Genomic DNA, 288358 nt, shown 5'->3' on the forward strand with positions numbered 1-288358 from the left:
CAAGGGTGGGCAAATATTTTATTCCTGTTTCTTTAGTAAAAGCCAATCCCCTTATTGAAAGGGGTTCAGCCATGACGTTTGTGGTTAAGTGACTGTGATAGTCTCCCCGGTTACTAAGGGATTTATGTTACGTATAAGGAGAACTGTTCGATGCAAACTAGATGGACATTTATTTCGATGGGAGCTATGCCCAGTGTATTTTAAGTATTGTCCTGAAATGACCGACTCTTCTTATGTGTTCCCATTCTATAAGCGTTCTATTCTTATTTTATTTATAAAATTATATTTTTGAAGAGCTGTCTAACTTACTGTGCTACAACCTCTGTCCCCCTTATTTTTTTATTCCTAATACCTAGCAAAGTGCTTGATAGACATTGGGTATTTGATAAATGTTGATTGAATTAAATTTTATAGCTGTTATTATTTGGTAATTTTTATAAAACCTTTCCATTAGATGAAGATCCTGTGGTAAAGGAAGTTTCCATTTTTTGCTAAAGCAATAAAATATTAAGCCTTCGACTAAAGAGAAAGATCGAAATTACATTAAGACATACATCAAATTTCTATAGAAAGTTATTTTATATTTTGGATCATATTGCGTAGGTGAAGAGCGTAATGTATTTTTAAAAATATAGAGGATAAGGTGAAATAATTAGTAATGCCAATAGTTAGTAACACAGCAGTAACTCCTATTCAGACTGTGGATAGAGTTTACTCTATAGATCATTTCAATATATACTTGGAAAGTCCTATTTCTTAAACATTATAACACATTTTAATAAACGAAGGCATTTAAAGTTTAGTCTCTTTCAATCCAAAAGTGAATAGCATAGTGTCTACAACATTCGTGGAAAACTAGAAAGTCTTGGCTCATATCTGAAACCAAGCATACTCTTGGTTTCTTTTGTTCATTAATCTCATTAAGCTAGAATCCCAGATGACTTAAGGCAGGCCGCATGAGAACCAGGGTCCTCTATGCTTTTTCAGAACCCTTCTGAGTAGTTTAATTTAGACAACACCTTATCCTGGTTCTGAAGGGTGGTATGGAAGGTTTTGACCCTGTGTCAAATGCATCGCATTCTCTATTATATCTCTTACTCTAGTCTTGAGGGACCACGGGTCTGTAGACTCGGTCAGTGTCAGGCATTGATGTAAAGAAGCAGTAATATCAGCACAGGTGTGTGGTTTTGATCCCAGAATATGCTCCGTGATTGCGACAGCAGATCGAGCCTGCTTTCTAACAGATATACGACTATTATAATCCCCTCCTGTCATTCTCGCCTTCCACAGATCTGTTGGCCAACTGGCTAGGATTTGTTCATGATGTAGCCTTCAGATTATCTTGTTTTGTTCTTCAGAAGTTCATACATTTTATAAAAAAGAAACTGCTCTTGTATTGTAATAAATCCACCATTATTAAATACCATAACTTAGAGAATTAACCTAATATGTGAGTGAGTTATCTTGTGCCCTAACTGCCAGAACACACACTCGAGTTTTTTCTTTCAATCACATGTGTTTAATGATGCATCAATCTCATCAGTAGAAACATTTATTTTGCTTCATAAGGACAAGCAATATATTGCCCATTTTGTCCATTTGTCTTTTTTTTTTTTTTTTTTTTTTACAGTATGTTCTTCTAGTGGAGTCAAAAAAGAAAAGAAAAAAAAATCTATGACCTTTCCAATACATCATTTAAACCAAAGTTTAGGACAAATTAAGAGAAATATTCAGATAAGTTTTTGGCACACACACACAAACATTTGCTCAACTTCCTTTAAACATATCTTATTTCTTCACCTAAACTATCTATTTTCTCTGAGTATAGACAAAGTAGTGTGTGTATATTTGCATGTGTATACAAAAAACAATAAGCAGATAATATTAATAAAACACTACCAAATATACTGTGCAATAAATTTTGGTTTGTCCTTTAAAAAATCAACAAAGCTTCTGTTTCTATAGAAGACACTAGAACTATCAGAACATATTTATTCTGTTTTCAGCATGTCATTTTTCCAGAGACAGCAAACACAAGAATAAACGCTCTTTCAGCCTAGGCTATCAACAATTCATCTGCATCCCAAAGGCGAGGGGCCTTTTCAAAACAGTCATTACATTGTCCTTCAGCAATCACACACTATAACACTTTTCAATTGTTACATCACAGGCAAAGCAGGCCGCCACCCCAGTGCAAACACATCCTTCATAGTTTCTCACGGAGGAAAGGCAAAAAGAGAGAACATAAGCACAACGTGACAAATTATCACAGGCTATTTTGTCCACGCTTGAGATGTAGGTGGCGCTTTCCAGAAAACTAAAATCAAATCGAATAGGTCCTTTCCCTCAAGAGCCTACAAGCTATGCTGCTAAAGCATGCATTTAGTCTCACTCTAACCTGCCCGTTTATCATTTGTCTTTCAACACATCCAGAAATGCCAGGATCCCTCAGTCCACAAGGAGAGACCGAGTGGCCTGCTCTGAAACCTTTTATGGCCTGACAGCAGTTCCAACACAGTGTGCTTCACATGGCTTTCTAACTCCCTTAATTCCCCTTGCCCTGTCTCCAACCCCTTCATCAAGAGGTTGAAAGGAGGATACGACCTCTTTCCTCTTTCAGTTACCCACTTGATTAGACCAATGGTGGGGGCGTTGGGAGAGATGTTTTCAGGAGGGAGTGGAAATCATATATACAGAATTCATGTCTCTCTATAGTCAAAGCCACTGAGTCAACCAAATCTGACTTGGCTGACTGAAAAGAAATTACCTCTCAAGTCTTCATTAGGGCACAGAATCAATGTAATCAATTGTTGTGATCACTACCATTTGGTAGGCCCAATTCTAATTAGGCTTCAGTTCTCAATATCCAGCCCCGAAAAAAAAAAAAAAAAAAAAAACAAGATAAAAAGTCATGGCTTGAATTTTGGCACCTCATCCTTTCCCTGCGGGTTCTAATCTGTTGTTACACCTGTCTGCTCCCATTCACACACAGAGCTGACTGACACAGTTTGACCCACTGATAAGGCAAAGTCATGAGTAATGTTGGTGTGGCTAAAGAAGGGACAATTGCCTTGGGTTTGGTTGTTTGTTTGTTTTTTTCCACTTGCTTCATCATTTTTTCAGATCATCGGAGCCACACATGCTCACTTTAGAAAAATCCAAAGAGCATAATTATAAAGAAACAAAATAATCCTACCACTTAAAGACAAACACCAGTTTTACCTACTAGTGTAGTTTTTCCTGCTCAGAAGTTCACCGACAGGGGCAATAGCCAGCAAATCTCCACAAAGCCACGCTGCTATCTGGTTTCACCTTGGCAGCACTGGAATTTAGTGCTGTTTCTTACACTATATTGTAACTGCTCTAAGGGAGAGTCTATCACATAGTAGTTGCTCAATAAACATTTCTCTTTTGTTTTCTTTTACACCAATTCATAGCATTTATTAAACATTTCTTAATTGAAGTAAATTAAATCACTCTAATTAGCCAGCGGTGAACTTTTAGGCAGAAGTAGAAGACCAGAATCGAATGTTTTGTTTTGGTTCGCAGTTATAGCCAAGAGCAAGTCAAATTTTATCGGCTGAGAGAATATAGTTTTCTTTGACAATAGGACATCTACCTTAATAAAACATCTTATTTTAATTAGCTTGATGGAATTTTCTATCTCTGATGGTTCTGATGTTTCATAACTGTTCAGAGGGAAAAAAAAGTCACAGAATGATCAGTATTTAATTTCAAACTGGAGTATTTTCCATTGTTAACACGAATATTTTCAAAATTTGTTTCTAATTCTGGGGAAAAATCAAAAGGCAGCTCAGTATACGATCAAGAGATCAGATCTGACTAGGTAGTAGATGCAGGTTTAAAATTTGGTTCTGACATTCCCACCCCCGCCCCCACTTGACTTTAATCGAGTTACTAAACCGTCTAAAATTAAGAAACTATCTTCATTTCTTCCTTGATAAAATGTAGATAATACCCACTTCACTGGTTGTTTTAGGTTTACGTTGGAATAGCAGATAAATATTCCTGGCAAAATACCTGAAGACATTGTAGGTGCTCATAAAATGCTTGTTAATCCAAGGGAATCATGCTCTCTTACCTTTTTAGGTGGTATTTTTCTTCCTGGGATTATTTGCAATATGGCATAAAATAATTTTAGATGTAATGAGTAGCTTAGGTAATTATTATCCTCATCATTTTATAAATGGCACAATATTCAGACAGTCATTAGGGTTGTGTCTACTTGAGACAATTATGCCAATTATGCAGTATAACTTGGGTCAAAACATTTTTCTCTTTTCCTTTAAATATACCTTTACAGAGAATTTATGCGAGAGAGGACTGTCTTCTTACCCAAATAGCTGATCGAGTCTTCTTACCCAAATCGCTGAGGTGAATCAGCAAAGACGCACAATTCTCGTTCTGAGATCTAAGACATTGGTGAAAAGTATTAAACAGAGGTGAGCCGTCACACCTCGGTGTCTCTTGAGAGAAGGACAGCTGATTGACCATCCAAGTGACACTCGTTCCAATTTAGCTATTGTTCAGGACACAGCCCACCAACTTGCACACTTCTAAACTCCATCCTGTCACTGCCCAAGGTTGACTAGGCTCTAAGGCTGGCTATCACCCTGACAATATCACAAGAGATGAAGTTAATAAACCCAACAGGTCAATCGGTTTATTTATAATGAAAGATTCAGGTTGTGGGTAAGGCAGACACTGACTTCTCTCCCCTCCATACCAGACCACCTTCAACCCCGCTTCGGTGAGCTACGTGGAAAACCAATTTGTGAGAACTTTGTTGTGTAAGCCGAGAATCAGAACAAGAGGAATTAGTTGTACAATTCAAATGTTCAGTCGCATCCAGTGTTTGGATTCCATCCATTGTGATTAATTCCTCTGTAGCCTGCCAACATCCCAAGTAAAATGAAACCCTTTCAGGCATTGTCATCGATAACAATCTGGCCTGGGTGTACCGTGACTGAACATTTCAGTCTGGACTTTAGTGCCTGGAGTGGTCAGACCAGTTAACAATACCTCTCAGAAATATTCAGCTTATTGGCCAGGTTCCTTGAATTAAAAAAAAAAAAAAAAATTGTGGCTAATTAAAATAGAAAGAAAAAAGTATATTGATTCAAATAAAGCTACCCGATTGCCGTGGTCCTTAAATAGACACAATCTTAACCTGCCTGGAGCCAGGTGGGGCCAGGAACTAAAAAATCTCCCACCTTTAATCTCTTGCCTGTGGCCGGAGAGACAGACCAATGGGGATGGCGGAGGGGGAGAGACCAGGCAAGCGGCACAGACATGACCTGGGGGGGCTTGTGAACACTGTGAGCTGAGGTCACCTCTCTCCATTACCTGATAAGGAAACCAAACACGGCCAGCCAACCGTTCTGTTTCACTTAGTTATGTTAGTTTCCTTCCCTCGGTTGGCATTTCTACCTTCTAACAAGCTTGTCAGTGGGAGCACCTTAAAGGACCATTCGTAAATAATATGTAAAATCTGCCAGTGTGGGCCTTCTGGATGACGCGCTAGCCTTTTGAAGGATGGTGACATTTCCTTCTATGTATAGACATTTTCTAATAGAGCCCTCATTTGAAATCTGTGTGCAGTCAGATTTAAGGACATCATTTAAACAGGTTTTCTCTTCCTTCCCTTCCTTCCTTCTTTTCTTCCTTTCATTCTTTCTTTCTTCATTTGTGAAATCCTTACTTAATATTTTGTTCTGCTTAAAGTATTTGGAGCTGTAAGGCAAGATCCACAGCTGGCTCCCTCCTTTGCAGCCCGCCTGTGGCATGCAGGCCCAGGGGTTAGGCTCTGTCCCTATGTGAATCATAATGGAGCACTTATTAATGCATTTTGTTCACTGATAAAAGGAAGTCGTTCTCAGTCTGTGCTCTCAATACATACTGATTTTCTTGCACAGAAGCAAACCATCCTGCTCCTTAAAAATTAAACATTGATGACTTTTTCTCTACTCAAAGAGAAATTTAGGTTAGTGGCTAGTGTTTTCTCTATTTATGCAGTTGTTTTTCCTTAAATTTTTGACTCTTGCTATCAATTATATATATGCAGTATTTGTCTGGAAGAGACGGTATTTGATTTAACACAAAATAATATATTTAATTCCTACATATTCACTCTATCAATAGTTTCTGGATTCCATAAAAGGCTCACGACTTCCAGACGCGCTGCCACATGAAAATATTTAAGAACCACTAATATACCTCTGTTATTAATTAACATTAAGCACTTTTATTGAGCTTTGATTTCTACTCATAATAATATAATATGTATTTTAGAGCAAAGCACAGTCTAATATAACACCTCATTACCTGCTTGCAGGTTTTCTCAGTCTACGTCACTATTATCTAACAATACATATGAACAAACCTTATTTCTTGTTTGTTTTTTTTCTTATTTTTAACTACGAATGGCTTTGTAGTTTCCCTCCTATTCAGTAGATGAATGCCTGTTACAATTTAGGTTTCAATTGCTCCTTTAAAAATGTGTTTGTCATTTCTGCCAGAAATGGCCGCATTTGGCCTCTCTGGTATCACGATTTCTCCCAACTCCCTGGAAAGCAGTGCTTTGCATTGGAGAGCCGGCTCTAGCTCCGTGGTTCACAAACTGGGCTGCACATTAGAATCACCTGGGAAGCTTTCTAAAGTCCAGGTTTCCAGGCAGCATCCTCGACCAATTAAATTAGAATTTCGGTATGAGATCCAGGTAGAATCTTTTTTAAAGCTCTCCAGGCGACTCTGGAATGCAGCCAAAGTTATAAACTACTGCCTTAGATAGAGTTCTTACTTATATGTTACATGACAACCTGCCTTCCGCGGGAGTCTCTGATACACCATGATTCAAGGACGTAAGTTTTCCTCACTTGTCCCTCTAAATGAAAACCTAAATTAAAAAAAAAAAAAAAAAGCAGCTATTTAGGCAAGGTTCATGTGATTTTTGCCTGCTCATTCCTCACATTTTTCTTTTAAGAGTCAGCTCTCCAAGCTTCGACTAAAAGGCCAAACAAAGTTGGATAAAAAAAATAGTGATGAATGGTTCCTACAACCTTATCTTATGACCTTTCCCACTGTTTCCTAATGTTAGCTTTGCAAATTTTTGCGACCAAGGATGTTGTAAAAGTCTTTCACCACTTTTTTGTCTACGAGAATTATTTAACGCTATGTAGTTGTGGTTCTTCATTCAATTTCCTTCGGTCAAAAGTTCTACATCTTATCTGAAATCTAAATTGAAACTTTTATTGTCTATTCATCCAAGGCAGTGTAGACTGTAAAGTTCTCATGAACAATGATTACCCTTTATTTATTCGTTTATCTCAGTGACTGGTAGAGTACCTGACCCAGAGTCATGGCCCTTAAATAAATCAGTTAGTTAAACAATTAATGAACAAATGGACACATGCTGGCATGCAGAGAACTAAGCACTTATTGAAGTCAAATCAGAGAGGAGTTCACAAATAAAAGCAGACGGTACGTACCCCTGACGTGTGGATAGTTAACAAGGAAAAAGCCAAAATAAGTGCAGGCAAAATGTCCAAAATTTCTAGTCAATTGTTAATGGAAGTAATTATGAAGACATAGACATGAAAACAGTTAAGTAGCCAGAAATGGCTGACAATAAAAAAAAGTCAAAATGAGTGATGTGCACAAATTGAATTGCATAATTTCATAGACGATGGAGATGACCGTGGCTTAACACCACCGAGACGGAGTTGAAAATGGGCATGGGGTGTGAAGAGACAGTCACCCCTTATTGTATCAGAAACTTGATCAGCCAAGCTGGATTAGAAATTTTCTCACAGGGAAATGGTATTTGAATTTTATAATCTTTGAACAGTGTGTCTGTGTTTGTGTTTAGTAGTACGCTGACATTTGAGTTGCAGAATAATTTATCTGGTAGAAAACGTGTAGGCAGAAAACCAGAAACAGGAGTCAATTTATTACCACAATAGCCTAATGAGCATGTGGAAATGAGTGTGTGTAAAAAGAACTAAAAAGAATATGTTTGACAGCAAGAAGCATTTGAGATGAAGAATCAATGGGACTTCAGAGCTGATATTCTCTGTGAAAGGAAGGAAAAGGAAGAGGCAAAGATGATTCCAAGGTTACTATCTAAGTGATACTCACCAAATTAGTAAGGGGGCTGAGGGGAACCTTTACAGATCTCTCAGCATCCTCAGAGAGCACCTGAAGTCCTCTGGTTAGGATTTTAATAGCAATCTTAGCTAAACAAACTAGAAATAGGGGTCTGTTCATTTTGATGATGAAATCTTAAGAAGAAATATCAATTACTAAGGTAAATTTAAGCAGACATTTGATATAATTTATTTTCAGAAGCACAGATCTACATTATTTTCAATACAATTAACTCCTAACTGAAAATAGCCATTTCGATGGCTGACAAAATTCTAATTTTATCAGAGAGAAAGATTTTCAGTAGAGCAGTCATGTATATTACACATTCTGACGATTTACATTTTTTAATTTAGAGGCCAGGGTGTATCTTGAAATGATCCAACTAAAACACAATCAGAAGGTGAATTGTACAGTAATCCATTTCTGTATCAAATGCACATTCTAAATAAATTTTATTTGTTTTAACTCTCGTAAAATTGGTAAAACATCCATGTTCTTCAGTGGTGCAATCTGAAGGAAGTTATCCTTTTTAAATATTCTTAGCAATAATGCTTCCAATTCAATGTCACAGCAATCATGAATAGCAGCTACTCATATCATTCTGTACTTTTGGTAGGCAGTACCAGCATTCTCTGAATAAAAAGAATGAACTGAAGTCAGTAGAGCAGACTCCTATTTTCTCTTATCTGGGCCTTAATTTATTATGCCATCCCAATAGAAGTCTTCTTTGTGTGGTTAACTATCCATATTCTACCCATACTCAAGGGTCTGCTCAAATATCACTTCCCCTGCTCCGAAATTTTATCGCATTTGCTTCTTTATACCTTGTCTCAGTCCATTCAGGCTGCTAAAACAAAACCCAGAGTGGATGGTCATGAGTGACAGCGATGCATTTCTCACAGCTCCGGAGGCTGGAAGTCTAAGGTCAGGGTGCTAACGTGGTCAAGTGAGGGCCCCCTTCCGAGCAGCAGAGGTCTCATTTTGTCCTCTGTGGGGCAAGGGAGCTCTCTTGGGTCTCCTTTATAAGGAACCTTATCCCATTTTAGGGACCCAATCACATTCCAAAGGCTTCACCTTCTAATAGTATCGCCCTGGGGGCGGGGGGGGGGGTAGGTTTCAGGATGTGAAATTTGGGCAGACACATTCGTACCTTAGTGCAACTCAATGAGACGTGTCATTTTCTAGGCTTATTGCTTTTCTTTTCACTAGTGGCAGCAGGATGAAGGAACAAGCTCAATGGCACCTTCTTTAGGAAGAGCCGGACAGATCCAGAAGTCGGGACATTCTGCAGCCCAACTGGCCTTGTCGCTTTAACAAGACAGCACTATAAGAAAAAGGAGGGAGAAGGAGGGAGACCGTGCTATATGGAATAATATCTATGATATGTTATAATCAGGTGCATTTTATGGTTTGGTGTTAGAACCTGGTTTGGACAAACTAGGTACAAAGGACATTTCGAGGACAACTTGGGAAACTGCTATACAAACAGGATGTTAGATGAGAAGGAGACTTATGGCCATGAAAACTGGAGATCGTTAACGGAAAAAGCAACGGACAAGCTGACGTGAATGGTATGTCCTCCTAGAAAAAGATTTGAAAGAGTTTACACTAAGAATTTAATAGTGATAATCACTGGGTAATGGGATGAGGTCTTATTATTATCTCATTTTCGGCTCCTCTGAATTTTCTAATTTTCTATAATATACATATACTGCATTTGTTATAATAGAAGTTATTTTTTAAGAGAAAAAAAACCTCTTGTATTCCTGGCTAACCTGTCCATGCCTCACATCTGCTCCTGCTCTTCTATTACCTGTCGGCTTCATCAAGATGCCCCCAGGAGCTCAGCCAGAGACCGAGAGTAATGCTGGGTGTCTCATTTTCTCTCACCTGTCACATGTTTTACCTCCTAAACATTCTCCAGTCAGTCCACTTCTCTTCTACCGTTGATTTTCATCCAAACCCAATTACCTTTTATTGGAGGTTAAGCAACGGTTTGCCAGACAATCTCCCTGTACCTGGTCAGGTTCTCTTCTCCATCAGAGCGAGCTATCTGAAATGCCAGTGTGGCAGTATCATTCTCCTGTTGAAAGCTGCTCGCTGGCTCTGTATCCCCTCTAGGATATGGACAAGGCTCTTGGTGTGGGATGGAGATCTCTTTAGGACCTGGCCCTTGGGGATGTCCATCCTCGACCCTTGCCTCACACTGCCCTCGGCTCCGGCATTGCTGACCCACACATATTTCCCTGTACACGTTATATTCTTTCGTGCCTTGCTGCAAGTATTATTCCTCCAGCAGGCTTTCCTTGATGGGCCCTTGTCCTCAGGCTGAGTGTCCCTCTTTCTGCATTCAGGGCACTGCCCATACTGCTGCATTCACCACTTACCCCTTTGTACAGAAATCATCTCTCTGGGTGTCTGCATCTACCACTAACTAGAGGCTACTCCCGAGGAGGCACTGGGAAGTATCTTATCCACAGACGTGGTAGGCGCGTAAAACGTGTTTGAAAAGCTGATCTGCAAGGTACGAGTGGTCAGTGTGCTCCCTTGGCAGTGGTGGGTTTCCTCACTCTCCTGCTGGCTGCCTCCAGCTCCCACAGCATTCCCTGGTAGCAGCGTCAGGATCGCAGATTGGAAGCCTGCCCCTGGGAAGAATAACGCCCACCAAGGGATGATAATAGCCCTCTCTGCTTGGCGGGATTGTGAAGTGATTGGAAAGCCACCAGCCTTCTGGGTTCCAGATGCCCGCCTGCCTGAGCCAACTCTGGGATGTTGCTTTTTCCATCTGCTTTCCTGCCTTCCAGACTTTAGTTTTGTTCTGGCTACAGAGACACAGATGCTCTATTCCCTTCAAAAAGTATCTCCTGCAGAAGTTGACCCACTTTATTCGTCCCCACTGTGCTCTCGTTTAGTCCCTGCATTGGGCTACTAGGCAGCACAGAACCTGCTGACTAGTCTCTATCTGGTCATTGCCTCACTAAAACGGTAAGCCACGTCTCTCCAGCTACATCATAAAGTCCCCGAGGACAGGGCCAGCGCATCTATATGTCCTCGTGTGCCTAATCACACCTAGCTCAGCGCTTTGCATGCAGTCGATTCAGCCCATCTTCGTGGATTCACCTATGTTCTGAGTACTAATCTTCTAAACCTCTCATCGTTTCATGCTCTATTTGCTAACCCTATTTTAAACATTTCAAAAACAGTTCTTATCCTGATCATCAGTTAGTATTTACCCATAACTCTATCTTTGGATGGTCTTAAAGTCTAGTACTAGTCCTTTTTATCTATACACTCCTCATTAATTCATTTCTTCTCTGATTTGCCTCTTAAAAATAATTTTGAGCACATTTTCAAGCACCTTTTGCCAAATCATGCGGGAATTATCTATATTCTGGAAATATATGTACTTGAACTTTTTTTCCTATTGCCTTCAAATGGATTATTAAATTCTCTTTCTTCTTCCAAGTTCTGTAGATATCACTCCATTATCTCCCATGTTCCAGTGCTAGAGAGAAATCTTAGGCTAAGCAGGCTTCATTTCTTTGGGAAGTATCATCTTTCTAAGCCTTCTCTTTCCCCGCCCCATGGAATGATGAATTGTCAGCTGTCAGCTGGTGGCCAGGAGGGGGATCTGGATCTCCCTGACTAGAGTCTCCTGAGGCCCCAGTAGACCATGGGAGACAATATGAGGGCCTGGGGGACAAAGCAGGGGCCAAGTCTGGGTTCTGGGAGCCAAATGCCTCAGGGCTCAGAATATGAGCACAATTGAATGCAGGGCAGAATCTGAACTGGATCAAGGAAGTTCTAGTCCTTCAAAAGCAAGCAGCACGTGATGTAATAGTGGATTAGTCAGCCTACATTCAAGGGCTAGGGCTGGAAAGATAAGATTCTTTCAGAGTTAAACATTTAACTACAACATGTACTTCGTTTTTTTCACTGTCTTTGGAACAGGAATGGTGTATTTTCTCTCTCTCTGTTCCCTACCTCCACTCTGCCCTAAATCACCCATTTCAAACTTTTGTTCTCAGATTTGTTTTCCATCTATATGTTAAATGTTTTTAGATTTATATTTTAAAAATATTTCTCTTCACATTTTATTATTATTTCTGATTCCATTTGCTCTACCTTTTTTTTTTTATAACAGTAGTTTATAGACTGGCAGCTCATCATATCTGCTTCTTTATTTCAAATTATTTGCTTCAGAAAACACAGGAGAAGATCTTTGGGCCTTGAAGTTAGGTAAAGATTTCTTAGATGGGGCATAAAAAACACAAACTATAAAAGAAAAATCGATAAATGGAAGTCCATCAAAATTAATAATGTTTGCTTCTTGGAAAACACCATTAAAAAATGAAAAGGTAAGCCACAAATTAGAAAAAATATAAAACACATATCTGACAAAGGACTTGTATCTGGAATATAAAACTATCTCTTAAAACTCAATAATAAGAAGGCAAATAATCTAATTGGGGAAATAGGCACCAAAGTTCGACTAGACATTTATGAAAAAAAGAATATTTGAATGGCCAACAGGCAGATGGAGAGCTATTTAACATCATTGGTCAATAGAGAAATACAAATTCAATCCATAATGAGATTCCACTACACATTCATTAGGATAGCTAAAATTAAAATGACTCGTAATAACAAGTTTGGTGAGAATGTGATACAACACAGTGTTAGTGAAAATGTAAAATGATACAACCCCTTTGAAAACAGTTAGATAGTTTCTATAAAACTTAAGCATACATTTACCATATGTGTGTACCAGCTTACCAACATATGTACCCACATTTTCATTCCTAGGTACCTATCTAAGAGAAAAGAAAACATATGTCCATATGAAGACTTCTACACGAATGCTTATAGTAGCATTTTACATAACAACCCCCAAAATGAAAACCACCCACATGTTTATCTCTGGATGAACAACAAATGATGTATCCATACAAGGGACCCTATAAAAAGAAATAATGAACTACTGATACACAACAGGAATAAATCTTGAAAACATCATGTTAAGTGAAAAAAGCCCCCCCACAAAAGAGTGTATACTATATGATTCCATTGATACACATCTCTAGAAAAGGCAAAATTAGAATAGGAAAATAGAATAGAAAATCTCAGTGGTTTCCTGGGACTCGGAGCTGAGGTGGGGTAGGGATTGAGTGTAGCGGATGCAAGAAGGTCTCAGGGTGATAAAAATGTTCTAAAACTTGATTATGGTTGCACATCTATGTACATTTACCAAAACCTATCAAACTGCACACCTACACTGGGCAATTTTACCCTGTGTAAATCATACCTCAATGACGCTGTAAAAAAAAATTTTCTTCGCATTCTAAATCATTTCCTTAAGCTAGTCATCTACACATGATTCAATTTTCTACAGTTAGGCAGAATAATACTTTATATTGCTTTCAATTAAAGTTTTATTTTAGTTTGTGTGTATATGTGTGTGTGTTTATTTCAAAGATCCTCTTTTATTGAGAACTAAGGAAATATTAACTACATTTTTCTTCTGTTTCGTGAGCAAATCTATTACATGGTGGGAGGGATTCTTCTCTACGCATTTATAAATTTGCTGGGGAATTTGTTCACAGTTCCTTTTGCTTGTTTGTTTGTTTGTTATTTTTTTCTGTTTTTCTGTTTCATTTTTTTTTTTTTTTCATTTTGGTGTATAATCTGTTGCTCTTTGATGAATATGTTGGGAAGCTGTTTTCCAAGCCTGGAAGCCTGGACAGGAAGGCTCAGGGCGCATGAAGCGGGGGTCTGGGGGACTTAGAATCTCAGAGCACAGAGCAGAAAGCAGGAGCAGGCGGAGGGGGGGACAGCAGGAATTTGAGTTGTGGCCAAGAGCAGGAAAGCCGAGCTACCCAAGCCCCGATCATTAGGCATAGAAAGCAGAGACTGGAGGCTGGCTGAGGAAGGCTCAGGCCAGACCGGGCGCAGAAAGAGGCTAACGAGGGTGCCAGTTCGGCAGGAGCCACTTCTAATCTTTCAGGGAGGACAGAGAATTGGAGAAATGCTTACAGAATCTGGAAAGGTTCCAGTGCTTCTGAGTCTCACAGCGGCTCCTGCAAATCCTCTCCTTTATGAACGGGCATCTGGGAGGCTGGGAGGCTCAACTGCTTTACGACTTTGCTCCAAATCCTCCCTGTTATATCTCCTGAAATCTCTAAGCAGCATTTGTTCTTTCTAAAACTCTCAGCAAATGTGCTTAAGAAGTTTTGTTTTTCAAAAGAAAAAAAAGGGGGGGGGGGTGGGGAGCTCCCTTAGGCTTCCAAAGAAAATATGTATTTGGTTCTCTTCAGGTGGAGTGTATATTCCAAACAAATAATGAAATAATTAATTTCCAAGTTGAACCTTAAGGGTAACTGTTATTAAAAAAGGAAGCTTTGTTAAAATACAATACTTCCCTTCGAAATTCTGTCCTCACCTTGCCTCCTGTCTCATTTCTTATACCAAATAATTGCTCACGGCACCCCAGTACAGGTCTGTCCTTAGAGATGTTCCCTCTCTGCAGAACGGGGACCATGTTCAAGAGTATCTGTGATGTCAATGGCCTCTAGGACTGCCTTGCCCTTGCCCTTAGTGACTATTCGTGAGCTATTAAGTGCCGTTTAACTGAGCCGGAATAACGATTTGGGAGAGGCAGCGAGACGACGAGAATGCAGAAGCCTCTCAAGAGACCTTCCAATGTAGGTGGAAAGGGAGAAGTATGAATGTATTTGAGGATAATTCCAGAAAGTAAGAGGGAACAAAGGACTTGAGGAACGAAGAGGTTCTGAGTCTTATAAAAAGAAATAGCATCCACTGACGTCTATAGAAAGGAAGAGATGTTTATTATTGGAAAACTCAAAAAGACTGGCATATTGGTCTGGCGCGGTGCCAGGCACACAAGATGATCTGGCAAAGATCTCAGAACTCTTCTGTTAAAGCATGGATCACATGTGTGCTGAGAATGTGTTCTTTCTCTGGGACCGAGGTGACAGACAGCCACATCACGTGTCATCCCTTCTTCCACCCCACTTCTAGCCAGCGACTAAACCCAATCGTCACCCAGTCTGTCGCAAACGTGCGTCTTCCCTAGCCAGCTGAAGAAAATATTTTCAGAATGTGGAATGTAAACAAGTTTCCCACTGTTAGCAATTCTGTGTCATTTACTTGTGGTTTATTTTATTTTACTTTAAGTCACATTTAAATTCAAAAGATTGCCAGTCTGCATGATGCATGTAAACAAATCAGAAATATAGATTAGAATTGCAACTGATTAGTTAGCTGTGAATGCGTCTGCGTAAATGGAAGAAGGGGTAAAAATCTATTATGCTCCTGGGACATCGCCTCTCCACAGGAAATTCAATTGTGAAAAGGGCTTTAAAAGCAATGACTTTGGTCTGTGTTCTCTACACGCTGGTTGCAGTAAATGCTAATAGAATACCTCGGCAGAACTGCAGCGGTATCACGTGACGCAGCTTCACAAAGAAAAACAGGGAGCAATACTGGAAGGAAAAAAGAAGTCCTATAAATATGAGTTGGCAGACGGTGATCACAAAATATGTGTCTCTCGTGGAACTGAAGATGTTTTTCAAGAAAACACAATTTTCCAGGTCCATTATTTCCTGTCATTTGAAAGTACATGTCTACGGTGTATGTTGCTAAGTGATAAAGGTGGTATGCACCTTCTGGTTCTCACTGAGAATCCAAATCAAGACTTGCCTTCGTTTATAAATTTTCTCTGAAATCTATTCTGTCTTCCAAATCAGTAAAGAGATAAATGAGGCATAACAATTTCATCATTTACCCACCAGCTTATACAATTGATGGTTTCCTGTCGCAGTGTCGTGAATTATATACATTTTCTAAAATTTCGTGGACGCTTTAGAGTAACCTGGTCCACCTTTTCTGTATCATTTGGAAGCCGAAAGCTAACACAAAAATGAACTAAGTGATACACTTATTTGAATTTTTCATGGTATCTTCCTAATTGCGGTCCGGGGACAATCTTGGGGTCACAGATGGGTCAGGCAGCAGGATGTCCCCCTGCGAGCTCACCACATTCCATCTCCCTGTTGCTTCTTCCTTGTTCATTCAAAAAAGTAATTGGTTTCCAGCTCACCCAATTAGTCTTATCACACTTTCTCAAGTGATACCAGCTGTATCATGACTCACAGCAGACTCTTCCTCAGAACAAAGCCCTGTGAAATAAGGTCCTGTGCTTTGCAAGATTAGGCACCTGGAGGCTTGCAGGAACAATCACCTTGAACCGCCAATTATTTGGATCATTTGGCAAAACGAAAAGCAACTTCCTCTAGCAGGTGAGATCTGACAAGTTTTCACCTGAGAAGGAGAAATGGATAGCTCAGAAACGGGGACTTAAGGCATGCTGGGAGATATGGGAGAGGATAATCTGTGTTTTGAGTCGAGTGGCTCCACCGATAGATTTTGGTCCCACACCTGAGCACGCTGACAAAGAAGTGAAACTTCATCGTTATCGAGAAAAGCCCTGAAACCAAGTAGAACCCTCCTCCGGTCTGACAGGTAGAAGTTTAATCTTCCCATATATTCTGGATTCTTTTATAAACATAAATTTCGGCTCATTTTCTCATTCATTTGTTCTGAAACCACGTCATTTATGATAAATTATGGAATAATTATTGTCAAGTTTGTAGGATTACTGCGGTACACTTTTCTATATTTTCTATATCCGGAATATCTTATTTTTTCATTACATTCACGCCACTTAATTCTTTATAGTACATGCACGAACAATATGAAAATCTGACTTTAATTAGGCATCCGATTGAAAGCCACATCTTGAGCAATTCAGTGAGAACTGTTTTCATTGTGAATAATTCTTACTGAGAGAAGTCTTTCCTGATCTAATTTGAATCTCCTTGATCTAAATTAAAACCATGCTTGCCTGTTTTATTACAAGAAGAAATATTTATTTTTCCTACTCATAATTCCAATTTGGCTCATGAAGGAAGAGGTATTTATCTACACCCGAGGGGGAAACACTGAAGAGCTGGACATCCACTAGGCCATGTTTCATCCATATGAAGGGTCTCTATGTTCCATCTGGCCCAAATCCTCCATCCCTGATGGACAAGAAGGATCAGTGCTCTCCTCTACTTCCTGTCCCTCGAGTGTTCCCACGTGCACTAAAACCACCCCCTATCCCCAAGAGTACTCTAGGGAAGTGGTCTCCAACCTTTTTGCCACCAGGTACCAGTGCTCCTATGAGAATCTGATGCCTGATGATCTGAGGTAGAGCTAAGGCAGTGATGCCAGCACTGGGGAGCGGCTGCAAACACAGCTTCTCTGGCTGGCCTGCCACTCACCTCCTGCTGTGCAGCCCGGTTCCTATGAGGCCATGAACCGGTGGGACCGGTGGGACCCGTATTAGTCAGGTCAGCGGCCTGGGGGTTGGGGACTCCTGCTCTAGGGCCTGGAAATCTTTAAAGAAAAAAGCCAGGAACCTGCTTTACCCCAGACTGGAACCGCCTTCTCTGACACTTTTCCTGCATTGGCGTGGCAAAGTAGCAGAGGAAGACTCGTTGATCTAATCGCTTGTAAAGAGTCTTCCTATTGGTCCCCATGAAGTTAAGTCTTATTAAGCGCATCTGCCAGAGGCTGTGGGACATAGTGGTTTTAGGCCCTGCTGTGGTCTGAATGTTTGTGTCCCTCACGAAATTCATGTTGAAATCCCAACGTGCCTATATGATAGTGTTAGCAAGTGGGGTCTTGGAAAGGTGTTAGGTCATGAGGGTGGAGCCCTCAAGAGTGGGATTCACGTTCTTATAAAAGACCTTAAGAGCTCGGAGCCCCTCCCACCACCTGCGTTTACAGCTATGAGTCTGCAGCCTGGAAGAGCTGCCCTCGCCCTGATCTCAGACTTCCAACCTCCAGAACTGTGAGAAATACACATCTATCATTTATAAGCCACCCAATATGTGGTATTTTTGTTTTAGCATCCTGAGTGGACTAAGACTGGCCCCAATAACTAAGGACTGTATATTGTCAGACCCGAGAAATGATTATTCCTCTACGTTCTTGTTTTACATGCAAAATGAGGAGATCTGCAGGCACTTGGAGGATCCTAAAAAGAAACCCTGGTCTCTCATCCTCAAGGAGTCTTCGGTCTTAACTCTGTTGGTTGAATGATTCATGGGAGCTGACTGATTCCCTTAGGCCTTGTTTTATAAGATACTAATAATTTTATAACTTCCTTTCGCGACATTTCTAGTTTCTAAGCTGGAATTCTGAGAGTGCACAGAGTACTCCACTAAGGTCTCATTAAAATGAAAAACTACTTCCTGATCTTGCAGAGTCAAGGCTTTGCATTTATGTTAAGCTTTAAAAATAGCATCATTGTCTAAACAATGGGCACCACATTGGCTGTGCACGTAGCATCTTGCTAAGTGTGTCGTGCTCTCTGCCACTCTCACACTTCTGGTGTAATCCAGCTGGAGGCAGCTCTCCCTGATTCAAACACATATGTGGCGTGCGTTTCAACACTCAGCCTTCCTCTCTTGCTATTTAGTTAAAGAACAGCACACAGGTCAGGGAGCCAAATTACTCAAGTACTTCGGTCGTCATTGGCTGGCTTGCATCTTAGAGTTGTACAGAATTTGGGTTATTGTAGTATCTCCAGATTTTTTTCTTTCAATTTTTCGTAAAAATGGCTTGAATTTATGTTGATACCTATCATGATACTACCCTGTTCCAACTTCCTAAGGCCTTTTTTAAAAAATTGATTCGTTGCTTCTATTAGTTTATCATAGGGTAGTGTTCTCCCAGGATGAACTAATAGTGTTTAGGATGAGCGTAAGAAAATTACTTTTTCCTGTCAAAGGCAATTGGCAGTCACCTCAAAAATTCATCAAGGGACTCATAAATAAAATTCAAGATATTTTTTACTTGAAAGAGGACACATACTATTCACATAATATTTAAATTGAAAACATTCTCTTCAGTAAAAACAACAAAAAATGTATACATAATATATACACTGCTTCTATATTATAGACTTGTTAGAAGACCCAGAAAAAGAAGAAAAAAATAGAAATAGAAATAAAAAAAGAAAAAATTAAGAGGGAAGCCTAGGTGGAGACAGATACCAAAAACGAACAAACAAACAAACAAACAAAAACCAAAAACGAGCAAACAAAAAACAGACAAATGCAAGGAAAAGTGAGAGAGAAAAACTCAGATAAGCTTTAAAGAGTCACAACAAACAAGAGTTTTGCAACTTATCGCCATTAAACAGAGAGACATTTTCAGAACTAGAGCATAAGTGAAATCATCGTGGGGGACTTTACTCCCAGAGCAGACACTTGGGGTGTAACCGAAGGGTCCCTGCTCTCCCTCCCCCGCTTTAAAGACATAATATTAGGAAACAAAACAACTGAGCGTGTGGTATTTAGAGACTGGGCTCATTTTAGACAGGGGTATCAAGTAGATGTTTGGAAAGGAAAAAGTAAGTCATAAAACAAAAATAGAGCTTTAGGCTGGTTTCCATACACAATAGGAAGGCGCTTCCCATAAACCTGAGGATAGACCATGAAAAAGTGGTAGGAAACCAGCAACAGAAACACAGTGGTTCTGGGTGAACCAGAGTCCTCCCCATCCCACAGCCTTCCTCCCACTTCGCTCTGCTTCCCTGAGTGTGCTCCAGGAGCCGCAGGCCCTCCTCTCTGCAGACATCGGTGTAGCTCTGGTAGGGTGAGGCACAGAAAGCGGGAGCCAGTTCACACTGACTTGTGAGAGCCAATTAAATTTGCAGGAATTCTGCAAACTGGTGGCAGAACACAACCATTGTTAAAAATTAAGTGATATCAATGTACAGTTACACACATTATATTAAAATCAATGGTAATAAATACTCAAAACTCATCATTTCCTAGTTATTTTCCCATCTTTCCTTTTACCTATGCTCTAGTCACATTTTTGGTGCCTGTACGGTGGGCAATATCTTGGTGGCTTGTGCATCTCTTCCCAACTCTGCATTGAGTGAACTCACGTTGGTAGCTTGAAATGAATCATGTGGGAGCACGCACAGCATGGAAGCCAACAAATGCTACAAACTAGGACCTTTTACTTTCCAGAGAACTAGTTGATGGTTTACCAGCACACCAGTGGATGGAGGGGAGAGTCAAATGCTATTGCCAGATTTTTCAGAGAAAAATTAAGTTCTGCAATGACTGGAATGCAATGGAATGGTCAAACGTATATTAAAACAGCTACTAAGGTATGAATATAATCAGTTTAATTTGTTCTATTCTGTTTTGTATGAAGATAGAAAATAAATAACAAAAAGAAAAGATGCTGTGTTCTTGGTATGCATTAATGATCTTCCACTGTTAGCTGCATCACATTGGCTTCTGTCCCTTTGGTCAAAATAAGTCACATTGCCAAGCCCAGAGTTAAGTTAACAAAGGTTAGATGTGAACACCTTGAGGCCATTTCCCAAATCAACCCTCTGCCCTACCAAACCAGAAGAACTAACATCTTAATCTTCCTTCTCTAGTATTTCTTCAGAATCCTCCATCTTGGAATGATAAAGCAGTGAACTTTAAAAAGGAAACCAACAATAAAAATCAATGTGATGTTCACACATGTGTATTCAAATGTGTGTGTGCGTGTGTGTGCATGTGTTCTAGAGAGGGATAATTTCTGAAAATAAGAAAACTACATCTAATGCTAATTCAAAATAGGCACTACCAGATAATGAGTCACGTTTTGCCAACAATGCATATCAACCATCCCTTCTGGACACATATTATCCTATCCTTCAATTTTTCTCCTTTCTCACTTAGCACTTAAGTATGTCTCCCTAAAGCTACAGTTGACTAGGTAAATAGAGAGATAGTTGTCTTCCTGACACTCATCTTTCGGCTAAAGTTAATTGAAAACACAACTGACTAGTCTATTGAGTAAAATATTTTTACTCAATTTGTCTGGATAGGGTCTAAGCTCTCAAAAAAAATTTTTTTTCTTAAAAATTGGAAACTTAAAAGCACTGGACCCATTAGTCCATGTGTATATGTACCTCATAAAAAGCGGGGCTTATAAGAAGGCAACCACCTGCTTATAGGATGTATTTTGAAGGATACCAGAAAAATCCCTTTCCTGACCAAATACTCCCTCACTTCCTTGAAACATGGGACACATGTTTAATAATTTTAGGGGAACCTTTTACGAATGAGAGTTTTACTTATCTTGGCTAAATTTAGGCCCGATAAAATGATGTACAGGCTAGGCACTTGGAAGGGGGCAAAAAAGATGAGTGTCAGAAGTAGAGAGAAAAACTTTGAAAAAGGATGTAAAGAGATTTTTTAAAAAGCAACCTCTGATTTTTAAAAATTCGGCTAAAGTTAATTGAAAATGTAATTGACTAGTCTATTGAGTGATACGGATTGCCCTGGGGTGTAACACAGTACCCCACCATGTGCCACGTGGGCAATAACCTAAGTGGGGGGCTGCCAAAAGGCATGTTTTGGTTCTCAAGAGGCTGTAGCTTGGTCTAGTTGTGTTTTAAGGCGCTGTGAGGGCATCGTGGGTTTTTTCCTCCGGTTGTGTTTCGGGTGTTATGAGAAGAGCTGGCATCTATCCTACCCCCATGGAAGGCCGAGCAAGCAGCTGCAGCTCTCATTTCTAGGATCGCCTCTTTGCAACCACCACGGAACTCTCTTCAAAATAGAAATGGCACGTTGGGGATGATATTACGTTTTCTCCTTTTAAAAATCTTTACATTCTTGAATTCTCTTCTGATTTCTCAAAATCTGAAGATAATGACCCTCCTCTACCTTTAGTCAATTTCCCATGTGTCTATCATTTATTAACCGAGGTGTTTTTTTCATAAACCAATCTCACTTCCTGCTATACTGTTGGAAAGAATGTAATCTCAGATTTCTGATGCAATTGACCTTTATTTTTGAAGACTGAAGCAAGAAAGTCCTTTCCTTAATAATGTCATGTATATCATTTCATTCCCTATTAAGAGAGAGGGTCTTTTTTTAAATTTATTTTTTGTTACATTTATTCTGAATTTATTATAATTCAACAAAGAATAATCTGACTTATTTTTGACTACCTATGAAGAGAAGGGTTGCATAAGTAAAAAATGAGCATGATTATAAGAACAATAACTGGTCTACTTAAGACAAGAAGTTTTTCAGAAACTTTATGAGAATACTTTTGCCTGTAATTGATCTAAAAATATAAATACATCACTGATGGAAATGTAAAATAACACAGGCACTTGGGAAAATAGTTCAGCAGTTTCTTAGAAAGTTAAACATACACTTACCATATGACAGAGCAATTTCCTTCCTAGGTATCTACCCAAGAAAAATGAAAACATGTGTCTATCCAAAGACTTACACACCAGTGTTCACGGCAGCATTATTCATGAGAAGGAAAAAGCTGGAAACACTCCAAGAGTCCATCAGCTGGCGAACGGACACACGAACTGTGGTACATCTATACAGTATATCAATAAAAGGGAGAGAACCGATGATACATTCAATAACACAAATGAACCTCGAAAGCATCATGCTAAGTGACAGAAACCAGACACATAAGACTACAGACTGTATAATTCCATTGATGTGAAAGCTATACAAGGGGTAAAACTGCAGCGATGGAACACAGATCAGTGGTTGCCTGGGACTGGGATGGGAGGGGGACCATCTGCAGATGGGCCTGGAAGTAGCTATTCGGTGATGGCCATGCTCCAAAACGGGATTGCGGAGATGGCTGCACAGCTGTGCGCAGTCACTAAAATCTATCTAGCTGCCACTTAAAATGGGTGAATTTTATACCACGTAAATTACACCTCAATAAAGCTGCGTTTTAAAAGAACGTATTTAGCAGCAGGTAAAATAAGAAAATCTATGATGATCTATTCACCTTTACAAAAAGAAATAAAGGGGGGAAGGGAAGACAAAAAAGGTAAAGAGAGTCAAATCTATGGCGACAAAAGGAGACTAGACTTTGGGCGATGTAGTATAAAGTTGTGCACCTGAAACTTATATGATGTTCCTAACCAATGTCACTCACAGACATTTAATTAAAATTAAAAAGTTAAATCAAGAAAAACGGAAAGGAACGCAGGTAGGATAAACCAGAAAACCATGAAGTTGGTTGTCTATAAAGGGAATGTGGCAGTAGAAATTTGGGAGAGAGGGGCATTTGTACAAATATAAAATGGAGAACAAACTGAAAGAAATTAGCCCAGTTAGACTTCAAATGAATAGTATAACAACACAGAAGGAGAATAAAGAAAGGAAGACCTAATCCGAGGAATATATGAATACAATATTTGACATATATCCACAAGTTATAGTGTGGTAAAGGGACATGGAGGAAATTGCAAACAAATCCCGAACTCTTCTCAGTAGGTTTGTTTTCTGTGGAGGCAAGAATGAAGTCATTCTGAAACTGTTCTAGATGCGTTATGCAATTGAGCAAATAGATAAACGTATTGTTTGAGGAATCCATGGTTCTCATTAGGAAAAAAAAAAACACATACAAATATGAAATAGGAAAAGACAAGAAAAACCTGGGACGGATGGAAATTGAAATTATTGCTATGGACCCATGATTTCTAAAATACGTGTATGTTCACATGTATATATATATTTATCTATGTATATAACTATGTGTATATGTATAAATGGCTATTGACTTCCCAGTTCACTCAATGGAAAGTTGCAAGGAACGAAGATCCTCCAGGAGCGATGACCACACCTCACACCCAGATCCCGATTTCTAATACCTCTCCCTGTGAAAATGAACCAAAGCTCTTTACACAAATGGCTGAATTCAGGTCTGGGGCAGATAGGTACAAGAGAAGCCTAGAAAATCTTTTAACTGCAAGTATTAAGGAAGCGTTTGACATGATGGACAGGGGTGTGTCACACATCACAGGGACACAAGAGCCAGCTTGGCGGGGCTTCCCTGGCCAAATCTGAGACAATTTGAGCACCAAAATAATGGAATGCAGTACTGAATTATAAATAATTTTTAAAAATAAGTTATTCATGTGTCTATATCTATGATAAATATATAAGTAGCTGGGGAGAATAGGAAGGGTTCCTGCTTAAACTAGAATACTAAGTGCCACATGGTAATAGGGAGTGAGTGCTAGAGTTGGAAAAGAACCATTTTGCAACCATCATGATCTTTATTCAGTCTCTATAGTTTTACCCCTTCTGTAAATATCAAGTCAATGTATAATCTTCTGTGTCTGGTTTCTGTCACTTAGCATGAAGCTTTTGAGGTTCATTTATGTTATTGACTGTATCATCAGTTCTCTCCTTTTATGCAAAGATCGGTTCAGCAGAAATTATCAATGGATGCTGAATTCAGAAAAGAATTTTCATGAGAAGCAGGATATTTGCATGAACTTAAAGTAGCTCTCCACAGATTGCATATATATGAGAAAGAGAGAGGAGGCAAATGGATGAAATGTTAATAAGGGTGAATCTGGGTAAATAGGTAAACAGCATAGGATATATTTTCGGTAATACTCTTACGCATGCAACTTTCTATGTTTGAAATAATTTTCAGATAAAATGTGTAAGAATTGAAGAAAAAATAATCTAAGAGTTACCCTTCACCCCAAACTCCTCTTCCCAAGAACAGGTCAATGTTAACAGCTTTGCATGTATATTTCTAGATCCATTTCTATGCATTTTTTATTGTGGTAAAAATACATAATATGATGTACTATATTAATCATTTTTAAGTAACACTTGTGTGTATATTTCTAGATCTATTTCTATACATTTTTTATTGTGTTAAACATATACAACATAAAATTTACTGTGCTAACCATTTTTAATGGGACAGTTCTGTTTATTAAGTACAAAAAAATTGGAAAGCTTCTGAATTTCTGTGTCATCCTTGTGCAGAGGCCATGCCAATCTTCTCTATCGTTCCAATCTTAGTACATGTACTGCCAGAGAGAGCACTCTGTGCATTTTTAAAAGTACATGTTCCGATATTAAAAATGTAATCAAACTGTACAGAAAAAGAAAAAAAAATGAAGATGAAAGATGGAATTTCCTAGGAAAACAAAAACAAAAATATTTCTGACCAGTAGAACTTGCAAGCACGTTAAAGAACCTCCTCGAGCAGAAGGAAAAAAACAGATGGAAATTTAAATCCACACAAAGGAATAGAGAATACCAGAAATAGTAAATCTATGGGTAAATACAAAAACATTCTTTCTCTGATTTAATGTCTTTAAAAGATATTTGACTATATAAAGTGAACGTAGTAAAGTGTATGGAGTTTTTAACATATCTAGAAGTAAAATGTCTGACAATAATTACAAAGTATGAAAGGAGGAAAATGGAAATATAATGTTGTCAGGTTCTCGCATGACACATGATATAATATTATTTAAAGGTGGATTGTGATTAGTTATGATCAGTTAAATATTGTAAACCCTAGAGCAACCACTAAAACAACTTTAAAAAGGAAGGCAGAGCTGTAAGCCAATAGTGGAGATAAAATGGAATCATAAAACAATTAGATTACAATTAGATTACAAATGAATAAAGAAACAAAAGAAAAAAGAGAATGAAGAATAGACTGGGAAACAAATACCAAAATGATATATTTAATCCCAACTATATCAATAAATTGATTGAATATAAATAACCAAACATTCTGTTATTATATATACCAAAACATTATGCTATACACCCAAAATTAATACAATGGAACATGTCAATTATATCTCAACTTAAAAAAATACTCCATAAAAAACTAAGATTGTCACATTAGATAAAAAAATTCAAGACCTGACTATATGCTGTTTACAAGAAACCGACCTTAAATACAAAGATGTGTGCAAGTTAAAAATACAAGGGTAATAAATATTATCAAAAATTTTACCAAAAAAAAAAAAAAACGTTAGATAATATGTGCCACACAAGCACAAGGCAGAAGAAAGGGAATTTGCTATATTAATATTAGACAAAAGAGATTCAGATTAAGGGATCATATTGATAAAGGGATTAATTCATCAAGAAGACATAATAATGCTTATGGAGCTTTAAAATACATGAAGCAAACACTGATAGAAGTAGAGAAAGAAATAGACAAAATTATAGCTGCAGACTTCAACACTCCTCTCTCAATAATTGTTAAAATATATAAATAGAAAAATCGGTAAAGATACAAGAGATTTGAATAGCATTATTGACCAACTTAAATTAATTAGCATTTATAAAACACTCTACTTTATGACAAAAGAATAAACATTATTTTTGAGTGTACATGGAACATTTATCAAAATAGACCACACTTGGGGGAATAAAATGAGTCTCAATAAATTTTAAAGGATTGAAATTATTTATAGTATATTCTCTGAACTACAATGCAATTAATTAGAAATCAACAATAGATATCTAGAAACGCTCCTATGTTTGGAAATTAAACAACGTATTTCTAAATTACACAAAGGTTAAAGAAGAAATCACAAGTAAAATTAGGAAATATTTTGAACTGAATAAAAACAAAAGCAGCACCTATTAAAAATGTGAAATGCATCAAAAGCAGTGTTTGTTAAAGGGGTAATTTCTTACTTTCAAAGCTTATGTTAGAAAGAAGAAATGTTTAAAATCAAATACCTAAGCTTCCACCTTAAGAAAGTAGAAAAAAATTACTTAACTCAAAATAGAAGAAAAGAAATAATCGGAAATCAATAAAATAATAAGTGGACAAACAATAGAGAAAACCAGTAAAACCAAAAGCTAATTCTTTGAAAGTAAAGTTGATAAATCTTTAGCTACACTGTACAAGAAAAATAGACACAATTACCAATATCAGGAATCAAAAATTCTACATACACCAAAAGGATAATAAAGGACTATTGTAAATAATTTTAGGCCCATACATCCATTGAATTAGATAAAATAGAAAAATTCCTTGAAAATCAGAACAACTAAAGCTCAATAAAAAAGAAATAATCAAAACATCCTGACTTCTATTAAAGAAATTGAAGTTGTAGTTATCAACCTTTCTATAAAGAAAACACTTAGATCCAGATGGCTTTACTGGTGAATTCTATCAAATATTTAAGGAAGAAATAAACCCAGTCATAAACAAAAGAATAAATGAGGAAAAGACTTTCCTATTTGTTTTATGAAGCTACTAACACCCTAAATTCAATACTAAAGAAAAAAAAAAGAGGAAATTATAAGGATAGGAAACTACAGACCAAAACTCCTTATGAACCCAGGAACAAAAATCATTAACAAAATGTTAGGAAATCAAATTCAGCTATGTATGCATAAAAAAAGAGAGAGAGAGAGAGAGAGAGAACATCATGATTAAGTGGGATCTTTCTCAAGAATATAAGTTTGATTTTACATGCAAAAATCAATAAACATAATTCCCATATTAACAGATAAAAAAGGAGGATCTATGTGATCAGCTCAATAGATGGAGAAAAACATTTCACAATTTTCAACACTCACTCATGTTTAAAAAACAAACCAAGACTCAGCAAACTAGAAACAGAAAAAAATGTTCTCAATCCAATAGAGGAAATCCACCAAAAATCTATAGCTAACACCATATTTAATAATTTAAAACTGACTTGTTTCCTCTTAAAATTAGAAAAAAGTCAGGAAGGTCCTCTGGGCATTTCTATTCTACAGGAGCTCCTAGTCAATGTTATAAAGCAAGAAATCAAAACAAAGTCCATGTAGTTTGGAAAAGAAGAAATAAAACTGTTATTATTTCCTGTTTATTTGGTTGTAAAATCCTAAGGAATCTACCAAAAGCAACTACAACTAAGTAAATTTAACAAGGTCACACAAAAGGAATTGTTTCTATGTGCTAGCAACAAACAATTGGAAATTGAAAAAAAATGTAAATATATCAGTTATAATGGCATCACAAAGCATGAAATACTTAGGGATAAATTTACCAAAATATTTGATGATATGTACATTGAAAACGCTAAGACTTTTCTGAGATAAATTAAAGAAGACCTAAGTAAATAGTGAGACGTACCATGTCTATAGCTCAAGTGACTCAATATTGTTAAGATGTCAATTCCCCCTAAATTGATTGATTGGTTAATACAATCCCAATCAAAATTTCACCAACATTTTTTTTGTACAACTTTATATAGAAATGCCAAAGACCTAGAATAACCAAATAATTTTAGAAAAGAACAACCACTACTTGATTTCAAGACTTACTATAAAGCTAAAAAATGAAGATAGTGTGGTGTTAGCATAGGATAGACATGTGGATCTATGAAACTAAATTAAGAATTCAAAAATGGGCCTACACATAAACAGTCAATTGCTTTCTAATAAAAGTGCCAAGATATCAACAATAAAAAGAGGAGTGTTTTAACAAATAGTTGAAATAAATTCTGAAAAGACAGACTCTTTAGCAAATGGTTCTGTAAAATTTCAAATTTTCATATGCAAAAGAACGAAATAAGAGAAAAAAAACTCAACCTTTACTTCACACCACATAAGAAAGTTAATTCCAAAGTATTCTTGATCTAACTGGAAAATCTAAAACCATTAAACTTCTAGAACAAAACAGGAGAAAAATCTTTGTGATTTGGGTCTAGACCAAGATGTCTTAGGATACAGGCACAAACCATGAGTAAAAATTAATAAATTGAAGATGTCTTTGAAATTTAAAACTTTTGCTCTTCAAAACATACTTTTAAGAAAGTGAAAAGACAAGCCACGGATTGGGAGAAAATATTATCAAAATATATATGTATAAAAGGACTTGTATCCAGAAATTGTAAAGAATTCACAAAATTCAATAATATGACAAACGATCTGATTTTTTTTTTTTAATGGGCAAAAGATTTGAACAGACACTTTACCAAAGAAGATATACTAATGGCAAGTAAGCACGTGGAGAAAAACAAAAAAGAAAAAAACATTCAACATCATTAATCATTAGGAAAATATAAATAAAACCACATGGGCTACCACCATAATGATCAAAATTTTTAAACTGGCAACATCAAGTGTTGATAAGGATGTTGAAGCAACTGAGGCACTCGCAGTTGCTGATCGGAATGCAAAATGGGCCACCACGTTGGAAAATTTCGTCAGTGTCTCCTAAGGTTACACACAGACTTACCATATGACCCCACAATTCCATTCCTAGATATTAACCCAAGAGAAATGGTAATGCACATCCATGTGAAGGCATGAATATTCATAAGAGCTCTTTTCATAATAGTCCAAAACTGGAAATACCAAACGTCATCAACAAGTGAATGGAAAAACGCATTACAGAACACTCCCTGGCGATAGAAAGGAACGAACTTCTGAGAGAGGCAACAAAACACCACACTGACATTGTATTTCGCTTGTTCCTGTTCTTCTGCCCTCTTGGCTGCGAACGCCGCCCCCCTTCCCTGCCCCCACACCCCTCTGCCATTATAAACTCTTTGAGATTGGTAACTGTCCCCTCTTTTCCATCCTATTCCCAGTGTCCCACACAGAGCCTGACCAATGCAGTGAGTACCCAGTCATTATTTATTTAGTGAAATAATTTTCTTGCTTTTCAATGTTCATGAAGTTCTTACTTTGCCAAATCAGCTTGCACGCTCTGGGGCGCTGGGTTCTTTTCTCATACACTCTGTTTTGGTGAAAAACCGCCTCCATCGAGACTTCTGGATGACTGGTCCGCGGTACTGGAAGCTCCTGCGCGGTTCTTCTCTCCGCTGAGCCACGAGGGGTTTGAGCTGAAGTTCCTTCTGCCCTGCTGTGGGTTCAGGCGCAGCGCCATCCCAGCCCCCGTGTTTGAATTATCCGCTCCTTCGGCCAAGCATTAGGCGCCAACTTGCAATTTGGCTGTTGCGACGTGTGTTGGCACTTTTGAGTGTGGTTTGGGCTCACTGACACTCGCGAGCGTGCACAGAGAAGGCTCCTCTCTCCACCGAGGCTGGGCAGAGGGAGAAGGGCCCTGCCTGCTGCCCCCACCGAGAACAGCCCAGATGCTCCTTGAGGAATCCCTTAGGCTCCCTTCCAGATGGAACAGACTTTTGGCCCCTGAGCTTCCGGTGTTTTGGCCTCCAGAGATGAGTACCCAGAAGCCATGTCACCCTGGAAGACACTGACAAAGTTTTCACCCCTTGGGGACCCTGCTGGGTTTTTCATTCCATTAAAAATATGTTCTCAGGGCCAGCATCCCTCAGCAGCTAAGAAGGAATGCCAGAGCAAAGAGTAATGTCCGGGGTGGCAGAGGTTGCTGCAATTTTGGGGGCCAGCAGCCAAAAAGGTTGCTCTTTTTCTTGGAAATGATTAATATTTCTGCTCTTTTTTTCATCTGGTTAGGTCCTGAACATATAACACAAACATGCCTTTGCTTTCCCTAATTCAATTAATTTATTTTTCAGAATAAGTGCTGTAACTCCTCGCTTGATTTCATTAACGTGTGTGTGTGTGTGTGTGTGTGTGTGTGTGTGTGTGTGTAAACAGTATAGAGGTCTGACCCACACGTGCCACACTTTCAGGGAGTTCCAGTGTGTGAGGACCTCCTGCTAGCTACAGTAAAATAATACTACTGTGTGCCAGGCACTGTGTGCAATACTTTGCAAGGCTTATCTTCTTTACCCTTCATGTCGATTTCGTAAGGTGGGCTAGCATGAGCCCCACTTCACAGATGAGGGAACTGAGGTTTATAAAGGTGAAGTAATTTGCCCAGAGTCACACCTCTATTAGTAATGGAGCTGGTTTTCAACCTCAGCATCTGACTTCAGAACTATACTTTATATCTCCACATACCGAGATTATTGGGTTAGCCCTTGGGGTAAAACCATCAGCTAAAGGTGGAGTACGATAGCCATCTCTAATTTCATATTGTTGTTTGTGAATGTGCCACCTGTTCCTCAAAAGTAAGGGCCAAAGAGTCCGGACTGACTTACAGCACTGGTTAATTTTTTGCAGAAGTGACTGTTTGGTGTTTCTCAACCATCTCCTAACCAAGACCCACAGGAACCTGAGTAAGGCTCCTTGGGTTGGGAAGGGGGTGGTGATTTTCTGTGAAGAACAGTGGCTCTGGTGAGAAACTGTTGGGAGGAGCCATTCCTTAGTTCCTTCATCCAATATTTTTAAGCACTTCTTCTTGGGGAAAAGAAAGGCAGCAACAGAGACTGCCTTCATAGAGCTCACGGGCTGGTGGAAAAGATGGCAATTAAATGAGCAATTACGATAAGATGCCGTGAGAGAAACGCTAGAGGAAGTGCTGGATTTGGTGGAGTGTGCGCTCCCCCACCTCGTCCTCTGGGGTGGGGTGGGAGGGGACACTATCTCCCTGGGGAAAAGCTAGGGTCAGCCCAACAGAAGAAGTGCTGGATGAGGACGACTGGGGGTGGCGTGGGGTGCTGGGGAAACCCTCATCTGTGGCTGTCCCAGGACATTCCAACAGCCATCAAGGAAATAGGGTGACCTCTCTGGGACCCGCAGAGCAAAAGACACTGTGAAGTTTCAGCGTTCTGGTGTTTTCACTGTTGGGCACGCAGAGCCCAGACATTTCTTTTTCTGTGCTGACTTCTCTCACACTGCTAACTCTGATCTATAGAAGCTTGCCCCCAAAAATATATGGATATGTAATTTTCTTTTTCATATATCGGAGCTGCCATCATCCCAGGGAGAATTATTCATTTTCCAAAGTTGATCATTCTAAGAAGTACATTCTCCTTGACTTTGAAACACTACCTCGAAGGGACGTGGAAAAATCCAGGAAACAAATGCAATAATTAAAGAGAGCACCTTTGGGATCCTCCAGCTTTTCATCAAGTGCTCCCACAAGAGAGGAGAGGAAAACCCTGCCTCTTAGAAGTATAGAACATCACTACAAGCTCTCTTAAATTTCTTCGAATTTATTTTATTTTATTTTAACAGGGGATGTGAATATTAATGGCTTTTGCATTAACTCTGTCATATACCAAAGGTTGTTTTCATATGGAAATGGTAGATTGCTTCCAAATCTTAGAGCAGTTGATGCTCTATGAAGACCAGCAGGCCACATACCATAGAGTGAGAAAACCCTTTTCACTCTTTTTTGTTATAGTCTGCCTTTTTTAAGAAACCATAGAAACAACTGGAAAGTACATAACATTCATAGTAAAATTTGAAAATATTCTACAACATTTAACAATGGTTTCCTGCCCCCTTGGGGATAGTGATTCCAAATCTAAACCAGAAAGCTGAATTCATCCCAAAGCTCCTTGAATCTGTTTTTGTTTTTAATGTGTAAAATGGGGACAGTAACATTTATCATATAGGAATGTTATAAGAACTAAATGGAATTAATGTATGTAAAGTATTAGGCAATAATGGAAACTTTATAAAAATTTCTTTCTTTTCCATGTGTGCATTTCAGTGCAATTTAGACAAACTATAAAAGAATAAATCAGTATTCTAAATCAAGATGGAATTATCTGAAAGTCAAAATACTTAAAGTTTAAAATAATGATTAAGGTTCCAGAATTTTAACTTCTATTTTCAAATTCCCTGCTCACTTTGGAAATTTATTAATTTTTTCTATGCTGTGGTTGCCACAGTATTACTGGCTTCTTATGGAAATAAATTAAATAAAGGAAAGACATTGTAAACACACATCAGTGACTGCTGTGTGTACTCGTCCTTGGCCATGGGTTTTTATGTGCATTTCAGAGGTTTGATGACCACCATTCTGACAGAATAAGAATCACTCTTCTTCTAGGAATGGACTGAGAAATTTGAGCAATAAAAGATAAGCGGACTGGCCCAAGGGGACATGGTGACTACTGAGCTGGCGAACATAAAAATGCTAATGACCCTGTAAACAATGGAATGCTATTCAGCCATAAGAAAAGGGAAAATGGTACCATTTGCGACAACATGGGTGGTTCTTGAGAGTGTCATGCTTGGCAAAATAAGTCAGATGGAAAAAGACAAGAACCATATGATTTCACTCGTATGTAGGATATAACACAGAAAGCAACAAACGAACAAACAAAATAAACAAACTCATAGACGTAGATGACAGTATGGTGGTCACCAGAGGGGAAAACGGGTGGAGGGAGGCTAAAGAGGGTAAAGGGTTTTAAATCTATGGTGACAAAGGAGACTGGACTTTGGGTGGTGAGCACGCAATGCAATGTACAGATGATGTACACTTGAAACTTATATCATGTTATTAACCAATGTCACCCCAATAAATATGACAAATAAAAAAGAGGGAAAATGTTAATGTCCCTGACTTTCACACATCAGAGACCATCGTATCTATTGATTATGCAAGGCCAATGTTAGGCCGATCATTTGGAACATGTGAGTGAAGACTCCATGAATGTCTATTTTTAAACTATTGCACAAGAGGACTGAAGAAAGGAAAGAAAAAAAGTCACTGAATCTCAAATCTGTAACTTACATTTTTAAAGTCTCAGTATGAAATTCTGTATCCCCAAATGAAATTTAAATGAAGAATCATTGGTCATATGCTATTGAAATAGATAAATATGTATTCTATTCTTTTAAAAGCACAATGAGAACCAAAATGAGCTATGGAATGCAAATAAATGCATCCATTAGGAATATGAATGAAATAAACCTTCAAATTATTTTTTTTTGCATCATAAATTACGTGTCATTATTTTCTCATAAACAAACGAATTTAAATATCTAGGTGTAAGTCATAAGAAATTACTTTATAGCCATATTCCTTTAAAAGTAAATTTGCTAACTTTAATCATTTTAAATAAAGGAATATTGTTAAAGATTTGTTAGACAGTATTAAAGAAAATGAAATCCTATTACGAACAAGAAAATTCTCCTCCTTGCCTTGGTAAAGAGAGCAAAATATTGCAAAAATGACTATAATACCCTGAAGAGTTATTACATTGCTTTGATCAATATGATGGAAGGAAATGGTATAGGAAACAATAAGCTAGGTGTACAAGGTGACATTTTATTGTGCACATAGAATTCTCATTAGTTATGTGTTAGATGTGTTTATATCGTAGAACCGTCGTTGGCATTTTCCTTAATCTATTTTGTTCATTTACTGCCTTCATAATAACCACAGCGCCCTGCAAGTAGAGTCTCACAAATTTAATCTTTTCCATTAGATTTCATTTTCATATCTACAGGGCTATTTGAAAAAGAGAAGACCAGGAGAAAACTTTGATGCCAGATTGTCACATGAAATTAAATCTATGTCCTTAAAAATGAAATGGTGCATTCAGCACATGGCTGTGCTCTTGCAGAATTAGATCTGGTATTGTCTCTAGTTTTTCATGCTGCTAAGAACTATTTCTTGCTGTCTGGAAAATTCCTTCCTGAAATTATCTGTGCAATATTTCATTTAAATTGCAAGATAGTATAATCTGCATTTCGCTAACACTTCTAGAACTACTATGTAAATAGACACATCAGTCTAAAGACAGAACACTAGCTTATGTGTATAGTAAGAGAAACACAGATAGAAAAAGCATTATATTTCCGTACAGCCGTCTGTGGCTGATGCTAATTATCGAGCATAATCTTTTGCCTTGATTTGAGTTGTTAACATTCGAAATCCTATTTCCTGAAATTGGCTTCTTGTTATGAATATCAAGGCATATGCATTTCAAATTGACATGGAGGATGCAGACCATTTTAATTTCTTAAGATTTATTATCAGGTTTTTTCATACATGTATATGTTCATATCGTGTTTGTTCATAATAACATAAAATAATGTTAGTAATACTATGGCATGTTGATTGGTCCCTATGTGCCAGGCAGTATTCCCAATACTTTCGATGCCTTACCTCTTTTAATCCTCAATAAATTCTACGAAATAAAAACTCTTATCTTTATTTTGCAGATGAGAAAACTGAGATTTAAAGACATTTGACATTCAATAACTTGCCCAAGGTTGTACAGTCAGTAAGCAGTGAAACAAGGATTTGAAATGAGACATTCTGACGCCAAATCCAATACTCGTAACCTACTGTTCTACCTCAAAATGAAATTAAGGTAGTTTTGAAAGATACACACTGTATATCAAAAGAACACGAATCAGGAGGACATGAGAAAAGAATAGAGAATAGGAACGGAAATGGGACCAAGAATTAGGCTGGGACATGAAACGTAGGGCACTTGAGGAGGTTGATTTACTCTGTGCTTCTCATCAGTCTCTGCAAAGACCAAATACAATGGTGTCTATACCGTAAAACTGAACCGTTTGGTCGAGAGAAGCACAATTATCCTTTCTATGAAGACTGTGCAGATAGTTTCCCCAAAATTTTCATGAACGGGACACTATGCAACATAATAAAGTTCATTTTCAACAGCATCCTTGCGATCAACGTGGCAATGAATTTCACAGGGCTGTTTTTTACTGATCTGCTGACACAAACGAATGGCATCTTTCAGTGAAAGCGACTCTTCAGGAGGCCAGTATGACACGGTCCAGACAAGGGCCACAGGCAAGGCTGAAGGCAGCCGCAAAGCCAAGCAATTTGCTTTCGAAACTGAAAGCTAAACAAACCTCGGATACTAAATTTACTACATAATTTTCCCTCACTTTTGTCTATGGTTGTGACATATGTACAATAAGCTTCAAGAAGCAAAAGTAATAGAGCTCAGAAGCTTACCTCAAGTGTATACCTTAAGCAAGAGGGAATTAAAATAGCATGTGGCTATCTTTACGGGTAGAAACACCTGATTTTCGAACCTGCTGTTACACATTCTTCTCTTCCATTTTTGCATTTCTTCCATGATACTATGGCAGGGAACATTGTGGGGGAAAACGTGGAGATTCTAGAAAACCTGAAGGTACAGAAGTAGACAGAAAGAAGTTATAAAAAGTAGCACCTGCTTAAGTGGCTATATCATAAGGTCGGATTTCAAGACAAGGCTGGCCTTTTTTATAATCTTTGCCCCTGATTATTCTGCCACCATTCTCTCAAGTGTTTCACTTCATTTTGTTAGGCTGCATAAAAACAGCCAGAAGAAATCTTTTGGGGCTAACAAGCATCCTCTTTTTCAAACTACAAGTCCTTCTGCAGAGTTAATGACCTTTCAGTCATTCACACCCAAGTATGAACTAGCTTATTCAACGACGATATGTAGTTAAATTTTCCAGAAAGATAAATTTATATTAGATAATTTAGGTAATAGAATAAGAAAGCACAAGAATATTCACACTGGAGGATATATTTGGATGCACGTTATTGAAAGATATTTTTTCCTTTATGAATTTCCTTTATTTACACATATGTATAAATGCAACCTTTTAAAAATGGAATACTCTTATGTCCAAGTTCTTTCTGCTCTTGATAGAATTCTATTATTTGATATTAAAAAACACATAAATTGAGTTGATTTTTCATGATTTTGTATGTGTGAATATTGTTATTTTTTGTTTGTTTGCTTCATAGGGGAAAAAGATGATCATTTTGATCAAAACTGCTACTTCCTTTTTTGATGAGATTCTGGGGGGGAAAATGTATTTTCCACATGTGTCCTATATCAGGAGCCCTCAGAGTGGGAAAACATTGGGGAAGGGGGGTGTAACTGAAAAATAAATGGAAATGAAGATAGGCATCCTGGTAGAAAATTAAGAAATTCTTGAAAGGATATGAAGAAAAAAGTCAGACATGAGGAAAAATATTCAGTTTGTGAGGGAAAACATATAAAACCTTAATATGAGACGGGAAAGTCGAAGGTAGGGAAGAACAGGTGAGATCAGAAAGAAGAGTGACAGACAGCAGCGTCACAGGATGTGGCCACGAGGAAGCCCGGAGGGAGCGAAGGCCTCCCCTGAGCAAATCCTCAGGAGCCGTGCTTCCTTCTTAGCAAAAGGTAGCACGTTGGCTTGACAGTTCTGAGAGCAGGATGAGAAGATGTCAGCAGAAAGGGTGTGACTGAAAGACCAGGAGAAGAGTCCGCAGTGTGCTCTTGGCTTGCTTGTCCCTCCACCAACCAGGAGCTGGACCAGCCCAACCCCAGCCTCACTCCCATGGACACACACACACACACACGCACACAAACGCATGCACGCACACACACACACACACACACACACACGCACACACCCTAATGAACGCTGAGGGAAACCCCAACCATCGCAGCCACTGCAGTCCTCCATATTACAGCAGAGAAGCTAAGTAGAAAAAGCCCGCACTCTCCTATCTGTAATTTGTATTTCTTATATATCCTGGGAGACCCACTAGAACACTTAAGAGAGTGATGTCTCAGAATGAGTACATGAGAGAAAAAAGTTTTTATCCTAGTAGAATGAAATTGGAGAGTCCACTAGGTTGTTTCCTTTCTAAATGATCTCCTCCCTTAAAAAACAAACAAACAAACAAAAACGACAACAACAAAAAACAACTGTTATTTAATGTCCCAGAAAGTGTTTCGAAACAAGCAGTTCATCCCCTTCTTCTAAGCTCAAGGCCAAATATAGGAATTATTTGGCTTTCTCTTCTGAGGCAGATCCGTATAAGCCTAGCCTGAGAAAACCCTTCCTGACCGTTAACTAAGGGAGCTGTCATGAAGGAATTCTGGGAATTATGATAGGTGCTTACACACAGACCGTCTAAATGGGAAGCAAAGCTTGACCTGGTTTTCTTCAAAACCAGACCATACTTCTTTTTCTCTGTTCCCTTTAAAGATGGAGTGTGTGGGGGTGGGGGGTGGGGGAGGACGGCCTCGACCCAACACTGCTATCTTCTCCTAAATGCTCTGTCAACATGAGTCACCAAAAGGAAAATGGTCAGCTATACAGTATAATCTGATTTTATAGGTACTTTGCCTCTAGATAGAGTGAAAAGGCCACACTCATCAATAGGACAAACTTGCTACTAATAGGTAACCTTGGCTCAGTGCTTCCAACTCGCCTGGCTGGCCTGTTAAGCACTTTATATACTATCTCATTTAATCTTCACGCCCCTGTGAGGAAGTGCTATGATAAGCCTCATTTTACCAGCGGCTCAACTGGCTCTTAGAAAAGTCGAATCATGTGGTCGCACAGTTAGTGACAAAGCCCAATATTAAGCCCAGGCTGTGGGGCTAGAGTCATCACTTGTCCACCTGGTTCTAAACTTACAACTCAGTTATGGAGACAGAATGAGAGCCTACAAATATTTAATAACACCAAGTTAGCCAAAGAAATCGGATGTGGAGCATAGATAAAGGATGATCTCGGTACATCGGAGGCGGGATGGGAGGGAGGACTGGCTTCTGGCAGAGCACGGATACATCCATGGGGGCCCCCACAGAGAAACAGAGCAGTATGAAAAACATCTTCAGCAGATTATATAGGAAGTCATTTTTTAAGTTGTTAATTGCTTGTGAAACCAGCCAGCTCTACAAACCCAGAAGATGAGCGTCGACCTGCTCATCAGTTTGTAGGTTGAAATCTCTTTAATCCTCCCCCTTCTCACCCATTCGAGGGGCAGGTTCTAGGATTCCAAGCCCTTTTCACCAAGGCCATGAGTTTCCTGGGCTGTCAGTTTCTGGTGAAAGGGAGCCCAGAATAAATTTGACTGATTATATGCGCTAATCTTAAACAGAAAGAGGAAAAGTACTCTCCCCCTCCCCCGTTCCTTGCTTCTAATTGTCATGTCCTCTCTGCAATTTTTGGCAGATCTTTCAGGAAATATTAAGTTAAACTGAAAATTCAGAGATGCCAGAAACTTTCCGGTCTACTTTCAAACAGCTATGAATACAGTCTAAAATTATTGAAACATTAATTTTAGCAAAGGCAGCAGCTGCCTAGAATCGGAGTGGAGAACAATAATCGACTGAGGGAAAAAAAAATGCTGCATTTTTACAGGGGCTAAAATGTCTCATGTGATAGATATATTTTAATGGCTGCAAAGCCCCTCACCGCCCTCTGGTCTTGACTTAAAAGAAGAGTCACAGCATTAAAATGTGCTGCTTGGCTTCCTACACAGAATATAGGACTTAACTCCAGACTCCACTCTAGGGCCGTTGAACGAAAAATGTGTTTACCATTTAACGCGGTGGCTGCTGTGGGCTGGGCTGCAAATACTGCTTCCTCTTGGGGTGCACATTTAGCCTGTCTTCGGAGGACAAATTTGGAACAAAAGCAAAGGAAGTAGAAAAGACAATTTGATCTTCAGATGTAGCAACAAAGAGTTTGTAACCGAAATGGGAATTTCAGAGGGGTTTGTATTTTACACAATATATTGGCCCTTTGCTTTTTTGGTACTCAATTTCCTTCATGCAAATATACTCAGATGTCAAAACTGCAGACATTTTACATGCCAGGAAAATTCTGTCGTACTATGCAAATTGGACACTTCTCCTTAATCTCGCACTTGATTGGGCACTTTGCAAGCCACTAAACTGTGACAAACTGTGTACTTTACCGAAATAACATGTAAGCAACGTTTCATAAATGAATCTCAAATATTCCTGAACTATTTTGAGACATAGTATTTATGAAACCATTAAAAACTCATTACTTGTGCCATCTCTTTCATGAGTAAGCACAGGTTATTTATACCATGGCCCTAGAGACGCCAGTAATTTTGGTCTGGAAGACATTTGCATTGAAGATACATCATGCAACTGGCAACAGTTTATTTTTTTAACATTATGTTTTATGCACTCATCTAGTGGTAGCAATTCTAGTCAGTTCTTTTAAAGGGCTGTGTAGAGGAAATAGATCATGTCTTTTTTATGAATACGGTGAAGAATCTCATGCCTTGAAGTGAGAACGAGGCAGACTCTGAGGAAATCTGAGTGGGCATTTACTGTCTCACCATCAGACTAGACCAGGAGGAAGACAGGACCCAGGACAAAAGTGAACTCGAGTTCTTTCCCTTTTATTGACTTCCTGTTCCACATAGAGTAGATGGAGAATGTGCTAGAACTGAGATATATACACTTAAGAGAGAGACACATCCTTGTGCACGGAAAGACCCCTGAGTGTGAGAACATCAACATCTACTACAAAGCTGGACATATTTTGTTTGCTGCCAGTTAACTTCAGATGGCTCGCCCTTCAGTGTGTGTGTGTGTGTGTGTGTGTGTGTGTGTGTGTATGATATACTTGACTTGTCAGCCTCGTCCTTTGGTGAGACTGAGTGATGCTAGTTTCTTCTCCACAGGTCTGCTCTCTCATTTTTCAGAAGCTCTTGCCTGAGGTAAGTTTCGGGAAGCCCTTGAAAAGAAAGGGTCTCGGCATGCTGACGAGCGTATGCCCGTCTTAAAAGCAGTCCCAGGCAAGCGAGTTAGACGGCGTTTGGGAGAATTGGTCAGGCACCACCACCACGACCCCGCCATCCCGGCCCTCCATCTTAGGAGCCTGAGTCTCTGTTTCTGGTGCATCATTGTGTATCTTGATTCCTGATCCTCGGAACCCGATTCCATCCCGTCCTGGATCATTGACTGAAGCCATCGCCTTGAACGTCTTCCGTCCTGTTTATCCGTGCCGTTATTTTCATTTCTCAAGTAGGTCAAAACTGGCAATGACTGAGAGAATCCTTAATCTCAAAATGTAATTATACAAATGACCCTAGACCCTTTCTTTTCCCTGCCTGTCACATCCAATTTGTCACCCCGTCCTCTCATTTCTACTTCCTAAGGGCCTGTGAAATCTGCCCTGTGGCACGCTCGCCATCACCTCACCTCAGGACCTAACGACCCCTTTTCTGGATAACTGCAGAGGGTCCTCTGGCTCTCTCCAAGTATGCGCCCTCCGGCCCCTCCTCCCAGAACGCCAAGGGGAAGGCTCTGAAACAGAACTGCAATCACAGTCACCCCCCGACGGGATACAGAACCCTTGGCCGGTTCCCCGGGGCATTGGGAAGGAAGCGAGAGCAGCTCGCGGTGCACAGAGACCTCCCCCGCGTCAGCCTTCGCCCAGGGTCCTGAGCCCTTCTCCGCCCTGACCCCCAGCGGCGGCACACCCATGCCCCGGGCCCCTGCTCACAGGCTCAGAACTCACTCTTCTCCTTCGGGACTTAACTCTTTTGGGCGAGGCATTCCTGTACCTTGAGACTTTTCACCCATCCTCCCTCTCAGCTCTGTGGAATAACTGAGAAATGGCAGAACTGGGGGGTATATGCACAACTGATATAACTCCCAGAGATTCTGAAGAAAAGGAACATACCGCCATCAGACTCTAATCTGAAAAGAGATGCTGTTATTGTTTAAAGCACGTGAAAGCATAAAAGGAAGGTTTTCAGAGAATGGGAAATTTTCACTTGAATTCTAGCCTCAAAAATACTTCTTCCGCTCAAAAGAATGATTCTTATCTTTTTGCTGGTTCTCTCTCCCAACGCTTCTCTCTGAGCCCCTAATGACCACAAGATAACAACATCTAAGCATTTTTGTTTGTTTGTTTACTTAGTCCTCGGTCAACCTGGGTTTTGCGTGTACGGCTAGGCCACGATTGCAATTTTCATATGGACAAGGTGAATTCAAAGTGGACAGACCCTCCCCCCATACACGAGGAAGTGATATCCACATAATTAAGCAGATGAAAAGGAAAAAGAAAAACAAACAAGTGTGAAGTGAGAAGGCATTTTGAGGAACTGTCTATGTGACAAGCGTAGGGAAAGCAGACAGATACCCTGGCATTTTTGTCTCCTACCCTCTGAAGGGTCTGAGCCCAAGCCTCCTCTGCCCTCATGCCAGTCTCTCAATTAGGCTGAAACAGGGAAAAGATGGAAAGATCAAAGAAATGGACCTTTGTGAAATAACGAAGAAGAAACAAAAAGGCACCGTGGGGTGCCCGGGGGTGGCAGGAAGGGGTGGAGACTGTCTCTGGCTCGCATTCCTGGCTCAGTGGGCTCACACGCACTGGAGGAGGGCTGCCCGCATCCTTCCCCACCACCCCCATCGACTCCTGACTCCAGCCCGTGGTGATGGGCTGCTCATTAAATACAAGAAAGCTCAATTTAGAGAATTTTCTGCTGATGTTGCAGAATGGCTCTGGAGCCAGTGTGGATCCTGGCACCCCACCTACCAGCCACGTGGCCCTGGGCAAGTTCGTTAACCTCTCTCTGTGCCTCAGTCTCTTTGTCTTTAAAATGGAAATGAAGTCACACCCACTTCCCAGGCTTGCTCTGAGGATCATTTAAGTTAAGATAAATATGAAGCCCTCAGAGGATTGTCTCAATAACTGCTGAGTTATTATTTTGTTAAGCAAGTAACTATTATTTTGTGCCTTGGTTTTTTGTTTGTTTGTTTGTTTGTTTGTTTAATCCGTAAAGCTAAATTTGTTTTTACAACTGGTCATTAGATAAATTAGGAGGGTATTATGAAAAATCTTAGAAAATATGAAGCAGCATGTCACCTTGGGAGATACTTGAAAGGACTTCGTACTCACCAAATCGTTTAGCAAACAAGAAAGAAATAACCCTGTTCACACTTAATCTTACTTTTCTCAAACACATCCCTCTAGACACAGCGTTAATTCTGGCAGCAGTCCACATCAGCAGGCAGAGAAAAAACAACCATCTGCCTTGAGGAGATTAAAAAAATGGGGTTTCCTCACTAACCCTGCAAGTTCCCACAAAAACACAGTCCAGATGAGAGGCTCAGTTTACGTTCCTTTGGGCATAGTGTCGGAAAATGCAGAAGTAAATAATTAGCCAGACTTCGTTAAGTCCATACTATTTGCTAGAAAATGCATTAGCTACGTTACATGCCTACCAACATTAACTCGGTGAGTAAAACCATCGCTCCCCCATTCCACAGAGAAGACCAAGGGATAGAAAGGTGGAATTAGTGGTCAGGACTGTCTGACTCCAGACCCTGTTGGCTCAGTCGCTCTATTACGTTGCCTGTTTTGATCCTAAGTGTACTGGATAATGTTATTTTTTACCACCTAACACTTGATATTACTAATTTTGATGTATTTTTCCATTGTCGAATCTATATTCTAAGAAATATTTACATATTTTCTAAATATTCTTTCCTGGGAAGGCCTGTCATTCTGAGATGACATCTTTCCCACTTTGGGTATTAAAATGCCCTTCTTGAAAATGAAATAATCGTCCGTCTTAGTTCGGGCTGTGCTATAATCTGAATATTTGTGCCCCTCCTCCAATTCATATGTTGACATCTTAACCCCCAAGGTGATGGTACTAGAAGGTGGGATCTTTGGGACATGCTTAGGCCACGAAGGTGAAGCCCTGATGAATGAGGTTAGCGCCCTTATTAAAGGGACTCCAGCTCCCAATACTATCATCACCTTGGGGCTTGTGTTTCAACATGACTTTTGAGAGGATGCAAATAAGCAGTTCATAACATCGGGTTCGTAGATGGTAAATTTTCCTTCTTTTTAAAGAGCAAAAAAAAAAAAAATCCCCAAAAACAACCTTTTAGGGACCTTGCTAAGTATTTCTTTTAATCTACGGGCTATGAAATTCAAACTAAGAACTTTGCAGCATACTTTGCAGAATCTTCACCGGTTCTTTACACTGAAGACCTCAGCTCTCTGTCATTGCTCATTTTCTGGAATCAACAGAAAGTGGAGCAGTCAGCCATCTTGTTAATATACATGCTTATAATTTGATTTGAACAAATCAAATGAAAAAAGATATTTTTAAGGCAGCTAGGAAAATTAGCTATGGATGGATTCATATGATACCACATAATTATTAGTACTTCATAAGTTATGATAATGGTGTTGTTATTTTTTTAAAGTCCATATTTTTTAGAAATACTTACACATGTAGGGGTAAAATGACATGTCCAAGGGGTTGTTTCAAAATACTTCAGCAAATTTAAAAGGAAAAGAAAAAAAGGAAAGATGAAGCAAATATATCAGTCCTGATAACTTTTTAATTTGGGAGATGAAAATACTACATTTGCAATTATTCGAAAATGTTCACGATAAACATACATAATCATATGTAATATTCAAATCCTGTCATCACGTGCTCATATGCTTTTATCCTGTTCTGATATGGACTTGAGCAATTTTCTCTTCTATAAAGTGTTCGCAGGTCGTTTGGGGCATTCAGTGAGATGCCCGTCCAAATGTTTTCCATCAATGTTAGTGCTCGTCCCTCCAATTTTTGTCTCCCTCTCCCGTGCTATATACAAATTCATATTACAGAATGATATTTAGATAACAGCCACTCATGTTTTACCAAATGAGATATTGTAGAGTCTTAAATATAACTAACTTCTCCAGTGCAACTGTATGGCTCAGTTTACAATAAATAAAACACAAAAACAACTCTTCAGAAAAATAATTTGTAGAAGTAATTGGAACAGGAAATGATGGTCATTTTTGACATGGCGGTTATAAAAGTGTTGCTCAGAAATTAAATTTTTCGTAGATTCTAAATACTTGCAAAGCTCTACTTTGAAATTTTTATAACTGTGTTTTACATATCGATGTTTAAGAATCTAAAGTACAACTTATTATACAGCACAGGCAAAATCCTTCAGCCTGTATCACATTTAAATCACTCAAATTTCCTCTTAATTTAATACGATTTTGTGAAATTCTTTTAAACTGGAAGTGATACTGAAAATTCAGCAACTTTCTGTAGCCAACAAAAATCACATTTCTCTGTTATTATAAATAATTGTTAATAATTTTTATAAGCATATTCTCTCTTTTATTGGTATAGTATATTAAAAATTCTTAATGGAATAATAAAGAATTATGTATAAATTAGAGGAAAATTTTTTGAAGAGTTTGATGAATCAAAGCTGCAAGAGATATTTTAAGAACACTGATCCAGAGGGACGTTCTTCACTAGCTTTTTCTCAGATCGGCCTTTTATTGATTATTGAGTATAAATGTGGTATTATAGACAATGCCATTTTTGAAACTTTTATGAAAAATCTAGTGTATTTACCATGCTTTGCCACATGGATATTTTAAATTTTCAAATTAAGAGCTAACATTCATCATTTTCACTAGCATCCTCATGTGCCCAGGCCTTTTTAAAGGGCATTGGAACAATTTCATAAGTTAAATCCTGTCAAAAATAACTTATCAAACAGATGACTAAAGGAACCCTTGCTTTGAAGCTTGAAAAAAAATTGCCTTTCACCGTGAAAAACCGTCTGTCTTTAGGATCCTTTTCATGTTTCTTCAAACGTTTCATGTCAACCTTTCCCCAGAGCAAAATTTGAGATGAAGTTGTGTAATTTATTGTCCTGCTTTAAGCATATTATATTTATTCTTCCCTTTGATACTTTTTTTTTCTGAGGTCCTTGGAAACACTGAATCGATGCTTCCTGTGGATGTAAGGAAAGGTGGCAGAATTAGCAGGAAGTGAGAAGGTAACAGAATGCAAGGTAGGAGGCCAAGAATGAGGAAATAAGAAGGTAACATTTTCCGAGTTTGATAGTTATAGTCTAAAGGATTTGCCTCCCGGGCCTAAATATAGAAAGTCAATCCACAGTTAAATATTACAAGTATCAGTGAGGGTGTGGTCCTTGCATCTAGAGTAACTTCATGAAGTCAAAGCGAGTTCGACAGTCTCTTTCACACTAGAGAAGGGAGAAGTCACATTTACTAGGTGTCTCCTAGGTGGCGTGAACCGTGGTGAGTAGTTTCTTCACATATTTATTTATCTTGTGCCATCCTCATGGCAACTCCATAAAATAGTTGCCACTTTCCCAATATACAAATCAGAGACCGAGACTCAAAGAAATTATAAAATAAATCTTAAGTGACCTTTGCGGCACAGCTAAACTCCAGTCTGTTAATTCCGAGGCTCATGATTCTCCCACGACAGAAACCATCTTGCTATAAACATCAAAGTCTTGTTCTCTCTATGGCCTGTCATTTAATCATTATGGTCCCAATTCAATCAACAGCATATAAAAGAAACCGATGTAAGAAAATCCTGTGAATAGAAGTCCTTTAAGCCATAAATTAAAGAAAATCTCTGAGGAAATGCATCCAAATAGGACAGAGACAAAAATCAGTAAATTGGGTGAGATGACTTAAATGACCCATTTATCACCTGAATTCATTAGCTTCTGTTTTGGATTGTGAAATCCTTTGAGATTCTGATAACAGCTATGAAAGTGCACATTCACACAATCTTTCAGAGGACTTAAGCCCCACCACTTAAACCTGACTCTCTATTATTCACACTGTAAGATCCACTTAACTATGAAAATGTGTATGCATGTAAATTCAGGACATTTAGGATACCTGTATGTACTCTGTAACACGAACTGCCTCAGCTTGACCAAAAGTGATTGCATCACTTTCGAATGGACCTTTGGTGATTTGTAATAATTTTTGACCAATCAGTGTCAAAGGTCATCTGGGACCTTGGACCATAAATCTGCCCATTTTAAGGAAACCTAATCAGAAAGCCATATAAGAAGGCTGTCATTGGCATGTAAATACAGTAATGATATCATACCTCTCAAAGTTCTGGGGGAATAGACCCTAGGTCGAATGCAAATTCAGCTGTTAATTTCATTTTCACCTTTTAGACGAAATGGCATCCTAATTATTTCCTGTAAATTAGTGCATGACGGGGCAGGCTTGGACCTAGAACCCAGAGCGTGACAGCCGCCAGGCACTGAATGCACTAGCTGGCCTTCTCCTGCAAGAGAAGGAGGTTTTAAGAAGGGTAGGAACGGTGCCTCCGCCACCACCTCTCTGCCCCCAGCAGCAAAAAGAGGCACAGGAGAAAAGCGAGGCAGCAGATTGAGGCGGCAAGACAGCTACCACGATTATAAAAGGGGAGGGAGGAGGCGGTGGTGAATAAGGTGGAGCGTATTAACCAGCTCGACAGGCACTGCACACATTCTGAGGTCAGTAAACCTTTGCCAAAAATTGGCGTAAAAACACATCACTTCAGAAAAGTGAAACCAGCGAGTTAAACGACATTACTTTTGCCCATTATTATTATTTATCATCCCATATTTTTACACGAAACATTCGTTGTTTAACGTTACCACCAGCAAGGTGGTTTTTGTCCTGGGCTCTTCCGTCAGTTTGCTCTGAAAGCTCAAGAACGTCCCCCTCCCCCCGCTCCCCCCTCCTTCCCCCCCTCGGTACACGGCTCTCACAGGAAGGGCCCTAACAGGACTCTTCCAGTTTTTCTGATGTTCCAAGAGTCTACGACTCTGCAGATACATATGGAAAATTTTCCAGTGGTACAACAAAAACAGGAAATAGGAAACTTCTGCACCAATTAAGATGAGGATTATTCCCCGCCCCTCTCTGCCTGGAGTAAGGGGATAACTAGACGTTTGTCTGCCCGAGGGAAAAGAATTGGCTATTTGAATGCATAGTTTTTTTCCCCCTTCTAAACTAAAGATTAACGCCTTGAGACGTGACCAAATAGAGACAAATTCTCAAAACAGGCAGTTCACTTCTGGCACCGCTCTGCTCCCTTCTGCCCTCCCATCCCAGGTCTGGAGCCTGGTAGGTGTGTCTTTTCTCCAGCCTTCCGCGCTCTCCTTTGAAAGCCCGGCTGAGACTTTGCAAGCTCAGCATTCCCAAGCATCTGAACTGCTTTTTGTCTCAAAATTCTCCCACAGCCCCAGCAAACTCGGTAGCCTTTCTTTCTTTTAGGCGATTTAAGAAATGCAAATTCATTGAGCCAATTTACACTATGATATGAATGACTAAGAATATTTTAACATCCCAAAGGCATTTTAACAACGAGAGAGAGAGAGAGAGAGAGAGAGAGAGAGAGAGAGAGAGAGAGAGAGAGAGAGAGAGAGAGAGAAGAAGAAGAAGAAGAAGAAGAAGAAGAAGGAGGAGGAGGAGGAGGAGGAGGAGGAGGAGGAGGAGGAGGAGGAGGAGGAGGAGGAGGAGGAGGAGGAGGAGGAGGAGGAGGAGGAGGAGGAGGAGGAGGAAGCAAGCCTGCTTTTTAACTAGTAGGGTGTTGGGGAAAGTAAAATGAGATTTAAAAAGAAAAAAAAAAGCCTTTGGTTTGGGAGATGTTTGAGCACGCGGGTGCGCCAAATCTGCTGAAAGCAGACGCCTGTACCTGTGCGGTACCAGCCCTTTCCTTCCCCCCTTTCGGAATCTGGAGAAGCCCTGAGAGCTCGTTCCTGATCCGCTCCCTTCCAGCTAGATGGCTTGTATGGGAATAGTTGAGGTTCCAAGCAGTGGAGATAAGGAATAAACATTTGTAATTGTCTGTTATTTATAAGCCAGGAACTGTTTGTATTTATAAGAGTTCTAAATTTCCACTTCTGAAATTGTGACTAACAACTCCTTTCTCAAATGTCAAGTTAATGTTTAAAAAGCAAACCAAGAAGCAGAAAGCATCCTTCTTTGAACCATGTTGCTCTTACACTGTCTCTGCTCTTCTGAACAATTCAAAAGGGGAAGAGGAGTAAACACAAAAATTAAAAGAGAGTCTTAATACCCAATTAGTTAAGAATTGACAAGCACGCAATTTGGGAAATCACCCATATTGCAATGTTTCTGTGTCCCTTGGAGCTTTTTTAAAAAGTAATTTGTAAGTAATGCAAATAGGAGCTGCAATTTCCTTAATATTGTTCAATATCGAAAAATACATATATTTACATGCACATGCACACAAATATAGAAAGTATATATGTATGTGTGACTACATATGTGTTGCGTATATGCATACATATATAGTTGGATGTTATTCTAAATCATCTGCTTTATCACTCAACTTACATTAATCATCCACTCATATTAGTTGATAAGATTGTTTTGCAATCCTTTGCAGTAGAACACCCACATTTTTATACTATTGATCACAGGAGATAGAAAACAACAAATATGATTGGCACTGTGCTGAAGCTGAGAGTTAGAGCTTCATCCTACAGTTCCAGTAACACCACAACTTAACTATTACGTAAATAACTACCAACAGAAATAAAACGCACAATCGCTATTTCTCATGACCCGATCTGAGATCTGATTCAATCTGTGGTTTAACAAACATTATTTCTATTACAGGCCATAGGAGTAATAACCAGAATACCAAACACAAGTATTTGAATTGTCCTAATCCAAACTACTGAAGGGTCCCTTCTATACTGCATCAGCAAAAGGTCAAGTTTAGATGATAGCGATCTTAACTTGAGAGAACACAATATAATTATTTTTCCTGATAATCTATTATTTTGGTAGGACTTTATCCTCAACAATGGAAGAAGGTACATTAGAGAGATTTAGGCAATTATTAATAGTAAGGCAAAAATGAAATTAAGGGGAAAGGAAAATAGGAAAGTTCCCAGGCCTCTCTTTGTTTATAAAAGGCTGTTCTTCTCTAGTGAAGTAAGCTTCCCTTGACATTGAGCTAGGTCATCGATTAGTGGACAAGCATTCTTCTCTCCAACAGAACCACATGCTTGGAAACTCACAGTCAGCACCAGTAAGACACACCTTTTCTCTGCCCAATCTAAATACAGGTTAAATTGAGGGAGGCCAAATGGCAGAGTAGAAAGAATCTGGAGTCAATAGCTGAATTCCAATCTCATTGTTGCTATTCATGAGCCGTGTGACCAAGGGCACTTTTCTGAGCCTCAGTTCTTTTATCTGTATTATGGGGAGAAGAGAGCCTATCTCATGGGTGTCTGTGTGCTAACATGATGCAGGTAGCAGTAAGTGTGGCTGTGGTTCTTTTTAGAATGGCCACGATACAATGACACACAAGCTCTAAGTGACCCTAGTCTACTTTATTATCTGTGAGGATTTCATGGCTTTTGTGCAGAAAACTGTCCTTCTGGGTGAAGTGTCCTATGATGAAATCACTACGGTGCCTTTTATAGTCTCTTCATAAAGTAGCATTTTGAGTAGGAATAGGGTAATATAATTTGGGTTCAAACTTTTACTCGGTAAGTTGACATTTTTAGGTGTTAGCAAAACGGTGTGGTGAAAAAAGTATAGGGGAATTTCCTCTCTCTTGTAGATCTGGGTATAAGTCCAGTTCTACCAGTTATCAATTTATTTACATTTTGAAACTTCAGTTTTATCATATGTAAAAATACTCACATACTGTTCATTGCAAGCATTAAAATAAAATAATGAATATAAACTGTAATGCTCTAGACAAATACGATTGTTACAAAAATTAAATAGCCATTCAGAAATGATATTCAAATTTTGCTGTAAAATTACTCCCTAATCACAGCACTTAATATGAGACAGATCTTTCTTAGAACTCATCAAAGATAATTTATGTAAAGAAATGTTACATTGACCTCATTTTTAAAAGTGTGGAATATAGATAAGGACCTGGATAAGGAAGCTCTCAGACAAAAGTCTTTTTCATATTTGCACTTTAAAAATAATTAATACAGGCTCCATAATGAACTCACTGAATATGATTGTTAAAATGCTTGCCTTTTTAAGAATACTTTTTTTCTTGTTTAAAAAACATATATATACTCATATATGCATGTGTGTGAGTGTGTGTGTGTGTGTGTGTGTGTGTTTATGGAAGAAACTAGAAAATACAGATAAGAAAAAATAAAATAAAAATCACTTGGAATCTCAGTAACTTAGAGGTAACCATTGTTAATATTTTAGATTACAGTTTCATGTGTTTTTCATATATAAATGCATGGAGAAATCGAAATATAGATATCGGCTATAGAGTTTATAAAAATATATCCAAACTTATTCATCTCATAATAGGTCCCTCTTGTTCATAATTCAGCCCCAATATTTCCATGTCATTGCAGTAACATTTAATGTCTTTGTAATTGAGGATACTTCTCACGTATATTCAACCTAGCCTTTCTTGTCTCCATTTCATTTTTTCTTTTTCTTTTTTTTTTTTTTTTTTTAGACGGCAATGTTGCGAACATGCTGGCAGCTACTTTTTGTTTTTTTACATATTCCTGATTATTTCCTTAGAATAAATGGCTGGACAGGGAACTGCTAATTTAAAGGATTTGTGAAGTAATATAGCTTCTGATAAACATCACTAAATTTTCCTTCAGAGGTGATATGCCAACTGATGCCTATTAGAGTGCCTATTTCCTCCCAATATCTTTTTTTACTATTAACATATTTTTTCTTATAACATAGTCATTAAAGGATGCTTAGAAAACATAAGCAAAGGGAAAAAATAGATTCCCATAATCTCACTAGATAATTAACCATTGTTAACACTTTGCTCACAGTAACATGTAGATTTATAATTTAATGTGTGCATTATTCCTTTTATTCTTTCCTGTATTTATCTTTCTTACAAATTTGTAAAAGCCTTTTTATGTAAAACGCGTTGCAAATTTTTCCTGTTTTTTTTTTATTCTTTAAATTTTGTTCATGATATATTTCAATGTAAACTCAGTTTTTATTTTCATTACTCAAATCTATCCTTTCAGACTTTTATCTTTTGTGTCATGCTTGAAAAGTTGTTCCATAGCTGATTAAAAAATACTGGGTTTTTTTTGCTATTTTCTTTTTACAGTTAACTTCTTACTCCATCTGGAATCAATTTGGCATCGAGTATGAGGCCGAGAATTCTTTTTTCTTAAATAGCTAGCCAATTTCTGTAACACATTGATTTAGAAAAAAAAAATCTTTTTTCGTGGTTGATAGAAAGATCTTCATATTCCTTAGATTTTATGCTGTTTTATTCTGTTTAATTTAGCTTTCTGGTAGTACAGTACCATTATCACGCTGGTGAAATTATTTTAGCTTTATTATAAAATTGCATGTAGGAGCACAGCAAATTCTGCCTTGTCAGTCTTCCTTGAGAATTTTTCTTGGCTTTGCTAGAATGTTAATATTACCAAAATAATGGAAACATTTTGACAGCATGTTTAGACCCTTATTATAGCATACTAAACTGCAAGATCTTTTTTCTAATTAGATACAAATATGCAACTGCTTCCACCTCTGTACTCTTACTGTGTCCAACACACCTCCCTATGCGATACCTAGGTCTCTGATTTACAGTAGTTTCCTGATGCCTATGTCTCAGCCGTACCAACTTTCATGGAAAATGAGATTTGTTTCTGTTTCTTATCATGGTTTCCCCAGTACCCGGCATTTCTCACATTATGGGCAATCAAAAAAAATTTTTTTAAGCTGTTGAATAAATAAATTAATGTCTAATTATGAAACATCGCTTTAAATATTTAATTACTCTCCAAGAGAGCAAACTTTTTATTTTCGAACTGTTTCTATTTCCTTCCTTTTAAAGAAAGAAGTACACACACACGAACGCACACACACTCCGTGGGATTATATACGTAGAATTTGAAAGTTTCAGTGAGTGTGGCATGAATCACTTTAGTTTTTCAAAAGGTTAAGAAGTGGCAGACAGAAATAGAACTTCCAAAAGTATATGAGAAACCAATGATATGTGAAAAATGAGGCAAGTTTCTACATTTTCTGTTAGCAAGAAAAAACTCTGATCCCTTCATTCTAATTCAACTCTTGATGACATTTCAATTCCGTCATCTCTGTCCAGAGCGTATTCTGTCAAACCCAAGACACCCTTGTTGATTCATGTTGGCACTATTTGGCTCACAGATTTTTTACTCTTCTTCCGTTATCTTACGATTTCTTTATGGATAGCTATAATTTTTAGAAATTCTTTTAAAACAAACCATTCCACATATTTTCCACAAAACAATTCTAAACATTTCTTCTCTGTTCTACCCCACTGTTCACCAAGTGGTGTTCCAAACAGTAGTAGCACAGAATACTCTAGCATTTCATTTTCTTCAGTAACTAATTATTGGACATCTACTGTCAATATAGATTAGAGAATTATGCAATTTAAAGCCAGGCTCCTGTCCATAGTTTGAAATTCATTAAAATAAGGGATGGATAATATCTAACAAAAATTACCTTCAAAGTACAAAAGGGTTTCCGAAACTGAAGAAGTTTTTAAAAGCTTTGGTATTTAGATTTTTATGTTTGGAATGCAACATTGTAAATAAAGCCGGTACTTAATTTTTACAACCTGCCAAGGACTGTTCTAAGTGCTTTTCTCATTTTATCCTCAAGATGAATGCTAAGCATGAGTCCTAAGATGCTTGTGCTATTATAATCCCCATTTTGCAGGTGAGGAAGTCGAGGCACGAAGACACACAGCCAAGGACACACAGCCAATAAGCACAGAGCTGGGGTTCACAACCGAGCCAGCCTGGGTCTAACATCTACGCACTTAACCGTTGCACTGTTTACCAATTCAGGCTTTAAAATACAGAAAAATTCAGAGACCATGCAAGCAGTGAATTTTATTTGAAATGACTGCAATGTTGGCCTAAAGATGGTGATGAAACATGACATAAATTTGGAAATGAAAGCGCCTGCAACTCAAGAGTTGAAATTTTTTTGTGTTGTGAAACACTGTCTTACTGTGAATAAAAATAACTGGTAGTAGGTTAGAGGTCTTAAAATAACGAAGAGAGTAAAAAATACATCCACGTTAAAATGTACGAATTTTTGAAATAAAATATTCGCAATAGTAAAGGCAGAAATGTTGCAGCTCATTGTCAATTTAAAGAAATGTGTCGTACGTGTGGCGCACACCGCGAAAACATCCCGGCCGCGTTCAGTAAAGCTCAGCCCTCAGGTGCGTCGCAGCGCGGCTGCCTCACAGGGCTGGAACTCATCCCAGCAAATCAGACTTAATTCGAATTACGACAGATGGCCGGCCTGACGAATGGCAACGCCAACGGGAGGGAAGATTTAAAAAAGTAAGTGTAAGGAAGAAGGAGCCTAGAGTTTTAAGTGATCATTAAGGACATCCATTGGATCTAATGATAAGGATGTGTTTTAAAACTTAAAAATACTTTCAAAATTGTTAATTCTGTATATAACAATATTCACCCACCTGCAAACAAATTACCAAGTTTTTAAGATAATTCTATGTAGAATATAAGTACAAAATGCTATCTACTTTAGGAAAAACATATTGGACACTACACCATTATGTTTTAGTAGCTGTGATTGAGAAGTTTCTGGAGATTATTAAAACATTGGGAATTGTATTGTGTAGTTCTTCACACAGATATACAGTGAATCTAGTGGCTTGCCAATAATTGCCATCCAGATTTGAATTTATCTTTTGTTTCCAAATTTTTATTACATGCTAACAATATAGAAATTCTTTCTAAAGAGCTTCGAAATGAAACCAAAGATATTTTTCTGTTTTCTAAAACTAAAGTAGTATTTTGTTGTTTTGAGATAGATAATGAATACTTCTAAATCATTTGGAAAAGAACAAATGAATAATGCTAAAACCATCTTGAAAATTTCAAAGTAAAAAACTCCTTCTTTTCGAAGGAAAAGAATTCCAAAAAAAATAGATAATGACTGTTCGTATAAAATATTTTCTCTACTTAATAAGAAAAATGAAATAAAATAGTCATAGGTAAGAACTGAGTACTATAGTGTAGAAGTTGAATATTTTTAGTCAGCAAAGAGAGCAACATGAAATAAATTCTAGGTTCACTATTGAAGCAAAATGAACCATGAAATACAGCAATAACCAAACACATATATGATTTTATAAGCATGAGGCAAATGCAGCCCTAGAACTTCAATTTGAATGCAAGCCACCGAAAGTTCAATTTCAGCTACCATTATAACAATGTAAGTGACCCTGGCTATTTATTTTAAATGATCTTTCTAGTAGTGCTTTTGTGCCTATTCAGGGCTACTATTTATTGCTATGATTTGGCCGATCACTGAAGAGTAGGCTGTTTTATACGCTTTTCTTCCTAAAAACCTATTTTAAAACATCACAGTACAGTCAAGGAAATGAAATCAATTCTGTAAGGCTAGAAGTAAATTTGGAGAGGGGCAGCAAGACAGAAGTTAAAAAAGTCTATAGCTGCAGGCCAGAAAGCTCTCTCAAAGGCTGTCCCAAGGAGTCTGCACTTTCTTCTGAAAGTGCTTTAAGATAGTGATATGGTCAGGTTGACATTTTAAAAGAAGCAATCTGACAGGTGTCTAAAAAAAATGTATTTGGGGAAAATAAAACTAGAGACAAAGAGGCAAATGAGGAGACTAGAAACAGACCAAGGAAGATACGACAAGGAAATGGAATATATTCCATATTCCACAGAAGTGCAAATGTTAGTATTACACACCAAATTGGAGATTTCATCTGAAGAAGAAACAATCCCTGAGTTTTTAAGTGTATCATTGTAAGGAAAGGTAAAATGTGATCACAGTGGTCCACCTCAGAATCCCACTTAGAATGACATTCAGCCCGGTCATTTAGTAAAACAGCACCTGTTTTTATTGTTTCTTTGAGATTAAATAATACACTAAGGAGAAAATAGCCCATCATTGGTCGGGACAAAGAAATGACGTGTGAGCCTCACATGCAGAAATAATTTTTGGGAACCCAAGTCCTAAGAGCTCAGACGCCATCTCTTAAGGCGTTTGGAACTTAGAACCAGTAACCTAAAACCTGGTTAGGATCTCTCTCACTGATTTGTCTTCCAAGCCTTTGGATGCCATATACCAAATGACTTAAAAATATGTTTCTGACCAGACCTCTCACCTGGGCTCCAGCCTCATCTACCCAGCCTTCTACTAGAACATCTGCTCGGAAATCTCAAAGGTATTTCGAAATCAACATCTCTAAACCCAAACTTAGGATCCTCCTCTCCAAATCTGATCTCCTTTCATTGCTCTCTATCTCAATGATCAATACCATTCACCAAGAAGAAAGCCAGGCAGTCACCCTCGACATGTCCCTAAAAACCTGCCATTTGCAATATCCTGTCAATCACCAACACCTGTTGTCTTCTTCCTCACTATCTCTTGAATCTCGGTGTAACCCTGCCCCAGGCTCCTCAGATCCAGCTCACGTGGTGGCCCCAAGCTGTAGATGATCCGTCCACATGGGTCTTCTTTCAGTTTGTTACCCACCTGCCATGCTCCCTCCTCACACAGAAATTGGCATGTACAGTCTTCTGTCGTTAAGCTCTTTGCCTAGTTAATCCCTACTCATGTGGATCAGTCAGCTGTTATGGCTAATAAATATTTCAAAACAGTATCTTAAGACAACAAACACTGAGCATGGCTCAGAGAGCTGTGGGTCAGCTGGACGGTTCAGCTGCTCTGGGCCAGTTTCGGCTGCTCTCTGCTGGCCTGCTCACGGGTCTGTGCTTGCTTAACAGGTCAGCTGGGGCCAGGCTGGGCTTGGGTGGCCTCACTCGCATGTCTGACAGTTAGCTGGTTGTTAGTGACAGTGTCAGAGGCAACTGGGTCGTGTGTCTCTTATCATCCAGCCTAGCCTAGCTTATTCGTATGACAGCGTCAGGATTTTCAGAGGGTGAATGGTCACACACGAAGCCTCTTCAGGCCTAAATTCAGAATTGACTCTCCATACCTTCTTCCACATTTTATAGACTAAAGTTAAGTCACAAAGTCAGCCCAGATTAAAAGGGCCATGAAATAGATTCTTCTGATGGAAGGAATTGCAGAGACGGAAGTGATTGGGACAATTTTTTTGTTGTTGTAGTTGCGACAATTTTGTAATCAATCTACCACATTGTCTTTTAGATACTGGCTCCTGCTAAGCCTCCCTGGGGGAGGACTTTCGGTTCCCTGCCTAAATTAAATCGCACTATTATAGACTTGCTCTTGGAGCCACTTCATTGCCCTTGTCACAGTTGGCATTTCGCATATATTCGTGATTATTTTGCTTAAGATCTATTTCTCTCCCTTCCTCCCAGACCCGGAAGTCAACAAAATCCAGTGTCCTTTGGTTCTCACCACACCGTTTCCAGCACCTGGCACAGAGTAGGTACTCAATAAATATTTGTTTAATGAATTATTTTACTTCCCATCATGTTATTTTCAGAATACATCTCCTAATAAAATGTGACCTTTTGCATACTAAGGGGAGGCAGGCAGAGGATATCGAGTCCTGTCCATAGTAACCCCTCCAAGTGATAAGACGAAAATGATCACCTCTTTGGGACATGTGGCAAAGAAAGAAAGAATTGCATGGGAAGCCAAGGGGGACTAGAAAGTACCTTTAGAACTTAATATATAAACTCAGGTGGGGCCTTCTTGTTAACCGAGGCAAAACATGCGGGCGCGTACACACACTCACACACACACACACACACACACACGCACACACAGTAGTTTCTTGGGAAAGATAATGGGTGTCACTGTAGACCTGTCGAGTTTTAAGGTGCCTGGAGAACATCCGTGAATCTAACACTTAGGAGAGAGCTCGAGACTGGGAGTTCATAATGTAGGCACCGAAGTAAATGAGAGGTAGATGAGAGTGAGCAGGTAAAGAAGAGAAAGCCGCGGGTAGAACCCAAAGGGCAGTAATATCTAAGAGGCAAGAGAACAAGTAAGGTGAGACACAGTGACGAACGCTCAGAAAAATGAAAGGAGAAGTAAGAAACAGCCAGTCTCAGACGTTACAGGAGGAAAGAGCTTCAGGAAGGAGGAAGTGGCCCGAAGCACCACATGTAGCTGAGAGGTCAAGAAGATGAGGCACCAGAAAGACTCATCGAAAGTGATACATGCTGCTAATGTCTTCAATTCTTTTTCCTCCAAGGATTATTTTTACAGGTGCGTACATCCTAAGAGTCTTAAATTTGATATTTCCTAAATTACAAGAAGGCAATTTACAAGTACCGCAATCCACGTGTCATTTATTTGGTGGATGAATTTATATCTGAAGGATTAGACAAGCCTTTTCAGATTCCTGTCTCCTGCGTTAGTTGGCCTCTCATTTATATCCATGTGTGAAATCAGTTATTTTGATAATTTTCACTGCCACTCATATCAATAAAAAAAAAATACCAGTATAGATTAAGTATAATTTAGTCCCATATTCCACTTAACTTTGATTAAATGTCATTGTGTCAAAATACCTACCTCTAAGATCAAAAAATTTTTTTAAGTAAAACTATCCAATGAAGCAAATAGACCATGTTCGATTTCTACTACCAAGTGAGAATGCCATTGCCAAACCTGGTACAAATTAATTCATTTGTCAAATAAATGTTGACTACTGAGCTATTAACTGAAAAGCGTATAGAATTTTCTCTGGGTTCTATCTTTCAGAGAATTAAAGTACAATCAAATTATAAAAGCAGTTTAAAAAAAAAAGAGTAAGAATTAAGTTAGAAATACTGACTGTACTAAGTGCTACAGATGTCCATGTCTTTCTTTACAGATAGCTCTCTAATATTGAGATAATCATAAGCATAAGTGATCAACCATTTTTAAAGGCTTTTAAAAATTATTTACTAAAAAGATTTTGGATCCATTATTTTATTTTGTTATATTTTAAAAGAAAATTGAACTATAGCAAAATAAGATGTGTAGTGAAATAGAAGTAGTCTGATTCTACCTATAACTAGGAAGCTATATAAGTAATTTTTCTAATACTTGAGACACTGGCTAAAGACTTTGATATTTCTATTCTTATATATACTTGATTTTTGTTTTGTTTTTGCCATAAACTTATTCCTAAAAAGAGAATCCATAATTTTACTGCTGAAATGAAACAACAATTTTTGTCCTTCATATCATCTATTATATAAATGAAGGAACTGAGCCTTCAAAAGATTGAGGGACTTGCCTAAAATTACGAAGGATTAGAGGCTAACTCCCAAGTCTTCTACCCTATTTTACCCACCATACCACATAAGAATTAACAATAATATATAAACAAATTTAGTAAATTGAATGTTATTTTTATCTAATAGAATAACATTATCTAAGAAAAAACCTTTTAAAGTGTTCATGTATCTTTGCCATTTTGAGGTGGTTGTGTCGTTTGTTTTAACATAGAATATCATTAAAAGATGACATAGTTTTGTATTTCAAAGGAGTTCATTAGAAGACAATTCGATATTTGTACTCAACCAGAAATTTTGATAACATAATTTGACAATGAAAAGTTAGTAAGAAATTGGTGTTACATCATGGCAATACTTTATATTAATGTAATGTTAGTCTTTTAGGAAATGGACAGATCGTAAAGATAGCCACAAATTCTTTCCCTCTTTGCATCCACACTCTTGTGAAGTGACTTCACAGACACTCCCATTGGGAGATGAAGTCTGTTTCTCCACTCCTTGAATCTGGGCTTGGCCACATGACTTGGTTTGGCCAGTGTAACACAGGTAAATGTGACATGAGTGGAGACTTGAAAGGCACTTGTACATTAGGGTCTGCTCTCCTGCAGCCCCTGGGGACTCTTCTAATGCCACGTGTGAAAGTCTGGAATATTCTACTAAATAATAAAGTGAAGGAGTCTCAGCTAAGAGATGAGCCATTTCAGCTGAGCCTTTAAGACCAACAAGTTCTAGTTAGTTGAGTAAGCTTAGCCAAGACTAGCAGAACTTACCAGCTGAACTCAGTCCAAATGCTGATCCATAGACTTATGAGCTAAAGAAATGATTATATTTTGAAGCCACTAAGTTATGGAGTGGTTTGTTACACAGCAAACACTAACTGATACAGGGAGAGAGAACCCCAAAAAATTAGAAATACTAATACTATACTAATGTTCGGTAAACAAAGCTAAATTGGAAAGAAAAGTACATTATCTTTTTTATACGAGATAAGAAACTTAAGCACAATGAAGTTCCACAAATTTCTCAAAGGTAAGGTCACACTTTTAACATAATAAAGATTTTGGACAAAAAAATCTAAATAGCTTACATACCAGCTGTGTTCTAATTCCTACTCTGTAACTGTTCCAGATGACCCAAAATATTGTAATTCTATCTTTAAAAGACCCTAAAAGTAGTTCTACTAAAAGCTGATTTGGATTTTGGAGTGCTGATTGCTACTGTAACTAAAAATTCTAGATCATCGAGGCTACAGCCAGTCGGGCCGTGAAATAGTCCAAGGGGATGGTTCCTTAGCTGTGGGAGGGTATGCTACTACATTTAGAGTGATAAACTTTCAGTTTTCATTGTTCTGAATTTAGAATGGGACTATGGAGGTTTTCCTCGGTGAGAGTCTGACTTTTCTAGAACATATGTACCACATTTATCTTTTTATAGAGCTTTGTTCGGGAAAAAGCCAGTCTTCCTCTTGTGGCTCTCCTTGACTCTCACACTGAGATCACACTCACAACACTTCTCACACCAGACCGGGGGTTCACACACACGCAATTCCACAACACCACCAGCTGGATGTCCTCCTACCTGGAGATGCCATCAGATCCGCAGGTTAAGGGCTCAGTCCCACCAAACTGCTCCCCTACTTCTGATGCTAATCACAAATAGTAGGCCCCCAATTTACCCACAACTGCTGTTCAGCATGGCTACAAATCGAAAGTTCCCTTGACCTCCTCCCTCCTGGATTTGATTATGTGGTAGAATAGCTCGCAGAACTGAAGGAAACATTTCCTCATATTTACCAGTTTGTTATAAGATATGATCATGGCTACGGATGAACAGCCAGGGTCTGAGAGGGAAGGTCTCAAGCGCAGGAGCTTCTGTTGCTGTGGAGTTGGGGTGCATCATCCTCCACGAACAAGGATGTGTCCACCAACCAGAAAGCTCCCTAAACGCCATGCTACTGGAATTTTGATGGAGACTTCATCATGTAGGTATGGTCAATTATTACCTTCATTTCTAACCCCTCTCCCTTTTTAAGAGAATGGGGCTGAAAATTCCAAGCTTCTAATCTTAGCTTGGTCTTTCTGGTGACCAGGCCCCATTGAGGAACCCACCCAGGTTCACCTCATTAGAACAAAAGACACTCCTATCACCCAAGAAATTCCAAGGGATTTAGGAGCTCTGTGTTGGGAACTGGGGTCAAAAACCATATATTAGAACAAAAGATGCTCTTAACGTTGTTATCACTTAGAACATTTTAGAAGCTCTGTTCCAGCAACTGGGTCAAAGACTAAATACTAGAAGAAAAAAGATTCCCCAGGACACCTATTTACAAGGGTTTCAAAAGCTCCATGTCAGAAGCACGAGCAGATACCAATATACATATTTCTTATTATTTCATGGGCTTATCTTTGAGGAATCCATGAAAGCCTAAGTGTCACTGGTTTTCAGTTCTCTTAATCAGAGTAAACATTATCATGGTACTAAAAAAATGTAAATCAAAAAGATTTAATTGCAGGAAATCTACCTGTAGCAATCCGTCCTTCTAGTAGGAATGATTTTGCGTATTGGATGTCCCTCTTCTATTTACCACTGATGGTCAGACATCTGCTAGGTCATAAAAACAAATGCAAAATTCCTTGCTGTCTTTGCAATTTGATTGAGCAATTGTCTGATTCTTATCCGGAATCATCACTTAACTGGACAAGCATTTTCGTGGTATTGAGAAAAGTGTCCACATTTGCAATAAAATGTATATAATGGCACTCTTGCACAGTTTTCTAAAATATTCACATAGCAATAATATGTATGGGTGTATATAAGCTTTGAGGCTGAGTTCATCTTTTTCCAAAGCGTCCTACACTAACAAACAAGGTTCACTGGAACGGACCCTGGGTGAGAAGTCAGATCTTTCAAAGTGAGAGGTCACAGTGTCTAGATGGGATGGCTCCAGGGGTGCGTCAAGTTCAGAGTAAGTAGGCAGGAGGCAAGAGGATTGAAATGGTAAATCAAGCTATGTTCAGAAACTGCAATATGCTGATGGGCACTGCGGCCAGACCACAGGAATCCTGCGGACAAAGGCGGATTTCTGCTGGGATTGCTAACGACCCATTTCCCCACACCGTGAAGGGAAAACAGGAAAACAGAGTCTTTCAATCAGGACCTACACAAAATAAAATGCCAAAACCATGGGAAACCTATAGATCAAAGGCTGGGAAGTGCCAGCCGGCCTTTCATGCCACGGATTCTCACCTTTATCAAAGGAAAATAGGTAAACAAAGGCTTTAAACTGTAAGTCTCAGGAACTAAAGAATGGTGTAAAACTGGATTCCTCCGCTCAGGGCTTTTCATTCTTGTCTTGGCTCTTTGTCATTGCTTTCTCTCGTCTTTGCTTTTCCCATAAACTTTCTCAGAGACTTTCCTTTCGACTCTAGCTTCAGCATGTGTTTGAATTCTTTCTCTCTCACTGCAGAGCTGGAGTTCCTGCTCAGGGGACCTTGCCTGGTCCTGCATCAGGAGGAAATGAGTACAAGGAGCGCCTGGGTGGGAGTCCTCGGTGACTGTGGGGTGATGAACGGGGAGATTGCATCAGGAACAGTCTTCACAATCAAGTTCCTCCCTCGTCCTCTTCTTGTTTTGCTTGGCAATGGGCAACGTTGTCTGAAACTCGGGTTAAAGCAGAGAATGTGCGTCTTGGGCCTGAGAGAAAAGTAACCCCTGAAGGTAAATGAATGGTAACATTCAGGAAGAACAGAGAAATGCCACGCCCATGTGGCAAGCTGCTGGCACACCTCACATCGCATCCTATGGTCCCTTCCCATCATCACCAGATAAGGCCCTAAGAGCAGAGCTGGCATCTGCAGGTGAATGTGAATGACCAATTACAAAGGGAGGGAACTGGGAGAACCTCGCCGTCCTCCCTTCTTCCCTTCTCCAGCTACGGCTCTCCAATTGCCAAATTCAGGCACAAGTCAGAGGGCAAGGAGCCCACTGATAGGTCTGTATAGATCAGCTTCTCAGGGAAGAGTCCTGTTGGTCAGGGTGAAGAGAGGATGTGGATAGAGTACATAGGCCAAATGTATAGGTTACAACTTTAATTGTGACTTTATAAGAATAGAACTAATTTCCAGACCCCTAGGAAAAAAATAAAACAAAGCACACACTCGCTCAATCTAACATTGGGGGAGATTGCCTACGACGGCAGTGAAAGAGCTCCTTACGGCCTGTACTCATGGCGCTTTACAGTAATACTTTGCCATTCCCCGCATCAAGCAGTGAAGTTTCCTTCTCCACCCTCCAAATCGAGGCCGGCCTTCTGACTTGCTTTTACTAGCAGAATGACGAAGTGATGTTGCAGGTGTTCTGAGCTTTGTCCTCAAGATGCTTTCGCAGCTTCTGCTGTCATCGTCTTGGAACACTGTGGTGGGTGAAGAGGCCCAGGCTCTCATCTCCTTGCAGATGAGAGACCCTGTGAAGAGAGTCAGCACCATGTGACTGAGCCAGACATGTGACTGAGGTCCCAATTGAGCCCCACTCCAGCTACATGAGTGATCCCAGCAGGACCAGCAGAAGAAACCCCCAGCTGAGCCCAGTTCAAACTGCTGACCCACTAAATACTAAGCAAATAAAATGGTAATTGCTTTGAGTTGTGCAGCGGTTTCTTAGGTTGCAACATATAACTAATGAACAAAAAGAAAGTACATTTGAATAGCAAGCAGAAAACAAATCCAGCATTGGTATTTGTAAGAGTTACTGAAAAAACAAAGGACACAGTTAGTTTGACAACCAAGGGACAAGAAACAACATGCTAACCAAAAAAGTAATACTAAGATCAGAAAAAATGGAAGAGATAAAGACTATTTTAAAAATAATGAAGGATATTGCATTTCGATAAATGTGATCTTGCCAAAAGTATCAAAAGCCATGAACCTTGGTACATCTAATGATGTCACTTCAGAACTTATCAAAACTGCTTTAATATAAAAGGAAATTTGATAAAACAGCTTAGAGTTAGATAGATTAAAACATAAGTAGAAAGAGAGGATTAGACTTACGTAATTAATAACTTTAATTGAAAAGTTATATTTTAAGAGGATCTGTGCCAACATATGGGGAAATGCATTAGTTTCATTTATCCTCATTTTATGTATTATTTTCAACATAAAAAGTACAAGTACTATAACAGTATATACCTTCCAATGAGATGTTTTAAAGGTTAACTTTTAAATAGGTTTGCTTTGATGTATTTGTTCCTAAGAAATAAAATCCTACAGATACAGCCATTGTTTCTTACCTCATTACATCTGTCCCTCCTTGGATTCCAGAACTGTCCGTACTCACATGGCGAATTTCCCACTCTGTTTTTATACTTTTATCACCTATATGTGTCTCCACAAAAAATATATGGGATCATTACATTTATTTTTAATATATACACTATAGAGGAAGGGAAAAATTTTTTTTTCATCTATCCTCCTAGGCTTCGTGCCTGGGGTCCTAGAAATAAACTGGCAAAAGACAGATTCACAAGAGAAAAACAGAGTTTATTAACACACATGGTGGAAACTCAGTGACGAGTAACTCAAAGAGCAGTTAGAACCTGGGGCTTATGTAGCATCTTACGGGAGAACAATAAATTTGTAGAGAAGTGAGGAGACAAGGGAAAGGGGGGTTAGGTTTTAGGAGTGGCAAACTGTGGGAAGGTAAATATACGGGGGAACTCAGCAGATAAGGGCTGTTTAGTAGGAGTTGTCGTACAGATTCTTCTCTGAGCTGATAAGAGTCTAGAGTCACTTCAGGTGAGAAAGAGACCCAGTAATTAGGTGATTGAGTTGTTCCCATATTGTGATATATTTGCACGGTGACAAATGATTAGTATTAGTGAGATGATCACGTTAGAAAGTATATAAATGTTGAGTCGCTATATTATACACCTTAAACTACTATAATTTTGTATATCAACTACACTTGAATTTTTTTAAAAAGTTGTTCTCTAATGTACAGAGCAATGACTATAGTTAACAATATTCTATTACATATTTGAAAGTTGCTCATAGAGTAGATCTTAAAAGTTCCCATCACAGAAGAAAAAAATGTAACTATGCCAGGTGATGGATGTTAGCTAAATTTATTGTGGTGCTCATTTATCAATGTATACATATATCAAATCATTATGTTGTACACTTGTAACTATTACAATGTTATATATCAATTATATCTCAATAAAACTGGGAGGGGAATTTAAAAAAAACAAACCACCACCAACAAAAAGGTGTTCTCCTCTTCCTGGTACAGAAGAGAGAGACTTTTACAAATGAAAATGTGGGCCTGCTTTTAGCCAGCGAGGAGGACGGCAGAGAACTTTTACGTCCTGTCTGCTCTTTCTTAATTTATATAAATGTGTGCCTTTCTGTGACATTTTTTAAATTCACTAAAAGGTAGCCAAGTTGTATCCATTTATATTTTCCAACTTTATTGAACTATATTTGATATATAAGATATCCATATTAAAATGCAAGATCAAGTTCAATCACTCTAGCTGCTGTGAAGTCTTTCATTCAGTGATCCATTCGTCTATGAATATTTAGGTTGCTTCTAATTTTTTGCCATTACAACAATTCTGCAGTGGACACCTTCGTATATACTTTTGTTGATACATGTAGAAGCATTTCCAGGAGAAGTGGGATTGATGAGAAAGAGGAAATCTACATCTTCAGCTTTTTTACAAGGAATTGCCAAACTGTGCTAAGAAATTGCCCCAAATTACACTCTACCAGCAGTGGCTGAGGTTTCTGATTTTCCCACATCTTGACCAATACGTAGTTCTGTTTTTAAAAATCTATGCCAATCTAATGGAAGAGATATAGTCTAGTTCAGTTCAGAATCAATTGCTAGGTCTATAGTGACTTTCCCTCAGTAGTCCATTGCCATGTGGTATCTAATCATACAGATGAGAGATATACTATCAATGCAACTGTTATTCTTTTTAGGTCACTTATTTCTCTGTTTTTAATATTTTTTCTTTGTCTTCGACATTAAACAATTTACTATAACGTGATCAGGTGGTGATATTTTAATTCATTCTGCTCTAAACTAGGTATCTTTAAATCAGAGCCTTTATAACTTTCCGAAACATTCTCAATCATTATCTTTTGAAACATTGTCTACTGACTTCTATTTCCAGCAATTCGGTACGTTTGGTGTACCCATCCAGGTACAGAACCATTTTTAAATAATGGATAAAAATAGAAAAACTACATACATTTTGAAAAGATGTTTCTTGGCTAACAAGAAAGTAAGGGAAAATAATCAGAAGCCATAAAGCACTAGAAAGCATGATTTCACAATTACTCAAAACCAGCATTTAACTTGAGGGCATCTACAGAGCCCCGAAGGCCCTGAATCTGAAATTCAACCAGAGTGAAGGCTCAGACTAGACGATGCTCACAAAAGCCAGACCTTCCTCTAAAGATGACATCATGTGATGAACCAGAAAATATATACCTAGACAAAGCATATTTGCCTGTTTTGTTCTTGGCTCTGGACAGAGTAACAAGAGAGGGTTAAAAAGCCTCTTGAGCATTGTAGTCACTAGTATGCACTCACCCGGCGTGGGGAGCCAGATTCACACTGTTTGTACAGCAGAAAAGGACCAAGCTGGAATCCTCTCTAGAGGAATACACTTTAAGCATCAGCCTCAAGGAATGTCAAAACAGAAAGTTCAAAGCACACAGCTCTTTTAACACCATGAGTTTAGCCCAGTGACATCCATTTTAGACTTCTGATCCACAGAAATGTAAGGGAATAAATTGATGTTGGTTTAAGCCACTGATTTATTGCATCCCCCAAATCCCCAAGCCAAGCTCTCTGAAGGGACTTCTCGCTTGATCTAACATAGAGAAGCAGCTCCCTGACATGCCACAGTGTTCTGTCAAATTTACTATAATTTGTCACAGCACCAAAAGGAAAATGATAATCTGGCAAAAATGCTTGGGTTTTGCCATGAACTTAGTAGATTTGCAGGAAGTAGGCTGCCCAACAATCTACCTGGGCAAATGGCACATTTCTTTGCCCTTCACCAAGCAAGCGGTCAGAGCTCTATTACTGATTTCATGGGTGGGCAAGCTGTAAAGTCAGGCATTATGCACGCAGTTCGGTTCCAGCTTTCAACCCTGTGCAGACCCATGGTTATGGCTCCAGGGATTTAAGAACCTGAGCGAACTGCCCCTTGGCCTGCTTTTTTACCAGCTGTAAGAAACGGCATCAATCTCACTGAAGTCATATCATTTTTTTTTATTTCTGGCTTCTAGAGATTTCTTTTTCATTTGAGTTGAGCTGTTCGCTAAAAATATTTTTATTGTATTTTATCCTTCATTTCCAAATAACTGTTAAGTTCAAAACGATATTCAAAATAAAATTGCAAACTACTTAGAAAAGAGCAAAAATGAGAAAACATTAAGCCTGTGAGATGTGGGCAGAGTGGTAATCAGGGAAAACTTTATAGATTTAAAGGCACGTATTACAAAAGAAGGACTAGAAATAAATAACTGAAACATATAATCATTCAACTTAAGAATCTAGAAAAAGCATAAAATGATCCAAGGAAACGAATGAAGAGATTTAAAAGCAGAAACTGAAGAGATAAAGAAAGAAACTAGAAGAACTAATTTAACCAGTAAACCCAATAAAGCTTTTCTTGAAAGGAATAATAAAACAGCTGGAATTTTGTCAAATAGGATCAAGAAAAAAAAAAAACCACAATTTGAAACTGCACATAACTACAGGTATTAAAGATATTAATTTACAGGAGAATATAATGCAAAAATTTACATCAATTTAATATAAAAACTTAAGTGATTAATTTTCTAGAAGCCTCTATATTATCAAAATTGAGTCCTGAAGATAGAAAACTGAACAGATAAATACCTACTCCAACATACCCGAAGTATGCCAAGAGGTTTTATGAGTGAGTTCTGCTATACCTTTAATGAACAGATGAATCATATTTTATTTAAATATGATAGAAAAAAACATGTAAAGTTTTCCAACTTCCCTGTTACCATTTTACAAGTTTACCATGTAAAATTTATTGATAATAATGTCACTCTAAATCAGTCTCTTGTGAACATAGATACAATAAAATGCTAGTAACCAAATAGATTGTTACATGCACAAGAAGAGTGTGTGTGTGTGTGTGTGTTCTTAGATGAGAAGTCTCAGCGGTGTAAAGTTGTAATGTTTCAATCTAGTCTGTAAATTTAATGCACTCTCAATAAGACAGGTTCATTCTCAAGTTCATGAAAAAGAGAAAATGCCTAAGCATAGCCAAAAAACTTTTTGAAAATTGAGTCATGATGGGAGATTTGACTAACCAGATACCAAAATATAAAAGTTCAGTGATTTTAAAAGGAGGTATTAAGAGAAACATAGATAATAAATCACTAGAATTGTAGAGTTAAGAAAATTTCCCATCTAAATAAACATTTAAATTTTAGTGTGTATGCCCTTTTACATTAGTCTATAGGAAACACTCTGTTAAATACATGGTGTTCAGACATTACTTCTTACCATGAACAAGAAATAAACTCCAGAAGAATTGAAGAGCTAGATATTTTTTTTTAAAAAAAGCATAAACCTGCACAAAGAAAATGTAATTTTTTTTTATCATCTTAGAGAAGAGAAATAGGCGAATTTGACTGTCTCAGAATGTAAGATCATTAAAATAAATGACTCTTTAACAATGTTGAAAAGACCAGCGATAGACTGAGATAAAACATTTGCAACACATATAATATATGAAGAATTAATATCCAGAAGAAAGCACCACTACAAATCAATAAGAAAAGAGAAAGACATTGAACAGGCGATTCACAAGTTAATAAATGCAGTCACGGTAATGCATGCTGTGCGGTGCTTCGGGCCTGAAGGATTTATCTTCCCAGCTGCTGAGGGCATTGCTGGCTGACTGCCCTGAGCTGCCAGCCCTCTCTGGGAGTCACCCACAGTACATTCCCAGGGCAGCTCTCAGCCAGTGACTGGGAGACGCTGGGGTATAAGGGACTGGCCACCATGTTCTAAACAGACACTTCAAAAAGCCATTCTGGCTTCAAAGATCACCAAGAGGTCAGCAGAGGCCTTTGCTGTGCAGCCCAACTCTTCCCTCTTCCTCCTTCCTTCCCAGGCCCCAGGGGTGTTTATTGAAAGAGTATCACTCCCTGAGAATTTCCTGCACCCTCATCTCCATCTCAGCGCTGGCTTCCTAGGACCTGACATGGAACAGTCAGCAAACATGAAAAGTTGGCTTGCCCTAGTCCTAATTAGGGAAATGCGAATTATTGAAAACAAAAAAACAAAAACAAAGGTCCTCTTTTGCTTGTTGGATTGGCAATATATTTCAAAGACTGATCATATCCAGGGGTGGAAAAAGAACATTTTCGTATACAGTTAGAAAGCAAATTGGTAAATCACTTTGGAAAGCAGTTGGCCGTAACTTATCCATTCCATCTCTAGGTACCTACTTTAGAGAAATAGGAGGACATTTGCATAAAAAGATATATAAAGCAGTTCATTGAAACGTTTTTTAATAGTGAAAACTTTTTTGTAATCTGCTCAGCATTCCTTCCTTTGGGGAACTACTTCTTTTTAGCTCAGTGCAGATGACGCTGTCAATCACAATAGCCCAGTGATAGTTAATTTTATGTGTCAACTGGGCTCAGCTAAGGGATGCCCAGAAGGCTGGTAAAATGTTATTTCTGGGAATGTCTGTGAGGATGCTTCTGGAAGAGATTAACATTTGAATGGGAATCAAATAAAGAAGATGCCTCCCTCCCGTGGGTGGGCATCATTCAGTTAGTTAAGGGCCTGCATAGAACAAAAAGGCAGAGGATGGGTGAGTTGCTCTCTGTAAACCATCTTCTCCTGCCCTTGGACCTCAGCGCGCTTGGTTCTCAGGTCTTCAGACTCACTTTGGGAGTTACAGCATTGGTGCCCCAGTACTCAGGGCTTCCGGTTTAGACTGGAACCACACCACCAGCTTTCCTGGGCAGGTCATGGGACTTCTCGGCTTCCATAATCTCATAAGCTAGTCCTTCATAATCAATCTTTCTCTGTATCTCTGTATATCGGTTCTGTTTCTCTGGAGAATACTGATTAACGCAAGAAGCCTCTTCCTCCGCCTGGCACAGTGGCACATAGGACTAAGCACGGGACCACAGCATCTCATTCCCCGGGACCCAGTGACAAATCCAGAGGTGTGCACGGCCAATGTGGGACCTGCCGGAGAAGTGATAGCTGGACATTGATACACAGAGGGGCTTTGGGGAGCAGTGGTTAAGCTAAGGGCTATGGGGGTGGGCATCGTCTCTGAAACACAAAGGAGGCTGTCAATGGAATGAAATCAACACACATGCAGAGGCTGATCAAGAACCGGAAACACTGGTTTTTGAAGCATTCAGCCTCCGGATCCAGCTATGCCTGGATCTTTCACCTCGAAAAGCCAGTGATTTCCCTAATTTTGCTAAACCTAGTTTAATACAAATTTCTAAATCTTGCAACCAGAAGAAGATTAACACAATTAGCAGAGCATCGGGTACTAGTTAAATGACAATACCTGCATACCAGCAGTCGACAAATTTTTTTCAGTAAAGAGCCACATAGTGATTTCTTCAAGCTCCGCGGGTCGTATGTTCTAGCTCTTCGTCCCTGCTGAAGCAGCCATAGGCGATATGTAAATGATGAGCCTAGCTGTGTTTTCATAAAACTTTATTTACAAAAACAGGTGGCCGCCCAGCTTTGGCCCTCAGGAAATAGTTTGCCAGCTTCTATTATTATATCACAGAAGCCTGAAGTACTTGAAAAGTGATGTTCTTCTAGAGATATGTGGTAGGATAACATTTTGCAACATAACCCATGGCTTTTCATTCTCAGTCATTCTTTTTAAACTTTCTGCCTTGGAGCTGTTATACTTGCAGGCATTCTGCCTGGGATGCTCTTCCGTAAGGGACTTACCTGGCTGGCTCCCTTCCTCCTTCAGTCTGTTACTCAAATGTCTCCTCAGTGAGGTTTTCCCTAGCCACACTATCCAAAACTGCAAGCTCTCTCAAAAACTACTTTTCTTCATCCTCTGCTTTATATTTCTTTTTAGTTATTTTGCCCACCTAACATACTCTGTATTTTTCTACTCTGAAATGTCCACGAGGATGGGTATTTTAATCTGCTCTATTTACTATCCTAGTGCTTAAATTAGGGTCTGGTACATAGCAGATGCTCAATAAATATTTGTTAAGTGGATGACTAATAATGATAACATTCACTGAGTACTTATTATGTGCACTACCATTACTATTGGGCATTGTAGAAAATGCTTTATGTGTATTAATTATATCAATTCTCACAACAACCATTTACAGTATGTACCACTACTATACCTATTTGCTGTGTATCTGGGCAGTGGTAACGCCGACACCTATTGCCACAGAGAAAAGCCAAAGAGTAGAAAATATAAAGCCAAAATCCTTGGCTTTTCCTTCCAAAATAGGTGCTTACGACGACACATAGTGAAGATAATAGTCCTGAAAGCCAAAGTGTTTGCATGCAAGATCTGACCTTTCAAAAATAGAAAAACATAGGAAGGTTTTTGTGTAGCCAAAAGCCAAGTACCCATCGGATTTAGGCATAAAATTTATCCTTAAATAATAGTTCGGGATGAATACATGCCTTTTAGAAGATGGGAAAAAAACACTCGGTGTAGGCGGGAGATTTTCTTCGAGGAGGCGAGCTGCAGAATGAGCCCCTGGTGTGGGTCGCAAAGTGTCCAGCCAGATCAGAAAGATGTAGGTCTCGACTATCAGCTGCGTCCCAGGAGGCTAAAGACCTCATAGAGAAGAAGTAGGCCGGCCCAGGGCCCAGAGTAGCATTGACCGATGGTGTTTCCAGGTGGAAGGACCAGGGCAGCTCAGAGCCCTGGTGATCCTCTTAGGGAAGAGCAGGCCTGAAGGGAACTGGGGTTGGGCTGAAAAGCTTCCAGAGCACTAGGCCTGAGCAGAGGAGACCGTGGAGTGATGGAGGTCATCTTGGGTGATCCCGGGAGACGACGATGCCCACAATCCATCGATGGTCTCCATCCCCAAGCCACAACACGTAAGCCCTTGCCCCCGTCCTACGTCACTTTAAGGGAGTGGGGTATTGACTTTCATCGAGTGGTTACCTAACAGAGACTAAGAAAAACTCAGAATTGCCTGTGTTTGCTCAGAAGGGACTCAGTCAAGTTCTCTGCCATTCAGCTAAGAGCTGCATGCAGTGCGGGATGAATGAAGAAAATGACAATTCCGTGTACGTGAGATTCGTGATGCCGAGACCAATCCCTGTTACTCCTACGAGGAACAATCTCCAGTGCATCGTGTTGAGGAGAAAGGAAGCGAGTCACGGCACCACAGTGTGTTCTCATTTATACAAATGAGAGTAGAGCGAAAATGGGATGGGGGACTTCCCCTTTTCGGTCCACGCCCTTCTTAAAGTTTGAACTTTTTATAGGAATGTAGTCAGTTACTTTTTATGTAAAGACAACAATGACCTGAAAGGATGCCGTGATTATGTTGCATAAACTTTTCTTTTTTTTTTTTAAACTCAAGCACCACCATGTCAAGGCCACCTTCTCCACCTCTGGTCATGCACTCCCCTCCCCCACCCCACAGGCTGGTCCAGTGGTCTTCCTCCCAGCACCTGTATGTACGGTCTCGCTATTGCGTATATACTGTGTAGTATTGAAAATGGCTCATGGGTTTATCTTCTCCACTAAACTGATTTCCATGAGGGCAAGGAATGTATCTTCTTCATCTCTGTGCTCAGAATCTTCTAGGACCTCAACATATGTGCGATGAAGGAATGAGAAAAACAATGATAATAAACTTATTTCTGATTTCAGATTCATCCCTAAGTTTTATTTTATCAAGTTTTAAAATACCGCTGTTGTGACCTGCTTCAAATTTGAATAAGAAAGCTAAAACATAAAAAGCCCAAATCAATAAAAGATAAAGCGGGATTCATTATTGAAATTTAGTTTTCTGTCAATTCTCTAAAGAAGAACCATGTTATATTAAAGAGATGAAACTACTAAGGGCATGAATATTATAAACGATCAACAGTCTCCTATCCTTAAAATTCAGGCCAAGAATTTTATGTAACGATGATTTTATCTATAGCTTCCTTTTAGTATGACATTTGAATGTGGGCTGGTGCTAAAAATACATAAGGGAATTAAAAGGTACTCTCCTGAGTCTAAGCCACCCATGAAGTCCAACTCCACCCCTTTCAAGTTTTAGAGCCTTGAGAAGTGACTAAGGCATGTCTGGTGGTAGGGGGAGGGGTGACAGATGGACACCAGATTGTCGCTGAAAGTAAGCAGCACCCAAACCCCTAACCATGAGGAAACTCTGGCATAGGGTTGTGGGGTCTTTGTACAGATGACAGAGAGTGCTCAGTGGATTTGCAGACTTCTATACAACTTTCTGGGGGTAAAATATGGATGCTAAAATGGAGGTGGCCCCAGGTTTGGGAGAAGGGGAGTGAGGAGCACAGAGGGCCTGAGAGACGCCATCGCAGTGCACCCCCTGACCGACCGCTCCGGGGCTACTTCCACTTCCGCGGGACGCTGGAACTACTCGTTTCAGGAACTGAGAGCCGTGCGGAGGAAGTGCACACAGCTTGGGTGGGATGGGAATCTTTCCGGGACCCCCTGTTCCTCTTTTCCGCTTCCGTTCATCCCCACGGGCTGATGGACTGGCCCTGCACAGGGTTAACCAGCTCGAATGCTAGGCGCCACCAGGATATGAAGACTTCGGTCCTTTATTCTCAAGTCTTCCATTTGGGTCTTCGCAAGGGCAGTGAGGACCATGGGGACCATCGCGTCTCTGACTCTTGGACGCAGCAGCAAAACTGCTGTGATCATTTTCCTCAGGTGGAATTTCTTCAGATGTGTTTCAAATAAGTGCATCAATTATTTCTCTAGGTTTTCTTTAGGGTAGCATCAATACAGCATACACTATGTTTTAGAATTAAAAACGTGTCCATTGAAGCAGACTAGGGGGTGTTTCTCTTCAGATGCCTTCTCATTAAGAGCAACAGGTGCTTAAACCAGGGTGTCCCTTGATTGCAAAAATGATGGCAAGAATGTTAAAAAGGACACATAAAGCCATGACTAGCATCTTCCACTATGTGCCCCTTTGGGCACTGAGGCCAAGTTTGCCCTCTCTCCATGCCCCCATCCACATTAAAGCACTATTGCCTCTTATAGATGAATTTTCCCATTTTTTTCCTTATCATTACTGTAAAGAGTGTAGTCGAAGCCACCATCATCTCTTACTTGGATTCCTGGAACCGTTTCCTTACTCGGCTCCCTACTTTGACATTTCTGTTCCTCCAGCCACTGAGGACTTTTTATAAACACATCCTCAGCTTCCGAGGGCTCCCACTGCACCTAGAATATAATGCGAATCCTTGCCGCGGTCTCAGTGACCTGCCCCCTGCCTTCCTTGCCGGTGCAGTCCTCCTTTGAGTTCTAGAACAGAAGCTGTCACACGGGATGGCCCCTCTGTCCGGTGACACTTCGCCCCATTCTTTGCATGGCTGACTGCTTCCCATCCTTCAGGCCGTGTGTCTCTTTCTCGGAAAAGTTCTCCCCGACACTCTGCCTGTTTTTTAGTACGACACTGGGGTTATTACCTTCAGATTCTTTATCACAGTCTGGAATTATAGGAATATCTGTCTACTCGCTTCTGCCGTGTAGCCTCTCAGACTGTAAACTATGAGAGAAGAAATCCGCGCAGTACCTAGAGTGTTTTCTGGCTCACAGTAGCTGCAATCCATAAATATTAGTGGTGCGGGTGCATTTTTCTGAAGTGGTCATGAAAAAATTAATTAACTGAGGACAGTACTAACCCCTTTAATGACAGACATTACTTGCCCCACAGCCATAAAGGACTGAGGCAAATTCACAGGTTCCTAGCAAGGTCTCCTCTCTCCGGCAGGGAGGGCCCACCGCAGCCTCCACACAGCTAGGGTCCCCCTACTTCCCGCTCTGGCCTTCATGGACTTGCCCCTTAGCCAGGATGAAAGGCTCAGGCCAAATTCTTGTGGTTCCTCTGGTCTTCTCACTCAGCTTTGGCTTCTGAAAGTCACAGAGACTTGCATGGACCTTGTTGATCAACAAAGAATAAAACCTCTCTTCTTCCCAGAGCTTTTGAAAGACTGCCTTCAGTGCTGGGCATTCTGAGTTTTAGAGGCTCCACCCCCCCCATTGTATCACATATATTAAAAAGAATTCATAGCCCACATTTAATACAAATTAGAAAAAGGCTTTTATGATTTTGCTCTTGAGATTTTTGGCTACGACGAACATTTAATCTTTGATTGACTATTGTCTTTTTATCAGTCATTATGTATACTTGTAAAATAAGAAAAGCTAACTCACAAATTGCTTGTGAATATAATGACATTTTTGATACCTAATTTAAATTAAATAAATGATGTATTTTGCAGATGTTTAGCAAAATGTTTATTAATATAAATTTTGCGGTTTTCTTCTGCAGTCATTTTTTTTCTGATCTCAAGCTTTTTCTTTAAAAAAAAATGGAAGTAAAAATCATAGGCCTTAAGCATTGGAATATGACCCCTACTAGATAAGGCAACAGTGCTTCTATTTTCTTCATATCTGTAGCTTTCCTTTTACTTAAAGATGCTTTGTGAGCTGGGGGCAGCTGACCCTCCCCCTGTGCAAGAAAATGGCCCGTTCCACTACAGACTTAGTTCAACAATAGCTAGAAAAGATAGGAAGGAATAACTTAAAAGGATGTTCTTTTATGGGAACTGGGTTAATATGTCAAGTGCCATTACTGTGTTATTTATTTAATCACAGAAGATGGTTGTGTTTTTAAAAATCATTATAAGACTAATACAAATGCAGGAGTACATACGTATAATCATCCATAATCCAAACTGCACCCCTAATATATCACTGATAACACTGATTATTTCCTTTTAGTCTTTTACACATATACACACACATATACATTTTTAATATTAAACTACGTTTGTATACAATTTTGCATTCTATTTTTTCATTTATATTAACATCATGATTATTCTATATTATTACATTTTCTGTGAAAATACCATTTTTGTTGGTCACTTTCTAGTCCACCGTATGGATCTGCTGCAATTCATTTCATCGCTCTCTCAATGTTGGGAATTTCTATTTCTGTTATAAAGGTATATGTCATCAAGATATAATGCCACTGGAGATTGACGCCTGTCCTCCACACAGCTTCCTGTCTTCCAACAGGGCTGCTGAAGTCCTCGTCCTCCGTTTGGGGAGGACAGAGGAAGGCGAGGCAGGCTGGGGAGCAGTCACTCTACGTGTCAGCTCCTTTATGCCCGGTCTTCTCCCCGTCCAATCTCTCTCTCCAAGTCAGGCTAACGAAATAGCTGCCAACTGGGTGGTAGATTCTTGGAATTGCTGCCGCTGTCCTGGAAGTCCCAGCCAGCTGCAGAAGCCAGAAGAATCACCACCAATATTTCAGTTGGATGGACAACCTCCACCAGCTGATGCCAAACCACAGCCAGTCCAGGAGGACTCTGGACAGTAAAGACCCTCAGAACTCCCAGATGGAGAGCTGTGGCTCATCATGTCAACAAGTCCCCTCCCCCGCAAAGTAACTCACATACCACGACAAGTCCCCCTTCCCCCAACAGTAACTCGCACATCAAAATTGGATTCTTGGATCCCATTTATTGCATTTTGGCTGGGTTTGACTGTATATGCACTACAATTATGGTTTTCTAAAATAATGCCATTTCGAATGGCAAGGTCCTGGAGGACGCTACAGAAGATTGAATGAAATTGTTCCACATCTTGCTCTGATCTCACAGAGCAATGAAAAGCACAAAAGCTTCCAGATAACAGCAAGGAAATCCCTGAATTCCTCTTCTCGAGGGAGAATTCTAATCAGAATTGTTGAGGACACATTTTTTTTTTTTTTTATGAAAAGGATAATACAATAGAGCATCCATTCTATTTCAACTTCCATTTCTGGTAGCGCAAACCTTAGTCAACACACACTTTCACCATAGTCATCTGGGATTCTAAATGAAGTTGATTAAAGAAAGTTAAAAAAAATTTGAAAAAAAAAAAAAAAAGGAAGCAGAAACAAGTACCAGGAGCCTTTTCAATTGTTCGTCCTGACATTTTCTTCCTTCTTCCTAGTGAACTGGGCTGCTGGAGCATTTCTTGCAGCTGTGATGGCCTCCGCACCTGGATGAACGGCCCAACAAGCCAGATGCGACGGGGTGGGAGCAGTGTTCTTCTTGACCGACGCGACTACATGTCCATCCTGAGATGGAACGTCTTTGCTCTTCTTTCTCTAGCCATGCCTCTCTGGTCAAGATCCTTGCTGAATGCTAGTGGTTGGGGTGCTTCACCCCTTGACAACATAAGCAGGCTAAATTAGGCTCTAAACTAAGGACATACGCATTGTTTTATTATCATACAAACGCTAAAGGAAAATAGTGATCCAACTGCTAGGTTGCTAAACCCACGTAGAATTCACCCCTCGAGGTTTAATATTATGTCAAACTTAACCTAATTTCCCAGTATAGTATTTCCGAAAGGAACCTTGCGCAAGCATTTTCTGGGTGGGAAATCTTTGCATGTAACTTGTTGTGAGAAAGGAAATTCCCTTTTCTATTATTCACCAAAACTTTACCATAAGTGCTATGAGAGAAGGGAGTGACAGCTTCATTGGCAGAATAGAAAGCACCACATGGATCCTGCCTTCAAAGAGCTTATTGTCCCCCAAGTCAAGACATCACCTCGGTTTCTCTAGATCTCAGCTGTCTATGTATATAATTTGACAACTGAATCGGGTACTTTACGAGGTCGCTTCTGTGACTCTAGGTCTCCTGCATCACACGCCCTCTGCAGAATGCAATGTTAATGTGGAAGGTCACTGAATGGCTTTAAAATCACCCAAATTCTGTCTCTTAACAAATATATATAATATTCCTGAAAGTAGCTAAGGGAGTACATCTTAAATGGTGTCAGCACACACACGTGCACACACACAAGTCCATTATTTGTGATGGAGGTATTGACTAACCTTAGTACGGTAATCATTTCACAATGTGGACTGTCTCGAATCATCAAGTTGTACACCTTAAACTTACCCAGTGTTGTCAATTATATCTCAATAAGCTGGAAAAAAAAATTCTGTCCTTTAAAAGCTACCAGTTTCGTTACTATCTGAAAACATCACATGGATTTTCGTCTCCATGCCTTTGCCTCTGTCTGTCCCTAACACGGGTGACACCTTGTGCACCCATCCGTGGCTTGCTGCCCTCCCGTGTGAAACCTTACCTGTCAGTGCCCACAGGCATCCATTTCCCTCTCCTGCATTCATTCAACACTTTGTCATCACTAAATTCACTTTTGTAGCATTCGCAGCAAGCCCATTGTCTTGCATTATTAATATATGATGATTAGCTACAATAGAGATGTTATGGAACAAATGAAGTGCTATGGAAACACGGAAGTGAACAGTTAATTGCAACCAGGGAAGAGAGAATATGTGAGCACGAGTGTTTTCAAGGGCAGGACCAGGACCAGGTAAAGGGGTGCGTGTGGAGTGGCAGTGAGAGGCATAATCCAGGATGATTATAGGCATTCGAGCCTGGGTCAATGAACATTGTTAAACAAATGAACTTCTAATGGGGATAGCTGAGGGATAGGAATGCCATTTACAATACAATAGATAAATGAAGGAACGTGCGGTACGGAGGGGGATGTTGAACTTGATTTTAGACACTTTTAAAAGGCGCCTGTGAACAGTCGATGTAGAGGTGTTCAACCAGGCACTTCTCTGAGGTCAGGGGAAAGTGTGCGGGTTATCTGCAAGCGCTCTACATTTCATCTTGTGTGTTTATAGTGCCGTATGATGTACAAAGGGCTTTTCACGGCCACCGTCTATTGTTGATTTTGATCCTAACATCCTATAAAGTAAGAAGGCTGGATTACAATTACAGGGCTCAGGGTAGTCCCTAAAGTAACATTTGTGTCTGACTATCCCCGCTGTTAATACAAAAACCCTGAGGTTCAGAGAAGTTAGCTGATTCGATCAAATGTGCAACCCCATGTTCTAAAAACAAATTTAGGGGGATTTTTGTTTGTTCGTTTTTTAACCGCTAAAAGTGGTGATGTTTAATGCTGGGGGAGCAGATATCATTTTGGACAAGAATATGAAGAGTAGAGAACAAGGACTTTGGGGCAACCCTTATGTTTTAGGGAAAAAAAGAGGAGCAAATGAAGGTGACTACATGACCTGTCACTCCCCACTCCCATAAGACTAAGGTCCTAAAGGGAGAAAGGTCTGTTATCCCTTGTCCCCCTGACGAAACTAAGCAGACTACTGAGCACACAGTAGGTCTCCACTATATTTACGTGGAGTAATAATAATAGACCACATGTTTGCCCAGCGGGCTGAGTCAAGGTAAGCACAAAGAACAGACGGGACGGCATACTTTGAATGGCAGCTTCCTGAGGTGGGCCAGGTACTGCCAGCATTAAGAAGGGCTACATTTAGGTGTACATAGATGAAGACGATGAACAGATTTCGTGGAAGAAGGTGGGTGTAATGGGGGGGAGGGGAAGTGATGTAAGGAACGCTGTGCCAAATTTGAAGTAGAAGGTGCAGTTTAGGGCATGATTTTCCCGGCCAAACCAAGAAATCCAGGGTCCTGCCTAGGCAGGGGCTGGCGGTGGGGATGGCACCTGAGTGTTAGGTGGAGCGTCTCCCTTCTGCATGACTTGGAGATTGTTGGAACGCCCAAGTCCAGGGTCCGAAAGGCCCGATGGTGAAAGGCACGATGAGTTAAGTTCGTTTCTGGGCCGCTTTGGGAGGTGGCCACCGAGGAGCCCGGGTCCCTTCTTCGGTGCTAGGGAAGCCCTGGTCTGCAGGCAGCTCTTCGCGTCTCCCTGGCTCTGACTCCTGGCACCGGTAAGCAGCGGGTCCCTGAGGCTCCTTACTTAGCCTGTCTCCGTCTCTGGATGCTCCTCTCTTCCCACGCCCCATCTCTCCGCATCCTTCCCTGTTTTCTCCCTGGGGAATAAAGCAGGGTGCCTTGCGGGAGTCCTCACGCTCCCCGCACCGCGCGCCCACCCCGCGGCCTCCTCAGCGGGCCGCGAGCAGCCACCCGAGCTCCGGTGCGCACCAGGGCACTGGCCGGCGCGAGCGGAGCCGGAGCCCGAGCCCCAGCGCGCGGGCGCAGCTTAACGGTCCCGCGGCCGCGCCCCGCCTGGCGGCGCCGCGGTGCTGCCCGCCCGCCCCCTGCGTGATGACGCCGGCGCCCAACGCGGAAGCCGCTCGCGGCGCGCCGGGTCCAGCCGCGGGCTGAGCGCGGAGCCGCGGCGGGCGCAGGATCCGGGGCGCGGCGCGCGCCGATCGCAGCCTCCGGCCCCAGCGCGGCGGAGCCGGCAGAGCGAGCGCAGCGGGGCCGAGCGCGCCGGCGGGCGGAGCGGGGCACGGCGCGCCGGGGCCGCCGCCGGGGGGATGCGGCTGCCTCCCCGGGCGGGCGAGTAGAGAGGGCGGGTCCCCGGCCTCGGGAGCGCGGCGGTGGAGGGGACGGAGGCGGCGGCCATGGCGACCCCCGGCAACCTGGGGTCCTCCGTGCTGGCGAGCAAGACCAAGACCAAGAAGAAGCACTTCGTAGCGCAGAAAGTGAAGCTCTTTCGGGCCAGCGATCCGCTGCTCAGCGTCCTGATGTGGGGGGTAAACCACTCGGTAAGGGCTCGGGCTGCGGCGCGCGGTCCTTTCCTCCTCTTCTTCCTCCTCGCTCTCCTCCTCCTCCTCCTCCTCCTCCTCCTCCTCCTCCTCCTGCTGCTGCTGCAGCTGCTGCGGGGCGGGGAGCCCGAGCCGGGGCCCCGGCCCTCCGGCTGCTCGCCCTCCGGGGCTGCCCGCCCGCCACGGCGCCTGTGTCCCCCGTCCCTGGCGCACGCCTGCCCCTCCGGGCCACTTGGACCCCCTTTGGACCTAGGTCCGGAATCAGGACGACGGGTCCCATCTGCATGTGCGCCCTGCAGCCGGTACCAGTGTCGCCCCCCGTCCGTCCGTCCGTCCGTCCGTCCGCCGGTCGATCTGTGTCCGCAGCCTGGGAACTGGGAAGTTTTTGCGGGCACGGCGCGCCGGGGCTGTGAGCCTCGGCGGGGGCGGCTGCGATCAGAGTCCCGGCGATCGCTCCCTTCTGCTGGGCGCTGCGGGGGCGGCTCGGTCCTTCGCCGGCCGGCAGGTGTACCTGTCCGAGGCTGGGAGCGTCCCGAGCCTCCCCGCGGGGGAATAGGGGTGAGGATATTGGAGATCGGGGAGACCTGGACAGAGGCGTTAGTGCTTAGGTCCCTTTTTCCTTTAAAGGAGATATTGTTGGACACAAGGAATGTTTTTGACAAAGAAATAGCCGGTGTAAATACGGCACCGGGGTTTAGCATCTTCCTCTGCTCCTCTTCCGCATCGCTCTGCTGCTGTGCTGGCTGGAGAGCGGCTCGGCGGGGAGGCTTCCTCCCCACACCTCCTCCCCCACCTTGGGGGCCAGGCCGAAGTCACCGACTGCGGAAGGGCGCCTTGGGGAGGACCGCAGGAGGGGGTCTCGGCGGGCGCGCAGGAAGGCGGTCTTGAGTCGACTGCACCCGTTCCGGGGTTTTCTTTAAAAGGCTGGAGGAGAACGCTTGGAAGGGTTAGCTTAACGCACAGCCCAGCGGTAGTGGACGATGCGCCGCCGCGGGCTCTGCGGACTGCGGTCTGAGGGTCTGAAATAGCCTCCAGCTGATCTGACAGCGGGAAACCCCCGCATTTTTAATCTTCCTAGAATGTGGAAACATGATAGGCACTGTTGGCCGAGCCATGAAAGTTTAAGTGAGCTTGTGAATTTTGACCATGACCTTACCCACTGCAGTCAGTTAGCATGTGGGGAGAAAGTGTCAGCTTGCTTTCCATACTTTTGATTTCTATGGATGCCTGTGTGCCCTTTTCATCATAATGCAAATGACAGAAAACCATGCTGGTTTTTAAAAGAACATTCTGAATTTAATGAAGTTGTTTTAAATGATTCAAAAGCATCGTGGTTGTATTTTTCTCCCAAGCTGAGCTGGGGAAAAGGTGAAACAGTATCAGGATTGACTGTGTTTGCATGGAGTGACCATTTTTAAGGTTTAGAAGTGATCATTTCTGTCAGCCTGATGCCTGATCCATTGTGGTGCATTCTAACTTTCTAACAATCCTAATTTAGGAATTAGGAATGTCAGCTTTCACAACAGCATACATTACTGTACCAAAACTCTCCTAAGTTTTATTACAGTATGTAAAATGAATTTTTTTCCATGTACTAAGTCTACAATTTAGAGTTATGTCTAATTCTGTTAAGCTTTTTTAATTTATGTTGTTCGTTACTTTAAAAAAATTAGTGTCAGTTCTGTATTTTGGGGTGCTTTTATCTGCTTTGGAGTTCCGGTGTTTTGGTCAGGAGAGTGTTTATATCTGAGGGTTTAATCTAGCAAAGTAGTGTCAACAGTATATTGCTGAACTCCAGTTTACTTTAGGAAATCGTGAAATGGTGCATGTTTTACTGTAACCACTTTGTTGCTACTTTGTATTTGTGAATTACTACATTTGTTTTAGAGCTTTTTGCTAATTGGAAATACTTTGAAGCTACTTACGGCTTATATGAGTAATATATGATTTGCAGGTAGTGCATTTTGTGTTATTTTCTTTTGCTTTCAAGAAAAGTTAGCAATTCTAAGTATAGTCATCCAGAGAAGTGAAGTTTCCATTGTATGTAATGTAACCATGTTATTCATTCACAAAAAAGTGCCAGCTACTGTACAAAGATTACTGAAAACTCCCATCATATTTTAGTCCAGGTATCTTTGAGGGCTCTGAGTTGACATAAGAAAAGTCTGTTTCACAGGCTTCTTTTTTAAAAAGTCTATTTTCTTTATTATTTTTGAAAGAAAAGAAAGGAAATGTATATAAAGATGGAATCTAAGCACTTAGATGCCATGTGTTTCTGGTTGATTTCAGTTTAGCCAACAAAATCTAACATTAGATAAATGTTTTTATATGCCCTGTGCACACCAGAGTCCATATAGTATAATATGAGAATAAATATTCAGCATTAAGAAGGAGCAAGCATAGTGTTGTATATGAATGGAAACATTTGAGAAAGCATAGTGGAGAAGGAATAGATAGTTCACATAGTCTTTTCCTACATTTCTAATGTGATCAGAATAAATGGGGGGGGGGGAATTTGTCACAAATATAGCCATTTCATGCTTCTAAAATTCATTTCTTAAGATCATTTAGAGATAACCAGACTTTAGAGTACCGAAGGAGAACTGCATATTTATTTTATTATGTAGACATCTTCTACGGGGGTTGGGAACCTTCTGCATACAATGGTAAAATTCTCTTTGGACCAGTGTACTAATTCTTTCTCTAATTCTGTTGACCTTGGGTGTGTTGACTAGTTTTACATTAATGTTTGCATCTGGATAATTTCCAAGTGTTTTCTAACTTCAAGATTTGACAGTTTTTAGAGTCCACTAGATTCATAGCTTTCTACTCAGTTGCACAGACCAGGAGTAGTAAAACTATATAACACAAATTGCGTTTTCCTTATAACCTGGCCAGTGCAGCAGCATCCAGGGACTTTTCAAGGCTATGACTAGAGGGAAGGAAGTTGGTGGCGACTGGAGAAATGTGTGAACTAAGAGTTTGTTGGCTTGATCGCCATTGCAGCCTATTAAGTCAAAGTCTATTTGATTTAAATGTAAAAATTTGCAGTTAAGGTAGGAATATTCAAGTCCATTGTGGTGGTAATTCTCAATAAGAATAATCCTGACTTTGTGTGGTTAATTTGATATGCTACTGCTTTCTAACTTAAAATACCCATCAATGAATGGATCGCTGCCAATTTTAAGTATTTTAAGCAGAAAACAATTGAATACATAAAAGAAAAGATGATTTAAGACGGCAATTTTGTCTTGTTACATTTGGAATTAAACTAAAAATAATCAGGCAGTTAGCTTCTTAAAATTATATTTTAATAGTGTGAGGAGCGTGTAGAGTGATCTGAGCCAAGACTTGTTTTAAGCATATTCTAAAATAATTTTATGCAGAGTGAAATGTGAGCCTTTTAGAAAGTATATTTAAAAACCTATTTATCCAGAGGAAGATATTTTCTGTATAGAAAAAAAAATGAAGGACATAAAACTTGTTTAAAACAAATAAAGTATTTAGAAATAGCCATTATTAATATTAAAATTTTTTGGTTACAAGGATAGAAACACAAATGAGTTTAGGCAGACATTTCAAATATTTGGGGCGGGGGCGTGGGGCGGGGAGTGAGTATTGGAGGTCCATCACTGAAGAAGCTGGGATTGGTAACCAAACCAAGAGAACAGGAAAAGGGCTGGGCTTCCAGAACCATTGGAACCAGGTGCGTGGGTACTGTCGGGACTTTTCTGTCTTTTATGGCTTTCTTCTTACTCTTAGCTTACAGGTTTCCTGCCCAGGGCAGCGAACTCATGGTTCCCGAATTTGACATTTTGTGCTTTCTGCCCCTGAAAAGGGACTTTCTTGTCTCTGATTCAGTTGTGAAAATCCCATGGAAGGATTCCAGCTGGATTGACTGCGGTCACTCGTGGCCTCTCCTTGGATGGAGCACTTGTAAAAAGGTGGCAGCTCCCGCCCATTGGAGTTGGGGAAAAGCAGTTCCCAAAAGAAAGGAGAGGGTCTGGACAGGCAGGATCAGGCAGGTGTCAGTCCTAGAAGAGCTGGAGTGTTTATATTAATGTCGTGTAGTGCATTTCATGTTTTGATGAATATGTGGTTTTCTAGGTAGAGTATTCATAGCTTTTGTTATATTCTTGACAAAGTCCAGGACTTGAAATGGGTAAATACTATAATGGAGGAATAGTGATGTCTTTTCTGTTTGTGGGTTTGTATTTCAGCACTGGAAAAGATAAAAGAACCAGGTTTAAAAATGAAATATATGACTATGAAAAATTAACTGAATAGAATACAATAAGGCAATTAAAACAATAATTAGCTAGACAGTAGATGAAATTCATTGAATGGAACCCAACTAATTGTTCATTTATGAACTAATCTCGTACTATTTTTTCTTCTCTTCTTTAGAGGACGGAAAATACCAAGCAGACATGTTCGAAGTGTATTATCAGGAAAATAGTTTCATCACCTCTAAAATTTGGGGTTATGTCCTGAGAACAGAATACATTTTCTTCTCCATTTCTTCTCAGATACCTTAGAGTGAACTTGAGTATTTAGAATGAAACTGGACTCCTTCTTAGAATGATGATATTGAACAAATAAACAAAAATACATAGGCTACGTACTATCAAGCAATCACTATGATTTCTCTTTCTACAGCAAGGTTGTCTTGCTATGCCTTTAGAAAGATTTTTAATACGAATTGTAATAAACAAACAAAATCTACCTTAAGTTGATTATAAAATGCAGTCAACCAGAATAATTAATTCTACCAACATACCCTTTGAAATCTAAATTTTGGAATTGAAGAGAATTGGTGGAATTTGGCTAAATGGTTTGTGATGAGATGGATTAGGTTCAAATCTTGCCTCCTTTATTTATGGGCTTTTTGAGCAGATAGATGATCTAGGCACTTGCGCGCCAATGTACTCATTTTCAAAGTAGAGTTGATGATGCCTACCTCACAAGGTTATTTTGAGGGTTAAATAAGCTCATGCATTTAAAGTCTAGCACTGTAACCAGCACATAATAAAGATTCAGTAATTAATACCTATAAATGATCAAATTCAGATGCAGTTAGGCTGGTAGCAAATTCATAAACACTAGACAAGTGCTTCTCAAAATTTAATGTGTGTATGAATCAATTGGGGACATTTAAAAAATTTAAATTCTGACTCAGGTCTGGGATGAGTCCTGAGATTCTGCATTTATCAGACTCCCAGGTGATGTTGATACTGCTTGTCCCTAAGTCATGCTTTGAGTAGCAAGATAGTAGAAAGAATAATGTTAAAAATAAGGAGAAATATTTAGGATTTGTCCCCTGACTGTATGTGATGAATTCTTGGAGGAAAGATGACCACATGAGAGATTTAGAAAAGTCAGGAGAAGGAATCATGTGTTGGAAAAAGATATAAACCTTTTTGATTTAGGAAGTGTTGACTTACAGGTGATGGTGAGTGGATATTGTAACGATAGTGCCCACCTGTAGAGTGTGAGCAGGTGGGATGAGAACTCGGGGGCAGGGTTAGGGCAGGGATGGAGAACTGAGAATGGTCCATGCAGGATTGGTAAACCGTGAGGGTGAGTCAGATCTCTGAGGGAGAAGCTGGAATGCTGGATACACTTGTGTTGAGGGAAGGAGTGAAGAAGAAACAGGAAGCAAGAGAAAACTCAATGAGAAGCATAATTGGATGCTCTAGAGAGCACAACGTTCATTGGTGTACTCTTTGAGATAGTGGTTTATGGAGTGTGTGTGCGTGTGTGTGTGTGCGCGTGTGTGTTTTAAGCATGCATAGAAGCTTAAAAATCTAAGAAACGAATGAGTTGGAAGTAGAGACAGCTTCTCTTTTTAGAAGGTTAGAAGTAGAAGGAAGGCAAAAGATGCTATTTTTAGGAATACCTATTTATTTTCCCTCATTCCATCTCTTTCTTTCCATTTTCTTCTCTACCAACCCTAACCAGATTTATTTCCCTCTTTGTGTTTGTTGTAAACACCTCCTACTTATTTCCCTGTTTCTAGATCTATCCATGTTTCTGTTTTTGTCATAGACCCCTATTACAGTCTGGTGAAGGCTTTGGACCCCTTCTTAGAATAATAATTTTGAACAAATAAACAAAAATACATACGATACATACTGCCAAGCTCACTGATTCCCTGATCTCTATCTATGGGTCACTTGAGGGTTTATGGAACCCAGTTAGGAACCTGTGCAGGAATAAGGTGGGGTGGTAAACACCGGAGCACACAGTAGCCAGGAAGAACACTACGTAGTAGGAATGCTGCATAGGTTGAATTAATGACGTGCGCTTCAAACCCATACCCTTAACCATCAAGCCGTGCTGCCTGGGCAGGCCCAGGAGTTATTAATTTCATTGAAATCTGATCTTTTCTTTCTTTAGTCTTAAAAGCTTTGACAGACTTGAGTACAGTGGTCCCCCCTCATCCATGAGGGTTATGTTCCAAGATTCCGGCATTATTTACACATATATCCAGTGGGCGCCTGAAACTGTAGATAGTACAGAGCCCTCTGTTTACTATTAAATGTATGAATTAGTCACAGTAAGAGATTAACAACAGTAACTAATAATGAAATAGAACAGTTATGGCAGTACACTGTAATAAAAGTTATGTGACCATGGTGTTCTTCTCTCCCTCCCTTTTTTTCCCCCTCAACCATCTGATAACTGAGATGGCTACTAAATGATTAACTGGCAGGTAGTGGATATGCTAGTCAAAGGGATGATTCACGTCCTGGGCGGGATGGAGCGGGAAGGTGAGTGATTGCATCACATTACTCGGAACAATGCACTTTAGAATTTACAAATTCTTTATTTCTGGGATCTTCCATTTTATATTTTTGGACCTCTGTTGACTGCGGGTACTGATACCATGGAAAAGAAAACCGTGGATAAGGGGTGACTACTGTATTAGCTGTTAATGTGGAAGAACACTGTTTGAAAACACAGTTTTTCCTTTACAGAAAGAAAACCAGTGCTTATATTCAAAGCATGTAGGAAGAAAGTGTGCGCGCGCGCATGTGTGTAAAATTTATTCATGAAAAGTGTTGTAGAGGGTTTTAGAACAGTAGCCTACCTCGTGAGAAGCCTTTACATTCAGAGTAAGTCTTTATGTTTTCTCAGCTGCCTGCAGTGGTTCAGAGCTCATTCTCTGATGCCACACTGGTTGGTGTGTGGCTTTGGGCAAATCATTTAGCGTCTCTTTCTCAGTTCCTCTTTTATAACAGGAGATGATAATAGTACCTATATTGGAGGTTTGATATGTGGATTACATAAGTTGGTACTTCTAAGGTACCTACCTAAAGAGTTGCTCACACATGTTGTTAGTAAACTTTAGCTGCTATCATTTTTTTAAAAAAACATTTTAAATGATAAAACGTGTTAAATCAATTGTTACATTATCCTGGTTCATAGATATAAAGTCACCATCACACTTGGCATTCTTGTGCATCTTTGAGTGCTAAATTAATCATTTTAGAATTATTTGTGCCCTTGCTTGAATTTTGCATGGTTTATCTTTTATTCTTATTTTATTTTATTATTCTTTGTGCCTACAGCACCTGGTCTTCCTAGGTGGTCTCCCATCCAAGTTCTAACCAGGCCCGGGCTTGCTTTGCTTCTGAGATCAGACATCAGGCTTGTTAAGGGTGGCATGGCTGTAGACCATAGACCACTGGGGCACGTACCCAGGACCTTCTGCGTGTAAAGCAGACGTGCTAACCGCTGTGCTATGGAACCATGTTCTTCTTCTTCTTTTTTTTTTAGAGAACTTTCATAAAAGTTTATTTGAGCCAAACTGATCTGCATCTGTTTTGTTAAAATGTTTTTCTCGTACCTTTAATGCTCCACTAGTGTTTGGGTTGAGGTGTCAAAAATTTAATTCATATTTCTTAGTTGCAAGTTATGTCAGCTATTGATTTGTTATTTTATTTTATTTTTTCCCTAATGTAAGAGACCTTCTGCAAGATGTTTGGGATGCAAAATGACTATATTGTGGACCCAGCCCTCATATTGCTTGTAAATGCAGGGGAAACAGATATATATGTATGTATGTATGTATGTATGTATGTATACACACACACACACACAGAGTATCGGAAATGATGGGAGTATTAAATAGGGTGGTCAGAGTATAAACCTCATGAAGAAGACATTGGAGTAAGGAGATAATGGAATGAACGGGTTGTACGTGAGGATGTCTGGGGGGAAGCACGTTTGAGGCAGCAGGAATGGCTGGTGCAAAGGCCCTGAGGCCGGGGCTGGCTTCATATGTTAGGGAAGCTGCAAGGAAGCCTGTGTGGCTGGAGCAGAACGAGAAAGGGGCAGAGTGATGGGAGAGCAGGTTGGGACTGGACCACGATAACTTCTGCCAGGACTCCTGGGGAAGGGTTCAGGAGGAGCTGACGTTGACAGGGCCTTAAAGACAGAGTAGAATCTCCCAGTGGCCAAGGGGACCACACTGGCAGGGGTAAGCAGACTGAACAGAGAGACTGGGGAGTGGTCTGGTATGGCCGCTCACTCGAAGTGCAACCCACGGAACAGTGGCTCCAGCTGTCACCCACGAGCCTGTCAGAACTGCAGAATTAGGGGCCCCTCCGCACATCTTCTCCACAGAATGTTCACTTTATCAAGACAGGTGATTCGTAAGCACGTGCCAGTTTCATTAGCACTGGTTTCAAACCCTGGGGTTCCTTGGAGATGCCTCAGAGGCTGGGGGTGGGGAGGAGAGGCGGAGCTGGTGGGGGAACCGAGCCCCTACATACTGCATGTATTCAGGGGGAGATGTTTACAGGGACAAAAAGCTTCTGCAGCCGAAAAAATTGAAAACCACAGAGGTAAATGGCGGGAATGTTAGTTTGAGACCAGGCTCGAAAGAGCCAAGAAGCTGATGTTTGCCAGAGAAAACCTTAACAGTTCCGACAAGGGCCACTTCAAAATGTGCCGTAACTCTCAAGTGGTACGCAACCCTGAAATTTTACTGTCCCCTTTAGTGTGCTCTCTGCTCTCTGAAACTATTTCTTACCTTTTCCTCTCCATAAACTCCCCTCTAGCTGCTTGTTCCTACCGCCTCGCGCTCCCCCGCCCCCCCCCCCCCGCCCCCCCCCCGCCCCCCAGCTAATGATCTTTAGAACTTTAGAAAACAGGGAGCAAACAGAAGCCCTCAGCTTTTACTCTTCCTATCACCCCGTCTGCTGACTTTGGGATAGCTGACTCTGCCAGCCTACAAACAGGCTGGAGGGCTGCACTGTGTGGTTTGGGCTATTTCAGTTTCATTTAGTTAAAATCAAATCTTAAGATTTGGTCCTGCATCCCGCGCTCAGCAGCGGCGTGCGGGCGCGGGCCGCTGGACCAGACGCTGGGGATGGACTGTGAGTCCCGCATCCCACGCTCGGCAGCGGCGTGTGGGCGCGGGCCCCTGGACCAGACTCTGGGGATGGACTGTGAGTCCCGCATCCCGCGCTCGGCAGCGGCGCGTGGGCGCGGCCGCTGGACCAGACGCTGGGGGTAGACTGCTCCCATCTCCGCAGCACTTTCTCTTGGACAGCGCTCGCCCTGGCCCCTCCCATCTCGAAAACAAAACAAACAGCCATGACAACAACAAAAAAACTCGCCTTTGATGACACATCTCTCACTGTCCACTCTGTCGTCCACTCTGTTTTGTAGCAAACGTTGGGAAGCCTTGTCTAAAGCCGTCGCCCCTTACTGTCCATTAGTTGCCGACCCCCCTCCCGCGGCCACACTCCCCGTCTCACTCCAGTCTAGCTTCCATCCCCACCTGCTCTGGTCAGCTCATCAGCGATGTTCCTGTTTTCCAATCCAGGGGTTGCCTTGTTTTTTGTTTTTTCTTATTTTTAATGTTTTCCTTCTGCCACTCCTCTCTTAGGGGCCTTATCAAGTTCCTCCTCTTTATCTGATCTCAAGATGTCGAATGCCCTGGGCCTCTGCCGCCTAGGGTCGCGTCTTCTGTAACACATGTATTTTATCTACCTGCTCTTATTTAATCTCATGGCTTTTGATAACATTTCTTGCTGATGACCGAGACATTTCTATCTTCGGGGCTCTGACTTCTCTGCCAGGCTCAGTATTCAGTTTCTCAACCGCATCTCTTCCCTTGAATACCAGATAGGCTTCTCAGGTGCGTCCCAAACAGGGCTCTTGATTTCCTCCCCCGACCCCAACCCCAACCCCTGTCAATTCCTGAACCAGTCTCTTTTCCCATCTCAGTAAATGGATCAGCATTGACCCAGGTGCTCAAGCCAAAAACCTAGGAACCAACCTCGAGTCCTCCCTTTTCATTTTTTGGTCCCGAATCTTCATACTTCTCTCCTCCCATTTAAGGTCCCTTTCTCTAGAACACTGTAGCCATCACCCTGTATTCACCTTCGCCCCTGTTTCAGTCCAGATCCTCTGCAGTGGTGACAGAGTCATCTCTCTGAAACGTAAATGGTATCGTGTCAGTTCTTCAGCGACAAGCTTCCAGGGGCCGCCCGTTCCCCTGCGGATAAGACCGTGCTTGTCGCGTGTGGCTTGCAAGGTCTCACTGGCCTGGCCGCTGCTTCGCTCTCTGCCCCCGGCGCTCACCGCCGTCTTCGTCGCTTCTTTCTTCCAGCCGCACTGGTCTCTTTCTGTTCCTCAAACAGGCCAAGCTCAGAGCAGCTGCGGGGCTTCTGCGTCTGTTTTCCTCTTGGCCTGGAATGTTCTTCCCTCGGCTCTCTGCGTGGCTCGCCCCTGCTTGTCATTCGAGTCTCTCAGATAAACGGGTTTCCTTTTGCAGCCTCTCTTACCTCCTCATCTAAGGGGGCCCCCTCCACTCTCCCATTACGCTTATAGTATCTCTGTGACCCTTAACACTCGGAAACTGAGTCGTTTACGCGTTTATTATTCACCTCCCCAGCTAGGACGTTGAGTTCCACAGAGGCTGAGACTGTATCTTGTTTACCGCCTACCCCCTGCGCTAGAACAGTGCTTGTATGTAGTAGGCGCCCAATACATGTCACTGAATGAATGGGGGGCGCTGGGATTCTGTAAACCGTAGACCATTAGTGCTCAACTGGTGGACTGAGCCCTTTCACATTAAACTTTCATCACCGTGTAAAGTGTACCTCTGCGAAGATCGAGCAGAGTGTTTAAGAGCACTTTGCCGAGCAGGCTGTGCAGTGCATTAGCGTGGGGGGAACCTTGCTGCGAGCTGCCGATAAGAGGTGTGGGGTAGCCACGAGCTAACTGACGTCAGAGGCAGAGAAGGAGTGGTGTTTACAGCAACGCGCAGACCTTTGCCTGCGACCATAGCAGAGAAGGGTCAGAAAGGAAACAGCTTGTCATAGGAAGCCACCAAGTGAATCGTGAGAAGACTGTGAATGCATTTCTAAACAATCTGAGACATTATTGCATGAAAGAGTGCACTGCAGTGTTATTTCCTTTTTATTCCACACAGTTTGGATCTGTTAGTGGCTTCAGTTATTCCTCGACCAAACCCAGTATTCAGAAGTGTGCCAGAAGTTTAAGACTCTTTTTCAGCGTTGTAAGAATAGCATTAATCCCAATTTTTGAAACCTCTTTCTACTGCGTTATATTTCTGCTGGTTCTTATTCATGGGGCCTCGTTTCCATACTTACTTGGTTATTTTTGGCTGAGAGCTACTCATTTCCCTGGGCAATTATTTGGGGAGGATTCTCTGAGTCTTAGGGTGAGAGCGTGTCCCCTGGAGAGGACCGTTTGTTGTCGCCAGGTGGCGAGGGCTGCCACAGACCAAGCCAATTTTAAACTAAACTCACAGCTTGGAATTTTTTTGGACCTCCCAGTGATATGAATTTGGGCTGCAGTTCCCCTGGGGTGGAATGGTTTATATTTGGTTCTCCCTTACCCTGAAGGTGTGTGATCCTTATGGATCCCAGCCTTGCAGAGAAACAGCTTCTTATTAAAGGCCCATGACATTTTTCAGAGAACTGCCAAACCTTTGTTCAGGTACCATTATGCTCCCATCTTCCATTTTTTTGTGTGATTTCCTTCATTTCCCTTTTGCATGTTTTTCTGTCAAAATTATTTTATCCTACAGGCTTGGTTATTTAGGATTAGAATCATAGCCGCAAGTTGCGACACCCTAACGTTCAGAGCTTACTGTTGTCTGTAATTGTAATAAACATGCTTTTTGTTTGTTTCCCCTGGATTTTGAGGAAGGCATTTCATATTAATCAACCCAAGAATGACCTGTGGCATGGCATACCGCATAACCTGAACAAAGGTGCCTGGGTGGGGGCCGAAATCAGCATTGCCCCCTGCATGCCATGGCAAGGGCCACACTAACTAGAGGCAGGCGCCCTTTTTGTCATTTGCCTGCACAGAGGAAGCTCATTTTCAGATGTGCACAGAGGTGCCCTGCTTCGCTTTCCTTTGCTTGGGTCAGGCATCCAGAATTTCTCGTGTCACATTCCTAAGTGTTGGTATCTTTGAGGAAGCTTTCGGGTGGTGTTCAGGCTGGACTAAAGAAAACGTGGGGTTTATAACGTTCCTCGCAGATGTTGACCTGCTGTAGAAAATGCATAGGGATGTGGTCTCTTCCGCTGCCTGCGTGTTTCTGTAACGGAAATTAGTTTGCACGAGTAGCTAGATAGGGAACGATGGCACACGACGCCGAGATCCGTCCAGATGGGATTTTCTTTGCACATGTCACTACCGCGTCCAGGTAACAGCAGCTGGATGCAGAGACACAACACAGCCGAAGGCAGTAGATCATCACGTAGGACAGCAGGACTGTGCACCTCGCTCACGCATCTTTTTTGTTTCTCTCCACTCAGGTGGCCAAGTACTCAGTCTTGGAAGCACTAATGTTACGGTCTCTCCAATCTTTGTGCATTTGGTCCTAGTCTGTATAACTTGGGAACTCGGTCCTTCCTCACAGTCTTTCCATTGAGCGATCTTCACAACTATAGTTTTAAAGATAAAGTCCATTCTGTATTTATTAAGAATTAAATGATTTTGAAAACTATGTGTATTTTTAGCATTTTTTGAGGGTTCCATCGATTTTGAGTGGGCTGCCTAAGATCTATTTTTAGTGTATATACAGTACTTAGCTTTTCAGGAACACGTACATCGCCTTGTAAATAGAAACATTTGTATTTACAATTTATTTGCACAACCGTACGCCCAGGCTGGAATCTTTCTACTCCCCCCAAAATACACTATCACCGTCATCATTATTTTGTTTCCAGGGATAACCAGATATAAATAAATGTGATAGAAGCCTTGCTGACTGAGTCTTCTATAGTCTGAAAAAAAATTTGACGACACTGATCTAAACAAGCAGAAACTTAATTTCTTTATGGGCCCTCATGAACGTCCCGAGCGATCCTCCTTCTGCCTGGCCACATTGCCCTCCCACTCGCTCACCCTCCCAGGTATCGAGTGTGTTCATTTATCTTTCACAAATCTGCCCCGACTCCCTAAGTTCCCATGCCCCCAAATTACCTGTCTCACTGTACTACTTATCAGCGTTACCGTTTTGAAAATTTGCTCTCGCGTTCTCCTGTGCCCAGAAACGTTGAGAAGGAACTTCCTTTACGGCTGACTCTTCCATCGTAGAACCCAACTTGGAATATGTCTCCCCATATTCCAAACGGCCAACTTAGAAATGAACGTTTGGAACACAGTCTATTCATAAATCAGACTCTTCATGCATGCAGATGCAAAGTTCAACTGCTTTGGCATAGAAAGAACTGTTCAGAAACAGTTATGATAAGCCCATAAGGCACTTGGTTGTTTATTTATTATTATTATTATTATTATTATTTTATTTTTGGAACATTGAGCCAAAGTAGGAGCACAGGAGCAAATTTAAGAGACATTTTAATGAAAAAAGTAGGTTAGGAGAAGCTGGTATATCCCTTTGTTTAACTCACTTTTCTCTTGCAGTTTTGGCATCAGATATTCACAGATCTAAAACATGCCAGTCAAAGTTGGATCCAGTAAATAGCCCGTAGTGAATATTTTTATTCTATAATATGAAACTTCCTATGTTTATGTAGTTGAACTGGAAACATTTATAGTTGCAATGGAAATTTAAGTTCTAATAAGTACAGAGGACAGACATGTATATGGTATATATATTATGTGTGTATATATGTGTAATATATAACTTGAAAAATATTGACAAATATAGTGAAGAATTACCATAATTATCCTATCCAGGGGTGATCAGTGTTAATGTTTCGGTGTGTATCTTTCCAGTATCTTCTTTTGAGTCTCTTTAAGATTATACTGTCTGTATATTTCCTCATATCATTATATGTTCTTCAAAATGATAATTTTTAATGAGTTCCTGATAGTCTAATGAAGTTTTAATAGTCTCTGTATTGGTTTTAGTTTCATTTGTTTATTTGCTACCGTAAATAATGCTTCTATCAACATTTCCCCGTATAAAACTTTTGGATGATTTCCTTAGAACAGATTCCCTTTTTGGGGAAGTACTTGATCGGAGGGTGCAGATGTGTTACGGCTCTTGGCACGTGTTGCCAGGTTGATCCCAAAGAGCTGCACCAGGTTATAACTCCAGCCCTGTGGCTGAGCGTTCTTTTCCACATCTGCTTTTGTATTTATTCCTAAGTCGAACAGCAAAGATCGGAATAAATAAGACATGCTTTTCTTTACATATTTTTTAGAGTATGCTTTTAAAAAAACTTATTTAAAGTCTGTTTCATTCTGCTTCAAAATCCTCAGATTCTCGGAAATATAACGCTTGGTAACTAACTTATTCTTTATTTCTTTTTTCTGGATGGAGGGCGTAGGGAGGACTTTATGGAGGATTCGGATAAGGTGTGCAGAAGGAATGGGCCTTTCTTTCTTCCTTCCTCTTACTCTGTTCCTTCCTTCCTGATGTCCTTCTCTCTCTCTCCTCTCTCTCTCTCTCTCTCTCTCTCTCTCTGTCTCTCTCTCTCTCTCTTCCTTTTCTTTCTTTCTTTTTTTTTTCTTTAAATAAAAGCAGGGAGACCAAATATCTGCTTTCCTACAAGTCCAGAGTCTGGAAACCAGGGTTGAGATGGAGTAGGGCGTTGGTGGTGTGGGCCAGTAGAAGTTGATGGTCTGTCAGCAGAGAGTGTATTTGGACTTCAGAACCGGTTCTGTGTCCACCGTTTATGGCTGACTCACTTCCACTGGCCATTCCCTAACTTAGATTACACCCGACCCAGTGGCATTTACTGGCAGGCCGAATTCTTCAAATAGAAATGTACTAGTGAGGAATGCACGGTTGGTTATCCAGTCTTACCACTTCGCAGTAAACTTGACCTATGGATGACTCCGACGAAACTGTTCGGAAAACGTAACGTTACATCCCCCAGAGTCCATTGTTGAGAGTCTGTGTGTTTGCTTTTTAAAGGTTGAATGTCGTCACCCCTCTGTAGTCTTGTTGTTGGCTTGGAGCTTGATTCTATGAGCTGTCTACTCTGCTCCACATTATCTGATGTAAATATGTCAGTCATCTGTGCTGACTTTACAAACGTTCTGCAGCCTGGTAGGGCCAGGTAGTAGAGGAGGTTAAAGCTTTGCCAGGTAACTGTGAGTGACTGCCTTCTTTTTTTATTTGGATAATTGGTATTCAGAAAGAAGAAAGCAATGTTATTTTTACTTTCATACTGTAATGAAAATATTACTTTCATAATATATTTAATGATAGGATGAAATATTTAAATATTAAAAAATTCCCTACTCTAATATTTAACTGTTTTATATAACATAAAAAGTAACATTTCTCTTGCTGAAGAAAAAACTCCTGAGAATATTGAATCAAATTGCAAGAACAAAGGTGGGTCTCTCTTAGAAAAGGAAGATCATGCATATAAACCCAAGCCATCCAGACAAACTGTTATTTCCACTTTATGTGGATGTGTTTTATTGTGACAGTGGTAACTACAGTTGCCAATTTTCAGGAGGCCTAAATTACTATTTGAGATGGATGCAGCCTTTGAAATTAGTCCGTGGATAGTACATTTCTTTTAAAATTGAACCTTAATTGATTTTTATTTTTTAAAGCTTGAATTAAGTAGAAAATTAAGGGCCTTTTGTAAAAGATGGTAATATATATTTAACTTGGATGATGACCTAATAGAGAATTATTCCTTTCCTATTATTATTTTACAATATTAAGTGTTTGACACAAAAAGCAGAAAATTATCTTGTTAATGATATCTTGTTAATTCATGTTTTATAAGTCACACATCATTGCGAATGGGCTTGGGGGACTGTGTTGAGTGAGAACATAGCCAGTGTGACTTTTCAGCATTAATAAACTATATGTAACTTTTTCATCAATTGCAAAATTTTTAGAATTTTGAATAGAAATCTCTTTTTAAGAAAGTACAATGTTTCCTTTATGTGAAAAATTTCTGCAAGAGTTCAAAAAAAACCTCTAGAACAGAGTAATATTTTGAATGGAATTAGTTGTTTTTCATTTGACCAGATACTATTTCAGCACAAATTTATTCCCATTTCTGAATCTCCAAAACAAGAAACCATTTGAGAATTCATTTTAGTTTAGTTATTTATAAGAAGGAAAGACTTGTTCTGATGGCATGTGGAATAGTCCTAAATACTGAGTTAAGCTATAAACATTTACTTACAAATATGGAATATACCAACCGAGAGAGACTCTTTTATCCTGTGTTTCCTTAAAAAACAAAAACCCAAACACAGATCTTTTATAATAATACTTATCCTTTAGTGTGAGATTTGGTCTGAGTAAAATTTGATGTATCTGTACATTGAAATACCTTGTAGCCATGAACCATGTTTATGAAATCAGTAGACTACTGGGGAGAAGTGACTGGTATGTTGAGTGAGGACATGGCCAGTGTATTTTTAATCCCTCTCCCTCCTCAGATGATGTTTCAATTTCTACTTTTTTTTTTGTAGTTTTATTTTTAAAAAATATTGAGCATGCAGTATATTTTTATAATTAGGAAAACAAGACATGTTCTTAGGTGTCATGGGTAGGAAGAAATCTTTTACTTGTTGAATTTGATGAGGCAGAAGTAACTTGTAAATTTCTGTTTAAGGGCTAGATATACTTGCTAGATGTAAGGGATATTTTTCTTTGAGTACCCATCCCAGGAAATCCCCTCATTAAAAGGCATTGATCGTTTTGGGAGCAATGATTAAGTAATAATTGATTCTAAAAGTTGTTAATTTGGGGGAGCTTGGGAAAAACAAAGATGTGATTACCACTGATTTACCTGTAGGTGTTCAAATTTTTATTGACTGTGGGCCTTCAATACATGAATTTTTATTTATACGTTTCATGTGTGTACTACTGTATTATTTTATTTGATAAAACACAAATTTTTAAAGGATACATTTGAGATAAAATAAATATTATATTAACAGCCAAAAACTTGCTCTCATTAAAAATTACCATTAATATGTTGTGTTTGTTTTCTTTTAATGAGGCTATGTGGATGAATTTGTGTTATCTTTAAAAAAAAGTCTTGGTGAACAGTGCAATAAATCAATTTGAAAGTCTGATACTAGATTTATTTTTCTATTTGGTTTTAAATTTTAAAATAGTTTAAAAAATTTTTTTTTATTTCACAGATATATTGATGCAAAACGCTAAAGTACATTATTGACTAAATTTATTAACTAGCAATTCCTATTTTCAAAACATCTATCAATTATACAAAAGTTTTGGTTAAAATTTGGTTAATTCCTGTTCCTAATATCATTAAGGATGGGGAGTTTCTGTTCCTGATATTAATAATTTCTGTTCCTGATATTAATAAGGATGGGGAGTTTGAAATAAAAAACTTTTTACACATTGAAAGTTTTTAAGTAGATTAGAAAAGTATTTCTAAGTTCTCATTACTGACAGCCACTTGTACAAATTGTATATATGTAAAGAAAAATGCATTAATTTTCCTTCGGACAGTTCTTCTCTGTATTTTGCATGAGATAACTGTAACATCTCTATATGGTATAAAATATTTTTTGTGGTCACTCCCCACTTCATTATTTAAAGGTTTTATTTTTTTTTACGCCACATAGATGACATTCTACTATAAATAAACTGAACACATGACAGAGGGGCCGTCTAACATGTGAGCCAGATGAGGATACTAGTGTTGATAAAAGCTGCATTTCTTACCTTTTAAGGTAAAAATACCTATAAATGGTGTTCTCATAGTTTCTTCTTGCTCCTATAGATTAGATTGTCTTGCTTCCTCCTCCCCCAAACATGCCCCCTAGGAGATTCACAAGTAGTATGTGAATGAAGGAGTAACTCTAGACTTAATAGCTTTTACATTTCTTAGATTCCATCTCAAAAATCATAAAATGTTAGAACCAGATGGCACTTGTGGGTTTTCCCCCGAATAATCCCTTTATTTTATAGATGAGAAAACTGGCACAGAGAAATAAAGACGACACTCAGAGGTAGAGTCAGGACCAGAATTCCATCTCCCTCTCAGCCCGGGCTCTTCGTCTGTGTGCAGTTCATCTCTGAACAGTGTGTAGATGACCAACAGCTCCCCAGATGCAAACTGGTACAGATCTGTTGATAACCAACTTCCCGAAGACCAGTTTCCTTCTCAAATCTCTCTGCTCTGTTCTTTTGGTCCCAGCATATGCCCTCGAAGAATCATCTTTCTTTTTCTTTTTCTTTCCTTTTCATCATAGACACATGGCTGCTTCTACATGTTATTAAAACGTGAAGGATTCTCATAGAGTCTCATTTCTTGAGATGTACCCTTCTAAGTGAATCAAGATGTGGTACAGAATCACTGTTGGACTCTTTTTAATGATGAAGATGAAATCTTTATAATGTGTCTTCTTTCCAGTAGCCTTGGAGACTTTTAACAACGAAAAGTAAAATTAAGCAAAAAGCAAAAAGGGTAAAAGTATCAAGTTGTAAAGAAGGAGAGCGATATATAAATTTACTATAAAATTCTGTACAGTCCTAGTTAAGGACGCTATAATATTTGAATTTGAAACTTAGGTCTGAACTTCTTAGCACCCGTGACAAAGCTGTAATGTGACTATCTGTGTCTCACGGGAGAACAAATGCTAGTTCATTTTCACTCCCTGGTTCTGAGAGAAATTTGCTGTGAAGGAGATTAAATTACCCAATGAATGACCCCAGTAGACTAAAACAAGATTGAAATGAAATTATTGGATATGCGTAACTATTTATTATTGAATTCTATAGAAGCCAAGGGCAAAATGTGACAGAGGAGTGAGGACTGAGAATGATATAACCCAAGCGTATGGCCTTCTCCTAACCTGGCTTTATAGTGAGATAAAGCTTGAATAAATGATTGCTTCGAGAATCCATTTTCCCATGAAGCTTGGTACAAAACTGAGGTCATTATTGAGGTCATTATTGACATATTTTCTGCATCACTGACTGAAAAAAGATACATACACTGTAGGTACCTTGATGTGTAGGTAGTGAAGACCATTTTCAATAAGTTACATGAACTTGACTTGTGAGTTCGTCATAAGGAAGGGCCATCTCTGTCTAGGGGAAGTCACAGGCAGGACCCGGGTATGTCCTGGAGGTGTTCCACAATAATACATATTAGAAGTCCCTAGATTCCGAGCTTTTTAATAGAGAAGACAATGATTAGAATAGCAAGTACCTAACCTTGTTATAGAAGAGTCTGAATACAGCTTCTATAACAATTTACAAGCATTTTCTACTTTATATTGTTCTTCAAATAATCCGTATAGGTTTCAGACTACCTTCTGTTGTCTGGGACACAGACAGGTGTCCAGTACGTGGTCCAGTTGGACAGTGACAAGGAATTTAGAGTCTTGACTCTAGTTCTGAGTTGCTTTCGGCAGCTCTATTTAGTAATGATTAGATGTGTTATTAAGCTCATATTTGAGAAGTCAGCATCGAGATGCTTTGAAGTGAGTTCTTGAAAGCACTTACCTAAGCCATGTGGCTCACGCATTTGCTGGGAGCAGGTTTCCTCTTTCTCTCGGGGGCTTGCAACTGAAAACGGGCAATGATATGTGAATGCAGCAGGAATGGACGAGCCGCCCCATCCTATTCAGTCAGGTCAGGCATCTTGAACGATTTTAAGTGTTAAAGTATTTTTGTTTTACACAAATGATGGTGTAAGGATTTATGTTGTGTGATAAAAAGGAGTAAAAATTTTAAAACTCAGTAACCACAAAGTTTTATAAGTACTTCTCCAGGGAAAAAAAAAGCCCAGCACTCTGTTCTTGTATAACAATACATATACAAAGAAACATGCTGGGATGGAAATACATAATCCCGAGAGGAGGCGAAGGAACGGGAGGATAAGAACACATCTGGAGCATCGTCATGGAAAGATGTGAAGAAAAAAGCGGTGATACTAGAAAAGCACTCTGGGCTTTTTTACTTATTAAGTCCTAGGAGGCAGTGCAGGTCCTCAGGAGGTAAGATGACAAGGACAAAGCCTGACGAAGCGAGACGGAGGGAAAGTTGGCGGGGTGAAGAGTTCCGGGCTCAGCCGAATCACAGCCGCCATCCTGGGTACCACTGGCGTAAGCGCCGTGGGCACCGCGTGCAGTCGCCGCACCTGGCGCAGATGCCGCAGTGTCGTTTGAGCCTCCGGCATTCTTCGGGCTTTAGCGAAACTATTCAGGTTTCTTATTTGTTAAGAATGGGGATACCACCGCCTCTCCCGCCTCCCTCGGGGTGTTACGTGGGGACCAATAAGGTGATTTGTGCTTGAGGGTCCGGATGTCTGTGCCTGGAGCAAGTGCCAGGAGAATGTGGGTGCGGGGTCTGGACACAAGAGCCCCACAGCCAATATATACCCCACTGCTCTTCTGTTTCCATTAAATCTCTTTGTTAAATTTCTCTTGTTCAAAGGAAATATACACACACACATATGGTTTGTTGTTGTTGTTGTTGTTGTTGTTGTTGTTGTTGTTTTTACAATCAAGGCAGCACTGGATAAGAGAAGGGGAAAAAAAGGATTGCATTGGAGCCAGACAGAAATTCTAACCTTTTCATTTGCCTTGGACAAGTTGCTAATCCTTTGAATCTCGGTTTTTCTTATCTGTAAAATGGGGCGGATATTTATTGTCATTACTGTTAATGAAGACAAATGAGATAAGGAATAGAAAAGAATCTGGCAGTGTTAATAGCTGTAGTGTACTAAATAAATGTTAGTTTTTTGCCTTCTTCATATTTATGCTCTTTAAAGAAAAAAAATCTCTTGAAAGAGGAGATACTTTCGTTTTATATCATTCCTCCATAGGGGAGAAGTGAAAAGCTTTCAAACTTTTATTTGAACTCTTCCAATTCATTAAGATGGTAAATAATATGAAAGAAACCAGTGGAGCTGAACAATTTCCAAGGAGAGAGAACCTGATGATTTAAATATGGCCTGATGCCATATTGAAGACTTAGTGAGGGGCAGACAGCGCAGTGCCAAGAGTTCAGACTCTGGACCCAGCGGCTGGGTTCAGATCCTGGCCCCACCAGATTTTAGCTGTGTGATCTTGGGAAAGTTAGTTAACCTCTCTGTGCCTCTATTTCTTCATCTGTACAGTGGAGATAATATGAGGCCCTAGGCTGTGTCCCCCTCCAATAGGTATGGTAACAGGTTGGTTAATAACATTTCAATATTTTAACTTCGAAAATGAATACAGTTCATATTTTATCAGAGACAAGGAAAGGGCCCACCCAAATAAAAAATAATTTGAAACAATTTTTAAAAAGAAAACTTTCTGAATACATTAAGAAAGCAATATGAGTGGAAAAATTTGAAATTGATAAAATAACCCAAAATAGTTAAAACACAGTATCAGTAGAGAACAGGTTTCTATACAGACTTAAAATGAAAGAGGATATCTAATAAACCTGTACACAGCCTCAGATACCCAGCACAAAGAACTAACTTATAGAATTTACTTATATACTTCTGCAGTAGTAGAGATGGCAATGGTGGGAAAACTACAGTTTCTAAAAACTTGAAAGGTTTTACCCATAAAAGTTGAGGCATTCCTATTTCCATTATGCTCCTTACGTTTATGCACATCCGGAACCAAGAGCAAAAAATCTGGGCTTGTTCAATTTATCACATGTCTCAAAATACTCCATTGGAACCAAGAATTAAATTTAAGAAAGGAGTCCCTTAAAGATTCGTTTGTCATCTATGGCCATGCCATGCCGACCATGCCGGAACCCGTCTGATCTTGGCTGCTAAGCAGGGTCAAGCCTGGTTAGTACTTGGATGGGAGACCACCTAGGAAGACCAGGTGCTGCAGACATTAAAAAAAAAAAAAGATTCATTTATCTGTCTTTAACTTTAAAGACACTGACCATCTTTTTCTTCTTTCTTGGCAGGGCTTTCTTCTAAGAGGTTTCACAAAACAGTTTGTTGGAACCCTTCAGGGGCATCTGGGGCCAGGCGCACCCTTGAGCTCCCAGAACTTCCTGTCCTCCCCACCCGTCCAGGCTGCTCCACTCAAGCAGCTGAGGTTCTCAGGCTTGTTAGCACCGAGCCAACTCTTGAGCATTCTGTTAACAAAGGCCCTAACGTTTCAAAATATTAACAAACCGGTCTGCAGGGCCACTGATTCCTTAGAGGAAACGGATACACGCGCCTCTCTGTGAACAAACACTAAAGGAATAGGCAGGTGGCTTCGATTTGGAAGTGTCGACAATGCATGAAGGTATTGCCTTGGAGAAAGTGGAGCCCAGCGAGGGCAACCAACCAAGCAGAGCCACTGCCAGTGACGGCGTCGCCGTGACCCCCTGCAGTGTCTTCCCTGACTGCTCAAGACTTTCTGTAGCAATGCTTTCATGTCAGAAAAGTCAGACCACTCCAAGTATAGCACTGAACAAGCCCGGAGTTTGCTTATTGCTTTTTTCAAACACTTGAGCCCTGCAGAAAGAGAAAAAAGTCTTGTAATTGCTGACCACAAGAAACTATTTTATTCTAATTAAGTGTTTCTTTAAACTTGCATTCATCTTGACCTATTAGCATTACATCAACAGTAGCAGAGGAATCATAACAACAATATAATAAATAGCAATTAACAGTGCCGAGTACTGTCCTAGGAGTTACCATACTCTTCTTTATTCATTGACTAAAAAAGAAGAGCTTGCTTTCTTCAATTATTGATTGTCTCTCAATCTAGAAAAGTGGACAGGAGAAAAACAGTCTTTTTGACACCTACAAATACCACTTTTTAGTTCTCTGAAAGGAACCCAGGGGTTCAGAATCCTTTTCCTCATTTGTGGAGTTTAATTAGAGTGTAATATGTAGCAACATTTGGGAGATTAGATTTCCTTCAGTAGATAAGAACAACTATCGAGGAGTTCAAGTTGTCCAAGGATGCAGTCGGCTAGCTGCCTTTGGGAATAATGAATTTCCTGTTCCTGAAATCATCCAAGTATGTGCTGGGTCAGCAGGTCTCAAAGTTTTTTCCATAGTGGTAGACAAGATGGATAAACACTCCCAAGCAGCACACACTCCCATGGGCAGAATTGGGTTTGTGCAGCATTCCTGACACGCCAGCTCCAGGCCCACCCCTTCCCCTCACTCAAGGATGAGTGTCGAAACAAGAGGGAAAGAAATACTAAGGCATCGAATCTACTTACATTCATATATAAAAAGCAAGTTATTAGGGAAAAAAAAACCCCTAGTTATTACTGGTATCAAATGACCAAGAACATAGTTGATAACTGCCTCTTGCCCAGTTACTATGTGTGTGACTGGAGTTGACAGCTTCTGGCCCCAAGCCTTCCATCGTCCAGGGGTGCCAGCACCCAAGTGGGTGATAGGATTAGTTTAGGCAGCTTTTAACTTTCTTAACCTTGCGACTTTGATTCTGTGTCATAACCAAAATTTTACAGAGAGAAATTTCTTTTCAACGGTTTATCTTTCTTCTGAAATTTATTGGCTGAAATTTATGGTTCGGAAAAGTAGAGACTTTGATTCTTATGCCCTTACCCATTCTGCCGATTTAGCAGTGTTTGACCTCGTGTAAAAATACGAAAAACATTGAGTAAAAAAAGTAAATCAGTTGAAGACTGTGCACAGGTACTTTGTTAATAAACTCCTCTTAAAAATTATATGCATATAATCTCTTATGCCATGTAATTTTAATTTCCATTCCAGAATTTTAAACACTCAAAGCAGAACCATTTTAAGAATCAAAATCCTATTGAAAGTATAAACCTTGGAATTCTTGAAAAACAATGCGTATGGCCTGGCTGCCATAGTTGGTATTAAATGACAAGATTGTCACCAGTAATGAGTTTGTTTTTTTGTTTTTTTTTTTGTTTTTTTTTTGTCCCTTTGCATCTGTTCCACAAGCATAAAACTAATCCTGTCTAACCCACTGTTTTACTAGGCTGGACACTTGCCAAAGTAGCCGCCAATACAGAGAGTTAAGCAGCTGGGCATGGTCAGCCGCGGTGCAGCAGCTGCGAGCAAGATGGGCAGAGAAGCGCTATCAGGGCACAGTAAAGCACAGCGTGAAATGATCTGGCAGGGCGGCGAGGCGCTAGGAAGCCGCAGCCGGGGACTGGGCATCTCCCCAGACGTTTTCAAAGAACTCAAGGGTACTTCACACACGGTCACTTAGCCATATGCTTGAGACATCGTAACAGTGTTTAGTAGGTGACCCTGCTTACGAGGATGACGCCGAGGAGACTGGTGTCCTGTAGACAGGAAATCCTTTTGATACCAGAGCTTTAGCTGATGTTGTATATTGGGATATTACATATTCACGTGTTCTGGTGAACGTAAGTTATGTTTTAGATTCATGTAGTTCATTCGTTTTTGAGGTAGGAAATAATCTTTAAGAGGATGAGGAGGGCCAACAGGAATTATTTTTCTTTTTATGATGAATATTCCGTATGTACGCAAAAGAGGACAATGATACGGATCATTACAGTTCAAATAACGGTAAAACACCATGGATGTAAGCTTTTGTGCAGCAGCACAGATAGAAGCTTTAAAAGTTTTTTTTTGACAATTTCTTTTGGCAAAAGAACTAGAGATCCTGTCTATGAGAGAAAAAACGAGGGTTGAAACAAGGAATGCTTACTGTTGACTGACTGCTAATACCACAGATGTCGATGGTGGTTTTTAATAAAAAAAAAAAACAACAAAAACCTGGTCAGTAATATCTTTGAGCTTGCCTAAGTTTACATTTTGATATTAAGCATTTATAGATACTAAAACAGGAAACCCATAAGGAAAATAAACTGAAAGATGATTTGTCACAGATTTGAAACCGTGGGAGTGGGGGAGTCGGCATACTAAATTGTGTACAGAAAAATGTAAGCATTTGGAATAACAACAAAAAGAGTCTGTGTGAAAAATGTCGGGCTCCTGACTCCTTAGTATTTCAGAACAGGATCCTCTAGACTGTTGCTAGTACGGGCACATGCGTGTGTGTGTGTGTGTGTGTGTGTGTGTGTGTGTGTATGTGTGTGTGTTCTGTTCACTGTTTGATAGGAAAACTATAAAGGAGTTGAGAAGGGTTAACAGGGATGACTGAAAAAGGTACCAAACCAGAAGAAATTAAAATCAAAAAGGACTCCAGTCTTGAAAGAGAAAGCAGTGATTAAAAAAACAAAACAAAACAAAACAAAAACCAAGCTAACCAGACCTTTTTATCAGACCGTGTAGAACTGAACAAAAGATAGTTGTCGATGCTTGAGAAGGAAAGTTTATGATAAAAGAAAATAACTTGTTTTAATGTTTAGAACGCAGTCTCTTGACGTTTACACCGCACTGAGGGGAGTGGAAATAGCTCTGGAAGAGTAAGCTGGCATGTCAGGGCCGGGGTCAGCATCAGACCCAGCTCTGACCCAGGTCCGGGCGCTTGTCTCACCTTCGTGTTTGGAAAACTCATGTCCAGTCTGTCTCTACCGTGACTTAAAATGTGATGGCAAACGATGTAATGAAGTAGAAATGTAAAATGCGAATACTATCGAGGTCTTAAAGGAAAGCCTGGTTCTTTGCAATATCAGCGTGACTTTGAAGAGTTGAGGTCATAGAGTGTAATCTGTCATGTTATAGCTCCCCTTGTCAGAAGCTGAGGGTTGACTGGTATAAGTTTATTGACTTGATGCAATATAAGCTTTCCTCGTTTTTATTGGTGCTGTACTGTAATGTAAACTAAGGTGTTTCGTTTTGTTTTCGTATCAGAGATGGCCTCTGCCAGGCAAGAGCAGAAGGCTCCAAAAGGTCAGTCTTGTGTGAAAAAAGGACTGCAGGTAACAGGGTAGATGATTACGCATTGTTCGTTTCCTGGGTTGTCGGTAATGCCAGCATTTTCAGGCACAGATGATGCATATTTAAAGATTAGCGGACCATCTGTGTCTCTTCAGATTCCTGGTGAGAAAACCATGTGTTCCGAACAAGGGTTAATGTGGTCCGCTGACCCTGGCTCCCGTTACGTTCTAGCCGTCCTTCCTGAATAGAGACTCTAGGAGTCGAAACCGGATTTGGAAGAATTCATAGATTAGGCAGGTTTAATGTCAGAACAGATATTCTTAGAATTGGGGAGACCCTATAGTACTATCTGTGCTTATCAGTTTGTTCCTGCCAACACCCCCACCTTTATGTATGTGTTTAGCTGAACTGACAAGTGACTTGTAGTTCGTAGCTTTTTTTTTTAGGTTCAAAGACACTGTTAATGTGATCACCAACAATTTATTTTATTTTTTTAAATCAAAACTTAAAACTGCACTAGGAATAAAAGATCAGAATAGTCTCATTTCCTATATTTTAGGTCGCTGGCATTTTCTAGTAAACAAAGGTAAAGCGTACGTACTAAGGTTTGAAGGCTGTCATTGTCTTCTCACAACGGAAATGAACAGGCTTTACAGTTTTCAGTAACAAAACAGGTTAAAAGAAACTAATAGTTGAAGTAATGAAGAAAACTGAAAAGTGAAATTGGCTCTTAAGTAGAGTAGTTGGAGGACAGTGAAAAATTCAGTGGCTAAAGGTTGAGTATTTTACCCAAGAAATCCATGTGGATGTGTATATAAGATACTCAGGAGAGTATTTCCTTGTTTAGCATTTTTATTATATCTTTTAAATTAACTGCAGCACGGGGATTGGCAATCCGTGACCTATGGGCCAAGCCTGGCCCGCTGCCTGTTTTTGTGTGGCCCTTGAGCTAAGAATGGTTTTTGCGTTTGTCAATAAGAATGGTTTAAAAAAATTAAAAGAATATTTCATGTCACCCAGATTTCAGTGTCCACAAATAAATTTTACTGGAACACAGCCACACTCTTTTGTTTGCATGTGGCCTGTAGCAAAGCTATCTAGTTCAAACAGAGACCTGTGGCCCACGGAACCTAGAATATTTACTATATATCTATCTTATAGCAAAATATTACTAATATCAGAAATTAGAGTTTCCCCCTTTTTTCTATGATTTTTTTTGAAACAGTAAAATTTTCGCAAATGGAAAGTGATTTTTTTTTTTTTCAAATGAAAGGGCCGACATTTTTTCAGTGGAGTGCATCTCTTATGTTCTAAGGACCAAGCCCAAAGTTTGTCTGTTGTGTGTCTGCCTCAACAACCAAGGGCTGACTCTGCCGGAAACTGGTTTCTTCTGAGTGGATGTCTCCAGACTGGTCGCGAACAGGCTCGCCAGCAGTTCCCCTTGTCCTTGTGCACACATGATGCTTCTCGAGAGGTGCTGTCGTTGTCTCTTCCCTTGAATCTTGGGCTGGTCCTCTGACTCACTTCGACCTGTAGAATATGGCAGTTGTGATGCTCTGTGACTTCCAGGCCTGTAGAGAATGTTCAGTTTCACCCTCTTGACAACCAGCCGCCAGGTCAAAGAGGCTTGAGTTGAACTCCCAGGTGACCAGAAGAGATGGGGTGGAGAAGGAAGGCACAGCAGTCGAAAGCCATCACCAAGACCCGAAGGAAGAGTGGGCCGTCTTGGATAGCTGAGCTGACACAGGAAGGCTGCAGGGCCGAGCCCTACTCCGGCTCTTCCCCCTCGTAACAGTGAGCCAATAAAATGCTGGTGGTTTTAAGCCACTACAGTTTGGAGTACTTTGTTATGCAGTATTATCTCACTAAAAAGTATGGGGATATATGTGACTTTTTAGTATGAAGAACGTAAGGAAAAACTATTCTCTCCGTGGATGTTAAATAATACTGTAGTTGCATGCTTGAGTTCCTGGTGTATGTGGTTCATCTGAAAAATTAAATAGTTATCTTTATGATTATAAAGTATAATGCCTGTTCACTGGAGAAAAAGTAGAGAAGGATAAAAAATTCTAAAGCATCATATTTAAATTGCAGTTTTCCATCTAGAGAAGAATCACTGTTCTAGCCTTTTCTTTACATACATTTTCTTTTTTATAAAATTATATATATATATAGTTTTGTACTTTGCTTTATTTGTGTATTATGCTATCATTAAATGTATTTTAAAAACATAACTCTTAATGACCACAGGTGCCTATTTAAGTGGATTACAAAAATTCACAATTCAAAGGTCTTCATTTTCTATTTCCAGATTTGCTAGTTACAGAAGTTTTTTAAAGCAAAGCTTTTTTTAAAAAAGCTTTATTAAGCTATATTCACTTACCATACAAATGTACACTTGAAATACCATTTAAACTGTACAATTGTGTTTTTTTTTAGTATATTCACAGGATTCTAATTTGTTACAATCTAATTTTGAAACATTGATTTCTCTCAAAAAAAATCAAGTCTCATCTCCCTCCCGACCCCCACACCCCAGTCCTAGGCAACCACGAATCTACTTCCTGTCTCTGTAGGTTTGTATATGGTATTTTGTGACTAGCTTCTTTCACTTAGCATAGTGTTTTCAAGGTTCATCTATGTCATAGCATGGAGCAGTATCTCATTCCTTTTTCTGGTGAAATGATATTCCCTTAAATGGATAGACCACATTTGATTTATTCATCAAATGATGGATATTTGGGCTGTTTCTACTTTTTGGCTATTATGAATAATGCTGCTATGAATGTTCATGTACAAGCTGTTGTGTGGACATATGTTTTCATTTTTCTTGGGTATATACCCAGGAGTGAAATTTCTGGGTCATGTGGTAAACTCTATGCCTGACTTTCTGAGAAATTCTCAAACTGTCTCCCAAGACAGTTGTATCATTTTGCATTCCTACCACCAATGTACGCGGTTTCTAATGTCACTACGTCCTTGCCAACACTTGAAAGCGTCTTTCTGATTATAGTCATCCTGGTGGGTGTGGAGCAGTATCTCATTGTGGTTTTGAGTCACATTTCCCTAATGGCTAATGATGCTGGACATCTTCTTTTCATATGCTCATTGGCCGTTTTTCTATCTATCTATCTATCTATCTATCTATCTATCTATCTTTTTTTTTTTTTGGAGAAATATCTAGTCAAATATTTCACCCATTATTTTAAGTAAGTTGTCCTTATTGTTGAGTTGGAAGAATTTTTCTAGATACAAGTCCCTTGTCGGAGATGCAATTTGCAAAGCTTGTCTCCCATTTTGCGCGGTTTCCTTTACTTCCTTGATAACATTGTCTGCAGCATTACGATTTTCAATTTTGATGTAGTGCAGTTTACCTATGTTGTTGGTGGTGGCTGTTGCTTCTGCTTTGATGTCCTATCTAAGACGCGACTGCCTGAACCAAGTCACAGAGATTTTAGAGAATTTTCACATGTTATTTTATTCACTCATTTTTGATTCCATAGCTGTTGGTTTTCTTTTTAAGTGCAGACCCTTCAAGGACAGTGCATGTGGAGCGCGTTCTTTGTGAGAGCTGCATGGTGTTCTATGGTATAGATATATCGTAATGTGTTCAACCATTACCGACCGATGGACATAAAGTCTGTTTTCCAGGTTTGGGGTTTTTCTGTAAACAAGACGGCAGGAGTTCTTTGTACACTGATTATTTTGTTCTGGTGCCTTTTTTTCCTGCAGGATACATCACCTTCTGATGGAATGGGATGCTTCCTTCAAAATCTGAGTCGCTAAAATTTGTCCTCCGATGGACTTTGTACACTCTAGTCAGCTGATTAAGAAAAAAAGACTAGGAAGCTACTGTTGAAGAGCTTTCTGAAAGAGCTAATGTATTTCAGATATATTTCAGAGTGCTGGGTGGCCTTCGCAATCTGTTGCTCGTGAAACTGTTTTTCTTTACCTTAAGATGGGAGAACAGACTTTTTCTTAGAGCAACAGAATGAAAGAAAAAAAGGAAGGTTTAGAAATAGCCACCAAGAAAAGTATGCCAGGAGACCCTGTCTTCCTTCTGGAGTTTTCATGTTGTGGTTTTTGCCATGCTAAAACAGATTTAGGGACCACATAAGACACACTCATGCACGTGTGTGCGTGCACACGCACACATTTAGTATGTCGTTGTTTAAACGGATGAGATCATGCTGGGGAGAGAGAAGCCTGTGCTGGCTCTTGGCTGAGGTCCTGGAACTGGGATTTCGTTGCGTGCCTGTGATTGAAAGGGGGCGTGAGCAGCTGAAAACCCAGGCACCTGAGGTTTTTTGGGAACTTGTAACGAAATAAAGATATTTTGTAAATGAAAATAGTTAAACCGTTAAAATATATAAATATACCAAAGTGATACACCGTGCACCTTAAACTTACACAATAGTACATGTCAGATTTGTTTAATAAAAGTTAAAAATTCGAAGATTGTTTTTATATTATTTATTCCTATTGCTTTAAAAGGAGTGAAAAACGTAGAGGAGCTGGACTGAGGTTCTGGCTTCGTAAAATCTGTATTAACATAACTAGTGGTCAACTTTTCTTTTAGAACCAGAGTGGCAGAGGAGTATTTTAGTATTTTTAGTTTCTTTTAAGATCCTTTAGTAGCTTTGAATTTGTTGGAACTTTTAATAAACTTTCAAATTATTGCTGTTATTTACAAGTTCAGCTAAAAGGACCACTTTAGTGCCTTAGTGACAGATTCTAAGTTACATTTTACCTGCATTAAATTTTTTTCTGATGGTTTTAGGATCTGTCGTTGCTCGGTATGAGTTCAATTAAGCAAATCATTTGGAGGAAACTGACAGCTAGATGTGCATTCAAAGGCATATTTTTTCTTTTAACTTTTTATTAATGGGAACTTTAAGATATTTCAAAAGTAGAGAGGATGGTGTACTGCACGCCCATGAGCCTGTGACTCATCTTCAACATTTCTCATCTCAGCTAATTCTGCCTCATCGTTCTGCACTGTCCCGCATGGCAACCACGGGGGCTGTGGTTGTCAAACACTTGAACTGTGGCCAGGCCAAGTGGAGAAGAGCCCCAAGTGTAAAATGCTATGTCACAGCCATTTTTAGACATTTTCCTCCCCCTTCTGGGGCTCCTCAGAGAATTCTTCCCTGACCTTCATATCTAAACATACCTTTTCCCAACCCTGTTCTCTGTAAGCTCCTGGTTTGTCTCTTTTTTAACACTTTTATGACTTGTAGTTATCTAATTATTTCACTTGCCCAATGAGTTTTGGTCCGACTCCTTACAATGACCTAAGTTGCAGGCGGGGTGGGGAGCATCATGGACTCCCCGCTGACTCTCCAGTGGCTGCCCGTGACTCCCCGTGAATGAACACTCCACAGCAGGAATGCTCAACCCAGGCAGATCCAACAACTCCTCGCTGGCAAAACATATATTATAATCTCATTTACTATCTTGATGTGAAACTCATAGATCACAGAAATTATCTACACCCATGATTTTTACAGAAAATGAATATAATACTCTAACTGTAATATCAAAGAATCATAAGGAATTTGCAATAAAATAAGGCACTCTTTCTTTCCTGTTTCTGGTATTGAGAGTGTGCCTTGTCTCAGACTAACCCTCTGCCAGATTTACTCCTAAACTCTGGTTAGTGTCTTTTTAACACACACACACACACACACACACACACACACACACACACACACACACAGTGACAGCCCTGAACTGCTTGGTCCCTGAATTACTTCAGGTCTCCCAGAAAAGATTACCAGAGAGGACCGTCCTGCCTGAGTCTCACGTTCAAACTCACCCCACCCTGCCCGCCCCTCCTGCCTCAGCCTCCCCCACAGTGCTCGGTGCCGCCCGACATTCTCTGTGGTTTTCACTGTCCCGTCTGTCTGTCTCCTCACACTAGGACGCTCCATGAGGATGAGGTGTCTTTCTCTTTTGTTCCCAGCTGCACCCTCAGCACCTAGATCAGTGCCTGGAAGGTAGGAGGTGCTCAGTAAATTTTCAATGAAAAAAAAAAAAAAGATGAATCCTCCTTGTCCTCTCTTGCTCTATGACCCTCAGCAAGAAGGGCCTATGAGAAAATGGACTGCAGCATTTGTCAGAAATAGAAAGTCTCATCGGCCCATCGCCGAGTTCAGCCATTCCCTCTGGCTGGCCTCTCACCCGTGTTCCTCTGTACTGGGAGGTCTCTTTTAGAGTGAAATGGTGCCAGATGAAGAGACTCACCACCTGTAATATTTTTCTGTCACATTCAGACTTTTAGAATACCCCTCCCGATCTGGCAATGTGTACATGAAATGCTATTTTGTTCAGGCAGTGAGGCAGAAAGCTGAGAGGCGAGCAGTCTGAAGGTTGAGCAGTAGATTCCGATCCAGGACTGATGGGCACTTGACATCTTGGGGTCTTGGGATGGTCACACTGCCAGCTGGGAGTAATGCATCATTAGTGGAAAGCCCCATTGGTGCTAATTCCTAAAAGAAGGGAATATGTTTACATTAGTTTAGATGTAGTCTTTATTTGCTATTTAATGCAACTTGATAAAGCATTTTGGGGAAGGAAAGCACATATTATGGGGACCGTAGTCTTTGAGCCTGCGCTATCGATGGAATAATACATTTGGAAAATACTCTGTGTTGAACCTTAAGGGAGACCGAAAGCAGAGGCATGAGGAAGAGAAGGAGCCGAACCGCAGACTGCCGTTATAGAGGAATGACAGTGAAGGCGACAGAGGTGGAGAGGTGGCCGTGAGGTGGCCACAGTTCTTCTGTTTGCCTGTGAGTGATACTTGGGAAACACCAACTAGCAACCCCGAAGTATTTAAGTAATAGATCATGTGTAATAAATTATGTTAGCTTACCAAAGTGTAAGTCAGTTTCCTTCTTCCAAGTTGGGAAATGTCAAAGAATGGCATTCAAGGCTGGTGGCCAAGGGTTAGTAAGGTTTCAACGCTTCTTTGCCTTGTTTCTCTTCTCTTCACTGGGCGACAGCGCATTTATGGAATCATAGCCCAGCTGTCATGAGAAATGTGCTCCAGTGCTCATTCAAGGGGACCATCTTGCCTGTTAGGGTGACTCTTTTCCTAACTTGCAGTGGCTTGTTTATTGACCCTTCTTACTTCCTGTTTCTCCTAATAGTTAAAGGCAGGGTGTCAGGTAATACTTCATTGTAATGGTGGCTTCGATAAACGAATTTCATTTACTTGCTACTTTCTCCACTCTTGTATTAATACAGATGTTGTTTCCAAATATCCATGTACCAGTCCGTGTTATATAAATAATAAGCAATGTAAATCGCAAGAATGAAGGACTGGAAAGACATCATGTACCAGTGATGAACCTCCTAAGTTATGTTCTCTTAAGGCAATTAAATAAGTTCTCTTTGATTAATGGTTACCTTGGCCACTTTTTAACTGCCCAAGTATAGTTGAAAATTTCTTAATAAAACAAAACTGGTTAGTAGTCCAAATAAGTTATTTTAATGCTATGAGAACCTATAATTATAAAATTCCATTTCTAGAACATATTTCCATCAGCCGAGGCTAAGAGAAGAGAACTGTGCCTTGCTTAGGAACTGGCATTAGGTAGCTGCACAATAAAAATTCATTGAATGCATAACTGGATGTTTAAGGAACAAAAGTTGAGTAGTAAAAACAGCGAGCCTCCCCTTCGTCCCTCCCGAGTCTCTTTCTTCCTCTCCTCTCGGATCTCTGTACATAATTCTTAGGAGTAGAGGTGTCAATAACATGAGAACCGTGCATTAGAAGGGAGGAATCACCAGAAGAAGACAATAATATAAGGTGAAATGGATTATCAGTGGAGAATAGTGTCGATACCGATGTCAAGGGAGTTCAGGTTTTGTAAATGTGCACTATGTGCAAGGCTCTAAGACGTTAAGGAAAGTGAAAGTCTGTGTCTCTGTGGTTAAATGTTTGGCTGTCAGCATGCGCAAAATAGATATGACAGCATATTTGAAACAGGAAGAAGCAGAAGAAAAACAAAGGTTCTGTGTAGAACCAAGAGGGTGTGTAGCCAACGAGCCTCGCTTGCATAGCACATTTCTGTAGAAAATAAGTTGGCCTTTCAGTTGGTGAAATGACTTTTCATTTGGCTGTAATATTCCTCTGGGATGGCTCCGTGAATTCAATAAAACACTGCTAAAGAAAAACCTATTCTGTTTGAGGGAATATATAATTAACCCATAGAAATTAGTGCCATCCAGTATATTACTGAGGAAAAGGATTAAATACCGGTATGAATAAAAATAGTATCTATTATTGTTCTCCCTGGGATAAAATTATAAGGACTGTCAATCATCCTGCCTAAGGGTCTAGTTTATTATTGGCTGGGTTGGGAACAGTACTTTTCTCTCCCTATTACATAATAGTCCACAATTAGATGAATAGTGGGATTTTTTTCCCTTTTTCTCAGAAGGGTCTGGCGTGAGGTGTTACAGGAACAGAAGAGGCAGTTATAATTGTTTTGGAGCTGTGTTTGATATGTGTTTAAATGCAGGTAGAATGCTTCGTATGCTTCTTAAAATTTCTTTCTGGATATTGCATGCTCCGTTGAGTTTACTATGCCTTTGACTTGAAACTAGATCCCTGGACCAGGACCGGGACACCTGGCTCCAGTTCTAGGTCTACCTTTGACTGCTGTGGTCATTTTAATGAATTAATTCATAAACCGAATTGCATTTCCTACATGAAGTTCAGGAAAAACAAAAGGGAAAAAAACCATGGGTAGTGCCCTGAAGGAGTCGGTTTAGTTGGAGGGTCATTCATACGAGCATAACGATAGCGTGCGTGGACTATTTCGTGACAGAGAGGAGGAACCCAGACCATCCCTGGTGGGGGGCAGTGGCAAAGGCTTTCTGGAGGAGGCGAGAGCAGTTGCCACCCTAGGAGACTGAGGGCTTTGTGGGGCATTTGAGGGCTGAGCCAGAGGCAGTGGCACAACTCTCAAATAGGACCCGGTCTGTTCAGAGGAGTTACAGGTCCAGGAGGTGGCCCTGGGCGGGGAGGCAGGAGGTGAGGATGCAGGAATGAGATCTCTGGATCTGTTCTTGTTCCTGAAAATGAGGCCGTGTTAATATAAGAACACTTCTGAGGAACTTGCTCGTTTTCTTAAAAAATTTCACATTGCTGCTGTAAGGGAGGAAAAATTATAGGGTTTTTTTTGTTTTGTTTTGTTTTCCTTTCTTTCCTTCCTTTACCCATCTTAGGTTCATTGGCTGGGGCCCTGTAAATTAGACTAACAGAAGACAGATTAACAGGAGCAAAACAAACACAAGTTTATTAACTCATGCATGGCCCAGGCATCTGTGATGAGTGTGACTCAATGGAGATGTCAGAATTTGGGGTCCAGATACCTAGTTTAGTCAGGAAAGACAGGGAGGGAGGGGACTTTTGGAAAAGCAAATGACTTTTTGGAAAGATAAATGGGCCCTGGGAGACTAAGGGGGAGACATGAGAGTTTGCGACAAAGTCTGCGGGGTGCGCCTCTGACTTCTCCAAGGAGAGAAGCTCAGAGCTGATCCCGGTGACGGCTTCCTGACAACTGAGCGAGTCCTTCTGAGAGGCTCTGCTTTTAGGCAGGTGCAGGATTTCAGCAACTCAGATGCCTTCAGCTCAAAATAATTTTTACGTCAAAGTGACATCTTTTGGTGTGTCACATCCGGATCCCCTTTGATGCATCTTGGTTAATAACATACCAACCTGCCAGCCCGTTTTTTTTTTTTTTTTTTTTTTTTTAGGATGTTGAGGGCTGGAATTTATTGTCTGGAGTTGGGCAACATTTTGAACAAGGACATCCTGAATCAAGGCTGGCATGACTCATGCCTTGCTGTGTAGGCCTCTGTTGTATAGGTAGGTCTCTTTCTGCCTCTTCTTAATCTGTCCTGGAATTTTTCTCTGTATCATGTCCTCTGGACTTACATGTGCATTTCTATTTCCTCTGGCCCTTCCCCAGTTTCCACCGTTTTTGTGTGTAGCTGTCCCCTGCATTTGGCCGGACTCGCCCCACACTAAGGCATATCAAAGGAATGCCTTTGATAGACATGCTTTATATTTTTAAACATTTGTGTTAGTGAGAAAGAGACCTATGTTAGAAACTGAAGTGAGCATCTTTTTAAAGCTAAATAACTATGGATAAGGAATCTCTTCACCCATTTTCGTAATTCTCTGGAAGAAACGAATCAGGTGGAACTTGAATAATGGGTGCGTGATCTTACTTTTTAGTTGTCTGTATGAGTTTTAAAGTACACGTGTTATATTTACTCCGTTAAAAGACTGCAAATTGATGGAAGCACTGAGATACGGTATAGATCATTGAAATGTTTGACAGGAATTTCTATCTCAATAAAAAGTGAGGCCGCGGTAAAGAGCCTCAAGAGGAAGTCCTCTGCTTCCCGTGGCCAGCGCAGCCTCCCTGCTGTAGCGTGGTCAGGCTGTCAGTGACCAGATCGTATTCACTCACGTGCACTGCGCTTCTACAAATAAATGTGCAACTTAGAAATTAGAAAGCTATTCATACTTTTTATTTATTTTGTTTTATTAGTGATTATTTTTAAAAAGTAAACGAAACATTCTGAATTTTCCAAGCCTACACTCCTCAGCACCTGCACCTAAAACCTGGTGCGTTGAAAGCCATCCTGTGTCCTTGGCGCACTCGGGGTGAGAGCTGGCTCTCCAGTCCGCGGCTCTGCTCTGTTCACACCGCAAGCCCTGCTCTCACATCTCAGTGGAGACGATATGGAGCTGGAGTTGTCCTTCCTCCTTCTTCCTTTTTCTTTTATAACTTAATTTCCACTTCAGACAGGGCGTTTCTTTTTTTTGTTTATACATACATATCTTCCCTGATCTCTTTTTTGATCTTCAGCCTCTCCTAGTTCCTCTTTCCTCTTTCTCTTTGTAAACCAAAAAAAAAAAAAAAAGAATCTTTTTTGATTATAGTTGAAAAACATATGGTCAACACTTGGAACACTCGCCTATCAAAGAATTTCAAAACCATAAATTCTGAAGTAAAGCGAGGCTTAAGTACAGCGTTCGTAAGAATGGTTGAACGGTCTTTCTCTCCAGTTAGGCATGCTTTTTCTAAACATTTCAACTGATCATTTTCTATGTAATAGTAGTGTGTTGTCAATTGGCAACAAAAAAATAGGTATTGAAACCAAGAGTGTTTTATTAAAATGAAACGAAACAGATAATAGAGTTAACAGAAGCCAGATATGAAGATACGTTTCTAAAGTTTGCTAATAAATTATCTCTTTTGTTCATTTTTTTATTTTTATTTATTTATTTTTTTACAAAAACAGCCCAAACTGTGTTTTGCTTCAAGCACCAGGCTTCAAGAGAAGTATACGTTTTTCATATAATGTCTATTTTTGTTTTTGCTTAATATCCACTGTCGATGATAGAATTAATATTGCTAAGGAAATTATTTTCTGCATTGAAACACATGTAATAGTATTTCATTTACATATGGGTCGTAGAGAATTTTGTGGACTACTTTAGAAAAGCAACTTCTATTTATAACACTGAATTTTAGAGAAAATTCATTCTGAATTGGGAGCATTCTGAGACAGACAATTTGTCAGCCAAAAAAAGACTTTTACTCTGTACCATATTGCAATGTGACCCAGAAGCATCTATTTCATTTATCATCCAATAAAAGAAGTAAAGCTTTTTACTAATTAGACAAGAAAACCCTTAGTTTTGCTTTCAAATCAACGCATTGTCTTTTAGTTAGTTAGTGATGGTTGGTGATGAAAATGCCTGAGAAACTTCTAGAGAATCTTTTAAAATTTTACTGCAGAGATGTTTTTTTTTTTTTAAGACAAATTAAAAAATATTATTTCTTAGTCTGCTGAAAACTTAAGGATTTTCTATGGTTAAGAGTCATGCCAATCATGAAAGCATGACCTTTCTGAAATATTTTGGAGGGGTTAAAAAACTGCCATTCATATATTTTTTTTAAATGATCTTTTTATAGGTATTAGTCTCTAAGGAAAACTGAAAGACATATTTTCTAGTCAAGAAATATGAGGATTCACTTTCCAAGAGAATTTTAATTTTATAACCGCCCATATTAATGTTTTGGTGTGAAAATGTGTGTTCAAAGTAACTTGAGAAATATTTCATTTGTTGGGTGTTAATTGTTTTTTATGACCATTCATTTTATAAATGATCCTTTGTTTGTTGAATGATCAAAACCACATAGATGTGACTTTCTCACTTTAAACTTTGGGATGAAAGCCAACACATTCAAAGCCAAGGAGTTTATAGTGGGAGTTTATAGTGGGATATTTGCTGCCGGAGCTGTAATTCAGTATTCTATGAAATAATCATGCACTATTTCAAGAGTAGTATGCCATATTTAAATACACACATCAAAGTTTGCTGGTTACTTTTTTTTTCCTATATGAGAAATTAGGTCTATTTAATGGATGTAATTCAACACTAGCTATTTTAATTTCCTTGCTTCTTGATCAAGATCTTGCCCTTTTAAGCATCATATGAAGCCATTGGTACCCACTCTTACAGAGTAAAATAAGGCATTTTACATGATGTGGAAAATATTATTCTGAATCCGATGAAAGATTTCTGTGCCAGTCAACACATGGTAACACATGGTAACCATCTATGGCTTAAAAAATGACTACTTTTTATTTTCATTTTACTTAATATAATTATTAGTATCGTCAATATATTTTACTCAAGTCATTTTCAGTAAATAAGTACAGTGAGTGGATTCACCTGCCCGTTACACGTAGGGCCTGGGGAACGGCATCAGCCAACTTCCTTGCAGAGATGCGAAGGTTGGTTATTCTGATGGCTGTGCTGGCATATTATTTCATCAGCATAAAAGTATTAAAAACTTGTCACAAATATAATGGAAAAATGCATTTGGGGAGCAAAGGAGGAGGGTTCATCAGATGTAAACGACCGCTTGTCTGTTTCAAGCAGGGCTTGGAGTAGAGCAGGCGCCCGGAAGCAGTGCAGTGAGCGCCGAGCCCTGGAGAACCGCAGTGGGGTTCGTGCAGGCTGAGGCGAGCGTTTGATGATAAGCCATCTGCAAGATGTTGACAGAATGGCTCTGTCGCCTTGGGGTTTGCCGTTGCCTTCTGAGTAGACTTTTAGAGCCAGCCGTTCCTTGGTTCTCTCTGCGTATTTGATTCTATCTTTTTGGATTGATAAATTTTCAAAACAGACTTCCCTAAATGCATGCTCTTCCGCTGCGTGAAAAGCAGTTCTTCGGTAAATCAAGAAAGATGCATTGAGAGGTCCTGGTTTCTCTCTCACCTTTTGCACTTGGTTTTTCTTCTCCCTCCTACAGTTTTTATGGCCAACTTGAAAACTGTGGTTGGTAATTAGTAAGTTATTGAATATATTTTAAAGTCATTATAGCTCTCGGAATTTTTCAGATGTTTATTTTGAAGTTCATAGTAGAAAAATTTGTATTATATATTTTCTGTGTTTCCTTATGTAGTATTAATAATTAGATAACAGTGTTATTGGGAAACAAAGATGGTAGTAAAAGTAACACAAACCAGATCATTGGAATTTGGAGAGAATAATTAAAATGCGTTCAGCAGGTGTTTAATTTTTTCCCTCAGGCAGTAAGTCAATTTTTACTTGATTAAGTTCAGAGACCTATTTCAAGCATTATACATAATGTTATATGTTTATAGTCTTTCCAGAAAGCCATATGGAAATACCTATCAAAATTTAAAAAAAATATAAGCTTTGATCCCACAGTCTCATTCCTGATAATCTATCCCATAAAAGTAGAAGCACTGTAAGTTTAGGTATATACAGGTAGGCATGTTTATCGCATCATTGTGTGTAGCATCAAAACATTGGAAATGAAGCAAATGACCTTCCATAGTGTGACGGCCAGGTAAATTGCAGTAAAGTCATACTCTGGGGTATTAAGTGGCTACTAAAAGTGACTTAGGCCAGTTGAGTAAGCCCTACAATGCAGTTTAGGGAAAGGAAGGTTTGGAGAAGTATGTAATATAATTTTGTATTTAAAAAACACACAGCATTTCTCTCAGTTTCTGTTATTATACATAGCGACCAAGCCGCAAACATTGGTTGTAAGGTTCGGGAGTGGCAGGAAGGTTAGGGGGAAAAATGAAGTGATTAGACAGACATAGAGCCAGCTGTTTATGTAAAAGTATATATGTTTATATGTACATATACATGTGTCTCTATATGAATGTTTTGAATATATGCATAAAGATATCTGTATAAAAATGTTCAACAGATCAGTGTTGGTGATCTTAGTATTAGATTTATAATAATGTTTATATGTTTTTTCCTAATTTTTCTCCCTTTGAATTTTTTTTTAAGAACCCCCAAGTCTACATAATGTGAATAAAAATAAAACTTTATGCAGTGAGGAACAAAATTTTGTGTGTTTAGCATTCATATATAAATCTCACCTTTAATGAGATGTGCTACCTACAAATACATTTCTTCATATACAAATGAAAACATTTGTAGCTTTCGGATTAGTAATTTGTATTAATATCGTGAAGCTATTTCTTCTGTGTTAAACCTGTTAAACACTTATTAGTGTTAAAATTTTTTAAGTAAAACATTTCAAAATTATGTTTTGTTTAAAAATACATGAACATCAAACTGAAAAATAGAAAGACTGTTAGTTTTAACCACATAACATGAAAAATAAATTATCAGTGGTCACTATGAGTAAAAAAAAAAAGACAGTGGCAACCATTAAGGCAAACTATTTTGTTTGTAATGATCAAGAAAAAACAATTCAGCAGCAAATGAGTAAAAATCATAAACAAGAAAAGCCAATGATAAATATAAATTATTTGTAAACATGAAAATGTTTAACCAAAGTAGTAATGTAAATGAACATAGCAGTTACACATTGCTGATGATAATATAATAAGGCCTTTCTGGTCAATAGTTCAGTACATTTCTCAATTTGCGAATGTAATATGTGATATGTTTACTTCAATGAACATGTATTTTATAATTAGAAAGAAATGGCTGTGTTTATTTGGTACATTAAGGAAAAAAAACAGACAGAAAACCACATAGAAAATACACATAAAAGTGAAAAGAGAAGCAAAGGGTCAAAGGAGTGAACATTTATTATGCACCAATTATGTGCCAATTCTTCGCACACATTTCAATTCGACATTTCTTTATTTGCTAAATTAGCAAATATATATTAAACACTATTGTGTTACGGTCACAAAAAAACAGACCTTTTAATGAAAAGGAGATAGGCTCCTAAATGGGTCCTTTGAGATCACATAGCAGGAAAGCCAAAAATATGAATTCAGTTAACAGTTGCCACGATCTCGAATTACCACTGACACGAAGCTTGAATTTTTGATCTGCCATTGGCAACATTGTTGGTAGGATTAACAGAATATACATCCTATTTCCAGGCCGACCCCAGAATTTTGGAGTTTGCCAACTGTCGCTCCTTTTCCTCATCCTGGCCCATCAGAGTCTGGATTTTGCCGAACTGCATGTGTACGGCATTGCTTGGCCGAGACCCACCTAGGTGTGTGCGATTCACTCTAAGCCCAGACTTGCAGGTTCCTAGCTTGGTCAGGTGGTCAGATTGTGTGGGGACAATTTGTATCCTAGTCTTTCATTAGATGTCCCACCGTTGACTTTTAGTCACTTCCCTTTGTCCAGATATTCTCTGTTAGTATAATTTTTCTATTTCCTGGCGGTAGCCTTTTGCTTTTCTAAACCATTCAAGCGGTCATCAGGCTAACGGTTCCTTTTACATGACTTAACTTCACATCTTGCCCATCGAGGTTTTACTCCAGCTCAGGACTACATCCTTACCCCTACCCCACCATGTGCCCTGCATATTAATGGGCAGCGCTGAACACTGAAGACAAGAACCCTTCATTATGGGCAGAATGTTTTCAGTTGCATCTGTCGGCCTGCTCACAGATACCAAATCGAGGTTGCCTTTTGGAACGCTCACAGCATAACGTTTCGGAAATCCTCTTCGGCAGTCAGCAGAATCTCACTGAAGTGTTGGACCTAAACCAGAGAGAAAACTCTTCCGATCTTGCAAAAGGCTCTTGGTTCTTCCACTTATATTTAGCAAACGGGAAAAGGAAAAGGTTTTGAGTGCGGAAAGGTAGGAGGTAAAACTGATGGGTGAATGCGACCTGATAGAACGATGGAGATGCCCGTGTTAAACGATTTTAATCTAGTTTTAAAGTTGAAGATGTAGAAGAGTTTAGTAAGAGGTGACGCCAAACCCGGCGTTGAAGGTAGAGACTGGATACAGAGCTTGTCCCTTCTGCTTCCTTGGCGTAAGTGGTGGGTCCTCAGGTGTGTTTTTGCTCTTGTCACGCCTTGCACCCAGCTTGTCAGAGTTGGGTTCATAATAAACTGTCAGGATGGTCATTTCTACTGGCTGAGAAATTTTTATCCTTACAAAGTGTGAGTTCGTTTGGCCTCTGACTGAATTTCACGGGGTTCTTCCCGCACCCCCTTCCCCGGGGTGTCTATGCTTTTCCTCCTGTGTCTAATTTTCTCTTTTTTAGCTTCTTCTTGCTGGTCCTCAGCCCCAGAATCTGCATCCGGTGTCTGTAACTTCCTGCTGTGAAACACTGAAAATAATATATTCGTTTACCGATTTATCATTCAGACAGCATTTGTTGGGTTCCTACTACACGCATATACCAGGTAACGAGAAAGGGGGGGGCATCGGTAAAAAGCAAGTCCCTCGCCCTTGAGAAGTTTAAGTGAAGAGTTCACACTGACTTGGACCACACAATTAGAATAAGGCGAGAGGAAAGGGCTGGGAGCACAGGGCAGGGGACTAGCTGCGTTCAAGCCGGCAGGGGAGCATCTGGGAGTGGGAGAGGGCCAAGCGAGTGGCCCCAGGGCGCCCATGCGCCTGGAGCTGCTCTCTAGCAGTGACCTCTTTACCCTGTTGATAGGGTTTCCCGTGTCTGAAGGAATCTCCCTGCCGTCCAGGCACACCACTTTCCTGTTTTATCTCTCTCTTTCCTTCCCCGTAAGACTCGGTTAAAAAGCCCCCCTCCTTTGAAGCCTTCTCCATCGGCCCATCTTGGAATGGGGGGATCAGGGCTTTCCTGACTGATGAGTTAGTTCCAAAGTCCCGATTTCACATGATGTTTCCTGTCTTTGCTTTCATATGTTAAAAACATTCATACGGATAGATATAGCCTAGTATACACAAGTCTGAATTCAAAATAAGATGAATTTGGAAGATAAATACCTATCTTTTATAGGAAAACATCTGATTCATTTTAGCCACTTGGCAGATAACAAATGATTTTGTCGTGTCGTGGTTTGCAACTGTAAGGCTAGATAAATGAACTAAGTTAAAATGCTCATGTCCTGAACAGTGTAGATTAACTGAGGTGGTGATCATGTTCCATGACATTTTTTTTTTTTTGCTTTTAAAAAATCTTGTAAGTTTTCTTGAGTGATAGAGACTCTCTGGTATGTTTTAGTATTTATTGTTGTCAGGAGATGGGGGGCACACAGATTATTAAATTATAAGGAAATGTTACATTTGAAATTAAAGTCAAGATTCTCAGAAATTATTAGCAAGATGAATCAATTTAGAAATCTTACCTTTCAGGAACAGGTCTTTTGTGCAAAATGAGGCAGGCCTACATTCGGTATAGGTTTAATGGGATCCATGAATTGCAAACTCCATTTTACCTAGATTGCTTTCTCTAGTCTCCCTTCTTGCCTGCCTTTAAAAAAAGTTAGCTAATTCAGTATTCAAGTAAACATTCCTTGAACACCGATTATGTGCCCACCATAGTAGCAAGGAGTGGGTAGGTGCTAGGGAGACAGGGAGAAGTAAGATTGTGTCTTGGCCTCAAGGAGCTCACATCTAGCCAGGCAGAGAGTCCTGGAAACCATCCTCAAAGCTCGTGTGCTGTGTGAAGGACACAATGTTTGTCCCTTGTAGCAGGGGCTGAGAACTCTGTTGTGGGAGGGAGGCGAGTGGGCAGGTAGGGAAAGCATGAAGATGTGTGATGTTTAAGCTACACCAAAGGTAATTAACCGGCCCTCACCCGGAAAACAGCCTCCAGAAAGAGATCTCTTAGAGATCCGTCCGTTATGGCAAGTAAATGAAAGCCTTTTGTCCAGTTAGTCCTCAGGATAATTGAGTCATCATGCGGTTAAAAACACGGGAGTAACATGTTTCATGAGTTACTTAGGAAAAGAGAAAGTCATCGAAACCTGGTTTAATCTCGATTTTTCTAATTGAATTCAGCCGTTAGAATCAGAAGGAACCCACCCAGTGCAGCCTCCTTGTGAGCTGAGGCTGGAGCGGGTGCTGGTTTGTCTGGTCATCCAGGGAGCCATGACCGAGTCAGCATCTCTTGGATTCTGGTCGGTGCACATTCCACAGTGCCCAGCAGCCCCCGGCAGCCTGGAGGAGCCCAGAGATCTGCTTAGGGGCATCGTGGAGCCCTAATGGCAAGGCCCTGAGGCGCTATGGGTTTTGTTGTGGGATTAAATCTTGGGTGAGTTATTTAACTTTTCTGAATTCAATTTTCTCTTTTTTTAAAATGGAGATAAAAATTCGTATCTAATGGAATTGTTCTGCAGACTTTATGAGATAATATATGTAAAATACCTAGGATTGCACTGGGTTTAGGATAGCGGCTTAGAGTTAATTTAATAAGAGAGAATCCTCATTCTCATTCCTATGGGATCTTTTGCTACATAGCAACTATATAATCCCAGTGGGTTGATAAGATAGTTGATTTGGTAAAAACCTAGTCAAAGAAACTTCTCATTTATTTAAGTGTTTTTTTGTTGTTGTTTTGTTATTTTTTACGTATAGGTATGGAATTTCTCCAAGAATTGTAGTTCTTGAATTTGAATTTGAGTTCGTTTTCATTGTCTCACTGTATTTTGGCCTTTTGGTAGTTTAAACCTATTATATTCCTTGTTTTTCTTTTTAATGTTTTTGCATCAGTTTAACATGTATTTTATTTTTAAGTTCTCAAAGATTCCTATACAGAAAACATTATTAAGCCGTGATGATTTCTTCACCAGTGCATGTAGTTCAAGTGTTGAAACACGCTATTGTATTGCAAAGTGTTGCGTTGTTTCCATGAATGACTCTCTTCTATTATAATTTCTGTGGCATTCAACGCTTTGAGTAATTTTTTTTATAACTGTTATATTCTCTAATTGGCAATATTTTTCTAAAACGATTTATATTGTGGCGTGACATTTTGCTGCCACATACTCACAGTAAGAGCAAAGCTAGTAAGTCTAATTCTAAAAAGATCAACAAAAGAAGTTTTCAGGAAACAATTTTCCTCCGGGGCGAGTGAAGTATTTTTGCATTTTATTCATAGCTGATTGCCTAGGAAAAATTACACGTTTCTTTTCCTGTCTGTACTTCTGGCGCCCCGTATTTCTGTAGTAGTGACCTCGGCAGAGTTTGTAGCCCCCCAAAATAGGTAAGTCCCATTTGTAAGTCCAGTTGAAAATGATTTCACAATAGTGGTCTCCCATATCCAATAACAACAACAACAAAAAGATACTGTCTCTGAAATTCAGCATGATTGCATCCATTTTGAAAACCACGGTATTAATAACAACATTCCCATCTACTCTCTCATCTCATATGTCTGGGCTCTAAGCCCTTCAGGTGGACAGGCCAGCTGAATAGTCTCTGCCTTCTAGAGTCACGTGACAGAGACCACATTTCCAAAATTCAGGCTGTGTGCGTCCTCAGGCACTTGGGTTTTTGTTTGTTTTGTTTTGGTGGGCATACTTTTTTTTTTAGAAGACATTTATTTAACAACAAAGAGTAAGATGATTATGTTCTAGAGATCTGCTCCACAGCCCTGTGCCTGGAGTGAACAAGGCCCTGCTGTGCACTTAGACATTTTGTCAAGAGGGCAGATCTCATGTCGAGTGTCCTTCCCACAATAAGAATAGAGACACAAGGTCTACCACTATAGACTGTGAATAGTTTTAGGTTGTTGTTGTTACTGTTGTTGGTAAGAATGGTCTTTCTTTCAGTGAAACAGATCTTTTGCTTTGGAGTAACAGGATTAAAGGCATCCTTTTGAAGGTTCTTCCAAGTGAAGAGAAAAATTTGACATTGCTCTTGGAGAAATGGTTTATAGACCCACAAAAGGAAAAAATAACATTTAGGAAGGTTTTTGGAAAAGTGAATATGAGTCCCTTGAAATTTGGAGGTGTTGATGGAAGACTGGTGCCATGTTCCTAAAAATCAGCCGTCGCCCTGAGTGACTTGGGGTTATTCCCGCCGTTCTCCCTGTCGCAGAGGGCAGGAAGCCTGCATTGTCGGCGACACTGGCTCCCCCAGCAGGCTGCGATGGGGTTATGAGAGTTTTATCTCAATTGGAGGGGAGCTCTGAGAAGTAACAAAACAGATGTTTGATGTGTCCGTTATTACTATTAGGTTTGGGGACAGATATAAAGTAAAATGAAACATAGCCCTGGACCCAAGGTGTTCATGAAACACTGAACACTATTCTTGGTACTGTTGGGAACCAGAAGCAGCTTAATCTCAAGCTCAGGGAGATCAAAATCTAATTGGCAAATCGTTAGGACTCTGTTTTAAAATTGATTTTGCAAGTGACAGAAAATAACTCAAGCTTGCTCAGTCAAGGAGGGAATTTACTGACCTCTGTACACAAAATTCCAGGTGTCGTTCTATCTAGAGGCTTACATAGTTTACCCGTACCTTGTTCTTTCTTCCTATCTCAACTCCATTTTCTTTGTGTTTGCTTTATCTTCGCCTCGTGGTAGCAAGATGGCTTCAACAAGCCCAACTCTGTTTTCATCATTGAGTCAAGTTGGAAAGTGTCTCTTCCCCTAATGAATACAAGTCTGGGGTCTGACTGTCATTGGTCCACATTGTGGCATGTGTCTGCTCCTGAAGCAGTCACCATATCCAGGGAAACAAGGAAAGTGCTTATTTCTTGGGGACAGTTCACGTGTTCACCTTCTGAACTGGGCTGGAAGTCAGAGGGGAGGCTGGTGTCCCAGGTAAGAACATCGTCTCCAGAAGGAGCTGAAGAGATGCTGACGGCAAAGACAGCTGGTGTCCATCACAGGAAGAGAGGACTAGTCTAAGTGGGAAAAAAATAACATGATATTAAACAATTAGGGGGTGATTATATAGTTATTTCATCAAAGGTGCCATAGGAGTTGAGAGAAGGATGTAAGCGAGGACTAAGGTCATTGAGGTATTAAAGCTTCACAGAGCAGATGGATATGAACTTAGACCTTAAGGATCGATGGGATTCTTGATTGGACTCTCTCAAGATACTCATGAGACTAATGGCAGTGATGCTCATGTCAGAATGTCCATTTCAGTCCTTTGTGAGTCTCCAGTGGAGTAATGCAACCCTGCAAAATAGATCCAGCTTTTAAAATGATACAGGAACCGAGAAACTCAACTCTCGATTTGAACAAACCATGCATATGATGAAAAACCTGAAAGTGGTTCAACAACATTAAAAAAGATGAATTATGGTACAGATACGTGTTAGAATAATTTTTAGGATTCTAGTCGTGTTTACATTTCAATAAATAGTTATCAAGCACCTACTCATTAAAGTATTTTGAAGGACTTTTAAATGAGAAAAACTGGGCTGGATCCAGGAGGGTTTACTGTATGTGCTCAGCCATCTGCAAACTACTTAGAAACTAAGAGCCTAGAAGGAGATACATCAAAATGATATGTGGTTGTCTCTGTTCTTTAGACATAACTGTATTTTCAAAACAAATAAAAAAGACTGCATAGCTGTGAACTGGCTAAATAAAAGCCTTTGAAACATGGGCGTCGGGCTTCTGCAAAAGGCGGAACATGAATTACCCCAGTTCTGACAGCCACAGACAGAGAACTTGAACTCCCGCAGAAGCATGTTCCAGATAAAGGAGCAGTGATAGCGGCACTTTCCACAGTGCCTGTCGCTTTGCTTTGAGAACTTGCCGTCTCCTGAAACCCGCAGAACTCTGCCTCCTCGGGCTCGGGTCAGATCGTGACTTTTCCCCCTCGTCCCCGGGAGCACCGTCAACTTCTCTTGCATATACCCCCATCACCCCTCTCCCTCACAAGGCACCTTTACCTTAAGTCCACTCATTTCTTTTCCCTACATTTCCCCCCCGGGCGAAGCCCCAGGCCCATGTCTACCAGTAGGTTTTCTCTTTGGATTTCTTTAATTTGAAATCTCATTTCAAATCATTTGCATATCTCGTTGGATACCTTGTGTTAGAGCCAGATGAGGTTAGAATCCCTTTTTCAAAGTGCGAGGGCAGAGTGCAGAGGCTGTGACTCACCTGGAATGGCGTCACCAGGTGTTGTGGCTGCTGATCAGTTTGCTCTCTGTGGCACCGTGTTGCGTCAGGCTTTAGAAGGGCTTAACTGTAACCAGTGGTGGGACCAGACCCTTCGTTGGGAATTACACAGGTGACCACCCTTGCATCCCTTAAAATTTACCTTTCTTGGAAGACTTTACTTCTCAGAGACAACTAAATGAGCACCGTTCAGTCTACTTAACCACCATCCCTGCCACCACCTTTTAAAATGCTGAAATCTCGGCGCATGTCAAGAATACAGTAGTTATTAATAGGATTCTCTAATTTGTCATTTTTTTTATACTTAGTGATTTGACTCATTGGTCGACTGTAAGTATCTATGTTTCTTTTTTTTTTCCCTCCCCCCCAGCCCCCCGCCCCCTGCTCCCTCCTCACACGGTAAATTCTTGGAAAGTGAGAGCTGTGTTTTCCATTTCCTTACTAGTTGATTTTTCTCCTAAGGGGAAGTTCAATAAGTGCTGAGTGATTGACCGGCCAATCGACCTTGAGGAAATAAAATAATTCATCCTTCAGGAAGGTTCTCATAGCCTTTCTGGAAGTAATTATGAGATTAAATTTTTCTGAACAAAAAAAATTTCCTGAAACAGCTGTTTTCCAAAATTGAATTGGAACGATGAATGGCCACGGGCGTTTGTACCCGGCAGAAAGTCATTCGCCGGTCCAGAATCGCTAGCTGGGGGGCGGGAGGTGGGGGAGGAGGTTCCTTTCTTGCACATTATTAAGTCTGTGCCTCGTAGCAAGCGGAGACACTGCTACATTCACCAAAAACCCAGCTGCAGCTGTTTCGTCTTGGCGTCAGTACTGACCCTGCAGATGGTCAGTTGTTCAGATTGCAGACCCACGAACTTGCTGAGTGTCGGATCGGTAGAGCATTACGGAAACCCTCAGAGGGCCGTCTCACGGGGTGATCCTTTAAGCCGACCAAAGACGTGTCCCCTGCTCTGTGCAGTCTCCCCAGCAGTCCTTCAGCCACCCAATGATAAGCAGCTTGTGGCCAGAAGCCGCCCTCCTCCTTGCTGCCTGTCTCACGGCCAGCACCCTCCCTGTGTAGCTGCTGAACTGAGTCACTAAGAGAAAGATGAAGGCGGGTGAATGGGAGCTGGCAGCCGGCGATGCTCACAGTTCGCTCCCCCGGTGAAACTCGCTTGTGCAGAACAGGCAAGGACTTAGAAGTTGAAGAGTAAGTTGGCTCCCTCGACATGACTGGGTGTGGAGAACAGGGTAGGAAGTGGCTTCGCTTTGCATGATATTCTGCCTGCCTTCATTTCCTGATCGCCCGTGCCCCCGGATCTGAGACAGATGAGGGGAGAGGACTTCCCCCCCTTTGCCGTACGTTCTTCCTTATCTGCTCCTTAAAATTGTGTTTTCTATCTCAGAGTTGACCGTGGAGTGGCCCTGAACTTAATTTACGTGGAGTGTGATTCATGCCCCAGGGATGACCCTTTCTCATAAATATTTTTAAGCAGTTTCGAAGGAGCAGTGTCTGAGAATTGTTTGTACATTATTCATTGAACAAACATCATTTTCCATTTCCTTGTGTTGCAGGACTGAATTTGTAACACACGGTGATAGACTTTTCTTCAATTTTTAGTTTTAATGCACATTTTACTATCTTAAAAGCAAATTTCTTACATGAAATATACCCACGAGTACTGATCACTCTGAAGACATTGCTTTGCAAAAGGAATCACTTCACAAAATATCACAGTTCAGTGGTTTATGAGACAGTTGCTAAAGTAGATACTTAAAAATGGTCATGTGTTGGTTATAAACTCGCTCATGAATATTAAGTGAGCACTCATCTTGAGGTCGGTATGGGTCAGGGTTCCGTTATGGAAAACAGAAGGTACTGAAGCTGATTTGGATAATAAGGAATTAAATGTATTAATGGGCATTGATAGTGCCTCGAAGAATCTTTGCAGATGTTGAAGAAGCAGCTCTAGGAGGGTGAGACGGTGATTTTATATCCAGATGGCCGCTGGTGAGGAAGTTTGAGAAGTGTAATTTTTAGCCCCCAGCCTTCGCAGTACAGGAAGGCCCGCAAGGTGGAGGCTGGATGGGTAACAAGTACCCGCCTGCCTGGGCATCTGCTCCGCTGTCTTGTCTCTGAGCTGACTCTGGAGGAAGCACCAAACACAGCAGTCGTGGTCTGCTCTCATGAGGTTGGCTGTTAACACCAAATGCACAAATGGCAATAACGGCAGTCGTGATAAGGCTGCAAAGGACATGTACACATGCTTAGAAGTAAATAATAAGGGGACTCGATCTAAACCGGAGATGGGGGCAGGGTGCTGGGAAAGCCTCTCAAGGAAGATGCATGTGAACTGAGGCTTGTGGGTGGAGTTGGGTTTGCCAGGCGAAGGAAGCAGGAAGTGGGGAGGGTCAGAGAATGCTAGGCAGAGGAGGCACAGGCGAGGCCTGAGGCTCACGGGAGGGAGGAGGAAGGAAGGGCTGTGTGAGGGAGTGGGAGGTGACGGCTGCCGAGTTGAGTAGGGTCGGTTGGCAGATCTGAGATCACGAGAAGGATTTTTCCTAAGAATGATCAGAAGTCATCTTTTGAGTATAAGAGTAGGAGCAAGTGAGTTTTTGTAAATGCGCTAAGCAGCTGCAGTCTGGAGAGTGGGCTAGAGAAGGGGAGGGGTGAAAGCCAGGAGACAGCGAAGAGCCTGGCTTGGTGGGCGGACCAGGCGACGGTGGTGGTGGCCATGGGGAGGGAGAGAAACTGGGCCTGGACGCTTATTTAGGAGACAGACTTTTCAGTGTGTGGGGAACGAAGGTGGAAGATGCATTAGGAATAAAATTCCCTGCTTTCTGGCGCATTCAAGTGAGTAGTGAGCACTTTTGGAGATGACAGGAAAGCCATTGGATAGGGGTCTAGAGCTCAGAGGGAAGGTACGGATCTGGGGCGGGGGCTACAGACGGGGGCGTTGTCACATCTACGCGGCGCACGGCCGCGCAGTGGAAGAGGGAGCCTCGCGAGAGGGCCCGAGCCCAGACTCCGACATGTAGAAGTCAACTGGAGCAGGGACAGCCAGTGAAAGGTAGAAAAAACATTAAAACAATTAAAATTAGTGTTTTTCCAAAATGAAGGGACTCGCCATCGAGTTTAGCGGGGAATAGTTTTATTTTTGAAAATAGGTCATTTCTAAAACCTCTAGAGATTATCTAGTTCTGTTAGCAGCTAGATTATGCCTGGAAAAGTTCCTTTAACATAAAAAAATGCGTATATTCTACCTATATTAATTATTAATTACATTAATTTCTGTAGTAACTGTCTTGACATACCATGATTGATACCTAAACAAGAAACTATACCTTTGAAACCAGAAATTCATATTATTAACAAGATCTAGCTAAAACATGACCACGTTTATATAGTGCTATCATAGTGGACCCTGATCTTTCATGGTGAAGTATGTAGGGCAAGTGTTCTCATTTCCATTTTTTAGTTCAGTCTGAAAAAAGAGTCAGTGACCAGACAGCGAAGCATTTTCTCCTGCTGGCACAGTCCTCCATTGGGCTGTCAGATCACCTGTCACCTGAGAAGGCACCTGAGGAGTGGGGCACGGGGCAGGCCACGTTCGATGGGAGGAAAGTTGGGGGGCACAGTGTGGCCGCTTGTTAGTTGAACAAATTGTTGTGGTTCAATCAAATCTAAGACCCACGAAGCCAGTTGAGATGAATTGTGAGCCTTTATTAGCCATATTAGACAGCCGGCTAGTGACTCCACCAGGCAGGGTTAGAGATCCCAAAAGAGACAGTTTATAAAAGCTTATAAAGCCTAGAACCACACTCTGGTTAACATCAAACAAGATTAACAAGCAAGCAGATTACAGAATCAGAAGTTGGCCATTAGCATATCTTTGAGCAGATTACCACACCCTGGTTAACATCAAACAATTAAGTAAGTTGATTACAGAAGCAGAGTAAATCTTTAATGTGGGCCTAGTGGAAAATTTTCCACCCTTAACAAAATGTTTATTGAGCCAAATCCCGGGGGTGGGTCCTAGGGCAGAAATGAACCTCTATCACCAAGGAGTTTATAGACTAACGCGGGTCAGAAGATGGATGAGAAGAGATACCGTATAAACGGTGAAAGTGTGGGTGCTCCCGCAGCGGATGTAAGGGACCTTTTGTGACCAGAGGGGAGGGGAGGGTGGCATGGATGACCATAAGAGAAGTACCGAAGAGAATTCTGCTGCAGAGTAAATCCGCTAAGCGTTTCGCCTAGGGCCGGTCTTCCTTCCTGTGCTGTGCTGGTCACCGAGGGGTCTGCCGCGATCACATTTTGTTAAATTCGTCTGTTCCGTGAGTTGGCCGCGGACCCCGTTCCTGGCATTACCACCCTGGTGCCAGTTCACACTGCAGAGGTGACGAACAACAGGTCAGTGCGGATTCCGGTTAGCCGCCAGCTCTGTGTGTGTGGCGTCCCCTCTCGTCCCCTCTCGTCACTCAGCGCCTGGAGGACGGGGAGCCGCCTGGAGGACAGGGAGCCGCCTGGAGGATGGGGAGCCGCCTGGAGGACAGGGAGCCGCCATGTTCCCCCACAATGCTGAGGCCAGACATGTCGCACTGCACCAAACGCGACGTGGCACTTCCTTAGGAAAGGGGTGGCGATTCGACATGCAGTTTGGCTCGGGCTGCCATCACACGCGCCGCAGTGGCTGCAGTCGCTCTGCCCTTTTCACGTGGAAGGCGATGCATCGACTAGCCAAGTTAATATTTCGAAATTGTGAACCTAATACAGAAATTTCTTTCTTTCTTTCTTTCTTTTTTTTTTTGAATAAAAAAATTACAGCCGAAGGAGAAAGGAACGTAGAGACACTATAGACCCATCTGATAGTCAGTGGAATACGGGAAAATGTTAAATAATTCATAAGTTGCTCGATAACTGGTGAATAAATGCATGATGGAACGTTTAGAATTTGGCAAAGCCTTCTAGAGACTCCATTAAACACGTGCGTGTTCAATCTTACAGTATCTGCAAGAATTTCTGGAGAGATTTTTATTCTGAAAAATTGAATGACATGTAGCTCAACTCCAATTAGAACTATGAATGAAAATATTACAGTGCCTGTATTAGTGAATTATTTTTATCACGGCTTTCTGACTTGTACAGATGAGATTTTTGAGGGAAGTCAGAGGATTAATTCTTAAAGGTAAGACACTGATACATGCCTACTGTCCTCAAGCAAATGTCCCTGGACTCCATTCAGATGGTCCCAAACATCTCTCTACTTTCGTATTTCAGGAATGTTGTAGTCTCCAGCCTGATCTCTCAAAGACTTTGTGGTCTAGCAAAAGAGCTTCCTGCTCATTAGGCTTTGAGTGTGTTTGAAATAGTTGCGCATTCAGTTATATTTGTTGCCTCGAAGCATGTGAAGAAAATGTGCCTTTTTCAGACCCCCAAAACAGGAGAATTTTTTAATGTTTGATTGTGGCTAATCAGTTTTCTGTTCTTCCTGGGGATAAACTGCCTAAAAAAAAAAAAAAGAGAGAGAGAGAGAGATCGAATGTTTCAGGGTTCCTCCCACAAAATCAGAGAGACGTAAGAAATGACAGGAAAGAGTCAAATATTAATGAGCGTTTTTCAGTCTGAGGGGAAATACTTAGAAGAGGCAGAAAGTTCATTGTCTGGAACAAGCAGTTAAAGATTCTCAGAGATATTCACCAAAATTTGAATAAGAGGGATAATGAAAAGAAGCTGTTCTGTGCAATAAATTTCCTTTACATAACTTCCTCCTCTCTGATGCAGTAATAACCCGAGGGTCATTTAATGCTAGCCAACAGAATATTAACAGAATAACTATATTATGCAGATTCAAGGAATTAACTGCAACCTCTTTTTCAATGAGTGCTAGTTTTCTAGTTGTCTGAATATTTTCTTTATAGACTCACATTCATTACATGGTACCTGATTTTTTTTTTCTTTTTTACTTTTCTCAGTATATTTTAAGATACAACACTTACAGGAAAAAGAGAAAGAAAGTGATACATGAAACACGCTGGCCAGTCTGTTAAATGTCCTCCAGAGGCCCAGAGACTAGAAGGAAAATCAGTCTGGGCTGGAATATTCCAGGATGGCTTTGAGGAGGACATGGATCAGATCTGAACAGCCTTGAAGACTGAGTAACTGTAGGAAAGGATTCAGGAGGCAGTTTAGTTAAGGATGGGTCACTGCTAATAAAGATATGCTTGAGATGTTCTTCTCGATACTTTATTTTTATCTGCTAAATGATTTTCTTGGAACGTAATTCTTATTTCTTTTCACACATTGTTTTTCTTTCGTTGTTCTCAGCACCCTGGTTCCAGGGCCAAGGCTGAATTCACCTGCAGCTCACAGGAGATTTCATTGCCCGAATTCCCAAAGGGTCACTCTGCATATACTTATTGTCAGCATATTTTCGTTGGGTCATTTACTGTGGCCTAATTTGCCGGCTTTCTCCACGGATCTGTGTGGAAAGTCTCCACAATCCTGTCCTCTGTGATGTTTCAGAGGCAAGTCCCTAGTTACTTGGAACAAAGATGAGAGATGGCTAGTCGTGGGAAGAAGCGTTCCCTGGCAGCCATCTCGCCAATCACTTTGTTTTTTTGTTTTTTTGTTTTGTTTTGTTTTTTTTCTTCATACAGTTGAAGGCACACTGAATTATTGTCATTTTTTTTTCTTATGTTATTGTCTTCCATATTGTGCAGATTAGACGGGTCTCTGATGGGCTTTAAGATGGGACACATTAACCAGCAAATTCTAGGAGTGCATGTTTATCTCGAAACTCTGCCTCCTAATGCTCCTTTCATTCTCTTATCTGTGCCCCTGCCTCTAGCTTGGTCTCCAAAACCTTTCACAAAATAACGACGCATCTATGTTAAGGCCGAGTAGGAAAGCATGCATGCATGCACACACACTCACGCTCTCTCACACACACAGGGTATTTAGAAACCAAATTATCTAGAAAGACTTAGAATGTGATATTCCTGCCCAGTGGCGTGGTATGGGCTGGCGGGTGGGCAGACACACACCCTTATTAGGCTTCTTAGAGCTCAGGAAACAATGAGAAAAGTAATGCTATTAAGGACTTATGAGGACTTGTGTTTTCTAGTCTGCTTCTGCCAGTGAGCAGTAAATCCTCTTTCCGAAAGCAGATTTCAGTCCTTGTTTGAAAAAACTTTGTAGTGTAAGTAAACAATTTTGTTTATTTATTTTAAGAAGAAAAATATCCGTGGGTCAGAGTTTATAGCCTACTCAGCTTTCATCTGGTTTTTTTTTTTTTCCCCTTCTTCTACTGATTCTTTTCTGTAAGAAGCGTGGGATTCTACTCAATCTACAAAGAAGGCAGTAATTATCTGACTAGATAATCTTCGTCTTTCTTTAATAAGTGTGTTTAACACTTTGGCTCAGTGCTAACTCACACACTCTCCAGGTGGGGATAAAGAGCATGCCTCTCATCGGAGGTTCTAGAAGGTTCACGTTGGCTCCCAACCCCGCTTGGGTTCAAAAAGGAGAGAAGTGTCCCTCATAAGTTAGCAACTCAGTGTAAATACTGTAGCTTTTACTCTCTGACAAACAGGTGGCATTCCAGTTATTCTCAGCAGCAGTAAGGTTGGTCTTGACTTTTTGCCATCCGAACTCATCTGCTTCCTGTCTCTAAGAGCTTAAGGCTGTTGTTTGTTAGAAAAATATGTGCACTTGAAACCACCACCTATCAGGGGAGTCCAAGATACCCGGAAGCAAATGCATGCAAAATATGAGTTGTTAGCACTGACCTAAGTTTTTTGTGTGTGAGATGGAAGAATGAAAATTCAGTGTCAGGCATCTGAATTATTTTTTAAAATAAGAATATGGTCAACAGTCCAATGAAATCTTAATCTTCCCTTCTCTTCTTCCTCTCCTCTTGGCTCCTTCTCCAGCTATGTTTGGGACAAGAACTGTCTTTACTGAGAGGCACATCAAGGCCCCAGAGGTGGGTCCTTCATGAGCAAAGAGCCTGCATTAAACTGAAAATGTGTTTCTTCCTTGTGTCCAAGAAAGCTGTCTTTCAGACGTAATTCTCTTTGTCGACCTGTTGCTGTGCATTGCCAGGATTATCAGTTTTCTCGGGGAAGTTAATCATGAAATTAAAAGTGTTTGACCTGGGTTAATTATATTATTAAATATTATACCGAATTCCAGCTGAGCGAAAAGAGGGCTTTGTCTTTGGGGTACTAGGGTGCATTGTGGAAGCCAAAGCCTGCAGCGTGGTGGGAATCAGGGCTCCAGGTGCTGCCAGGACCTCTGTTTCTCATCACAGCTCTAGTCAGCACCTCCGCCAAATTGTGGAGCTCACCGATGACCACCATGTTTTAAATTTCATCACGCAGCGGTGGGGAGAGGCCAGCACAAAGGTCCCAAGTCCCACCGTGGCAAGAAGACCCATTGCACTTGCTTGGGGCTTGGGCTGGTCCCAAGCCAAGCAGTTAAGGTGGGCACTGGGGAACCCTGGTGGGCAGGGGACAGGGCCACAGTACATAGAATCCCCACTCCCGTGGTAACCACGTGGATGTGGGGAGGGACACGGGTGGTGAGCTGGGCATTCAAAACAGAGAGTTGAGTGCACATTAAATGAGCAAATATGAGGTCTCTTGACTAGAACAAAAATTCACTCCTTATGTTCAAGTGAGTGCCTTACTGTGATCTACCAAGGATCCATTTTCTGAGATAGACTGTGTTGTAGTGGCATAGTGGCCCTGGCATGCTCAGGGCCACTTCACAGGAAGTGGGTAGTCAAGAGCCCTGGGGCTTTGCCTGCCTTTACCCTGGATGCCACTGGGTTTCGGTTTCTTCATTTATAAAATAAGGGGGCTTGATTAGGTAGTCTGCAGAGTGCCCTCTGAGACTAAAACTGCTGTTTCTGTCTGCAGTATCATTTGTCATAGAATGTAATAAATGTACAGTAAGACTTACGATGATGATAAATTTAAAAAACACTACTTCATTACAAGCATATATTGCATTTGACGATTTGATAAGTCTTGATCATAGAAGAGGCATTATTATTTTTTTTTTTTTTCGGAAAGGAATGTGAGTCAAATTGCGCTTTTTCCCAACAAATCTTTCTCTTAGTTCTTGGAACTGTGTATTGCTTTCTAGCTTGATAATTTTCCCCTAGATCTCATTAGGCTCCACATCCTTGCCACACGTTTATATAGAATATTATATATTATTCTCTTTCATCTAACTACCACTGCTTCTCCTCAATTTCCTCTGCACTGTATTTCCATTTTGCATTAGGGAATATAAAATTGAGCTACACTTAAGCAACATCATGTCAATCACTGGAGTCTAGATTCCATTTTCCCACAGGAAGAGAAGAAGGTAAATAAATTGGATCTAGCAAGAAGCTTGAATATTAGGATGTGCCCGTAATTGTCTATTTCAACAGAACTGCATGAAGAGGGCAGGCAAATCCCTGAGGCCATGTCCGGGTCGCTGACAGTGTCAGCATAACCTACTCCCAGGGTCCTTTGAGGGGCAGGGGGGTCTCAGCCAGCGTGGCTTCCTGCCACAGCTGCTGTTCTTCCAGATGATTCTGCTGCTCTTTAAACCCTTTCATGTAATGCATCATCCCCATGAAAAAAGACCTTGTGCTGGTAAACAGGCTGACCCTTCTAGGGATGAGTCCCGTTTCTCATTCCGCCCCGCCCTGTACCTGGGAGTCCTCTTGTCTGTGGAAAGAGCACCTGATTGTTGCAAAGGTTTCTTTGGATTTTAAAATACCTGGTGCCACCGAGGGACGTACTGAAGGAGTGAATTTCCCAGATGTAATTCCATCATTCTTCCGTGATTTATGAGTCCCTATTATGTTAAGCCAAACAGACATTTTCTTTCAATATTCTAGAAGTAATAAAAAAATCCAGTGAGCTTCATATAAAGGATTGTGTTTTAATAAAAGTGGTAATTCAAAACACCTGTTTAACTCATAGCTTTCAATTCTAATCAAAGCTCCGTTAATCCTTTGCTTGGGACATCCTGATTTTTTTTTTTTTTTTTTTTTGCTTTTTCTTTAAAGAAAGACAACACACCCATTTGATTGAAATTTGATTCTTCTTAGTAAAACTGCCAGTTTTAATTAAGTTTGAAAATTGAAATACGGCTAGAAGTTGGATGAAATTCAGCATAGTAATTCCGCTCACGTGTTCTCCGTGTTGTGAGGAAGGAGCTGTGAATTTGTGCAGATGAAGACATGACATGACTAATTGTTCCTGCTTCTGTGAATTAAATCCAACTTTTTAGTTTTGTCAGTGTTCATAAAAAATTCTTTCATACTTATCAAAGGGAAGAGATCACTAAAAAAGATGTTCGGTTTTAAGCTATGGCTACTTTTGATGAGCAAGAGCAAATTGTCCATTCAGAGGTTTTAATAAGGAAAATGAGAGGCATTTTGTGCTGTGAAAAATCGTGTTCTAATTTAAAAGAAATGTTAAGTAGGGTATTCTTCAGTGATGTGCATGTTCTGTGTTTTCGCCAATCTGTGTGCTTGGATGTATCATCTATTTTTTTTCCTGTGATCATTTCCAAGTCAATTTGGACCTGATAAAAGTTAGGGATGCATGTACATTTTTTAAAAAAGCTCTTAATTCTGACTCCTGAATGGAGAAATACATTTATTTTGTCTCTCAATTAACTAAAATGTTAATTCTTTTAAAACTTTCTTTGATATCGCCTACATATATAGTCAACAGGGGAATCAAGAAGTAGAAAAACTATAATAGCTATTCCAAGGCACTATGATTTTTAGACTTTCTCTTTCATTGAACTTTAAGTTCCCTCAGAATTCTTTTAAAGCAAAAGCCAAAAAATTGTGTCAGAGAATTTCTTGTGATTGAACATAGGATAACAGTAGAAAGTGGTTTTATTTTTCCTTCCCTTTTAAAAAATTGACCCCTGTTCACTAAAAGTATGGTTAGAGACAATTTCTAGTTAAAATGTTCACTTCGAAAAATGTTTAGATGGGATCAAGAGAAAGTACTAAAAAAGAAAAGGGAAGGAAGAGCGTGTAAAGGTGTGAAAAAGGAGAGTTTATTCAGGTGAAACAGTTTGCAAACCAGAGAAATGTCTCCTCCAGTAGAAACCAGATGTGAGCTCCCCGGAGGCGGAAGGGAGGCTGCCTTTATATAAAGAAAATTTCTCCCCTAGTTCCCAATTGGTTCAATGTTATGCAAAGGAAGTTTCCAAACTCATTAGTTCTGATTGGTTGTTATAGAGCTGTTCTGATTGGTCAGTAGATATGCAAATGAGGGTATAATTGTTCTGATTGGACAGAGCAGGTCTTGGTCTGTTAGTCAAAAGATGAAACCAGGGCTTACCTGTCGTGGTTGACTCAGACACGTAAAGAAGCAGGGTAGACTGCATGAAGCCAAGAGTTCAGTCTATGGTATACAGAGTACCTGGGGATCCCTTATCAGCAAATGGCCACTAGACTCTTAATTATTTATAAAATTTGGGCCCTAAGTTGACCATGGGGAGTTCATCTCAGAAGATAAATTCCTTCTTGGGGTTCACATCAAATAAATCTTCTCAGGGCCCATAAGCATGAAGTGTTGTGTTAGACTCTTCCCGCCCCTCTTGGTTCATTCTTAATTTAAGAATGACGTAATTTTAAGACATACTTTAAGGATACTTGAAGACAGGAAATCAGGAAAAGTGATTCTGCGGAGATGGGAGGGAGGAGTTACTGAAAGAGGCTGTAAGTTTAGGTCAAATTAACCAAAGAACATGGTCATGTGTATATAGAAACTTAATAGGGAGATATAAAGGAGAGATTATTCAAAGAAAAAGGACAGCATGGTAGAAACATATGGATTTCATTTAATATGATAGCTTTTAATGTTCCTATCCCTAATTTTATATCATATAGGGTGGTTTTTTTTTTAATATAAAGCTAATGTCTTTCATTTTAATCACATTAATTTATCCTTATAATTGAAGACTATGGAAAGAAGATGAAATTCACTTCAAAATACAGATTATTATCCAAGACGCAACCCTCCTGGAGGCTCGCTGACGATCATTACCGCAGATTCCTTGGTCCTGGGGCCTGTTCGGGAAGAAGGTGCTGAGATCATGAGCTAGCAGAATTCCGGAGCCCTGAATCTCCGAAGGGCACATTTTCTAGAGATGGTCCTCATTTATAAATTCTTTATAGAACTGTCTTTCATACTTATTTTCAAATCATCCATTCAAATCACTCTGTGAGTCAGAAACAGCTGTTTCAACATGGGCTTGTGAGACCCTCTTAGTGACCAAGGGCTGCACATCCCGAGAGCTGATGTGTGTCAAGGCTCAACGTTGAATAAACATGTTTCGTGGTTGTTGTTTTTTTTTTTTTTGATGGCACGCTCTTTGTTTCTACAGCCCCTTCGGTGGCGATGGCCTGAGTTCTGGTCTTGTCTCGGTAGTGTGCCTACTGCGACCTTTCAGCCATGCAGGTCATGCTGTTTGCCGTGTTCTGCGTTGCTTCTTCAAGCACCCCCTGGATGATTCCTGTCAACCACTGAGCCTGGCTGCACAAGGAGACCATGTGGCCACGTGTACCAGGGCGTGAGAGAGGCCAGTGCTCCCAAGGGCAGCGAGTCTGTGAACAGGGTTTGAAAAGACTAAATTAGGCAGTGTGTGTGGTTATGACGGGGCAGATTCGTGCAGCCTGAAGCACATCGCGCTGAGCGGCAGCAGTTCCGATTCTGGTTTTGATACTGAAAGTAATTAGGTTGTGGTGCTTTAGGAAGGAGTTGCTTTTTTGTTTTTAATTTCCTCATCTTCGGGTCATCTCTGAGTCTTTTTTGCTCTTACATTCTGAAATCTATACTTGTAGGTGGTTATGGGTGGTTAACAGGTGAGAATATTAACAGTCTGAAAAGAGCCATCCGGAAACGGTGCTTAGTGCCAGAGGGACCAGCCCAGGTTTCCAATCATGGGGCCGTTTTCAGTCTTCTGTGAGTGGATGGATGGATGGAGGGATGGAGGGATGGAGGGATGGATGGATGGATAATTAAATAGTCTTCCATTCTGAACCCAAAACTTCTTCCACGTCTCCCCGCAGATCTGTGCTTTGCACTCCACCTTGAAAATGTTCTGCTGTAGTTATTTATTGCTGTTTAATGCATCACACAAAACTCAGTGGTCTAAAAACAACTCTTCATTTGCTTATGGTTCTGCAATTGGAGCTAAGCTCTGCCGGGCATTTCTTCTGCTCTCTCTCCTGTGGCCGCAGCTACCTAGGGACTCCCCTGGGGCTAGACAGTCCCCGATGGCCCCTCTCGCATGTGTGGTGGTCAGCTCTGGCTGCCACAGCAGCAGCATCCCAGGAGGACAAGCCCAGGGCACACGCACTTGTCTGGCTTGTGCTCATGGTCTTATCTGCTGATGTCTCATTGGCCAAGACAATAGCCAAGACCAGAGTCAATGGATACTGGGAGATAGGACTCGTTGGGACCATCGTGCACTCTACCACCTATTTAACCTTGAACTTGTAATTTGGAAATCTGTATTCCCTGTCTCGGATGGTAAACTTTCACGAAGTAACATTTCAGTTTTTGCTTATAGCATCTATGTTCTGCCGTGAAAGGGAAAGGGGCATGAGAAGTTATTTCTGATGACAGAGGTAGGTGTCTGTACTTCCCTGAGTGTGGCCAGCAGGGGACATTGCCTCTTCTCTTCTGGTTCATCCATCTCTAAATGCTCCTTACCAGACTCCTGTGCTGAGTCTTCTTCCTGAAGATTCTGGCCATTTTCTTTTTTCATCTGAATGAATCCCTTTACAACCTTATCAATTCCTATAGCTGCAGCTCCTCCTAAAGCTTTGATTAGTATCTCTTTGCAGATTACATCTAAATATTTTTGGCCTCAGAACCACATTTGTGACTGTATGTTAGGCTTCTCCACTTGGGTAATCTATGCACACTCAAGATAATTCATCTTATACATACCCTAAATTTACTTCTCTTTCTGTATTTACTATTTTTGGTACTGGCTTCACTGTTCTAGTCTCAAAAGCTCAACATTTTTGACACATTCTCAGCCCCTCCCTCCACCACTTCCTGTGTCCCAGGCCCCCAGCTCACTGCCTCAGGCCCGCCCTGTGATTCCGGTCCTCCAGGCTTCAGCCTTGCTGCAGATGCCATTCCACTCTAAATCCTTAGACTGTCTCCGTCTTATAACGCAGAACCTTCTGTGACTCCTTCCTGCCCACAGGACGGAAACCAGCCTTCTCAGCCTGGCCCTTCAAGTCCGTTCAGTGTCGTCCCTTGAAGTCCCTCACCGTCATTTCCTGTGTTAGTGACATGCTCTCTTTTCTAAGCATGAGTCCTTTCCCTCCTCCAAGGTCTCGCTCTAGTATCTCCTCATACAAACTCAATGAGTGAGAGTTTCTTTCTTCTCAGTGCAATCACATGCTGCTAGCACATCCAAAAAATAATAATAATAATGGACTCTGTATTTGAGAGAAGTTTCAGGTTCAGAACAAAACTGAGGGAAAAGTACAGAGTTCCCGTACACGCCTTCCACCCAACCCAGCCGTCCCCACTACCCGCCTCCTGCACCAGAAGGCACCTTTGTTACCATCGCTGAGCCATCACTGACACCTCGTTACCAACCAGAGTCCACGGTTTACATCAGGGTTCACTCCGTGTTGTGCATTTTATGGGCTTTGACAGGTGCGTAATGACAGGTATCCAGCAACAGGATACAGAGGATTTCCACTGCCCTACGAATCCCCCGTGCTCCCCTTACGCACCCCTCCCTCTCCCCCAAGCTGCTGGCACTTTTCACTCATCTCACATGTCTGTTTCTGTCACTTGGTTTTGAGCTCCCCTCGTCTGTCTTCCTTCACTACATAGTTATTTAAAAAAATATAGATACATAGATTACATCTTTAAAATCTCAATTAAAGAGCAGTAACCTGTGGACAGCCCAGAGTTTACACAAATTGGACATTTTGGGGGACATACATGCCACCACCATGTTAGAGGTTGCTTTCGGACGAGAACAATGAAACTTGACAGTTCAGGGAGACGTTTTTCAGCTTAGTACAGGTCAATAAGTATTCGGTGAAATCAGAGGTGATGTTTTGCTATGTAATAGTTGGGTGTGCTCCTTCCTAACCCATAGATTAAAAAAACCTATGCTTCCCTGGAAACCTTCCGCTCTGCTAAACTGAGAGACAGAGACAGAATTGGGCCTCGGAAAAGAACACTTCGGCGAATCCTTCTTTAAAGTAATCTTCTTTTATAATAATGTGAATCATCACCTCTTAATTAGTCTTCTAAACTCAGACATTTTAAAGACACTATTGAATTACAATAAACAAGCAAGTAAATGCCAAACGGGTTAGCAGTAATGTACCCAGAATATGATATACTGCTGCGAAGAGCCAAACGGAAAAGCATACGGGCTTCTAAAGTTGTTTGACCAGCATTGCCAGCAAGTGTCTGCACGTCCCCCAGATCTGGAACCTGCAACCTCCGTGGAAATGAACTCGAACAGTCAACAAGAAGGACGATAGGGTGCCACTATCCCAGAGGAGGAATTACAGTTCCTCGTATCAGGAGGCGTGAAGTGTTGTCGTCTGCGAGTTGCTGATGGCGATGAAGGGGCGCGAGCCTGCCTCTCCTCGTCCTCTCTGGCCGGGTCCTTCGGGCAGGGCTGTGATGGCGGGCGTCGCACGGGGCTGGGTTTGCCCTGACTCGGGAACGTCGGCTGCCGTTTCTCCCCTTAGTCGCAGGCTCGCTGCAACTCTAAGACAAATAAGCATCTTTCGATTTAACCACATTCGGTTTTCGATGCAAGTCAGCAAAAATTTACTAAGGGTCTAGTCCGGAGCCGCACTCCGGGGATATTGACACCGGTGGCAGTGTGGTGCAGTCACCACGTGCCAGGCGTGGTCGTAGACTCAGGTCGTCCTCACAGCAACCTCAGGGCACGTGGACCTGAACTCCACGCTCCTACCGACGCGTCTGAGATGCCCGGAAAAGACCCCACTCCGTTTGTCCACAGGTGGGCTGTCACCACCTCACACGCACTGACTCCTGCACTTAAACAAGGAGCTGAGAAAACAAAACTACACTGCTGTGTGTTTCGTGTATATTGTCCCTCTCCTCCGGTGCTCGGTTTGATAGAGTTTTGAGGGCACGAAGTTATGAACAGCTTTGGGGTATGGATGGCATCAAGGAATGACAGCCCGCCGAGGAGGAACGGGCAGCCACAGTGTCTCTGACTCTTCCCTTCTTGGGTTCTTGCCTGTGTCCCCCATTCTCACTGCCTCGAATCTTCTTCCTGAGGCTTTGAGGAGCCCCCAGAAGCCTCGGCTTACGCCGACTGATGAGGATAGCATCATTTCTTCCCTCTCTTTACTAGCAGTTGAGGCAAAGCTGGAATTTTTTCATGAGAAGTTTTTACTGTGGGTGCCTGGGTGAAATGAAAAGAGCAGAAAACTGCAGACACAAAGAAAAAGGACGGGTATATTTTACACGGAGGCTTCTTGTTCATTTTATTTAGTTGTCATCTGCTCCTTAAGCAGTTTTCCTTGGGTTACTTTAATTGAACAGGTATCTCTCTCTCTTTCTCTCTCTCTCTCTCTCTCTCTCTCTCTCTCTCTCTCTCCCCCTCCCTCCCTCTAAAATTTATATCCTTTTCATTTATTTATGTGTATATATGTGTGTATAAGACAAGAGACAGCTGAGTGCCATGGCTGAGAGCCCAGGTTCTGGAGTTGTACTGACCAGGTGATCAGAGTAAGACATATTGCTCAGAGGTCATTATGACCTTGAGCCAGTCACTTAACTACTTTTAGCCTCAGTGTCCTTATCTGTAAAGCAGTGAGGAATATAATAGTCCAGTTCCTTCCACAGTGTTGTTCAGATGATAAGAAAGACTGTAAAGCAATTAGCAGATGCCTGACATACAGTAAGCCCTAACTAAATGTTAGCTTTGAGGATGTGACGTTGTTGTTAATTTTTAGAAATGATGAATGCTCAGGATGAAAAGGTTCAGTACAAATAGAAAAATCAAAGAATATTAAAGAATTAAAACACAATTGCCTTCTAAAAGTCAGTCTTATTTTTTGCTCTCTTATTCTAAAACCTGATAATGTAACAGGGTCAGGAATACTTCATGTCCTATTCTCCTTGTCTACTTTCCCATAATATATTTTTTTAAATCATTCATTCATTCATAACCGAGCCAGGCACTAAGCTAGGAGCCTGGGATTAAGTGCATATTTTACCCCTGTGCAACTCACTTCTTGCTCAAGGACTAGAACAGATGATACAAGGCGCGTGAGAGAAATATTTCAGTTGATACTACGTAAGAGGCGTACGAAAGACAAACTGAGGTAACACCAAGTTGTTGAGTTCCGTAAGCGGGTGCAGATTATTAGAGAGAGAAGCAGCGACGGACGTACCAAGCTAAAAACACGGGATCGATGGGTTTTCCCCCTTTGCAGACAATTTCAGACATAAAAATGTTGCCAAAGTGAATACGAAGCCTTCCCATAGACCCTTCACCCAGATGTTAACGTCTTCCGTAACCAAGGGCACTGCCAATGAGGACCAGAAAATTTATGCCGATCCGGTATTGTCATATAATCAGTAGATCTCAGGCACACTTCCCCGGTCGTTTCCTTCCTGGCCCAGCATCACATGTTGCATTTGGTCGTCATGTCCCTTTAGTCTTCTTTAATCTGGACGAGTTTCTCCTTCTTTACATGTCCATCTGGATCTTTGCACTTTCGATAAAGAATACGGACTAGTTATTTTGTAGAGTGGCTCTCTATCCGGGCTTATTTACTAATGATCGGATTCATATTATGGATTTTTCATCAGAATATCAGGTTATTGGTTCTGTGTCCCTTTGAGTGCATCATACAAAAGACACATGATGTTGACTTTGGTCTCTTGGTTACGGTGATATCAGCTTTCTCCATTAACTGTAAAGTTACTGTTTTTCCCTTTGTTCCTGATAAGTATTTTGTAGGGAGACACTTGGAGACTGTGTAAGCATCCAGTTTCTCACTATACTTTTGCTCATTAATTTTAGCATCAATCGGTGATTCTTACCTGAAGCAGTTATTACCGTAGTATTTTCCTGTAGGTGATTTTTAAATTTTTGTCATTCTTTTACTTTTATTAGTTGGAATTCTGCTGTAAGAAAGTTTTTCTTGTCTGTCTGTCTATCATCTATCTATGTATCATCTATCTGTTTAGCATGAACTCGTAGTTTCTTATTCTAAGGGTTATAATCTATTATTATCAATATTTACGAAAAGGTTATTTTTAAAAATATGTGGAAGAGGGATCATTACTAAAGCAAATAAACTTTGTTGACCGTCACTGCCAAGTGCAAGTGCACATCATTTGGTGTGATATTGCGCTATCGTCTTGCTGTGCTGCTTTCTGGGCAGCTTACATGACCCATGAGAAATTGTCGCCTTAGTTACTGCCAACCTTGCTCACCCTTGTTTCCATCTTACTCTTTACTCTTAAAAAAAAAAAATCAGAGAACCGATAGGTCAAACCTTGCCTGTCTGCGAGTTTAACCGGCATGGATGACAAGGGAAGGTGAGAGGACTCCGAATTCAGGTGCTTCGCAGTAACCGAGAGATGATGTGTCAGGCCTCAAAACTGCACATCCTGTCTGAGCTTTAGGTGGGTGTTGTGGTTCCTGAAACCAAGAGTTCTCCAACTTGAGTTTTTTGTCGTTTTTGAGGGGTTTTTTGCCGTCCATCTATGGCCCATTCTAATGTTTTGCTGACAATCACACATTTTTATTGGTGTCTAAGAACAGAACACTAGGGTCATCGCTGTGAAGCGAACATGTACAACAGTTCTAGAAGCTGCTGACTTAGTAGACACACATTTAAACATTCAATTTTAGTGTTTTGTGTCATGAGGTTAGAGGAGAGAGTACAAACCACATAATTTGTCATGATAATCGGGGCACTGTGAGTCATTATTAAAATTAGAAATTTGGGTAGATGAAATGACATGGTATCATTAACAGCTCCATATCAACAAGAAAGCAGTGTGTCCCATATACTCTGTCCTTGCGGTGGCCTGTGGCTGGAAACTTCCCCTAGTGGGCAAGCGTTTTTAGTCAAGCGGACCCTGTTTACCAAGTACAGAGCGTCACGTATATAGTCCAATCAAGTGAAAGGTCAGACTTTTCCGGAGAACGTCTGTCTTAGTCCATCGGAGCACCTGTACCAAAATACCACAGACCGGGTGGCTTATAAATCACTGAAGTCTATTGCTTACAGTCCTGAAGGCTGGCAAGTCCAAGGACAAGGCGCGGTGAGGACCCTCTCCGTGGTTTGTAGGCCGTACCTTCCCCCTGTGTCCTCACGTGATAGAAGGGTCTAGAGATCTCTGTGGCAGTCTGTTAGATGCCACTAATCCCATCCATGAGGACTCCACCCTTATGACGGAAGCACCTCCCACCTAATACCATCATCTTCGGGGATTTAGACCTCAACATGTGAATTTGGGGGCAGAGGGAAACACAAACATTCAGACCATAGCCATATCAAATGCCTCTTTTTTTTCCCTATTATGTAGTGAAGGTAAAAAATCTTTTTTTCTTTATCCATTTTGAAAGCAATCTTTTAGGAAGGAAAGTTTTTTGTTTTTTGTTTTAACCTGTCTTTAGAATTGAACACACTTGTTGCCATTATAATTACAGGCATTATAGCCTGTTGTAAAGTAATACTTTTCACAGGAAGTGTATTACCTCTAGAGTTTTAAAAAAATATATAGGAGAAAACGAGTGAGATTGGGTTAACAAATCAACAAATTTGGAAAGCGACGTTTTCTAAAACTTCGATGAAGTTAAGCCTATTTCTTCAATGAAAATGATAAACCACCTGAAATTTTACATCTAGATATGTTATCAATTGGATTTTAAATTTAGCTTCAGTACTGTTTATATGTTATCTAAAAATGTTTTTTTTAAACTATTTTATAGTTAATTCAGTCACTATGTCGCTTTCCTTGAAATAAGTATTGTCACCCCTCTAGCTTACCGTGCCAGTGGAGAACTTACTGTCCTTGCCTTAGAGTAATTCTAGGTCTAGGGAGCTCTTTATGCACCCATGTTTTTGAAAAATGCAAGCAGGTAGATGTTTAACCACATGTCAGTAAAGTGTTAAGTAAAATGTGCTTATAGTGGGTAGGGGTTTTTTCTTTTTCTTTTTTCCATTTTCAGGCTTTCAGTAGTGTTTATTTAGAGATGGTGAGGTGCTTGTATATTAAAACAGAATACATCTTTCAGCACTATTGACCTAAGTCTCCAAAAAATGTTCCATTGTGTTTGAGTGCCAACAAATTATATGAGAATGAGAGAGGAACTTGTTTATTGTTTAGAATTGCTCAGCTGGTAAAATTAGATAGTGTTTCGAGAATATTTTATTTCATTGATTTTGTGCCAGTAAAATCATCTTTTAGTAAGTTATCTTGCATTCAATCAGTCTGAACTTTGGCGATCTGGTAAATAGGAATTTATCGATTGGCATTGTAGCATTTCATTTTTGTTTTATGAATATCAGGATTCGTCTCTGCTAGATAGTCGCTTTTAAAGTTTATAAGTGAACATTTAGTTTAAAATTTGTCCAACAGCTCTTTCTTGTAGTTGGTCCCCGGGATGGGCAGAATGTACAAAGATGAATATAATCTGGTGCCTACCCTTGCAGTGCTTCTTCTAATCTAGTAAGGAAAGAAGACAGCTATAGGCCAAATTTTCTCTCATTATGAGAAGTCTTGTTTTTTCCTGCCGTTGCAGCGAATGCTTATACTCTCATATTCTTCTTACATTGTCTTTAGAAAAGAAACCAGTAAGATCCTCAAATAATTGCTATCACTGAGTATCATGAGGATTCTTAAATTCAACAATAAAAGGCCTTGCACGTAGGCAAAGCCCATGTATACTTAAATGGTCGCAGTGAAATTATAATTTGTCATGTATCACGACAAGGTTTTAAATGGCTTTCCTTATCTTTCTTTGCGTATTAGATTTTGGTTTGACAGATGCAAGTTTATTTCAGATATTCATTAGGTGGCACATCTTGATGAGCAGGAAAAGGCAACGCGCCAGCTTTAGGTTGCCTTCCTGTTTATGTTCTACCACAGAGAGTTTTGTGTTTATTTTGAAGTGGTACCAGTGAGCTCTGGTAAAGCTCTCGTTCTTCACTCACAAAGCTGTAAGTGGCTCCTGCACATCGTCAGTGAGCATGTCCATCAGCCAGCCAAAGGGTCCTTTCCTGCTGCTGAGGGCCGTATACAAATTCAAGTCCTTTGGCCTTTTCTGAGATGCATGTGATAACATGTGACAAAGAGGGGGAAAAAAGAGAGAGAGCATGGGGAAAATTCGTAACAACTGTTACATAACAAAAATTCAACTGAGTACGTTTTAAAAATCTAACAAGCTTTACTGAACGATTCATGAATTGGGTAGCATCCCATCTAACACATAGACAGGACCTCCGAGAAGCTTCACAGAGTAGGAGTCTTTTCTAGGAAGAAGGTAGACAGGGACAAGGATTACCTCATCTTCCTTTAGGGATGGAAAAGGGCCTCTGTGGCAGATGACCTCATTGGTGCTGACCAGAAAATTCCAAACTGACCGGTTAAGTCTGCATTGAAGTTTGTAACTGCGATTAGTTTAGGTGCGAAGACTTGGTCTGCAACATGGGGCTTACCGAAAGGGGCTCCATTTGGGTCCTGTCGTTTTCTTTTTAACACAATGAAACAAGAAAATTTTGATTTTCCTCTGCTAAGATTAAAAAATTCACGATTCCCATGGAATTTCATGCAGCAGTCCCTTGGTTTTTCCGTAAACAGGTTTAGAGATAGAAATTAGGAATTAACTTATTCAGAGTTGACAAAACATGAATTTGGAGTTATCAAAATCACATTGCTCTCTGAATGTTGACTGATAAACTTTGTTAGGTTCTTTAAATCATGTTTTCCAAAGACAAGCGTGCTTAAGACTCTGAACAGGTAGCCTTTAAGATCAGAGTGGAAAATACATCCGAATGCAAAATTGACTCCTGAAGTAAGAAAGACATTTGTTAGAAGATATCAAAGAGGCTAATGCATTTTCTAAGATTTGCATCATTTACCTGATAATAAGATCTTCATCATAAATCCCGCAGACCTGACCTTGGAGAGACCATTTAGGGTAGTCTTATGTTGTTCTTGGACATACAGTATTTGCAATGCTGGGGCAAGGAGTGGATCGGATGGCTCACCTGCAGTCTGTTCTTTATCTTAACATTGAGGCTAAACATTTAGCCTCAAATGTTTCAGAAAAAGGATAATCGAAATACAAGGATGAGAGAAAAAATTTGAATGTTTTTATAACAGCTAAGAGTACAGTTCCCTGTCCAATGTTTTAGAAGTTTCCAAGTTTAAAATCCAGTGAGAACCACCTAGGTTAAATTTGGTGTGTTGCATGTTTAATTCATGTTCGTAGCATATGGAGAATGAGAAAGTAATGTCAGTTGATCTAATTTGGAATTAAGATGCTCTGTTATCTAATTCTGTGTTTTTGTTTTTTGTGGGTTTTTTTGGTTATCTATTTTTGCAGCTGGTAGAACATATACAATGTAGTGGGAAGAGGTGGGGAAAGGAGAGAATTATTTATGCGAAACTCGTGCGGCAAGTGCTCTTTTTCCTAAAATAATGAAAACAAACAGTAGCATTTTTGTTCTTTTGACAGTTTGTGAATTACGAGTATTTGTGGATATATATTATATATATAATATATATACAAGATATATATTAAATTGGTATGACACATTTTTGAAAATTCATGAATAATGACATGGTGATAGTTTTTTCTTACCGGATTTAAAAATAGTGCTTGTTATTTTTATTATTTGTAAAACACTTTGGTACAATTATTTGTGAGTATATATGCACCTAGGTAAAGGGTTAAAAATGTTGTTTTCAGCCATGAAAAAGATATTAGCTGAGCTAATGATTATTTTTAAAATCATACCCCTGTGCTCTGTATCAAAAGATAAAGTAAATTCGAATTTGTATGAAAAAGTGCTTTTCAGCATTTCGTTGTGATGAAAGTGAAGCTATACTAAAACCTACACTGAAATCTAAATTGAGCTTGTCCTCAATGTTTGGAAACATTTTTAGTGTCAAAAGAAAGTTGTGTAAAAAATGTAGCCTGGTATGTCTTAGAAACAATCGCCTTTTGTTCTGAATAAAATAGCTTTGGACTATTGTTTGCTCAACAATTCTTCCTTTTTCAGACAAAATGAGTTGCCTTTTGGCTTTCATTTATTAGAAAAATGCATTTACACATGCTTGAAATAGTCTTTTAGGCTGAAGAATGTAACTCACCAGGAAAATATGACTGATTTAGCCTATCAGATAGGAAAGCTCTGAGCTCAGAAGCAAGTTATTCTGAAGTTTTCAAACAATGTATTTTAGAAATGGGGGTGAAGAGAAATTAACTTAGAAGATTGTGGTTTAGATATATAGATAATGAAAGTGCTGTTAATCCCTTGCAGTCATTTGATATAAATATCTATATCCTCAAATGTCAAAGTTTTTGCAAACGACTTGCAAGGTTTACCTGTGATAACCCAGCACATCTTTCCACAGACCCTGGAGGGCACTCGGCTGGACCACTGCTTCCTTGTAAGATGCAGGGCCACGTCGGTGGCTGTGATGTCATCTCTTTCCGTGGGACATCCTGTTCAGGACTCTAGCATCCAGTTTCAGAAATGTGTATATGAGCTTGGCTCAAGCATAGGCCTTAGCATAGAGGAATCTAGTTCTCCCTTCTCCTCTCATGATCTCAAGGAGGCCATTTATCTTCTCTGCTGAGTTATTTCCCTTTATTTCTCGTCTGTTCAGTGAGAATAATCTTATGTTATTATTATGAGGGAAAAAGCAGATATTACAAAATGAAAGTGTTTCTGACAGTTTTTAAGTGAGATGTTGCTATGGGTAACTACTGTGAATGCTGTGTAGTATGCCTCCCTCTGGCTAGTGCAAATAGAGGATCGTGTTTCTTTTTCTGTGGTGCATATTAAATGCTCAGAGCATACAGAGGGCTCACTGGCTTGGCAGGGAGCAGAGATTCTGTCAGAAATACGTGGGGACTATTTATTCTCCAAAACACACAGCCAAATGTCCTGTTCCCCACCACAAAGATAGGAGATGGGTAAAAATATGTGTATCTTGGAAAATCCCCCATAGAACAATAGACTCCAAATATTTTGACCATACATCATGTGTGTGAAATCTAAGCGTGCTAACATGTGTACTTATTTATACATAATGGTCATATGCAAATATCAATGCTATGTACATTTTACACCATATCTAAAAACTAAAAATGGTGAGATTCGATTTTAAAAATAATTTTAACACCTTAAAAAAAATCTTTTGCCCTCATAAAAAATGATTAATTGTTTTTAGTGAGAGCAGGCTAATTAGTATATTTTTTGAAAATTTTATTTCCATATTGATTTTTTAAAGGCTACCTCTAAGGTTTTGTATATTTCGATTCTTGGTTTCAGTGGCTTTTGTTGCTGAAGGAAAGACTGACAAAAGATTTATAAATACTAATGCAAGAACTATATCACTTTTACTAAATCGTCACACTCCTGTCTCAGCCTGTCCTGCCAGTTTTAGTTGACATGACAAAGCTTTGAGTTGACTTCCAGATGTTAAATTTCATTTTCTCTGAACACATCTAAACTTATTGGAAGTTATTGCTGTTTTGAAAGTTTTAGCCAATGGGTTTAAAGCCCATTAACAAATGGGCTCAAAACTCTCTGGCAAAATTTCTAAGAAGCGAGAATAATACTCTATTTCCAAGTTTCTGGGTATGCTGATACAAGAGCTTTCTTAGGTGACAGTTACACTGTTTTTCGCCCCAAGATCACAGAACAGTGAGAACATTTCCAACATCTGTTTTTCGAATCCTCTCTTTTCAAAGCTTTAGTTTCTCTTGAAAAGCAGTTATTTTCTTAGTCAATGCTGTCTCACCTTTACCTTGAAAGGAAGCTTAGAGCGTGTTTATTTATTTGCTGCTGAGGAGCACACTACTGACAGGCACCTCTGACCTCTGACCTCTGATCTCTGCGAAGGCCCGCAAATTTGGAACACTTGTCTTTTTTGCAAAGGAGAAGCACATGACTCATTGTTTAAATTCAACAACTTTTTAAAGTATTTGGGTTCTGCTTCCCTCTCAACCACACAGACTAGTTCTTTGTTTTTTGTTTTTTATTTTTAAATGTATTTTTAATTATAGTTGACACACAACATACTATATTATATTAGTTTCAGGTGTACAGCATAGGGATTCAACATTTTATATAAGTTACAAAGCGCTCGCCACAATAAGTTATTACATTATTTACTTTATTCTCTTTGTTGCACATTACATTCCCATGATTTTTTTTTTTTGTGACTGGAAGTTTAATCTCCTTCCCCTTTTCTGCCCACCTGCCAACCTAGTTCTCTGAATATATGGAATAATTTAGCGATTACTAGAAGCAGGAAAAGGTTAGAATCATCTTCACTTAGACGCACCTATAAAGCAGATTTCCTAGGCCGTGCAAATTATTCTAAACCTTGAGTCTTCAAGTATTGACCAGTGTTTTCTGTGTATCTGCCAATAGCATTTGCTAACAAAGGAATTCGTTTGAATTTGGCGCCATATTGGTTTTTCCTGTATCGTTGGCCATTTTTACCTTGGTAGGATTAACTACAGCAGTATGTGGTTTTTAGTCTTTTGCTATAGTGGAACCTAGAAAGAAGCTCCTGTACATTAATCATTAAATGAGTAAACTTTTGCAGAGTGCTGGGTTTGGCAGCCTAGCATTACATGATGTTACGCATCATTGGAAAAACCGTAGATGTTTGTGTTCCGGTGGAGTGCTTCGTTTTGCAGTGACTTGCCCATTTGGTAATTCCATGCTGTCATCAGCTAACATCTCAAGGCACAGTGTATACTTAGGGAAGTGCAGTTCGATCAGGTAGCCAACACGGGTGGGAGCCCACGTTTTAAACAGTCTTCTCAATAACGTCAATTGCTTTTGAACTGCTCTTGGCACATCCAATCAAATCATCGATGCTTTGACCTCATAATACGGTCAATAGAGAGAACGCGCCAGGAGCTCAGCTGTTAGTTCTGCCATATTCTGCCATATTCTCGCCCACGGGTGCTTGTGTTTTTAGTATTAGCGTCAGTCAGTGGCTTCTTTCAGGCGACCTTTTAAACACGTGTCTGTTTCGTGAGGGTTAATTAAAACCAGATGTTAAAAACAGATGTTGTGTCCCGTAAATCCACTCGGCTGGGCACGTGTAAGCTGCGGTCCGTCGCAATGCCCTGGATGTGGTCAAAGGCATGGTGTTCCCACTGCCCTCCCCTCCAGGTTGTGGGGTCCCTACCATTTCTGCAGCTTATCTCCCTTACGATCCACAGCTCATGACTTACGTATGGACTGATGAGGCCATGTGCCACACTGTATCATAGGTTGATTTTCTTAGGTAGAAAGTAAATAGAGATAGAAATTCTCAGATCTCTCTGTTGGAGAGCGTGCGCCCGTGTTGGGGACCATTGCCTTAGAGTTATGTGACTCGCGCCTGAGCTAGGTGCTTCACGAGTGCTTTAATTTTCCACTTCGTTGTTATCATGAAAATAATATGAGGAACTTCATGCCCACCCCAAATCCCCAAACTTACTCCTCCGGCTTTTATGTACTTTCTGTAAGTTTCATATACAAATATATGACTGTATAACCTTTCTCAAAAGCACAAATGGAAGCATATTTTTTCGCTTTATACTTAGAGAACTTTCCATATTAGCACACAAACACACAGAACGGTAATTTCCCTCGATAATCCCCTATATTTCTAGGTAATAGGCTTATACTGTTGTTTATGAATTTACCAGTTAGAGGTATTATCTGGACTTTCTGCCACGATGGATGATGCTGTATCTCTCCTACCCCTTTGCATCGTTCCTCCTTTGGGTTAAAATAATGCCCAGCTTTTGGTTAAAGTGATAGTATCTACCTTATTAACGTCTCGTCGATTTTGAGTACTTTGGGAAGTAATGACTCTGGTAATTAAGTAGTGTGCAATGTTAAATGTCACTGCACATATTTTGGGTTTGCTTCAGGCCTTCTCTTTCATGTCAGAGGCTGTCCTCACTTGCCTGGTGGTTCCTTCTTATCCATTCAGATTTCGGAATGCAACACTGGAAAACAGAATAGAAGTTCTGGGAACATGGAGTGGCGATTTTTGTTGGCCCGATGGGCTTTTGCATGAGGGTGGTTGAGGAGCGGGCCAGCCTCTCCATCCTTGCCCACTGGTGGAGTTTCTCCCGGAACCTTTCCTCCTGAGAGGAACCCTCCTGCGTCCCCTCAGGGAGAAGCCACAGGCTGCAGGTGTGACTGCAGCGGGGCAGAGGGGAGGGGCTGAGGGCTCCAGGGTGAGATCGGAGGTTTCCACGCCTGTGCCCCAGCCCAGCCCTGCTCCGTGCCCAGCGTTCCCAGCTCGGAAGCCTCTTGGGTTCGGTTCTCTAAAGAATCAGCCCCCTGTCTCTGTGGGGTGCGGTGCTTGGCAACAGGCAACACGCTGTGTGCCACCTGAACCCCAGGCACCTGTTCTGCAGAGCGGCCACGGCTTCCTCTCCCCTTCCATCAGTCAGCAATCCTCCATATTTTTTATTTTTTATTTTTTTACGAATCCTTTAAAATTTCTCCTCTTCAGTTGTCTGCTCGCCAACTTTCTTTGTCATTGTTGTTTTTTTCCACCTCTAACTTCCTTTATTGTCATTTTAGCAGGGTTTCTGCAAGGGCAGGAGGTAAAAATGCATGGCCCATTCACCGCCCAACATGGGAATCCAGGAAAGCTATATAAGCTGCATAATGGTAACCTTCCTCATATTGTTCTTCCTTGTGCAGTAAAACAAGCTGCCCCTCTGTCCTGTGCATGGAAAGAAAAACAAAAGCCCAGCCCTAACCAAATCGGGAATTCGGTGCTTCCCTTCTAGAATCTTAATATAGGTCCCAACTGTGAAGTTTGCTGAAGACGTCATTTTATTTTCAATGCTGAAAACTGTCCGTGCCCAGTTCCCTCTCCACCGCGCTGCAGGTTTTATTGATGGCGTGCGAGTGATTGGTTTTCCAAATGCGGGGCCAGCTCTCACCGCGCTCTCGTCCTCCCTGGGGGCGCTGGCGAGACAGACGGCCGTCTTACCGAGCAGCTCCTCCCCATCTTCTCCATCGCCAGCCGGGCTCCACTCCCAGAGGGCCGTGGGAGTTTGGACCTCTTGGCGGAACTGTCAGCGTGGCATCTTCCAGTGCCTTCTGGAAGCTTCTCTTTCACAGCCCACTTGGGGCAGTGTACTTTTAGGGTGTCCTCGCTGCTGGGTAAATATACTGAGAGACATCAGGAAGTCTTCAGCTATTTTGGTGTGTTAGATATAACACATCATAGACTACAAAAAGGAAAATGTGTTTATTTGAAACTCTCAGGATCAGTTTCTTGGAGTGCTGTGTCATTGCTAGCATTCACGGCCCCCCAGATGATTGAAGTTTGTTTTCATTCGACTCCCACTAAGTATTTGAGTATTGTGTTTGGATGTCTTCAATCACAACTGTTAGAAACCTAACTTCCACTAGACCGAAGGGCTGATTGGTTTGTGTGTCTGCGAAGACTGGCGGGGGGTAGGCTGGCCTCGAGATCCGCTGGGTGCAGACATTCAAGCGATGTCATTTCCACGTGACCCTTGTCTTTCTTATCTCGACTTCCTGTGTCATCCGTGATGCCCTTCTGGAGACGGGCTGAAGACGTGGTCGCAGGCAACCGCAGGCATATCACCGCAGTTTAGCATTCCTTCCACGTCTGTGTATAGATTTCGACGAGGAACCAAAATCACGCAAGGCCCCTGATTGTGATATCAGAGCTACAGCTTCTTATCCTAACTTCGTCCCTGCCCTCCTATACCCTTATGCACAAAACACTTCATGAGATCATCTGTTTCTTCTAGAATTAAGCGAATCTCTGTGGAAAGTTGTTTTGCTATCCGTTGGTATTTGTGAGGCCACCTCCCACGTGCCAGGCCCTGGAGCACAGTGGTGGCCGAAACCCTGGAATGAGCGAAGTCACCCAAGCCAAAGATTATAGGGAGTCTTGGGACCTGTGCCCAACGAGAGGGTGCATTCCCATCGCTGCTCAGCACCAGATGAGCGAATCCAGGCTGGGTGCCAGATCGTCCCGTTTTTCAGGGAAGCCTGGAATCCAAATCTGTATGTAAATTTTCTCAAGTCTGAAAGACATTGGTGATTAATTCAAGCATTTTCTAAATCACTGTCTGGGTCAAACAGTACATCATTTGTGATCTCTAATCTTCTCGAATTCATCCAAAAAAAAGTGTTCTGGAGCGATGTGCTCAAGGTCGGGCAGTGACGAAGTGGCAGGAACAGGGCTTTGCCCTACGTCTCCTGACCCCGAGTTTGGGAGCCTTATGAATGGACCGCGTTCACACTGGCCGATCTGGTTTTTATTGGCAGAATTTTTCTGTACTATCTCTGTTACAGCCTGTAAATTTTTGGCCTTATTTCAAGTTTCATGTCAGATTCTCCGGTTCACGGAAAGTGAAATTTTAATGTGACTTCATTCTTTGGGGTGAAGTTGGCGGTGGGCCAGCCAGTGAGGAATGATCATCAGAAGTCTGATCGAGCTCGCAGATACCACGTTGACAGATGGTCTGTCGTGGGGTGTGTGTCTGTGTCATAAATTAAAGTAAGATTCCGAGCGAGAGTTTAAATATTTCTGATGACATTTTAATTTTAGTCAAGTAACCATTAATCAAAAGATTGACTTAATGATCCTTGTTCAACAGAAAAATCCCCTTAAGTGTAATAATTTGGGCTTTTTAGTTTCAGAGATGCTGGAATGACAGACTTTTATGCCTTGATTCACATCTCCTCTCCACTTTGCTATCAGAATAGTTTTATTTGGCTTGTCAAAATAAATCATGTATTTTCTAGACATTTGAAGGTAGCTCACATTTCAAAAGAAGGCTTTAATTAAAATGTACTTGGGTTTTTGATTTTGTCTTATCTGGAAATAATACAAAGACACTAACTTTTAAAAAATGATCTTAGAAAATGGATAGCGATGGAGCAGCTGTAGATAATTGAGCTCTTGCCTCAAGACAAATAAAAATGCATTTTGCAAACATCCACTGCCTGTTTTTTTCCTACCTCTATAATTGACTCTGATTTGCTGTGCTTGCCCCCTTTGGAACCTCAGAACTTTCAAATTGCTATTTAATTTGCAGTGTAAGTTGTCATGAGAGCCGCACCGTCCAAGTGTGGGCTTTGTGCTTGAGTCATGTTGGGATTCAGTTTTTCAGACTCTTGATTATTCCAACCTATAGTCATTATAAGATTATACATTTCCAAATGAGAGCTGATGTACAAGTTAATTTTAAAAATATAGAATAAGAAATTACAAGTAGGTATCAAATACAGGGTTAAAAAAACTTTAGGTACTCTTCCCTGCCTCACCCCTACTGCTACAAACTTGCTAAGGAAGTTAGTAGAAAAGAAATTAAGAGAAAATGGTACCTGTATGATATGCCTTGTTCTACGAACATTATGTTTGCTATCACGATATAAAATATGAACGTCGGTATATAAATTGGTGGTGCTATTCCCATTTGACAAGAATTTTTTAGCAGACTGCTCTCAGGTGTTTGGAAGGGGTGATCATAGTTATTGCACCCAATTTGGACAATTTCGTGTACACCAGGCAGTCTACCTAATTTGTTAAAGTTTATTATAACCCTTCGAGTTGTTTTATCTCTGTTCACCTGCGCCTCCTCAGGCAGCCGCTGCTCACCCTCTCCCAAAACGCTGCAGATGGCTCTGGAGAAGAGCGTGGAGAAGACATGTACAATTTTGAGAACCTTTTCCAGCTCGCACTACGAAAAATATTTTCTTAGAAATGCACCTGAGGTTATTTTCTATACCTCTGGGGAGAACCAGCGAAAGTTATGAACGGCCCCTGCGGTTTGCGAGCAGGGACAGAAGGTGTCAGAACTTCTGTGATTCCTTCCAGTGTCTCTGGGAATACCCTCAGCTCTCAGCTCCTGGTAGTAATTTTCGTTTTCTACTCATTCACTTCTTGAAGCCAATGACCCGTAGGGCAGAAATGTTCAAAGTCGGTTATCTGATGGAAGGAATCCTTCTATGCTTATCACCCGTAGAATCCACAAAGGAATTTTGCTTTTTAGGATGAGTCCAGTTAGGGGGAAACATCTATTTTCAGACACTGATGAAAAGGGACACGGAAGGGGAAAACAGATTTTTAACATTAGTGGCGAATTTGTATCACTTTTTCTTTCTGTTGCGAAGTCAGGATGCTTTTGGAGAAAGCAGAAGCAGTTTAAAAACTTGTAAAATCTGGGGAATCTGGTATGACATATTTCTTATTCGATTCCCCTGAGAAATTAAGTAAAGTTAAAACGGTACCCAAAATAATAGTCACGTCGAGTTATGCAGTACAGTGCTTTTCCCTTTGAGTCCTTACTGATCGTGAATCCTTTGTGTTTATCTTGCCCAGGTTTATCGCTCTATAGTCTACCTACTTTATTTTTATTATTTAATTGTGTTTTAAAATACACACACACATATTTAAGTGGCAGGAATGTCGTTTGGGAGATAAATAAACCCTCTTTAATCGGCACCTTGAGATTCTGAGGAGGGATAAAGGCCCTTTTAAGGGAATTCCCTCTCTTGTCATCTCCCATCTTGCCCCAGTCTCTGAGACGGACAAGGCTGCTGTGAAAACAGCTCCGCCCACCAGCCCTTCTCTCCAGCCGCGCACCCTGTGGCTTCGCGAGCTGGATGCCTCCTGCTTCATCTCAATATGGCGTAATTTGCAGTGAATTGTCTATTCTAATCAGATTAAATATCTCAGTGTCTACTACATGCGAGTTTTCTTTTTTTGGTCCTTTTCGTGTATGCTTGGCTGAATGAAAACCAATTACTTGTTATGTATTGGTCCAGGAATGAAGTATTTAGGGTGAATATATCTGAATTAATTAAGCGCCATTAATAATGCCTCACGTTTATGAACATATTCTATACTTGACTTAAAATTATATAAATTAGCAAAGTTTATTTTTTAAGTGTCTCGGTGTGAAATGGCTTTGTGGGGACAGCTCTGTATGTCTTAATTTAAGACCCATTACCAGCTGGGTCTCACTTATTTATTCCTTGTCCAGTAGCTATTTATTATGCCCGGTTTTGCAGCTTAATTGCCAACTCTGTTTTCTTGCCAGTATGAATTTAGTGTTACATCTGCAGCCATGACACTCAGTGCAGTCAGCAGATTCAGCTCCCTCCCCACGACTCACACAGAAAAACTCTGTGTTTTACAGTGTTGGAGGTAACTTGAATGGGATAGAAATTTTAATGTTTTTCTGAAGAGAGGAATCGAGATACCTTTTCTGAGTGGGGCCATATAGTATTTTAAGAAGAAAAGTCCACATAAATTTTACTCTACTGTGTATGAATCATTTTTCATAAAGGAAAACTCAGACAATTTGCTTTAATATATAATTGCTTTGGAAATTGCGTTTGTATCTTTTAAGGATACTGTTTATGATTCATTAAGATTTAATGGAGCTTCGCAGAATATTTGTTTTCCATTTTTTTGACATGACAAGGAATGTCGGAGAAATGATAACTTCGGTGATAGATGGCTTTGCAAATTCAGATTGCACTTACTGAAATCACAGCTGATATAATTACAGTAGACCATGGTGCAATTTCAATTAAACATGCTTTTAATCATTTATTTTAAACATCTAGTTAATTACTCCTTTTTTTTTTTTTAAAGAAAAGGGAATCCTTTGAAGTTAACACAATAAAGATTTAAATTTCAGGTGGCCATCTTATGAAGTTGCTTTACATCTTACCTCGTAGGCTTTCAGAAGCTCCAAATGATCTTTGGGTCAGTTACTCCCACCCCCTGAATTTTCTGTTTGAGTAACTCAAGTAAATTGCCTGACTGAGGAAGATTTGGGCTGGATTAATCTACCTAATCTCACTAAGCCTCAATTTACTTATCCAGAAAATAGGAATAATAATGGTCCCTACTCCATTTTGCTGTGAAGATCAGATACGATACTGTGTCTAAAGGGTTTGATGGGATGCTCTGCAGGTGTCTACCACGTATTAGCAGCAAGGTTAATGACAAAGATTAACATGAGTTAAGGCCAAGCTGCGCCTGGGCTCTCCCCATCCTCCTCCCTTCACCACCACAGGTCGACCAGTGTGCTCCCCTCTACACACGACCTCTCTCTTTCCGCCTTCTCCCAACTCTTGAATTATACTACAATCAAGGACATTTGGGTACTTTGTACTAAAGCTTTTACTCACCCCCCTCCTTTGCCCTGTGTCTACTGATGTTGACAACAAAGCGTCTTTATTTGACGTCTTATGTTAGGCCCCAGTGTTGTCCACGTTGATGCCCAATGGCTCAGCAGAGAGGTAGAGCTGGTCCACACCTGTCTGTTTTGGAGGTGACTAGTGAGGTGTAAACAGGAACCGGAGGCCCTTCCCGGGGCATCGAGAGACCGGGCCCACAGCCTCTCTGCATGGGGGGTATTTACAATATATTTTTACAATTATGAGCTCTCTAGGACTGTCACAAATAGAAACACTATATATTTGACAAAGTGATTTGACAATTAGTACTTCACAAGTATAAAGCGGTATTGTACTTTGTCGTGTGAGTTCATTAAATACTTGCGACCTGAAGGATACTCAAATGTGGCCTGAATAATCGAACTAGCACTTTTAGTTTATTGTTTAACTAACATAGTACGATTTTAATATACTCCGAAAACACTTTTATCTCCATAAATTAAAACTATTTAGGTGTCTTAATGCATGCTTATTTCTGAGTTGGGGTTTTAGTCTTCCCCTCAAAATAGTAACTATTAATACAAGTTGTTTTGTTTCATGAATGTTGTGTGGCATATATAAATATAATTATGTATATGTGTGTTCCCTATGTAAGTATCTATTTTAAAAAGTCAGAAAAAAAAAAGTGTAAATGCTATGTTAAAACACAGATGATAACCCATTATCAGTTTAGCTGCCAGTTTTGAGGTGGGCCATGTAGAATGGTTGGGCTAGGAAGAATGTCAGACTAAAAAGTGTCTCAAACTGAAGACTTTGAAATTAAAGAACTTTGTCTTGAAACCTGAAAGTTCACAACCCATAGCCCTCTGTGGGAAAACATAGATGAACAAATAGGATTGACTCACCCTCATTCAAGGCGATGGGTCATTGGCATTACCTGCATCGCTCAGAAATGTGAGTGACCTAGAGGTGAGGCTATATTTTGCTTTGCATGATGTCATTTCCTCCGAGCTCGAGGTGAGCTCGCTTTGCACGCCCTCCCCTCCCAGCTCATCAGGAAGCGATTCGGAAGGAAGAGCGGGAAGGAAGAGCATGTCCTCTCAGGCCCTGCCTCGACCCGCCATCCTCGTCACCTCTCCCTTCTCCTTCTAAAAATCCAGCTCGGGTCAGGGCCAGCATTAGCTCACCCCGCCTGCTCCACCGAGGCCGCCAGTCCTCCGCGTTGCCCAGGGCGGCGGCTTTTCCAGTGTCTTCATCGCATTTCCGAGCAGTCGGTGCCCTTCGTCCCGTCTTGTCCTCGACTCACCCCTTCCCTTCATGCCCAGGAGGCGACCCTGTGCTTTCATCTCTAGCTCACAGCTCCTCGCTTTCTCCTTTGCAGGATCATCCTTCTCCCCCGCTGTTAACTGTGTTGTATCCTAGACATTGATCCTCGCCAGGCGCTCTGCCCGCTCGGCAGCTTCGCTCATTCACCCCCGGGAAGAACACGCCTCGCTCACCGACACACACGCGTTTACCTCCCGCCCCGGAAACCTCAGATCCGCATGTCCACCTGTCTGCCTGACAGCAGCACTTCAGACGCCTCGGGAGCACGTCCAATTCAACAAGTTCAGAACTGAACTCGGCTCTTACAATGCTCCATCTCCGTAAAATCACGGCCCTTCACGCCGTGCGAGCCGGTTTTGCCACCTCAGTATCGCTGGCATCATCGGAGTCCTTCCTCTGGGCCGCTCCCCACCCGTTGCCAGGCTCCCCCCGCGTCACAGGCCTCTGCTGTCCTCCCACGTTAACCTTTCGTTTCTCCTGGTGTGGCCCTCCTGCCCCAATTCCTTCGCACTGGGACCCTGCTACCTGGTACCCCTCTGCCTGCCTTCTCCTGCTGGAGGCCAGCGCCCCCTTCCGACAGCGCCACCCTGGGCCATGCCTCTGGTGTGCTGGCTTCTAGCCTGACGTCCTTCTCCCTCCCGACACTTGTCATTGTTGTAACGTTATCCTTCAGTGGCCGTGTGCGCCCCACTAGACTGACTGGAGGCGCCTGTGAGGGCACACGCTGGTGTTTGCACAGCCCCCATCCCAGGGCGGATGCTCACTCATTGTGCTCATGAAGGGATGGCGGCGAGTGAATATTGATACAGGAAATGCTCAGATTACACATTTCCATCTTGGCCGAAAGGTTTTCATATTTCCTTTTCCCCAAAAAAAACATTTTTCAGAACAGGAACTATAAAGCAAACAGGATGTTAAAAGTTGATCTTTTCCTACTTCCAGCTTGGGTTTTGCTTTCTCAATAATTACTTGAAGCATAGGCGTGATAGAAGGAATCATTTATTATGTTCTCTCTAGCTAGTTTCTATATAATGTAATGAACGTGATATGAAGTTGATTACTCCTGAACTTTTCCTTGCCACCCTGTAGACTTTCGTTATTTTTATTTCTACTTTTATTTGCACGAAATATTGAAAAATTCGATTGTCATTCAGCTTCATTCTGATGTGCTTATTGTCACAAGATTTGGTTTCCAGTTCTGATTCTCTCTTTAAAAAAGAAAACTTTGCTATTCCAGTGCTAGTATATATATAAATTTAAAATTTTCACAAATATGCTCTGAGGATTACATAATATTGTAAGATACTTGAGTAAGCTGAATGGAAGAGATTATACCATTTTAAATGTTTTTTTAAGTGACAGTTTCATACATTTTTACACACCATAACATGATATTTTAATTAGTATAGAACAGGCTAATAGTGATGTCTGATTGAGTTATTGGAATAATTTGATAGAATTGTAAGTTGGCCTTGTACAAATGCAGTTGATAGAGTTATTCCAAGAAAACCACTTTCATGGAAAGGTGATATAGACCATCAATTTTTGCAAGTTAAGGATTAACTGGTGGTTGCAATTAAGGTTGGGGGATGAATATAAACTAGTTATAGGTTATAATCAATTACAATGCATTTTAAGGTATTATTCTAATTATCTTATTCTGTGATTAGATTATATCATTTGCTATTTTAAGCATCTGCCATTGTTTATATCTATGCCAAGGTGCCCTAGGGCACTGCAGCAAATTCAACAGGAGTGCCGCAGGATATTTTAAAATTTCAAGGGCAGCATCTGTAAGACACATGCAAACTGCTAGCTTGAGGGAGTCCACACTCTCAACTTAAATCGTACTACTTTCTTTTAAATGATTGATATCTTTGGGAAGCTGGATTCTTAGCAGTTGTGTGAAAAAGGCAAGTGCCCGTGAAAATCAGAGTGGCTCAGGAATTGAGGGTGGTGGTGTCCAGTCTAATCATAAGGTTTGAGAATTGTGCAGGACCCAACATAACATAATTATATACTAATTAGTATGTTTTAATTATTATGTTACATATAAATATCAATATAATATTTTTTTATAAAATAATACCTGATAGTTTGCATATATGTTTTTCTTTTTGTCATAGTTTTTTTTTTTTTAAAAAAAGTTATTAAAGTACTTAATTTGTAGACCAGGCAGCTCTTTAACATGATTCAAAAATCAAACGCCTAAAAAGGAAGACAGTGAGCAGTCCCCCGGCTGGGCTTGTGGCAGCTCCGCCCTCTGGCTGCTCAGGCCTAAGCCTCTGAGTGGGTCATGGCATCTGTTTTTCTCACACCTCACATTCAGAAGTACAGGAAATTACGTTGTCTCTGCTTCTAGAATATATCCAGCATCTGACTTGTCCCTGGCCACACTGTTGTCCCTCTCGTCAAAACGGGCCATCATTATGGTGTTAATACTACTATAACTAATTTAGTGAAAGCAAAATGAAGCCGATTACTTCCTAACTGCTACTACTAGTTATTACTACTGGACTCTCCACCTCTTTACTTGTGCCCCGCCCTTCCCAGTAACTTTTTAAACTCAAAGTTAAGTGATAGCATCACTCTACCACCTAGAACCCTGCGACAGCTCCCATGTCACTCAGAGGAAAAGCCAGTCTTTCCAGTGACCTGCAGGTCCCTATAGGACACACTACCCCTTTATCTCTCTGATCTCAGTTCTTATTTACTCCCGCACTAATCTGCTCCAGCCCAACTGGTCTCCTTGTCCCAAGCATATCAGGCATGCCCCTACCCCAGGGCCTTTGCACTGAAATGCCAACTCCCTAATCTCTTTCTTTTTTTAAATCAATTAGTTTATTTTTTAATGGTGACATTGGTTAACGAAATCTAATAAGTTTCACCTGTACCTTTCAACAGTAAGGCATATATATATTTACACTGTGTGTTCACCTCCCATAGGTAGATTTCTTTCCGCCACCACATATTTGACCCCCTTTACCCCGTCTACCTCTCCTTCCCCCCACTCCCACCCTCTGTTTACTACTATAGTCCATGTCCATGAGTCTCTGTTTGTTTGTCCTATTCATTTGTTGCTTTAAGGTTTATATCCCACATATAAGTGATATCATGTGATTTTCAACTTTTTCTGTCTGGCTTATTTCTCTTAGCATGATTATCTCGAGGTCCATCCATGTTACTGCAAATGGCAATATTTCATCTCTTCTTATGGCTGAGTAATATTTCATTGTATATATGTACCACAGCTTCTTTATCCAATCATCTATTATAGGACACTTCAGTTTCTTCCATGTCCTGGACACTGTGAATTATGCAAACTTGGGCCTACTCTAACCCATTCTATTTTAAATACTCAGTGACCCTCACCCACACACTGGATAGGCATTTCCTAGCTCTTTTATCCTTCTTTTTCTTTATTCCATAGCTTTCTAACAGAGTGAATAATTTACTTCTAACATAATAATTTCCCAAGTTTACGGTTTTATTTTCCGACTCTCCCCACTAAAATAGAAGCTCCAGGAGGACAGGCATCTTACTCTATTTTATTCAGCATTGTATCCAAAGCACCCTGAAGAATGCTTGGCAAGAACAGGTGTGCAGCGAAAATTGAATGATGTTCAACGTGTTGTTTAAAAATCTGTTCTCATCCTTAATTTTTTGTCTGAAACTATCAATAAAAGCATATTCGAAACTTCCTCTATAATGATGGATTGTCCATTCTTCCTGAGGTCTGAGCAATCTTTGCTCTGTATTTCAGGCTAATTAGGTACTTATAAAATATGAATCCTATCTTCTTGGCTAGTTGAACCTTTTACCATTATGTACACACCTTCTGTATCCTTAATAATGCCTTTGTCTCAAAGTTATTAGTTTACTTGATATTAGGAAAGGTAAGCTAGCTTTTCAGTAATTTTTAGTACTATTTAATATGTTTCTTCTGTTCCTTAACTTTCAGCTTTTTTGAATTCTTGTGTTTTAGGTATGTCCCTTGCCTACAGTTTATGGTTGTTTTAAATTCATCTTGACAATCTTTATTTTTAACTACAAGTCCATTTGTGCTTATTTTGATTATGTATTGATCCAGATTTGTTTCTATCATTTACTTTCAACTTGTCTGACTTTTGCAGTGCTTGTTTTTCTTTTAAATGAGTTTTATTTTTATTCTTACTATTTATTCTTTTCTCATAGTATGGAGGTTATAGACTGTTTCGATTCTTTTAATGTTTTTCTTTGAAATTTTACCTTAATACTTAAAGTTAACATCTTATACACCTGACACTAATATAAAATATTACTGAATGTGAACTGTAATTGAAATATAAATTAAGAAAATAAAGTTAACCTCTTAACCCTCCTGGACACTATGTGAACACTGCCCTCTGACCCTCCGCTTCCCAACTTACATGCCATTGCCATTCAGTGCTATTTCTGGCCTTTTTAGTCCCATAAATTGGGCATTATTACTTTAAATAGCCAGTGTTGACTTATATTTATATATTTACCAATTGTTTGCTTACTGACTTTTTTTGTATCTCAGACCTTCCACACACATTTACCGTCTTTCTGACATATATCCTTAGAGTCTAAATATGTAATATCTTTTAAAGCTTATAAATTCCCTTAGTGAGGTCTGTTGTAGCTGAGTTCTCAGTTTTTATTAATATGAGAAAACCTCTATTTTGCTTCCATTTTTTGAAAAATAATTTTGATGGATATACACACACATTTTATTTATATGTATTTATGTGTACATATATTTGATATGTGTTTTTTTCCAACAGCACAAAGCAGTTAACTCAGTTCTGACGCTGTCTTCCTGGAGACAGCCTCAGATCTCACAGGTTAAGGGCTCAGTCCCGTAAGACTGCCCCACTTCAGAGGCCAGTCACAAGTTCAGGTTGTTGCTTGTGCTTCTTGGTGGCTCGCTATAAAATGAGGGTTCCCAAGACTGTCTCCTTCGGTTCAGTTAATTTGCTAGAGGGCTCTGGGAGAAATGTTTACTTATATTTACTAGTTTATCATAAAAAAAAAATATATTGTAATCTAGATGAAGAGGTACATAGGGCAAGGCCCAGAAAGGTCCAGAGTGCAGGCACTTCCGTCGCCATGGCGCTGGGGTGTACCACCCTCCTGGCACCAGCCAGGAAGCTCATCAGCTCCTATTGCTCAAGAGTCTTTACAGTGCTTAATCTTCTCCAGCATCCCCCCTCCTCATCCCGAGGTCATAGGTGGGCCGAAAGTTCCAACCACTTCCCATCTAGATAGTAATAACGCGTGCTGTTCATTTTGTATTTTTCTAGATCAACGAACTGAGCCATGTTCAAATCCCTGTTATGTTGATGCCAGATGACTTCAAAGCCTACTCAAAGATAAAGGTGGACAATCACCTTTTTAACAAGTAAGTACAAATACAAGCTTTTCTAGAACCGATATGACTGCCAGGAGTATGATTTTCGTGAATTTCTATAATCACATTATTTTTCAATGGGTGGGAGTAAAGTTTTGCTGATGAAGTTAATCCTGTGATAAACATAACCATCTGTCATTTTCAGAAAAGCAACAGCAGGCCCTCTTGGGTAATATCCTGTAGCCATATGGCATATTGTTCTCTATGAATATCTTATATGTTAAAAGTGATATTCTCATTACAATTTAAATGTTTCAAGCTGTAAATTGCTTGGAATTTTTTTTTTTTTTTTTTTTTTAGCAGCTATGGACCTCAGCTATCTTACACAAAACTCTGGTAACGATTATGAACAGAAATGACAACTTCGTAGAACAATAGAAAATTAAGGTGCATTTTCATAAAACATAATTGGATGCTATATTGGGCATTGAGAATATTTCTCCTTCATTTGAATATCGTTTTGGATGTCATTGTGGAGTATTTTATGTGATAAGCAGTCCACTGAGAGCCAGAGGCACAAAGATGTATAAGAAATGGCCCTGCCCTCGTGGGATTCACAGTCAGCCAGGTGGTTGCAAACTGACACATATACAAATTACTGTAGTTTGGTGTGCAAAGCAGCACAATAGAGTGTGTGTGTATCGGGGCGGTGGGGTGAGTGGGATGCACAGAGGAGGAAACAATTCTGATTGAGTAGGATGAGCCTCAAAGAAATTCCTCCCACGTGGGGCCGTTGTTCAAACATGAAGCTCATGTGTGAATTCTCATACTGCTATTTAGAGGTCGACCATTTGAGTGGATCTTTTCTATGTGAATTTAGAATGTGGTGTTTATATAAAACGAAGTAGGTCGTTCAGGGAGTGAGAGACAGACTTGTCTTGTAAGCTCATATCAGCAAGTCTCCAAGGTCAAGTGTTCGCGGTTCTCTGCTGCCCTTCCCTAAGTCCCCACGTTCGTTGCTTCTCCTTCCCTGTTTTTCTCCGCACGTTTTTTCTCTCTCCACATCATCTTCCTCCTCTTTGGGGAAGCAGCTGGAGCACGTGGTCAGGATATAAAGGTCGGATAGGCCTAGTGCTCCTAGGTAGTGAGAGGACACAAATGTCATTGCCTGTCCCTTCTGTCCTCTGGATCTTACTGTGGGTTGTACCATTGACCCTTGAACAACACGAGACTGAATTGGGCAGGTCCACTCATGCAGAGACGTGTAAAGTAAATACGCACAGTACCGTAAGTGTATTTTCTCTCCCTTATGATTCAAATAACATTTTCTTTCCTCTAGCCAACTTAATCGTAAGAATATAGACTTTAATACATATCACATACAGAATATGTGTTCATGACTGTTTATGTGATCAGTAAGACTATTAATAGTTAAGTTTGGGGGGAGTCAAAAGTTATACATGGATCTTCAACTGTGTGGAGGGTTGGCACCCCTAACCCCTGCATTGTTCAAGGGTAAACTATGTGAAGTTCTGTGCCCTCTGTGGCCAGGGAACTCCAAGCACTGTTTTCTAGAACTGGCCGGTGGGAGATTCAAGTCTGGTTACCTCTCTGTATTTCTGAGCTTTATCCCACAATATCCTGTTTCAGAGAAAACATGCCGAGCCACTTCAAGTTCAAGGAATACTGCCCGATGGTTTTCCGAAACCTGCGGGAGAGGTTTGGAATCGACGATCAGGATTTCCAGGTGAGCTGCTTTTGCAACGTTTGCTTCAAATGTCCTTCATTGCGCCTTTTGCTCTGTCACGTCAGATGCACATTTTTGTCATTACGAGTAATTACATAATCGCAATGTTTGTTTTACATATTAATATTCAGTGTTTTTTCTGAAACGAAGGGTTCTTTCAGTTAGGGATCCCAATACAATAGGATTCCAGTAGTCGATAGAAACAAAAATTATTCTTTGGAACGAGAGCAGGCGTGTGAGACTTTTATTTAATACTCTCATTTCCAGGTGTTCTGCCCTTTTCGATTGCTGCCATCAGATCTGCCACCAGCCTGTGCAAATGTCTTTGTTTATGTGGAATTTTCATTTCCTATATTTCTAGAGGCCACTTGGGAATCACAGAAATTTATTTTAGTTTTTGCTGATTTGCTCCTTTTTAAATTGGCCAACCCCGACTCTTGCCCATAGCATTTTTGTCAAAGGCCACACTTTGTACGCTATGGTGCATCATGGGACAGTGACCGAAACACTGCTGTCACCGTGGGGAGCCCAGCTGTCCCAGGGACGGTTATGGGGAGCACCAAGAGGAAGTGTGCTTCTCCCCGTATTTGCCTGGCTCTCGATTTTGACTTTTAAACTTTAGATCACGATGCTGTCATGTCTGCTGATCCACAGTCCTTCCTCCCAAGAAAGCACCTGACATTGGTTACCTGATTTTCATATAACCAGCCAGATTCAAAAAAGCCAAGATTTTTTTTTTTTTTTAAAGCAGAAATCTATGTTAAGAGATGGAAGGGCGGCTTTCTGTCTTTTATGTCAGTCTGTCTATGTTACTGAGAGAGTCCTGACCTATTTTAAATTCCCTCAAATCTAGTAAACACTTTCTCTCACTTCCCGTAAACGGGACATCTAATTGATTCCGCACCAAGTGCCATATTTCTACTGTGGGTAACCTCACAAGTTGAGTATTAACACAGCTTGCCCTGTATTTTTCCTTAAAGAGTAGGGTCTCTAAGGCAAATAGAACTTAGTACACTTTCCTATAGATTTGGGCCTTTTCGCCCTGCCCTGCCCCACCGTTGAAAGTTTCCAAGAATTTCTCGCATGCTCACTCAGGCATGAGAAGCCTCCTGGCTGCCATGTTTCGAAAAAGCAATGCTGGCCAGGCTGCAGGTGACAGACATCCCCTCCTCTGTGGACTGCGGCTGAGGTGCCCCCACAGGTCCAGGTCTGGGAAGAGTGCTCCTGAGGGCTGGGAGTTTTCTTTTAAAGACTGCCGTGGAGCCAGCAACACTCGGGTGAGACCTTCGTGTGTTAGAGAGAAAGAACTTAGATCAAACTCAGACTTGAAATTTACTGCTGGAAAAAAAAAAAGTCACTTTTAAAGAATACATTTTGGGGTAGTAAAACAGGTTTGCATAAAGTAAAGAGGAATAATTCCACATTATTTCAGAACTAGTACTGCATTTAAAGAAGCCACATGAAAGTAAACAGAGTACTTTAAAAAGGAGTGAACAGCTGATAACTTTGGCGTCTTAAGATCTCCCATGGCCGACTCTCTGTCCTCCACCCCCCCCCCCCATTTTTTTTTTAAATAAAACAGCTACACTGGCATTTCGCAGAACCACCTTTTGAGGGCCTAAGCAACAGGATCTTGTTAGATTCCCCAATTCATTACCAAAACGAAGTCCTATTTCTTCTCATAATCAGCCCTGTTAGATGAGATTTACAATGGGCCCATTTCGTTCTGAGTTCTGCACTGCAGCAGAATAAAAGTCACTTTTAAAATTTCCTAACATGAGCAAGTTAGTTGCTGAAATACTAAGACATGAGCTGATTTTCCTCCCCGGCCGCCCCCCTCCCCTTAAAAATCAACACCATGTAAGTTGATATTTAAGTAAGTGCAAATTGCTGAGTACGAACTCTGAAGGCAAATCAGGCAAGTGGAAGATGATTCACACTGACTAATTGGCAAGTCTGCGAAGCTCTTAGCATGAGAGCGGTGCAGAGGAGAGCTGGTGTGAGTATAATTAATCATGGGAACACCACTCCTTTGCTAGCTCTGCCTGGTGCTTTTGGCATTTAAATTGCTGCTTTGTCTTTGGCAACTGTATTTCTATTTAAAAAAAAAAGGAGGGTGTTCAAAGTAACTCTAGTAAACCAACGATGTGTTGGTTTCCCTCCCAAACCCTATGTTCCTTTCCCAGTGTCTCTGTCTCTTAAAAAATTGGCCCAGGGGCAGCACCTCTGCGTCTAAACCAAAGACAAGATGGTAAACGTGGGGCTCGAGCCACTTTGTTGGCTGCCCCGTTTGGAAAAAAGGAGGAAGCTGCATCAACACCGGCTCTGGGTCAGTGCCCTGAGGGCCCCTGCATGGCACGGGGGTGGAAGGGGCCGTGCCGTGGTCCCGCGGCAGCCCAGTGGGACTGGGCCAGGATCAGAGGGACCGGGCCAGGACCGGAGGGGCCCATTGTCTCAGCTGCCTGGCACTTCAGCTCACTGCGGCCCAGACATTTCAGAAATCAGGGTAGCAGGTATCAGTTGACACGTATAAGGCAAAACCCCTAATCTGATTCGAAAAGTGGGATCGGTGCCCTGGGGCCTCATCATCTATTGGAGGCACTGGAGTGACCGACCGCTAAAGGGGACCAGGCCACGCACTGCTTCGCCTTGCCGCTTTTATTTTTCTGAAGCGCTTCCCCATTGGACTAGCAGCTTTAAATCAAGGCGGCGATAAGGAGCTCCACTGCCTAGTTCATTTAGTGTTCAAACCTTCACATTAAGTCACGTGGGTAAATGGTCTCGACCTACCTTGTGTGCGCGAATGCCTTTTTGCTGCACCTGAGAAAAGGCAGCATTGATCACTCTGATAAAAGTAGAGCATAGCAATTATCAGCCTACGTCATTGACCTCTGTCAGTGAACTTAAACTTCTTAAAAGAAAACGAGAAGCATTCCTGCTGTCCCCATAAACATTGCTATCTTTCCTCCAGTTTCGATTTCTTGAATGTCTTAAAAAAAAAAAAAAACCCTTCTTTTTTCTTTCTATTAAAGACAAATTCAAGCAACAGTTCTAGAATATTCATTATTAAAAACAGTATCACCTAACAAACCCATGTGTGTGTGTGTGTGTGTGTGTGTGTGTGTGTGTGTGCGTGCGCACCCAGATTCAGAACTTTGTTCAATTTATTGGTGCCGCTTAAGATTACTTCATTGGTTTGTAAAATGATCAGAGTCAAATTCCGTTCTTCTGATCATTGCTGGGCCGACGTGACTTCCTCTTATCATACTTTTAAGATAAGATGTCTTTCAAGGTGACGGCTCCCATGGAGGCCTCCACTGCCCCTGCCGTCACCACTGCCAGCGTAAGCTCTAGTCCCCCTTAGGTCAGTGAGTTCATGCACAGTTATCAACTCGGTTTATGTTTATTTGCACCTACTGCACGTTAGGCTCCATGCTGGACATTGTAGGAAATGCAGAAGAAAAGAAGGAGCAAAGGAATTCCTTTTTTTTTTTGGTTAGCGATTAAATGCCAGATTTTGTATTAGATGCTAATGAGATTTACAGAAACCCAGACATCCCAATTTTTAATATTCTTCAAGAAAATCTGCTTTCCAGCCTCAGAGAAACAGACCCTCTTACAGCGGGCCTCGGGAAGTTAGAGGCAGGCTCAGTTAAAGTTTCTGAGCTGCGGGAGTGGATTGCCCACCAGAAACAAGATAGAGATGCTGCCGTTGAACCTGAATACACATATTGAAACCAAGCCCTCTTGTTCTTTGTGGAGGATAATATCAGGTTTGCTTTGCCCCTTCTGTCTCCGCAATTAGAATCCTTCATTATTCGCATTCGATGCATTTTTTTTTCTTTGTATTCGTAACAGAGAACTCTAATTTTAAAATAATTAATTTTAAAAGCTGATGTTTTAAAGTTTTGATGCTCTAGTTTCAGGTTTAAAAATAAAAATTTTAAATGTTAAGACCTTCAAAGTATATTAAACTTTAGGGTGAGAAAATTCAGCCAGTGTCTCTAGAATATCAAGTCCCTGTATTTTCAAATGTAGATTCCCAAGTGTAATTTAAACGATCTGAGGGTAGGAATTGAGGCCAGCTTGTTTACCGAGCCGCAGGCTGGGCCTGGGCGCTGGCTTAGGTGCTTTTTTTTTTTTAACAAACAATTAAGAAATACTCGTGGAAGGAGAGGGAGGTCAGGGGGCACTCAGAGAGAAGTGAGTCTTCTGGACCAAACATGCAGGCCCAGGAAAATGTGACGCAATGGATGGTGGTGGGATTCTGGGAGAAAAAGATGGGAAAGTGGCGAATGTGGAAACCGGGCTGAAGACTTCACCGAGATGGGTTTTACACGGGGCAGCCATGGGACGACATGTGGAGTTTCTAAAGATAATTGAGGCGGGCACGTATAGAATGCATCAACGGGGGCTAAAGAAATTGGGAGGCTGTGAACTACCCGACGAAGAGGCCCTGGGCACCGACGGGGTCCAGAAGAAGCATCTTCGCAAGGCAGGGAGTAGAGTTAAGTGGCAAGGATGGTGGCCGGGGCCGCACAGGAGCCAGGGCGTCGGCGTCAGAGACGCTGAGAGAGCGGGGTGCCGGTCGCCGGAGGAGGGGATTTGGGGGCGGGAGAGGAGAGAGAAGAAGACGAAGTTACGCTTTAGTGTATCGAGTGTGGCGGCGACCTGGAGGTGCCTTGTGAGGCCGGTCATCGCGCAGCGGGCGTCCCAGGTGGAGCGCGGGATCGGGGTCTGCAGCGGAGGCCCAGGTCTGGGAGTGACTGCCACAGAGGCGCTTGTCTCTCGACAGTCGTACGTGAGCTGTCACCACCGCAGTTCGCGTGCCCTTTGAACCGGATAAGCTCTTCGGTTCCTTCGTGATTGCTTGTCGTCCCTTGGGTTGGCTCAGCCTGCTCTGAGAAAGTTTCTGCTCGTACTCTCTGGCCTCACAGGTTAGCTACTGGGGGCTTCACCTGAACGTGGGGCGGAAACCCTGCCTAGGGGAGACCAAAGTTCCTCGCAGATCACACGGTCTCTCGGGAGACCTTGGGGAAGCTCCCTCATGACCCATCGGCATCGTCAGACCTTTCTTATGTTCTTTTCTGCTCCTTCTTATGACTTGAACCAACGACTGTCCCTACCACCAACTGTCCCCACCCCCCACCACACACACACACACACACACACACACACGTGCACACGGAACTCAAGCTTCCTGTTTGCCTGCACCTCCTGCCCCTGAACCGGCTTTGGGTTGTCACTTGTGCTTTTCAACCAAGAGCTGTCACAGGGAGCCTCTGTCCAGGTCAGATGCCACATTCGTTCATTGCGAGCCTAGGACCAGGTCCCTGGCATTGTCACCTCAGTCAAGTACCAACCTGAGATGCTTAAAGATCTCATGGCGCTCCGTGAAGTTCCTACGACGCTGCTTCTTTCCCTGCTGGCCATTGCCTTTCACTCTTGTGTTCCTTTATTCCGATAAGTTGTTTCATTATTGATAAGTGTTAAGTTGCTCTGTGTCTTGCTCTCCTCCGTAATGAAAGCCATTCTACACCTGAGATCACAGCTCAGACTTTCTTTGAAATTCCCCAAGAGCTTAACACAGGGCTTTGAACACAGTGGGCACTTAATAAATCCTTGATGATGATGTTCAAGGTAGCCTGTTGGTCTCTGCCTCCCTGATGAGGTCCAGGGACCATCTGTGCTCGCTCAGGTACGTCCAGTGCAAACCCGGAAAGCAGCCTTGTCAGGGCGATCGCTCCCAGCTCCCGGGCCGTGTGATGTGAGGCATGTAATCATAACCCTGAGTTGTCAACAGGGCAGCGATTGGCTTCCAGGTTTCAGGTCCGTGAAACAGGTAGCCTGGTTTAGGAAGAACATCTTCCTGGGAGTTCAGAGGCTAGTTTATGCCCCAAATCTTCAGCGACTAATGCCGTGACTTAATCCAGGCACTTGGCCCTGGTAGGTCTCCGTTTTTTCATCTGTGAAATGAGGGAGAAAAACACGATGCTCTCCGAGGCCCTCCAACTGTCAAATCTCTGAATCTATTGTTAAGTCACCACAAGGAGATAGATGACTGTCACTTAGGTTCTTGCACACAGTATTGACAGGTTCGCTTTGTAAAATGGTCGCTTTAATGCATTTGAGCGTGGCGGCATTGATTGTAAGTGGCCTTTCTGTTGACTAAAAATAAAAACTTTTCATACGTGATTTTTAGCAGAAATACAAACACATATCAAAAATCGTTTTTAAAATGTATGAATATATAAGAATATGTGAGTAGTTCAAGAGAATTAAATGTTCATGACGTTAAGAAATGTACAGGGGACTGTCATGGTTACTAAATCATGACATTTTTATGAGAGATAGAGAAGATTCGTGGTTAGAAGGAGCTAATTAAATTGACCTTTCCAGTTTCCTCCACCCTTCTGGAGGCCTCACTAATCCTGGGCCCCCCACTGCAAAAATAAACATCTTCAATGCAGACTTTTAGAGGAGTGGGGAGGAATTAATCCCTTTCTTAAGGGAAAGGACAATAAATTTTCAATTATAAATGTAAGAAGTCCATTGAAGAGGGAGCTTCATCTCTCATTATTTCCTTTATTTCCTGTTGAGGGCCGACATGGCACCAGGAGTTCAAACACAGCTGTCGAGATGTGAGGGCGGGTGTATTGTAAGATTCGTAATGGATTTGGCTCTGGAGAACGGAAGTGGTGAAAAAGAAGTTTACCTACCAAGCGGCAAGATAAGCAAAAATGGACTAAACTATCATGCTGTTACCTGCCCTTCATCTAATAGCTTTGCCTTAGAACTTCAGTTTTTGGTCAAACAGTTAATTTTACCCCCAACTCCCGAGCAAGCCTGGGAGCATCCGAAGAATCAGCCTTGGGGACTGGAACAGGTCCCCTGCAGCGGAGTGAGTAGAGGGCACCCAGAGTGTCACTACAGTCACCCAGAGACCACCCGGGGCGCATCACGTCAGGGCAGTGATCGTGCTCGAGGGACTCGCAAGGAGAATGTTTGGGCCACTCACAAATACCTGTGTATCATATGATTGCATATATATAAAATATCATGAATAGGCAAATATATACAAGACAGAAAATAGATTCGTGGTTTACTAGTTAGGGGCCTAAGGAAAAGAATGAGAAGGCCTGCTAATGGGTACAGGGTTTTTTTTTTTCCTTTTTAATTAAGGCATAATTGTCATACAATATTATTTTAGTACACTGGGTTTACAACACAGTGATGTGACATTCATATACCTTACGATGCAATCACCATGATAAGTCTAGTGACCATCTGTCGCCATACGGCGTCATTACGATGTTATTAACCATATTCCCTGCGCTGTGCGTTACATCTCTGTGGCTCGTTGATTTTATAGCTGGAAGTTTGCGCCCCTGAGTCCCTTGTCCATCCACCCTGCTCCCCTCTGTCAACCATCGGTTTGTTCTCTGTTCCCTTGAGTCTGTTTCCGTTTTATTTTGTGAAATTTGTCAAGCTTTATTTTTGAAGTGATGAAAAATATTCCAAAATTCGTCGTGCTGCTGATGGCTTGACTTTGTAAATATGTTAAAAGCCGCTGATTTGTACATTTTAAACAGGCGGATGGCCGGATACGTGAACTATATCTCAGTAAAACCATCAACGAAGAAGAATGTTTGGAGTTTAAAATTAGTTTGTAGTTGATATAAGATTTTTTCCCCTTCCATCATTGATTAGGCTGTCATTGTCTTTAGGGTAGAGGATTATGATAACAGTATTTCCATTTAGAACAAGTGAATTTTAAGGAACTATGTAGTTTATAATATGAGACTATCGAATGTATAGAAGAAAAGAGTAGCCAATGAATAGAGCACGGTTTTGGCAGTTTGTTTACATTTATCATTAGCTTTTTCTCCTCAAAGTAATAGCAAACCATTGTCCATTCCCTAAATCTCTACAAACCCACAGCAGTGACTGTCACTGAATAGTAGTTAGTAGAACAAGACGGAAACCGAGAAACCATTAAGTCCAATGGCCTTTCTTTGCAGAGGATCAGATAACAGAGTAAGGGGTTGGGGAGGGGGTTGTTGAGGAGTCTCATTGCCCTTGACTTGACCTCTAACTGGTCCTGTCTCTGCCATAGCTGCTGAGACTGGAAAGCTGAAAAGGAAAGGTAGGTGGTAAAGGCAGGCCACGGGAGACTGTCGCGGTCAGTGAATGCAACAAGACGCTATCAGATTTCCATTACATCTATATTTTAAAAGTTGAATTAAAGTCTTTTAAGCCTCTGCACTGAATGGGATTGTGGGTTTTGTGGTAGCCCAACAGGCTACACAAGCGACTTCTTGGGCCGTCAGTTCCCAGGTCGCTTTTCTAAACCTCCATCTCTGACCTCAAGCCCTGTGTCTCATTCGGCCCATTTCTGCTCACCGCCCCCTGCTCTTGCCTGAACCTCGAGGGAGCAGAGGCCACGTGGCGGGCTTCCCTGGCTCCCCCCGTCCCGTGCCTCCGAGGTCGCCGGCATCTTCGTCCACCCCGATTCCCTTCCCTCCTCCCTCTCGGGAAGGAGCGCCCCACCTCCTTCCCCCGCACCCCGTGTCCTTCCGAGTGCCACCCCACCCCTGTCATCCCACCTCCCCTTCAGCGGGGGGGTGAGCAGGCGCCCAGGGTAAAAGGAAAACCTTGTGGGTTGGGAATTTTCCACTGAAACGTCTTCCTTAAATGTTTTAAATACTCTTTTAAAAATATAAGTGGTTATAATTGAGGGCTGGAGAAAATAACGTATAAAACTGAATGGGGTGGGGAAGTGTGTAGCCGTGTTTTCACTGGACACACACCAGAGGCCGGCCAGGGTGGAAGAACTCATTCTACAAGTCCTTCTGTATGTTTAAATTAGCAACTGACAGAATAATTTCTTACTATTGATCTGCACCTCTCATTATCTTCCAAGTTGAAATTTGCTTTTTATAATAATAGCCACAATTTATTGAGTGCCTCTATAGTCCAGGCACTATTATATAAACTCTATATTACCTAATTAAACCCCAAAACTTATTATCATTATTCTCATCGTTATGACCTTTCCCCAGATATGGAAACTGAGGCACAAAGAGCTTCAATGACTTGCCCAAAGTCATCCAGTTTTGACTTCTAAGGCTCCCAAGTCTAGTAACCATCTGTCATCATACAAAGCTTTACTGGCTTCCGTCTTCATCATCAGTACTATCTGAAACTCGAAAGGTCATCAGGCCTCTGCTTTTTGCAAATATGAGCCTGAGAAAATATGAATAAACTAAATAAAAGTTTGAATAAACTAAACTGAACATAGAGAGATGGTTTTGATGTTCGGAACATTCTAACGAGTGTATACTTAGTGGGTTTGTGAATGGTTTCTCTTCTGACAGCTTCTAGACTGGAGAAATAATATTAGGCCATTTCAGAAGACCAGTGGAAGATTTCACACATCGAATAAGCCCTGGATTGCTTTTGCATTGTGTTGTGACTTTGACCCCAAATATCCACAGGACACTTGTGTTGCAGATTCATACTTTTGAGCTGAGAAATTCAGAATCCCAGATTTTGAATTTTAAAATATGTCACCATATTACAGAACATATAACTCTCTAAGTTTTGTCTATGACAAGGAATTTGTTTTCTGATGGGAATAGATCTCTCCAAACCCCAGGTAGATTGCACTGGGTAATTTTATCTGGCACTTTCTCATAAAGACAGACAAGTAGGTAGGGGTAAGGAGTCCTGAAAGTGAACGTTGTACTTTGGAAAGGGGAATGATCTTGATGACTGAGCCAAGCCTATCGGTGATGCGCTTTAAGCCTTTCCTTGGCTCAGGTATTCATCTCAGACTTGGCCTTTTACATTTAGGTGGTTAAGGTGAGGAAGAATTTTTTTTCAATGGTGCCTTGGACTAGGCCTTCTTTCTTGCATGCAAACCTTGTCCTAACTTGCAAATTTTGTCTTAACTTTTTTTCTCTCTGTCCCCTCTCTCCCAACTCCCTCTCCTCCAATTAATATTATAGAGAGTCACCCAGAATTCAACATTCTCACTGTAAAGATTACTCCTTTCAGCCTTGGCATTCTTTGCCGGGAAAACAAACCAGTACAGTTTGAAGCAGGGAAAGACGGAGGATGTGACAGTCTTCTGAAGAGAAAAGCCAGTGACCGGAGGAGAAGGAAAACCTCCCGGCTCTTCTTAGACTGTGTGAACTAATTGGAACAGACGTGATGAGCTGTGCCACATGGTCAGGAATGTGAAGAATTCTTAGGCTTGACATTGTCATGGGATTGTAAGAAATACCGAGTGCTAGGCACCTTTCAGCCCTGTTTTTGCGTCACGTGCATCATCTGCCTCTAAGTCCCGGGCTCGGCAGCACATGGTTTTTCTGTCTTAAAGCCTTGTTCTTCAGACACACATCTGTCTCAGCTCTTGCCTTGAGAGGAGATGGCTCCTATTCCCACCCGCCTCAGGTGAAGTCAGGTGACGAGCAGTCCTAGAACGAGTCGAGATAGATGTGCACGCACATGTTAATAAAAACGTAAATTAAGGGCTCTGGACCACATCAGCGTCGAGGCTGTTCTCGATGATATTTTTACACGTTTTACTTGGCAAAACTGAAAACAGAAAGACAGGTTTGGTTTTCTGCCAGCTGGCTCAGGCTCTAAATTGTGGTTAGGAAGGTATTTGTCACTGTAGAAAAATATATATCAACAGTCTCATCCTAATGCCCACCATTCTCTCGGGCCCAGGCATGGGGGGCAGCGCTGGGAGAGGCCCCCGCCAGGCCCCCCGCGAACACCGTCCCGCTCACGGACCGAGACAGGCCAGTCCCTGTTTCCTGATCTGTAAATTGAGCGGTTTGGAATAATCTCTAAGGTTGCTTCCAGCTGTCATACTCTCTGATAATGAGATTCGTTTATACGTAGAGGGACCCCTTGCAGGTGCCCAAAGGTCACTCTTTCTTCTCGGGCTCCCTCCTCTTGGCCTCCCAACCTTTTCCAAGCACCCGTGTGATGCCGTGGTCCGTTTTTCCTGTGTAACAGACCGAGCACACTGAGGAATGACAGTGTTCAGTTTCACTCGGTCGCGGACTGTATGCGGGCCGCTCAGTAACCACTTTCAGTCCATAGCCATGACCGCCTTAGATTTACTCGTTTTCTCGTTCCTGCCTTAGGTTTGCTCGTTTTCTCATTCCTGCCAAGGTTGCCTTGCGTACATCTGGAATCCATGAGCTGTCATTTTCATGCTGCTCTAGGAACTGTTGTCATCTTCCCTTTCATCTTTGCCCAGATGCCCTAAGCCGTCATTACGTGCCTGCTGAGTTGATGGTCATAGTCTCTTTGGACTGGACTTGTGTTGGCAAGCATATTGAATCACCTTCTGAGGCCCAGGCTTTCCAGCAGTTTCTAGAGCAGTGTGTGCTATCTCCAAGTAAATACACGTGTCGGGTTATAAAAGGTCTGAGGTGGAAGTCCAGTTCAGCTCACCCTCTCCCCTGGGCTTATTTATTCCCTGTCACTTTATAGACCCAGAAACCGAGGCTCCAAGAGGCCGTGACACATCCAAGGGGTGACGAGTGGCAAAGCAGGTTCTGTGTGGGTCCCAGGCCAGCGCCCTGCCTTCCCACATCAACAAATGAACACTCTACCTCATGTCAAAGGCTGCGAGAGTCCATGATTATGATGTCAAGTAATGGTGAACGTTTAGTCTTGCCTCTGTAAATTGCGCTGTTTGGTTACCTCGGAGGAAGCGTGAGGCAGGAGCCACAGACGAATTACTCGCCTCTGTTGTACTTCAGTTTCATTATCTTCGAGTTGAAAAATGCACCTGGCTTTTCTTATCCGAGGGAATGTTGTGCAAATAAATAAGAAACAATGAGCTGGCTTCTTCCAGGCCTTAGAATCATTCCATGGATCATGCGTTTTGTGTATAATTGTGCTTACTCTTCTGGTTTTCTGCTTGTCTCAGGCTTTCAGTAAATTCGATCCATATAGTTTTATGTTGATAGTGATTGTAAAAGGCATGTTCTAAATTTTGACAAAGCGTCTGTTGGCAGACTTCACTGATCATTTGAAAGCTAAGAGTCTTTTAAAATCCTTTTAAAAACTGGAGGTTGGGACTACTCACGTGATTATTGAGAAACTGAGTTGAAGCAGAATCAAGATTAGAATTTGTAAGGTGTTGTATACCAGGATTAAGCCATGGCCAATATCTTAATGCAAAGTCTGTAATAGATAATTATCAAAGACTTTGAAACCTAAGGGAAAGGAAAAGAATTTGGAAGGAGGTAACATGTGAGCGGAGGAGCTGTGACATTATTTGACTGTGTAGTTCTAACACTATGCCTTATAAATCCATACATTGCCTTGAACATATTGTTATTAAGCTTTTTTTTAATGAATGAATATAGTGAGTATAATAAATTATTCTTCACTGTAGTTTCCCATTTTTACCAAACCAATGTTGGACAGAATATAATGCAAGAGGCGTTCACGTAGGTAAGTCTGTAATTATAACACACTTAATGCATAGACTCTGCACCCTCTGCACCAGACAAAACACATCACAGCCACATTCGGTAAATGCTTGGTACTCACGTGTGGTCCAGAGATCGGCTATATCAGCATTATCTGCCTTTCCAAACACCCCACCCCACACCTGCTGTGTCAGAATCTGCATTTTAGCAGGATCTCTGGTGATTTGGTTGCTCCTTAAAGTTTGAGAAGCACTGACTTTGCAGCTTTCAATTTTATTCCATCCCATTGGTCCACGATACAATATTATACTTTCACATCTAATGTGCCCAAGAAAACAGTCTGTGGAACTGATATTGCTGTAATTCTGCCCTATGCTGAACACAATTATTCTTCACTGTTTCCCACTCTCCCCAAAAGTTATTTTACATGTATTTTCAGTTGTACGAAGTTTATAACCTGTTCTACCTGTCATAAAAGTTGATTGTTCCTGCTTTGCTTTTGTGCCTGAAAGTCATTTATAATCTTAGGATTCCTAGTGTTCTTGTTTTATTTGGAATACCTTTTGCAAATCAATGTTTGGGACAAAAAGACTATTAGCGAAGAGCAGCAATTGCCTTCTTTGCTGGTGCTTAAAACCCCAACAGGAGACATTCACTTTGATTTTTCTATCTTTTATTCTTCATAGGAAAAAGTGCATAAAGGAGTTGTTTTTTGTTGTTGTTGTTGTTGTTGTTGTTTGTTTTTTTTTTGAGAAAAGTCACCGTATCTGAGAATTACACTCCTGTTAACAGCCATTTTCATCCCGGAAATCATTTTCTTCATTCTCAATCCATCTAATGAACTTCATTTGTCTTAAGAATAATTTAACACTGCCAAATCCTGTTACTTAACATCAGTGGGCGTTACACTGATTTTTTTTGTTTCCTTCTCTCCAGTTTTCTAATAAGCTAAGGAAAGCAAATTCAGTTAATTGGTAGTATCGGCTCTGCACTTGACAGGTGTGCCTGCTTTCATTCAAATCAAGGTGTCCTGTCCCATGACGTAATGGTACGCAGGCCGGGGCCTGTCCTCGGAAATGAGAGCGAGCTCACAGGCCGCTTCCCTTGGCGCACAAAGCACCTCTGTGTATACTGTGCCCCTGCAATGTACTTATGCTTCATATGGCTGGATCCTGTTGGATTTCATCTAGGAAGGAAGGGAAGGCTAAAGAGACGTGACTATACTAGACAGAGTGGGAACTCTTCCAACTAGAAATCCATGATGCAGTGATGTAACTGCCTCCTAAAGATACCTGTGTCCCCTTAACTAGACAATATTTGGTTCATTGGGACTTTTGAATGCCCACGTTAGAGAGGAGGTTGAAGAGGGAAAACGTCATTGCCTTGGGATCCCTTGTACACGCCCCAGTGGGACCAAGCGGGGAAGGAAAGCCACGCTGAAGAGCAGTCCCCGGGGGTGACTAGCGGAATTCTCAGATGCGGGGGGTGTGCTAATCCCAGCAGTCTGGGTGACCAGTGGAAGAAGGTCGGGGGCGGCAGGGGGAGAGAGGCCTGCCAGAGGCTCTAAGGAAGTCAGAGTCACACGTGAGGAAGGGGTAGACTTACCCAGCTCCCAGCTAGAGTGTCGATGGCGTGAGCCGCATACCAGAACGAAGTGGCACTAGAAGAGCCCCTATTCAGAGCCCCGCCTTGCCCGCCCTCCAGAAGGTGTGGCTGAAGGAGGTGTGGAAGATGGGCCAAATGAGAATCTTCGAGAAGCTCCTTTCGAAAATAGCCGCCCAGGCTTCTCCTGGGCATGCCACAGGCAGGAGAGTTTTCTGAGCAGTGCACTAGGTTCAAACTTGGGTTCCAAGCCAGCCACCCTGGAGATGGAAGTCTACCTCCTCCCCTTTTTAGCTGTGTGTTCTTTGTCCAGTTATTAAAACTTTTTGATCCCCATCACCTCATCTGTAAAATAATGATGATATTCATAATAACCGATTCACGAAATACTCTGAGCCTCCTGCTTGGCAGAACACCTGTCATTAAGGAATCACTCTGTTAAATTTTCTTTCATGACTGGAACGCAATGTCATTCAGAAGAAAATCTGGGCTCTCGTTCAAATCAGAGAAGAGCGAGGTGAACAAGATAACTTTGGTTACAATTCTCGACATTAGCCATCTTATTTAAGGCCGTTAGAATCACAGTGCACGCCCAAGCTGTTCTCATTTCATTCGAAAGACTGGCAGTTTGAGATATGACGACTGTAAAACGTCGTCATCCTGCTTAACCAATTTCCTCCAAACACAAACATTTTTTGAAAACTTGCGATGGTAACAAATTGCCCAGAAACCAGAAAGCCACAGTCTTTGACCGGCCCTCTTCTCTCTTCCTCTCTTATTTCTCGATGGGAAGAATTCCCTGACCAGGAGCGCGCCCCTTCCCAACGACTCCCAGGCACGGAGCGGGGCCAGATTCCACACGTCTTACGACAAAAGATACGTCATCAAGACCATCACGAGTGAGGATGTGGCCGAAATGCACAACATCCTGAAGAAATACCACCAGGTAATTTCCCTTTACCTTTGGTTTGCAACTCCGAAAAGGTTCACATTCACGACCGAGTGTCCTCAAGGCCCAAGGTTTCAACACGTAGTCAGGAAACGATGAGAACACGTCTGACGTAAAATTCCCCCCTAGTTGGCCTTTTAAAAATCCCTTTTGCCGAATTCCTGGCAGGTAACATTTAGGAATGCTTATCCTAGAAAGATAATTAGTTATTTATGGAACACTTTTAGGATAAATACTCTTATGTGTAATAGTGTCGATGATTGCCGTACTGATTTTAAAATCACTCGGGTTAAGATTTGGCAACATTTCAGTAGTTTTTTTTGCACATGCCAGAAGTCAGGTGTTAACCTGTGAGTATTTATCCATTTACACCTCCATATCCCATCCAGCTTTCCCTGGTCTTTTCCTGTCCTGTCCCCAGAAAGGACCTATTCACACTCTACTGCTAGGAAATTTTCTCATTTTCACCCATCAGCATTTTCCCTTTATAATCACCTGGGGAAAGAATGAGACTATCCTTGCCAGCCTCAATCTCTCTCCTTCTCTCTCTCCCTCTCTCTTTTTCCTCCCTCCATCCCTCTCTTTGGATAAATCCCAGCACAGGTTTACCTGGAGAAGCACATGTTCCCAGGTCTAACGGGAGCTGTAAGAGGCCTCATTTTTTACGTAGTAAGAGCATGAAGTTCACTGTCAGACAATCCCAAATTCAAATCCCAGCCTGTCCCCTGCTAACTACTTGATTTCTGGACTTTGGAGACTGTTTCCATTTATATGATGGGGATAACAACACCACGTAACCACGGAGTCCTGAAGATTAAACGGGAGCTTGTAAGTCAGGTACTTAGTTCGGTGTCTGCCACAGGCTAGGCGCTCGATACACGGTGGCGGTAGTCATTATCATCAAATCATATGACGACCAATAACTGCTGTGTCACCTTGAGCTGTGTCACCTTGAGCAAGTGTAGTCTGATGTCGTAATGTGACTATTGCTTGCAACATCACAGCTCTCGTCTTTAGAACTGATGTTCGAACCACGTGCTAAGACACATACATGTGTGCACACACACGTACATACACATGCATGTGCGCGCGCGCACACACACACACTTACTTTTAGAGTCTTGCCTTGTTTTTTTACCTAATAGCTCTAAAGCCCCCTCAAAGGTACAGGTTAGCTATCACAGAGGGTATTCAAAATGAAGTCCTGTGGGCCCTGACTGCGTAAACCAAAGGATTTTCCAAGTTTTAAACAATCGCATCATTAAATATTGGCCTCTCAAAGTGACAGCTTTGAATGCAGCTGTCACTGGATTTGTGAGCGCCGATACATCTGTTTAGAAGTCAGCTCCCTTACCTCGTGGTCATCTTTTATGCTTTAACATCACGGAGTATTTCTTGACAGTTGCTTATTCTTCAGTCTTTGCGAATGCGATCAATTATGTTCTGCTTGCAGTAAAGTCTATAAAAATCTTTGAGCCATATTCTGCTTCCGGAAACTTGGGATTATCCCTAATTTGTTTCTTTAAAACATTAGTCAGTCTCTAAATTTCATTTAATATGTAGTAAACCTTTTATAAACTGTATTCCTTTTGAGACTTGTTCTACAATGCTTATGCTGTTCCCTATTACGAAGAAATTTCTAAAGCACAGGGAAAGTACCACAAGGGTATAAATGCTACGGCACTGGCTTCTGAATGCATTTAACTACAGGATGCAGCTTGAACTAGGGACCTTTTAAACTGTCTCCTATTTCATTTCTCCCCTCAGGAACTTAATGTCATGCTTACGAATTCTTTTTACACTTCCTTTAAATTACCTCAGTACTTTTGAATCAAAGAGATACCTCGATGGCAGAGGAAAACCTGTTATTCTGATAGATGGCTATGATACCATTCTAATAAAATGGGACACGCGATTCAAATAGCAACTTCTCGATGGCAACTCTGAGTTCAGAATTTGTGGACTTCACAGACATCACGGTTTGAAACGTTCTCTCTGGGGCGGTCACTATAACCTAGCTTGCAGATTTGATGTATCCTCGGTATTGTATACAGTACATTGGGGATCAAATTAAGTCCACTAACAGGTTCCAGGGCGTTGCAAGTACTAAACATTTTCTTTCATTTCACTACTACGACATAGTATTTTCTTGGTATGTTCTTTATCCAGAAAAGTCTCATTTATTCAACATCTGTGTGTTTCTTTCTTCTTACAAATCATATGATATTGATGATCTTAACAATCTAGAGAGTCACTGTTTTTTAGTGCAATTTATTTAAAGGACACGAAGTCAAAAGTCAGGAGCCATAGATCCCAGCTTATTATGAATTGGTCGCTTAGATGGTCTCTGAAGCTCAGTTTCCGCAGCTACATTTGATTTATTCATTCATTCATTCATTCATTTGTTCATTCGTTTATTTACTCTTGACCTACTTCCAGAAAGGGTACAAGGCGGCTTTCGAGGAAGTTTGAAATATGCTAGATAGAATAAATAGGAAAAAAGAAGAATAGAAAGGGGAAGAAGAGGGTGAAGACACGAGATGGGACCTAGAATGACGTGCCGCGCTGACCGGCAGCTTCCTACCCTGGGGGCCACTAATCCGACCCTGGTTCCCTCGTTGCCAAGACGGAAAGCGAAACCTGAACAAGACACAGCTCCTGTGCCCGAAGACACAAATGGGTCAGTTGTTAAGGAAGAACCTACCTATCCTTCATACTAAGATCGGACGGGGTTATTCCTAAGGCGTTCCCCACAGAGAGGACACCTGACATGATCAACATCATCCTCGGGGCCCCCTGTGTGACTCACGAGCATCTCGCAGAACTTCAAAAGTAAGTCATCGACGTGGGCCGCTGAGCCCACGCCGACATGGAAGTCGCGCTCAGTCAACACGGCGGTGCAGAGGGAGGGGGCGGTGCACGCCAGCCACCCAGCACTCTGCCAGGGGCCCCCACCAGGCAGGAGTTTGAATGTCCTCAAGCCACCCTTCTCGCAGGCCACTTCGGACACCGTGTTGATGGACATTACATGGCAGTGAGCCCGGCCTCGTGCGTCCTTGGGTGTACCTGTTTCACGTGACCAGACGCAGGCCTCGCCAGCTGTAACCCCGCAGAAGCCCTTCTAAACTTCGTTCTTGACCGTTCTCTCCAGTGATGCTCAGAGGCCTTTTCATGGGTCTCAGGCCTTTTCTTCCTTCCCACTTTAGGTAGGCCTAGACTACGTTCAGGATTTATGTCTAGTCTTCTAAGCTTTCTGTCTCCCGCTTCGATGGCTACTGTTAACTCTTCTTTCTTCTTGTTTTTTACCTTTTAATTTGCTGCGCTTCTGAACTGCCCGGTCTGGACAAGGAATTAGGCTTGTTCGAAGTGCATCTCTCTGGGATAGGCTCCCAGAGAGGACCTCTCCTGCGGGGCAGATGGGGCGGGCTTTCTGACGGCTCTGCTTACTCGACGACCCTCAACCTCTCTTTTTTCTTCTCTTTTATTGCTTTTCTTTCTAATAAAACATATCTAGAGTTGCAGCTCTGTTCTGGAGGATTAATGTTACTATAAGGCCAGCCTCTAGGGAAGTGGAACGTTGCTAGATACTTGAATAAATTCTTCCTGGGATTAATTTTCTGATGAGCCAGCCTCTCCAGCTTTGTGATGTGGTAGGCGGTTCAGGGCACAGAGTCTGCAGCTGTCTGGCCCCCTCGAACCCCAGCTTTGCTCCTGACTAGCTATGGATCTTCGACAAGTCACCTAACCTCTGTACACCTGCTTCTCCATCTGTACATTTGGATAATAGTACCTCTGTCATTCGGTGTTGCGCTAATTAGGTGAAGTGATATTTACAACCTGCCCAGAACAGTGCCTGCTATATGGTAAGTGCTACATAAAAGATTGAATAAGGTAGTTAAGTACCATTAGTCTACTCAATTTTCTACGGCCCAGTGTAGAAATCATTAACTCTTTCAGTCCGCTAAGGGACCTGGTTTATGGTAGAATGTGACATTGAGGCAGAATTATGAAGACTTGGACCATAAGGAGTTAGATTTTTTCCTAAGCTTTAGCATCTCGCCTTAGTCATTACCTGTGCTGAATCCTACCCCGATTTCCACCCTGTGCCAAGAAAGAACAACATTGCCTTTCAGACCAATGGAAAATTTATATTAAGCAGAGTGAAGTTTTATAAGTCTCTTTTTAAAAATTTGGTTTTCTCTTTTCTATAGTTGGGAAAATATCATAATGTTTAAGTACGAATACCCTTTTCTTCAAATTTCGGTTAGTCTAGAACAAACTCAGGTCTATAAATGGTGATTATCAACTGATTAGCTAAGCAATAGCAGAAGAGCATTCAAAAAGGGAAAAAAATGGTCAAGAACCTATGTGAATGTCTTATTTCTCCTAAATCGACTGATTTTTCCCCCCACTGACTTGAACTCATATTTAAAATTAAGAGTCAATGTCAGTAAAATTTTAGAAATTTTATGGGAGGTAACAAGTTACAGTATAGGTGATCGAGAAATGTCTTATGAAATTATTAAGAATATCTTTTAAGATTTTAGAATACAGGAGTTAAATTTTTTTTTGTCAAAGTGACTGAATTGATAAATTAACAAAATTCATAAAGTAACTTCAAAAATCCTTTCTTATCCTTCGGATTTGGGAAACAGTTCCTAACTTGAGCCGAATCTAGAGGTTATGCCTAAAACGCGAAGCCCTTGTTAAATAAGCTAGCTAGTACCTCAAATTTCAGTGAAGGATTTTAGTGCGAATGCTTGACTTTGTTGGACTCTCTCTGGAGTACAGCTTTTTATCCTCCCATGAAGGACAGCGGCGTAGGCATTATCATTTGAAGAATGATCCACAAGTAGAGGAGCACTGAGAAAGCAGGTGCCGTGAAAGCCAAAAATGGAAATAAAACAATGGGAGGCGGGTGGTAGTGAAAGAGAAAAGGTTACACAACTGCATCGGCGCTTCTTAAACCGCGACTGTAGACAAACACGCGGCACCCTCTACAAACACAGATCCCGGCTCAGCAGATCTGGGCGGACCCGAGATGCTGCGTGTCTGACACTCCCAGGTGATGCTGATGAAGCGCCCAGTCCATGCCAGGACGGTACCTGCTTTTTGGAACAGGGGAGACATTCTGAGTCTGCTCCCCCCGGAGGAGAGGCCAGTTGAAACGTGGACAGCACATTACAGTTTCAAGTCCCGTAAGCACGTCGTAGAACTCAGTGGCCAGAGGCAGGCCCCCAGCAGAGGCTCTCTCCCCCTGGAAGCTGCAGATACATTTCTTGCTTCTCTCTCAGGAACATTGGAAAGGCGTTTGCCTTGTCCAGGGTGCCTGAGGCCTGGACGACGCCCCTTCAAGCTCCGCTTCGCAGACGGGGAGTCGCCTCTTGGAAGGGGGGTGTTTGGGGCCCTCCGTGCACAGCGTCCTGGCCATTTGTCCCCCACGCTTCCAGGCATCTATCTGCCAGCACACTCCGCAGAATGCTTTTGCTGCAGCGGGTTTTCCCCAGTTTCCAGAAATTCCATCGTCTTTTTCTCTTCCTATAGCGCCCGTCTGCTCTAGTCTCTCCTTCTGTCTCTCCAACAGCTGTATGTTTGACGTTCTCATTCTGGCCTCTACATCTCAACTTTTCTTTCCCATTTCCCATCTCCAAACATCACTGCCCGATTCTGGGTAAATTCCTCAGCTGTATCGTCGTCACCCAGTCCTAATTCTTCGACTATTTCAACCTGTTGTCTCGCCTGCCCAGTGATATATTTTTATTATTATTTTGATAATCATATTTTTCTTTCTAGATATTCTATTTTTTAAGATCCACCAGTTCATTCCTGAAGGTTTCCTGTCATATGCTCACCTCCAACATTGTATCCTTTGTTTCTTTAAACGTTTTATGCAGAACTGTCCAAATTCTATTTTTGATAGTCCTAACCTCTGCAAAGCCTGGGCCTGAAGTCGTTGCCTCTAGTGTCTGCTGACTCTCACTCAGAGTGACTTGCCCAAGAGGAAACCCACACAGAGTTTGGGGTCAAGATACTGATTAGGGACCTTTCTATGCAGGGAAGAGGAGAGAAGAAATGGACAGAGGGAGAAGCCACGCTGTCATGCAGGTCCAGCCAGGCCACCCCGAGTACGCCACCCCGAGCCCCCATGTGGGACCAGAGTGACAGGCAGGCAGACCCGGAGGGAGTGGCTGGCGGTGCCTTCAGCCCCGCCTCTCGCGGCTCCTCACCAGGGCTGTGCATGGAGCAGCCATTCTGCATTTTAGTCATAGTCAACGAGTAAAGGCCGTCTCGACTTACAATAAAGAGTTTTTTGTACATCGTCGTTTCATCTTTAACGATGATGTTATTTATGGACCTTCACTTTGACTGCAGTTGTAACAGAGGAAATTGGGAACATCAGTGCTTGAGTTCCGGCGTATTCTGCATGATCTCAGTGCTAAGAGGGTTTGTAAACCCTCCAGAGGAATGTTCATTTCTTTTAAGCCTAATGTGATCACATTTAAGCAAAGCAGCAATGTCTTGTTTTTATATTAGCTAAGTGACATCATCTTGATAGTCTTTTTTGACTTCAAAATGATCCAAAACCAAAATAAATTATATTAACTGACATGTACATACCGTTATCCCAAAATATCAATTCCAGGGAAATTTGGATTATTTATTTATTTGGTCATTCTAAAACAAAGCAATGTTTAATTTCAAGCTGGCTGACTTCCTCTTCCTCCTCCTCCTCCTCCCTCCCTCCCTTTCTTTCTTTTCTTTCTTGTAAAATATGTTGGCGTGATCTATAAATATAGCCAGAGGCACAATTAGGATTACAGATAATTTAACCTTTCAAAAACGTTTACCCGAAACAAGACTTCACATTGAAGTATTAATTTAATGCTGTATTAAATTGTCACCTCAAACCTCTAAAATAAAAATGAGTGAAACATGATAATAACAGCAATTTTCAAAAGCCAGAGCCCAGGTTCACACTCTCACGCGGAGATATAAATATTTATCTGTCGCGGTGCATTGCTGGACTCCACTCAGCCAAAGCCTTCAGTCAGCTGTGACTCTTTTAATGGCATTTCATTTTGCATGAGAAGAGCAACAAATTGGGGATTCATAATACTCGTTATTCTTGTTGAGTGCCTAAGACCAAAGGAAATGGAGATCTTGTTGCTGTTGCATTTTATATGTTTTTAAAATTCTGATTTTGACCACATCAATTTAGCATTGCAGTACAGTTCCAACGAGCCCGCGGCTGTACAGGAAAAACTTCTAAGGGAGACAGGAAGAGATTAAATTTGACTTTATCGATGACACCATGGAATCATTTACACGACAATTTTTTAAAAGAAGACAGAAAAAAGTAAAAATTATTAGTGTTGGAAATAGGTTACAGACAAAACATTGCCAAGCCAGTATGTTTCTAAGACCACTCTTGACAAAAACAGAAGCCCCTGCATAATGAATAACAGAGCAAAGTGACATGAGGTGGCCGTCTCTGGAGATGTGAAAGTGACAATGATAAAAGTGATATTTTAAAAATGCGGACATAGGTAACACAGTGAGTTTCGCATGAGAATGTGGACCCAGGAATGATTGTGACTGATCGAGCTCCACATAGTGAGCTTAATAAGAATCGATGACTGTCAAGTTTCCTTTCTAAGAATTTGGGAGGAAATATTCAGTGCCTCTCCAGAGTTTTAAATGAAAATAATTATTACTATCGTTGTCATCTGTAGTAGGAGGAAGAGTAGAGTACACAGGCTTCGTGTGAAGCATTTTGACATACTATCACCTATAATCCTTTGAGGTAGGAATTACAGCGCTCGCTTTCCAGAAAATGAAACTAAAATGATGATCGACTTAGTAACTTGCCCAAGAGCGCACAGCTGGTAGATAGGGCCACCAGGACCAGGACACACACACACATCTCTGTGACTCACACGCCTATGTTCTTTTTCCTGTGCTGATTATACCGTGTAGACTCCCATCGACTACATGTCTTTAAGGCCCATCCAACAATCTTCAGAGGCAAGGGACACCTCCTTTTAGTTTTTTAGGGCAAATGTGAGACATTTTCTCTTCAGCCGAGGGCTCTTTACCACCTGGTTTGCATTAGTAAAACTCAAGTTAATGTACTGTTTTTCGAAGAGAGAGAAATAGAAAATGTTCTGCTGTCTGACTTCGAATGAAGAACGAGTTAAGGTGAAACTATTCAGAAAATGTATCAAATTAAAATATGTAGCTCAATTATGGTTCGTAAGATTTAAAAAGGGAGAGGGGGCTGGAGCATCTTTAAAATCTGCCAAAACTCTGGGTGGTGAAAATCAAACTCATACTGATGCTGCTTATCTTTTCTTTAATGATAAAAACTAAAGGTCTTTTTTAAAAAAAACTCTCAAGACAGTTAAATATTATCGGATTTGATTGACAGTGTTTACCACTAAAAAGTTTGAAAGGGCAAACTTTCTTATTTTTTTAAAATACTCAGCGTCAAAAAGAAAAATTCAAGCACTGTGATAATTAAAAAAAAAAAAAAAGGCAAGAAAGCAGTTACTGGAAATTTTACCATTACTGTTTTCTCCCAAGGCATCTCTGTAAATATGTTCAACGTGTACAATTTTTACAACTTTCGAACCCTACTGTTTATTATCCTAGAGATTTTACACGTGTGCCACGGACATAAAAGAGCTTTTTTTTGAAATCTTACCCCCTCATTTTAAAGAAAGGGCAGCCTAATTCTCCATTGGGAAGCGCCAGTGGGACTTGTTGGCTTTCAAGGAGAAGTGTCTCCACCTTGTGGCCTTTTTGGGCATGCCACGAAAGGTTTGTAAACCCCTGTTGTGTTTTTGCAACTCTAACTGGAAATGGTGTCAAAGCCGGACTCTGACCAATGGCCTGGATCAAGTCCAGCGTGGGGCTGGAGAAGCCCCGAGAGCTGCCAAGAGCAGGGATGCTCCCCAGGGTGGCGTGGCGCCCGCCCTTCATACCGCTGCTCAGATGGGCAGCTTAGCCCTAGGCAGGGTCTTGTTGAGAATCGAAAACTAAGACTAGAGCCCAAGCCTCCCAGCTTCTAACAATGGGCGCTCTCCACAATCTCTTCTTCAGTCTCAACCTCAGAAGATGTCTTTAACATATTCATCAAACTTGGTTGGTATCCACTCCGTTCCGCGATGCTCTGTGACTCTCAGTGTGAAAGGAGCTAATCTTAGTGGCCAAGTGACTCCTCGTCAACTTCATAAAGTCATCATCGGGCCTTCTGGGGAGGAAGATGGAGGCCCTAGGTGGAGTGTAATTTCACTTTAAAGGAATTATAAAAAGGACCAATCGCCGGTCTTCTCACCTTACACGGTTATATCCAAGTTTTGACTTTACCAGTCAGTTTGGAATGTTAGGCATAAATAGCTCTTTGGAGATAAAGTTGAATGTGTTTTATCTGTGTATACATGGTGAATATAGATCCTGTGTTGAGCAGTACAAACAGGGACATTTTCTGTCACTAGGACCATAATGGTTGGCAGGTTTCACTTATGTAAACAGCGAAGGCGGACGAGCTGAATTGTTACATCTGAACGAGCACCTTCTGATTGGATCATTTTTTTTTCTTTTTCTCATGTGCAGTATATAGTAGAATGTCATGGAGTCACCCTTCTTCCCCAGTTCTTGGGCATGTACCGGCTTAATGTGGACGGAGTCGAAATATATGTGATTGTTACAAGAAATGTGTTCAGCCACCGTTTATCTGTATATAGGAAATACGACTTAAAGGTGAGATCGATTTTATTATCTTTTCTTAAGTAATTAAGCTTACGTGTCCACATTGTAAATGTGATTGAAAACTCTCAGCAATTTGGTGGTGCTCGGAGCTCAGAGCCACCAGGCAGCTATGTTAACCAAGGATCACTCGCTGGGTTTACCAGAAGATGCTCATATGTATTACCGCTGTCATGTCTAATTTATTCAGCAAATGTGTGTTGCACACCAGCTGCGTAGCAGGCACTCTTTTAAGTCCTGGGAATAGTGCGCTGAACGAAACAGACCAAACCAGCACTCATGGAGTGACATTCTGGTGGGTAAATACATACAATAACTGAAAGAAGTCAGTCAGTCATGTGGTATGTTAGAAAGTGGTAAGTGCTGTGGATAGAAGTAAAACCAGGAAGGAAGAAGAAGGGATACAGTTTTAAATAGGGTGTCGAGGAAAGTCTCACGGAGAGGATGACAGGGGAGCAGAGCTGAAGGAGGGGAGGGGTTTGCCGAGGGAAAACCTTCCAGGCAGAGGGGACGGACCCTGAGACATTTCAAAGACATTGGGTGAGAGGGGACCGCTGGAAATCCTGAGTGGATCAAGGTGATCTGACTTCTGGGCTCACCAATGTAGAGAGAGAGAACGTCCAAGTCAGGAGCTGGCAAACTGTGGCCTGCCTGCCTGCATGGCAGATCCGACTTGGTCGTTTTTGTGAATAAAGTTTTATTGGAACACTGCCATGCCCATTGTTTCTGTATCATGTGTGGTTGCTTTTCACTATAATGGCAGAGCTGAGCAGTTGCCACAGACACCGTTTTGGACCACAAAGCCTGAAACATTTGCCCTCTACCCCTTTTCGGAAAAAGTCTGCCAAGCTTTGGTCTTTGTCAGTGGATCTCAGAATTTTTGATCTCAGACTCCTACACATGCATAAAAGAGGACCTCTCACAGCTTTTGCTTTTCCAGATTATGTATCTTCTGATATTTTCAGTGTTAGAAATTAATATAAGAAAATTTTAAATACTTTATTTAAAATAATAAGACCATTAAGCGTTAGCATATTTTTATGAAAAAATATATCTTCTGAATAAAAAAAAAACTTAGTGAGACAGGTGGCATTTATTGTTTCACATTTTTGCAAATCTATTTAACGTCTGACTTAATATGAGACAGTTGGAGTGTCCTATCTGGTTCTGTTGTCAGTCAGTTGTGATGTTATTTGATTGACATGTATGAAGAAAATTGGACCTTCCATAAATATCCAGTTGGAAAAAAGGAAAGGAGGCTTTTAAATAACTTTTTCAGAACTTTGTGGATATTCTTTGATATTACATCAAAATCCGACACATGGTAATTTCACGTGGAATGTGGAATCTGAAATCACATTAGCAAACTTCTGTGTTCTTATCATTAAAACTCATTAGTCTCTTTGCATCATGCTTTGGTCATTTGGAATGAATGGGCCACTGAGTCATGTGCTCTCCAAATATTGGCACATTTTATTATACAGTGTCAACAAGTCGCATTAGTATCACCACTTAGTCTCATCAGAAAAATCTTTAGGTATCAAGAATCTGTCAAGCTCAGGGTGATGGAGATAACTTTTTAAAATTCTAATTTTTCTTTTAAAAGCTCAAATTTTACCACTGGGAACAAGTCCTGTTAGTCGTTTCATGTGAAGGGGCAGCACACAGACCCCCTTGCACATGGCCAAGCTCAGCAGCTTTGTTCATCTTTGAGCAAATACCTGACAGTTGCCCAGATCTGAATAAGCGCAGATTGTCAGTTCTGTCAAGTAAAAATGTTGTTTCATGAAAAAAAGTGGCTAGTTCAGCTCATGACTCAAACCATCACAGAAACGACTGTTCTTAAACCATTCTTTCTTTATAACAGGTGCTTTGTGCATACTTCTCACACAGAATATTGAACAGATGTGTTTCCAGGGTTAAGATTTAATAAAAACTAATTTCATTGCTTCATCAAGGACATTTGTATATTTATAGATATAGGTAGATATAGCTACGGGTACAGATATATTATGACAAACTCTACTAATACGATTTGGTACTACTGCCAGATTTGTTCTAAGCTGGTAGCAGTTTTACCCACTGTTGTTTTTGCAATATCCACACAAATATCGAGACAGTGAGCAAGGCAAATAGCATCTCGATATTATTATAAAGATAGCTTTGACTCTCCAGACCCCTGAGAGGGTCTTGGGACCCCAGGGTGCTGAACCACACTTTAAGAAATGCTCATCTAAGGGAAGAAAAATGGTCTGTGCTAATCTCCTACGCTCTGGAGTACAGAGAAAGTGTATAAGATTCCCAAATACAGCCTAGCTCTGTCCCGCCTCCCAGCCAGAACTGGAGTCGCCCCTGGTGGAGGTCGCAGCTGCCCGGTGGGGCCCTTTGGCACCACCTGTCTCCCAGGGTCTCCGCCGTGCCCTGTGGAGTGTCGCAGGACTGTTCCCCGTTCTAACTTCCGTGGGAGAAGCCAGAGTGACCTCTGACACCACACGTCCCAGTTTTATATAAGCTGTGTCCGATCACTGAATCGTCATAAGCCTCAGCTTCTTCATTTGCAGAATGGGGATAATTTTTCCTGCCCTTGCTGGGTTATAGTGAGGGTTAAGTGAGGTACGTACATGTCGTGTCCAGCATAGCGCAGGCGGAGGGGAACTGGTCAGTGGATTTGGGTTGCCTCCTCCATTCTACTAGTGATGTAAGTTATACTTATAGACCGGATATTGTAGTTTTAATTTGCCTTGGATTTTATCATTTCATCTCCCTTTTTAGCGTGTAGAATAAATAAGTTCTGTGCTTGCCAGTACTTTCCGTTGCGAAGGAACCTGAACATCTGGCCTCCATTCACAGCTCAAACTCTTGGCCTTAGCTTACTAACCTTACTTTTCTATTTTCTGCTTTAATTTTTTTTTTGTTCTGAATTAATTTAAACTTGGACGAGTTTTTCCCAGGCTAATGATCTGCATATATACATAGAGATGAAGCTTCACTGAGATTCCAAGACAGGGTGAATTATATTGTGGGAAGGAGAAAAAGCACAGACCGCAAAACTGGTTAGCGATACAAAGAGGAATAAATCGTTTCTTCCTCTGCCCAGTAGCACAGGCCATGCCCAGGTGCTACAGATGTCCCCCGCTTTTTATTTTCATTTGGAACATTCTTTGTGAGAAATCATGGCACGAAAGAAGGTATTTGTGGCCCGTATTCAAGAATCCCTAAAGGAAAACAGACCATGGCAAGGGATGGCTGCCGGGCTCGGCCGTGTGGAAAGCCCTGTGTTAGGCTGTGGTTCCCGCTGTGAACAATTCACGTTGTCCATCTTCATTCGGTGGGTCGGCTTCGTGCTCCTCTGACATGTCCCCAAGAAACTTCGGGCGTTTTCCCTAGGAGGCTGACAACAGGGCCTCGTGGATCCAACAGACCTGGGAATGCCAAGACACCAGCCTGGCCTTGGGTCCCTTCTCCAGGACGAGGCGACCCCTCAGTTCCTGTCTCCTCGTGTGTGAATGACAGGACGCACACTTCCTACTCAGTGCCTGAGCTGCTTGAAGAAACATGGTCGTAGAACAAAAATTTTGATTTCTTTAGAAATGGACCATCTAGAACCCACTTTAACTTATCTCAAGTTACAAAAGAAGTTCTTTCAATGATTAACAAATGGAAGTATTCCAGGGCGATAAATGTCTGCTTAAGAGGTGGTCAGGTAAATGAGTCCCTCTGCGGACCTCATCGTAGTTTGAGTGTCCGGCGCTGGCAAGCAGCAAACTGGCGTGCCCTCCTTCTCCAGGCATTTATCCAGCGAATGCCGAGCAACGCTTCATGAAACACCGTGATGGTCGCCAAGGAGCACAAAGAATAAATGGTCCTTGTTGTATTGACATAGCTAGAAACTCACTGGCCGTTTGCGTCTTGACTTTTTTTATCCCCTGCTTTACAATCTTCCACAAACAAAAGAAAATATCTCTGTCTGAACAAAGTCCGCCTGTCGGCATCAGAGGGGGGACCCGGGTCATCTTGGACAGCCCCAGAGCCCTGAGGCGTAGTTTTGAAAACCAGTGCAGTAGAGGAGAAATTGCCGAGATGCAGAACTGTATTTTCCTCCACTTTACCTCTCTGTGCTCCCAAAAGGGGTGCAAGTGAGTGTGTGTGTCTGAAGGGATCTCAAAGTGAAGGGGGACAGAGTAACCGCAGACGTTGCACTCACAGTGAGTGAGCAGAACCTCTAAAACGGGGCGGGTAAGGCAGTCAGAGGGTGAGGACGTGCCCACAGCTGGAGGACATAATGTCGGACGAGAGGCACTTGGTGCCCCAGTGGTCACTGCTTCACCTGGGAAGATCGTGACACCGGCCACTTCTGGCAGCTGATGCAAGGCGCAGAGCATGGTTTCCATCCAGCGTTTACTGACGGTCGAGCTTCTTCATTTCCGGCAGGAGGACGAGAACCAGGGAAACAAATGACAGCACAGGGGACATGATCAGGAAGGGGTTGGAGCGGCGTGGACCCGAAGACCTGCAGGGGGAGCAGCACGCGGGGCAGAGAGCAGTGACTGGTGGCCAGGGAAGGGACAGAGCTCGCTCCGGACGAGGCCTCGAAGCAGAGCTGGCGCTCATTGCTGTGCTCTGCCCTGGGACTTCTGCGTGTTTTAAATGCGAAACCCGGTGCCTCTCAAATGCAAGTTTTAATTATTCCTTTGTGTTTCAGGGCTCTACAGTGGCTAGAGAAGCTAGCGACAAAGAAAAGGTAAGCACCCTGACGTGTTCCTGTCCCGCGGGTGCGCTCGGACAGCGTCCTTCTTTCTTTCTGACTTCCGCCGCTGCGATTCCTCCCGTGTCCCCTTCTCTGCCCCAGAGAGAAGCCCATTATTGAACTAGAGTGTTCCGCTTCACGTCTCTTCCTTAGATCGGTTGTCCCATACCTCTTGGTTGAATCACGACATAGCTGTAGGTGTGGCTGGAAGAAACATTTCACAGGCAACATGGTCTTGTAGGTGCAGCCGCCTGTGCAGTGGCCTGTGATGGAGACCCGCAGGTCCATGCAGCTCAGGGTCCTAATCCTACGCTTTACCCGCGACGAGTGGGCGTGGCCTGAACGAGCGTCTCTGCCTCTCTGAACCCCAGCTTTCCCGCCTGTAAAATGTGGGCTTGCATGAGCTTGGTTTGAACAGTGGGTGGGTGTTGCTCCCCCTTCCTGAGAGAGGGAGCAGAGTGGGAGGCGTCGTTTGAGACTCAGGGGCGCGTCAGAACAGAGATGTCCAATGGGCATGAGGGGCTGCAGGGAGGGTTTCAGCTCGGAAAAGGGGGGCTTGGCAAACCTCAGGGGAAGGATAAGCAGCGAAGATGGGGAAGCAGACAAGGTCACCCAGGACGAGCGTATGGGGTAGAAGAAGCAGCAGCATGACTGTAGCCAGCTCAGAAGAACGTCATTTAAGGACGATGGGTAGAGGAAGAGAGTCTTGCAAAAGATCAGCAAAGACATAGGAGATGAGAGAGCCAGGAGAGTCTAGATCGCTTGTCCCATTGTTTACTTAGCATCTGTTACGAGCAGGCATTTTGCCGAGCCTTATAAGAAGTGCTTCAGTGATAATGTCCCCACTCTCATGAAACTTACCCTCTTGAGTGTCCCAGAAACCAGGAAAAGAGAACATGCCCAGAACTGGATGCTTCTGCAAGGTCAGGTAGGATCAGAACTGAGTATTATCTATTGGACTTATCAACAAGGAGCTCACAGGCGACCTCGTCATGATAATGGTTGGGTGGGGCAGAAGCCAGACAGCAGTGGATTAAGAAGCGAGGAAGAGAAAACGAAACAGTGGATCCTTCCTTGAGCATTCCTATTTTTTACCTTGCACTACTGAATATATTTTTACACTTCCAACTTCCACGTAAATCACCCTGAAGGCGCACCAGCATTAGCCAAAGAAGCAGAAACAGTGGACTGTCTGCTTCCGCGTTGCTATGACTAAACATTTCTCCCAGGTGCCGGAGAACTCAAGTAGGTATTTAAGTTTTAGTCCGTGAGAAACTCAAAGGTTTAGTAGTATTGGGATTTTCTCCTAGGAGAAAATATCCGGATGTTTAAAGAGCCACTCACACTTTCCAGCATCCTAGCGAGAAGCCCACCCCCAAGGAAGAGCCGTGGGTGTGATGATATCCACCACTCCACGACGCCGCTCTGTTTTTACTTCATTCCCAGGTCCCTTGACAGCACTACCAGCGGCCTTTTCTCCCCTCCCCTCTGTTCATTGTGACGTCTTCAGGATCCGGCACCAAGAGCTTGGTCTTCCCTGACCATAACCAGTGTCGAGAAAGTTACAGTTACAGCTACGGGAGTGGCTGCTGCCAAGTCTTAAGTCGTAAAAGTAGGACATGTATAAAAGCCACAGATATTTGATGTCCTTGTAGCTGTAGTATTTTGTCAGAAGCAGAACATTCAGTTACCTCTATTTCTCTCCACTGCCCACCTCACCAAAAACGTTAGCCTTTGATTGATGTAGCTTTCTGTGAAAAGACATAAGAATATGGAATTTCTTTAACAGAAATCCACTTTTCTGAGGATTCTGCTAGGATACTTTTATCTTATTTGGACTGTGTGCTAATTATTCTTTAAAACATCTTTGGAGTTGGTCTTGAAAAGTCGGAAGAGATCAGAGTCCGGTTTCCCCAGCTCACGCATGACAAATTTGAGACCTGGGACAAATTTGAGACCTGGGAGATTAAGCTCCCATCCTATGTCACACAATCAGTGGGACAGAGAATCTGCACTTTAAACTGGAGTTGTTGTTTTTTTTTTCTTTAGTGTTAGTCTCAATGTATTCGGAATTATAAACATAAATAATAACTGACATCTGTTGAGCGCACACCATATGCCAGACATGGTTTTAAATTTTGCATGAATTTGTTATCCTTGCAACTGCCCTAAAAGGTGGTACTGTCATTACGTCCTTTGAGTAAGTGAAGTTACTTAACAGAGAGGTTCAAGAACTTGTCCAAGGTCCCCTAATTATGACACAGAGGGTCCAGAGTTCCAGCCCAAAGCTTGCCTTTCTAACCACTATGCTAAATGTGCTATTTTTTAAATGTCTGGAGCATCTCTCTCTCTCTCTTTTTTAAAAAGGATGTATTATCAAAAAATATATATTAATCCGTGAATCATGAAGATGAACAAAAAAAATTTGGTGCATTGATGAAAACATTGTTTTGGAGTTAAATATGATACTAAAACAGTTCATTCTGAGTCTTGACTTCAAAAAAATTCAAAAGTAGTGAAATAAATTGTTCGCTTTTCTACAAAGTTGGCAAAAAAAAAAAAAAAAGCAATTCGTATTTCCTCCATTTCAGAAGTTGAGGCGTTTGTAAATTCAGCCCACGTTGCTATATCTTAAATGGCGTACACATTAAAATCATCTACACAGTTGCCCTGAGGAAGAATTCAGTGCTCTCGACTTTCTGGTCTTGGTGTTAAGACCAAGAGACTCTCCAGAAGGAGAGTCTCCAAAAGGCCAACCACCTATCCTTGTAGATTATAAGCGCTCACTGGGAAGGGGCAAGAGAAAATCGCTTGAAGACATGGGATGTGAAAGTGACTAAAATCCGTAACTGATGAGGGAAGAGAGTGCCTGCAGCAGGACATGATGCCTCTCGGATGTGGCAGCTTGTTTATAATTGAGCCACAATGAGGTAACATGTACTAAACGATAATACACAAAAATAAATAAAATGTATTAATAGAGCAGAAGTTGTTCAAACATGGGGTTTTTTAAGTTCTAGAAAATTTCCTTGCTTTTTTTCCTACCAATTTTGACATTTTTCTCTCCACGATCAGTTGATACTTTTGACTGTTCCAAAAAGCATGCTATTCTTTGTCTTCGCAAATAAAACTCTAAATGTTATCAAAACAATCACTGTTTCCTCTGGTTAGAAATATTTGGAGAAGGCTGAAATTATTTGTTTTCTGCATGCTAGCTTTTTATAAACAAAACCGAATGATTTGCAAGAATATTATTCCCATGGCTCTTATCATGTAACCATATTCTCTACAAAATGATCGTCCTTTTGCAGAGAACAATTTTCAGAGAATCTCCGTTGACGTGGCTTAATTAGTCATCTGAATTCTTATTTTTTCTTTCATCTGAGTCATTATAACTATTTTAATTTTTCATACTTTTAACTTGTTGACGACAAGTTTTACAACTGTCATTTCAAACATTTAGTGATGTAGGTGCAGACAAGTCCCGTCCCTTCGAATTTCAGCTTGACACATAATTAGTGTGATTTGCATTAGCATAATAATGAAGACGGAACTGAAGGAAATAAAGAAGTTATATTCCAACAATAATGGGATCACTTTCAAGGCAACAAGTATCAGAACATGCGCATACAGATGTCTTGAATTTTTTTTTTTTTTAAAAAAGAGCAGAACAGTGCTTTGATTATTTTTTTTAAACCGTTGTCAAATTCTGACAGCTGCTATGACTTGTTTTATTCCTTAATTCTTTCCTTTTTAATGGAAGGCCATCTTCCATTCATGGCTTCAGCAGTTTAGCCTCCTCTAAATGAGACAGAGAAATGCGAATCTCCCTGGTGGTCCATCTTTTCGCAGCTGCACTGCAATTCCAGTGTGACATCAAATTAGTAATGATAGCTGAGCGGGCTGCTTTTTACAAATGACAGTCTTAGCATGCTGCCAGCAAGCAAGCCTCCTCAGCGGGGACTCCGGGGAAGTAAAAGAAAACATAACTGGACTCACTTGATTTCTGGGGGATTTGACCTGACTCTTTAAAAAGCCCGTGTTCTTGAGAGAGAGAGTCCTGGGGATTTACACAAATATGCATTTTGTTCATCATTTTGCACCGTCCTTCTCAAAACTCATGTCTGATTTTATTAGGTAAAGTAAAGCCCGTGTAATGGAGTCACAGGGTCACAATAAGAAGATTCCTTTTAACATATAACCTTCTCCCTGCAACCCATTTGAAAGAAAACAGCTGCCCTCCAATTGGCATTTGTATAACTACATTGGCAATAATCATTGTTGACACTTTGAGAATGGGCTGCAACGAGCCGCCTTGTCGATTCTGAGGCATCGTGAATTGCACTAGCAATTAAGTGGCTATCACCGTCTCTGACATTTTGCCTATTACCGACCGAGGTTCCGGAGAATTAATCATTAATACACACATCGGAAAATGCTTTCCTAAATCAGTTTTCAGCAATTCCTTTGTGATCTTGAGATCGTGACGCGTTATAGTTAATTACCACTTCTGTCCGGTCCTTCGGGCCGCGGTTAAAAGCGACGTAACAAAAATGGCAGGCGAGGAGCACAGGGTACAAAAGCACAGCAGTGTGTCCCTCTGGGAATCCTTCTTTGCTTTATCAGTTAAAAAGTGCTTCCTTTCCCACTGTCAGTGGATGATCGGTTAAAGGGAGAGATCGTCGTGGAGGTTTTTTAAGCCCCCTAAACTCAGCTGATGCTTTAACCGTCTATAAAATTCCTTTTCTCTCAAGACGGAAGTGAATCATTTTCGTTTGCCAGCCGCTGTAAGGGACGCTGATCCCAACACCCAAAAAGTGCTTGGGAGAGTCTCCCGTCAGAGCAGGCGCAGGGCCTGCTTCTCAGACCTTAAACTGAAGGCAGCGCCGGGAACATCTGCTCCATGGCAAGAGAAGATTTATAAAAGGGGGTTTTCCGAGAAGGGTGGCAGGTAGAGCTCTAGGGATGCTGAGTCCCACCCCCAGCCCTGGCATTAATGACAGTTTGGGGTTTGGGGACAAACCATTTGACTTTGTCGCATCCTCATCTGTCAACTTAAAGAACTTGATGATCTCTCTGTTTCTCATGCTTTAGTGTTGGTAAGAATCTCACGTTTCAGATGAAGCTTTTCCTCTCCTCCAGAGGTGCGTGCCCTCCTGCAGCAGACTTTGAGAAGTCCTAGACTGGACGATCACGAAAATCCTGTCTGTTTTAGATATTGGGTTAAGGCGATTGCTATTATTAACCGGGGCGAGGGGTTGGGAAGGGTTCCGGACCGTCACATTGTATCAGCAGATGTCTGAGCAAGCCTTAAGAACGCTATAATGTAAACCATGAGGGTTATTCTGAGAAGTAGAGTTTTTAAGATTCAGTTCATTTGGCATTTTTCCCAACTGGTAAGAGAAGCATGTGAAAAAGAGAGATCAGCTGCAGCGGCTTGCAAGCATCTCCGGATGACAGTGTCAGACTCCGTAACGCAGTCTGGCTTATGGTGCTTTATAAACTCTCAATTGTCTTAGATTAATTTTTTCCCCACTGGAATGAACTCAGCTCAGTGTACCCTAAGCACATGTGGAGCAGTGCTATGAGATGTGGGACTTTTTCCTTCACTTGACAGCTCTTACCCAGTGGGTTCCAGAAAGAGTTGGAGTGGAGAAAAGGCTTCCAAAATTTAGTACATGACCTGAATTGAAGCCAAGCTGCTGCAGATGTGTAGTTGTTAAATAACAAAATTATGATGTTTGCTAGATTAGTATTAAACCAAAAACTGTAGGACTTCGCAAACTTAATTTTTCAAACTTTGACGTTTCTTAGATTATCACTATTGACATCTGTGCAACAGAATCTCCCAATCAAATTGTGGCAAACCTATTTTGTAGGTCTTGCATACGGCTTACTGTCACATCACAGACTTGAGGAAAACCGAACCATGACCTTTGACATCTCCTCTTAAGAGTTAAAAGGCCATTACATTCTGAAAAGTATGATAATTTAGAAAAGGGGTAAATATCACTTTTTAAATATTAGTTTGAAAAATTTGGGGAAAGTAAATAACCACCAGCTGGATTCCACCAGCCCTAACAGTTCTAAATTGCAAAATTATGGTTTTGTGTTTATTAATCGTAGCACTGTTTCACAAGTATATTGAGGTATGTTCTCCCTCTACATTTACACGCAAACAAACATTCGAAATAAAAACTTTCACATTCAGGCACTGGTCGCAAATGTACACAATCTCCTTATGAAAATTATAAGTTATTAATGACCTGTTGGCTCATTTCTCAAGCCACAAACTTATATAAACATTCTGCTTACGTTGTTAAAGAAGGTTGTTATATGTCCTTTTTGTGAGAAAACACCTGCCAGCTTTATTTCTGTATAAACTTTACTAAATTCACTAATTTGCCTTTTCACATATCAAATTTGTGGCTTGGGTGTTTTGAGAAGCAGAACTGATTTTATTATGTCCCTACATCTCTTACTACTCCAAAATTGATACCGCATATATTCAATCAAATTATCTTTATCCTAGCTCTAATGTAAGGATTACCTAAAATTCTCTCCCTTACAGAAATATTTCTGGAGTCTGTTTTCGGCCCCATAAAAGACTGACTTTTATCGAGTTTTTTTGGCAAGCTTGGTGAAAGGAGGGTGAGTCTTTTTTGCAAGTTTGTTTTCATTTAGGTGAGCTTGTAATAACAAGCAGATCGGGAACACAAGCAGCTCTGAACATGAGACAATAATTAGTACATATTTTTTATGTTGTGTATTCAGTTCAGAGTGTCACAGTACAACCCATCAAAGGGACACCAGGCAGCAATCTTGGACATCAAGGCTGACAATCCGACTTCTCTTAAATGAGTTGCCAAATGAGCACATCGGACAAAAATTCATTTCTTTCTGAAATACAAGTCCTTTAATCACAAGAGTGCTAGGCTGTGTATTATCCTTTGCACTGAAACCTTCTGGCACCAAGATCCTGTTTGCATTAAACACTCAAGTGAGACAGGACCACACTTCATCCTCCTGCCGAAGTCTCTACCGAGGCCAAAGCGAAAGCTTGGTTCTATGTGTTAGAGATTTTGGCTCTGTGCACTTTAAATACATGCATTTTCCCCCTATTGTTAATGGCAATTTAAAATACAATGGTTGTTTTTTTTTGTATAATTTAATGTAATTGTAGAATGATGGTCAAAGCCAGTATCATTTTAGTTCGATTTCTGTATTTACAGTGAAAAATACAGCTTTAAATATTTGTGATTTTTAAAGTGTTTTTGAGTCATATGAAAGACAATTAGGTTTTTTAAGTCTCACTGGAATAAAATTTCCATATAATTTTTGGCTTTACAAACCTTTAAAATATTCAATATTGTTAAACTCCATGCAAGCGATAGCAATTATACATCATATCACAGAACCTAATGAAATATCTATATCTATCTATCTATCTATCTATCTATCTATCTATCTATGTGTGTGTGTATGTGTGTGTGTGTGTGTGTGTGTGTGTGTGTGTATATATATATACACTTCCATTTGAAACAAATAGAAAATATAAATCCCTTTAGTAAACATTTTTTTTGGTTTGGTTTTCAGAGAATCTGCAAAATTTTTAGTGATTTGGAATTTTAAAGTCTTTATAAAAAGTGCTAAGGATTTTCATATTAGAAGGGAAATTCTAATGCCTTCTCTTGTTTTAACCTTCATTCTGCCGTTCTAATGTGCCTCCCATGATCTGTGGTTTCTCTCTGGCCATCGCCTCTGCTCCCAGGTCTTTGTCTGCTGAGCTGACCACGAGTGTACATGTTCATTTATGAAAAATGAGAGCTCTAAACTTTATAGCTGTTAGTTCTGCATATTTTTCCTTTTTGAAAACACATCTCAAACCCTCGGCCAGATCTATCCTTTGAGACTGTTTAGGTTTTTTATTGAACCCTAGGGAATAATAAGTAATTATATTCAGGCGTTTATAGATTTCAAATACTATGCAGATGTTGGTTATCTTCCGGCTCTGACAGAGCAGCTTGCACATCTTGACTCTCACGTCCATGTTCATGTCTTAGTTACACATAGCCATTTTGACCACAACCAATATAGTAACATCATGTGTTTCTTACCACTAAAAGAATATAGACTGGCTGAGGGACAACCTATATAATACTGTGCTTTAAAAGAAAACAGAAATGTTTCACTCAATAATGTAGTTACAAAAAGGGAGGAAAAAATGTCTATAAGGAAACAATTTTCTTTTTTACACCTCCTAACAAGTCAAATATTCCCTGTGAGCTTATTACTCTCCAGTATTTTGGTTAATGTTTTCTGGCTACTAAGATTTCAGTTAGTGAATTTCTGCTTTAGGTCAGCAAAATAGCACTCATGAAATGACCCACTCTTATAATGTACTCACCAAGGAAAACTAACCCTTGGAAAATTAAGGTAAGATGAGTCAGCAAATTTCTGTCTTTGGCCGTATATATAAAATTGCTAAATTTTAGTCCATGTTAATAAATATAAATTTAGATACTTTATTACTCCAAGAAGTTAATTTACCCAGTTTTTATTATCATATAGCAACATTTTATTCTCATTTGGGTTTCAGGAAGGATATCGTCACTGAGGTTTTTCAATTAGCTTTTGCAGTAACCGCAGAGGTTTTGCCAGCCAGGACGATTTACAGTCAAAGTTTGGAGAGAGCAGGGCACGGAGCTGGAGCAGACAAGGCAGGGGAGTAAGAGCCTCCGGCCACTGCCGCCTTTCATGCCCCTGACGCGCCCTCTGGGTCCCCTGTGTCTGCTGCAGTGAAACAGAACGATAGCCCGATGCTTGTGTATGCTAGGTTTGTGTGTGGTGATGCTTGTGTATGCTAGGTTTGTGTGTGGTGAGTAAGGAAAGTGTCATCATTATGTAGAGAATTCACACGAGTTCTTTGTATCTAATGATAAAACCTGTAAACAAAGGAAATTTTAAACTTGGGTAGGTTACTGATGTCCCAAGTTTAAAGAGCCAATTCCTTTTAAAAATAGGAAGGGTCGAGGAAGAGCACGTCTATACAATTGTAAGAAACACACCATGTAACACTCTTGGTCATGGTCAAAAGTGGCTTTTGTGGAACTAAGATGCAGACCAATACAGAGTGAGTTTTCATCGCAAGCACTGTGTATTTTGAGTCATTTAGTTCATACACTAACCCTGTTAGATAGGTATTATTAACTTTCTATTGTATAGATAAGGAAACTGAGGTTTGGGCACATTAAGCAGCCAGTTCAGAACATCACAACAGGTATAAAAATGTTAAGTATGCCAACCTTTTTAAAAAGTTTTGCTCTGTATTTAGCCGTGGTGAGCTTTTCTCTAGATACACAAGCCATTCTTGAGACCACAGCCAGCAAATAACAAAAACAATGTTTGTACGTAACCTTCCATGTGGCAAGCACCGTCCTAAGCTTTTTACCTGTACAAACTCCTGTAATCCTCACATGACAACGCCGTTTGCTAATCCTCCATTAAAGATGAGGAAGCTGAGTCACAGAGAGCTTAAGTGACTTGCTCAAAGTCACACAGCTAATCTTTGGAGAAGCCAACATAGAACCCAGGCAGCGACCTCAGGCTTCGGTCTGTCCTAAATAGAAACCTGGACCATGCCGAGTGGACCTGGAGTCTGGCATCACCCAGCAGGAAAGTGTGAGGGACGCTCATCTGCTGATTCTATCCAAACAGTGGGAAGCAGGACAGCCGGCTGCAGGGGGGACGATGTCTCTGCTTATGCCTTTAGCTGTGCTTGTGCATCTCCGCGTCACATTAGTAGAGATGAATGCCGTTTGGGGTCTGCCCCACCCCAGTAGAATGACCTCATGCAAAAGGGAAAGTAGTAATCTGGCCTCATTAAACTCGCTGTGCTGACCTGCTGAGGCTCACTCAGCGGGCCGGGCCTGGGAGCAGCTACCAGAGGCCCCTAGGCAGGCGTCAGGGCCCTGGGCTGGGCGGACCGGAGAGGGTGACGCGGCAGGTCCCTCCCACACCTTGTCCACCTTGGTGATATCCCCAATAAGTACCGAGTATGCTGCTGCACTTCCCCGTCTCACTGGGAGCTCCAGGAAAACAACTCGGGACGAATACATAAAGGCCTGACCGCTGGCTGGACGCCAGCCTCCGAGAGCCCACAGTTACGAAGTGTCTCTGAGCCGATGTCTTTGCCTCCTGTGGTTTCCTCCGCCCTCTGGCCTGCAATGAACTAGAACGGGTATGAAAGACACTCATCAAAGAACCAGACCCAGTGACTTCCAGATCTCAAAAGTCTCCTAAGTACAGATAATCCACTGTCGCGAAGCAAAGGGTAGAAGCCACTGCTCCCCACGGCCATCACCTTTGTGGGCAGCGTGACACCGAGAGCTTATGTTCATTATTTCATAACATAACGGTTTACCTCCCTTTTTAAAAAATGATGTGTTTTTTTAATATAAGTTGCTCATTATTGGAGAGATAAATCAAAAAAATTTTTTTTTAAAGGTAAGCAGTAAGAGTTTCTTGAAGGTGAATCAGTCAGGCAATTTTTGTCTTTGTCTTCCAGTTCTTAGTAGAAAAGAAAAATTGATGTAAAGTCCTTTTTAAAAAAAAGAAAAGAAAAACATGTTTATATGCATTCTCGATCTTTAATACCAGTTTTAAATCCATAAAATTTATCGAATGCTCACAGCGATGATGGCGATAACAAGTGTCATCCACTATTTACATGTGTCACATGGCCTTTTCATCAAATTCTCAGAATGACTCTACCTCAGCCAAATGACAGATAGGCAGCCTGGGTTTTCAGCTCAGCATGAGAACTGGCTTCCCAGTCCCACTTGCCAGGCTCACCTGCCAAGCTGTGCGACCTTGGCGAAGTTGCATAATCTCTCTACACTTAGTTTCCTTGTCCCTAAGACAAGCTTAAGAATATAGCTGAGATAGTTGCGAAGAGTAAATGAGATGACGCACTTAACTAAACCGATGCTCGGAAGTGCTCATCACCACAGGACCTGAGGCTGTTGCTGCTGCCGGTGGCCTTCCCCATCCTGCACCTGAGGCAACAGCCTGGAGAGGCCCAGAAACCGGGCCCTGGTCCCTGGCGAGTTAGGGCTGGAACCAGGATTGGCACTTCAGGGTTCGTGTCTGCGAAACCCTGGAGCTCCTGAGCGCTCTGCCATCCCACAGGCACGTCGGGCCGGGTGTCTTTACACCAGTATCGGATTCTAGCAGCTGCCCTGCTAAGGTTCTGCCTTTGCCTCTTGAGCCTTTCGATAATATAAGCCCTTAAGTCTTTTCACCAACCCGGTTGCCCTTTTTAAACTTGATTCAGCAAAATATGTCCCTAGTGCCTATGAAATTCGCAGGTAAGCTTAGTAATACAGTGCAGGGTGTGCAGAGTTTTATGAGCTAGGATTATGCTTTGCCTGTCACATGCGGTGATTCTGCTGGGGTGAACCTTACGTGACCTTCGGCTTCATGAATGTGACTGCTGTTACAAACTCGGGTCTAATGTGTCATTTACCGCCTTGTCTTTGGCCTGTCATCCTTCCTGCAGGTTTCTCTCACACACACCCCAAAATCCCTCTCCCCTTCTGTTCTTCCACATATAAAATGAGTTGTGCAGCTGAGGCAGATATCTTAACCCTCACAACCCCCTTCCCCACCCAAGACATAGTTGGACAGAAACGCCCAAGCGTTTCTGGTAGAACCAGAATCCTTCTCCATCTCTGTTTCGTGCATAGATCTGGCTTCAACCCTTTCTCCTAAGGTGCTTCTGATTTCATGTTTTGGGCAGTGCTCTCTGCCCCCTGAACGAGCTTGTAAAACTTCAGGTCCTTGCGTTTCCTTCATGGCGACACGCCATTACGTTTAGAGTTCTAATGGAAGGAGAGCCGAGGGGTCCAGTGCGATTGACTCACACATTCACCGTTAAGGTGCTACCTTCACGTTCAGAGTTTTCTTTTCTATTTATTACGTTATTTTTAAATTATTAATGACCGATTAATAATTTAATCGGGGGTTAGTCTACCAGGCCCCTCCTTCATTTTTGTGGAGAATGGCATTGTATTTTTATTTCCTCAAGACTCTATGACTCGGCATAAAAGTATCTGAAAGTAGATCAGCCCTTCCCCCCAAGAACCAAATTATTTACCTGTGCATTTTACATGTTCATGCTGCCTTGTTTTCTGCCTACTTGCTCTTTGTGCCTTTCGTACTAGATTACAAACTCCTTTATAGAAATGTTGACCTGTTCGTTTTTGCATTCCTGACACATGACAGTCTTCTAGAAACTGCTATTGAATTGAATCTTTGGGTTTCCAAGTTTTGCTCTACCTGCTTTGTAAGGTTGATTATTTTGGCAGTAGGTATATCAAATTCAAAATCACGGAACTTCACATTTTCTCAGAGTTAAAATAAATAGCAAAGCTACTAATTTGGAATTGCATAACATATGCATATGTGTGTGTATCGATAGATGTGAGTAGTTTATATTAATGTGCATACCTTGTATAACAGAAAGAGAAAGTGAACGGTTCAGGCATTTTCAAGATGGTTCAGTGGAGATGCCCAGTGAGTTTTCTTTTATTGCTTTAAATAAGGGTGGAGGGAGGAAGGCGGTGTAGGAACCAGGAAGGAGAGTATGTTCTTTCCTTGAATTTTTTTTTTTTCATTTAGTTCGCAGTTATGGAAAAGAGATTCATTCGGGCATTTGTTAGTATACTAAGAAAGGCAATATATTACGTTGGATTCTTTTCAACGGAAGTTTTAATTGTTCTTGAATTCTCCCAGACCACGGGTTACACAAAGTTAAATAGAATAATCCATAGTGTTTTAAAATTATGTCTGTATTTTACCCTATAGCATGAGCTGGACTTTTTTCTGCTTATGACCCATGTTTTGATAGTCACCCATTATTTTCTGTTGGTCAGTGTAAGTACAAGTTAGTTGCCAGCTCACTGCCCTCTTGTTTATTTGTAAAGGCAGAACTTCTCATCCTAATATGTTTTATGCTAAATGAAGACGTCTTCCTTTGACACTGTCCAAATGAAAACAGAATTTCCTTCTTGGCGTGGTGGTGAGCAGTCCGGCTTGGAAGGACAGATGGCTAACCTCTGGCACCGTATTCTCCCTGACTCAGAAATTAGATATGGTTATGGGTGGTGCTTTTCTGAGACAAGATAACATGTTATTTGTAACATGAACCTAGCAAAGGCTACCCAAAAAGTGTGGGGGATGTGGAGTTGGGTTGTACCAGTAAGAAAATTGAGGGTTCTTGATAATTCCAAGAATACGAATTCTATACTTAGAAGACTTCTTGTAAGAAAGGGAATCTAAGAAAGCAGTCAGTTTCATTCCGAAGAAAACCATGAAATCTGTTACAAAAGCCTTATAATGTGGAGTAGGGCTGACCCTCCATTCCTAGTGGGAATGCTTCCAGTGGTCATAGCTCACTGGTGCCCCCTAGCGGTGATCAGGCCACCTCACACGTCGTTATCGTGGGTCAGACCCCTGCAGAAAATAGGGCAAACTCAAGTTTCCAGTAGAAACTTCAGCTCCAGGATTGGGATGCGGAGGTGTCCTTTAGATTTCAATCGAGCTTCTTTCTCATTCTTTTTCTCATTTGTTTCAGGCCAAAGAACTGCCAACTCTAAAGGATAATGATTTCATTAACGAGGGCCAAAAGATTTATATTGATGACAACAACAAGAAGGTATTCCTGGAAAAACTGAAAAAAGATGTTGAGGTAAGAAAATTCAATATAAAGGAAAGCCCCGTTGTGTAAATGTCAACTCTGTTGCTTTTTAGGAGCTTTTTAAACCATCTATTTAAAACTATAACAAAAGAAAAAATATACGGTACATTATCAAAATCAGGTATAAACAGGTGTGTCTCACATGTGATCTGGTTTGAAAAAGAAGTGTGCTGGCTCAGCAGCTCTCTCTTTTAGGAGGCAGACAAAAGAAAGTGTCTGCCATCTTCTGCTGGGTACCCCCACCCTTGGGTTCCCATACCTGGGCTGATTGGGGAGAGCCTGGGCATAATTGAAGCCCATTCAGACTGACTCCCCACGGGCACCTGGGTTGGGGTGAAGGGGAATGACTGCATTCTCCTCCAAACAGCAGAGCTTTTCAAACACAAATGTTTAGGAACTGTTTGAGTTTGGGGTTTTCTTTGTTGAAACCTCAGCTCGGTGTTAGTAAGCACAGCCTCGATCACCTAAAGCTTCACTATTTCCAGCAGCCTCTGTGAAATTCGTGTCACTAGGCCCATTAAGCCAGCCCTACACATCGTGGGAAAGAGCTCAAAGGGAGTTTGGACACCGGGGTCACGGTGGATGGCTGCGAAAAATAAAATGCTGTGCGGAAATGGACTTTAAGTCTATCATGGATTTTTCTTTTTAAATATTTTTTTTAAGAATTAAAAATATACCTTTTTTTCCCCTTTTCTTTATTGTAAAGTCATTGCAGCTCTCCCATTGGACTTCCTTAAATAATTCTTTTAGAAATGCAGGAAAAAGTTATTTTCTTGAAACTTATTAGGTTACAAGACAGTGCAAAGAGAATTCTAATTTAGAGTTACTAAATGAAGTTTTTTGTAGCCGTTACTTTTGTTCATATGTATGCGTGTGTGTGTGTGTGTGTGTGTGTGTGTGTGTTTACTTTGAAATACAGTTCCCCAAATACCAGTACAGATCTACTACAAAGTGGCTTTGTGGATTTTTTTCATGTCGTAAAACAAAAACAATTAAAATGAATTGAGCCAAAGAATGTATGTCATGCATTGGATCATATTCCTCATGAGGGCGGAAACAGCATAAAGATTTCCTTTTTAATCTTTTAATATCTCCTTCATTGCAAGACACACTGACCAAGTTAGTTCATATTAGTTTTGGTCATCAAGTATTTTAATTTTAAAAATTTACCTAATTTTAACCACGGTATATATGCTTCATTCAGAACCTACATATTGGTTGGTTATATGTGAAAGATATGTGTCTGCTTAAAATAAAAGTAGATAAAAGTTTTTGCTTTTATCATACAAAATTTTTTCTCCAGTCTTTCATTAATAAGCATTTATTTTTCTTCATTTGTCAAGGGTTATTAATAAAATGCTAATGGTTAAACATTCCCTTTGGGATTAACTTGACCTAACTGATAACTAAGTACCATAGGTAGATATACTCTCTTTGGATTTTTATTCATTAATCAGCAAATTTTTAATCCTGAGGATAATATTGTTTTAGCAGTTGTGGCAACTAGCCCTTAGGGTTGGTTATCTGTGATCTGCCAGAAAATTGTATTCATCTTTTTTTCCCCGCCGTTGACTGTATATCACTATATGATAGACTCCAGAAATAATGTAACAAAAGCAGTTCAGATTTACAGTTGAATTACATAAGGATCCTCTTAGGCCTTTTTGTTGTCTCTAATAATCTCATTGATTAGAGGATTTGAATAGTTTAATCCCTTGCATGGCTGTCGCATTTAGCCGTTTAGTTGAAATGGAAGCCAGGGCATAAAGGTTCTTTCATTTTTAAAAATTCTCAATGGTTGATAAAAGTGTCTTTAGTTTTGAAATTCATGCTGAAGCATCATTAAATTTTTAAGCAGGTAATTATGGTGAAGTAGCTTGACATCTGATCTTGATAATGAGGCTAGAACTTAATCTGGTGTACTTTTTTCATCAGGTCCATGCTTTCTAATTTAGCTGACTGACTGTTTGAGTGCATTTTTTTGGGGGGGAGGGGGGAGGCAGGGCCGGAGAGTTGGTTTTTTTAGTTTTAACTTAATGTTTAAAGTAAAAGACAAGTTAAACACAGCTCAATAAATAATCTGTTTTTGTAGGAAAAAAGAACTGTCGTTTGAGACTCGAGCTGCTTTTAAAATCCCGTTCTATTGGTCCTCCACAGAAAGTGCTTTAGTTCATAACTAAATATATGTGAGCCCTTTTCTCCACAAAAAGATTGAAAATCGCTGTAGCCTTCTGACCTGCTTATTGTCAGTTCTGATCGTGACCATGAACTCCTCTCATCGGTCCACACTGGGATCCAAATGTCACCCGATGCAAAACTGTGCTCTTTCTCTTGTGCCCCAGAACGCCCCTATCCCAGGGCTTCTCACCTCTCACACTGACGGCCCCACGACCTGGGCCATGGGGGGGAGCGAGAGGGTGGCAGCCAGCATTTACGGAGGAGCATGGACACCCCAAGTCCTCGCCAGGCAGTCGTTCCCGCTCTTCATTCTTATCACGGCTCCTTGAGGATGTGCCCTGTTACTATCCCAGTCTACGGATGAGAAAACTGAGTCCAGAGACACTATGTAATTTGCCCGAAGACGGAGCTACTCAACTCAGTCTGAGATCTGAGGCCGCACTCCTAAACTGCTCTGGTATAAAATGCAAATTGAAAATGTTTGTGAGCGCAGTTGAGACTTTGTTTTCTGATACATGCTCCAAAGGAGGATTATTATAACTTTTAACAAGCGATCAACCATAACTCTTAAAAACAGCTGGTCGGAATTTTAATTCTATGGCACAGATGCGTTGGGGTAATTCAGTAGAGCAAATGTGTTAATAAAGTTTGCAAATAAAGTGAATTTAAATGTGTTGTGAAGGAAGAGTTCATTCGTGGCTTTTTTGCCGCATCGTTTTCTAGAAGAGTTTATGACAGGGCTCGTAAATCTTGAGGAAGGTACCGGCTCAAAGATGTGGCATTACAAGGAGTTAGTTATGAAGGAATCAGACTAGATGAAATATTCTGAGGGAAAAGGAGGCCGATCAAAGATCTGACAGATAATTATTAAGAACCTGGAAAGGAGGAAAAGCAGGAGACCTAAAAGATTTATAAGTCTTCATGCTTTGAAATCTCATGTACTTAAAAAACACCAATAAACTTGAGTCAGAAGCTTAAAGGGATGAACAGAAACTGAGCAAATATGTATTAAGTTCCTGACGTCAGCTGGAGCAGACGCCAGCGGCGGGACTCGACCCCTTTCTCTCCTCTCAACCTGTAATCTCCATCCACAGCAGTTTCCTGGTACCTAACGGGAATTTTTTCCAACAAGACTCTCAGCTTTATTGCCAAATTCTATTTCACTCTGCTTCAGAAGAGATTTTAAACAAAGTTGACGAAGATAAGAGCTGGTGAGCCAGCAGGGGTTTCCACGTGTTTTTCCTGTCAGCTCACCTAACTCGTGGTTTAAATTGCGTGCTTGATGGAAAAAGGCCTTTTACCGTGACGGTGACAACGTGGCTATTATACCAGCCGCTTCCATCGTTACATGTTTCTTCGCCTCAGCGGCATCCTCCCTTTGTAATCCTTTCTTTCCTCACTCCTGTGAGCTGAGTGCTGTTGTCCCATTTTATAGTTAGAGTAACAGACTCAGAGAGGCGAATGTTTTGACAAGACACGGAGCTGGGTGAGAGAAGTAAGATCTAATCTCCCATGCGACTCTAAAACCTAGCCTCTTTATTTTAAAGATGATCTGATACTTTAATTAGAGAAGAGTAAATTGTTCCTAGATCTTCTGGAATTGTCACGGGCTACTAGGCAGTGCCGGGACCTAACTCCACCCTTACTTATTGGCGACGATTGTCTCCTCACTGGAAAAGGAGCCGAAGCCGTGGTCTGACCTCAGGCAGGAGGCCCAGGAGAGGTGCTCCAGCCTGCCAGCCGGGCAAGCAGCACGGACACCAGGGGAAGGCGTCCACTTTGTGGGCCAGTCAAGCCCCAGATGGCACCCCTCCCCTGTCTGACCCTTGGCAAGTTAATTACAGGCAGCCCCTTACTTTTGTACATAAAGCGCACTTGAAAGTGTATTTGAAAGTCAACTGTCTGCAGGTCTCAAACAGCAGGCTCTGTTCTGCACGGCAAAGATAAATTGTAAATGGCCTCATTTTGCTTCCGATAGACGCTGCCTCTTGCAGTCTCAGACGGGATTTTTTGTTATTACTTGGTTCTTTGTTTTTATTCAGTCAAGGTAGTTATTGTTTGGAGGAAAGGGTTGGGGGACTTAGGGAGAGCTGAGGAGGACTAAGGAAGAAGAAGCAGGCACCTCATCCACTTGTCCAAAACGGATCAAGTCCCTACTATCGCTTCCTGGGGCTCAGGAGCGTGGTGAGGACAGAACCAGCCCCCTGCCCTCACGGGGCCGCCTTGTTAGGGAAGACAAGTCGCTCAGATAATCTAACAACATGAATGCGCAGCTAAGCCAGGTGTCATCAGGGGAAAAGTGTACAGGGCCATATGAGCCCTTGCTTTGGGACGTGGCCTGGGCAGGACCAGGAAAGCCTTCCTGAGCAAGTGTCTCTGCAGCTGAGACCCAATAGTCGAGCGGGAGGTGGGGGGTAGCGGGGAAAGCGGGAATAGGGTTCAGGATGGCCCGAGAGGTGATGGGGCCACACTAGCCAGGTCCAATAGGCCATTAGAATTTGTTTCTGCCCTTCAAGAAAAGGGACACCGTCGAAAGGGTACGATGAGATCAAATTTGCATTTTGAAAAGATGTTCCCTTTTAGAGCCTGGAGGGAGAAGTTCTGACAGCATCTAGCCTTTCCCGCTTCTCAGAGGCCTTCCAAGGGCCCAGAGGAGCAGGAATGGGGAGGAGGGGACCTTCGCCCTGCCACCGTACAAGCTGAGCAAAACTCAGTCTGGCCAAGCTGTCGCCCGCCTGCACCCACCACACACACACACACACACACAGACTTGGGGAAGCTGATGTTGTCGCCTGCGATCCAGTGTCTCCAGCTGTGGCCAGACCTCTGGAGGCATCCAAGACGGGCCGCAGGAGTGTGGGAAGCAGACCAGAGAGAGACCCTAGGTAAAGGGGTCAGGGCAGGCACGTGCTAGGAATGGGCAAGAGCAGTAGATGAGACAAAGGAGGCACCGGCCCTTCCCCTGAGCTCGGCCCCAGGCACGGCCTCCTGGGAGCCTTGGACAACAGACGGGGCAGAATCTGGGTCCCTAGTGAGCATGCTGCCCTGCGTACCTCCTGGGGTCAGAGAATATGACTGCGTATTTCTGGTGCAGTGTTTCCCAAATTCCTTTTGTTCCCAAAACACTTGGGCCACAGGGTTCTCTGAAGCGGGCCCACGGTCACATGGGGGCAAGGCGTGCTGCCAGAGATAGCGCTTGCGGAGGCCCAGGTACTTAGTAACTTTGAAAAGTCTTCCCCATCCTCAGAACCCAGCGTTTGACTTGTCTGACCACTTTTCTACTCTGTTTTTATGAATTCATTTTGGGGGGGGTTTGAGGGTTTATTTTTGTTTTTGTTGTAGATTTCACTTATAACATGCAATATTTTATAACATGTCTTTCTGGGAGTGGCTTATTTTACAATATAATACCCTTAAGGTCCGTCTACATTGTCACAAATGACAGTATTTCCTCCTTTTTTAAGGCTGAATAATACTTCATTATATATACGTATATAATAGAATATTGTGTAACTTCTTGTCGTACCCATACCACAGCTTCTTTATCCTTTCATCCATCAAGGGACGCTTAGGTTGTTTCTAAGTCTTAGCCGTTGTGTATAATGCTTCAGTTAACATGAGAATGCAGCTATCACTTCAAGATAATGGTTTCACTTCCTTTGGTTCTATACACAGAAATGGGATTGCTTGGTCTTATTGTAGCTCCAGTTTTAAATGAGGGCCTATCAACAGTGTGCAAGGGTTCCCTTTTCTCCAATATTTACTTTGTGTCTTTTTGATAATAGCCATTCTGATGGGCAGGAGGTGAAATCTCAGTGTGGTTTCGATTTGCATTTTTCTGATGATCAGTGATGCACACCTTTTCATGCACTTGTTGGCCATTCGGGCACTCTCTTGATAAAGGGTTTGCTTCTATCTGTTTTTAAGTATCAGGTTTCTCCTGCCTTGTATAAAAGTTTGGGTGATTTCTTTTTTCTGAGCTCAGAACAAATGGGGAGAATTAAGCCTGGCGCCAGGGAATGCGCAGTGGGAAGCTGAGGGGGAAATGGGAGCTGAGGAAGGAGTCCGCAGGCAGGAGCGGGCCCTGGCTGGTGACCACGGAAAGCATTAAGAAATAGTGGAGTGTGAGGTCCTCTCCCAGTATGTAAGGGAGCATGTCTTCTCCTTCGGCTTGGAGGCAGAGGAGACAAAGCTGCTTCCTGACAGGCTTGGGAAAAATAAATGGCTCTGCAGGTCTCCAAAATTTGATTTAATTTCATTTCAGCCAGAACCACAAGACTTATAATTTCATACGCTCACCCTTTGCGTAAGGAAGTTCATTTCTTAAATTCTGTCAGAGCGGGCCTGAGGCCCATTATTGGTTCTGCATCACTGAGTGAGGATGGCACCAAACCTGTCAAGTCAGCGTCACACATCCTTTAGGACCATGAGCCCAGGGTCTGAGCAGAATTGGACGCTGCACAGAGCCGACCTGCCAGGGATGAGGGGTGGTGCCTATAGTCCAACCAGCAGATAGGCTGCCACATTTGGTCCTCAATAATACTATCCACATTTTAATTGATTGTTTGATATATTGTGCTTAAGGGCACGTGTCTGGATGCATCGACTGAAAAAGAAGAAAAGAAAAATCATGACATGAAAAATGCAAAAAGAACTTGGCAGGCAGGAGTACCCACCCCAGAGCGGGGTCTTGCCCCTTGTGGCTGGGACAGGACAGGGAGGGAGAACAGGGTCCTCGGCCGCTGCTGCCTCGCGGTGGACGGACCACCTCTAGCATTTCTGGTCTCCCCACTTCCATCAGAGGGAAACCCGAGCAGTACAGAAGGACCGTGTTATTCACCGGAGTGTCGACACGGGCATTTGCGGGTTGATTGGGACACTTGGGCTTTTACTTATTTGTGATGGACAGCATAATAATCTCCTCAGCGGAGTGTGCTGAATTTCAAAGTGCTTTCACAAACCATTCTGAGAGACTCTGCTGGACGCTACTTGGGAGGTCCCTGGTTTTTCACATTAGCCAGTGTTAATTGTTCAGAGAAACATTCTCTTCCCTCCCTCAGTCTTTTTTTGCCAGTCAGTGCGCTCTGCTTTCTGGCATAATCCGACCTGCATGTGATAAATGCACGCCCCTCAGCATTCAGTTTTGCATGTCAGGAAAAATAACACTAGGTCTGAACCAGCCCAAAGTGCAGGGATACATTTTGGGGCCAGAGAAACTGCCTGGGACTGTGAGAGCATCATGAAGGAGACTCCTGGCTGCCTTGGGAAGACCCTCTTCCTGCCTCTGCAGCTCCTTCACTCCCAGCTTCCCCCATGTGCACTTCTCTGAGCTGCTTTTCTTTAAAATCTGGGGATTCGTTCAAGGCATAACTGACCCTGTCACCTCCCCACCCTCCAGTTTCTGGCCCAGCTGAAGCTCATGGACTACAGCCTGCTGGTGGGAATCCACGACGTGGAGAGAGCTGAACAGGAAGACGTGGAGTGTGAAGAGAATGATGGGGAAGAGGAAGGGGAGAGCGACGGCACCCACCCGATCGGAACCCCGCCTGACAGCCCCGGAAATACTCTCAACAGCTCCCCGCCCCTGGCTCCCGGGGAGTTTGATCCAAACATTGATGTTTATGGAATCAAGTGCCATGAAAGTAAGCTGAGCTACTCGCAGCTCTTTTCACCTGCGGTTCGGTTTGTGCATTGTTATCTACCAGTAATCACAACCCCAGTTGAAAGCATAGTGTCCTGCAGGCCTCGTTCTCCAGAGTCCAGAGTCCCAGTAGATTGATTTGGGGACAAGAGTATGTTAAAGGTAACTATAATCTCTGGTTTTGGAGTGTAATGCGATGAGGTCCTTGAATCTTGTGATGTCGAGTTAATGGAGTGAAATGCAAACTATGTGACGTAAACAAAAAACATATTCACACACTTCCATACAAATATAGTGACACATATAAGAAATGTCTTTAATTTTTTTTTTTCCGAACTACCTCTCTTTTATGTGACTCTAGAGTGTCATGGATCTGTCCTGAGCTAGGTACCTACGTGGTCCACCCTGCCCCTCACATGGACACTCTGTAGGGCAGTCACCTCATCTTGGCCAGCCCTTCCCTCCCAGGAGCGCTGCAGCCAGCCCAGGCTCTGGGATGAACCTCTGATTTGCCACTGTGTCTGTCCTCTGCCCCCTGCCTTCCCCCACTGAGGGGTCTGTGGCCCTCCTCTCTAGCGTGGGATCCATCTTACGCTTCGACATCTGGGCAATTAGATATTTGAAAGAATAATACCTTCTACTATAGCTACTTATACATGAGAAAAAAATATTTTAGAGATATAAGAGCGGGCCTCTCTTTTTTTTTCTTTTTCTTTTTTGTTTTCTTTTGTTTTCTTTTTTTCTTTTGTTTTCTTTTGTTTTTTTTTTTAGTAATAAAAAGTATGATTCATCATTGTTTTTTTTTTAAAAAAAAAAACCCATGTGGCATATTAGCCAAGTGAGACTGAGTTGTTTCTTCAACACAGAAAATCGGGTATAATCAGAATATTTTTCAGAATTGAAACGGCATCATATTTGTGGAAATATATAGAAGATAGATATTATACATAATACATACCATTGTCCAGTTTTGATACTAGAGCTAATGAGAATTAGGAACTAGCATCTAATTAAGAATCTCAAAATCCAGTAATAAAAAATAAGAAGATTAAGTAGCATAATTGCTTCTACTTGTTTTCTAAAGTATTTTAAAAGAAGATTTTTTGTGTGTGCACCAAACAGTATGCAATCATTAAAGAAAATGCAGATTAACAACAAATAAAAACAGTCTCACCCTCAGACCTCCCCTGTTAATATCCTGAAGCTGTTTTTTCTCTTTACTTTTTAAATTGAGAGGGAATTGGATGCAGAATTAAGCTGTTTAATAGGGATGTGTGGGAGTTACGTGGACTCTTGTTCAGACTCCTTCAGCTCCCCCCTGAACCCCTCACCCTTCAGCGCTTCTTCCCCCACTGGCGGCCTGTGCCTGTCCCTGTGTGGTCACTCATGCCCAACTTTGCTCTCGTCCCTTTACAGACTCGCCCAGGAAAGAGGTGTACTTTATGGCAATTATTGACATTCTGACTCATTACGATGCAAAAAAGAAAGCTGCCCACGCTGCAAAAACTGTTAAACATGGCGTAAGTATCTCCGTTTTGTTTCCTTCTCAGCGTCTGGGCCCTCGATGCCGCTGTCTGTCCTGCTGGGACCAGCTCCAGGCGGGCCAGAGCCCTTCAGTGGTTCTTGTTCCCTGCGGGGGGCTGAGTACAAGCTTCAGAGCCAGCAAATGGCCATGCTAATGCCGCTCCCCTCGGCTGCCTAGGCTTTTGGCAAGTCACTTAAACTCAGCCATGTCCCTTCCTTTTACACTCCAGGGATATTCATAGACACGTGCAGCGCTAGACTGTTATACAAATTCTTTTTTGTTTAAAAAACGTTTCAGAGATAAAGTTCTGAAGATCGTCAAGTGTTTTACTATGAAACGTTCAGAACTGGAGCACTATTCTCCGCTACGGACACTTCCAAAACATGCAGTGTATGATATTTCTTTTCCTACAGTGAATTGTGTTTTTTTCTGTCACAGAGCTCTTTCAAGTGCAAGGTCAAAGTTTAATCATCTAAAGTCCTTACCCTTGTGCTTGCTCAGAATTATCACCATTCCAGGCATATGTTACCTTGCTGAATCCCCATGACAGGCCTGAGCGGGGCACTAGCGTTTCCCTGCTTACCAATTGAAGAAACTGAGGAAGAGCACTTAAGTGGTAACTTGCCAGGCCACACCACTGGGAAGTGGCGGAGATGGGGATTGCTCCCCAGGACCTAGCCCACCCCCTGCTCCATGTTAGTCCCATCCCCCTGCCCCACCAGCGAACCCTACCTGCCTGGTCAAAGTTCATAGGTCGTGGGTATCCATTATGCTGTGTTGTAGGGATCCTTTGGCTTCCCAGGTGCACTAAACATAGATGGACGCCTGCCCTGACCTGTTCACACTGCAAGAGAGGTGTGAACAAGAAGACTTGTAAAGCTAACTACCATACAACAGAACATCAGCCTCTGTTCAAGGCTCTTTTTCTCTTTTTTTTTTTTTTTTTAAACCAAACAGGCTGCCTTCCCAACAACGGAATCACCCTAAAACTATATTGCGTTAGCCGCAGAAATATTTCGATCACTTCGTCACCAACTGTTTACGGTGACCCGCTGACCGTGGCACGAACCCCGAACCAGTGAGAGAGGAAGGTGCACATTTGCTCTCGCCCCTCGGCTGGCATCGCAGTCTTCTGAGTCCCATTCATAAAAACGCGCATGCCAGATTTCCCTGATTCCGAGTCCAGTTCAGAAGTTTGGACGAGGGGGTCTCTAAAATTTAGGCTCTGGGGTTGTTCTGATGCCTGCCTCTGGGGGGAAACCGTGGGGATCCGGGTTCCCTGCGAGGAGAGCGTTCCCATGAAAACTCTCGTAAGACAAAATGATGTCAGGTGAAGAAGCAGCGGCCACTAATGTATGTGGAAAACTTTTTGAGTGTTCCCAGACCCCCCAAAATAACCTACCACATCATACCAGATGCGTTTGATTACATCCAGTTCCACGCTAAGCACAACACCCTCACGAGCTCTTGGGATTCTCTGGCACCTTAGGACCCATCTTGCTAACGGGCAAACAGAGTCAATCGAGATAAAAGCGTAGATACTCAGACACAGCTCGGAGCTCCGGGCTGGGTGCCCGAGATGCTGAGTGCAGTCCCGGGGGGTGGGGGCCTCTCGGGGTGCACGCCGCCTCTGTGAGGGCTAGCTGCATAACCAGCGCGGATCGCTGTTTCCATTTGCCACCTCCTCTGGTAAAAGTAAAAATCCTCTTCGGATTTCTTTTGCTTAGCAGACGCAAGTACTAAGATGGGTCTTTTGTAAAAGCGAAGAGTCATAACGTGCGCAGGCTTTCGAGAAGCAGGGGTGCCCGTATTGCAAAGACAGACCTGGGTTGGAGTCTCTGTTTCAGCTTTCTGGCCGAGTGAGCTTGAGGAAGCACTTTGGAGCCTGGGTTCCCCCAGCTGATAAAGGGGTCCTAACGCCTTGCTCGCGGGGTTGCGTAGGGGGATACATGAGATAAACGGGCCGAACCCCGGGGAGATGCTCTGCGTCTGTCCCCATCCCTCCGCAAACCCGCCGTGCAGTTCTAGTCCGTGTGGAACTGGAAATGTCCCACGGCAAACGCGCCTCCGTTTGCGTCTCCCCTAAGTCACCAGCTCAGCTCCACATTTTAGCACATGGCCTAAGACCGTGCGCAGTTCGCAGGAACTCGGCCAAGCCTGCCGGGTGGCGCTGCTGCCCGGGCTCCTCTGCGGAGACCCTGGCGACCAGCCGACCAGCCGTGGAAGTGACGTGCTCGCGGACGAGCACGGTGTCCAAAAGCAGCGCCCAGTCACTTAGTAAAACTCTGGTCTTCCCCTCTGCAGCTCAGCAAAGCGACCAGTGACTGCTCTGGGTCTGCTCGCCTGTCGAGCGGTGTCGTCGGCAGGGGCCTGGCAGCCCTGCGCCAAGGAGGTCTCGGTGACGCGGGGCAGTGCCACCTCTCCGCCCCGTGCGTGCGGGGAGCCGGCCCCGCCCTGCGGGGGGCCGCGGGCGGCAGCGCTGTGTCCCTGCTGGCTGAGGGGCCGCGGCCGCCTTGTCGCTGTCATCTGACTTTCCCTTGAGCCAAATGTTGACGTTCGTGTCATTCTCAAGGTATCTCTAATCTGCTGTCTTGATAAACGAAGGTGTCCTCCTCGTGGCTCCGGAGTGTAGGCCACCCAGATGCCACTGTTTGATGGGAACATCCCAAACATGGCTCGTTCAATTTTTTTTTTTTTTTAAGTTTCAGGAGTCACAGGTCATAGCGTATGTGATAACAGCACCTGCTGTTTCTGCCGCTTTCTGCTTCATTGTCACATAGGGGTCCCTAAGAACCTCGATTAGTCAGATACCTATCCAAGATATTCTGAGCAGAGGCTGCGCAGATTTTAAAATTATTAGCTTTCTATCCAGCTACAATCAGAAACTGCTGTTGATATACTGAGTAGTAATTACTTCAATATTCCTTTCCTTTAAAACTGCCCAGGCTGGCGCGGAGATCTCCACGGTGAACCCGGAGCAGTATTCGAAGCGCTTTTTGGACTTTATTGGCCACATCTTGACGTAACCTCCCACACATCCTTGGACGGACATGACGAGCATGGGAAGGACAGGGGTGGCTTCAGTGGAGGAAACGTGAAAACCAAACTCAGTGAAGCACACCCCCTCGTTTACGTCTGCAGGCCAAGATGACTGATTCGGGGGCTACGCGCTTTAACAGCTACCTGATATTTCCCAGCATCATTCTAGCTATTTCGGACTTGTGTGTGTGCGTGTGTGTGCGCGCGCGTGTGCAAATGTGTGCGTGTGCATCTTTGAAATTAATGAATTAATTAAGGAAAACTGATCAGCTTCAGTCAGAGCGTGTTTAGGCAACAGCCCTCTGATTCCAGCTATGGACAAACGAATGAATGAATGAATGAATGAGCACATGCAGGGGGGAGGGGGCGAAGGAAATGCATGTCGGACCAACCATGTTGGCATCACACGATAAACTGTGGATCGGTTTATTTTTTGGAGCTGAAAGATGTGAGACAGTATTCATAATAATAATGAAGATAATAATAATGATGATAATAATAATGATGGTGATTAAAAGAAAAAAACAACCACGAATGTTACACTCCTACCACGCACGCTGACACTCCTTAATAGTTGTACCCCGAGCCCCTGGCACTAGATGGAGGAGTGCTGGCACCTCCCACGTGTCCTGGCTCAGGGTTCTGCCTCCGCGATGTGGGGACTTTTAGGGTCTGGTGACAAACGCCCCTCCTCCAGCAAGAAGCTGATGCCCCTGGTGATTCTATCTGCGCGTTTTCACCTCAGTAAATACATCCAGGAAAACTGCTTACTTCTCTGTTCTTGCCTGGAGCTTCTTCACTGTTACACTCTTATGTTGCAACATAGGAATTAATGCTGAAAAAATAAAAATAAAGCTTACCTGAAAAGTGCATAGTTTGGGGCAATGGTATCTACATCTCCCATGGTGGGAAGGCAGGCAAAGCATTAGAATTCTCAATTCTCCTGTTACTAATTGCGAATCTGAATTATAAGATGCTTATGTTTGACCGTTGTCTAAACAGTGATATTTTGTTACGAATTATCCCTTTAACTGAAACCCTCAATGTTACTGTTTACATTATCAGGAAAGCAGGGATATTTTTGAATCTAAAAATTTAATGTACAGCATGTGATTTTTGAAGTTTACATGTAAAGTCATTTTACGGTGTAGGTGAAATAATGTTTGTCATATTTTGAAATGTATCCTGCAGTCATGTTTTGGGGTGAATGTTTTATTCAAAGTACATGGTAGGCAGTCTTTTACAATGAAAGGAAAAGGATTGTTTTGTTTCCTCCAGATGTGCATTTATCAACATAATGATTTAAAAAAAAAACAAAAAACATTTAACCCAAATCTGGTCATATAAGTTCATTGCCCTAAACTGTGCTGATTGTGTTTAATCAAGTTATAAATTTCCAACATTGATCATGTATTTACCAACTTTCTGGCATTTTTCTGAAAGGCGTCAAGCTAAAATATTAGACTTGCTTAGAATAGGTTATCAACTTATACACTGTGCTAAAGCTGTGCCTTTGAAATTGAGATGATTTTTGTAAACAGTTTCAGGAAAGAAAAAAAAAAAAGTCTACCCTTCGATAATTACTTACCACTCAACAAATACCCCCTGCCTACCGCCTCCTCCAGTAACTTTACTTCAGGTCTTAACAAAACTAATTGTGCCCATTGTATGCGGGTTTACTTCAGAAAACACGAGGGGATAGCAAATCCGTCTTTGGAAGCCAGCAGCCACCCCATCCTACTCTCATCTACTAACCGCATAGATTTGCCATCCTCCGCAGATGATGTTAACATCGCTGTGACATAGTTGTCCAAATCGGCAGTTTTTGCATTTGAGTTAATCGAGACTGATGTGGCTCCCCTCCATCCATCCCCCTACTACTCATTGTGGCATACGGTCACTTCCAATGTTCCGAAGTTATACTGTAATTTCTTTGACCCAAGACGATAAAAGTGAGACCCTGAAGTAAAGATAAGGTACATATACATTATTTGAGTAACTATTTCCTTTGTGGCCAATCTGTGTATGCTTTTAGAAGTTTACAAAATGCTTTATTTTTGTCTGTAACAGTCTCTGTCATTCATTTCTGTCGATGAACTATTTGGACAGAGTGAGCAAGTTTGCCTAGTGCTAACAATACACTCCAGTCATGAGCCGGGCTTTACAAAATAAAGCACTCTGATGACTTACAAGGTGGATCCTTTGTTCCTCTCTTGATTGTGTTTCTCTGTTTTGCAAACAAATTGTAAATACCTGGTACTAAGAGGATCTTTTGTCCTGGAAGAAGAAAAAGTGAATCTTTTCATTAACTAGAGCTCGGCTCTCAACCTGAAAACTAATTAGTAAACAATACAAACTTCCAGGACAAAATTGACTTACCGCAAGATGGACTGGCAGAGAAAAGAAATCTCTTCAAGGAATACCCTAAAGCATATCGTTTTATTTTTATCAACCATAGTTCCGCATCAGCGGTTCTGGAAACTTTAGTGGGATTCCATTGATGGATAAAGGCTTTCCTATAGCGTTCCATTGCCACTGGTGCCAGGTTTGCAAACACAGCTCAGCTGTAGCACTTGTGTTGAAAATGTGTATTTGTTCTAATGCAGTTGATACACGAGGGAATGATGGGAGCACAACGCACACTTCCCATGTACTTGTGTGCTCTGGTCCAAAAGGAATATTAGATGAACAGAGGAGACTGCACCCAGCTCCTGCACCGTGCCGCGAAGGAATACGCAAGACGCACACCCCTCAAACATCTGCCAGCGACCTCGGTTCCACATGTGTTAGGAGTCACACTGGTCCGTAGCTGGCGTTAACAACTTCCATCTGACTGCAAATCATTTTCTGCCTCCACTTTACAGTAACCCAGGAGCCGCAGCCCTTCTGACGCCCACCGCCACAGGCACCCGTAAGGTCTTCTTCGGGGTAACCTGTCACAGTTGTGGTATTTATGTATTCCCTGGCTACTTGGCATGTTTAAAACTGTGCTACTGTTTTTATTAGGTTCCCTTTTTTTTTCATACATCACTGATGAAGTGTTTGGGTCTCGTGCCCTTAATTCTATTATTCCTGTGAGCTCTGTGGTTTTTATTGTGCAATTTTGCACAGAGCGGTGAGTTTTAGGAACATGCGTGTTGCATTACACGGAACTGACCAATCAGCAGGGACTTCAATTTGGTTCTCTTTGTGGACAGTTGCCATTGTAGACATTTATTTCCATTTTCATTATTTAATTTCCTGGACTGAATTCACATTAGTCCCAACAAATTGGTTATTGCTAATTCATAAAAGAACAAAAGTTGATATGAAGCGTTAAATCCTGAACGCGACACTTCTGGAAATAGTTGTCAAGGGTTAAATGCAAGAGATTAAGATCTGTATATAATTAAGTAGAAATGTATGTAATATCTAACTGCATGTAATGAAGTGGGATAGAGAAGAGAAGGCAAAGCCAAGAGACTGAACGTGGAATTAAACTCTGAATTTCTTAACATTGGTGGACTCTGCAGGTCCCCTGCACCACTGCAGGTAACCTTTCTAGGGATTTTAAATTAGCGCACCCACTAGGATGGATATAATTTTAAAAAGACAGACAATAGCGAGTGTTGGTGAAGATGTGGAGGAATTAGGACCCTCAAACATTGTTGGAAATGTAAAACGGTACAGCCACTTCAGGAAAGTCTGGCAGTTCCTCAAATGATGACATGTAGGTGGCCATGGCTCAGGAATTCATTCCACTTCTACGTATATACCCAAGAGAAGGGCTCATTCCTTCTGGAGCCCAAAGAGAATCCATTTCCTGCCTTTTCTAGCACCTAGAGGCTGCCTACATAATGGGCTTTTGGCTCCTTTAATCTTCAAAGCCTACCATTGTAATATCTTCAAGTTCTCTCTCTCTCTCTCTCTCTCTCTCTGCTTCTGTCATCACAACCCTTGATTGAATTAACTAGCAGTCTGTCTATTTTGTACATTTTTCACTAAAGAACCAGAATTTTTTGATTAATGGCCTCAATCTATCATTTTTCTGTTTTCAATCTCATTAACCTCTGCATTTATTTTTATTATATTTTTGTGCTTTCTTTTGGTATATTTTATTCTTTTTAATAGATTTTTGAATTGGGAATCTAATTTATTTTTGTATTTAGTTTTACTTGATATCGGTTATGAAATTTTTTCTGATCATTGCTCCTTACATATAGGAGTAATACACAATACACACAGATCGACGGAACAGAATAGAGAGCCCAAAAATAAATCCACGACTATATGGTCATTTAATCTATGACAAAGGAGGCAAGAATATACAATCGGGTAAAGACAGTCTCTTTAAGAAATGGTGTGGGGAACACTGGATAGATAAAGACGTGCAAAAAAGTGAAAGTGGACCACCTTCTCACCAAGAATGAACTCAAAATGGATTAAAGACTTAAATGTAAGACCCCAAGCCATAAAATTTCTAGAAGAAAACACAGGGAGTAAACTCTGATATTGCTATTACATTTTTTTTCTGACGTATCGCCTCAGACAAGGGAAACAAAAAAATAAATAAATAAACAAATGGGACTACTGTACATCAAACTAAAAAGTTTTTGCACAGCAAAGGAAACCATCGACAAGATAAAAAGACAAGCTACTGAATGGAAAAAGATATTTGCCTATGATAGATTTGACAAGGGAGTTAATATCCAAAATACATAAAGAACTTATACAACTCAACAGCAACAACAAAAAAAAACAAATAATCCAATTTAAAAAAATGGGAAGAAGGCCTGAATAGGTATTTATCCAAAGAGGACACATGGCTAATAAACATATGAAAAGATGCTCAAGGTCACTAATCATCAGAGAAATGCAAATTCAAACCACAATGATATATCACCTCACACCTGTTAGATTAAATTAAATAAATTAAAAAAACAACTGTTGGTGGGGATGTGGAGAAAAGGGAACCCTCACACACTGTTGGTGTGACTGCAAATTGGTACAGCCACTGTGGAAAACAGTCTGGAGGTTCTTCAAAAAATTAAAAATACAAACTACCTTTTGACCCAGCAATTGCACTTCAGGCTATTTATCCAAAGAAAACCAAATAGCCTCTTTGTAAAGATCTGTGCACCCCTATGTTCATGGTAGTGCTATTCACAATAGCCAAAGACAGGGAAGCAACCCAAGTGCCCATCAATGGATGACTGGATAAAGAAGTTACGGTACATATACACAATGAAATGTTACTCAGTTATTTGAAAAAAAAATGAAATCTTACCATTTGTAATGATATGGATGGACCTAGAGGGTATTATGCTGAGTAAAATAAGTGGGACAGAGAAAGATAAATACCATATGATTTCACGTATATGTGGATTCTAAGGAACAAAAGAAATGAACAAACTGAATGAAAACAGACTCACAGATACAGAGAAGAAACTGGTAATTGCCAGAGGGGAGAGGGGTTGAGGGGCTGGGTGGAAAAGATAAAGAGGTGAAGAGGTACAAATTAGTAGTTACAAAATAATCACAGGATGTGGAGCGCTGTATAGGGAAATATTAAATAAAGTAATACACTCTGGATTTACAGCATTTCCATTATCATTTCTCAGAAATTCTGTAATTTTTTTATATTTCCATTTTAACCAAAGTGTTGTTTAGAAGAATTTTTTTTAAAAAATTCCAGGTGGAAGTGCCTTTTTTGTTTTCAGTTTTGTTTTTAATTTCTAGCTTTATTGTATTCTGTGCAGAAACTATCAGTAATATTTCGCTTTGGTGAAACCTATCAATGTTTTCTTTATGCCCTGATATATGATCACTTTCAGGAATGTTCGTACATACTTAGAAAGAAGGCATATTCTCCATTATCAGAGAGTAGTATTTGGCATATATACAAAGGAGCCTAAGACCAAGGGGGCACAATCCGCCCCCGCAATCACTGCGCATCCCCGGTTTTGTTCCGCTGTTCGAGTTTATATACACTTTTGCGTAGCCAAGAGACCCCGCCGCTATCACATGCTATCAGTCACCCCTCAACTGCACTCAAATGTTACTCTGTTGTCAAATCAGAGGCAGAGTTCTCACCTCTTTTCGATGACTTACAATTTGAATTTTCCTGCAGTCACTGACATCGTAAACCTGTCCAGTGTGGAATCTTCTCCCTGATTGGCAAAGTCCACATCGCAAAACACCTGGCACTCTGTGCAGCTCTGGCCCAGCATCTAAGAGAAGGTCACCGCTGCCACCATCTTGCCTGGCTGACCTTTGACCCAGATTGCCAACACATGCACAATCTTTTTACCTTTTAATAGGCACTCCTTGACTCTCATTACGTATACAGTGACATATAATCTCATTCTATTTTCTCCTCTTCCCATTTTAAATTAAGTTCTTTCTACTATTTTTTATAACATATAATGTTTATACATTATTCTTATACCTGTAAACCCACTCTCGTTTTAGCTTTGACTCTACAGTTAAATATATAAAATATCATCGGCCCTTTCACCAAAGTTTCCTCAATCACCTTTGTTGGATGAAGCTTATCCTCTAGTATAAGAATAGGCAAGCTTTTGCAGTAATGTGCCCGATAGTAAATATTTTAGGCTTTGTGAGAATCTGTTGAAATTAGTCAGCTGTTTATAGTGCAAAGCAGCCATAGACAATACATAAATGATTGGATGTGGCTACATTCCAACAAAATTTTATTTATAAAAATGGACAACAGGCTGGTTGGTTTCATGGCGAGTTTCCTGATCCTTGCTGTGATGATTAATTTTACATGTCGACTTGACTGGATCACCAGGGGCCCAGGTATTTGGCTAAACATTATTTCTAGGTGTTTCCATGAAGGTGTTTCCAGGGGAAATTAGCATTTGAAGCAACACACCCAGTAAAGCAGTGTGCCCTCCCCAAGGCAGGTGAACATCATCCAATCTACTGAGGGTCTGATTGGAACAAAAAAGTGGAAAACGGAAGAATTCACCACTTCGGCCTGGTTGCTTGAGCTGGGCCATTGAGCTCCTCCTGCCCAAGGCACTCCTGGTTCTGTCCTTTGACCTCAGGCTAAATCACACCACTGGCTTTCCAACTTGGGAACAGCAGATGATCGGACCTCACGTAACACAGCCTCCATAATTGTGTGACCCAATGCCTTACAATAAATCTCTTCCTATGGATCTACCCTGTTGGTTCTGTTTCTCTGGAGAACCTTGCCTTAATAGCTTCCTTAGGAAGAGCACCTGTGTATGGCAGTCCGCACACGAGTCTTGCATACTCAGGACTGTTTATCGATAGCCTTGGTACTTAAAGAATAGCTTGGCTGAATACTTTCCCTGGTTCATATTTTCTTTCCTTAAGTTTCTTGGAATTACTGTTCTACTATTGCCACTGAGATTATTTCATCTTTTTGCCTGAAGACACTGAAAATTTCTTCTTTATCTTTAACGTCTAATCATGTTACTGGACCTGGGAGGCAGCCTCCAATGATCCCCTCCCCCTGGAATTTATGCCTTGGCTTAATGCCCTCCCTTCAAGTGTAGGCTGAACAGTGACTCACTTCTAACAAATAGCATAAGGCAAACATGATGAGATGTCACTTCCAAGATTGGGTTACAGACAGACTCTGGCTTCCATCTTCCTCTCCCTCTCTTGCTCTCCCATTTGCACACCGGATGGAACCCAGTTGTCATGTGGTGAGCTGACCTATGCAGAGGCCCACTTGGCAAAGAACTACATCACTTGCCAACAGGACCTTTAGCCTGCCCAAAGCCATGTGCATTTCTCCCTCAACTGAGCCTTCGGGTGAGACCCAGGCCTGACAATTGAATTGCAGCTTTATGAGAGATCTTTAGGCAGAGGCATCCAGCTAAGCTGCTCCTAGATTCCTGGATTTCTGACTCACAGAAACAGATATAATAATTGTTTGCTATTTTAAGCTGCTAAACTTGGGGAGTAATTTGTTACATCACAATAGATTACAAATGCACTAGGCTATCTCAAAGTGAATCATCCCAGTTTTATTCTGAGGATGCTAAGTTGTTCTTTTAAAAAAAAAATGTGGTAAAAAATGCATAACATAAAACTTCACCATCTTAGTTATTTTTAAGTGTTCAGTTCAGTAGCATTAAGTACATTCACACCTTTATGCAACCAATCTCCTTTCATCTTGAAACACTGAAACTCTGTACCTATGAAACCACAACTCCCATATTCCACCCTCCCCAGCCCTGGTAACCACCATTTATTTCACTTTCTGTCCCTATAAACTTGACTTCTCTGGGTTCTTCATGTAAGTGGAATCATAAAGTATTCGTCTTTCGTGACTGGCTTATTTCACTTAGCATAATGTCCTCAAGTTCATTTCCTCTCGACCTCAATTTCATCACCCCTTTCCCATGACCAAAAAGATCACATCCTCTCCTAATTCTCTCTCCTAAAGATCCCTCAAATTCATCTACTTTTCTCTATGTCTTCTACTTTGTTTAAGCTCCCAGGGTCCATTCAGTTACTCAGGACAGAAGCCTAAGAGCTTCCATTGCTCATTTCTTTCTCTCACTACCACATTCAAGCAATCAGCAGCTTCTGCTGGCTCTTCTTTCAAACTCTCATTCCGCCAACTCTCTTTCCACTGCTACCATTCTGGTCCGGGTTGCCAACATCTCTCACTGAGCAGCCTCTTGCTACAAGGTATATTCTCCTCTTCCTAAAAGGTAAATCAAAATATGTCACTCACATATATAAACCCTTCCATGGCTTCTGATTAACCTTAAAACAATATCCACACTCTTCCCATGGCCTGCCAGGCCTTAGATTATCCTGCCCCCGCCTGTTTCTTAAAGCTTATCTGCCCTTCTCCCAGCGGTTCCCTCTCTTCCAGCTACACCTGATTTGTTTTATTTATTTATTTTTTCCTCAAAAAGCCAAGTTCTTCTTAACTTAGGGCATTCATCCTTGCTCCTTCCACATCCTGGAATGGCCTTCCCCAAGCTCTTCACATGACTCATTGCTTCTCATAATGAACATCCTATGAAATGGAGGTTCTTCATTTCATTCTCTATCATAATGTTCTGTTCATTTTCATTATAATCTACCTGACGATCTGTAATTCTTTATATGTGTTTCTTGCTAATTTATTTTTGGTTTTCTCTGTGTACTGTGGTATAAGGAGAAAGCAAAGGAGCTGTGGGTGCACATAGGAAGGCGTCTATGCTGCCTCTTGAGGAGACAGAGAGCTGCCAAGAGGAAGTGGTGCCATCTAGTTTGAGATCCAAAAGATCATGTGCCAAAAGGTGGGGAGGGAGATGGTGAGTAAGAAGAGACTGTTTTGGCTGAGAAAAGAGTAGATAAAGAGGATTGAGACAACACAGCACTTTAAAATGGTTTCCTGTGGCTGAGATGTAAATTTAGAGGTCAAGAGTAGACAGGAGGCTGAATTTGGTGGGCAGCACCCATTGTATGTTTATATCTGGGAGTGATGGTGTTCAGAACATACTCCTTTGACACACCGGTCCTTCTGATAGAAATTTACCCTACATAAATACGGAAACACGTGTTAAAGAATGTCTGCACATTCACTGAAGTTTGTAGTGGCAAAATTGAAAACAAGTTAAATGTCTGGTAGAAGGGGAAGGTAAATAAATGAGAGTCTATCTAAAGAAGAAAACAGGGTGCCCAACGGCATATAGAAGATAACTCTAATTGATGAGAGAGAGAGAGAGAGAGAGAGAGAGAGAGAGAGAGAGAGAGAGAGAGAGAGAGAGAGAGAGAAAGAATCTTTGCTTGTAGTTGCATAGAGAATCTCTGGGAGGAAACATAAGAAACCAGTGTCTCTGGGAGAGGCAGAGGTGGGAAAGAGACTTCTGGACTACACACCCTTTTGTATCTTTTGCAAATACAAAATGCAAATTAAATCCTAACTCTTTAAAAAAAAATGATGGTACTTAAATTGAGGGAAAGGCTTCTGACTTTCAGAATTGTCTTTGTTGTCTCTTGGAGTACTCATTATCTCTTGTTCTGGGAATTAATTCCCAGTAGAATCAAGCAGCCAGAGTGAGGCTCTGAGACAGGGGAGCTCGGATGTTACATGGATTGACTGCTTCTACCTACATTTACTACAACCTTCTCCAAATGGGAGATAGACATCTTGTTCTCAGACTGATTTCAGGTTTAGTGTCTCTGAACCTCCTCTGGAGTGGGGGAAGTGGTCAGGTGTTTACACATCAAAGGGCACTCATAGAAAACAGCGGGGCAGGAGAGGTCCACGAAGTGGTCCGAACCCACAGGTTTTATTCTCCTTTCTCATGGAGTCGGTGCTCCTGGATAGTGCCATCCGGATATTCAGCAGATAGGGTAATGCCTGGCAGCCCTGTGTTTACAGAGAAGGTAGTAGGTTTACCTTTAGTTAAATTCTCACTTCCACACTCTCAGCACCACTGAGCAGATCTCCTGAGTCTGATGCTGACTGGCTGTGCCTTCTCCCGACTGAATTAAACCACAAGTGTCATTGAGGGTAGCAGATGTAAATTCTTCTCCTCGTTATTCTCTGAGTGAATGTCGATTCAGCATTTATAACTTTACTTGTAAAATATAAGATGTCGAAGCTTCCCCACCCCCTCCTCTTTTTTGTCACTTTCATTTCTTCACTTATTTTCATTTATTTATTGTTCTCCAACCAGAATTCTCACTGGGGCAAAAACAATTGAAACATGTGAATCAGATGTCAGCAGCAGTCCTGATGTTTGTTCAGGGAGCAGCCATAACAATCAGCAAAGGGAAAAAGAGGGTTCCGTGGGCAGGCTGTGTCGAGGCTGTCAGAGAAGGCGTCCCAGATGCCTATAAAACCCCGCTGAGACAGAAAATGCTGCCAAGAAACAAGATCTCTGGATGAATGGAAAAGGCAGACCTCCAGAATTTGATTATACAGAATTTGCATCATAATCTCTCATTTAACAAATTGTATTGAGCTTGTATGCGTTAAGCTTCATGTGAGCCACTGATGATGTAAAGGAAATAAGTGAACTAAAGGAGCTTATGGGCTACCGCGAAAGGTAACTAGAACGTCATGCCAGACTGTAGGACCAGGGGAACCAAGAAGGTATGACCACACCTGGGGGGGGGGGGCCGGCGTGTGTCTTCCTAGCACACTCTGCACTTCTATGTGGAAAGCCTCGAAATTCCTTCATACGCCACCATGAGAAGGGCACAGACTTTAAAATCATTCAGATCTGAGGTTGAACCCCAGCTCTGCTGCATGACCCTGGATGGGCTTCTGAGATGCCATTTCCGCATTTCTAGAAAAGGGATAATAGGCAGCTCATATGCTTGTTTTAGTGCTTCACGGAGGTAACAATATGTTATGCACTAGTTTTAGGACTTAGCATATAAGACGTGCGTATGTCCCCCCAAATCATTCAGGACCGTTGGATATTCATCAGATATTCTTAACTTATTAATTTAGAAGGAATAACTGAATCCATTCCCATACACGCATCTAACATCACAGAGGCTGCATAGTTATGAGATACATTAATGTTCTGTCTTCAGCCATGGTTTCCATTCCTTCCTATTTATGGACCAAATTATCAGAAAACTGTCTTTCCCTCTAATTCATTCTTCCTTTCAAACTTCCTTTCTTATATACCCATATGATGCCTCAGAGCAAGGTCAGCTATGTCTACTTTAATATGTCAGTGCAAGGTCAACATTTTGGGGTTATGATTTTATTTGTACGTACAAGGTAGGTTCCAAGGCAGTGGGAACAAAAGTATCATCAAATAGGATCAGATTGTGCCCTAGACAAAGTGATATCTTTTCAGGACATTATAGAAAAACAAACAAACAAACAAACAAAAAACTGAGTGCAGATAAAGTTATAACTTCATAGAAATGGTGACCCTACTACAGAAGCCCAGGCTCTGGGGTAAAGGAACAGGAAACACTGGTGGGTAAAGAGTTCTAGCTGACTGTTCACACCACACACCAACCTTCCAATGAGAATTTTCTCCCAGGCAGATGACATGACAGACTCTCACCTCCAGTGACAGCAAAACAGCTTTGTAGTACCCGTTGGACACACAGCTCTGATGGCTTTTCTGTTGGGACTAGAATTTTATCTGAAGGTGTCGTAACAACATGTTAGACATATTTTTCTTCACCTTCACCTTGCCTCATTATCGTCCAGCAACTTTCTTCCTGAAACCTTCCTCTCTGGCTAATAGCTTTTAGCCTGACTTTTCTTTACAGGTAAAAGAATGCTCTGGCAAAGTATTCTTTAGAGGATCTAGGCTGTAACTCCAAAGAAAATTGGAATACGAATTTGGGAAAAACATGTTGATGTGTGTGTATATTCTCTGTCTTAGGGAAACATAGGGCTGGAGAAGTAAGGAAGAATTATTCCCAGGTTCTTGGATGTTGTGAATAAGTGACCCTTAGGTGTTTTACTAAATTAAAAAAAAAAAAAAAAAAGGAAATTTTCTAGGAATATTTTTGAAGAGCAATAACAAAGTTTTAAAAAAGTAAGAAAAAAAAAGGATGTCCATCCCATCAAATTTTAAATATAGTCAAGGTCACACAAAGAAACTCAATAACACAAACTCGAAAACCTCAGTTTTTTGCTTATGGCTTAAATCAGCCAGTTCTATTCATTTCCAGAGGACCCTTTTCTCCAAGCCCCCAGCTGCCCGCTGTGGAGAATCCCACTTAGCAAAGGTCAAACCCATCAACAAGGGTCAATGCTGTGGTGGCCCCTGCTGCAACATTCTGTCATAATTGCAAACATAGACTAGATAATAGCATGTTTCATAATCTAAAAGCAAGAATGAAAATGTAAGTAAAATAAATTCCTGTTTATCGAGAATTAAAGTTATCTGAAAACAAGAGTTAACAGAATGTTTTTGCTGAACTGTGCAATGATAAATGATGCCCAGGCACTGCAATATCCTAAAGGGCTTTATGACTCACCAAAGAATCACATAAATCTTGCTTGGATTGATCTGTGTGGTGCTAATATTGTGAGGGCCTTAGAATACTTTTGTGAAATTAAGTGGTTCATTTAGGGCATATAAATCAACTTAATCAGAAGTCCCCATTTCCCAATCATTTGGGGAGTTGGGTTCCCACAAGATACAGCATTGACTGACCTTTCTTCGTGATCGTAAAGCCTTTCCCTGGGTCCATCCGGTCACTCATCCAAACAACAAGTCTTTATTGACACCTGCATTACGTACAGGGCGCCTACGGTGCTTGCAATTCCTCCACTCAACCAACACCTCCTCTGACCCATTTGTCCTTTTCTCTCTCTCTCTTTTTAATCACCTTCTTGTCCAGTCATTTGTGACAGAAGTTGTGAAATAAAGGCAGGCCCTGTTTCCTACGAACTTCTCACAGATACACGAATTCACCCTTAAATACTTAGGACTGAGACATTTCCGCAAATGCATAACTTTCTATAAGAAATATTAGAGGCTTTAGTGAAACAAAGTATTCATTTATGCCCTGCTTCTAAAAAGTCTGTTTTTACGGTGATTTCATGCTCGGAAGCAGAGGCAGACATCACCTCATTTGACCGCCACATGGGTTTCATAAATTCGCCCTCCAGTACCGGCTCCTCGATCAGCTGTTGGAACCTCTTCCTGGCCAAAGCTGCTTAGATATTACAGCATCTGTCAAGTGCTTTTTAAAAAATAAACTTACTAGAGAATCTCACTGTCTCTTGATAATTCCTCAAATTAAGAAAAAGAATTCATTGTGCATGAAATCTGAAATAATAGGATTACTTTCCAAGTAATTACTTAACCATTTTAACCCTGTGGATGACAGTCAATTGCCTCTTTTACATAGAACAATATTTTAACAAGGTGAAGTCAATATTTTCTTGATGTGTACACTTTAGTAGCACTTTAAAAGTGGCTCTTTATTTGCAAACAGTAGCTATAAGCTGTATAAATATTCACCTAGATGCAAATTTTGCCTTTACTTTTTTTTTTTTTCCTAACTCAAAGTGTCTGGAGTCTCTAACAGAAGCTGGTGCTTTCTTCCTTTAAATGACAACACTACTTATAATTTTTTTTCCTTTGAAATCCATTCCTCACTAAAAAATGTATTCACAGTCATCTCTGCTTGCTTTGCCAGGGAATACAAGGCACTTGTTGGCACACGCCGACTTTGCTCCGTGTCTTTGAGTTAGTCTGTCTTTCTCCTTCAAATCTTAATACATGTTCAGTTGGAGAAATTGGTCAAGTTATTTTAAGGCATTTAAAAAATGTGAAGTGTTATCACGGGGCAAATAAAAAACATTGCTGAGTACGGAAAGATCAGTGAAACTACAGCGAAACTCATTGCCCCTGAAGTACTTGATCTCACCATGCAGAGGCTGGCTCGAGGGGCGGCTGGGGAGAGCAGTTTGCTTGATGAGGCCACACCACTTCTTTGGGAAAATTGCCTCCTTGTATGTTTTCTGTATTTAGCTGCAACAAGATTGTTTTGCCAATAAACGCTCTTTTATTTTTAGTTTTTTTAAATTATTTTTTAAAAATTATATCTGACATACAATATTATATTAGCTTCAGGTGTACAGCATAGTGATTCGACATTTGTATACCTTATTATGATCATGACTGTAAGTCTAGTAACCATGTATCACTATACATAGTGATTATAATATTATTGACTGTATTTCCTGTGCTGTACATTATATCGCAGTTATTTTATAACTGGAAGTTTGTACCTCGTCACCCCCGTCCCTTTCCCATTCATCTTCCCACTCCCTTCTTTCTGGCAACCATCAGTTAAAAAGTAACTCTTAACTCCATTTAATAATGATTTTTATTTATGTCTCTGAATCTGGCCTGAATCAGCCCATCACAATGGGACTTAGAACAATCTGAAAAGAGTCCTCTGTGGGGAGCTGATACGTCATGATATTACTTTAGACATCTCTTCTGATTTCTATGTGAAAGTCTTAATTACATTCTTGGGAAAGGTGGTTTTCCCTGATTTCCAAAGACAGCACACGAGTCATACAGAGGGGAAGGGTTTCTCTAGCGTCACGCAAGAATCCTGCAGCTGTGGTGAAGGTTAAAATTTGACGTCTCTAATTCCTAGTTTTCAAATCTTGTTAAGAGAACACGCTCCCTCCCTTTAGGCCAATAAGTCACATTAACGCAGGGACTGATGTTACTATTCCAATCTAATCATAAAGGTCACTTTCGGCGATGGGAAAAGGACACGTTTGCATACATCACCCGTAGTCTATTGTCCCATGAACACTGCCATGAGCTAAACAAAGGCTCCTTCACTCAGTGTAATCACAGGGGACTTCAGAATTCTTATCTGTCTTGATGGTCCTGAGTATACTGCCTCTGTCACAGTGTAAAAATACGGCTGTCAGCTCAAGACAGGTTTGTTACTCTAAATGCCATAGTGTGTGTATGCGCGCACGCGCGTGCGCGTGCGTGTGCGCCTGTGCGTGTGTGTTTTATCAAAGCCATTACTATAAACAATCATTTTCCCCCTATAACCCTCTCTCTAATTCCTAAGTTGAAAAGGGGAGGGGAAGCAGGATGACTCGGCTGGCAGAAGTGTGTGGAAGCTGTGCAAATGCGCATAGTGGTTATTGTGAACTGCAGGCTTTGCTTTGCTTTGGTTTTTTAGCAGCTTCTCGCTGTTGACAGAAAACAACTCCTGACAGATGAGCAGATAAACGTCACTGAAAAACAGAGGAAACTTCTGTCTCTTTTCAGCTTTAGCTGTGATCGGTGGCAGCTGCTGCACCCTTCCCCCGAAGCCTGGGGCCACTGGACACTGAATATGTCCATCTTCCCTTCGACCTTTCCTCACTCAGCATCTTTTTTAACATCTATTTCCTACCAGTCTCCAAGCCCTGTGCTAACCTTCAGACTTGGGAAAGAACTGGATTGGCTGCTGCCACTGGAAACTTTTCTCCATGAATGCTTTTTATATGGCTTTGGCAAGCACATGTGTACCAGCGGAGAGAGAAATCCCGCTGGCGAGAGAAAATAAAACCTTAACGTAGCTGTAATGGCCCTGAGTGATGTTTTACATGCTATGCTTGCTCAAGATTTATGTTAAAATCAACCTTGCAAAAGAGGTTTTTAAAACGTCTCCCAGGCTGCCAAAATTTAAACAGCTCTTTCTTTACTATCCAGTGACGGTTGATTTAACACCCTAAACGACCTGGTACAAACTCGCCGTCAAAGACCTTGCAGGCCGTTCTAATTTCACCAAGTAATTTTTCATTTACTTTACTGATATCTGTTCTCTTATCCTTTTCTTTCCTCCTCTCTCCTCTTCTTTTCTGTTTTCTCCTTTCCCTCTTATTTATGTTGTTTCTGTCTAAACTTGGGAGGGACCCAAGGGAAGTGATGCTAATTAATCCAAACCAAAGTCACTGAAATTAGTATTTTAACTTTGAGACCACATTTGGAAATGCTCTCCCTTTGCCCTGAAGTCCGTCTCCAAGGACGGCGCTGCCAGGCCTGAATGGTCTCGAGGATCTCTCCAGCATCACTAATTGCTGATGGTCTCTTCCTGAGTTAGCTAGTTGTCCCTTTTCCTGGCCCATCTGCTCCCAGAGCAACTCACCGCTGCCAAGCCACCTCTGCAGGTCTCTTAAATGAGGACCTCTTTCTGCTCCTATCTCCACCACCCAGGACTTCTGCTCTGAGAAGAGGAAACACCTTTGCATATGCTTAACTAGGCGCTATTTCTATCTCCCTTAGCTGGCTAATTAACTTGCCTGGTAACTTACACTTTTTCAATCGCTGCCTCTGATACCTGCTGAAGAAAAATTACTTTCTACACATGAAGCTCCTTCATGTGGTTTAGAATACACCCAACTAGAATAAGGACCGTGTCTCTAAGAAGCCAGTCTAACAACAAACCAAGGATGTTTTCTTTTTTTCTCTTTTTAACATATTCATCATGAAGAGGCCACCTGCTTACAGCGTGGTACACAGGTAATCAGTTTTCATGCTAACGCGGCACCTCAGCTACCCAGTAAGTGACAAAGGGCTACAAACTACAGAAGGAAAACGTGAAAGGGCAGAACTCAATAGCCATCATTAAGGAGTAAGGAGGTTGCCAGCCGTTTCCCATTCTGAGCGAGTACAGGAGGGAAAGAAGCTGAGGTAGTGACGATGAGGGAGAAGACGGACTTGCCAGGAAACATGGGTCCAGGTCTGAGGCTGTAACACTTCCTGTGGGAGCCTCACCAGGGACTAACTAACTGGTCCCCATCGGAAGGACCAGATGAGGCCCCTCCTTACACAGGGTCCTATGCAGGGACTCTGCATCCCTTGTGGACTAGGCATCCTCTCGAGTTTATTTGATTTTAGTGTTTTATATGTGCTCTAACAGCTTATAAACAAAAAGGTGACAGTGAAGACCATTAAAACATGAGAACTACCGTGCTGCCCTGGCCGACGGCTCCCCGTCCCTCACTCCACCAGCTGCGCGCTATTTCCAGCTGTCCAAAAGGCAATAAAGCCCACATTGCCTAAGGGGGATTGTCACAGAACATTCTGCACATGGGACCCTCAGGTGGGGATTTTGTAGCATAAGAGGCAAAGATGGTCATTTCCTGGAATTATGGCAGTTTCAGAAAGGATGGCTGTGCTCTTTGAGGACATATTAAAAGTGCAGTGCTGCAGAGGGCACCACGTGACCTCACAGTTGGAACAACCCCCACCTCAGTCCCTGTGCTTATCCTCCCCATCCCCACCCTGGGGTCTTGCCTCACTTCCACCAAGGAGTCTGTGAGCTGCTAAGCAGAACTTTGCACAAGTCCTCTCTTCCCTGGCCTGGTGACCTGCCTACAGAGAATAGTTCGGGGTGTTCATACTCATAATTTTACAAGATGCCCACTGAAAGTTGCATTTCCCAGGTATCTAGGAACTCCTAGGCATCTAGTAAACTCTGCATCACTCTGCCAATGTTAATTTTTCTTATCTGATGGATAACTAAGGTGGTCAAATAAAACTAGATTTGTTCCACAACAGCTTTGCTCCTTTTGGTGATGAGGCCAGGACAGAGAGAAAACCAACCCATCTGGAAGACCACATGTCATCAGAAACAAGACGTAAGGTATCAGCAAGGACATAGACTTAGTGGGGATGGGAGACCAGGTTGGTTGCTGCTAAAGGGATGAAGATTTCTAGGAGGTCTAGGAGCCCAGAAAACTACTGCTGGTTATGGCAGATGTCGAAGATGGCTTCTGGCCTGGCTCAGGCTCTCTGCCCTCTTGCTCAGTCAGTTATCAAAATCTCTTCCTAAAATGCTGACCTCATCATGTTACTTCCTGTTAAAAATAAACAAGGTTGCTCCCACCTTCCTCCAGCCCCTTGCCAGTAACAAAAAATTCAGTCCCCTTCATCAACTGCTCTAGAGCTTCCTCTAGTTGGCCGTGGACCCCTCCGGTCACTTATGCTGCAGTTCTCAACAGGGAGCGACCCTCTTCTCTAACCAGGACCTAACCAACCGAACAGGCCAGACTAGGTCCACCCTTCAGTTCTGTGAGCCGAAACTCGGCAACCAGAAATGCCTTCCTCTGTCTAGTTATCCAGTTACACTTACTCCGCACGGCTTTGCCTGAATGTTCCACCCACAGTCCCCCTTCCTCGGAGCCATTCTGCCATGGTACCCTCAGAACCCAGCTGAAGTGCTTCCACATGTGTTTGATAAACACTTTTGAATGAGTGAATGGCTTCGATGGGCAGAGGTGAGAGCTCAGGCCCATTCAGTGATGCATCTCATAGTCTGGGGCTGAATGCAATACTGGCTTCTCTGTAAATGAAGGTGAAGAGCTCATGAGAAGACTGTGCAAGAAGTTGGTTGGGATTGAGATCATGCAAGAGTCAGAGGTAGAGAATGAGGGGTAAGTCAACACTGGACAACTCTCCCCACACAAGTATGGAGAACCTAAAGGCCATTACAGAGCAGAGGATCAAAGCCAAGGCAGTAATCAGGGAAATGGAAGACCCCAAATACAGGAAGACTTTGATACGGGCAAATCCTGCCTCAGGTGTGAAATATTTTATACTCTGCCTGCCGTTGGAAGAAGATAAAACATTCACAACAGTATAGCAACCTGACATATGAGATAGATCCTGATAACCAAGCAGTCTTTCAGATGGATTTATTCATTCAACTAATACTTACAGCTGTAAATTGAATGTTTATGTCCCCCACCCCAATTCATGTTGAAATCTAATCCCCACTACAATGGCATTAGAGGGTGGGGCTTTTGGGAGGTGGTTAGGTCATGAGGCTGGGCCCTCATGAGTGGGATTAGTGCCCTCATAAAATGGATCCCAGAGGGTTCCCTCAGTCCTTCTACCATGTGAGGGCACAGCAAAAAGATGGCCATCTATGAATCAAGAAGCAGGTCTTGGGCTTGCCAGCCTACAGAACTGCGAGGAATAAGATTCTGTTGTTTAAAAGCCACCCAGTCTGTAGTATTTTGTTATAGCAACTGTGGCTGACTGGGACATATACTGACCACCTACGCCATTGGCAGGGACCACACCAGGTGCTGCAGATAGAAAAAAGTTTCTATCTTCATTTAGCATGCATTCTGTTGTGATTTGTATGCTACCTTGAAAAGATGTTCATCATTTCCAAAAAGTTGGAGCATAATTAAATTGTCCACTGAGCAACTGAGGTGCCACTTTTGTATAGTAATCTGAGTTGTGCCAGGTCTTACAGTTGAAAATGATTCAATCTATTGGATGTCCTACTGGGGCCCTGGGCAGGCAACACGGGTGTTGCCACTTGACCTTTTCATTCCAGTCCCCCCTCTCTGTGACTCAGCTCTCTGTTAGTGCATGAACTGGAATTCCCTGAAAAGTTAACTCATCATATAACACAACTCAGATCTTGGTATAATCTTCAGCTTTCCTCCTCCTGGTCCACTGTGATGATCCTGTATCCATGATGATAGTGGTCTGAAAATGACCTCAGGAGTCAACGAGGATCAACAGCATCATCGGTGTTTCTAAATAAATCTGGAGGTTTTAGAGAAGTGACATTTTGATCATCAAGTTTCAGGTGTTTTTATTAGTTTGGGTGAAATCCTCCTTTGGTGCATTCTCAAAAGTACCACATACCCTCTCCCTCATGAGACTAACAATAGTTCAAGTTTTACATTTCTACGTGTGGTTATTTAATTAATGTCTCCCACCCATTAGAGGCATTAGGGTAGGCACCATGTCTGTTTTATCTCACAGTTCCTCTTTGAACTCAACATAATGCCTGGAACATAGAAAGTACTGTACAGAGATCTGTGGAAGCGCGAGGGGCCCGTGACCTGCTGCCCTGCCTATTCGGTGAGGAGCGGCACCTGGCCAGCAGCTCTTTCAGCTCCCACGAAATCTCCTGCCTCAGATTTTCTAAGGCCTGGACAGGGTATACACACAACTCCAAGGCAGAAGGTGCCAACTCTTTCTGCAGGTCTCCTGTGACTCAAGGTCAGGGTCAGTGAGAGAAAACGCAGGTTCCAATTTGTCTCTGTGGATGCGTTTGTTCTCACTTTTTCATATTTACATTCAGATTTTCTTCCTGACTGCCAACCCTGCTGACCTAAGTGACTGCAGGATGGCCCCAGGCTCAGAGGCAGCAGTAGCATGTAGCCATCTAATCTGCACAATAAATCCTTCATTTCAAATCACTCCTAGTGTTGCTGCTTTCCTGAGAGTTCCCAGATGCGCCATCAGAACAGGTTGAGTCTCTTCCTTTTGGGGGGCAGCTGCTCTTATGAATTTAGGGCTTCCTTTACTGATATTGTAATCCTCAATAGTATCAGCTACCAATTACTAAGTGCCAAGCTGAGAAATCTACCCTACGTCACACAACTGAGGTAAGAATACGAGCCTAGCTCTGTCTGTCTGTATGTAAAGTTTTGTCCTGCTTAAGTTCCATCCATGAACCATAATAACCTGATGTTTTATCTGAGTAAGAAAAGCAAATTTCATGGCTATGTTTAGTGAATAGGGCTGCCCAGAGACACCAGACTTCATTTTCTTCAGCAATAAAAAGGATCAATATTCTATTTGCATGTGATTTTTCTGTGTGAGTTGTCAGGAATTAAAGACTCAATAAAGTTGATTTTCCAGAAGTGAATTCACAGAACTCTTCAAGGACTCTGGGGTACCTAAGTCCATCATAGCCCATCTCATGACAAATGGTATGGCCTGCTCCCCCGCAATTTTCTTAGGAACAGCAGTTACGTTGACTTCATATTGTTTCTCCAGCACCTAACACAGCGCCTGGCAAACGATGGGTGCCTGACAAATGTTTGTTATGAATGAGTTTATTTATTCCACATAGCGTTTCACTCCGCCAGCATACTAGCGCCCTTAGCTCATTGCTGATAATACCTTCATCATCATCTCTATCAGCCTCTAGGAATATTTTGGCATATTTTTAGTGGGGCAATTCTTACTTCCCCATTACATTGATCAAAAAGTGATACATTTGGCAGCCAGGGCCAAATTGGAGAAGTCTTTACAACAAAGAAATGAGTTGAGTCAGCCCTATCTGACTCATCTTTGCCATGAGCAAAACTCCAAATGACATGAAATGATGTAATTGGAGTAGATTTTCAAACATATTCTACTTCCCTTAAAGGAATCCCATGATGAGCATTACTTTTCAAAGTGGAAATCTACACAGCTTCAAAATACCCTCAAAATTGCAGGGAACTTCTGTACAGTCAAATGGCAAGTGATTTGAGGAAATTTCACTCTTCTTCCAGGCTTAAAAGATGGCCCAGGAATGAACACTGTGTGTCAGAGAGCAATCTGTCTCCAAAGTGACACATGGTTTCTCTGACAGGCTCTGTCATCTGGCTGTCGGTGACAGGTTTGTAAAGGAAGTTAAACTGTGACTTTCCATGCTTCTTTGCCATTTGGAATTTGACAGTGAATTTGCTAATTTATTTTCCATATAAAACATTTATCTGGTCTTTATGAACCGTGGACTTCATTTCTTTCAGGCTGGCCTCTTTGGGGATTAACAAACTGACAGTGATTTCAGTAGAGCCTTTCCGCCTGCCAAGGTCTTGCTATTCTCAGAGAACTGAGCACATCATGAAATGATCCAGCCCTTTAACTCCTGTGATTGCTCAAAAGCAATAAGTGGTATTCCTACACTTAGCAAATATTTATTAAGAATATACCACATGCAAGGTGCCAGGGAGGATTCAAAAGAAGAGGACGAGAGACGCCCCGCTCTGGTCATGAGAAGGCAAGTTGTTCTGGAGCAGCACGCAGTGAAAGGAGTAGGTGGTTGTACTTGGACGTCTAAGACAGAAGAGAGCAGCACGGCCTGAGCGATAAGGGAAGGCTTCCTGGAGGAGGTAGTTCAGATCACCTAAGCCCTGGGAAGCCACATATATTAGAAACCAGGAGAGACAGAGTACTAGAGGACTAGAACAATACATTTATGCAGCTTTACATAAGGAGCGATGGCTTTGTAAACAAACGGGTGGGCAACAGGGTACAATAACATGATCTGAAAATAAATTGGCAGCCACAATGAAACCAAAAATAAAGTCCATAAAGTGACTTTAGTTTACACTTTTCACAATTACCTTAGTTTCAGCCCTCTTGTCTGTACTCCATTCTCAGAGTTCACTTGAAAGAGAACTTGTCATGGACCTAAAGTGATTTGAGGCCCAAACTTGGAGTTAGACCAAGTGGGAACCAGCCCTGGCTCCACTGCTACCAGCTTGAGAGAGAGAAACCATGTAAGGCTCAGTTTTCTGAGCCTTTTATTATTATTATTATTTAAAATGGGAAGAACGGCACCTACCTGGACAGATGTTCGGAAGATTAGACAAAGTCATGTGCATGCAGTCCTGTGCACAGGGCTAGAGTGTGGTCCAAGCACACATCGGCGATAGCCACGATGGCCTGGTGTGATTCCTCTGTTTAGCAAGTACAGAGTTACAGGCAGGTGTTTCTTCCGGTGAGGGCATGAGCCAGGCATGTAGCAAATGTTTACTGAATGAACGACTGAATTTAAAAAGGTCCTTCTTCCACTTCATTTAAAAGATACTATTAAATCAATATGGCATTCATTTTATAGTCTAGATGTTATATTCCAGTATTACTAGAGTTTTATTGTTTTGAAAAAATCTGTGACAGAAAATGCTCTTATCTACTTGACCTCAGAGGAAATAAGTAAATATCTTCTGGTCTACAAAAATTGCCAAGAACCGCTGAAGAGGTACTCTATAAATGCGGGAGGCTAAAATGCGATGAGGAGGATACAACAACTCTTTTATTATCACAAATAGTGGCTGCTAAATTCTAACTTGAAGAGTTATGAGTTATTTCCCTTTTTCTTCCAACGGAATTTTTATGGGTCTTTACAATACGTGACCTGCCCCACCCCCCACTTCATAGAAAGATCAGGTGAATTTTTAAAAATATAAACAATAAATTTGTTTAAAATAAATTGGCCTTCTTAAAAAGGATGATATACCACCCAGCAGAGGACAGTTTCTGACTCCTCTTTCTCACAAAAGGGCTTTATAAGCTACCTTTATATGTGAATGTTGAGATTAATTTTAAAAAGACATTTCAAGTCCTGGGCATACAATCAGTTCGTTGGCACAGTTCAGGAAGAAAAAGTATCTGTAAAGATGTCAGAATTGGAGAAGGAAAGTCAAAGGATAGATCATATAGTATATAGTGCATCTTATCAGAATATGAGAGAGAGAGAGAGGAGAAAGAGAGAGAAGGCGGGGGGGCAGTGGGAGACGGGGAGAGAGAGAGTAGGGAGATGAACGTTGGCAATAAATTTGTCTCGGGACTGATTCCTTGGTATTCTGGACACCACATGGGTCAAATTAACTCCATGGTTCAAGGATATCCTGTTTTCTGAAGCTACTGTGCTTTGAACAATTTTGCAGCATCTGTTGGAAGTAAAACATAACTTGTTCCATCTCACTTGTATTTTTTGAACTTTGCCTCAGCAAGCCCCTCAGAAGTTCTAAGAGGACATAACCCATTTTTTGGTGGCAGAGCTTTGATAAAAGTTGATGGTTTCCAAGAGAAATGAGAGGCCTCTGCTTCCGGCCACTTTTCTGAGGGAAAAAAAAAAAAAAGCGGGGGAGAGTGGCTGGGCAAATACAAACGGTGACCATTAAGACAACAGCTGTAATTGCCCCACACCTCACAAAGAGTGGGCGCTGCTCTATAAACATTTTATTTTCCTGACTTCTTTATACTTAGATTTGTTCTCTGAATATTTGCAGCAAATAAACTTTCAAAATGGCCAAAGAAAGACACTTATTCTCCTCCATTATAAAGAAAAAAAAATGAGGGATTGTCTGACTCTGCCCAAGGACATGTGCTGGCTATAGTCCAGCTGCTGGTGTTGCTCTTGGGGACTCTGGAGAGAACTGAGAGAAATCTGGGGTGGACCTTTCAGAAACTGGGACATTGTATATGTAGGGAACGGGGTGAGAAGAGAGTGGGAAAGCGGTAGGGGAGAGCAACACCTTCTAATCTTGCCACCTCACCTAACAGGTGTCTTTCTAAGGCTTGGCAACTATCAACGAGCAGAGTTTTTAAAAACAAAAGCAAAAATAAAAAATCTCTGTTAATGAGTTTTAAAAGATTCAATTTGTGTGTGTGTGCACATGTTTGCTAAAATCTAAACTTTTAGGCATATAGTCAGAGATTATACCTTAAATTAGGAAAAGAATAACTCTGATGCACATGGTATTTCCACCTCGGAAAGCCTTTATAATTAAGTGGAACAGATGTGTGTAGTCCCCAGAGGCTGTCTGGCAGACTATGTAGTAAGATTTCAGAAAATTTTTATTCTCCATTTTGGGAAAGTACAGGAGGAGGAAGGTGAAGGCCAAATCTGAGTTAACTACGTAATCTATCCTTTCGGGCAACTCATGTTGGCCTGAATAAAATATTGACTCTATTCTTTGCTTTAAATGTTTTTATAGCTAAAAATATAAAATCAGAGATGTCTATGCCAGTTTCTGTTCAAATGCATGTCAGTTGTTATTTTTACAGATAAACATAAAGGCTACATAAGCTTAAATGATTCTATTTAAGTGTCTCTGACTTCAATGATTAGAAGATGGCAGAAATATTTTCCTATTCCATCCAAGCTTGAGCTTGACTTAGAAAGAAGTTCACCCCTAATTAACTTCAAATGATCAACTTCAATTATTTTTGATAAATAATATTGTATTATCAAATTACCACTGAGCCATCTAGCAATGCAGCAAAATTGATCACTTAAATTGTGAAACTATATTTTTTAAGTGTAGTCTACAAAAAAATTGCAAGATCAACCACAAACTAGGACAATAGTTGAAACGCTATGAAAGACAAGGATTATTATGTGTAAAATATAAAGAGATCATTCAAATTCATAAGAAAAACATTGACATCAATAAATAGGCAAAGTATATTAACTACAATTCACACATAAGAAGAAAGACAAATTAGTAAACATCTAAAAATATTTCTGTCCTCATTTGTAATAAAAAAAAATACATAGAGTAAGCCCAGGCTGTGGTTTCATACCTGCCCAGGTGGCATCTTTTTAAAGTAATAACAATATCTAATGTTATCAGGGTAAAGGTGAGACTGGTTCTATTCGTCATTGCTAGATGGATTACACACTACTGCAGCCCCTTCAAAAAGCATTATGGTAGGGCATACGAAGAGCCAAAAAGATTTTTTCTTCCCTGGAAATGGATCAATAAAAGTCTAAAGGTGGGGGCATGATAGCCTCTATTGTCACAGAGTGACTGAAAGCACACGAGGAGAGGGCAGCATTCACTGATTCTGAATCCCAGCTTAGCCTCTCCCTCCCTGTGTCTGCCATACAGACTCCCTGCCTTCGTTTCCAAGTCTGTAAAACAAGATTAATAGCACCTATGTTCTGATCTTTCTGTAAGCCTTCGGTGAAATCATACATGCTTTTAAAGTGCCAAACATAGCACCTGGCACAGAACAAGTGCTTCCTAAGTGGCAGACTACATTATTTTTATCAATTAAAGCCTAAAAAATAAAATTAAAAGAACTAAATTTTTCATTTTCAGAGGTATGGATTAATATATTGTGGCAAATCAGTAAAACAATAAAACAATCTGCACAGCCATTTTCTTAGTATAAAATATAAAATAATATGTTTACTCTTATTGAAACTATTCATGTGAATGCATTATTCAAAAATAAAAACAGTTGTATAAGGGTAGGGGATTATGGCTGATTAAGCATTATTTTAATGTTATTATACTTCTATTTACAAAGTTAAGTAGTATACTAAAATCAGACCACGCAGAATGATTCCATACTTTAACATGTATTGAGCATATTAAGTAAACCAAATACACTGTTGTAGAGAAGAAAAAGAGACTAAATCACTTTCCTGACTAATCATTTACATCTACTTAATTCAAAATATTTCCACATTAAGAGGACTTCTACTTCTATCAAACTAGCACTTTAGAAGTTGACACATTCTGGCACGGGGACATATAGGCTATTCAGAAGAAGCAAAGAGGGAATCTTAAGAGTTATTTTGACTAGATATGGAGGCATAAAACATTTTTTGAAGCTGGAATATAACTTCTTAGTTTAATTGGCCTTTTTTTTTTTTAGTTTTACTAACAACCAAAAGCACAAGAACAATGATAAAATATACTTTTTAGGAAATAAATATGAGAGTATTACCAGCTAATTAACCAATTCCCCTAAATTTCAGCTTCTTGATCTGTCAAAAGGAGCTAATCATACTCATTACTCAGAATTATTTGAGATGTAAATAAGAAAACACATGTAAAGCATCTAGCTCAGTGTCTGGCACTGGGAAAATAACTTTTCCTTTTCTTCTTCAATCCTACCTACCCACTTTCTGAGAAAGGATAACATGTTCTATCTAACTCTTTTGCTATGAGAATGAATGAATGAAATAACATGGCCCCTCCAAAAAGGTGCTTTGAAAAATAAGGAAGCACTTTAAAAACACACAGAATTGTTACAAAAAATATATATATATGTTTGGAGGACAAGGGGGAAATACATGTCTAAAAAAGGCTTTGAGCTACAGGAAGGTTTTTAATAATTACTTAGCTCATTAATATTTGTAGCTCTGAGCAACAAGACCTTTCACTCCTGAGAGGCAGATTTTTCAGATATTCTTATGAAAATCTTTAGTTGTCAATGATAAAATTATATATATTTACTCCCTCTCATTCTCTCTCGTTTTCAATACATTATTTTACTTTTGGTTTCATTTTGTGCACATCTAGTTTCTCTGGTTTATCACATTGATTTCGGTTAGCTTTATCCTGCTGCCTCTCTCATTTCCTCTGATTTAAGAGAAAGATAAATAAGAAAGCAGTGCCGTGACAAACCACAATGAAGCTTGAGGCAAGAGGAAATGTCAGAAATACTGTTTTTATTTAAAATTTTGATTATTTGTTCACTGTGGATTTCTTTGTGTTAGTTTTGATTTTTTAAAAAATATTTTATTAAAATGTTTATCTTGATTCCTGAGTTTTCTGACACCCCCTTAAATTTTGTGCACAAGGCAAATACTTCATTTTCCCAAGTCCCAGCCCTGTAAAAAGGGGAGAAGATCAGAAAACTAGAAGTGGTGATAAGCAGATGCAACAGCAAAAGGCATATTTACACTGGAACCTAATTTGATTCTTCTACTCATATGAAGAAATCTGCATGTGGACCATGCCACTTTTGGCTTTGTCAAAGACAGGAACAAGAAGGAAGAGAAAAAGAGATGCCTCAGATTCCTTTACAAGGCGTCTCCTTTCTGGAGATATTACTCTGATATCCTCGATTTGGTCTTTTGTCTGAATGTCATCCAAGAGCAAAATGGATTATTAGGACAGGTGAAGCAGAAAGGCATCTCTGTACCATGCTTCGAACTGGCCCTAAATGAGCGGGGTTTCCAATCTCTGATTTGAGGGAACAGCATAAGAACAATTTAAGAAGAACAAGTTGAAAAGTGAACCAATAGTACAAACTGTAATGAAGTGAAGCCCCTGTGGGAAGTGTCTGGGTGAGACTGACTCCCTCTGATCCTGAGGACTGCGTTCGTACTTCCTCCTGTAGCGATTCACTTGGCTCTATCTGGAGAAGGCTGGCCTCGCCTGGGATCTTTTTCACAAAGAACACAACCTTTCATTCCACAATTAGAGATAAGGCTCCAGGTGCAAAGGGGAAACATCTAAAATGAGGCCAGGAGTGAATATGCCTTGTAGACTATAAATAAATACATGCCATCTGTGTAAAAGGCACTATTGTCACCAACCTAAGACACACTGAATGTTGAGAAACTGGCAACAGGTATGTGCTTCACACACTTCGGCCCAGCTGGATTCAGCCTGCAGCACTGCCGACTGGGAGCTGTGTGGAACATGGTCAGCTTGTAGGGGGAACTCATGACAACAAATTATTCCATTTTTAACCAATTGCCACCTTCCACCAAGCACAACCACAGGACTCTGAGCTCTAATGGGGAAACTGGGGAGGGAGAAGGAGAAAAAAGAAAAAACTTGGAATGTGTTCTTGCTGAGGTAGTAAAGACTTACTTTCCAAACGAAGCCACCTAACATTAGTGACCACAAGTTTGGCGAAACCAGCTTTACTTGTTTGATTTCTGGCTTGTGCTAATTCACAAGTGGAAAAAATTTAGTCAAATCCTAATTCTACTTCTTACCAGCACTATTATTGAACATCTCTACACCTCTTTTCTCACCTGTAAAATGGGTATGGTCGCAGTCGCTGCCCATAGGACTGTCATGAAGGTCAAATGAGTCAATGTGTGTCAAGTGCTTGCTTAGCAGTGACAGATAGAGAGTAAGTGCTCAAAATGTCAGCCATCACTATCAATGAGACTCGCTACTCTGGCGGACAGAAGTTGAGCACTCATGTTTATATATTTAAGTAGTTTACAAAAATCTTCAAATCATCAAACGCTTGTTAGCCCCAGCCCCACCGATCAAAAATGCCATCTTCTCTCTTCTGATAAATCTTCCTACCTCTTCCCAATATTTTCCATGCCACTAGGCTAAGGACATGAGCAACTCTAAATAGCAAATATGAAAATACAAGCAAAAGAGAGACTACATTCAGTTCTTTTAGATCCCAGTCTCACTGTCTCAAGACCTAACCAACATGAAAGGTGTGGATTGGAGAAGGTTTTCATGACTATGAATAGCGGGCGTGTCTGGGTGTCTATTCTCTATGAAATTCGGGAAGCATTACAGGTCTGAGATTGTTGATTATCTAGTGCTAATAAATGTCACACCCTGCAACTTCTGAGGAGAAAAAAAACTATCCCTGTCCATGCTAATCAAGGCCAGCTGCCTGGGCCTGTGTCCAGTGGGTTGAGCAAGACAGAGGGGAAGTCCCCTATCCTGCTGTTCTTTGTAAAGAAGGGCTTGCACTTACTTGGGTAACATCCTCCAGCTGGAAGGCCTTGTCCTGTGGAAAGGCCTCGCTTGCACTTGTGTTTTTGGCTCTGTTGTCTGGACTGTACCCAGTTTGTTAGGAACCCACTAGTCTCTGCTACAGAGAGATGTGTTTCACCCACCTACTGCCAAACAGAGCAGAGATGCAATGCGAATTCCAGGGTAAAATCCCCATTAGCGTTCACAGTATTTACTGCTAATTTTAAAGTGACAGGTGTGGTAAAAAGAACCCAAGGACAGGTTCCCAAGACCCCTATCTCTCCATGTGACCTTGAGGTAATCACTTCACATGTCTGGTCTTCAGTTTCTTCATCTATAAATCCAGATCATAGGAAGTTGTTAAGGAACTAGCAAGAATTTTGTCAGCTCTAAAGTCCTACAAAAATGGAAGGTGTTGTGTTGTGATTTCTGTCACAGCTCCAGGGGTTGAGGGAAGATCACTCAACACAATTCTTCTTTAGTCCAGTCTGGCACCTCGAGGCCAGACTCAGCCAGCTGGTAACAGACTCGGCAGCTTTCTGGGCCCTGTTCTAGTATTGCATCATCTGGGAAGGAGTGGGGTGAGGCTGAGCTAGCAGAATTCAAAAACAGCTTCCAGACTTTACTGCCAAGGACGACTTGGAGTTGTAAGTAGAATTTTGGAGAGACAAGTTGGTACGTGACTTTGATCTTTATCAAGCAAAAATATTTAACTAACACGAAATATAAAAAGGGCAGATTTGTGAGTGTGTGTGTGTGGGAGAGAAGGAAGGAGGGAAGGAGGGATGGAGAGAGAGAGAGAGAGAGAGAGAGAGAGAGAGAGAGAGAGAGCGCGCGCGAGCGCACGTGTGTGCCTGTGAGTGCTCCCAAGAGTCATTAGCAAAGAACAATTTCTAAATGCCTGTCCCAGCCTAGTGAAACCCTTCTCGGTCGACATAAAAGAGTTTCCAAGAGCAGAGAAATGCTCCCACTAGCAGATTTCCAGATGCCCTCCTGTGCTCCAAGGGACAGGAGGCCTTGGGAGCTGCCTAGCTCCCACCACTACCTGCCTCCACCTTGGCAGAAAGAAAAGTGGGATAGTATACTCCATGCAGGCCCTAGGCCTGATTCTAAACCAGGCTGCTCATGCTAAATTTCCCTTTAGGGAAGGCCAGCCCCACATTGTCTTCGCTTAGCTCTGCATTTTTTAACAACTACTCAGCACCTGCTGGGTGCAGGAAAAATAATAAATAAAATCCATTACTGTCCAAATGCCCACTCCATTTGGCTTGTACCTGAAGCACTCATGTCCTCATGCCCTCCCAGGCCGCTAAGTTTTCCATAGAGGTGATGTGGGTGCTGGATGGTGGAAACAAAGCGGAGAAGATGTAAATGGTGGTAGCACTGACCTCTGGCCTTATTAAATAAAATAGGTCCCCACAACTCTAGGTCTCAGTTAACCACTTGCTGCCAAAGACATGAGCTTAGGTTACTTTTACAGAAAACAGATTTAGTCAGCCTAAAAGCTGATCTTGCCTCTGAAATGACTTGCAGAAACAGCCTACAATTCACATAGTTACAGTCCAAGCATCTGACCTCTGGAGGTGGACTGTCACTTCAGTGAACAGTTAACATTCATGGACTCCATGATGGAAACTCAACGACCACCACAGAGTGATCATTGACACTTCGGGTTGTAGAGCACATAGGATTTTAAATTGGGCCTCGGATGGGTCAGCATTTTTAACTGAAATAAAGTGGGTGCTAATTTAACTTCTGTCGGTGTTTTATCTAAATCTTTAGCCTGCGTCGTGGATGCTCCCCAGCCGGGAGGCCTGGACAAAGGGCGCAGCCAGCACAAGGCTGAGCGTCCCTAGCGTCGCACCGACACCGCGGCTCTCAGCGTTGTCCGAGCGTGGCGAGAAACCGTGGCAAATCGCACCAGCCCACAACCCTCACCTCGATCTCCAACCCAGGGGGAGAGCGCGCTAACCCCCCTGGCTGCCCTGAGCCCCTTCGCCACCTTAGTGGCACAGGGAGAAGCCCTCGGGGAGGGAGTGGGCCGGCGGAGTGGCGGGGCAGGGGGCCCCCGACGTAGCTGGACACTGGGCAACCCGGCCAGCGGACCGGAGCGTCCCGGCCGCTCGGAAGCCGCGATGGCTGCTTTCCTGGGCGCAGTGGTGGGGAGGCCCTTCAGCGGCCCACAGGCCTCGCTCCTGGCCGGGACCGCCACAGTCGCCTTCGGGTCAATACCCGGGCGAATTCCACCTCGTCCAGAAGTCGCCTTGTTGGTAAAAATCCTCTGACTAGTGTTTTAGTCGCTTGAGGTGTGAGTGGGTACAGGCGGGCATCCCCTGGTCGCCCCGGAGATGCAAGCGACCGAATGACAGGCGAGGGGGCATCAAGCTCCGATCTCTCGGAGGGCGATTTTAACATGCGGAGAGACGCAGCATACGGTTTCCATGTTGGCGCCGGATGCGAAGAACGACTCTGAGCCGAGGAAGTCTGCTGACACGACACTCAGCAATCCCGATTTAGGGGGCCTGAATGGCAGGGGCTGGATTTTTGGTTGAGTTGCAATTAAAGGGAGATAATTATGCCCAAACTGCTCAGCGTATTAATATTTATAGCCCGGAGCGACAAGACCTTCGCTCCCTGGAGGCGGATTTTTCAGGCCGAGGCGCAGAGCCCGGAGTCAGGGGCTTCGCCAGTGCCGCAGGAGGAGAAGATGTGATGGGTAAAGTGGAGCTCGTCCGCCTCCCGCGTTTCTGCTAATTACACGAGCGCGGACAGCCGGGCGGGCGCGGACGGGCCCGCGCGTCCCCAGGGAGGCCGAGTGGCGCGGAGCACCGCGCAGGCCCGGCTCCGGGAAGCCAGCATCTCGGAAGCGCCGCGATTGTCTCTATTAATTACCCGAACATCGTCTTCCTGCAATACGTGTATACCTCCCGGGACAGACGGCGTGTTGAGGAAATGTTCCAATAACCAGGACTCGGGGTAAATATCTTTGTATGCTCCCTCCCTCCCTCCCTCCCCTGCGAGAGCCTGCGGGCGAGGGCAAAAAGGATAAACGCAGCCTCGCTTTGGGGCGGCTCTGCACAAAACGCCCCCGCGGCCCTCTGACGTCCTCCATCGGCGGGCGCCGCACGGCGCCGCCTCCCTCCGCGGGGTGCGAGGGTTGTCGGCGGAGCCCTGGATCGGCGAGAGGGTCTCTCTGCGGCCCGTGTCGCGCCCCCGGCCGGGTGACGCGCCGGAGCAGTGGGGAAGAAGCGGTTGGCGGGCCGGTCCCGCACCGGCCTCCACCGGGGACTCCGAGCGGCCGCTCCCCGCAACGCTCACGAAGCGTCTGCGATTCGCACTTCCCGGCGTGGTGCGGCTCCTGCTTTTCCTGCGCGGGCGATGGGGGCGGGGAAGAAGCGCGGCCCTCTGCCGAGGCGTGGGGGCGGTGTCCGCGCGGGCCGGTTCTCCCGTCATAAACGCGGGGGTTCGCGGGGGACGGTTGCCATGGCAATGCGGAGCCCGGCGCAGGCCCGCCAGCTGGGGCTGCGGGAGGCTGCGCTGCGGATGGAGCTCTTCGCCGCGGCCGCCGCGGCAGCCAGCCTCTTCCTGCTCCTGGTTTTCCTCATCTTCGTCTCCGTCTACGTCGGCTCCGGGCCTCTCCACCAGCCCCTGTCCCAGAACTGTTAACTGATAGAGGAGCGCTTTGTCGTTGCAAGGGGCGTTTTCCCGATGGAGCTGCGCGACACAGATGAAGGCGCCTGCTATGTCCCGTGGGGACCCTGCCTCCGGCATCCAGGCCCAGATGTGGCGACACCAGATGTTGCTTTCCAGTTGTGCTTGACCAATGCGAGCCGCTCCGAGGACTGGGTAGCACCGGCACCAATAAGTGATGAGGAAGACTCCCTGCTTATTAAAAGGGGGATCCACAGGATTTAACTATATTATGGATTATAGCATAGAGTCATATTTAACAAAGAGAGATGGCATTGCAAGAGAGCTTTCTTTACGCATCTCTGTCTGTACACTGACACCCGAGAAGAAAATGTTTTGGCGGTCATGAAATGAAGTTTTCTATTTATCCATATAAAGAATGTGTGTAATTCATGGGTGGTGGCGTTCAACGGGACAGAACGGTGGCACTAGATAATTTACCACGGGGAATATGCTTTGTGAAAATAAAAGCTGTACTGTTTACTCAGTCCATTGCCATTCGTATGTGTTCAACCCTTTTTAACGTTAGCCAGCTAAAGAAGAATGCCGTAAGGATGACAATCTTCAGTTTTGTTATGGGAAAGTAAGGCTGATACAAGGGTGATCTATTCGATGCTAATCTTCCATAGATTAAAATACTTGCTCTTTATGGTTTATTTACGCTTATTGCTGGAAAGAGATTATACCGATACTTCCATTTTCCTTTTCTTGACCATCTAGTAGTGTCTTAGATAACTGTCATATTATCCATCCCACCCACCCCTTTATCTTGCTATTTTTTTTTGTTTTAACTAAGCTTTTTAAAGTTAAGAATAGTTTTAAGCTTTAATGCAGAAAAATGAGTTTTTCCTATACCCAGTTTCCAGTTTTTTCTATTGTCAACATCTTTAGTGTGGTACATTTGTCACAACTAATGAATCAATTCTGATACATTAAGTAAACTCTACTTCATTTGGATTTCATTCTTTTTTTTAGTTGCCTTTTTCTGTTCTTAGATCCTACATAGGATATCACATTACATTTAGTCTTCGTGTCTCCTTAGGCAATGATATTTTCTCAGACTTCCCTTGTTTTTTTAATGACCTTGAGAGTTTGAGGACTTAAATTGAGGTGTAACTTACATATAGTGAAATGCAGAGACCTCAAGTTATAGTTTTATGAGTTTTGGCAATTGCATACACCTAAAATAGTCCACTTTTGCACAGAAACATCAAATCTCTTTTGAAATGACAAATACTGCAGATGTATTGATATAGTTTCTCCCACGCATACATAAAATTTACTAAAAATTTTCCCACAATCTTTCTATTCCAACTTAATATTTAAAAATTTTCAGTTCCAAAGGATGTTAAAGAGCTCTTAGCTAATTGTTATCTTAATGAGTTGATCATTTAGTTTACTAGTCTTCTTTTGGACAGAATTTAAGCTACTGATTGTTCTCTATTCTAGGATGTTTTCTTCTCTAGGGAGAATACAGTCTAGGCACATTCCTTAAACCAGAAAATTGGGTGATGAGTCGGTCTGGGAAGCTTACTGGGGTGGCTTAGCAACTTTAGAAACTGTTTCTTCATTTTTAAGTTCTTAATATTGAAGCAACAATTAATGCTCTCATTCATGCATGGCTTTTGGGGGAATTGTTTTTAAGCACATTTCAGGAATTTTGTCATAGGCCACTGCTTCTCCTAATTGTAAAAAAAGTGTTCCACATTTCCTTAAGTCCTTTAGAATTTAACGCATGGTATAACCCCCAAAGATGTATTTGTAAATTATGTTAAACTTATAACTGGTTTTCAACAATGAGGAAAAAGAAAACACAGGTCTTACACCATTGTGAACACTCATACTATAAACCAGAACTTGATGTAGACACATTCATTTACACAGGTGAGTAACACCTGTGTAATAGAATATAATTCAGTTAATAGAATATAATTTCCTCTTTACTTCTGTGGTGTTTCACCCTAGCTGGCTCAGTGGACCTCAGTGGTTGGTAACATAGAGTAGTGGACATCAGAGAAAAAAATCTAAAGCTGCATTTCTCCTCTTTGCCATTCACGCATTCATGCAAAACTATTTTAAAGAAACCTGAAAACCTTCCCAGTAGGGTGGAGATCTTCTGACCACATTTAGTTGAAGTTCGTCATATCAGAGGACACTTCTATTAGTAATTTCAGGAGAAATTTTTGTCTAGCATAGCTCTTAGATTCAGGCCATTTTGTGCCAACACAGTTCTGGCCCATGTCATCTTCCTCAATCCTCAAGTAAGAACCAAGACAACTGGAGAAAAAGACTGTTCAAAAAATGTCGGTAGCAGCAAGCAGATGGTTTCCATTCTTATACCACGACAAAAAAAATATATATATATATATATGATTACAAAATCTGTGTAATTACCATAAATATATTTTATGTCCATTCTAAAAACAAAAACAAAACTCAATTCCTATACAAACCAAGTAATATGAACAAATATCTTCTAGACAGACAATTCTGGGGCAGATGAGAACATGAATATTTTTTTGAAGAGTTCATCCTCTCTTTCTCCCCAGAATGCTTTTTTAATAGTCTATCTTTAATTTTAGTTTAAAAAAAGACAGTATGAAACAACTTAACGTGTGATATTTTAAATTTTTTACCTGTATTTGGGTAAGCTATGATTATCAGAAAGGATGTCAGAGACAAAAATCTCTGTTTTCTACATGCTTACAAATCATATTTTAGAAGCAGTTACTCACTGGCTGAGAGTTCAACTGAGTGGAGCATGACACGGAGTCGTGTGTGCACTGGTCCAGGCAGTAGTGAATAATGAATGTGACCTCTGAAATTAGACAGCCAGGTCTATATCTGGTGCCACCACTAACTTACATGTGACCTTAAACATCTCACTTAATTCTGTGCTCTCAACTATAAAATGGGGATAATAATACCAACTTTATAAAATTGTGAGGGTTAAATGACATATGCACGTAACACTCAGAATTGGAAACACATAGGAAGCAAGTGATAAATATTGTCGTTACTATTTTTATTGTTATTAATTTTTGAATAGCTACTGTGGCCAGATAGTATATTGCATGCTGGGTTTTTAGTAATGTGGAAAACAGATGTGTTACTGCATGGAGCCTGAAAATTAAATTTCTAGGTTTGAGCCCTGTTTGACCTGTCCATTTTAATTTAACAAGCACTTATTTCTGTCCCATAATAGAGCATTGTCCTAAATGCTGTTGAGTTGCAGTGTTCTTATTCATTATCACAAATGAGATACAAACGAAAAGGAAACGTAACTCCTGGCAAGCTCAATGAAAGCCCCAGGAAGATGAAATCACACCAGATCCTGGCAAGATTCCCCAGGAACGCTGAAGCCAGGACCAACTGCAAAGTCTCCTCCAGAGACTTTGATTACTCAGACATTAATGAGTAACCACCAAGTATTGGGCACTGCTGAGAGCAGGCTATTCATAGATAAGACACAGTCCCCACCCTCAAGAAGCTTATGATGCATTGAGGCAAGATACAAAAGTAAACACACGATAAGGATACACAAGATAATAGTTGGGATAGAGATATGCACAGGACGCGGTGTTAACATACAGACATTGAGCCCAGACTGAGGGATGCAGGGTAGGCCAGAAAAATCTCCCAGAGAAGATGCCTAATGTGGGAGTTAAGGAAAAACTGTGGCATTTATCCAGTTGAGAAAAAAAGATTGCTGAACTGAGAATGGGCTGTGGATGGAGAGAAGGGATTAGGTTCTAGAGGAAGAAGGGGCAAAGTCCAGCTACCAGTTGGATGTAGGGAATAAGGGAGAGGAGAGAGTAAAGGAGACCTCAGGTTTCATTTTGGGACACTGGATGATGATAGAGCCATTGACCAAGAAGGAATTCTGTAGAAAGAGCAGGTTTGGGAGGAAGACGTCTTGTTTGATCTCGAATATAGAGTTTAAGGTGTCCAGGGGACATGCAAGTGGAGATATGCAGTCCACGATGGATACAAGGTTCTGAAGGTATGAGAGAAAGAAGGAGGGATTATAGTATTTACATGAGCCTTAAGAGCCCATCTCTGCTGCCATACAAAGGAGGGGCAATCTATTCAAAGAAGGGGTAGAGCAGAAGAGCTAAAGGGTGTCACTGTTGTATGCAATTCCTAGCTCTATAAGGCATGATAAATATTTAATCCAAAGGAGAGCTCCAAGAATTTTGTGAGTAGCTCACTTATGTCCTGGGAGAAATCCCTACAGTCTAGGAAGAGAGGAGTCATAAGAATAGGACAGTGGGGGATGGAGGGATTCCGCCTGACTTGGAAACATCATGAAAACTTACTAAGGTTTTAAAGGATGTCCAATATAATCATTCCTATAACCTGAACTCTTTTAGGTCAGATAATTTCCTATAAAAGATAACAGTTTTCGTCAGTGAAAAACCTCAATGAGAAAATAACATTCACTCTGTAGAAAGTCATTTTATAGCTAAATTGAACATATTCCCATCTTAAAAGTATATACAGAATTATAGTTAGTTCCCTAATTGAACTTAAAACATTTTTTATGAAATTTCTCAAAGACTTAAGAATTGCAAAAATGGATTCTAATAAATGCATGTCACTTCTGCCAACTCCTTTGCTTGTTGTTCTCTGCATATCAATAAGCAAAGAATGACATTCTAAGACCTATGAACAAAGAAATCACTCTTACTGACCCAAATGGGTGATTGGGTGGGTGTCGAGAAAAAGAGGAGGGATCTATAGCTTAGGAAAGATGGTGTGGCATTGAAATTTGGACTGTCATTTTACATCAGTAAAAACAAATATAAAGTTTTAGATGTCATTTTCAGGTAAAATTCAGACCTTCTCTATGCTTTTAAACTATAATGGTAGAAGAAACAAAAGGTTCTTTTCTCCTCACATGACTTTCAGTTTAGTAGACTTTTCTAAACATTTCTGAAAGAGGCCTTCAGGGCGAAATCCGCAGCCTGGATAGCTAAGCTGGCCCTTTTGTCAGTGATTTACCATAGCACTACCAGCTCTGGTTAAACTTGCAAACGCTTCTTTGAGAGTTCTGAAACTGGTATGTTAAAATTCTGCTGCAAAGGGAAGCAAAATTTTAAATGATATTTTTGACAAAGGGTCACATTTAATTTAACAGAAAGTTACATTTGGCCAACATCCTTGCCTGTTCCACATTCAGGAAAGAGGTCTGAGAACAAAGGCCAGTGAGAGGTTGTGCCTTGTGGGAATGCCACCACTCTGCATTGAGAGCCAGAGCCCTTGCAGCATGGGGCAGGCTCAGGAGAGCATCTTGAGGTTCAAAGTATCAGGGGGAGTGTTGCATTTTGTTCTCAAGCTCTTTAGCATTCCATACATCCTGCAGGGCCTGTGAGGGGGCAACAGACAGGCTTCTCTTCTTGCTCACTCATGAGGCAGTACCAGGACTTCTGCAGTTCGAAACCTTTCTTATGCACTCAGTATGCATATTGTCAGTTGCCCTTGTATTTTCCTTGAGTTAAAAAAGAAATTCAAGGTGAACCTAAGGGGTGTAGAATTAGGATGTGAAGGGTCTCAGAACCTTGAATAACATCCATGACTATTTTTTTCAGAAGAAGAGTAAATATTTATCAAATAAATATTTGTTGAATGCTGAATCACTGTAGAGACATGTGACTATTTTCTAAGCATTTAGTATAGTAATGTTTCACTACCTTTTATAACAATCCTGTGGGGGAAGATTCATATATTATCGCATTTTTGGCAGATTAAAGTGAACCGCATCAAATCAAGCCATTTCTCAGTGGTGGCAAAGAAGTCACTTAGCTGAACCCTTAATCATAAACTGCACCAACACACACACGTGCACACATGCGCGCACACACACACACACACACACATATACACACACACATCTTACAGTTTTAGAAATACCATTTTCAGTATCTTTCTTGACAAAAATGCAGAAAATAGGTGATAGGTGACATATATTAATGTTAAATTGTTTTCTATATTTTTATATTAAGCATAAAAAGCAGAGTAGATTACCAGACTTCTGATTTTTTACATAGTACTTGCCTAGAATTATTTTTGTTTCTCTGGAAACAGCTTAAACTATATAGATTAAACAGTTACACTTTTTAAAAAATCATGTTCAATATAATCTCAGCACACATTATATGATATACTTTCAATATTTCCTGTTACCTGTAATAAAGTACAGAAAGAAGCACAAGCTTGAGTAAGAAGGACAGGTGTTAAGTCAATGCACAAGTTTAATACTGTTAGTAGCCAATTGTGTACAGTAATTATATTTTCTAAACAAAAATCTGGATCTGATCCGGTAAATACATGTGAGAACAATACAGCAATATTTAAAACCAGGAGAGTCTCAGAAAAATTGAAATGATTTTCTTTCTGTATTATTAAGTGTGAGGAAAGTATTTTGGGATAGGAAATACTTAAACATTCTATTAATATTGATTTTAATTGTAGCTTTTCAGTTCTTGTTCTTTATATGTGCCTATCTCTTACAAACCTAAAATAACTATTAGTAATGACAGTTCAACCTCAGGATCTTAAATATTAAAATATTAAATGTTACACTTCAGAGAATATAGTGCTAATTTTTCCCCAAGATAAACTCCAAAGATTATGTCTGTCAAGGAATGGAAAAATTGCACATTGAATAATGTCAGTGAGGGCAGATACAGTGGAAAATCAGACAAGAACATCTTTCCCCTTAATTGAAAAATTTGCATTTTCTCTGAATTATGTGGCTGCTTTGATCTGTTCTGAATTTCGTCACTGCCAGATATTTCATTGTTTACTTGATTTGAAAGAAAAAACAAAAGAACTTAGGAAATCATAATATCTCAGAAAACTTAATTTATTGAGTACTTACTATGTGCCAATTTCAGTGTTCAGATACAGAAAAGGAAGAAAGAACCAAACAGTAAGAAAATATAATTACTATACTCAATTGGCTAATAACAGTATGACAGATTGGCTCCTGTCTCAAGAAGCCTCTGAGGGAACAGACTAGTGAGGAGATCATTGCCTTACAATCTGGCAAGGTTTTGATGGGGCGAGAGTATGCACCAGCAGCTGACATACAGCTGCTTGCCCTCCGTCACACAGCCAATAAGTGATTTGGTGACATTGTCCAGCATGGTGGTTATCTCATGGCACTGCCTCTCAGGGACGAAACCTTTCAAAAGTTTCCATCGAAGGATATTGCTCCGGATTTTATAGAATATATGTAACAGTTGAAAAATACTATGTGGGGATAAAGAGAAATGGTCATCTTGAGGATGTCTTAAATCACTTAGCATGTTTCTTATAGAAATCCGTTTCTGCCTATTAAGATTTCAATGTCAAATCTTAAGAGTAGGTTTGGGAAAGCAAAGCACAGGAAAGCAGGCACTGCTTGACAAGCTGCAAATTGTAAACTAAATATGCAGCCATTTCAATGGTACGATTAACTAAAAATAATATATTGGCTTATTTACAATATTCTAAGTGTTTGATATCAGCCAAATTACTAACCAACCTGTGCCTCATTTTCCCCATCTGTAAAATGGGATAATATTATTATTTACCTCACAGGGTTGTTGTGATGATTAAATGAACTAATTCATGTCAAGTACTTGAAACTTACCCTGCAGCTTGGTGCTGTTATATATAAATAGTGTCTTGAGTAGACATATTAAGAAAATAGAAGCTTAAATAATTTGGTTTGGCAGACTTTGTACTCTGAAATCTTCCTTTATTTTTATCTTTTATTTCTTATCCATTAAAAATAGAGTCCTTATTTTTTAGAGATTCGTACTGAAGTATTTGTGGATGAAATAATATGATAGCTGGGATTTGTTTAAAAATAACGCAGTGAGTGGGGGCTGGAGGAGGAGTGAGTCTAGAATGAAACAAGATTGGCCATATATTGATAATTGTTGAAACTGTTGACACTTGAATCTTTGTTAGACTAGTTTCTATTTTTGTATATGTTCGAACCCATACTAAAAGATTAAAAAATAATAATAATAAAGTCAGTCTTTATAGATATTCTCTGCTCCTATATATAAATTCTCTGGTGGGAATTGAATGTCTAATTTTTCTTTTCAAACCAGGCAAGGGTGAATTTATGTCAGCCTGATGCAGAAATCATGTTGCTACGGCAACTCTTTACCACATTAAATGATTGTAGCTTCAGAATGGCAGTAGTCTTTCTCCAGCTGATGATTGAGTACCAAAGAGAGAAACCCATCCTAAACACCCCTCCCAACCACCCCAACACCCTAAAAGAAGCTGCACACCCTGCCTACCATGAGAGACTGAGGGGTGTAAACACCAAAGGAATTTTGAGCCCAGGAGGCTGGGCACGAAGAGCATCTGGTATAGACCCCTGGAGGAAGCCACTTAAATTAAGAATTCTCACTCTGTTGACTGAACTTGATGTGACATCTTCATAGTCCAGGTGAGGGCCACTGGCTGATAAGCTATGAGATCTCTTCGGGAAGACAGACCATCGATAAACATCTGTTTGTTTCTTTTTATGCCCTCTTACAACACATGCAGCTGATCAATGACAAGAAATGGAGCCCAACCCTGACTTCCTGCACATTGGACTCTGTTTCCCTAGAGGCCCGCTACATGTTTTTAGGAGCACAAGAAAACCATCATGTAGCTGGGGACCTCTGGGCATCATTAAGTCCATGCCCTGCTTTGGAGAGACTTTCTCTAAATCATTCCATATAGTGACTTGAACAGCAACATGAGGGCAGAGGGACCCTCAGAAAGAGATCGAGTTTCATTCCACCTATAGAACAAACCAGACCCTTTTCTTGGCTTGCTCGCTAGAAGGATTAGACCTGTTTTGCTGAATCATCCTGGGCACGTCATTTAACCTTTGTATGTTCATTTCCTTGCTTAAAAATGGTTCCCTCAAGGTTGTAATGAGAATAAAATCAGATAAAATATGAGGAAATGCCTTGATTGTTACTAATGTGAATGGGGAAAAGATTACAAAGCCATTTAAATCAATGTCCTTCCTTCCTGCCTGCCTTCCTTCCTTCCTTCCTTCCTTCCTTCCTTCCTTCCTTCCTTCCTTCCTTCCTTCCTTCCCCTCCCTCCTCCTCTTTTAAAAAAATTCCGTACACCAGCCTGAGATTTTTTTTTAGCATGTTCCTTAGAGACAGTCTCCTCACATTTTCAACAATTAGTTTATTTTTAAGTTTCTGGGCATTGTCAGTAAGCACCTAGTAGTACATTGCACACTAGTCCTTGAATTCAATCATCCTTCAAATTCCCTGATAGTGCCTATTACACTAACTCACTGTGCTGTCTCTGGCCTCCAATCTCCCTCCAGCCAATCAAATTCAACACTTTATCATGCACACTATTATTAGGTGTCTCTGAAAATTGCCTACACAGTGCAATCTGGAAATCTGGCTACCTGGAATTTTATCTACTCAATCAAGAAGTTGTCTTTATATGGGAGTAATAAAATGTTTATTTTGGCTGAGTCAACATGGAGGGGATTTTGTGTGTGTGTGTTTGTGTTTTCTTTTTCTTTCTTTCTCTTTTTTTTTTTTTTTCCTTTAATGTTTTCTCAACACTTTGTTCTGGCTGCAGAAGCCCACAGCATCCTGCTTGGCATCAGAGATTCAAAACATTTTTAAAGTGACAGAACGTCTATGCTGGTATGTATTTCAATTTATCTCAGAGGTTTGAAACAGGCTGTTTTTCATGAGGCTGCTTCTGTTCTGTTTTTTATTATTTCAGGTAGAAATGCTGACAAGTGTAAACAGTCTTTATTTAAAGCTTTTTTTTCCCTCTTGGAAATAGTAATATGAAATCCTGTCTTTGGTTTTCAGAATGCTTGATACTTGTCAGGCCACTGAATGAGATGTTAATTATAAATTGATTGAGCATGTCTTCATTTAGTTACCACAAAGTGCTGACTATGGGAAGAGAAGCACATTTCTTCTCATGAGCTCCCCATGGGGTAGAGGCCCCTGAGAAGACAGGGGCTAGATACAGCATGAAATGCAGCGTGAGGGAGAGGAATAGTGTGGGCTGGCATCTTGGGTGAGTTCAAAGTGCAATGGGGAGGCACTGAAAGTCCTAGAGCAGTGACACAATGAGAGCCTGTTAAGAATCACTTGTCTTGTGGTCTATTTCTGGTGACTTTGGTAGTTTACAACAATCAAATAGGATCATAAAGCAATCTCCTTAATGGCTGAGCAGTCAAATGACAAATAATAATCTATATGGGGCTCAAACCCACTAAATCTAAGACGTCTCAGTATTAAATGAAGGAAATAATGCACTGAACGTACTCAATCCAATTATTTAAAAATAGCAGTGAAACAGCATCCTTATTTCTAAGAATAGTATACCAAGGATTTGTAGAGGAGAGGGCCCCCTATAATTAAACAGTTTTGTGCAGGAGATCCCTATCTCTTAGTAATATTTGCAATCATTAAAAAAAAAAAAAACAGATAAAAAGTTGAAATTCATGCAGCACTTTGTAAAATCCTATATGAAGAAGCAGGTGAGTCTTTGCATAAAAAAGCTTGAACTCCAACTCAGAAGATGTAAGACCCATCAGCCAAGCAGACAGACTATTGACATACTATAAAAGTAAGCCACATGTCCAGGCCCACCAGTTTGAAATTAAAAACAGTATCCAATCAATAGTTACAATTTCATATTTCTCAGGACACAGTATCACTCACAACAGGAGCCCCAGCCCTCCCCTCAGACTCCCAGATTCCTCACACATACTTCCAGGACTTCGGAGTAGAGAATGGATGGGCAAAGTGAGATTTGTCTCTCTTGGCTTCCAGGTCAGTTGTTCCCCCTTCCTTCTCTTCTGCCCCAGCTCACGGCAGGCTGTCGTGTGTGGCAGGGAGTGACAGTTACTGCAGGGCCTGCCTCAGTCCACACAGGAGTTACTGAGTCTCCAAGTTAAGTATGCCTCTATCTCCACAGTCACTGATGCTGACTTCCTTTTTTGATCTCTGTTCCATGGAAATTTTAGGGAAGTAGCTCTTAGTTTGTACCCCTACTATTTTCTACTCTAATTATTATAACCAAGGATTCTGAAATCAGATAGACTTGGGATTTGGCTCCCAGACACTCTTCTCTCTAGCTTCATGGCTTAGGGCAAGTCACTGAGCCTCAGTTTTCCCAGCTGTAGGATGGGAATGATCATAATACTACCTCTGTAATTGGGATGTTCTCAGGACTGAACTAATGGATCCATGTAAAGGGCTCTTGCTGGTTCCTGATCTTGGTTAGGTGCTCAGTAAACATTATCTGTTTCCGTTCATGCTGCTGTAGTTGACGTTCCTGTACTGTTGCTGTTGTTCCCACTATAGTCCCTTGTATGCTGGCTTTCAGCCACGGGTCCATGGGGACATGGCAAGAGAACAACCTTTGTGAACCACACTGCACTACTGTAAGAAAACATAGCCCCATAAAGCAGCCAACGTGATGCCTGGCACACAGCACCTGCTCAACAATACTGATTTCCCCCGTTGAAATGGTGCTTCCATTCTTTAAACACATGTCTGTCACCAGTGGTCTGAATGAAGGCCACATTTGATTATATAGTCTTTCCTCGAGTTTTTATTTTTATCATTTTTAATCTTTTTGGAAAGCTTTAAAAAGATCTTTGTAGTGTTGTTTTTAACCTTTGAGTTCCCTAGAGCGCCTAGCTTGATTGATTGTTTCTCTTTCCATGTCTCTGAGAACTTCCCTCCGCCCTTGGAAACCAACCGGCTCTGCACCGCAGGAGTTCCAGCTTCCACCTCTACCAGGGTCACAGGAAGCATGAAAGTCCTCAGCCCCTGCAGCATAAGCATCGGCCTGCGCCAGCCTCTCTTCCTCCCCACATTCTGTCTGCGAGGTGCAGCAAGCTCTTGCTTGTCGCGTCTTCATGACAGTGAAGGGAGTCCTTGGACTATTTTAAATATTTCCAGAAGTCTAACAACTTTCATACATGGACCTCATTAAAACAGAGTGAGCTGTGGCATTTCGCTAGAAGTCCATCAGCTTGCTTTCTTGCTGATGAGGTGCCCTGAACTTCAAAAGTGGAAAACCAATTAATGATTACTTCTTTCTATAATGGAGGATATTAATAAGAGTTTTTGTTGGTAAAAGCCTGGATGTCTCTGCTCTAGTCAACTCCATTTTACCAACGCAGATTTTCATGAAAATTCAACCAAAGGGCCGAGACAGGTTATACAAGAATGCAAAGACATTACAAGCTTTTAAGGGCCAATGCCTGGCTTTCCTGAAGCCCAGTCTTGTTTCTTTTAGGTTGGAAGCACTTAGGCTTAGAGGTGGGGAGTACACTATTGTTTTCCAAAAGTAGCATACTGCAAACCCGTTTTAGATTTTTGACCACCTAGTGGGTGGAGGACAGAGACACTGGAGGAACATTCCATAAACCCCTTTCCACCACCCTTCTAACCCAGGTCCTTTCTCTCCTCATTCCTGCCTGTCAGCTGGCTTCACCTTGCTTGGCCAGTTGTGGAAAACGAGTAGAAATCCTCTCCTGCCCAGAGTGCTGTGGGTAGTAAATGGGGACTAGACTCTTCATTTCTCTCCGAACCCTAGAGTAGAGCATAGGATGAGCTATTTTGACCATACTGGAACCTTCCTTTGAAAAACAAAAAACAAAAAACTTTTATTATAGCTTTATATTTTTTCTATGATGATTTTGACCACATCGTTTGATGACCCCTAGGAATTGATCTCACTTTAAAACTACAGAAAAAGTGAGTAGTCTGGACGGATTATTTCACAGTTTGGGCAAGGTGATGACCATTTCTAATTTTGTGATCTTAGGCCTCATTAGCGCTCATTCTTATGATACTCTATTCTTCTCTGGATTGGCCATATCAATAAATAAAAATATGTAGGGAAGAATCTCTCCTAAAAGAGGAGCTTGCTCATTCTCGAAAGTATATAAGATTTTTTTGTCTGCTTGGGGAAAATGCTATGGTAACATTAATAGACAAGAACATTTTAATTATGAATCTAATTTATTTGTATCATGAAACCTGGCAACTTTAATGATAAAGTACTATGATTACACCAAGCATTTTTAGAAATAATAAACTGAATATGCTCAAAAACCACATTAAGATTCAATTTTAGCTCTCATTAGTAGCATCACATGATATGGGTAGGTTGGTTGTTTTTAAATGTATTATATGTAAATCGACTTTGTATTGTCAGAAATAATATTGAGGAACATTCTGTAGTCACTATCATGCATCCTGCCCAGGCTCCTGACCCATATGTTTCTAATCATGGAAAATTCATATAGCATTTTTATTTTCATTATATGTTATCTTGATTGCCTGAAAGATGCTTGCTATACTATGCTTCCAACAACCTTGGACTCGTCTGTTTAATATGAGCCAGGGTCCAGTCTGGAGACAAACACTCAGCACTAAGCCCAGGGCAGCACCGAGCCTGGGAAGAGCAGGGCAGTGTCCCAAGTGCAGGCTCATGAAGCAGTTGCATCTCTTCTAAATTCTGTCTTTCACAAGATCACTGGTTATGCAGTTTCCAGAGCCAGCGATCTTGCATCTTCTCACAAATATTAATGTATTATACGACATGAATTAAGATCTTCGAACACGACTTTATTCCACCTTTGGTTGGATCATGAAGCCCTGGCTGCCAGTTTCTTGCAACCAGCAACAAGGGATCTGGATACCTATAGCGCTCTGGTTTGCTCATTAAATACATTTCAGAATATGTTTAGCAAACACAATAAAATAATCATATGCCTCCTAGAAACTTTCATCTGAAATTTTCCCTGTATGAATATAAGAAAAAATGAAAGCCCATGAAAAATTAGATGAGAATGTAAGATCTTAAATGATTAACTAGATAGCACAGAAAACACTTGTGAAGGAGGACTAAGGGATGCATTACCTTGAAGAAGAGAGAAGCATCTCCTGGGCAAGAGAACAACACATGCAAAGGCTTAGAGGCAGGGTACGTAGGAGAGCAAGTTGGTCTGACAGAAGCAGAGCAGCGTGGGACTAGAGGGGAGGCTGGGCTTAGCAGGGAACTGGCTTGAATTTCAGGGTTTTGTCTTAAGGCACCCAGCAGCCACTGAACGAGGAGGGAGGGGTTGTTTCTAGAAACACACTTTATATAGAGATTTAAAAAATAACAGTTATCGTTGTCCATAATCTGTGTATAGCCTGCTTTTTCACTTAGCTGTATATCATGAACATTTTCAATGTTCTTCATTAGAGCCATTTTTAATTGCAAGATGAGCAGTTATTCAACCATTCCCTTGTAATCAGATAGATTTTTTTCAACTTTTTTCATTATTATAAATTAGAATAGTGCTGAGTAACTTGTACATAAAACTTTCCCTCCTATTTAAAAGTAGTTCTATGTCAAGATATGTTCCTAGATGTCACATCAGTAATATGTGGCAAATTAATTTCCTTGCTAAGTTGACTATTTGATGGGTGAAAAATCATTATCTTTTAATGTCAGTTTACATTCCTTTGATGACTAGGAAAATGTAATAGGTCTCCATACTTTTCAACAAATATTCTAAGGGCAATAGGTAAAGTCATAAAGTAATTTAGTGAACAGATAAAGAGAACATCAATTAGGTATTTTACACCCTAGTAAATCTGTGGAATGTGTAGACTGGCAAAACAATTTTAGTCTAGGCTAAAGTTCTCTTATGAAGCAATATTATTTAAAAATCAATGTGGTTTTTTAAAGGCTAATTTGTTCTTTGGAAAGAGGCATTAAGATAAGCTAATAAAGTATATCTACAGACATGTGTAGATAGTGAAATCAACTATCCATGTGGCTTAGACACCAAAGTAATCTCTTTGTGTGAACAAGGCACAAATCTATGCCTAAACCAATATCCAAGTATCTGAGAACTCACCTATTCTACTAATAAAAACACAGGCTCAACTGCTTTTTACTGACCTCAGGAAGTATCTGGAACGATCTCATTGAAGAAGAGCTCTGTGTAGAACTGCAATGGTTTCCAAATAGTGGTTTCACTGCACCGCCGCCCCCCGTCCCCTCCCCCCACCACACACAGGAAAGCTGTTTTTCAGCCAATCAGAATAAACTCTCAAATCAATTTACAACGGAATTCATGAAAAGCTCAGAGCAAGATAGCTGGCGGAATCTGCTTCAAAGCCAAGTTCTAAGAGGAAAATCTCTCCCCCTCCTGCTGCCTCCAGGATAGGACCCCCATTTTTCAAAGATAAGTTTGAAGTTCATGTAAAATCAGACTGATTCCCTGTGAAATAATTACCACCACTGAGCCGAAGCCGAGCCTCAGATGGCCAGACTCCTGAGGTCTGCCTGACTCTGCCCCATAGAAAGCTTGGTGGTGAGCAGAACCATCCTCTTCCCAGGGGTTGTTTCCCAGACTTAAAATGACACATCCCAGAGGCCAGCACTGAAAGCCCCAGAAGACCAGTTTAGAGTTGGCCCCTGGGGGCACGCCCAAGCAAAAATTAGGATGAGGCTTCTCAGGAACTGGGGGACTCTGTGCTGAGGCCACTGAGTCATGGACAAGGAAAGCCTTCGGAGTCCACAAATTGTCACAGCACAAAGTACCCCAGGCCATATTAGCCCAGGCCATGGGGAAATGTGTGTGGGCTCTGCTCCATTGCTAGGGCACTCTTACAGGTGGTGTAACCCAGAGACTGCACCCTCCACCATCAATGCATCTGCCCTGCAGTCATAAATTCAATGCCCATTTAATACCCTTGTGAAAGCCAGTTGTTTAAAACTGGTTTTAGAAAAGGCTTTCAGAATTCTATGTGACACTCCAAACCAAAATACTGAGGCTAATTATTCATTTTAGCTCAGTCAATGTAAGGCCAATAGGATTAAGGTTCAGTCTTTTGGCCATGGTATTTTATTCTTGGAGCCTTTGATGTACTATTTTGGGTGACCTCCATAAGCATCAGATTGAAGAAGAGAGTGCATTTTTTAGAACCCCTCCACGTGGAAAGCCACTGTGGCTGGACAGACCCTCTTTGATTTAATTATTGTCATTGGTATAGTCAACAAGTAGGGCAGTGAGCACAGGACCTAGGGGGTATAAGAAGTTTCTCTGATGTATTTTCTGCCTCAGGAAATAGGGACTGTTCATTTTGGGGACTTCCTGTTCTCTTCCATGCTCTTGAAACTGGACACCACTCTGGTGAAGAAAGAGTACGGAGAGCTGGTGCAGCACAAAGAGAGGGATAATTAATCAGGTCATGACTTGGCATACAGCCATAGCTTCCTTGGCAACATGGATCCTTCAGCTGTCAGCAATCACACTACAGGCAACTTTCAATTATCAACGCTATAGGAGGGGGCAGTGATGTGGATAATCCAAAACAGCAGATAACTCCTCCAATCATTTATCTTTTCAATGGTTTTCACATGTACACACACGCAAACACACATGATTCCTTCTTCATTATGTTTTGCTTAGGCCAAAAATAAAATTGATGTGCTTATCTTGGACATATACTAATTGATAAGAAGGTTGACTAAAGGAAGCCAGTCCTTAGATTAAACATTTTTTGTGGATCATTCAGTCATGGATAATCAAGTGTTTAATATGTTGATTTCATAGACTGATAGCACTGAAAGAAACCAGGAAATCATTCAATTCAAACCCTTTACTTTGCAGATGAAAAACCTAAGTCCTCAGGCACTTGCTTACAACCAACTGCCTGTGGGTTGTCATTATTTCATTCATACTTTTTCCTGCCATTGACCATTCCTTTAACTAATTGTACCAAATGGAAAAAGTCATAGGAACCAACGTACAGTGTCTGTTCAAGATTCCCTCATGGACTGCATAGTGTGAAGCTAAGATACCTCAGACTAGAGACCCCAACCCTGACAGCTAATCAGAATTGCCCAAAGAACATTAAAAAATTTTTTTTCTGACCAATTAAATTAGAATATGAAATTGGGACTGGAGATGGGGTGAGGGGCACTGTGGGTAAGACCCAGGCCTCAGAATTTAAAAAAAGGTCTCCAGGTGGGGGTGGCTCCATAGTATAGTGGTTAGCACATCTGCTTTACACATAGAAGGTCCTGGGTCCGTGCCTCAAATCTACTTTACACACAGAAGGTCTTGGGTTCGCACCCCAGGTGTAGCCACAGACCATACCTGGGGACAACGGGGGCCTCAGGCCCAGGGGCCCACCAGGAGATTCCCCACATTCAGAGATCCAGTTCTTAAGGGAAGATAGGTCAGGAGTGGAAGCTGAGGGGGATAAAAAAGGGGGCAGGGGGTTGGGGAAAGATCTCCAGGTGAATTCAAAATACAATCAACGTTGAAAATCACTGCCCAGAGCCAGAATCCTGATTTCTTTCCCTATAAGCTACATAACCTCAAATAAATCCACTCATCTCTCTCTGCCTTAATTTTCTCCCATTTAATATATAGAAAACATATGCAATAGTTCTGTTAGGGACTGAATGTTTGTATTCCCCTCTCACTAAATTCACATGTTAAAATCTTAACCTCCAATGTCATGCTTTTGGGAAGTGGTGCCTTTGGAACATGATTAGGCCATGAGGGTGGAGCCCTTATGAATGGGATTAGCGCCCTTATAAGAAGAAATACAAGAAAGCTTAGCTTGCTTGCTTGCTTTCTGCTCTCTGCCATGTGAAGATACAATGAGAAGTTGGCCATCTACAAACCAGGAAGTGGGCTTTCGCTGCTTCCAGACACTGGGTCTGCCAGCACCTTGATCTTAGACTTCTCAGCCTCCAAAACTATGAGAAAAGTTTGTTTGTTTAAGCCACCCAGTCTATGGTATTCTGTTACAGCAGCCGGCACTGACTAAAACACATTCCCAGTACATAGAAAACATTATATAGATGTTAACTGTTATAATTGTTTTTGTCATTACTACCACTACTATTACTATTATATAAGGCTTTATAGAAGAAGCAATGTGCTGAGGGTAGTTCTGGAAACATCAAGCTTTTGAAAAATTGACTTGAGACCTTGAAATTTAAATTGGCTTCAACAAGATATCCAATGTGGGGGATGTCAGTGTAGGGCCTGGGAAGAAGTATATCAACTCTTGAAAGCAGATTCACTGTTCAACCTGATGGAAAAGGAGAAGCATTTTTGTGGGTTGGGTTTGAGGGCTATTACCACAGCATATGGCCATCGCTCACCTAACACTTACCATATTGATTTTAATCGTGCGACAGTATATTGTCAGAGTCTGAACTCAAAGCATCACCGATCCTATATTACATTATAGTTACAGTTCCCTTCGTGCAGCTATAATGCACTTTACATTGGGTTAAATGTCAAAATGTGTTTTGCTTCCCTAGGCCCACAGAGGTAATGATATCAATTTACCTGTAGTTTTAAGAAATTTTATATTAGAATTTCACTCTTAGACCAATAATTTTTTGTTTTCCTTTGTTGTATTTCATTAGCAAACTGGTGGTCTAGAAATGATCAGCTATTGGCCTTCAGATATTACTGTTCTTTAACAAAATGGCAATCAGTTTTGTTCTAAGGAAGCGGACATAAAGTAAAACCGCTTTCAGGCTATAGGAAACAAATTCTTCTCAAGAAATGCTTCTGACAAAAATGTTAGCAAATGCACTTCTCTCTAGAAAACTATTACTTTGTAGAAAACTACAGTTTTATAGAAAAAATTTAGACTAATCACTACTAATAGCATATAGATTATGAGGTTTGTGTATTATGAATGCTACTAAATTTCTCTATGTGTCCTGAAGCAAAACTCTATATAAGCTCATGCTGCATCAGCCTTTCTGGTTGATTTGTCATTTTCCAAATTTAAATCTCAATTTTTCTCAGATTTGACCCTTGTCTTTGGCATCATTCTTTTTCCTACTTTTTCTTTACACAGTTTTAAGCCTTCAAGTGTGTTCTCATACATGGTCAGTCACAAGGGTGAGATTGGAAAATGTGGGGAGAAAATCCTCAGCTCCCGACCTAAGGTTACAGCTATATGACTCTTACACCTGAATGATTTGCTGAGATTACCTAATAATTATTAAATTCACTTGCATTAAAGAGCCATGAAGGCCTCGAAGACTAAGGAAAGACTGATCTCAAGGGCTTACAATCTTGAAAAGAAAATAATTAAATAGGGCACAAGGGCTCTCTCCTCCACAGCTTACAAGCTGTGTGACCCTGGACAAGTTTCTAGGTTTTCTTAGCTTTACTTTCCCCATCTGCAAATTGGAAATAGTAAAACTCTTCGTGACTGCATATTAGGAGGATTAAATGAAACAATACCTGAAAAGCAGTTTGCATGTTAGCTGGCATAGCAGACATTCAATAAAGCTTTGTTCTTACCCTCTTACCCCTACTTCCCAGTTATACAGCAACGCTAACACACACCTTAAAAAATATCGGGACGCACTTAAAACTGAAAAATATTTCTAATTAAAGTGAGACATATTTTAATTAAAAATTTCCATGTAACTGCTATATTAATTAAATGAACACATTTAGCAACCATCAGTTCCAAGGACCAACTGATTCAGTATACATAAATCATAGGGTGACAGTTCAGGGGTGGAGGTTGCAGGATAATGACCTCTCATCCTCAGAGTACGTGAGGCAAATTTTACAAAAGAAAATACAAGTTTGATATATAATCTTTGAGTTTTGAAAGATATTTATCATAAAAAATCAAGTTGAAGATACAAATAATAAAATTCTCTAAGTAACCAATATTGTGCAAACTTATTCAATGAAGTTTTTTTTTCCCCTCAAAGCATTGCCTATGTGGGTATCACCACACCTTGTTTAACCACACTGATAAGCACCCTTGGAAACTCACTGTTTAACTTATAGAACTTTGGACTTTGTGGAAGTGAACAAACTTCCAAATCTACTTCTTGTTAATGTTGTTGGTGATTGCGCTTAGAAACGATTTTTCCAAATTTGCTTCGCCTCTAAGAAGTATTTGTAACTGGTTAATAATATTAAAATGCTATAGTTTATGAGGAGATAGATTCAACTACATATCATGATAGATATTCTTTTGAATAAGCAGATGTGTTCCTTAAACTTATCTAAGAAAGTGCATTTCTAAATATACTCTATTTTTTAATTGGTTTTAATCTTTTTAATAAAGATGTTCCTTTGAAAAATATTCTAGCACAAATACATCATAAAACCACACATATGCATACATTAAACTTTAAATTTGTTTCACATCGAAATGAGGAGTAATCATTTTAGTTGTTATTAAAGTTACTGTACAACAAAATATGAATGCAAACATTAAAGAATTTAAAAACGTTTTGTTTTTAAACAATGCAATAGATATTCAAGTATACAAAAAATACATATACTGTATTCTTTCTCTGCCCGTCACTCAGCCTCATGAACCACCAAACCCCATGGCCAACCCTGTCTCATTCACATTTTCATTTACTTCCTCTCTCCTGTATTATTTTGAAACAAATTCAAGACATCATATAATTTTAGCTATACATATTTCAATACTTATCTCTAAAATACAACAGCTTTCTTTCCGAAAGAAACATAACACCATTATCACACCTAAAACAATTAACAACTGGTCCTTAAAGTCATCAAATACCCAGTCTATATTCAAATTTCCAAAGTCTCAGATATGTCATGATTTATTATTTTTTAAAAATCGAGATCCAAATGAAGTCCATATTTTGTAATCGATTGATAGGTCTTTTACGTCTTATTTAAATTATTGGTCCTCCTCCATCTTCCCCCACCCCTTGCAATTTGTTTTTCAAGAAACTAGATTGTTTGTCCTAAAAAGTTTCCCACTCCCAGGATTTTGCTGATTGTATCCTTCAGATGGCACTTCACATTTTTTCTATACTCTATTTTCTATAAGTCGGTAGTCAGAAGCTTGATCCATATATATGATTTTTAAGCGTTTTCTTTGACTTTCATTCCCTTTTATTCATTCAGCTTCACTGACCTACTATGTGTCTGTTACTGCTGGTTGCTATGGAAACAAAGATGCCTCAGTGTGAAGGAAATGAAGGCAGACAGAATTACAATCAATGTATTCAGTGTTAAAACAAACTTTAAAATAGCTGCTAAGGGAGCAACTAACTTGCCTGAGAGAAGCTTCTTAAAGAAGTGACTTTTAAACTCAGTTTTGAAAGATAAGTAGGATTTTTCCAAACGAGAACATAGGGAGAGAGGAAGAACAGGTAATTTCCAATCCAAGGGATCGGCACATGTGAAGGCAGAAAATTGTATAAGAAAATAAATACTGCTCATGGATCTATCCATCTTAGGTAGGAACATTGATGACAGTATTCCTGAACTGGATACAAATATCTTTAATTCCCATTCCCCTATTTCTATTCTATTAAAGGAAAATCAGTTGCTTAGTTGCTGCCTCGTCAGTCTCTAGAGAAGTCTGTAGCTTTTGCAGGGCTGACCATTGTGGCCAAGTGGAGCAGGAGCAGAGTATGGACAAGATTCCAAGAGCAGCAGAGAAGGAATAGAATAAAAGGGGATAAGAGGTCAGGGGAGCTGAGCAATTGTGACAAAGCTTCAGGCAGCGTCCTTGGGCACAGTAAGTGAATGGCATAATATTTTACAATGTATTCAGAGGTAGCTGTTGGTAAAGATAGTCAGGGAAGTGAAGTTTATCCTCATCACCTTTAGATGCTCCTCCCTCTCCCTCCTCCTCCCCCTTCCCCTCCCCTCTTCCCCTTCCCCTCCCCTCTTCCCCTTCCCCTCCCCTCTTCCCCTTCCCCTCCCTTCTTCCCCTTCCCCTCCCCTCTTCCCCTTCCCCTCCCCTCTTCCCTTCCCCTCCCTCTTCCCCTTCCCTTCCCTCTTCCCCTTCTTCCCTCTTCCCTTCCCTCTTCCATACCCTTCCTCTCCTTCCCTTTCCCCTCCCTCTTCCCCCTTTCATTCCTCCCCCCTTTCCCTTCCCCTCCCCTCCCCTTGTCCCACCCAACCTCTCCCTCCCTTTCCCTCTCCCAACCCTTCCCCCTCCTTTTTTTCCCTCTCTCCCCTTCCCCTTCCTCTCTCCTCCCCATCCCCTCTCCTCTTCTTTCCTATCCTTTCCTCTCATCTCTCCATGCTTTTTCCCTCATCATTCCCCCACTTTAATATAAGGGCAGTATCTGATTCTGAAAATATGAAAAGATGCCTGGGGAAGAAAAAAGGACTGGAGGAAAATGTTGGGCGAGGAGTGAAAGCAGCAGAAAGTTCCCTGGGCATCCCTTCTGGCGTAACACTACCAAATATCCCAGGCTGCCTTCTCTGAGACAGTGTCAATCCCCTCCCCCCATTCCCAATCTAACAACACCCCCAACACACAGCCCAGCTGAACTATTTGTCACTTATTTTTAACATGTTGTGATTGTTTCCACTTTAGGTCATGCTGGTTCATCTAATATGATGCTCCTAACCTCCCTTCTTTAACTCGCAAACTCCCACTTATCCTTTAAGGCCAGCTCAGGGGCCACTGTCCCTTGCCCCTGTGGAGCCTTTAGCTATGCCTCTACTGAATGAACCACTCCCAGCACTGTGCTCTCACGGCACATGCACAGATCTTTGTTCCTGCATACATCACTCTGCGTTATCACCATCTGCTTATGTATTCTTGGTTCATCTTGGTTCATCTTGACTCCTTCCATTCATCTTTAAGTCTCTGTGCCTAGTCTAGTGCTGGCACACAAAGATATTCAGTAAACATTTGCTTTGTGGCTATGTATTTGAAACTATAAACTATAGAAAGGTTTGGCCGGCACCCATTGCCTCACTCTACTTTTTCATTCTCCCAGTTATAAGAAAGCATTTCATATGGTGGTCTAGAAATAATGTCCTGACCTTGCTACTATGGCATAAGGCCTAAAATTAAGTATCGATTGATACTACAATATCATGTATGCCTTGCCATCTGGGGAAATCTGGGAGACCTCAAATGGCCTAACCACAAGTTCCCTTCTCTGTTCTGCTCCAGAGGGTAGGTCCTGTAGCCAAACAACCCTCCTTATCAAATGAACCAGGTATCACTCACTCCTGCTTATTCTTAAATAATGAGTTTCAGTTCCCTGCCAGCCCTCAGAATTCAAACAAGTCAATCACCTCCTCTCATGGGAACCAGGGGCTACCCCACCTTTTGATACTACAAAGAAGCCTGTCCCTCACACCTCTTGGTTGTTCATTCTATTCCAGAATACAACCTTCATGTGGCCTTGTGAGCAGTGCCTTCCTCCCCCTGGCTGTACCAGTGACTAATAAACTGCTGTTAATCTCATCTGTCCATTGTCAGGTACTGTGTGTCTGGCCATCCCCACAACTCTAGGACAGAAATCCCTCCCTCACCAATGGCAAGAATAGGAGGCAATTAAAACAACCAGCAATTTCAGAAGAATGGCAGCGATGGTGGGAAGAACCAGGTTGGCAGGAATGTAGAAGACCTAGAAGTCTTGGTTCATCTCTCATGAGTTTTTTGTTACTTTGGGTTTCTGAGTTCCTAAGTGATCCATATGGTTCTCAGTGCTTAAAAAAACAAAAACAAAACAAAAACCAAACAAACAAACAAAACCTAACCAAAATGTGTGTGTGTCTAAGTAAAGGCTACAAGGTCTATGAATACATGTGAGTAGTTCAGATATTTCAAAATATGACAGCCATGGAGTGGGAATGTAACTTTTAAAAAGGTCTTTTGTTGAAAATGTCTGACTTAAACCAAATTAATTTTGTAGGATTGCTGAGGTTAAACTCCAAGAGAACCCTGGGCTAATTCCCTTACATGCCACATTGTTTTGCCCTCTTTCACCCTACTTAAAACAAGGGGAATCCATTCAAGACCAAAGCACTGCTCGGCTGGGGTAATCCAAACAAGAGTTGATATTTTTGGCTTGAATTATTTCCATAAATGCATCACTCTCCACCTGGCATTCGTGCTAGGCCAGTAGAGTTATTCTGCAATTACATTTCAAGTTTGTAAAAGAACAGGCTCCTCCCAATCAGCAGCTCTGAATGCAGACCACAACTTCAAGATGCAAATCCATGTCTCTTCATTTAGTAAAATGCTTACTATATAATACATAATAATGTTTAAGATGCAGGTATTAGAAAAATGAGAAATAACAACCCAAAACTAAAATGAAAACAAACAAAACCCAAGCTTCAGAAATCTGTCAGAATGTTCCCTTGAAAAAAACTCCCCTTGTTGAATCATTCACTTTTTAGAGTTTTGGTAATTAATTTCAAAAAATGATTTTGTGTTAGCAAAAAGTTCCAATTCCAGCCACAGTTCAAGTCCACAGCTCTCTGGGTAGTTGCCCAAAATCAGTAGGGTATTATTACTTTCTGATATACTTACCACCCGCAAATCATTTCAGCTCACAACATTCCACCACCTTTCACAGCTATTTTTTTAAAGGTTCTTTAAAATCCAGAGGAGTTGAATACATCTGATAAATGTCTGAGACACTTTGAACAAGGTTCAAAGGCATTTTTTTTTTTCTGAGGAAAGACAGTATATTAAAAACTGAACTCTATTCACCTTTTCAAATTCCCTATATATGTTCTACATTTACATATTGCTATCTATGGGTTGCAATACTATTATTTATTATTTCAACTCCATCTTATTGTATAGAGTACTTTACTAAAGCTAGCAATAATTCTTACAAGCCTGAAAAATGGATTTATTAATTTAGTAAAACCTAGGTAAATAATATTTTGATAGTCCTATAACATTTCTTTTCCTTTCTCACCAATACCCTCTTAGGAAATCCAAAAATAGCACTATAGACAACAGGTAGATGTGGCATATCTATTTATGTGTTCAATTCTATTTATAAATGTTGCTCCATTTACCTTTTTTATAGACACTGACTGATGGAGTAGTTACAGAAACTTGACCACAGTCTCTCACTACTAGGAACAGCACAAAAATCTCACTCCTGACTTTTCCTATTGGCCACTGGATACCCCTGGGAACTTCTAAAGTGCAAAAGAATATTGACAGCTATCATGGTCCTCATTTCCAAACATGCTCACATCTAAAGTGAGTCTCAGTAGGATTCAGGCCCAGGGCATCCTTTTCCCCAATTTTCTTATAGGCTATGGGAAAAATAACAGACAGACTATGGTCAGGAGTCTAGCTTCTAATCTTGGTTTTGTCACTAACTAGCAGAGTGTCCTTGACAAGTTCTTCTTTCTGGGCATCACTGTCCTTATCTGTAAAATGAAGATATTGGACCAGATAATTCACAGGCTCTCTCGTATCTAACTTTTTATGTACGGTAGATTATTTCTGAAGATGGTGAAAACAGCCCCCTCCTACTTCCTACTTCTTTTTTGGGGGGTATAATTTGCCTAATAATTAGAATAAAATTCACACATTTTGACAAATGTATACACCTGTGCCTACACCACCACAATCAAGCTACAGAACATTTCTATAATCCCCAAAAGTTCCCTAAGTCTTTTTATTGTCAATTCCCACCCTCCAGCCCTAGGCAACCAGTGATCTTCCTGTTACTCTAGTTTGTCTCGTCTAGGATTTTATATAAATAGAATCATACATAATGTATTCTTTTGTGTCTGGCTTTTTTCACTCAGCATAACCACATCTTTTTTGCAATTTGCCTGTACCATTTGCCCATTTAAGAGTGAATCTATTTCTCAATCCTTTGAAACCATGGCTAGCCTTCTGACTAGCTTTGACCAACAGAATATGACAGTGATACTGTGTAATACCTTTTACCCCCTTGGAAGATAACCATGACATAAAAATGCTTGAGCTAGACTACTGAATTATGTGAGACTACATGGAGAGGCAGGCAGTGGCCATCTAAAGTAGAACTAAGGTGTCTCAGCACCCAGGAAGATGTGTGGGTGAGGCCACCTTGCATCCTCCCACCCTAGTTGAGGCACTCCAGTCAAGATTACATGGAACAAAGAAGAGCCATCCTCCCTGAGCTCTGCCTGAATTCCTAACCCAAAGAATTATGAGCAAATAAAATGATCTTTGTTTAAGCCACTAAATTTGTTAACTGAAATGATGAACCTTCTGCCCTGTTGTCTTTTAAGGTCCAACAGAATTTCTTTCCAGTTCTAGGACTATAAGCTAACTATATAAATGTTTTATCTTAAATCTTTTCTACTTCTCTTACTTCCTTTATTAAACTGAGGTATAATTGACATAGTTTCGGGTGTACAATATAATGATTCAGTGTTTGCATACGTTGTGAAATAATCACAATAAGTCTAGTTAACATCCGTCACTACGCAGTTACAGAATTATTTGTGATAATTTTTCAGATCTACTCTTTTAGCAACTTTCATATATGCAATATAGCATTAATTACAGTCTCCATGTTATACATTACACACCTGTGAACTTACCTTACAAATAGAGGGTTGAACTTTTTGATTCCTTCACTTTACCTGTCCCTTCAACCCACCACTCCCCCCAGCCTCATCATCACCATTCCCACAATCCCGAGAGTGAAACAGAAAGCATCCTAAAAGTGAGAGCTCGTTCATTATTCTTCTTTGGAAAATTGAATGGTGGTGTAACTCTCTCTTGACTACTTTATCAATTATTGCTCCAAAATGAAAAGAGCAGGTTTGAAGACAGAAGTTTTCTTTGTGTCACGTGGCTTTTGGTTGTATGCTTCTTTCACTATGCCTTTAAATTATGTTTGTTTTTTATTCAGAGTCAGTAAATATTTACAAAGCCCCAAGTACTTTGCCAGGTACTGTGCTAGGCTCCAGGGAACAACAGTAAACAAACAACTCCCAGCTCTCATGGGTTTTCATCAAGTGGGGAGAGAAGCCAATAAATAAATACATAAAATATGCAACAGTCTCAGGTGGTTTTAAATGCTATGAAGAGAAATAAAAGGAATACGGGACAGAAGCAGTCACAAGCTCTAAAGCCAAACTTATCGAAAAATATTCTTCCCTCCTTTGTCACTGCAGGTTGCTGCCTAATCAAACAAAAGATGCTTTCACAGTTCAGTCAAGCCCTTCTTAGGGCCAGTGGCCTCCCACCTTCTCTGACCAGACACTTTCTCCAGAAATTCATAAAAATCATAAAATCATGGTAGCCCCCCCAAAAGTACCCCCACTCCCATTCTGCTTCCTGCTTGCTCTACTCCCCTCAGGCTGGCTGTTTCTGTTAGGGCCTGTATCTGAGGCACCAGGGCTGTGCGAGCATCGCCCACCTCGTTTTCTGTGGCATTCCATTATTTCTGAGAGAAAAACAAAAGATGTTAGAAGGAAGGATACAAATAGAATTCGCTTACGTAAAACATTTTAGTGGCTAAGGAGCCCGATATTAAAGGAGATGGAGTACGTGAAAGTGGATGGTAGCTTTCTACCGCTACGGACACTAAGACTCAAATCTGAATGAAAATGTGAGGAAAAATGCAGATTTTTTTTTCCCTTTCTTTAATTGATATGGAAAAAAATTGCCAACGGTTCCCCCCTGGCGCGCTCCCTGCGGTAAGCGGCCGGCGGCCATTCAGCAGAGGCCGTGTCGCAACAGCTCTTTTTCCTCAGACAAAGCCTCCTTGTAAGTCCCTCCGCTGTCCACATCACTACGTTCGGGAGAAGAAAAATGGAGCTGCCGCGGCCCATCAGGCAGCCAGACAAAAGCGGCGGGCAGGCCGCCCCACGCCACAGGGCGAAACGCCCTCATCTTTGTTCCCACCGCGTCCTCAAAATAAGAGCTCCCCGTAGTATCGTAACGGGGAGGACGCGTGGAGGAGAAAACGAGCCCCGAACCACGCGGGACGTCCCGCTCACGCCTTCACCGGCGACCTGGGGCGAAGGCAGCACGGCCCGGCTGCCGCCGGCTCCCCGCGCACTGAGGCGGCCGCGCCCCCGCCGCCGCCTCCGCTCCCCTGGAAGTAGCGCCGACCGCGCGCGGAGGGAAACGGCCGGGCACGCGGCGCGCTGCAGGGTCCCGGCGGTGACGCGTCCGCAGGAGCGCGGCAGCGGCGCCCCTCGCCCGCCCTGAGCGCCGCGGCCCGGCGGCCTGGCCGCTGCCCGGGAAGCCGCTGTGGTCCGTCAGCGCCGGCAGGCGGCCCAGGAGGCCGGCGGCGGGGCCGGGGGCGGCCGAGGGCGCCGCGGCTCCGGCGTGTTTGGCCGGAGCCCGCACTCCGCCAGGCCCGTTCTGTACCCTGAAGCGTGACTGCAGCTGCTGCAGGTCGGGCTTCGTTCGGTCCGGGGCGGGCGTGGCAGCTGGGCCGACTGACTGGCGGGAGTCGGCCTGGTGACCCCCCAAAGTCCACCTCTGGGCGCCCGAATCTCTGGCCCCTGTATTGTGAAACGGGATGGTTGTGAGGGTTCCACGTGAGATGATGCAGGTTGTGGTGCCCGACACAGTAATTTTCCACACACACACACACACACACACACACACACACACACACACACACCCAAAGACACAATATTGACACATGCAACACCATGAATGCATCTCAAGACATAATGCTATGGGCGGGGGGGGGGGGGGCAGGTAAAAGCAGACGACCACAGTCTGATTCCATTTCTACGACATTCTAGAAGATGCAGAACTGTAGAAATAGAAAGCAG

The 288358-nt window shown here is 41.4% G+C and overlaps 1 protein-coding gene, 1 long non-coding RNA gene and 1 other non-coding gene across 4 annotated transcripts; 2 read left to right on the forward strand and 1 right to left on the reverse strand.

Annotated features, from left to right (window-relative positions):
• Positions 1-25044: 25044 nt before the first annotated feature.
• LOC118608810 lies at positions 25045-25148 on the reverse strand. Its single transcript, XR_004953189.1, has one exon. It is a non-coding gene; the product is annotated as a U6 spliceosomal RNA (small nuclear RNA).
• Positions 25149-80102: 54954 nt separating this feature from the next.
• On the forward strand, positions 80103-228812 carry PIP4K2A (phosphatidylinositol-5-phosphate 4-kinase type 2 alpha). 2 transcript variants are annotated; one of them, XM_016124673.2, is made up of 10 exons: positions 80103-80478; positions 169151-169248; positions 170848-170944; positions 185804-185956; positions 195575-195721; positions 200430-200468; positions 214111-214224; positions 221810-222053; positions 223469-223572; positions 226523-228812. In XM_016124673.2, the coding sequence occupies exons 1-10, from the start codon at positions 80335-80337 to the stop codon at positions 226601-226603; spliced, it is 1221 nt and encodes a 406-aa protein (XP_015980159.1). In that variant the 5' UTR covers positions 80103-80334; the 3' UTR covers positions 226604-228812. The 2 variants fall into 2 exon arrangements, with proteins under 2 accessions (XP_015980159.1, XP_015980169.1); XM_016124683.2 differs by lacking the exon at positions 200430-200468 and having other exon boundaries at positions 80222-80478.
• LOC118608698 lies at positions 207977-212159 on the forward strand. Its single transcript, XR_004953144.1, has 2 exons — positions 207977-209310; positions 209342-212159. It is a non-coding gene; the product is annotated as an uncharacterized LOC118608698 (long non-coding RNA).
• Positions 228813-288358: the final 59546 nt, after the last annotated feature.

Source organism: Rousettus aegyptiacus, unplaced genomic scaffold (assembly GCF_014176215.1).
Source record: "Rousettus aegyptiacus isolate mRouAeg1 unplaced genomic scaffold, mRouAeg1.p scaffold_m13_p_10, whole genome shotgun sequence".
Lineage (NCBI taxonomy): Eukaryota > Metazoa > Chordata > Mammalia > Chiroptera > Pteropodidae > Rousettus > Rousettus aegyptiacus.

Bases quoted from the DNA above. Each gene is read 5' to 3' on its own strand.
- PIP4K2A (XM_016124673.2), top strand. From the start codon at position 80,335: ATGGCGACCCCCGGCAACCTGGGGTCCTCCGTGCTGGCGAGCAAGACC. The intron at 200,469-214,110 runs GTAAGCACCCTG...CATTTGTTTCAG, and splicing joins AAGCTAGCGACAAAGAAAAG to GCCAAAGAACTGCCAACTCT. The intron at 222,054-223,468 runs GTAAGCTGAGCT...GTCCCTTTACAG, and splicing joins TGGAATCAAGTGCCATGAAA to ACTCGCCCAGGAAAGAGGTG.